This window comes from Chroicocephalus ridibundus, chromosome 2 (genome assembly GCF_963924245.1).
Source record: "Chroicocephalus ridibundus chromosome 2, bChrRid1.1, whole genome shotgun sequence".
NCBI classification, from domain to species: Eukaryota; Metazoa; Chordata; class Aves; order Charadriiformes; family Laridae; genus Chroicocephalus; species Chroicocephalus ridibundus.
The window spans coordinates 46,877,439-47,126,449 of record NC_086285.1 but is presented as its reverse complement, the minus strand read 5'-3'; the positions used below and the strand labels follow the sequence as shown (position 1 = coordinate 47,126,449).

Genomic DNA, 249,011 nt, shown 5'->3' with positions numbered 1-249,011 from the left:
GGCCTGGATGAGCATACGATCTGCTGGATCAAGCACTGGCTGGATGGATGGTCCCAAAGAGTGCTGGTCAATGGAGTTAAATCCAGCTGGCGGCCAGTCACAAGTGGTGTCCCTCGGGGCTCAGTGTTGGGACCATTTCTGTTTAACATCTTTATTGAAGACCTTGATAAGGACATAGAGTGTATCATCAGTAAGTTTGCAGATGACACAAAGCTAAGCGGGAGTGTTGATCTACATGATAGGAGGCTCTACAGAGAGACTTGGATGGATTGGATCGATGGGCCAATGCTAATGGAATGTGCTTCAACAAGGCCAAGTGTCAGGTCCTGCACTTGGGCCACAACAACCCCATGCATCGCTACAGGCTTGGGGAAGTGTGGCTGGAGAGCTGCCTGGCAGAAAAGGACCTGGGGGTTCTAATTGACAAGCGGCTGAATACGAGCCAGCAGCGTGTCCAGGTGGCCAAGAAAGCCAATGGCATCCTGGCTTGTATTAGAAATAGTGTGACCAGCAGAAGTAGGGAGGTGATTGTCCCCCTGTACTCGGCACAATATTCAGTACCTTGAATATTGTGTCCAGTTCTGGGCACCTCAATATGAGAGAGATATCGAGGTGCTGGAGCGAGTGCAGAGGAGGGCAACGAAGCTGGTGAAGGGCCCGGAGAATAAATCTTATGAGGAGCGACTGAAGGAGCTGGCACTGTTTAGTTTGAGGAAGAGGAGGCTGAGGGGAGACCCCATCACTCTCTACAACTACGTGAAAGGACACTGTAGAGAGGTTGGTGGTGGTCTCTTCTCACAGGTAATTAGCGATAGAACAAGAGGGAATGGGTTCAGGCTGCAGCAGGGTAGGTTTAGGCTGGACATCAGGAAAAAATTATTTACAGAAAGAGTGGTCAGACACTGGAATAGGCTGCCCAGGGAGGTGGTGGAGTCACCATCCCTGAATGTGTTTAAGACTCGTTTAGATGCGGTGTTAAGGTATATGGTGTAAGGGAGAACTTCGTAGAGTGGAGCTGATGGTTGGACTCGATGATCCCACGGGTCTTTTCCAACGTAAATGATTCTATGATTCTATTCTATGATTCTATGAGAGATGCTGAAATTCACACCAACACAATTTCCATACACAGCCTGCTCAGATTTCATACGTAGTAAATGCATATGGTCATTGCTGTATAAACTTCTGCATGTGAACCACAACAATAAGAATGCATTGATCTGGTGTTGAGTGTCCTGGTTTGAGTGACACAGGATTAATTTCTCTTTCATGAATTTTACTTTTCAGGAAAATCTCTTCTAATGCTAGGAAAAACTGCATTTTTAGAAGACTCTAATGTCTGAACTTGTGAAAATATTTACTTTATAGCCAGCTATGGTATGTGAGTTTCAAGGTCTCAGTGGTTTTGAGTTAGCCAGGTGCAGGGATGAGGAGGAGCGAGACCCGAGCACTCGACCCTAGCTGGCCAACAGGATTATTTCATGCCATGAATGTCACATTCAATATAAATAGAAAGCTTGCTGAGGAGTTTCTCAGCCTTTTATGATGGCTGCAATTCTGAGGAATTCTTGCCCTGGCACCGGATCCCTGAGCCCTTCCCCTCCTCCCGAAACCACAGCACTTGCTGTGTACGACATTTGCTGTCCGTTGCTGGGAGTACACAGCTTCCTGCTGATAGAATTGGCTGAGTATAATCCTTGTATATTTTATATTGGTATTGGGATCAATATTGGTTCTTTCGTATTATTAATGTTAATTATCTAGTATTATTCTATTAAACCTGTTTATATTTCAGCCCTTGGGTTTCCTTGTTTTTTCCCCGATTCCCCTTTCTGGGTGGGGAGGGGTCATCAGGTGACAGAATAATTGTCTGAACGACAATAAATTGTTATGGATTCTTCAAACCATAACAGTGTGCTCAAAGGAAAAGTTACTCATGCACTTTGAGTTCCATTCTGCAAGCATACATTACTAATAAATATTTATTATCTGGGGGGGGCAGAAATTGACACCCACTTAAGCAGGACTAACCACATTTACTTGTATTTACTAAACTCATGTGTTTCCACACCTTTCAGAAGCATATGACACTAGTAGGGCATGGATGAAACAGTTATTTCCTCGAACCAACAGTCTGCCAGAAAATGTTCTGCAACTGGACAGAACACTTTCTCAAGCAGATCTTCCAGAAGACTTGACTTACCAAAATGAAAATCCTAAATCCTATGACTTATCTTGCTTTTGGTGGTCTTACAATTGTAAGAGTTTTTCATTGCTTTTGCAAATATGGAACCTCAGCGTGCATGAACAAAAAACAGATTTTAATGAGCTATTGTATTTAATGTTGCATTTTTTAGGACAACTCCCTTATTCTAGTTTAAATATATGTTTCCTAAAGACATACCACGTTATCCCGAGTTATAGAAAGAATAAACTGTCATCAGTTCTTCATCTCTCTGGCATTGGGTATAAATGGAAAAAATTATTTTTGCTATCAACTTGAAAAAGAGTAATTTCTTTAGTGTATTACCAGTCTGCTGTGCATCTATAGAGCAGAAGGTGGAAACAAAGAGAAGAACAAGAAGTAGTTTCCAGTCATCCATTTTGAAAACCTCCCTAGGAAAAAAAAACACAAATACAGTAAGAAATACAGAGCATAATTTCCTCAGAAAGAGACTTTTAATTGTGGATTAAATGGGTAAGTGCATTTTATTAAAAACATGGAGGCTTTCTAGCTGTATGTAATTTAAAGTGCTTTAAATTAATATTTTGTTCCTTCAGCTTTTAACATACAGGCTTTGAACACGGAGCTGTTAGAGTCTGACACTGATGTACAGCATATGAAACTGAAAAAATGAACTGTTCTGCTCTGCTCTCACAATTGTGCTTTGTTCTGATTCACACAGCTATATTTACCACGATCCAAAATTCAACTAAAAGCAAACTATTCACAATGTAAGATTAATAGGAGTTATGCTTCTAAGATTCCCCTCTAGCCTAGAAATTCTCCACCCACACATCCATTCAAAAGAAAAATTTTGTGGTGGTACCTCTATACAGTACACATAGATAAGAACAAGAATTTATTAACAAATGAAATATGCCAGCTGGCCAGTAATGAAGACACTTGTCATATAAAACTGTCACAACTCAACGTTGTAGGAAATGGGAATGAAAATCTCTCAGCAAGAAAGTACAAAATTAAGACACATTGAGCTTAGGCACACGAAACAAGTGAGAACAAAACAGGTTTGAAAAACTTTCAATTCTAGAACACTAGTACGCTAAATAGCTTAAAGAATAATAAGAAATAATGAACCAGAGCCTTGGAGACCAAGCGTGCAAAAAAGGATGAATATGTGTTGTTTTTCTTTGGAGCTGCTGAAGTTGTTCTTTAATGACTAGTTCCAGCTGCTTTCCTCCTAGTTCCACCCTCACATTCTGTCCCAGATCAAAACTGAGCTGTGTAGCACAATGCTTATGTCAGCAGGCAGATGAAAAGATTTTTGGTAACATTTATGAATATAAAGGCCAAATGCTTCTGCATGGTGACACGAGTAGCAGAGAACCAGGTTGGCTAGGTATGTCCAGCAGCGAGGATGAGAAAACCAGGTATAGTGCTCATTTATTTTATGAGCTCTGATTATTCAAGTATTTAATACAGATGAGTAAAAGACGCCATCGCTGCATTTCAGCCAGGCAAAGTAACTCCTCTCACCAGCCCTTTGTAGCTGGTCCTCTGTCAACTGACAGCATATCTCTTCCTATTCTGGGGAAAGAATAGCTTGATAGAGATGCTGTCCACGTTGTACTTCTTTCCCATGGATGTGCATGTCAGAGGTACCAGTAATATAGAATAAGCCAAACACTGCTCTGTCTCAGGCTATATTTTGCACCTGTTGGTTGATCCTGGCAGATGCTCAGATCAGAAGAGATAGCTTGAGCTATCTTTATTTGAGTGAGCTACTATATTTGAATATTCCAGGCTTGTGTTTGACACAGACTAAACCTCAGTAAACCCAGGATCCTCGATTGGCACTTTTTTTTTTGCCTTTTTTTTTTTTTTAAATGGTTTCAGGTCTTCTGGAATTATGGAGCTGATTTGCACACAAATTTCCCTGGCATCTGTGTGTCTGCCATTGCTTAACATCTAATAACTATGTTGGCATGAATACTGCCTAAACTTGTAAGTAACAGAGAGAGAAATGTACATGAAGACACACAGAAGCAACTGGACAGCAGGCAAAACAGCAACTAAAGGGCTTCCTAGGCATGCTTCTTGGAACCCAGCACCATCCTTCTCAAAATCAGTCAGTCTCAGACACAGGTAAATTCTTCTTGTGGAAGGATGTGGAACTGTATCTGTATAGAGGGAGAGGATATTCAAGTGACGGCTACAGCATAACACATTAATCCACACATCAGTCTTTTCTGGATATACCTTTTCAGTATCTTCAAGGTATGTGCTGGGGGCAGGGTATCTACCTATACATACAGAATGCTCCTCTTTATTTCTGTCACTTTTGTTTGATAACCTTCCCTTTGCTACTGGTCATCAAAAAAGTCAGAGTGATCAGAACAAAGGTCCATCTTGCCCAATCCCTTATCTTTCACAATGGCCATTAGCTTAAGGAAAGAGCATAAAAGGAAAGTTAAATATAGGTATCTTCTCCCTTCCACACAGACTGATTTAAAGGTTTCCAGGTCGCATTTGGGTGAAGACCATGCTTCCATAAATTCTTCTAATCTCTTTTGAAGCCAGCTATACTTTTATATTAAAATCACAAACCAATTACATCGTTTATCATATTGTAAACATCATTTATATTCTACTGAAAAAGCAAGTCAAGTGTCTATGAAAATACAAGTTGATGATCCAATGCTGCTGTTAACAATTCATCACACTGGTTTTTAAACTATACCTTGGATTTGCGAAGACAATTTTGTGGAAAGGCTACAGCTGATCTAACATCATAGCACAGGGTTCAGTTCCAGGTTATTAGGGTAACAGTATGTAATATTACCCTAGGTCTTGTAAATAACAAACAAACAAAAAAAGAAACCATCTACTTGACTCTATATTCTACCCTCAGGCTATAGCAACACTTCATTTCCAAGTATCACCACATCAAGCCCCATTGTAGCTCTTGAAGGCTTCTTTGGAACCTTCTCCTGTGGGAAGAAAAAGCCACGTTTCCTATATTTCAAGACATTTATCACATATCGGCACTCTTTACTATTATTAGTACTGCAGTGACACAGAGACTCCAGATTTAACCAAGGTCCCTAAGCAACAAAAGGGGTTTCAGGTCCTATGTGGTCCTGAAAAAGAACAGAAAGCAGTGCTGGGGTTTGTGCATTGTGGAAAGCTTCTTCATGCCCCTGCACATCGCCATTTTCTTTAATAAGCACTTCTAACACAAGGCAAACTGTGGTATGTCATATATGAAACCATAGCAAATAAAAATGTTTTGTAATCATCTTATGGTACCAATCAGTATGGTACCACAGTCAGTACCAATCATATGGCATCCTCATAGTTAACCTTTGTCTTGGATTCAATTAATTTTTCTGTATATATCCCTAATAGTTACTGAACCTTTTAAGAGTTCTCCTTGATCACTTTGACAGAGATTTGGTTCCCAGTCGTCTATTTTCACTACTATGCCTCACGGCATCAGCCTCTTTTTTAGACATTAATAAGCAAAAAGTTTCTATTGAGACAAAATTAAATACTTTAATGGTATCCAAAATAAAAGTAATAGTGATTACTAACTTTCATTATGGTATTATGCAGTACCTATTGATAGCACAATTATTGCACCAGAAGAGCAGTAAGCATCTTAAACTATCTGGTTTTAATAAATTGCATATAGATCTCTAGACACAGCTAGAAACGTATATATCCAAGGGCAGATTAGTAAAATGCTGCCAGTATTTGCAAAGCCTTTACTCATAGCGGTGGAGATTTTTAGAGCAAAACACTGAGTTTGTGAAGAACTGAAGGGCACCAACAGTACCATGCTTCCAGGGTGTATGTGGTTGCCCACGGTCAGATGAGCAAAATATAGCTGCTGTTTTAGCAAGGGACTAGACTTTTCTCACTAATGTAAACATTCAAATTTCATACCAAAGCCTAGCTCTTACTATTATACCAGACACAATAATCAGTGACTGTTGACCTATGCAACTATTTCCTTATGCCCTAACAGCTTTAGTCTCGGTTTGCCTCCTTCAGCTTCTCCCAAGCTCATGATTCAAGAATGTCCCCTGCTCATAGGGTCAGATACCCTACACCTTCAAAATCTCTCCCCACTTTCTCTAAACAGTGAGTGCATATGAGAACCTATTTCCCACTCAATCTTTATTTTTCCCTTCAGTACACCCTATTGACATCAGGCAGCTTCTGTAAATACAGAGGAACACTGCAATTTAAAGATGTATGGAGACTAATTTCCCTATTTGTAGTATTTATTTTGCCTTATCTTCACATAGGAAATTCCAATGATGCACTACAAACTGCATAAACAGAGGTAGTTTATGCGTTCTATGTGTATGCTTCATTATTTGCTAAGGTAAAATGAAAGAAGTAATTTAATGGAAAACGAATGTCATACAGCTCATAGATACTATGGATCAAAGCCTAAATAAACTCACTAAGAAATATGTGGTGTCACAAAGCACTATCAATTCTGAATATTAAGCTAGCAATATGTTAACTCCAAAACTTATTTGAACATAAAACAGTATATACAAAGTCCTAGCATAAGCTACTTAAAGATGCATATCTGTAGTTGTTTATATAAATATATATAGGCATAATCTATGTGAGATGCTAAGACAGCAGTTCTCAGAAATCTAAGAATCCTTTCCACTTTAATGCTATTTTAGGAGACAACAGTATGAAAATTATTAAAAGCCCTTAGAAAACTGTATAAAAGGATACATATCTTAAAGCTTATTTTACTGACAGCATTTTTCCTTATTTGTTCCTGGAGACCCACCAATATGCATGCAATAAATCTCAAAGGAAGAAAAATATCAACAGTACCCCTGAACTCTTTAAATACTTCACAAAGACTGCTTGCAATGATATTTTTGTTTTTTAATTTTTCAGTCAACTCATGTCCCAATTTTATCTTCAGCTACATCTATGTTTTACACAGGTAAAAAAGTAATTCTCTAGATGTTTGCTGCCAGAGCCAAATGCACAGTCAAATGTTAATACCCTTCTTAAGCTCACTATCAAAAGCATGGAGATTTTGAGGCAACATGTTTTTCACCTATAATTTATAATCATGTTGCAGGCAGGATCTCCCTGCACACTCTGGTTTGGGGACATTTTCCCTCTTCTGTTTGTATATACTAAGAGAAGGAACACAATCTTTCTTATGACATCTTCAAATCCCATCTCTACCAGTGTAAATTAATGTGTTCATGTAGCTTTCTCCTACCTACTGAAGTACTCCAGTTAGGTATCTTCAACTTTTACATACTGCTTTCGTTCCTTCTGAAGTCTTTGGAAAAAGCCTGAGTCCTGGAGTGCAGCAAACAGACAGCTTCAGCTCATATGCTCCAGTTAGTTAACCCCTTCCTCCGCCACCCCCTTTTCTCTCACACTAAGGCAATTTAAAGCCTGGATTTCATCTGTGGAACTTCATGGTTTCAACAAGCAGTAACACCAGGAGAAATCCATCCCATCCTCCCACCTCACCACTCTCCTCATATGTCCACACATTGAACTTTCATCACCGAGACATACTAATACCAGAAGGACAAATGTTACTGTAAAAATAATGCAAAATATTTCCTAGGTGTCAGTTCTTTGTGTAAATGAAGAAATCTTTTTATCCGTTATCTCGTCTCTGCAGACACAGTTTTAGAGTAGATTATCTTTTTGTTAGCATTGAAATGTCTCGGGAAGAAAGTTGCAGCTTTACTCGCTGCAGGTTTCTCAGAGAAAAGAAGAGTTTCCTAATGATTCCAGGTACAATCACATGGCCAGACACTGGTTCAAGCAAGGATACCCTGGGTGACTTACCTGACTTAGGAAGTCAACGTGATGATCGTGAGGTTCAAGATGTTCCAAAGAGTGGTTTCGTTTAGAAGGGCAAGCAGCCACAGCTGGAAAGGATGTGGCCCTAAGGATAGAAACGCCCCCACATACAGACACACGTACATACAAGCACACAACCAGCCCACCCAGTCTTAAGCGGAAAAACTGACTGACATTAGAAGTCAATTTCATTTACTGCTAGAATTGGTATCTGCCTGTCTGTGACATAGTGGGATGGATGTTTACTTGCTGACTTGATTTTAAAGAATGGAGAGACACAATGATTTTCCATTTCAGTATTTGGTGCACCTTTTATAAGCTTATTGTCTATTTTTCTTTTCTGAGTAAAGCTTAATAATTAGCATGTTATGATGCCGTAAGTCTTAAACATTCACTATCATTCATACTTGTATCTCCCTGCTGGCGTAAACAGCACAAATGGCAATGAGTACACATTAACAAAATTTTTTAAATGGACCCTGGTACCCTAGCAGCCTCAAACAGTTCTTAACCTACCATGAAATTAAAAATAAAATTATAATTTCTCTCTTCAGTCAAGAGGATCCCCAAAACCAAAGCATCTATCAGAGAGCCCAGGTAATTACGATGTCTCCATATCTGAAGTAACCATAGCCATACAGTCCCTCCTGAAGTCAAATGCATTGAATGTATTAAGTTAATATTTATATTCCTTCAGGATCAGGACCTGAACTCTCAACATCCTTTAAAGGCCAGCTCTATCTACTCACCTTCCCGTAGCTCAGCACTTTCCACAATGCATTGTAGTCTCTCCTCAAGGAAAAGATTAAGCAGGTAGACAAGCAGAGCTGCCCTTGCTGCCTGCTAGGTATCAGAACTAAAAAGCCCATAAGATGCAGACAAAATTTCTGAAACTGCTCTGCTGCCTGCCCCAACCCACTGCTGTTGGGAAATCTTCAGTGAAAAGTCCATTTTCTTCCCCCAGAAATCTAATCTTTATCACAGAATAAAATAAAAAAAAATCGCTGAAAACCCCATTAGTTGAAAATAAGACCTACCAGAATATTTATCGCATCTACCTAAGACCACAGCTGTCTGTTCAGTTGAAGTTAATTAAAGTATCCCATGTTGTCATTAAAATATGAACATTACTGTACACATGACCATGGCTATAGACTTTTCTTCTCCTTCAGTTTCCTCAAGAAAGAAGTCAGGCTGAATGTTACATTTCACCTTTCATCTCAGATGGGGCAACGAATTTGAAAATCAAACCCTGTAAACGGAGCTGTGAAGCTGAAGAGTCTCTTCACCTTGTTAAATGAGTTCTTACCTAACAACGATGCATTCTGACACAGAGCAAGTTCACTTTCAAACTCCTAACTATTTATTTCTTTGGCCTCAATAAAAGAAGGGCAAAAGGAGACCTCATATGATAATTCTGGATTATAATCGATAACACATATATATATATTTACATGTATTTCCAGCAAGGCGGGTTTGCCTTCTACTAAGGGATTTGTTAAAAGGGAATAAAGGAGGTCAAAAGAGCTCTTTGATAGGAGTATTTTTCCTAAATCTGAAAGTCCTTATGGAGCCAGATATGCATCTGTTATTGTTCTTTTTCTCTCTTTCCTATCTATCCTGGCTTTAGATCTACTTCACATCAGACATGTAGTATCATGTCAGTACCAAAGAAGTATCATGTCAGTACCAAGGATCAAGTTTGTTTGCTTATAGAAAAGAATAAAAAGGTGACCAATAAAAAGCATTGGAGCAGGAAACCAAAACCATTTGATAGGTCTTGTAAAATGGGCCAGCTAAACCCGGAGGATGATACAAGCAATTTGTCATATCCTTGCCAGTTCCTTTGACTGGAAAGTAGACAAATGTGAACAGCATAAAGGCTAAGAATATCAACTTTACCCATATGTGCTTCACTGACTCATTTAGTAGAGGATATTAAATGAACTAAACACAAACATTTCATTCATGAAAGCAGCTTCTCAAAGCCAAAAGTGCTTAACAAAACTAGCAGATGTGACTCTCCTGCTCCCAGGAATACTGAGTGGGAAAACGTCCTATACACAGGAGTAAGTACTCAAATTCAGTCTCATCTGGAACAGATTATTTTTATAAAAAACCTTGCTTTAGAATAGAGACAGTGTAAGTCACCTCATGTTGAAGTACCACAAAGTGGGGAATTCAAAATTAAGGGCAACAATTTACACGTAATGTTACAGAAGTTTTTGAACCACCAGTACGTTATCTGCCAACATATGATAGACATACCTTTGAAATAGGACTCTAACAAACTGAGCTTACTGGTGGTAGCACAATGCAGGTTCTTGTTTCATAAAAGTTTCATGTAAGAAAACTGTAACCTTGACAATAGATGTAAACCTTGTAACTGTAGACTTGTCAATTAGATGTAACTGTAACTGTAGCCTTGTCAATAGATGTAAAACTTCTGCTAGTATCACTTGGCTAAAATAACCTAATTGTCCTCTCATTTCTAATGCTGAAAATCATGCAGTTTCACCAGAATCTACCACGTTTGATAGCAGGGAAACATGAAGCTAGAAAGAATCAAGACTTTTGCTTGTGAATACCTTCACAAGATCTGCCCTGAAAACAACTGGAAAACTGTCCTTTTGTAGCTACAGATGTGAGGTGTATCTCCCCTTTCTTGCCAGTTATAATTGCTTATAACTAGTCTTTTACGGTAAGTAAATAAAATTTAAACTAAGTTTTCACTAAGATGCAAAAATTATATATCTTGTAATAAGAAATAAAGCAAGATGCTGTTCATTTTAATGTCTTCTCTGAAACTTTCCAGTGCTTTTCTCATTGCCATAACTCTTAGAAAACTGAAAAAGCAACAGCACCTTTTCTCATCCTATCTTTCCTTCCTGCAAACCACCCAAACTACCATACTGCCCAAAATTAGTTAAAAGCTCACCATGTCTTGTCAAATGAAACACCTTTGTAATATCAACAAAGCAGAGATTTTAGCCCAAGGACGTTACATATACATTTCTGAAGCATCCTAATATTATTATTAGGTGCATATTTTACTTTGAATCATCTGGAATAAATTTTGTTTATCCAAAGGCGCTTTGCATATTCACTGAAACGAACAGGATTTGTTTGACTGAATGATAATATTTTTGGATTTGAATGTGTGGAAGAATTATGTAAATGATTGTATGCAGGCAAATCAGAGCTGAATAGCTTCATGGCCATCATCTTTACAACTACAGCTGTTGCAAAAGCAATGAAAATTAAACAGCATGTTTTATATATTGCCACATTGTGAGAACAAACCAATGTAAATGCTAGAAGTGTGGAAAGCTGATGCTTTCTCAGGTCTCTAGAGTACTTATGCAGGTAACTTAGAAAATGCTTTTTGTGATGCTTACCGTACACTAGATATAAAGTCACCATGCACTAGATATAATGTAAGTTAATGCATATGCAAACAGTCATTATTAACCCTCAGAAACAGTATCACTACATTAGAGCTCTTAGGAAAAACAATTTCGCAAGGAGATAGGGAACTTTAAAATGTGGCTTCACACTGAGCCAAAATAAGAGACAAAAATTCCAATTTCTCCTTGAAGGGAAATTAATTTGAAAATAATTCGGCATCCCTCAAAGTACTGCATTTTCCCAAAAAGTAGTGTCCACTGATTTTTTGGAAATATGTATATATACATCAAGCTTTTAAACACTGAAACAAGCTATATCGCACTTGCAAAATGAGGGTGCCTTTTGCTTCATTTTACAGAGGGAAGCCAAGGAACCAAGTTGTTAAGAACAAAAATATCTGCTAATACAGTGTACTCGGCTTCAGATGTGGCATTCCACAGTACCTAGCACTCAAAGCACAGCTCTTACTGATCTCAGTTAAAAAAAAAGAATTAGGCTCTAGCATAAAAAAAAATAAAGATCAGGCATGCAGAGAAAAAAACACAAAACACCAAAACAACACCGCAAAACTCCTAGAATAACAATTAGAGAATTTAGCCTCTACAGCATCATCTACATAAAGAATCCTCTGTTTCCTTAGACCACACAAAAGAAAACAACAAATATAACACCACTGGTTTTTCCCTGAGTGTTACCAAGATTTCCTGGACAATGCCTCACTTCAAAACTACCATATGCCTTTAGTTATTTACTGATTGGGATTCTTACATAAGCAATTATGTTTCTACATTCTAATTTTGCTTCGGAAGGTTGTAGGTTCAGTTCAGTTACAAAAGGGCTTCTAAATAAATGCTTTTGCTTCATCTGGTGTCAAGAAAACTAAAAAAAAAGTGGAATCTTACACACTGTATTGTCCAACATAGTACATAAAGATAATTTAACTGCAGTTCAGTCCCTTTTTAAAGCACGCTAATTACTTCCAAACACTGAAAGCAGAGCTCTTGGGATCTTCTGAAAGCTGAGTATGGAAGCGGGTCTCTGATACCACCTGGTCATGCTGGCCTCAGCAAATAGTACACGTCCCTTCTGTGAAAGGGAAACAGCCGGAACTACATATCCAGATATATCTAGAGTTGTTCTAAGTAAGAAAAATGCTTGTACATGCTGCAGAAATGTTTGAGATGTCTCAAACTTAAATTGGAAGGAAAATGCTGAAAGTTCACTTGCCCAGATCAGAGATAATGACTGAAGACAAAATTCCCAAAGGGGAGAGTGCACAAGCCTAAATCTTAAAGTAAGTTAATTTAATTAAAAACACTTAACCTTGTACGGTATTAAAAATAACAATCTTCCTAGGTATCTTCTCACTTATGTACACAGTACACCAAGCTTGTGCTCATCAGCTCTATATAGTACAGCTACTTCTGAATACAGCTTCTCTTTTGGACTCTTTAATTAATGGATTGGGGATGGAAAAGCACATCACTCTTCACAATTGTTTCCACAGGGGTTATGTTGTCCTTCGACACCTTTTTATAATGTATAATGCATCATGTAAAAAAAGATGTCCTGCCTTCCCACTCTTTACTCTAGTGTCAGGATCCAGTATATGTAATAACCACATACTGGAACACTTATCCACCAATGCTGTAACCCCATTGCAGAAGGCCACCAAATCTGTCAGGCACAATTTGCCCTTAGTGAAGCCATGTTGCCTGTCACCAATCACCTCCCTGTTTTCCACGTGCCTTAGCATAGTTTCCAGCAGGATCTGCTCCATGACCTCGCCGTCCACAGAGGTGAGAATGACCAGCCTGTAGTTTCCCAGGTCTTCCTTTTATTCCCTTTTTAAAAATGGGGGTTATGTTTTCCCTTTTCCAGTCAGTGGGAACTTCACTAGTCTGCCACAGCTTTTCAAATATGATGGATAGTGGCTTATCAACTTCATCTGCCAGTTCCCTCAGGACTCTCAGATGCATCTCATCAAGTCCCACAGGCACATCCAGGTTCCTTAGCTGGTCTCAAACCAAATCTTCTCCTAAGGTGGGCAGTACTTCATTCTCCCGGTCTCTGCCATTGGATTCTGTGAATTGGGCAGTGTAGCTAGAGTACTTACTGGTGAAGACTGAGGCAAAAAAGCTATTGAATACCTCAGTCTTCTCCATGTCAGTTGTAGCCAGGTCTCCCATTTCTCTCATCACAGGGGGTAAAGTTTCTTTCTCTTCCTTTGTTGTCCTATGTACCTGAAGAAACCCTTCTTGTTCTTTTTCACATCCCTACCAAGGTTCAGCTCTAGCTGTGCCATGGCTTTCCTGATCCCCTCCATGCATCCTGACTTTTTTTCTTAAGTTTTTATTTTCAACTCGCTTTAACCTACAGCTGTGTATTTTTTTTTTTCCCCCCAGGAAACATCTTCTGTGTATCATACAGTCTCAAAACCCACACACTTTTTGTTCTGTTTTATAGCAATCAGCTGTCTCAGGAAAGACAGGCACCAATTTCGCTTTTTTTCCCCAATTTATTTCCTATCCAACGTATCCCTTGGGATATGAATCAGCAAAGCACCACTGACTTCAATACCACAGCTTACAGTAGATAAGCATCTGGCATACAGATGTGGCTTTCATTCCAACCTCTCCAGTAATCTCTTTCCTTGAACGAAAAAAAAAAAGCTATTGCACTTTAGGCTGCATGGCACTGACAATGACCAATTATTCTAAGTGTGACTCTATCGGCCACACTACTTCGAGGTACTAGAGGGATATTTTGGTTCATTTCAAGTGAAAGAAAGATTTAGTAAAAAAGCCCATCCCTTTTGAACACAGTAACTGAAAGAGGTGTAAAAAACCAGGATGAATAACGTGGACGAGCTAGTAATACCACTGTAAGCAAGGCTAATGCTAGAACAGAGATAACATAATTAATGGTTCTGGTGAATCTATGCCTGCTCCCATCACAAGGAGCTCTACACAATGTGTACTACAGCACAGCAAGTAACAGGGCAATTGCACTGTTTGGTTTTTTTAGAGATGTAGTGGTTTTAATTTTAGAAAATGCATTCATTCCAGTTTGCTGGCAGAAGCATAAGAGCCTCTGTGAGATGACAAGTGATACAAAGTTTTCTGCTTTTGGATTACAGAGATGCAAAAGAAGGAAATTTCTGTGATGAGCCAGAAAAAGCAGTAAGTCAAACTATGGTGTTCACTGCTTGAAAGAGATTTTCCTAACTGAGTAAAGAATGCTATCACAACATCGATTCCAGGCCACAAATTTTAAGCTGTCCTTTTTCATAACTCTTCTTTTCTTCTCTACATACTCAATCCATCAAAAAACTAGTGCTGTCGTTGCTGTCAATTTAAATTTGGAAATTTACATGCCATGGGCAAAGCTACCACTAAAGTTATAATGCTGAGAACTGGTCATGAAAAAACTAGCTAATCTACTTGAAAAACTTAAGAATGCAGCAAGAAAGGACTAAATGACAGCAAATACACACTGTATCTGATGGAAACATCTTTCTTGCTGCACATTCACATAGGCGCACTTCTGCAAGTCCAGTATTTTCATACTTGATTGACACCATCATGTTTTTTCATGAAACTGTGCAGATCTCAGATGAAAACAGTTTTCAAGGTAGACACACAAACACTTGTAGTACATATACTCAAGGAAGTACACTTAAGCAATTTTTTGTGCTCTCTTTCTGCAGAGTTTTTTTGCAATGAGAAATAGGTCACAGCAAATGAGGTGAACCTGCTCAGGATTCTGCTATGAAGTTTAATATTTGACTTAAGGGACACTGTAGTTCCCCAACACTGTTCAGGATCTGCATCAGAATCATTAACCCCAGAATATATCTTTTAATGCCTTTTTTTTTTTTTTTTTTTTAAAATCAATGGGCAGGATGAAAACACATCAACACAGTGTCTGGAAGTGAGAAATCATGCAAATTTTAAGTTGGATAGAAATTGTCTCAGTTTACGTGACAGTAAGTACAGATGCGAACAGAGCAAGCAAAGTAAAAATTTTGTGATTTACTAACTTCTCCATCTGCCTTAGAGGGCAGCTTTTGCCCCCATACATGTACCACATATAGTGCAAATACATGTGAAGACAGCACCTGTCAGTCTTCCATAACTGCTTTGTTTTAGATAGTTCAACCTTAACGTGAATTTTAAAATATCACCAAGAGCCTCAGTTCATTAGTCAGAGTTGCATCATTAAGCTCGCCTACCAAACTCCATGCGATATAGCTTCTACTATAGTTTCATCTCATTTTGTAAACCCTATTTATGGAATGAATAAAACCAAGGATGTATTACAGGAAAATGGAAAGAGTTGTTCTTTTTTTCCTGTAAATTACAAGATACTGGTCTGTCAGAGGTGGAGAGGCAGACCTATAACCCATTCACTAAGTGCCGGTTTCCTACAAAACAATAAAAGCACTGGTACAGATTTGAACTGACAACACTACAGCGAGCTCCGAAGTTTTCTAAAATAAATCTGACACCAGATACCAAAAAAGTAAAGTTGGCTATAAGGCAAACTTCTCACTTGAAAGGGTGATGTTCAGTTTCATCAGCTTGATGCATCACCATTTACACTCATTGTCCTAAAAGACAAATAAAGGCTAATCCGCTATCCTTTTCATTCCAAAGGCATGTCAGACCTATCACTGGCTGCAGCAGGCTAAATTATCATTGCAGCACATCTTCTATTTTATTGTGCCTTTTATTGAACAACTGATTTCAGGTATCAAATACTGTAATGCTTTGTTAATCTCTCCTGTACCTGGGGGGTAGGGGGCCCACTGGTCAGTGTATGGGACTGACACTGCTGAATGTCTGCTCTTCTCCACGGATCATTCAAACTATATCTATTTGCAGAATACCTGAAAAAGTTCCTGGACCACCATGGTCCTGTGGCACATTCATGGGATGACAGCACACAGGTGATGCCTTAATCCTGTACAGATAAGAAATCCACACTCCCTAGGAAAATCATATTTGATACATCAGCAATGGAAGGTGAAAATTCTTCATAAAATCACATTTAAAAACTGACTTTTTTAACTTCTTACAAATATTGCTGGCTCAGTTTTCAACACTGCAGTGACATCTCATGGCATCACAGTAGTTCCAGCAGCTAATGCATGCCATCGAAGAACAGCAACAAAACTGGGGAACACATATCTACATGTAGAGAACTGGGTAGCTCTTATTGATATGAGATGATCTAATCCCATTAGTTGATAACACCAAACTCATTTATCCTCGCAAATAAAGCTACTACAAAATACTGCCTGTTACAAGGCACATACATCTGTTTGCGCACAGGCTTACATCACGTCAAGAATGCCAGTTTTAAATAACATGAAAGAACAGATGGGGAGAATGAAATTATAAGAAACTAAGCTGGACTTAGTGAAGTTAAGGAGCAGGGCCAGAGAAGCAACATTAGCTGCTGGAAAAACTGATTCCCACCCTTTCTAACACAGACAAGCTACCACACCAACAGTCTGATGCCTTAGGTGGTTACCTGTTTCAAGCAGTAAGAAAAAAAAAGTCTCTTAGTTTCAGAGAACTGAAGCCATCACATGAATATCATTACAGGGAGCTTTATATCTGCGTTGCAGAAGACAGCGGGAGATGAATTAATAGTCTGTATTAATAAAGTTAACATGTTCTTACAAAGGAACATGTTCAATAAAATGTTCAATCGAAACTGTAGGACTAAACCCATTCCAGTCTAACAAATCACTGCATCTGTATACCCTTTCGTAATTAAATGCAAGACCAGTCTTCATTCCTTAATTAACTCAAAGCAAAATATCTTTTTCTGGGTCAAAAGAAAACCACTGTAAAATTGATTTTCTTAGGATGAATAGCAAAGTTTTTGAACAGATCTCTTGAGAACCTGGTTTCTTTTTGCATACATTGCTGGAAACATTAAGGGAGGGGCCGGGGGGGAGGGTGTTGGAAACAATAAGGCTTACTTTGTTGTTGTTGAGGTTAGGTTTTGAGTCCAATACAATTTTTGTGAGATTATTTGTGAAGGGATCAAACTCAGCCTTATGGTGAAAACTCAACTGCCCTTACCTATACGCTACCATGCTACCCCTGCATCGTTACATTTTCACTCCATCGAATCAAATCTTCATCATGTCTTTAGGATCTTGATCCGAATGCATGTGCACTGCCTAGAAGAACATACATTGAGCTAAATAAACTTGATTAACTTTGTGTCCTACTACAGATATTAAAAAGTCTGAGTACTTCAAAACAGGAAGTGTAAAAAGCAAAACCTCTACAGCTTTAATAGTGAAAAAAGTATTCTAAAATTTAAGGCTATACATTCTGCATAATCTCTAAATTCTTGGCTTTTGACATAGGTAATTACTGAAGTCAAACCTTGGTGTGGCAATTTTTGGTATTTAGTGGCAATAATAGTGATTTCAACGAAAGGACACAAAGAAAATCCTCAAAGACATCCCCATCTTTTACAGAAATACATTTTCCTCCTCTGGCAATCAGTAGTTTTCATACAAAAGAAAGGAAATTAGAACATCTGGCAAAATGACCTTTGCAATGTTCCTTAGAATGGAGGGTTTACTGAGCTCTTATATAAACTGGAATCCTTCCCACCTGATTGGTACATAAAGATGAGATGAGATCAAATTAATAAAACATTCACAACTGCACACCGTTACTTCTTTCTTGATTTCCCTTTAATGTTTCATAACCCATATCACTCTCACCTAAACATTGATGTTGCTTGTTTGTTGGTTTTGTTTGGTTTTTTTACTTCTACCATCGTGACATTATTTGAAGATTTTGATCTATTGAAGAGCCTAAGTTTACCACAGGGTGTCACATGAGAGAGAATGAAGCAGCAATGTTTGCATAGTTGCCTCTAATTACAGGAGAACTTGACTGGACAACTCAGACCTTTCAAAAGACCTGTTCTTTTCCCTCCCATGTTCTCCCATGTGACAGAATCCTCACGTCCGCAGTGGAGTAAAGTAACAGTGATTTCGGAGACCACCAATAACTCAGCAGATTCATCCAAGCACAGAACAGGGTAAAAAGGCTAAATGAAAGGTATGGAAAGACTTCTGAGTGCAAAATTACTGTTCAGTCTAGTAGGGAAAAAAGGTGACTGAGTAGGCATTTAGCAGGACGTTTGGTCATATCAACTGTTGCCATTCATACTTTTATGGCTAGTTATCCCAATGCTAAAATTCTCATAAAAAGATAAGCAAGCCATCCAGCCCTACGGATCAAGTACAGCCCCATCATAGCATTTTATTTATTGCTTCTGAAAAGCAAAGAGATTATGCCTGTTAAAGAACACAATTTTTTACCAAATGGCACAAGGACAAGAACTCTTCTAGCAGCACATCTCTCATACTGACTTCCAGGGAGGGGGAAAAATAATTTGAAAAATTTTTGCTAAACCAAGGATCTGAGAAGTTTATCATCATTCAGAACACAAGAATTCCTCTTAGAAATCAGGTTAAAAGAGATCATTGTAGAGAGCCTGAAGTTAAGCTCTAATAGTAGAGCCCACTTTAAAAAGGCACTTGCACAAGTCACTTGTAAAACACAGCAGAAAGACAATTTCCTGCAAAGAACAGTGGGGATTTTGTCCTAAACAGTTATAACTTCCAGACTGCTCCAGTTCCAGCTCTAAACTGCTTCTTTGTCTGTTTCTAGGCAGGAAAACAGGCAAAGATATGTTCATCTACCAACACTGCCGGAGGTCCCAGTTCTGGTTTCCAGACCACATTCGCTGCCGGCTTCCTTGCCTGCAGTACTTAAAAGAAAAAAGTGCAGGAATTGTCTTAGTTCTGAGGAACTTTTTCATATCATCCTTCTGTTCACTCAAGTCTTGAGGTAGGCATTATTTCACTGAAAACCAAACGAATATCCTATTGGCTTTAAGGTTTAAAAAACTGAATGCATAAGTAAAAACACAATAAAAATGAGATAGTCACATGCGAAGCCACCACCAGGTAGAAAGGTTACAGGATATGATAGCCAGATGGGAAGTGATATTTCTAGGTAATGTTTTTCTGTCCTTAATTCCTTTAGATTGTACTCACCATTTTATTTTAGTAGGTCAGAGTAGACATCCTGTAATGACAAGGATGATTAAACCCACTACGTACTAGATTCTACTCAGTGTTATTTTAGCACACAGTTCAATACTGCACAATGGTCCCACAGGACTAAAGGGAGATTCTGGTTACTTACAGAAGGAAAAAATAATAGCTGACTTCTCATTTGAGAAACTCACAGATTTTTTTGGCATGCTTGTTTTATTAACAGCTGGAGAGTTATGGTTAAGGGATTCAAATGTAGTGTACATATAATTTCTTTTGTTCCAGCTGTACAAACACTCAGACACATGAACAACTTAATCCTAGTGAAATTTTCAAGAACAAAGTAAAAAAGTTTAGTATATGCAACTGAATGAAGTCTACCATTACATTTGTGCCCCCAGGACTTGTGTCATTATTTCTTCTGCTGCATTCCTATGCAATAGAAATGGCATTATTTCAGCACAGGTTGTGATATCTGCCTGCTGCCTCTCTACTTACCTGCTTACAATAATGCGCCTGTGTTGCAAAAACATAAACTCAAACAAAGCATGTCACTTGCTGACTGAGCACCAGTGTATTTACGCATAGGGGGAAAGCTGAAGATGCAGGCTTGGTATTTACTCCAAATGCTATCAAATTAGTTCTTTGCATCGATTCATGAGGACAAACTTTCTCAGTAGAGTGACAATTACCAAGATGGATCGGAACAGTCTTGGAGCAATTCCTAGGCATCCTCCCATCACATGTATTCCAAGCAGTTTTTCCTCACTCCCTTATATACATTTGTTCTTTGCACCTAGATTTTATAGCATAGGGACATGAAAACATTTTCACCAAAATGGTATCTCCAAAATTAAGTCCAATGTCATTAGTACAGTAATGAAGTTCATTCATTACGGAAAAAGATCTTCGACCATCCAATGTCTTGCTGGCCCTGAAAGACAGAAATAAAGAGTATGGATATTTGATGAAATCCTGTAAGAATTTACTTTATTGAAAAAGCATCCTTTTAATTAAAGCAAAAATTTGTTTCTTAATTAAAGTAAGCATATTAAGCAAAAGAATCAGGAAGTTTACAAGGCAAAGTTTATGGATCAACTTTATCATCAGTATCAGCAGGAGGATAAACTATCCAGTCTTCCATCAAACCAGCTTACTTGGGATCCACAGAGAACATTACTGTGATCCTAAGGATTTCTCAAGAAAATCAGTCTCCCCATAGTCCACTGAGCTGACTTTTTTAATTAAATTCAATGTTGTGAATTTTCTTCAAACTTTCCACGTTGTTGGGCATTTCCATGCTTAGGTGAAAGTTGAAATTTAACCATTTTGATATATTTGCAATGTATTAGAAGCATCAAACGTTATCAAATCACAGAGAGTGATGAAAGCTTGAGTGCAACGTGAGATTGGTCTCTTCCTAAAGCGGTATGATACCAGTCTTGCAAATGGATATATATAAAACAGACCAATGAATTACACCTGCCCAGATTCTGCTGCAAGTCTCTCTGAAACCGTCATTTATACTTACCTTGCCCATACTCATGTTTCTACGTGTATAGATACAGTTCAGAAATGTATGTTTGATAGAATTTATTTGGGCCACAGAGTTTACAGAAACCAGGCACTAAAAAAAAAATAATCATCTACTCCAGACATTATAGTACATCATTCTACACCCTGAACTCCTACCTAGATAACATGACATCTTGGTGTCATACTCTACAGGAAAGACCACGGAATCACGGAATCTTCAGAGTTGGAAGGGACCTCTAGAGATCATCTAGTCCAACCCCCCTGCTAGAGCAGGATTGCCTAAAGCACATCCCTCAGGGCTGCATCCAGGCGGGTCTTGAAAATCTCCAGAGAAGGGGACTCCACAACCTCCCTGGGCAGCCTGTTCAGTGCTCTGTCACCCTCACTGTAAAGAAGTTTTTCCGTGTATTTGAATGGAACTTCCTATGTTCTAGCTTGTGCCCATTGCCCCTTGTCCTGTCGCTGGGAACCATTGAAAAGAGCCTGGCTCCGTCCTCCTTAAACCCACCCTTTAGGTACTTGTAAACATTAATCAGGTCCCCCCTCAACCTTCTCTTCTCCAGGCTAAAGAGTCCCAGCTCTTTCAGCCTTTAAACCTCTTTCAGCCTCCCAGCTCTTTCAGCCTTCAGACCACCTCTGCCAAGCTTCTCCAAATGGCTTGGAATTGAAAGTGAGTTCAATTCAGACGAACCTAACATGTAATGTAAGATATAAGCTTCAGAGGAAGGGGAAAAAAAAAAAAAAAAAAAGAGGACGGTCAAGAGATACCAATCATGCATCTGAAGGAAACACTCTCAATTAAGAATAAGATATGCAAACAAAATTACTGTTTGGGAAGGTTCAAGTGTAAAACCCATCAGCAGTTGCCCCAAGCACATTACACTCCCGAAGACAGTATGCACAAAGTAGTTCGTCCATCTCACTGATCTCACACTATTTAGTATTGCAGGCTGAAAGTATTTACATGGTATTTGGCACAGTGCAGCAGATACTCACCAAGTTCACACCATAGCTTTGCTTGTAAAAACACATTCTTACATGAACATCCTTCCAACAGCAGAAGCCAACACTCATATCCAAACCTTCCCAGGACCAGTAGCCAGAGGAACATACCACCCATACACAAGGGACAAAGCACAGGAGGTATCAGTGGTTCTACCTTACATCCCCTTGATCACCAACTTGTTGCAGCTGGGTCTTCAACAATGGTCCTCCTTGTGGAATTCAGAATCAACAGCTTAGGCAGCAGGGAATGCTTCCTTCTGCAGCTCTGGATTTAGTTTAACCCACAACCTTCACTTCAGGGTACAGTCACTGCAAATAGCGCACGGTAACCCCAGTACGCTAACATGAAGTCCATGTAACCTCTTTATGAGCCTTGTTATCCCCCAACAGGTATCTCATCTTCAGTCGTGCCTTACATGTGTAAAATCAAATAGCAACTAATCAAGTCCAACTGACTGCCTTAGCTTTACTGAGTTGCCCACTAACAAATGTGAGGGGAAAAACATAAAAATATCCTCATTTGTAATAATCTCTTACTTGCCTTCAAGCTAATCCCTTTATGAGTATACTGTGTATAAAGAACAAGGTTTTGGTAGCAGTGGTGGGGCTGCAGGTGTGGCCTCTGTGAGAAGAGGTATGAGGCTGCCCCGTGTCAGACACAGCTGGCTTGGCAACAGACCCACTGCAAGCCAAAGCTGAGCCAAAGTTTGTCACACCTCTATGAAAACAGATTTAAGAAAGGGCAGAAAAAGCTGAGACTGAAAGGACTGGTGGAGGGTACCAAAGCAGCAAGAAGGTCAGAGTAGGAGGCACTGCATGTTGGAGCAGGTACAACCCCAAAGGAATGGCAGCCCATGCTGGAGCAGGTACACCCCTGAAGGGACTACAGCTGGTGGAGTACCTACACCAGAACTCTGGAAACAAGTAAGGACAAGGGAGCAGCAAAAGAAAAGAGAAAAAAAGGAGCAGTAAAGCAAAAATGCTACATACTGACCCCTAACTCCTGCATCACTCATTGCATCACTGAATGTACTAAGTGTAACCTGCGTCAATAACAAGGGGGTAGAAAAGGTGCCTGGAGTGAAGTTAGCCTGGAAAAGGCGGGGGAAGAAAAGTGTTTTCCCAAAGTGTTCAAATGTTTTCCAATGCCCCAATCAGTCATTAAATGTTTATGTTAATGGGCAATAAATTAATTTAAATTCCACAAGTGGAGTCTGTTTTGCCAACAACAGTAATTGGTGAATGATTTCCTCGTCTTTATTTTGACCCATTAAGTTTTCTCCTGTTCTTCCTGTTTTCTCTGTTCCTCCCCCAGCCCTGTCCTGCTGTGGGAGTGGAAGAGTGCAAGCTTGGCTGCTAGCAGAAGCCAACCCTTCACAACGATGAATGTGTATAAAGCTTTAAATTTATAATTCCTTGGGAATACAAATCTTACAGTATAACAAGCTGTTTCAGTAAAGGACTTGCTTGATTAAATTTAAGTCTCCTGCAAATAACATTATTCATTCTAATCAAAAACCCTTCATCGGAAATGAGAAAATAAATAGCACCTTAAAAAAAGTCCCGTTGCCCCTCAATGCATAGTCTGAATTATTGATTTTTTTTTTCTTTGAAAAAAAAAAAAAAATCAGCTAACATACACCCTTTAGCACGTCCTTCTGGTAAAAATTTGCTATCCTGTAAAGAAAACTGTTTTCTTTACAGAAATGTTTTTCAACAGATGAGAGATGCATTTGAGCATCTATTTTAGAACCTTTCTGTTCTTGAAATTGAGAAAATTAATTATGGCTGTGTTCATTGCTTTGATTACTTTTGGCAATTTTGAGGACTAACATGGGACATTAATAGCAAGAAACTATCAGTGCTCAGATGTTAGTTTGCTCCGGAACACCTCCTGGGTGTCTAATGCCAGCACACAGAAAGAAAAGGGTTGCTATTAAGTGACAACCTAGCTTTTACTAAGACACAGTTGTACATACATATTTATTGCAATTCATTTACTGAATGGAGAATATTAGCATTGAAAAGTAGACAGTGTGATAAGAGAAGAAAAGCCAGACGAGATAGCTCATGGCAAGAAACTGAACTAAGTGCAAAGACCATACTGACCAGCATGCTAGATGCCTTTTGGTGCACAACAGAGTAACCCTTCAGGTCCCATGTCAACATAAATAAGTGAAAGACAACATCAGAATTACATTTCTCCTTTATATTATACTGACTCTATTGTTAGCACACCTGTCATGTCACACTTGAGAGAAAATAGCATTTAACAATTTATTTTTGTACTAATGATTCCAGCTAGTAGTATCATTATAAAACACAGATCATCCTCTCCTACCAGTCCCTAAAAAGAGAAATCTTGTCCCTGGCAAAGTCATTCAACATACTCAAAATTTCACCTGAATTCAACACCCTCATGAAGTCTTAATACAACAGAGCACACGAGTTTGAGACTTGAACACCTGTATTATTCTCCCTACTGCAATCCATAATATTTTTATATTAGCTTCCTTCAGAAAGCAGAACAAAGAGGTTCTGGTTCTGCTTGGTCAATTTCTTCTTAAAATGTTACCAAATTTCATACAAACCAAACCCAAGTTTTGTAGATTCCTCCTAAAACCACAGCATTTATCTCCGAAATCTAAGTAGAGGAGGGAGGACTGCAATAGTTTCAGGATTTAACATTTTCTACAATTCTCTAATAGCTAAATTCAAGGAGCCACCAGAGAATCAACCTATGAATACTTTGAGTAAATTGGGTAATGCCACCCTGCCATAACTCAGTGCAGAAATTCTTCTTACCTTTTATACAAGATTACATCAGACCGATGCATGTTTATTAATTTATACATATAAATAGCATGTGGAGGTCTCTTAGTTAACACAACAGTTCAGTGTCATTGATGCCTTCCACTCAAATTTATGTCACATTAAGTTTTACTTCATTATTAAGCTTCTTTTCCCAGTCAACAGTCAGAAGAAAGAACTTGCGGATGCAATTCCCAAAAGAAGCGTGCTTATTAACTACAAAGGTGAAGAATATTCTTGCTATCAACATACATTTCTCACTTCCCTCTTTCCACAGTTAGGATCATAGTCCTTATCACAGTGACCATTTTCTTCCAAACAGATGCCACAAATTACAGCCTATAAAGTTGAGAGACAGTGTTTTAACTGCATAAAGAGGAAGTCTTTACTTTTAGAGAATCATAGTAATTTTTGCAGGAAACTAATTTACAAAATTTTGGCAGACTGCAGTAATCTCTGCTGAAACAGTGCTATTTTTAAAAAAAAGTATTATCAACAGAATTACAGCAAAATGATTTTGTATTTCATACTGCTATTTCTCTATAGGAGGGGAGTGGGGGTGCAGGGGGACCCAAAACTTCTGGCTAGTCTGGATACTGGATGTTTGACTGCAAAAACCAAATCTAGATTCCTGTGACTGAATCAACAAGGCTTCAAAACCAAAATTAACCAAAGCAACTCCAGACAACTCGTAACCAAACCAGAGCCAAACTAAAAATGTATTTGTTCAATTTCTGTTCTTTTAACCATGGAAAAAACTTCTAGCTTCAATCTAACAGTAGATGGACATCTAGTGGTGTAATATAACTGACTCCTTTTTTCAAGTAGCTTCATACATTCAAAGCCCTATAAATAGAAGTGCTTTCTAGTATATTAGTAATTCAAATACCATATACAAACTTGAGGGCTTTATTTTCAGCTGTGCTTTACCTGCCTTCTTAATTTCACAAAAGTACCATCAGTGGAAATCAGGGCTCTGGGTTCAGATTCAGAAGCCTTCAATCAAGGAAAATTTCATTTTGTAGTGAGAAGAGTTTAAAATAATCAAGTTTAAATGCACACAAGCTCAAAGAAAAATACAGTTCCCCAGTACCTGTAGAGCAAGCCCTTGTCAGGTATGTGGAATCCAACGCTTGCAGTGAGAAAGGTAGGACAGCAATCAGTATCACTGGCAATTACCAGAATTTGCTTCTCCAGAGGGTACTCTTACTTATGGCTGAGTTCTTACCACAGCTGTATGCACTTAACACTTTTTCCAGACAAGTTTTGAGTGACTGAAGCAATGAAGCTTCTGCCCATCATCATCAGCCCTAATAATGTTTGTCTCCCTATTACTGCCTTCTGCCCGAATAACAATATCATGTGATATTTAACAACCTTAGTAACTGCAAGTGATTATTTTCTGCACAGTACCTTGGAAAACAAGAGTTAACCATAGACAGAAACATTTAAATGCCTGGGATACATCAACATTGATGGAAAGATGCTTCTTCAGCTACAAACAAAAGGAGCCGATTTTAATATCTGTCTCCAAAACTAAAATGCTACTACAAGCAAAAGACAAAAAATGATACGAATGAAGTATCCACAGTCAAGACCTCACTAACTTACTCTAGTTGTTGTAGATTTAAAAGCTTCTTGTAGAATTTTACAACAGATTAGTAAGAAACAGAAACACACAAGCCATTTATTACCTGCAGGGCAACCATCACTGACCATTAATTAGTGAAAAATTAATTCCCCCAACTGACATTTCTGAATCCTGATTAGCTAGAAGAGATCTTAGTTTATGTTACAGAATAAGTCTTTTTGACATGCAGATTTAAATAAGGAATAACATTTTATGTTGTTCTGCCCAGTTCAACCTCCTTTTCATCATGCATGTCACTCTGGATACTTCAGAGTTGCACATGATCTGTAAATGGTTTAGTCTGAAGCCATGATACACAAATTAATTTTAGGCTATGCAAGTTATGCCACTATGTCTGAACATCAAATTGAAGCAGACCTTGACTGAAATTCCTTGTTTGTTTTTATGGTATCATTAAGTAAACATTGAACCAATATGTCTTCATTCAGAAAAATCTGTCAGTCTAATCTGTATCTTTCCTATGGTCCAAAAAAAAAAAAAACCACCCCACAAACGTTATCAGGAGCACAACAAAAGCAAAGCTATGAAGATTACAAGAATCTCCCCCTATATAGCAGATCACAAAAACCAAGTCATCTTTTACATAGAGTATTACTGCATTTTCTATCAATGCAGTCTGTAAAGCACAAAAGGGGTAAGGAAGAGAAGAAGACAGAATGGGAACACTAACTCTGTATATAACAAAATCAGAGGGGAAGCATAATAGATTTTAGTATTTCAGTACCTAGTATTCCTGCATTTAGCTGCACCTCTTACTAAATCTATCATCAGAAAAGAGACTGAAAAGTCACACACTCATAAGGGAGAGCTTCACACTAAGTTGCCAGGCAGTATTTTTTACATTTCATAAAAACATTTCCTTGCAATAAGCTGTGTTTTCAGGCCCATAGAATCACAGAATTGCCCAGGTTAGAAGGGACCTTGAAAGATCACCTGGTCCAACCTTCCATGGGAAAGAGCATAGATGAGATTATCTAGCACCCTGTCCAATACCATCTTGAAAGCCTCCAGTAATGGGGACTCTACCACATCCCCTGGGCAGGTGGTACCAATGAATGGCTGTTCTTACTATAAAAAAATTTATTTCTTATGTGAAGATGAAATCTCTCCCAGTGCAACTTATTCCCACCACCCCATGTCTTCATCACACGCCTCCTTGTGGAGAGACCCCACCCCTCAAAGACCTTGTCCTATATTAAGTAGAAACTGTAAAGGCATGAACTTACAGCTGAACTGGTTTTCACACTAAAGTGCAATTAATGAACTCCCAGACCCAAGACACTGCCCTAAGACACTGCTTCCAGAAGGGATACTGACAAGGAGGCTTCCCAGCCCAGGGCTCTCAGAGCAGCCCAGCCTCAGGAATTCATCCTGCAACGCAAGCTGGGGCGAAGGGAAAGCAAGTGCTATAATGCAAACAAGAAACAAAGCACTGGCAGCCACCTCCCAGCGAGGGCAGCTTTCCCCTAAAACACTCCTGAGAAGAAATAAACAAAACCAAACATCCTAGATAGATCTATGTTACAAAGCTGCCAAACTGAAGCACACCAGGAGCATTTTTTTTCCTTTAAAAGAGGGGGCAGTACAACACACTTTTTCTTATTTGCTTTCTACTCTACACTTGTATGACTGAGAGTGCTCTCTTTTAAGGCTAGAAACACTACCCTGAAGATCAGAGCATTAAACCCTCAAGAGCAAAAACATTAACTATGAACAAGGCCTCAAACACCCACCTCTACAGCTTAGGGCTTCAAAGGAGCTACTAAGTCTTTCAAGCACCTCCATTAAGAAATGAAGAAAGAAAAAAAAAAAACAAAACACCCAACACCAAAACAAAGCCCACAAAACAACACTGTTTTAAAACACAGCAGGAACACCTTTCTCGATAGGCTTTCTCCTATCGGCCCCACCGCCCAGCTCACCTCGCCAGGGGCTTACCAGGGCGAGAGAGCCGGGCTGAGGCGAGGGGGGCCGGGGGGGGGGGGGGTGGTACGTGTCACGGCGCTGCGCGCGCTCCCCCCTCAGCCGCCACAGGCAGGTGCACGCCATTGCTGCCCCCTCCCCTCACTGCAGCCCCCCCACTGCTCCCCCTTCCTCACTCCCCCCGCCCCTCACTGCTCCCTCCCTCCGCTACCCCCCGCCGCTGCCCCCTCCCGCCGCTGCCCCCTCCCGTCGCTGCCCCCTCCCGTCGCTGCCCCCTCCATCCGCTACCCCCCTCCCCGCTACCCTCTCCCATCACTGCCCTCTCCATCCGCTACCCCCTCCCCTCACTACCCTCTCCTCTCACTCTACCCTCCCTGCGCTAGCCCCTCTCCCCTCACTGCTCGCCCTCTCCTCTCACCACCCCGCGCGGCGCGCGCCCGCCCACCAAACCCGAGAGCCCCACCCTCCCACGCGCGCCCGAGCACGCACAGCGCAACCCTCACGCCCGCCCGCCCTGAAGCCACCCGGCAAAAAAAAAAAAAAAAAAAAAAAACCCAAAAAAAAAAACCCCAACAAACACCAAAACAACCACCCAACGCGCCGGGCGCGTGCGCACTGCGGCCCCCGGCGGGGCGCGGCCGGCGGCGGGCGGGCGTGGCCAGGGGGGAAGGCGGCTGGGATGGGGGCGGGGCCGGCGGCGGGGTCAGGAAGGCGGTGGGGAAGCGGGCGGGCGCGGAGCCGGTGGCGGTGGGGTGGGTTTGGCTTGGAGGGGCGCTGCTGTCGGTGGGCGGCGGCACCGGCAGGGGACCGGCTATGGATGCCACCACGCTGGAGCTGGACGCGGTGAAGTTCGCGCAGCTGGCGGTGCAGCGGGACCAGAGCGGGCGCTACCAGGAAGCTGTCTTCTATTACAAGGTACGGGGGCGGCCGGTTCGCCTCAGGGCGCCGGTCTCCCCTTCCCCATCGCCGCTCTGAGGCCCTTAAGCTACCGGTCGGTTTGCGCTCCTCCCCTCAGCCCCCAGAGGGCCCGGGGAGGGAGGGGTGGCCCGCCGGGGCCCTGCTTAGCCGTGCCGGCGGGGTGAGGTGCGCTGGGCTGTCGCCGCCTCCGCCGCTGCCCTCCCCTCCCTTGGCGGGCACGTCCCGCAGACGGCAGCGCCGCTTGGCCTGCGGGGAAGACGTGGCGGTTCCAGCCGAGAAGAAGGCGGAAGGCCGGGGGTGCGTGTCGAAAGTTTATCGGTCTCCGGAGAGGCAGCCTCCTTTGGGGCAGGTTGCGAAACGCGTTTTATTTTTAGGTGGGAACAAGTAGTGCCCGTGCGCCGCTGTTGGCTGGCGGGCGTGGGGGTCGCACTGCAGCCACGGCACCTGCAAAGTGGGTACGGGCGCTTCTTCCAGCCGCTGGGGACGCGGCACCCTCGGTGCTTCTCGGGAAGGTTCGTCTCGCTAAAAACGTCTCTGCCCCGCTGGTTCTCTGCTGTCGTTCCTGGCCTCTCCCCTACCCTCGCCAGGCCTGAAAAACTGTTCAATTTTACGTTGGAGATGCAAGCGCTGGGCATTTCGGAGGACGGCAAGTGGGCATATTGCAGCTCTTGAGTGTGCAGCTGGAAACAACTCTGTTGTATAACCAGTCATCAAACAAGTAGAGAAGTACGTGGTGAAATACAAGATGCTCGGTGTAAGCTAGCTTCAGATCTCAAGCTTCCAGTGACATGTTTTTAACCACGTGTGAATATTCTTTCTATTAGGGATCTGATGTTATTATTTCAATACATCATCAGCTTGGTGTAACCAAGGGTATGATGAGGTTGATTCAGCATCTTGCTCAAGATCTATAGACTTACTGCTGGTATTTAGTCGCTTCTGTGCAACCATTATGCATTTTTCCACCGTGTAAATTGTCTCTTTTTGTTGGATTTATGTTTTTCAAAGTTACATTAAAGTTCCATATCTCACTGGCTTTAATTCTCATGTGCGAGAAGGGATTTCTTTGAAGACTATGTTTATCCTTGTTGCAGTAATCATTGCACATATTCCATTATCCTGCCAAAGTAATTCTTTCCATTAACTTGCTAAGAGCTCTGTAGTTGGCCTTTTATTTCATGAGTACTATGTGTCCTTGAAAGGTATAAAAAGCATAGTGTTATTATCACGGTGGTCTATGCATGTAAGTGTGAAAGGATAGGAAGAGGAGTATCTTTCTTTTAACCTGGTTGTTAATGTAGGGTGAGCTAAGTTTATATGTGTAAAGTGTGTTGGTATATGTAAAAGTTATAGTTACCCATAGTAATACCACACTGGGCTTACCAAGCAGTGTGTGTGTGCATGGTCTGATAGCTATGTGCAGTACTACTTATTACAGTACATTTCTTGGTGTATCTGTTAGAAATTATCAAATGCTCTTCAGAAGAAAACCATCTTTTTGTGCAAATAATCACTCTTTTATGCTTTTGTACAGTATGTGGAAAGTCTTTTTCACCTGCTGCATACGGGTGATATTCTTGCTAAGTGCAAAAATGCATCCCTGGCAGTCTTGGTGTACTTCAAGCTACACGTGACAAAGAGTGTCATCTAGACAATGTTTTCAGGACAGGGAACTCCTGGAGAGGGTACAGCAAAGGGCTACCAAGATGATTAGGGGATTGGAACACCTCTCTTATGAAGAAAGGCTGAGGGATTTGGGTCTCTTCAGTCTGGAAAAAAGAAGACTGGGGGGGACGACCTTATCAACATTTAAAAATACTTAAAGGGTGGGTGTCAGGAGGATGGGGCCAGGCTCTTTTCAGTGGTGCCTGGCAACAGGACAAGAGGTAATGGGCACAAACTTGAGCATAGGAAGCTCCATCTAAACATGAGGAGGAACTTCTTTACTTTGAGGGTGGCAGAGCCCTGGCACAGGCTGCCCAGAGAGGTGGTGGAGTCTCCGTCTCTGGAGACAGTCAAAACCCACCTGAACGCGTTCCTGTGCAACCTGCTCTACGATGACCCTGCTCTGGCAGGGGGGTTGGACTAGATGATCTCCAGAGGTCCCTTCCAACCCTACGATTCTGTGATTCTGTATGCAAAAGCTGTGCCACAGAGCAGCACGATTATGGACACTGCCATGTAATAGGAAAGCTTTGAATCGCAACTGCAGCTAAGATTTTTGGTATTCGTACAGGTGACTCTTGGCAGCCCTAAGATTAGGTATTGACTCCTGTGTCAGGTCATGCGGAAGGTGTTGGTGTTCAAACCTATTGTGATAAGGAGTGAGAGCAAGCCCAGTGGATATTGTTGAAGCGGAATTCTTCATGTATGATTTAGCCTAGATAGGTTTGGCTTTCCCAATGTTGCCTGAAGAATCACTGTCAATGTTAGATTAAACAAGGGTAGTTACAAAATAACGTTTTGTGGGTACTTTGTGCATTTTTTCAGACAGGGCAAATAAGCTCTGGCCTGTCACCAACATTCTTTTCAGCTGCTTCTAAGCAGTTCAGAGTCCACTGGTGCAATTACTAAGCATGTGGGAGAGCTTGGGTACTGAACTGGATTCTGCAAGAACTTAACCTTAAGGGTGAAGCATGGGAAATGCTTCAGACAGACCTGTCCGTATGGAGTTCCTATGGCTAGTACGTGGTGTCAGCTCCTGCTATTGTGTAACTTTGATAGACCCCTAGAGGAGGGCTGCGTGTGAAGCAGCTTCGGCTAACTTGCTAATGGGGCTCTGCAGAAATGTCAGAAGCACATTATTTGGGCACCTGGTAACTTCAGCAAAACTGGTGAAGTCTGTCGCTAAGTTTGGCTGTTGACCAGCAGTTAGCAATTCGCAAACTGCGGATCGGTAGTTAGCTTAGTGTGATTGTGGCACACTGCTCATGCCAAAGAACAGTAGTGGCATTGAAGAGTTCATAAATACTAAATCTGAATTGCATATCCATCTTGTCACTGGAAGCAGTTGGTATGCTGGCTCTGCAGCCAGCTGGTCAACTGCTTCAGTGCTTCAGAGGCTTAATTTATAAAATGCTGTTTTCATTACATCTTAAAACCAGGCAAAACAGTTGTGCTTGAAATCACAGAAGCAACATCAATTAAGCATTGGTTTTGCAGCACTCGTTTGAAAATCCACATTTGTTCTTTGCATCATGTGTAGACAATTTACCATTATGATACAGCACCTGTTTTGTCACTCTATACTTATGGTATGTCACAGAAAAATAAATACATCCTTTGAGCAGATATCTGTAGTGCACTTTTTTCCCCCCGCAAAAAAAAAAAAAAGTTGTACACTAGACCTTAAGGGTAGTTAATTGCTATATATAAATGTAACAGTACTCCTGTTTACCTTTCTGCTGCTCTAGACATTTTATGTGATGTAATATGGTGATGGATGTTGACAGGGAGTATGTGGTACTTGGTTCTGTGATGCTTGTCAGTGAAAATGTATCCTGATAACATGAACAGGCTGTATCAGGATCAGTTTTAAGCTTGGGCAAGCTAAGCAGATGTGTATGGAAGAAAACTGCTATGCTTGACAGAAATCATGGCCATAAAGCACACAAGAGACCCTCTGGCCATGGCTCTGTGCTTGCCCGATGCAGAGCAGCCTTGCTGAGCACCTTCTTTGTGGAGCAGCTCCCTAGTTACTGTTCTGCTTCCTTCATACTCAGCCTGCTACATGACTGCCTCCTCTCTTCTGCTGCTGGGAAGATGAGCACTGCCACAAAAGCGTGGAGGTTTTTCCATGCCAATAATGAGGACAAAACATGGTTTTTATCCTCATTTTTGTGAGTGACAAATTTCAATTCTCCATATGCTTCTCAGACTGTGTCAGCTCTGACTGTTTATTACAACCCTGCCAAACCTTACATGTTTTTCATAAATTTAGTGAATGGATAGCCATCTTATGCAACTGAAGGTGTTTTTTCATAATAGATCTGTGCAGTATGGAAAAAGCCTTAATGCAGATAACGTACGTGTTCCCTCCTGGAAGTATACTTTCATCAATATCCAGTGTTTTGTCTACCTACAAACATTTAAAAAACAAATTTGAGCAACTAGAAAACTTTAAATTTGTAGACGTTTCAGATTTGACAGCTTGATGTGAGTAGTACTAAAATAAAAGACGTTCTAAAACAAAATTCTATGCATTGACTTTGAAAAGCTTTTTATATTTGTTTACTTTGTTATCAGATTAAATGCAAATAACTTGTGAGTAGCTCTTTTATTTGCCTAACCTTAAATCTGTAGCTTTGAAAATAAAAGGCAGTTTGTGGCTTGTGAGCTTTACTTAACTGATTTCAGTGCATGCTTGAAAAATTTTACTTAAGATCTCCTAATTCTATGCATTGCTATACAGACAGGCCTAAGATCCTGCCTTATAGAACCTCAAAAGGGTTTTTATAGTCTTACAGGTTGTCCCATGTGTGAGAAATTGAACACGATCTCATTTATAACTTGAAACTTGTTCTTTCCAGTAGAATTGCCCTGCAGCCACTGAGCCTTTTTTCAGATGCAGAAGCTTGTTTTCATGCAACTCATGGCTACTATAGGCCCTCTGTTTATGGAAAGTAATTTTCTAGGCAGCAAACATTAACTTTGCCTCAAATTTTTCTCCCTGCAGGAAGCTGCACAAGCTTTGATTTATGCTGGGATGGCAGGGTCCAACTTGGAAAATATTCAAGAAAAAATAAATGAGTACTTGGAGAGAGTTCAAGCTCTCCATTCAGCAGGTGGGTAAGGAGCTTTCTAATTAAACCTCTGCTTAAATTAATTGAGTGGAAAGCCTTTCAGTACTGTGAAATATGTATCAATAATGTTTGCTCTGGTTTTCATTATTGCAATTTTCTTGTCCTTTGTGAAGGACCACAAATACAATGAGCACATCAGTGCTTTGAATTCTGATGTATCAGAAATGAAGCAGAGATTTACTTCCTGAGGATTTGGGTGTGGGTATAAATATTCTTAGGAACCACATTGCAGAGCAAACCTGAGAAAGTAACTAAATCTAGCAACAAAAATTGATCATGAACAAATCAAAACTTGCATCTAAGCCTCAGCTGCATGATGGATTTGAAGCAAGAAGGTTCTGGTATTTATCTAGAATTACTAACTTGGAGAGGACAAAAGAGCTCTATACTCTCATAAGGGTTTCCTTGTTTGATCCAGTTTCAGTCTTTGTGCTTAGACCAAAATCTCAAATTTTTGCACACCTGCAATTATTAGAATCATAGAATCGCTTGGCCAAAAAGGGACCTTGGGAGGTCTATAGATCAATTTCCTGCTCAGACCAGAGTAGGCATTGATTCTTGGACCTGAGCCATCTGGTCCAAGAATCGATGTCTACCCTGGTCCTGAAAACGCTTAAGGACAGAAATTCCCCAGTGCCCCTGGGCCCCTGTTCCTGGGTGCAATTGTCTTTCTAGTGGTTTATTTATATATATGTATGTTTGGATTTTCCTCTGTTTGCATTCATAGCCACTGGCACTCATTCCCTTTCTTTGCACCTCAGTGAAGAGCCTGAATCCATTTAGGTCCTCTCAAAAGCTGTCTCTCCTGCTGGCTGGACAAGCCGTGCTCCCTCAGCTTCTTCTCAGAAGGCCAAGTCCTCCAGCTCCAGCCATCATCTCTGACACGTGGATGTGATATTCCAGATACAGTTTACTGAGTGCCAAGTAGAGGGCTGTGATTTCTTCCCCCTTCTCCTGGCCATTCTCCTGCTGACATAGCCCAAGGTGCTGTTAGCCTTCATCGCTGGCTTGGGCTTGCCCGGCTGTCTCCCAGAACCCTAGGCGCTTTTCTGCACAGCTGTACCCTGCAAGGTGTTAGTCAGTCCCTGACACAGGATGTAGCATTTGTCCTGGTTGAATTTCCTGAGGTTCCTGTCAGTCCCTTACTTTAGTTTGTCTGTGTCCCTTTGAATAGCAGCTTGTCCTTGAGTGAATCAGTTTGGTGGGATCTGCAGCCTTGATGAAGGTGCACACCATCTTCTCCTTCAGGTCATTAATAAAGGTATTAAATGAGATAGACACCTAAGGAACTTGTGTGTTACCATAGGTGATGTGTTTTCACAAGTGATGCAATATTTTACATAATTAAACATCCTTGTCCATAGTGTAGTATGAAAGAGATTTTATTTACATTAATTGACAAGTGAAATATCCTGAGACTGTATCTCTGATTTGGGGGTGTTTGTGGTGCTGTTTTCTTGTCCTTGCAAAGATGTTTTTAGCAAAGTCTAGAACAACTTGGTTTCCGGCTAAGAAATAGATATTACCCATCTGATTAGAACTGCTAGTGTTTTTACGTGTCTGATGCTGTAGAAAGCTAAATACTTTCTTTTTCATTTAGTTCAGTCACAGAACACAGACCCTCTGAAGTCAAAACAACAGTTGGACTTGGAGCGTGCTCGCTTCCTAGTTACACAGGCTTTTGATGAAGATGATAAAGGCAACGCAGAAGAAGCTATAGAGTTGTACACAGAAGCAGTGGAACTCTGTTTGAAAACAGTATGTTAAGCTACAGGTTAACTTGGTGGAATTATGTGATGGTAAGAAATACTTCCACTTACACAAATGACCGACCCTTAAAGGCTGGCTTAAAAATGGAGTACCTGTATTTCTAAACACTACTTTTTAATTTTTTTTCCACTGCATTTTTAGTGGGTTTTCCAGTCTGTATGTTATGTTGCTATTCAACACTGTGAATTTTTTGGGACTTGGGATTTATGTGTTTTTCCTGAACTGGTTTATACTAAAAACTAGAAATATTCTGGAACTTTTTTCATGTTAATTTTTTCCCTGGAGCAAATGCAACACTGAAACAGAAATTAAAAACAGCTAAAACTGAAGATGACTGCTAATGTGTCAGCTGTATTACTTTGACTACATTAATGGAAGTAATTTAAGGGAAATTTTGGTGTGCAACACTTTCTGAAAACATAACGGTCTACTGATGCCAAAACTAGTAAAAATACTACTTGATTACTCAGTGCCCAACATTAAAGCTGTTAGGAGTGAATTCAGTTCACACTGAAATTAATGGTAAGGATGAATTGGCCATTACGTAAATGATGGAGAATATAATTACAGGTACTGCTTTTTTCCCTTAAGTCCAGTTGCCTTAACTAACTCATTACAGGAAGAGCTCACCATCATAATGTAACTCCACCAAGTCTGTTTTTCTTTTTCCTTTCTTTTTCCTTTTTTTTTTTTTAAACGTAAATGTATGTGGGTTGTTGGGAGGGGAATGTTACTTTTGCTACATGCTAGAGTAAAATCTTCTTTTCTCCGAATTCTGTAAACTGATTTTATGTAGGCTAACAAACCCTGGTGATACAGTGTAACCAGAGGAAGAGTTAGAACTGCTCTAGTTTTTCCACTTGAGCTGTTAGAACGGAATGTTTCCAGTCTGTCTATTACATAAAATTTACTGCAGCAGCATACTGTTTTTCCTCTGCTGTGTTCCTCCCTCTGTGTCAGTGCATGCAAATATTACTTATATTGAAATTAGTCTGACATTATCTCATATCAACTGCTTTTATCAGGTATTTCATTAGGTACAGATACTACTGAAGTTTCTTTTAATCTTGACTAGCATATTATTTTAAGATGACTGTAGGCTTTATCCCTCAGGGTGATCAAAAAGTACCTTCTTCCCAGGATGAAAGAAGACTGAAGGAACACTTCTATCTCGAAGCTTTGCTTCTGTCTTTCTCCTCAGTATATTCAGGTGGAGAGATTTATTTCTTCCTTACCCTTGAAGTACTCGGAGAGCAGCCATTCCTCCTCTTCTATGGCAGACTCCTAGATGAGTGTACTGGTGTTCCATCTCCGCTGCTTACCTTCACACATCTTTCAAAGTCTTTTCCAACCAGAAACTCCAGAGTGTAATTTATTTGCAAATTAAAATAGTTGCTTCTAGAGGGTGTTTCTAGTTTTGTTTCTTGGGGTGAAAGTAGCTTGCCTTTTGTTTCCTCAGTTGGCCTAGCAGACCTGGGAGAATTGGTCAAGGTACCATGCTAGAACCTGAAACCTGCTTGTGGGTGTCTCAGGAGAAGCCACACCTCACGTTGTGCCTCTTGCAGATTGCTTAGCTGCAGTAGTCATGCTTCTTCTGTAAGGAAAACAAAACCATAAACTGGTTGTATGAGTAAACTGTCATTGCTGACGTCCCAACTGGGAAGAGAAGTTAGCACTCTTGATAATCTGTTTTGGTGCCCTGTCACAGATTATTTTATGCCTTAGATGTGCAAGAACAAGATTTTTAACTTGCAAGCAATCTTGTTTGTTTGTATCTTATGAAAGTAAACATTCGAGTTTATTTTTTTCCTAAGTGATCATGACTGTTCTTGACTCATTGGGGAAAAAGAATTAGAACATATCTAAGCTCAGTAGTATACCTAAGATTTGGTTTTGTCTTCTTTCTGCCCATAGTGTTTTAATATGGTTAATTCTTCTAGTAGATTTTTTTGTGTATACAGTGTTGTCCTCACTGAAGAATTTGAAATATTACTTTTGTTCCATGAACATTCACTAGAACAGCAAAACTCTATTTCCTCGATTAGTATGCTTTTTATGCAGAGATTTTAAAGAATGCATTTGGTCATTTTGAAAGGGAACTGTAAAAAAAAAAAAAATAGCTAGTTACTGTTTGTTGTAATCTATAAGTGTGGAATTTGACAAATTGAGCCTATAAAACCTGTGGGGTTTTTGGATGTGTAGCTTTTTCTTTTATTTTGCACTTAAGGCTAATGAAACTTCAGAAGCAGGCCCCCAGTCAAAACTGAAACAGCTGGCTCGGCAAGCACTGGATAGGTGAGTATTGACACTGTTTGTAAAATACTTGCTGACAGGGATAAGTGCACTCTCTGAGTTGGATTCTCAGTCTAGCGTGTCTGTTCTGAACTGCAAAGAGTATGGATTTTGGGTAGACCTAGCTCCTGTCGAGTTCTCCTGGCGGATAACTGCCAGCTGCTGTACCACTGAATATAGTAGCTGTTGTGCCCAACCCTCTGGGAATCTTGGGACGTGCAGAATTAGGAAAGGACTACGCATTCATCAGTACCAATGCACTACTTCAGAGATATAAACCAGAGTACTATACTACAATTTTTGGCCTCTATAAAAGTGCTGAATTTGAGCCAGCACTTAAGTCAGGGTGTCAGCATTCCTTTGTAAGGAAGACAGTTGGAAGCTGGGAAATGCTTATCTTGACAGTTGCAATCTAATTGTATGGGTAGATCTAATAAAATGGAGTCTATATCTGAAACAAGTTATACAAGCGTAAGTTCAACGTGACTCTTCAAACCAGCTGTATGATGGCGTATAACTGACTATGTTGGGCTAAGTTTCAGTATAAGCTGGTTTTCAGCACTTCTCAGTCTGTGTTCAGAAAAACCCCTGTATTTTGCATATGTGTGCCTATTCAGCAGCTTAATGCAACAACAACAAAATATGGTCCTGAATACACAGTCTTCAAGCAGTTGAAATGCGGGGTTGTGAGAATGCTAGTGAGTTTTTACTGCTATTGTAGCTGCTAGACAAAATAAATTCTGAAGGTATGAGAGGATGCAAATCAGTTTTCTCTGTGTTTCAGTGGATTTTTTCTGAAGTTCCAGATAATAAACACTCACACAAGTTCTCCTGTTGGCATAATTTAGAGGCAACAAAAATCTAATGAGTTCTGACAAAAGTAGCTTATATATGAATTGGAAATGCTGTATTCTGATTGATTCTAGGAAAATAAATGAGTACTGGCATCAGAAATTGATTTTTCTTAGGAAAAGTGGTGTTGGTCAACTTGGGCATTTGTTCATTCCATTTAACATATATGGGAACATGAACGAAGCAAGTCAATAATTGAACCATAACTATATCTTTGTTGTAAACAAAATACATTTTTATTTGCTTTAGAGCAGAGGCACTGAAGGAATCTCTGTCAAAGTCATCTCAGAAGGAGAAGTCAACTGCAGCTAAACCAAATCAGCCAGTCAGAACATTCTTTCCATTGGGACCTGATTTTTCTTTAAATGATAAACCACAGACGATCAGAGCAGTACAAGCTAGTGAATCTCAAGGCCAGAGATACACTGCAGAGGAGATTGAAGTACTCAGGTAAGTTGAAGACAAGTTTTTCTAAAATGTTATCATTTGTGCTCAGATCCTTTGTGCATCTTACACAGTAGATTGTTTATACATCTCATCCTTCAGCTGTTTCAGAGGGTTGGAAAACCACTTCTTACAAACCCCATTGCTGGTGTTACCTACACATTAATAAATTCTTGTATTCTCTATGGTAATGTAATTAATGGCTTTTATTCACAGAGCATACTTTCTAGTTTGTATTGAGAAGAGAGTTTCTTGTAACTGAGTGCCAGGATTATTTTTCATAATGTTATTTTTGTATGTCATACATAACCCACCTGACTGAGTTCATGAAAGATCTGGCTCTGAGAAGCCAAGGTACAAAGATGTTTTTATAGATTATATAACTACTACTTCACTGGAAATTGAGGAAGCATAATATTTTGTAGGACTATGACTTCTATTACATCCAGTTCCTTTTGCTTTGGTTTTTATTATAGGTGGAATAAGCTACAAATAATCCATTTAGGCTAAATTGTAAATTTTGAAGATTATCAAATATATCTTAAAAAAAAAAAAATGCATTGTCTGATAGGTGTTTCAACCTTCCTCCTCCTCCCCATGCAATAATAAAGACTGTGACAGAGGGGATGCTCAACACTGTCCAAGATTTGATCATAAAACATTTAGACTGCTTGTTGACTTTAGGAGACTTGAATGGACTGAGGATATGGTCATGAAGATAGAAATATATGTGTGTTGGAAAAGTTGCAGAGCATTAAGAATTGGCTTATTAAAATGTCGCTTTTGATTCTTTTTCAGTGCCTGTGCAGTGAATTTTTCTGGTTTTGTGGATGGTTTGGATGGTTTTGGGTGGGGTGGTTTTTGCCGTTGTTGTTTCTAGTCTTCCTAGACAACTTCAAGTTGTTTTACGTCTTTAATAATCATTTGATTTAAAAATATTTCACATACCTTTTTCAGTTAATTCCTTGTTTGAAACTTAAATTACACTCACATTTAAATATGATTCTCATTTTTTAAAGTGTTCTGTATGCTTTATTTAAAAATGTACTAATAAACATGTGCAGTATTTTTGTTATTATTGTTTGACAGTGTTCCAAAATACTGTCCCAATTAGATGAAGTCTAAGTGTTCCTAATTGTTAATTGCTGTCAGCTTATCCTAAGACTCTCTTTAATGACAGGCTTAAGTGACCTGAGAAATTCTGTTTAGACAAATGTAGCTTTAAATGTGACTTCTAGAACTATGAGGAGGTTTGTGGCTGCTAATCATTTCTAGCCTGGCATGGTGACTTGTCCCCAAGTATGTACTTGCAGGATTAGTGACTGAGCCATCAAGTACTGCACGTTTCAAACACGACTAAATACAGCAATTGTTTAATTTTCAAGAGGAAGTCATCTTGAGGAAAACTCCTGTTTTCAGAAGCACTGACTTGTTAGTTTTTAAAATCTAATTTTCTGGAACTTAGTCTTTGAAAGACGATAGGTTTGTAACTATATATATTTTTTTTCCTTGTGACTTACAGGAAGACTTCAAAAATTAATGGCATTGAATATGTACCTTTCATGAGTGTTGATCTCAGGGAACGTTTTGCCTTCCCTATGCCATTTTCGTAAGTGTTATTCAATTACTGAAATTTACTTTTGTTTTTATTTCCAAAGCTTTCCCATACTTAGTATTTCTGTGGGATTGTTTTCAGAGTGTAAAATTGTTTAAACATCCTTTTAAGCATAATTCAGAAGATATTTAAATACTACCATTTTCTTCTTCCAATCTGATCTTAAAATTATTAAAGGACTATTCCAAGGAAGAGTGATATGTAACTGCTAAACCTTCATTCATGAGCAATAACAATATGTTAAGATTACACAGCCATAATAGACAAAGACGCTTGGGGTTGGTTGTTTTTTTGTGGTTTGTTGGTTGGTGAGTTTTTTTCCCCACTTAAGGCTTGTCAATCAGACAAGCCTCAATATTTTCAGAACTAAAGAAACTTTTTATTATCAGTTCATCGTATTGAAATAAAGTGAAGAATTTGAGTTTCTGCTGGTGTATGTGGCTTTTTGAAATTCCCTTCTCCTGTTCAGTCCCCTATGAAGGAAGCTCATGGATTTTATTTCATGTTTTTTGTATTTTTGCTTTTTTCCCTAAAAATCACAAACTTATCAGTAGTGTTCTTTGAAGTTGTTTTACAGCTCTGTATACAAAGCAGTGTAATTGTTCTGCACATATTCTGCACCATCTGTATGTCCCAGATATAAGATAAATTATATATAAATATATAAGACTGGACATACCATGAAAAACTTTCCTAAGCTGCTATTGATTTATTACTGCTATTTTCTCTCTTAAATCTAGTGATAAATGTGGGAAGTTACCATTATCCCCCAAACAGAAAGCAATGTTTGCCAAGTGGGTGCGACCAGATGACATAACAAATAACCCTACGATGATTTATACTGTATCAAGTTTCAGCATAAAGCAGGTAAATTGTTCCTGAAGAAAAATGTGAGCTGCTAGCAATTTATTGTGGGGGATATAAGACCTTCTTGTTCAAAAAGGAATCCCCAAATGTGACTGTGCTTTCCTTGGCTCTCATGAGATTAAATAAATAGTATCACTTCAGATTCCATGCATTTTCTAGCCATGAGAATAAACAGGCGTGTTAGCAGCGGAAGTGAAAAATTGGAATTTGAATTCCAGCTGCAAATCCTGTTTTCCAGAAATAGTGGTAGGGTTAGTATGGAAAAAAAGGCAAGGTGTACTCTGCAGCAAATTGTTCACTTAATTTACTGCATGGCAAAAATAATGAGCAAGACTTTTAATTTTTTTTATTTGACAGGAAGCAGAGTGCCCCGCTAAGGCTTAGCTTTAAGTTGCATATGGCCTAAGCTATTTTGAAATCAGCAATAGATTATGCTGTTGGATATGGTTTACAGTACACAGTGAGTTTTGGGGAGGAGGGAGTAAGTGTTAGTGAATCCTGAGGTATCTGCACTTGCCTCTGATTGTCATTAATAATTCTAACTCTAGTTTGCTCTGTAGGGGCCTCAGGTTGAGCAAGCATATGTTTCCTGCCTTTTTAGTAGTAACTTTACTTCTCTTAGTTCAAATCCTTTCCCTCTTGAAGGGAATTACTAACTGGCAATTGTCCTTCCCTCCACGTTATTAGTAAACCCTTCCCTCCACGTTATTAGTAAACCCTTCCCTCCACGTTATTAGTAAACCCTTCCCTCCACGTTATTAGTAAACCCTTCCCTCCACGTTATTAGTAAACATCCTCACTGTTTTTTCTTTTCTTTATAGACAATAGTATCAGATTGTTCTTTTGTGGCATCACTAGCAATCAGTGCAGCATATGAAAGAAGATATAACAAAAAATTGATCACAAGGTAAGTGTTGCTTTCTAAGATCTTTTCAGATTTAATGGTGTCAAGCTTTTGCAATATGTTCTATGACAGTTGGACACAGTAAAAACTAGCATTTGTTTCACCTTCGTCCCTCTGGGGCTCATGTGGCTTCAGCACTTCTGAGAGGGAAGCCAGCTTTATATAGATATGTAGACAGACACTGGAGTCTAACCTCAGATGTGCTTTGAGGACTAATAAATAGTTCGTAGGGTTTGTTTTGGTCTTTAATAGAAATTATACTTATGCTTTACAGGTTTATTTTCCTACTTTGCTATGCCAGCTGCTGTGCTACAGGTGGTCCATATTGCATCTCATTGTAGAACTAATGTTAACAGCACTATCTCAGTTCCCCTCGACTAGTGTCCTGTGATAAATTTGGTGTGGGTTTGACAGACTTTGCTGGGAGCCTGTTGCCAGACCAGTGTGTGAATGTTGTTACTGTATTTTAGTTTTTTTTGTTTTAACCTATATTCATTAGAACTGAACTTGTATTCTTTGCAAGGGCAGTGAGTTCTGCACTGTGTTCTCCTTCTTCAGATGTTTGATTTGTCATTCAGGCAAATACTATATTTATACTACAGATATGTAAATACCATTTGTTTAATAGTAAGATAAATTTATTTGCCTTGCTTCTGTTGGAGAAACAATGAGGTTACTTATGTTCTTTTTGTTAGTATATTAAACAGAGAACCGCAGCAACAGCAAGGCCTGAAAAATAAAACCAATTTAAACATCATGGCATTTTTACTAAATTTGAGTTGCTCTTTCATCAGAAATTCCATGTATATGTTCAATGTAAATTCCAGAAAGACTATGTTAATTGCACTCTTATTGTTATCAGCGTACGTAGAGCCAAGTCATTTATGTCACAATTTCCTCATCTTTTTTTTCTTTTTCTTACAGTATAATTTACCCTCAGAATAAGAAAGGAGAACCAGAATATAATCCATGTGGCAAATACATGGTGAAGCTTCATATCAATGGTGTACCTAGAAAGGTAAATGCTTTGGCGGGGGGGGACTTAATACTGTTACTGTTTGAGTCACATATTTTAAAGGCTTGATCTGCTTCACTGTGAAGCTATGCTTTTAATTGTTTTTTTAATTTAATTGTTAAGCCTTTTGAGATTCATTTTGGTTGTAAAGTTTGTAACAGAATGTAGGTATTTCTTCTACAGCCATTCATGAAAATAGCCGTACTCGCATTGAAATCATTGAAAAGTCTCTAAACAGCTTAAAAGAATTATGAAATCTATACAGGAACAAAATTATGCATCCCACATCTATGAATAGGGTGGTGTGCAAGCAATCCACTTTCCACTCTGACTTAGGAAGTTACAGAACTAAAAATATAGAGGAGGACATCCAGGAAGAGTATAGACATGGAGTGACCTTCGAGGAATAACTCGGATAACCACAGATTTTTAGTAAGGAGAGGAGATGCCCGAAGATATATGATAGAACTTCATAAACTCACAAAGAACTTCATTTTCTTTTCAGTGCAATACACAAGGACATAAAATAATGTATTTCTTCACATAATACTTAACTGTAGCACTGATTCTTGCAGATCATAGTGACTGATGAATGTTTATGGGAGTTCAAAAGTTGAGTGGTCATATTCACAGGGCAGGAGAGTACAGGGAAAGTCCTCAAAGGCCATTAATTGCTAAGATATAACCTCTGGGTCAGGAAGTCCTTGACTTGCAAAATTCCAGAATCTGAATTAATGTTTCGGGGAAGTATCTTTTATGTGCTTGCCTTGCGTTTAATACTTTTTCCAAAATATCTCCTAATGGCTGCCATTTGTTAGGATGAATGGCCACTTGCTCTTCTATGAAAAGGATTATTTATTCCTGCACAAATAGGATTTGACCACAGAAAATGTGCTGTGTTGGTAGCCTGGATTGGCACAGACTAATGTCAATGTGAAACTGAAACATCTGTTCTGGGAAACTGTTTCAAACCGCTACAAATACTGCAGTAACAATCTGTAATAATGCTGAATATATTCTACCTAATTTAAAGAAGAAATGTTAATGCTTTCACAACTGCTGCTATGGGTTGTTTTTCGTTTCCAGAAAGAAGAAATTTAAATCTGGAACTAGTGACTATGAAAGTGATGTGACACATAGTTTGTTTCCTTGTAGATAAATGACTTTATTTTTCTGATGGCTACCAAGCACAGTCCATGCTCTGTTTCCTAATTAGGTGAGGAATACTGTTAGGCTTTTCTTTACTTTTTATGCTTGTAATTACACTGAACATGTCTGTGGCTACCTTTTACAATAGATTTTAGACAGTTTACAAGAGCATACTGTCATGATCTCAATTTTACCTAGGGAAAAGCAAGGCAGGTGATCGCAGGTCACCCAGTGGACCAGTGCAAGTAAGAGCTGGCAACAGAATTTCTTGTTCATTTGGGCGAACCACTGCAGGATTGATAGAGGTGTCCACATGTGAGAATGATGGTCAGGTCTGGCTGTGTCTGAGAAGCTGTATTTTAATGAGAGCTTGGTTTTATTTTTTAAATACTTCTAAAACAATTTTATTAGCTTTATGATCACTTTCCATTTGTTTATTTCACACAGGTAATCATAGATGACCAGTTACCTGTTGATCATAGTGGGGAACTTCTCTGCTCTTATTCTAACAATAAGAATGAATTATGGGTATCGCTAATAGAAAAGGCTTACATGAAAGTCATGGGAGGATATGATTTTCCTGGATCAAATTCTGTAAGTACTAGACTATTTCTAAGATTTTCTAAAATTCCACTTAGATAATCTTGGGTCAAATAATTTTCCCTGTAGTCAAATCAAACTGAATTGCTTGGGCAGGCAAGTATTGGCTTCGCAGTTTTCTTAAATTTATTTTTTTTTTAATTTCTTTCTTTCACAAATATGCTTAGCTGTATTTGATGAGATTTATCCCATCAAAGTAGAATGAGCAAGATATCTTGGTGGGCAGACTTAATCTTAGTCCACTGACTGCAGGATTGGCACTTATGGTTGGGAAGTATATGTGTTTTGTATAGAGTCTAGATTAAAGTGATGGGTGAAGTCGTACATTTTTTTGCCCCTATCAATACTGCTGATCTCGGTTTCTAACTGTCGTTAAATAGGGCATCTCTCCCTCGTTAGGCAGAAGAGTCAGCTAGAAAAGGAACAGCCTAATCATTTAGTACATCTATATAGAGGGAGCAAGTACTTTGATCTGTGAAAGTTTGTTCATCAGATTGTTCCACTCATTTATATCAATATGTGATGGGTTCCTATAACATGGTTACTGAAGAAACAGTCATCATACTGCAGCTAGACTGACATGCAACTTATTCTGTCAAAGAGGGATGGTTTACCGAAATGAGTAGCCCGCATAATGTTCGCTTGTTACTTAGGAAGCATTTCTGATTTTAATTTAAAATTCTTTAACATTTTAACAGTATATTTTTTATATTCGTGGTGTTCTTCACTTTCTAATCACTGTCTTGATCATTGCATTCTTGGAGGGTATAGTAGATAATCATCACATTTTGAAAAATTATTATGGAGACAAAAGTCTCTGTGTATAAGGGGTAAATGTAGCATATGGTTTTATGTATATTTATGTCAGTGTTGGGCTGCTTTGTTTTGGAGGAGAGAAGCTGCTGAGACTAGCTGTATTTTATTCCCTTTGTTGTCCTCTAACTTGCTACCTGGAAAACCAACTTGACTTGTAACATTTAATCTCCACCTTTCCTACCCCTCTGCTTTCGACTGTATCATAGCTTCCGTCTATAATCAGGGTTGTGTCTTCTTAATCACACTTGTATAATCACACTTACTGGCTGGGTTGTGCTTGTAATTCCTTGAGTTCCCACCCACCAGTGCTCATTATTGACACGTCAAGCATTTTTAGTCTCTGCTCTTGCTTTGAGGAGTACAAAGCAAAAGAAAAGGGGATAAGCAATATATTTCAAGGAGATAAAATGAGGAGATTAAAGCCTCTTTTATGGAAATACGTGTCAGTGTCAGCGTTACCAAAAAGAATAAAAAACCCAAACCCTGAGCCTTAGAAGTAACACTTAAATTATTTAAAACGTGTATATAGTAACAGGTTCCAAATAGTGCTTCTGAGATTGTGCTTTAAAAGTCTGTGAATCAACAAAATAAATGAAACACATCATAGAGTTGAGCATGACTGATTATTCTCTTATGCTTCCATTACTCTGAAATTCCAGTTTGTTTCATCAGTTCTCTTTCCAGATTTTTTTCTTTTTTGAGAGGCTATTTGGAAATGTTCTAAACTAATCAAATAAGTTTGGGGGTTTGTTTGTTTGTTTTAATATAGTCTTAATCTTCAGCTTTTGATGTGTAGAGCTCTATTGTATCTTGTGTATACTCTGTTTCTTTCAAGGCACTTCTATAATTTGTGTACAGACATCATATGTTTATAGATGTAGTATCTATTCTGATTTCTTTTGAATGCTTGCATTTCAGAATATTGATCTTCATGCACTGACTGGTTGGATACCTGAAAGAATTGCTATGCACTCGGACAATCAAGCTTTCAATAAAGACAGTACTTTCAGAATGCTTTATCAGAGGTAGAAGTTTATTTTTTCTGAAGTAATTAAAATGCTTGATGTGTAGTAGCTGGGTTACCACTGTAAAAGCAATACCAGCACCACAGATCCTTTGATAGTGTTTCGATACTACTGCAAGTTGTGCTTTATAAAACCTCCATGTGTTTTCTGGAAGAAGTAAAATTGAGGTGTTGGTGTCATTGATAGAATAGAACAGTAAAATATTGTGGAATTTTGTATGAGATATATTTGAAGAAAAAAAAATATAAAGAAGAAAAATTAGCCCATTTCTTGATGAAGAAAACAGAATATAGAGTCAGAGAAGAGCATGTTAGAACCAATGTGCAAGTTCAAAGCATTTAAAAAGTAGAAGAAAACGTGTTCTGTGTTCCAACACAGTTCCCCAGAAGTTTGCTATTGATCTGCTGTCTTTAGCAAGAAGATATAATAAAGTATTTCTAAGCATATCACAAGATCTTTGTAATTGTGCCCCATTAGTAAATCTCCTGGAGAAGCAGCAAAAGTCTATCAAAACTGCAATACTGCTCTTCAGACCTACAATAACAATTCTACTTACAGTGAAAGATAAGGTTGTAATTTATAAATGTCAGCTAGCAAGTACTTTGATTTCCTTCAAAACTGTTTTGTGCAACCAGTTTCTTATGCGCTTCAATGCAGTAGAAGGGGGATAACCTGATGACTGAAACATCCGCGTTCATGATAAAAGAGCATGACTCTCTCTAGAGTGCTTCTTCAGTAGGTTAGGAGCTCTCTGTTGTCAACAACTTTGCAGATATTCTGGCATTGCAATTTGGAGTTGTGACTGCAATTAGGATGGGATCTAGCCATTATAGTATAAATGCTGATTTTTCTTTGTAAAACATATGGAATTTTGAAATTATATGAAAATGCAAATTTTTCACTTAAAGCCTATACTTAAATACTGAAAGAAAATAGTTCCACTTTCTCAGGCTTTTTCAGGAGTGATTTCTGCTGATAAAAAAACACCTGTATTCTAGTTTTTTATAAAGCAGGGTCACACTAATGGACAGTGTAAAAACATACTATTACAGTGTCTGGCAAATGTCAGTTTGCAACTTGCAAAATATTAATTAAGCTATTTTTCACCTCTTTTTGGGCAGATTTCACAAAGGAGATGTCCTTATCACAACAGCAACAGGGGTGATGTCTGAAGAGGAAGGAGAAAAATGGGGTTTAGTTCCAACCCATGCATACGCAGTCTTGGATATAAGAGAATATAAGGTATCAAGTAAAACTGAAGGTGTTTTCAGATGGCTGTTTGAAACTTGAAACAAGTTTGAAACTTGCTCTAATGGCTTATACAGTTTATTTTGTCTTAGTTCCATTGGCAAATTCCAGAAAGTTTAATGGTGCTGTATTTTCTTGAGCTATTGATCCATATTCCGTGTTAATACAAATACAAAAATTATCTTGACAAGATGAATCTGACATTTTATTTGTTATTTCATTAGGGACTTCGATTTCTTCAGTTAAAAAATCCCTGGAGCCACTTACGTTGGAAAGGACGATACAGTGAAAACGACACAAGAAATTGGACCCCAGATTTACAAAAATATTTGAACTTTGATCCCAGAACAGCTCAGAAAATAGACAACGGTAATAAAGCTTAAAAAGTCACTGTCTTTTCAGATAATGTAGATATTTGTTGTGTATCCCTGCAGGAAGGTGGAAAGGAATGCTTAAGCACAAGGAGTGGGAGAGTAAAACAGATACTAGAAACTAAATAGCCCAAAACTTTAGGAAGTTATTTCTGTATATAAAACTGTCACTTTGGGTTTGTCTGGGGTTTAAGTAGTCTGGACTGTTTAATGTATCTCAAATTAATTGAAAAGAAATTACCTCTCTGCTTAAATGCTTCTGTCTCAGTAGCTGGGCAGAGGGGAGTTCAGCGCAAAGATAACATTCTGGCAATAAGCTGTGTAATGCTGCTTTTTAATATGTGAATAGATTTTTTTTGTGGTTTTTTTTTCTCCAACATTTGCAAATATCTATCAACATGCTTACTGTAATCAGTATTTAAATTTGTCTTGCTTATATTTGAGGTTATGCACTGGAGGTAAGTGGGTTTTTTTCTTCCCTTGCATTACATTAATATATCTGTAAACAAATCTTTACATACATTCTGTTTCCAGCTGTAAGAGTATATTGAGATCCATTTTTGAGACAGTGGCATTACGATGTCACGGTCCAAAGAAACCACTTAGAATGATGCCTAGTGTTGTCCTGTCCTATCTTCCTTAGGGAACAGCAGAGTGGAGCACATGGAAAGGTGGCGTGGGTTTGCCGGTGGAAGGGCAGGCAACTGCTGATAGTTTAGAAATTCTGCAGAAGCTGCATTTTACATTCAGAGAGAGATAGATGTCTACTCTTTTTATAGTGTCCTAGTCGCTGTTTGTCTCTGTAAGGGAACCCTTTTGTTCAGTTACACTTTATTTTGACAACAGCATGCAGCCAAATCCATTAAATTATAGCATTTAATGATGAGCTTCATGCAAATGTATTAGAAAAACTTTTGATTTAAATATTAGAATAGCAGTCCTGGCTTTGTGACAGTTATGAGATTAGCTCATTACTTATTTACTGATTCATTCAGTGAGGAATTTATATCTGTAACATCTAATAGGTAAAATTTATATAAAATTACACTAATAGTTTTAAGGGAGTTGCTTCCTCTCACTGGATTTACATTCTGGTCTTGTCTAAACAGGTAGCTATTCTGACTGCATTTAATTATTTATTTTTTTTTAGTGCTGCAAGATCTGCAACTGCCTCTTTCAGAGACTTATAAGGCTGTTACCTTTTTGAGAGTTCGTTTCATCAGGAATCTGTCAGCTTGCAGGCGTTCTTGTTGGCTGGATTTGCAATTAAGGGAGCTACAGGGAATTAGAATAAATGCCCAAGAATATTCTAAAGATGAAGCGGATTCAGGGTGCTAAAACAAGTCACGTAGATGGTGAAACACCATAGAAACACATTGAAACGTACTCACATGCTGATTGAATACCTGATTGTGCTGGATGACTGCAGAAGTAGGTTGTTGAATTTGGGGAACCTGTTTGAAAGTGTAACTTCTTTTTCAGAAACCTAGGAAAGGGGAAGGAAAGTCAGAATGACCTAATGATGTCTCTTTCAATACAACAGATTCTCTCCTGCCTTCTGCGTAGTGCTTGAAACATAAAAGCATTCTGACAGCTTCAGAAAGTCCCTGATGATAGGCAGAGACTAGCTTTTTTTTCTTGATTTAACTTGTTTGTTTTGGGGCTTAAGTTTAAATTTAGAAATTTGGGCAATGCAGATGTTACTACTAAGTTTTACAGAAATGTGGGTTTATATAAGCTAGATCATTTGCCTGAAAAAAGACTTTTGAAAACCAAGTAAAATGAAGGTGTCTGGTAAGGAAACAATAACAGCATTTCTTTTTTAGGCATTTTCTGGATTGCCTGGGAGGACCTGTGCCAGTACTATGATGTTATTTATTTGAGTTGGAACCCAAGTCTTTTTAAAGAATCTACATGTATTCACAGGTTAGCCTAAGAAAAAAAGCCTTTGTGTCAATATCTGACTAAACGTTCTGATTTGGTGTTTCCTTCCTTCCATTCTTCCTAGTTACAGCTGAAGAGGTCGGACTACAACCATGCTCCCTTGAGCCTGACTTTACACTTTTAAATTCTAAGCCCAGGCTTTGTTTTTTGACTACTTCTGTAACATGGTTGAAACTTCAGTGACCTTCCTGATGGTGCTGTGGACCTAAGGTTATGTGACCAGATTCTGACCTCAGTGACAAATCTATTAGAATAGAAATCAGATTTTTGCGCCCTCTATGTTTTGCTTAAGCAGTCAGCAGACTGTGCTTGAGTGACCTAGCTTTTATTTGGAATTCATTTTCCTGGACAGTTGCAAGTCATTTGTGCAGTGCATGTTGTTTTTACAGGGTGTGTTGACTGATGTCACGAGTAGTTTAACTACTTTCACTTCTCACCAGTCATAGTTATCATAAGTAATCTTCCTTGCCTGCTGACTTTTTTTCTGAGCATACCCGCTTCCTAGCTAGTATCCATCACATTCAGTCTTTTTGTCACAGGGTTTGAGGTTAAGTGTGTCTCAGTTCCTGAAAGCAAGACTTTCTCTATTTTTCCACTCCACTATACTGCACTTCACTGCTGCTTCCACACTGTTTCTGTGTATGGTAGCTCTGCACAAGCTCCTTCATCCATAGTACAACTGCTGAGCTTTATCTGTAAAGGCTCCTTCCATCTTTTTGTTCAAATTAATTCTAAAATACACTGTGGTGATGTAATAAGATGAGGTAATGTGTATATGCTAATCTCAAAGCTCACCTACTTACTGGTCTGTCTGTCTCTCTATTATTTTTCGTATTCATCATACCTCTGTATAGGGAAATGCCTAGCTAAGTGGCAATTGCCATAAAAAGTGGAGTAATGATGGTCATAATTTGAAGCTTAGTTAATAATGCAGCCTTCCACACATGCTGTTGAGTTTTGAAAGTGTGGGAGGGTCAGTGGGATTTATGAACAGTTTTATCCATTTCTGTTCCCAGCGTACCACGCTTTGCATGCAGTCATCAGCACTTTTGGATTTTTCAGACCTTATTTTCCTTGTCTAGACAGTTCACGAGGCAGCAGGCAGATTTTGCAATAGGGTACCTCAAAGATGTATTTATTGGTTTTTTTTAGCACTTCATGCAGGAACCCTTCCAAACATAAACCAGATCAAATTTTAAAAGAAAAATTATATGAATAAAAAACTGGAGGAAAAAAACGTGACAAGCTTTTGGAACTAACCATAACTTATATCTGGAGTCTTACGGTTACAAAAGCGTAGGTGTTTTTCCCTTAATTATAAATGTGGTGTCTGCCATCATCACAATAATTAGCTAGCCTGGACTCCCTGAACGGCTCAGCTTTTTCTGTGCCACACTGTTTGTATTTAGCATTTTTTATTGTCACATTTGTATTGTTCACTTATAAAACAAAATTCTTTTGACACTGATGTATTATGTAACCACTGTCACAGATTCCTGCAGAAAATTAACCTTCGGTAACTTTGTTACTGATAATGGATGGCTCTGTATATGTGTAGGATTTGGAGTTAGGTCTCAAAGCACCAATTAGTGTCTTACTCATCTAATAACATGTCTGTATTACTTCTAGTACTTGGGATGCAAAGCAAGGGCCGGTGAAGGACGCCTACAGCCTGGCTAATAATCCTCAGTACAAGCTTGAGGTCCAGTGTCCACAGGGTGGTGCTGCTGTCTGGGTTCTGCTTAGCAGGCACATCACAGATAAGGTGCCGGCTTATTTTTTTTTTTATGTTTTCTATATTCTGAGTTCTGTAATATCTTCTGTGAATTCTTTTTTTTTATATAGCTTTCTATGTTATTAGTATATTACTGCTTGTATTTTCATGTTCAAGTATGTACACCTATGTATACGTATGAATTTTAAATTCAGCGGGTATATGTAATTGTATACAGGATTGTTGAAACAGACGCAGAGTAAATTTGAGTGAGGTGATTATATTCACCATAAAGGTAATGAAATAACTCTGAACTGTTTTAAGTTAAATTAGTGACACTTTGTTTATTTCAGGTATTTTTTTTAAAGAACTGGATCTTAGTAAATACAAATATCAGCGATGTGGTGATCGAAGGGGATGATAGAATGTGTACTTGATTCTGCTGAAGCATTAGTTGCATTCCATGGAAGTGTACAAATCTGCTTGCTTTGTGTTTTTTATAGGATGACTTTGCACACAATCGGGAATTCATTACAATGGTTGTATACAAGACTGATGGCAAAAAAGTTTACTATCCAGGTTAGTGTACCTTAATTGTCAAGAAGGTGATGTTAGAAATAAATGAAGAATTGCAAGGGATTTCGTGGAGAGGAAAGGCACTTTTTTCTTTAAAACTGGATGCCTCAGTCTAAGAGGTCAATCTTCTGAAATAGTTGTTTAGCTCTGTTTGACCACCTTCAGCAGCCTACACAGAAGGAATAAACCAAGCTGTACATGTTGGAAGCACACTAAGAGGTCTACACAGTTCTGCTGACACTTCTTACGGCACAGTATTTTCTTTATTGTTCTGTTGATTTTGCACTGGCAGTAGTTAATGCTTAGAGGGAACAGATACCGTGCTTCTGTTTATCTGATAGCATAGTTATTTCCTAGATTTGTGAAATTATTTTAAGGTTTATAGCTTCTACTAAATGAAAATAATCAAGGTTAATTGTTACAGAATCACAGAATGGTTTGGGTTGGAAGGGACCTTAAGGATCATCTAGTTCCAACCCCCTTGCTCTGGGCAGGGACACCTTCCACTAGACCAGGCTGCTCAAAGCCCCATCCAACCTGGCCTTGAACACTTCCAGGGATGGGGCATCCACAGCTTCTTTGGGCAACCTGTTCCAGTGCCTCACCACCCTTACAGTAAAGAATTTCTTCCTGATTTCCAATCTAAATCTACCCTCTTTCAGTTTGAACCCATTACCCTGTGTCCTATCCTAACACTCTCTGCTAAAGAGTCCCTCCCCATCTCCCCTGTAGGCCCCCTTTAGGTACTGGAAGGCTGCTACAAGGTCTCCCAGGAGCCTTCTCTTCTCCAGGCTGAACAACCCCAACTCTCTCAGCCTGTCCTCATAGGAGAGGTGCTCCAGCACTAGTGTTCTATGAACTTGGCTTAGCAAAGTACCTAAGCAAGTTCATAAGATACAGCTGAACACTTCAATGTATTTCAAAGTATAGGTAGGATTTGGCCTGTTGCTTTTACAGGTAGGGAACCTCTTTAGAACCAGGATTGCATTCAGGTAGCTGCTCATGCAACAGGTATTAGCAACAGTTAATTAGAGAGTAGCTTTTTTAATTCCTTTTCACCAAAGAGTGGAATTTGTGGGGTTTTTTTCCTATTGGAATGGCTGATAGGGACTGCATTGTTCGTCTCTGGTCTTGTTCAGTGAACTCTGCTGACCAATTACCCTAGAATCCAAGCTGTCTTTCTGCAGAAGACATCTGTTGAGACCTGACCAAATCATCACCTGTTTTTGCAAGAGGTGATCTTGTTAAAGCATCTGCTTGTCCTTCCAGCCCAAGACGTGGTTTGAGTTGCTAGTACTTGTAGCAGCGCTTATTTTACATGCTGTCTTACTGAAAACATTCTGAAGTGGGCAAATGAAACACGTTTGTGTAGTGGAGGGAGTTGCTCAGTTGTGCTTGAAAGAGACAGTCTTCCAGCAAGACCACTAGCAAGAACTGGATGATTCATATGTTTTGTCTCGCTACCCAAACTCTTTTGTAAACTTTTAATCTCATGAGCTCAAACTCTTTTAAAACCTTTTTCCATGGAAGTAGATTGGTCAAGCTGCAGTATTACTTTTACCATCTGTTAAAATGAGATCAAAACAAAGCAGGTTAATCCTTTGGCTGCGAGGCAGAGATTTCCCCTTCCTAAGCTTCTCATTGTTTTATATTAATCCTTTCCACTCTCCCATGTTGCTTTGTGGAAGAAAATAAAAGGACCTGATCCTGGGCCTATTGAAGTAATTGGCCAGACTTGTTCCTGCTTCATTGAAATTAAAAGAAGTCTGGAAAGAACCAATTAGAGGCCAAATAACAAATTACACTGTCTAATTGTATAAGCAAATATTTGGGATGTTTATAGTAAGTACCACATGTGCATTGGTAGTGGGATGCAAATACATTTGTGTAATGATCACAAGGATTCTGAGAGAGAGAAAGTGTGTGTTAGTTAAAGAAATTAACGTGTTTCAAAGCTTGCATTTCAGCAGTTTGCATTCTGGAACTGTACAGACAATGGAGAAAGAACAGACCCTTCAGAGGGATTTTTAGAGAGTTCTCAAACGTTCCTTATGTTTCTCTTTAAATTTCAACATAATCACAGTAGGTCTCGTTTGAATAGGTCTCCCCACATTGGTGGGAGATCAATATAGCAGTTCTTGAAAGTCATTGGATTTAAGCTGTAATTTCAAGTGCAGAATTTGTGTCTTGTCATGTGTGGTGTACCTCTCCTGAAAATGACAGTTGCTGTCAAGATTATCTGTCCTTTTTATGAGCAAACGTTGAAGCTCTGTTCTTTCGAAGAGCACTCAGGCGTGCTTACAGTCTAACCTTGGTACCAAAAGTCTGACTTCCCTGACAAAATTCACTGATATAAAATGGCTAAGAAGTTTACTGAGCTGGGGGATTTTTTTGGTGAGGGAAAAGTCTTCTTCCCTTTTTTTTTTTTTTTTTTTTAGCTGATCCTCCTCCGTATATTGATGGTATTCGGATCAACAGTCCTCATTATCTGACCAAGATAAAGCTGACCTCTCCGGGGACACATACGTTTACCTTAGTGGTGTCCCAGTACGAGAAACAAAACACTATCCATTACACCATCAGGGTACGTAGTGTTGATTTCATTGTGAATGTAAGCAATTAAACTATAAAGTGTCCTTTATTTGTAAATTTGATTAAAAAAGTGTGATTCTGGATCGATACTGTTATTTCTGGGGAGGGAGGCTGTGAATGATGGAGCAGAACCACTGGATAAAAAGTGCTTGATAATGTTCTCCATTGCAGTTAAGACAATATAGCGTGTGTGTGGGTTTAGTAATGAAATTTTAGTAATTAAATCAGCTGAAGAATACTTTAATTTCCTAGAATAAAAAAAATAATATCTGTGTACAGGCAGAGCATTGGCTTTCTACATGTCCAAAATAAGCCTATTTTAGATTCAAGTTAAGATTTAAAGTTTTTTGACTTATCTAAGTCCTTGGACTCAGTATTTGGGTTTTTCTGTAACTGCTGAGTCATGTGATGATCAAGACTAGATGTCTGTCCCTGAAAAAAGTAAAATACAGATTGTTTCAATTTTGTTGGTTTTTTTTTTCAGTAAAAATTTAAGTAGAACTAAGTCTTCTTAGTCCCAGCACAATTCTGGATTTTGTGTTTCAGATGGGGTCGTCTGAGTAACACAGGCATGTAGTGAACAAGAATTTTAAAATGATGTGTAGGCAATTCTGCCTTTTTTTTTTTTTAACATGTTATGATTTCATATGAAAAGTGCAAGATGATTGTGTGACCAGCTGCTTCTTTTACAACACAGGTGTATTCCTTGTGCAAGTTCACCTTTTCCAAGATTCCTACACCCTACACCATTTCGAAACGGGTAAAGAAATATTTTTCCTTTATGGGTCACTGGATAGTAATTCTGGTTTGGCTTTTCTATATTTGAGATATACAAGGTTTTAAAATATATTTTTATATTACTGCCAAAAAATGTCAGCTTAGGCCATCTTCTGACAGGTGAAACTTCTTAACTAAAGCTTAATCTAAGCGTTATTAGCACAAGACCAATCCTGTACTCAGGTTACATGTAATTTGCCAAACAATTAGCCGCACTGTTAGCATACTTCATACCAACATAGAAGTCGTTGGGCTGTCTCACTCTGTTCACACCACTCTGTGTGGATGGTGGCTTAACTTTCACCAGCATTTGGTATATGATCTCCTCCTTTGTTGCAGGGTGTGTTGTTATCTCTGTACCATTGCAGAGAAACTGTAAAGCCTTTGTAGAACAGGCTGGCCTTTAGAATAACAAGCTGTATCCTAATATGTAATTACTCTGCAGAGATCAGATTGTCTGCAGAGTGAAAACCCTGCAAGAGCGTTGCTAATTTTCCCCTTGAGAGTGTTGCGTGATTTTCTTGGAAGAACTCTTGGCATGATGGGACAGAATCAGCAATGGCAAACCAAAGGCACCAGTGGCAAGACTGACAAATGGATTTAGGATGGTGATATTGCGATACATCACTGTTCCTAAATTTCGCAAAGACATCTCAAAGGTCTGTAACCTTTGGGATAAGAACTCATGTTGCCAAACAGGATCAAGGCAATATACCCATGGTACACTTAATGTAGAAATGCTCCCTGGGAGTACAGCAGAAGGGGAAAGAGCAAAAAAACTTGACTGAAATTAAGTCAGAAGCCCAGGCGGTTTTGGGGCCAGCTGCTGTTCATATTTCAGCTGTCAACATGAGCTGCAGTTATACCTTCTTCAGATGAAGTATAAATATAGCCAAGAGCTCACAGGATAAAGTAACTTGCATGTATTTTCATGTATTAGCAATTTTATCCTCAAGAAAGAATAAACCAGCAGCTGTTAACTTTAATCTCTGTACCTACCATGCGTACCCTGGGGAATCCTACTATAGGCAGAAATCTTCTGTCCAAGCAGTAACTTCTTCAGGAAGAGAGAAACAAGGCTAGCCTGAGCCACAGTGGAACAGTCCATTTTCTAGGACACTCGTGCCTGAAGCCAGGGATTACATTGCTTTGTGTGGTCAGGGGACCATGTCAGCTTGCAGCTAGGCTCTTGGGTTCAGACAGTGTTTTCTACCAGCTGGTATTTCTGGGACAGCCCCTTGAAGCTAGCCTGTTCTGGAGAACTGTAAGTGGCTAGAGAGATTCCTGGGAACAGTGAGAAAATTTCCTTGGTGCTTCCAGAAATCATTGTCATTTTTAGCTCTTAAAATCTGGGCTTAGTTTGGGGGAGTGCTTGGGAGATAGATAGAACCATAAAATCATTTAGATTGGAAAAGACCTTTAAGGTCATCAAGTCCAACCATTAACCTAGCGCTGCCAAGTCCACCACTAAACCATGTCCCCAAGCACCACATCTACAGGTCTCTGAAATACCTCCAGGGATGGTGACTCAACCACTTCCCTGGGCAGCCTGTTCCAATGCTTGACAACCCTTTTGGTGAAGAAATTTTTCCTAATATCCAACTTGGGGGCAACTTGGGGCCCATTTCCTCTTGTCCTGTCGCTTGTTACTAGGGAGATAGAAGGTTTAAGAGGTCAAAAACTCATTGAAGGTGACCAGCCTGTTTGAAGCAAGACATCTGTTTTATGTTGTATTATATTTCAAAAGAAAATTAAGTATATGGAAACCTCCTGTTAATTATTTGAAGATGTCCGTCTAGTATTCAAATAAAAGGCATGTTCTATCTATCCAAGGCTGGCTCTGTGTATAACTAAATACAAAAAGTTGCCTGTGCTTAATTCTTATTTGGTGCTTGCTCAGAAGTCATCACATTTAAAAAACAAGCAGATAACTAATTCACAGTTTACCAGTGAAAGCAATTTCTGTTAGATGTCTTATACTGAAGTTGAGTGGTCACCTCTGGAGCTCACCAAGCCCTACAGGGATTCCTGGAACTAAGTGAAGTGGAAAAGGTCTGGAAAGCTAACAGCAGCTTTAGGTTCCTGGGTAGTATCATGGTGGGGGGAGAAATCCCTCTTGCTTCCAAACTTGCCATGTTTGAGGTTTTTGGACACTGAGTAAAGAAATTAAATCACAAGAAAAAATGTTGCTCCTTGCTGATTTGACAGAAAGGGGTGGGAAGTAACAGGAGAAATGGATTTCGGCTCTAAATTTGTGTGAATGCCTGGCATGTCTTACAAGTCTAACCTTTCAGTTTAATGACTAGCAGGAGGAACTTGCAAACAGATGGCCTGTTTCTCAAAGTCTGAGCAGCTTTTTTTCTTCTTGTATGTCTTTGTCCTTGCGGAATCTGTCCTTAACGGATATCTTGTCCCAGTAATGCTGGTTCTCAGAGTGCACTGAGGTGAATGGACAGGATTGGAGGCAGCAATTTCAAAAGCAAAGGTTATAACACAAGTCACACTGTACTTCCTGTGCCACTGCTGTTGTTTCTCATTTAGCACAAGAGGAGTGTCTGAGCCAAAAAAATAACCCGCATATAGTCCAGTAGTCAGGGGATAGATGGGAACACAGATCCTTCGTTAGATGCAGTTCATAATGCTAAGAAACAGTCACTTGTTACTAATTTAATATAAGCTGAAAATAATACAGTACACTTTTAAGGAATCTAAGGCTTTGATCGAGGTGGGTAGAGGACTGCAGGGAAACCTTCTGAATGTTTAACACAGTCTTTCACTTGCACTTTAAAAATTAGGAGAGATTACTAAAGTCAGTGACCTCTAAAGTGAGAGGAGCCTCTACTCTTCTTTGTGTGTATAAATAAGCAATAGAAATCCTCAGGATATAAAGTATTTTCTACGGAAAAATTTTTTTGGCTTCTTTCAGGTTAATGGACAGTGGAAAGGTCACAGTGCTGGAGGATGTGGAAACTTCAGAGACACCTACAAAAATAACCCCATTTATCAATTCCAGCTGGACAAGAATGGGCCATTATTAATTGAACTACGGGGACCAAGGTTTGTAGAGAATAAGCGTGCATCAACACAGCAAGAGTATTATGCGCTAAAGATAGAGCTTCGCCAGTGTCCTCCATGGGGAGGGTGGGAAGCTCCCTGAAAATCCAGAAGACAAGGTATGGGAGGTGGCTCAGATTTAGTACAACTTATGTTTCGAACTTCACCATCCATACTGATTTAAACCTGCACATTTGCTACTAAGGAAATTCTTGACCTACAAGGAAAGCAGGAGCCTTCTTTGTCTTTAGTTTTGGGATCTGAGCAGAGCTTGGCCTTTCACAGAAGGGAGGAAGGTACAAAGGACTTTCTTCTTCCTCTTAAAATTAATTATCATCATAATTCCTTTTCTTTTGTAGTAGAGTTAGTATGCAGGGTACTAAACCCTTACAGGCTATTATATAGTGGCCTGTGCAGTGGCTTCAGCTCTGAATGTGCATTTACTCTGCTGCTAGCAGGCCAGGAGAAGTATTGGGTGTCAGTGCCCTATAGAGTAGACCTAAGCAGGTCAAATTCCTTTGGCAAAATTTGTGATCTACCTCAAAATAGCAGCATACGGCGCTTCTAAATAGCAACATCGCCTGACATGCGGTCAAGTGTTTATCTTTTGCAAAGCTGTAAGGTGGGCCCCACAAAATAGCAGCACTTTTCTATCCATCCTCCCCTTTTTGAGGAAACTCCTTCTCTAATGAAATGAATATGAGTGCAAAGGTGTGATTATACTGTTCCACTAATTGAGTGGGGTTTTGTATGCATTTTTTTCTTTTCTGCACTTGCAGATCCTATTTGGGTGGTTTGAATGACAGGGGCAATGGTGCCTGTCACATGCGTTAACAGGTAGTAGACAAACCCTCCCGAGTTATAGTGCAACATGAGAAATTCTGCTGAGATCACTGACATCGATTCCTCTGACAGCGATCAGATCACACCCCAGGATCTGTGCCATGTGGCACCCGAGTATGTCCCCACACGTTTAACCACTTCAAGTCTGCTTAAATGCAGAGGTGGATTTCTAGCAGGCATGTTCTGTATAGTCTAGTTCTGAACCTGAAATGTGTTCCATCTTCCTCCAAATTCTACGTTTGTGTCATGATAAGTTTGACTTAATGTTTCTGTCACAAATGTGACAAAACTTTCAGATGTCTTCCAGTTACACTGTGTAGTTTTTAATAAATAACCCTCTTCATGGTAATCCTGAGGACCCAAATAACTAAAGTAACGGGTCTGTCACGTCACTTGCAGGCAATACAGCGTTGGTTTTGAACTCGTCACGGTCTCAACAGTAGGAGATCCTGGTTCCTATGGCTTTCAGAAGAAGAGCAGTGGTGACTACAGGTAATACTCGCTTAATGAAGTCTTAGAGGTTTGAAACGTACTTCAGGTGTTAGTTCTAACAGGTGCTTTCTTTTATTGTAGGTGTGGATTTTGCTACTTGGAAGTGGAGAACATATTTGCTGGAGTTTACAACATTATCCCCACCACATTCCTGCCTCAGCAAGAGGGTCCTTTTTTCTTAGATTTTAACAGTGTTACTCCTATTAAGGTATCGCAGCTGCAGTGAGGAGACAGATCTGCGCGTTAGCGTTTAAGGAGGTGGTTTTGATCTGTCCTACAGTCTCAGAACAGGTGAATAACTCGTACTGCACATATGCATAAAAGAAAATTACATTGAAAGTTATAACCAAAAGCATGGAATCACCAATTAGCCAGTTAATTGTGGTAGACAATTAGCTGTGGGTTTTGCTGCTACGGTATTGGAGTGAGCACTGTTCAACAGCTTGTGAACAGGCTAAAATGCTTAAATGAACTGACAGGATTCAATTTATTGCAGTTTTTCCCCACTTCAAATCAAAGTCTAGTGAGTTAAGAGGAAAAAATAAATAACATAAAAATTCTCTTCTCCCAAAATACAGGGTATATGGGTTTAAGATTTTATTCTTAAAAGTAAACATGTAAGGAAAAAAAATATGCTTGTGTACTCTGCTTATTCAGTCTCAGGACCAACTAGCTTTGACTACATATTTGTGCTGCTATTTATCTTGAATGTTTTCAGCATTGAACTAATTCTTGCATCTAAAAGTAAATTTGCTACTGCTGAGCATGTGGTATTCCAAACTAACACGCTCAGAATATGTGTATAGGGTAAAGGAAAAAAGGAAGATTCGCACCTTAGCTAATCCTAAAAGAAAAGCAATGGCTTTGCTGGTGTTACATGTACTTTGAGAGCTGTTTTATTTCGTATCTATATTACTTTATACATAATATTACAGCACAAGGTGCTCTATGGCTTTCTTCATACTAGCTGCAAGACCCAGCTCGATGCAGATCAGCAGTAAATTAAGGAGAGGAGCCAGCAGCAGTGTACAGACAGCGCAGCTCACCCTTCGTTTAGCGGGTGGGAGAGGTTTTACATCTAAAGCTGCACTATAAAATTCTCTGTATCTACTGAGGTGGTCTCATTTGCTGGTGGGAGGAGGTAGGCAACCACCCACCATCAGCATCCCAGCAAAGGAATGTTTTAGTCTCAATATTTTTGTAAGTATTCAGCTTGTAGGGGAAGGATCTTTTAAACCTCTCCCCCCTAATAAACCACAGCTGCAAGAAACGCACTTGCTGATCCTGTTATACAAGGCATCTTTTAAAAGGTACCTTTTTCTTTTAAGCTGAAACCAGTGAATGAATTGAGCGCTTGGCCAGTGTCATCAATAGGAGTTGCGTCAAAGGTCTTCAGAAAATAGTGGAAGTGGGATTAGTCTAGAATAAGATTTAAAATTCCGCTAGACTGGACATTTGGAGGAGATGGTGTTTGTAAAACAGCCATCGGGAGTTCTCTGCCATTCAGGTTGGCTTGGCGGATTTCCAAGCAAAAGAAAGTGGCATTTAAATCTTATTTTAGAGCACAGGTATAATTTGGTCATTGGGAAACTGAGCACACGCTTTAAGGAGTACCAGAAATATTATCTGTGGGCTAAAATTGTTCCTGTGAAGTCTGCTATTAGCCCTCTCCAGAAAGTACAAGATGCCTTTTGTTTCATTTCCTTCATCAGACAGCTGCTTAACAAATGTCTAGCTTTAAAAGGGCATTGAAAACAAATGCCTTTCCGACTGCAGTTCTCTCAAAGACCATCTGGGCGAGGAAATTTGTGACGAGTTTGTCACAGTGTGACTGACTTACCTTCTTTTGCAGGGAAGTTTCTGATGATTATTGCAACCAATCAACACAGGGAACAGCACAGGCACAAGCTGAGCAAAAATTAGGTTTTCTGTGGTGATCCGTAGCTTTCAGGAATACGTGCCAAGGACTGCTTCATCCCCACAAAATTAAAGTTTCATTCAGCTCGCATTTTCCCTACAAATTTGTGTGAAATTAGCTCAGTCTAAACCAGAGCAGCAGTGGAGGCTTGCATATATTTTATCACTTATGAAGTTAGAGGTAGTCAGGAAGTCTCAACTGAGTATATTTTTGACAGTACAAAAGGCAGAGGCCAGAACTACCAGCTTTCAGCTACAGGCTCTTGCGCATCCTCAGCTGTTTGAGATCAAGCTGGTAGCCTTGCCTACAGTAAAATCTGTTGTTGTTCTTCTATAGTTGGTTTCTACTCTGCAGGAGGGGTTTTTTTCTTTCCTTTTCCCCCTGCTGAGCACAATCTAATGCCAAAGCCTACGCTGGATGCAAGGGTAAAGCTCAGCTTCCATACTCTGCTAAACTATGTTCAGTATCAGCGTCCTTGATAAGGCAAGTCCTATTCAAACATTTCACGGGCTACTAGAATACCAACACTCAGGTGGAATATTTAAAAGGAAATTATAAATTCTAGATTGTGGTTGTGGCAAATTAATTTTACAACAAACTTTTCTCTCCCTTTTTTCTTTGAAAAAAAAAAAAAGTGTTCATGTAAGCACTTACGATTTGTCAAATACATACTTCTATATTTTTTTCCACAAATAAATCTGGAAAAAATTATTGGAAATTGAACCGATCCTTAGATTTTTAACACAGCCTCAGGCCAACATCTAGGTTAAGCTTTTCTTGCCCTTATACCGTTTAATTTTTCAATCCATATGACAGAGAATATTAGATGCTGATGTAAGCATGGAAATGCTATGCAGCAAGACTTTTAGAAAGGAATAAGACCCGTGTGTGCAAAAATTTAAGTAGCTGCGCAACAGCTCAGACTGTAACAAAGGTACATGGGTCATGTTACTTCACTTCCAGTTAGACAGTCATGAACCTCTTGACCCTTAAATCTTCTCTGCCTGTAAACATGCAATTCGAGCTTTTAAACATTAAAATACTAAGGCCCATAAATTATACCACCCAGCATCCTGCCCTCTTAAGTTGTTTGTCCCACACTGTACAGTTCTGAGCTACCGCCTGAGCTAGAGAGTGGGGGGGGGCAACAGACAAAATGAAAGCCAGTTGCTGTCAGGGGCTTTAAGAAGTTTTACAATTTCTTTGAAAACTACTACCAAGAAATGATTTTTAATTCTCCATCAGTCGTGCAGAGGGATAACTGGAGATAGTGTCTTCAGAGTTCTGACATTCTGTTTACTTATGCACTGCAAAACCTTTTCTCTGTATTATTAGTATTTTTTTTTTAAATCCTACTTTAAAGCTCCATCCAAGCCCCCATAATGCTGCTGTTTATAGCTCAGGGTGAGACACCCCAGACACACACATCGCCCAGGTCGTTTTGTTCGGAAGACGTAGGTCAGTCCGTGGTCAATCCAACCCATCCCTTCTGAAAGACTGGGTGAGCGGTGGTACATGGATGAGTGGTGGTACACGGATGAGTGGTACCAACAGCTTCTATCCCATCTGCCCCGAGTCTGAGATTCAGCCCTTGTTTCCTGATGCAAGTTTCATGTAACTATTTTGTACAGTGATTATGCACTTGACCACACAATCGATGTGATGTTTGAGCAGCCAGCTGTTCAGAACTAAGTTTGTGTACATATGATAGAGATTTTCATCACTTAGTCAAAAAGGACATTTAGATTGTTTGATGATACCAAAGAGCAGTAGAATTCCGAGGTTAACATTTGCTTTATACATTCTCACTTCAGGACAGCTGAAGTGATCACGTATACTTTGATACACCAGAGGCTTATTTTTATACCCATGAAGGCAGCTACCATCATGTTACACATCAGAACGCAGAAAGAGCTCCAACTAGAGAAAGCTCATTCACTTTCCTGTAGTCCATAGTGATGTATGTTCATTTAAGTTTGTCATATTTATAATTATGGCTTTTATGAAGTTCAAAATAAAATGAGTTTTCCATTAATTTATTAGACACGCAGTTGTGCCTGTTTGCTTGCACGTTTGAAGCGTGGTTTACCTGCCAAGTCCAGAGGGTCGCCAAAGGAAGAAGGCTACAGCAAGATCTTTAAGAAACTTTTTATATCCTGCTGAACGCGAAATTAATTCATTGCTCAAGTGCAGGGAGTTTGGGTTTCCAGTCAGAACTGGCAAGATGAGAGGAAATCTGATGGCAAGAGAAGTTAAAAAAACCAAACACACCCCCAAAAAACCAACCACCACGAAAAAACTACCCAAATAACCCAGGAAAATGTAATAGGGGTTGACTGGCAAGTCCACAAAAATAAGATATTCAACCACAAATACCTCTGCTAATTTTTCTAACTGTACGCAGCACAGACAATAGCTGAACTACAACAGTTTAAGTAAAGACGTTTAATACAATGTGGCACTTCTGGACTGCATTTCGTTTCGTATTTAATACTGTCAATCCCAGCTTTTCCCAAGTATTGGTCGCCTCAGAAGTTGGAACCACTAAGCATTTATTGGGCTGAGAAATGCCACCAATGGCAGAGTTCAGCCTTCAGGTCTTTGGAAGATGTAAATGTGTAAATATTTAAAGCTAGTGCAGCTAAACAGCTATACTGTGTTGAATCTAATTTCTATGAAAACAGGTTTCTTCACCTCCAATTCCTTACAGCAATTTTCAGCAGCGTTACGTAGAGATGTGTTAGGTAACAGAACACCTTCATCTTTTCTGCGTACTAAGGGATTTTGGAAAACTTGACTGAAGTTCTGGTCTCGCACAGTTCAGAATAAGAAGTGAATCGTGGATGTGGGGATTCAGGAAGCTGGAAGGAGGTGACAGTTGTCCATGTACAGCAGAGGACTCTAATACCAGGAGTGACACCGGGCTGCGATCGTCAACTGGAACTGGGTATTTTAAAGACTAAACTTGCCGTGGGAGAAGATTCGGTTCTTAGCACTTGAGATAGACTTAGCTTGCGGACTCGAAATGTGGAAAACAAAAATGTTTACTGTAGTGTGAAGAATTTTACATTAACTTTGAGAATAGATACACAAGCTGTGGCAGGGACGAAATACAACAGGACTGCAAAAAACATAGAATAGAAAATACTTTGGGCAATACTAAAATTCCCATCAAATTAACAATATAAACGGACATCGTAGATAAAATGGTGCTTTCAGAAATGCTTAGCCACCAAAACTGAAGAGTCCTAGGATTTTTACTACCACTTATTAGCATAATTACCAGACACTACTACTGCCTAACAGCTGCTGGCAAAACATGCCCGTGCCCTTTCTAGTTTTATTGAACACTTTCTCTAGGGCACACTAAAATCCCAAGTCCCTTTAACAGTTATAAAACCTCACACAGTACAACCTACGAGAAGCTTAAGAACACATTGTCAATCTACACTGGCAATTCCTTTTCTTCATGCATATTTCAAGGGCGAATCCCTTACCGTAACCGTCCTGAAAACATCTATGACTCCCATTTTTGAGAAAAAAGGAAGCAAAACACTTAAAGTGCTGAAAAATAATACTTCACTTCTCAGGGGAGGGGAAGGGCAAGGGGCCAATCAACTCTTTTTTGGTCACTGGAATCGCCCTCAGAGTCCCAGCCAGACTCAGGAAAGTGGCCAGGAAAGGGCCCACCACCGCTGAGTGTTACCACCCCCTTTCCGTCCGTCTGTCTGTCTCTTTAACACCAGTTTTTACAGGCGTGACTCATCCTTTCTGTGAGCACCAAGGGAAGAGTGAAGGCTTTTAGACCCCACACATGCAACAGCTTTCCTGTATACAAATATTTCTACAGTTTCAGCATAATACAGACAAATACAGATGTTTAAAGAATATGCCACTTATACTCAAGAGATCCACTGTATCTAAAGAGCATTTCGTTCTACAAAACTGAAGCCAAACCGCTCTCTGCAAATGTCTGGCTTGAATTTCAGACCCCCTGCTGGCATGAATTTACATGGGAACATTACTAGTTATTGCTTCAGCCAGGCTGCTACAAAACCATTTACAAAGTCTGTGAAATACGAGCACAGCTTAAACATTTGATAACTTGTCCGGCCTACAAAGGATTTACTGAATAAAAACTTCAGCCCTCCACATCAATTAGACTTCTTAGTGCAGTTTTAAATTCTCAGAGTAAACGCTTAAGATTTGGCATATATTATTGGCACAACGTTCTTCAAACACTTAGAAGTTCATGTATAAATATTTATACTCCCATTAATCAGGACAGGGCACAAGGAGGACTCAGCCAATCTGGGCAGCTTTTCTGCCTGCGCATATTCCCTCTTTGATTTTCATGCACTGAAGGGAGAGCTGCTTCATTCGGTTATCCAAAGCCAGCCCCTCAGCGGAGCCACTCCTGTTGCTGCTCCTATTCTTGTTCACTCTGTCGCTTGTCTTGTTCTCAGCCCCTTCTGCCCTATCCCCTGCAAAGAAAGGATTAAACTACATGTTAAACCCGGGATTTCATTCCGCAACTTAAGCTTCAAGCGGGTGCCTCCGCAGCTTCCTTGGCCAAAGCGCACCAAAAAAAATAAAAAAAAAAAATATATGTATACATATATAAAAAAAAAAAAAAATACAGGAGCAGGAGCAAGATGCTTTAACGGAACCGAAGTTGGCCTTCCCAGCCACACTCGCCTTGTGCGCTGCATCAGCAAATTACAGTGTGAGCAGCCCTGGGTTGGAGTACACAAGAGCGGTGGTAATCCTCTAGTTCTCAATTTGTCAGCAGGGGCTGCCAGAGCCTGCAAGAGGTTCCTTTTGGCACATTATTTCTTTTTTTTTTTTTTTTTTTCCCTGGAAAGCAGGATTTTCAGCAAGCAAGACAGCAATTTAAAAAAAAAATAAATATTAAACTCAGATTTTCCTTAAAATAAACGTACCATCGGAGTCCCACTGATCACTTATTTCGTGAGAAACCTCGAACCCCTCCACTGAGACAGAACTGGGGAACCTTCCCAGCCAGCAGAAGAATAATTAAAACACTTTAGATGTCATCGTTAACCGTGGGACGCAGGGCCTTCGAGAACGGCCTTCCCCAAGGAAGCGACCAGCGGGTCAGAGCTCAGTGAGCTGGCGACATGCCTAGGGGAGCTGAGAGGGTTTTCCTGCTCCCTTTATAAAGCTGAAAAACATTGGCCCAGGGCGGATCCAGCCGTGCGTACCTCTTTCAGCTTCGCACTCGGGGGAGGACGCCCCGCTGCATTCGCTTCGGGGGCCGAGGACAGGAAAGATCATCCCGAACTCAGAGAGGGACACGGGGCTAGGCAGATCCAGGCTTCCCGGTCGCGCGGCGGGAGGAAACTGAGCGGGCACCTCGCAGGGACTCGTAGGACCAGAGCTGAAGCTGGACACCGACTGAGTTTCCGAATCTTCTTCGGATACAAAGCTGCTGCCGTTGTCATCCTCAAACACTTCTGAAGCCACTGCAACGTTCAAAGAACATCCCAGTTAGCAAGCCTTCCCCCTTCCTTAGCCCAACATTTCATACATGGACCACGAAGGCCTGATTCTGCCTTGAGGAGCAGCACACCTGCCAGCCGTGCCATACAAGACCAGCTCTACACTACCTACTGCTCCTCATGCCAAGATGCTCTTGGATTTTTACTCTCCGTGCTGCCCCCTGCTCAGCTGCCCTTGTGGGGGCTTCAGTACATAACTTTGGCCGGGGCCCAGTCCCCTGTGCCCACCTCAGCCAGCACCATCTTGATCCCAGCATAGACTCCTGGTTAGCTAACGCGCTAATTAGAAAGACATAGCTTCAGGGGCAGATTGCTTCCACATCATCTTCCCTTTTTTGCAGTTAAAATCCAGCATGAACTCCCAAGATCTCTTTTTGGATGAGGATCACCAAGCAACACCAAAAAAGCCCCACCCACATATATAATTTTTTCATGTTTGCTCAGATCTGAATTCTAATTAAAGCAAACCAACTCCGAACTGTCTGGCTAGATTAAGCTGCAGACTCTTTGTTAGCAACCGGAGGAGGAATCCATTAAAGAAGGTTCCATTTTGTGCAACACAGGAGTGTAGATTTTGCTAGAATTCAATATTTTTCAGCCTTGGCTCATTGCAGGATGGGGACCTACAAACAAAGGCTTACGCACACAAGTGGTCCCATTGGGATCAGAAGGTTTTTTATGTGCATCAGCCTCTACACAACAGAAGTACATGCCGGAGTCACACCGGTCTGAAGAAGTTCCACGAACAGCAAGACATGTACAGTGACCTGAGGTTATCTTCAAATACGCCTCCTTGCGACTCCTGCCATTGTTAGAGAGGCTCAGCACCACCTCGAAAGAGCAGCAGGAGCAAAGCGGCAGCGGTAACAAAATGGCTCAAAGGAGACATTTCAGCATAGTCGTTCTGTTACCCCGGCTCACGTGCACCACTCGGACATGAAGGGTGCCAACAGAGGCAGCTACCGTCACGGTGACTGCAGAGACGTTCAGCCTCTTTCTGCTGTATTTGCAGATTGTAGAGCTGTACTTACACGTTGTGGAATTGACCTAAAAAGCTTCAAACATAAGATGGACCAGCCTTATCCACCTTCCTGAGCCCCCTCCAGGGCACTTTGTGCTCAGGGACAGTTTGCCGTGGTTTGGGGTTTGTTGTTTTGTTTTTAAGGACATCAAATCCAAGACTGCCTTTCTTCTCACTTGCTGTGTTTTATCAATATACCATGAACGATACAGATAACTTCGCAGGGGGCGAAAGCGAGAAAAGGGTGGACAAAAAAGATGTTTCCAATTACAGGAGTCCTCTGCTTGGCAAGAAGCACTGACACCAGCCAGCCTACCAACAAGCACAACTTAAACTGTAGGTTATTTATCACCATCTAAACTGACCATAACACAGAAGGCCAAGAAACCCTTGCTGATGATGAGGTGCTTTATTCAACTCCAGCAGACAGAAATGAAGATATACAAGGGCCTTGGTGGAAACCCCCGACACGTAAAAATGCATTGAGAGCTTAACCCGTCTAGGTTATTTTGGTTATTATGTCTGGCAGGTGCTAGTCCTGCCCTGGCGAAACCCAGTTCTGCGTTGGCACTGGATGCAACCTGGAGTTCTTCCACCTATGTCAGACTGTGCAACTCAATGAGCCCATGCTGCAGCCTCAGCAGTGGTCAGAAGGGCCAGCAACTGGCTGCTCCGAATTAACTTTCCTGGCTCTTTCTGCCTCTACATACCAGGCACATTAAACCGGGATTTGTGGGACTGGGCAGCAAAAAAAAAAAAAAAAAAAAAAATTACTTTCTGCATCAAGAAAGGGAGAAAACGTCCAGGAGGGAGGAAAAAGGAAGCCATATGCAGTGTCCATCTAGCCAGGACAAAAGGAAGCTCACAATACAACAGACTGTTCCAGTCTTTGCAACTGAAGGTCCCCATGTGCCACCAGAAAGCAGGTTACCTAGGCTTGGAGCTTGCTCAGTGGTTGTTGCTGTCACCCAAGAGAAACGTCTCTCGTAATGCCTCTCAGTACGCTGCATTAGCATAACGCTGCTTCTTCACAGCACACACGCTCTGCTGAAATCACATATCGGCAAAAGATCCTGCAGTGCAAAGGAGCTCATCCTTACAGCCCTCTGTGCGAGCGTCACACCTTTCTGTGCTGCTGTAGCCACAACTTTAGTCCCTCTGCCACAGGCCCAGCACTGAGAGACACGCGCTTCATCCAAAAGGTCTGTTTCCAAACAGCACTGCCGCCTCAGCAACCTGCCCAAACGATCTGAAACAGCCTGCGACCACCCCAGGCAAGTCACTGACAGCAGCATCACTGCCTTAGAAGTTAGAAGCAAGCTTTGAAGTGCATTAATTTTGTTCCTTTCATACAGCACTGTACAAAAAAACCCAACAGTGATGCTAAGGGAACAGCTGATGCACTTCAACTCATATCCCTTCCCACTGAAAACTGGCTATCAAAGAATACAATCAACTCCTGTAATAATGAGAAGCGTTAACAAGTTAGCCACAGTCCCACAACAGCCAGCAAATTTCAAACTGCAGAATACACAGAGCAATCTTCATCTCAGCATTTCCTGCGATGCCCATGGGATATTCCCAGGCACGGGAGTGCTCTGTACTCACTGGAGATGGTGTCCGACTCAGGTTTAGTTGCTGACAGGTCTTCCACAGAGGTATTGCTCCCTTCAGCACCCACGCCACATCCTCGGGGCCCCATGGCACTGGACCGTCTCCTCTCATGAATCTCATCTGAGATCATCTCCAGGTTTTTCAAGGCAGTCTTATACTCTCCTTTTGCCAGGGCCAGTTTGGCCTGCAGGTCATCCACTGTTTTCTTCAGTTGCTAACAAGACAGACAGGTATTAGAATCATAGAATTGCCTCGGCTGGAAGGGACCTTTCAGATCATCTAGCCCAACCATCAACCTAACTCTGACAAAACCCATCACTAAACCATATCACTAAGCATTATGTCTACCCATCTTTTAAATACCTCCAGAAACGGTGACTCAGCCCCTTCCCCAGGCAGCCTGTTCCAATGCTTAATAACCCTTTCAGTGCAAAAATTTTTCCTAATATCCAATCTAAACTTCCCCTGGCGCAACTTGAGGCCATTTCCTCTTGTCCTATCGCCTGTTACTTGGGAGAAGAGAGCGACCCCCACCTCTCTACAACCTCCTTTCAGGTAGTTGCAGAGAGTAGTAGTAGATGTGCTTTCATTACAAAGAACACACATTATGCAGTTCTTCGTTACGTGTGCACATGACTTGGCTTTGCACAGACAAGCTAAACCAGGGCTGGCATCTAGGAGATGGGACGGTTCGTCATTCAAGAGCGCCCCAGCGCAAGCAGCGGCACCCGTGAAGGAGACAGCAGCAAGGCAAACCACGGGACCCCGGGGCTGGGCTGCCTCTGGAGTGTGGTAATGGCCCCTGACTGAGCACAGAGCAGGGGTCCCTCCATTAATGTGCAGGGTCTCTCCTTAACCTGAGCGCAGCTCTCAACAGTATGTCGCTGCTTATCCCACAACCACCCCTGAGGGTTTGCTGGCGGCCTCTGCCTGCAGGGCACACCATGGCTGTAGGTCATCCCTAAAGGGGCTAAGCCTCACTCTCCTCTGAGCACCAAAACCATCACTTCTTGGTCCCTAAACCTGCAGACCAGAAAGCAGGATGCCTCAAACCCTGACAGCTGTAATACAGCAGTCTGCGTGTCCCCGGGCACAAACCTCACTCTACAGCAATAGCAAAAGCGTTGTACACCCTGTCTCCCAAAGGTAAAACGCTGCCTGGGATTCCGTAGCTATCTCAACTCTGACTTAGACTGTACGTTAAAAGCAATCTGTGCTGTCTTTTGTATTATATTTTACACACAGTGCTTCAGGAGGGCACTGAGCAGCTGTCGTGGAGAAGCAACAGGCCCCCAAAACAGCGGGCCTTTGCTCATGGAGAAAAGGGGATTTCTCAAAAGCCGCCTCTAGCCAGAAGGCTAGCACCCAGCCTAGGACGGGTGAGGGTTCAGGTCCGATACACAGGCAGGCAAAACAGAGGAGCAAAGGGCAACCCAGGCCTGGATGCTGGCAAGGAAAAGGTGCACGCCAGAGTCTCCGAGGCTTACAAAGAGCTGTTGCATCTCAGGCAGCGCAGAGAAGGGCTCACAAAAAAGGCACGGGACGTATCTTGCATCCCAGGCAAGGAATGAGAATTTTCTTCTAGCTAGTCTCCTGCTGACCTAGCGCCCCACCAGAGCCGTCCTGCACCCGGGGCCAACAGCGCAAGGCAACACGCTCCGCTTAGACCCTGTGCACATCCCACACATCTCCAGCACCAGCCACCACCCTTCAACTCAGAGGAGCCAGTTTTGGGGGCCACATGCAGCAAAAGTCACTCAAATAGAAAAAGAGCGATCCTTGCATTTGAATTTTTAGTGCAATTTCTCTCCCCCACCCCTGGCAGCTCCAAGACTAAGGGCTGCAATAGCAGGGATTACTATCCCGTGCACACCCTGGGGCCACCGTGCTCTGCAAGGCGTGCGCTGTGCCCAAGCACATCGTTGCACCACACGGAGTGCAGTGCGGAGATGCCAAAAAAAAGCTCTGTCAGCCTATCCAGCCAAACCCAAAATCAGAAATTCACATCTGCATGATGTTTGAGCGCTTCAAGTGGGTTACTCCTTCTATTAATTGACCCAACCAGAGAACAGAAAAGAGTACCCCAAGCACAGTTAAACAGTCTGATGCATAAAACATAGGGGAAAAAAAAAAAAAAAACAACACAAACCCAAACAAACAAACCCCAGAGACTTCAAACTACAAGAAGTAAAGACGGTCAAACCATATTTGTTCGTGTCTGGCAGTAAGCAGCAGTGTTTGAACACTAATTTCACACAAGGAAACAAAGCCTCTCAGTCTTTTATCTTTAAAATGTGCTTAGCAAATTGCTCGAGAGGTTTTGAATTGAATTGGTTTTGTACAGAAACACAACACAGTTGTCGGAGCACTTTAGATGCAATTTCAGTATTTACTGTAAGCTGTAAGAGTTTCAGATGGATCTGAATTACATACGTACCTCTAGTTGGACGTAGTACTTTGCCTTGAGTTCAAAATAAGGTCTGTGAAAAAACAAAGAAAAATTGTTTACAATCACTGGGACCAAACGCAGAGTATTGGAGTGGGAGTTGCTGTCTTTGCAGCATTAACATAGCTATTTTGTGTTTCACTGTAATCCCGAGAGACTGCTATCTAGATGACAGAACACCTACACGTGTTCTCAATGTCTCCCTTTTCCCCTCTAATATATCTGTTTCTCATGGGTCTGTCGACCTAAATACAAATTGCAAAATTCCAGTTTTTGGAGCTGACAGCATAATTCCTTCAGGCCTAGATTCCGCAAGATATTTAAATGCAATGTCCAGCTTTAGGCATAGGCATCCTCTCTGTATCCGCCTAATTTTTGATCCCACAGCACGTGTAAATGGCCCACAGAAGGTGAACCTGGAATTGTCCACGTTCAGATGTGGGGGGTGACGGGGCAGTTCTTAGGTTTTTCAGTGAAGGAGAGGGGATGAAGGGAGATCAGAGCACCACATGCAAGGGCACAGCACTTCCCACCGGCGGCCCACCAGCCACTTCCCTCCCACTTGCACGGCTCTCCAGCAGTTTGGCCACAGCGGACAGTGTCACACCCAGCCCGTTTCCCACTACAGACAACAAAAACTTGTTTATTAAGTTGCAGGAGGAGAGGAACACAAGAGGTGCAGTACAAAGCCTAGAAACCACATTCCAGCTCTGAAGTTCTGAAACCCACAAGCCAGTATGATCCGATATAATAGTGGGCAGCAAAAAAAAGCCCCGATTTGAGCAGGCGCTTTTACAGGCAACAGACAAGAAAGATGCCATCCCAATGGCCCGACATGTAGGAGCTCAAACGTAAGTACTCTTCCTCACTCATAGCTAGCACAGAGATGGGCCCACGATGCCAGCAGAAAGCAATGCACTGGCAGGGTAGGGACTTGCATCTCCTCGGGTCACTTCATTCTCTTACATCCACGACCCCGTAACTACTGAAACCCGGTCCGTGCCACAGCAGGGCTGGTGGATCGCTCACTGATGCAATCAGTGTCCTACGTCATCAGTTGGCTGAGTCCACGACATTGCGTAGTCAAGCAAAGTGCTTTTTAAGTAGATGACAGAAGAGCAAAAGGCACTTTGCCCAAGTCACCAGAGCAGAAAGTGACTTCCAAAAAACCAGCTAACACAGGCGAGTTCATTTTCCTACAGCTCAGAGGCACTGAGCCAGAAGATCTGGTGACTGTTAAGAAGATGCAGCCGTACGCACATTCATAGCTTACAAGCAAGCAAGCACCCAGAAACAAAATTAAAAGCAAGACCAAACCAAAACAATGCAATAATCACCCACTCACCAACTTTACATGGCAAATAATCTAAACCACTTTCCTCCAGGCTGTCCCAGTCTTACTTTCAAATAGTAATGCTTTAAGCACCTTAATCCAGACTGAAGCAAGGAGCAAGCAAAAAATCATTTTTTGCATGGGAAAGAGCAACCCAATTGGCGTGTTTACCCACGAGTTTATGGAGAGAGAGGATGGACAACATGGGCCTGAAAGGCTGAGGCGTTACAGCCGACCCTCCTGCACCATCCAGGGAGATGGGCAGAGCAGTTTGTTGGTATTAAACCCTTCCTGAAAAACAGCTAGTAGCCAGTTACACCCTACCATACAAGCAGCTGCAAATTCAGCAGCCTCATTTCCCAGTTCTATGTCGCTACTTGGCAGCCAGCACTGATATTTTCAGCTCAGTTTCAATTTTCCTTTACGTGAAAACTGCAATGCTGACAGACAACTGACCTTTCCAACATCCCTATACAGTGTGACTTCAGATACACCCACGATAAGCCTGTTTGTGCCGTGAGGCATCTTCCACTTCAATACTAGGTTAGAATTGGTGTTTCTGTACACCCCTAATTAAAGGATCTTCAAAACACCCCGGCTAGGTGGCCTATGCTGCAGTCAGCCCTGCCGTGAGACAAAGGAACATGTTGGGATCCTTCCACACAAGTGAAAAGCAGCTTGTCCTAAGGAGAATGACACAGGACAACACCCCCATGATGGTAGTTTCAGCAAGGAAATGAAGACTAAGCCGGCAAATCACATGAGAGGCAGCTGGGGCATCAGGGTCAGCACCGTCATTGTTATTAAAAGGTACGTAGGACCCCACTGACAACTTATCAGGGTCTTTATTTTAAATCTTATTTTAAGGAAGGAACTCCTAGCAGCCAAACCGCTTCTCAGACATTGCTCTTCTCCAGAGGAATCTGTCATTTAGTGATCTGATGATGTTTTTCACAGTCCCGGTGCAGTGCTAGACAAACAGCCTGCAGCTCATCCTACCAAGCCACGCTGCTACACTGTTTCAGCGAACGTGCTTGAATCTTCCTTAAGAAATGCTAATCCTTTCTCGAATTGAGCAAACACCCACCAAAATAGATTTCTAGTTGACCAATTTCACCAAAAAGCCATTTTTAGATGAAGGGGTTAAAAGCTCAATACAGCAAGCAGATTGTTTAGACAAGCTACAGTCTGGAAATATAAAGACAACGACTGTGAAATATAAAGAGGATTAAGATTTGGTTGTAAACGGGGCCAAAATTTCAAACAGGTTCTGAGCAAAAAGCTGTTTCACTTCCACGCAACAGAGCAAAACTGCACATCAAATGCAGAGGCATTTATTAACGACGCTTGCTGCTTAGCTATGCTCTCTGAAGTGCTTTTTCTTCCCCAAGAACAGCTCTCACACAGCTTTGCTGGGGCAGCATTCGGAAGTAAACAAGTCTGATGTACAGCGTGCTACACTGATGCAAGTCTCGCACCTTTCAGGTTTCTGTCACTTGCTTAGTTGCTCTCCTAACTAAAAATAAGAACTAAACCGCAAACAAACCTAAGCTGCAAAATACCTATGCGCAGAGCTCTGCGGCTCTGTGGGCAGCATCTATGTGAATCCCATGAGCCTGCTTCTCAAAACACTTACCACCAAAAGGTTCAGTGCACTAGAACGAGACGAGGAATATGCCCAGAAAAGGTTTATTATCCCACTTAGTTCACCAGTCTATCAAGTCAGGCACCTCAAAAGACACTTAGAAGGACAACAAGCGCAAGGACAAATACCAGTACCAATTGTGCTAGAGGCTATTGCATGCAGACAGGAACCCAAAGGGAGAGGTACAAAGGGCAACACGCTTCCACAAGTTTGAAAAACCCCACAGAATCGCGGTATTTCCCCCAAACAGACTTCGCCACTAAACTCATCTCCAAAGGTAAAACGTACTTTGATTTATTGATGGCTCTTTTCAGCTTCTTCTCCAGTTGTTTCATCCTTCCCATTGCAGCATTGTATTTGGCTGCAGTCTCCTTGTGAACCAACTCGCTTCTCGTTTTGGTCTGTTCCGCCTCCATGACCTTCAAGAGAGAAAAAACAGGCTGAGTGGCAAGACACAATGATCCATTGCTTATCATTTTAATTAACAGCATCTTCATAATCTCCCCAATCAGCTCATGTCAGGAAAGTGAGGGTATAGAAAAAATTACTTTCAGCGAACCTACTTAAAACCCTTTCCTGAAAGGAGTAGCAATATGTCAGATTTGCAAACACTGTGTTAATTACGACAGAGGTGTTGCGGCTTCTTTCATAATCTCTCTTACGGGAAGTTCAGAACAGTCTCAAATTTTGGGATCGTCCATTTTTTAACGCAGTTGGATATTCAGGAGCAGAGCAGCCCTAGCAGAGGTCACCCAGTTACGTTTAAGAGCATTGTTTCTGTTCCCTCCTGCTTCTCTCACGGGAGCCTGCCTTTCCGAGCAGGGAGACGACAGGCTGCTCAGCCCCCGGCTGCAATCCCACCACTCTGGAAAGGGTTGAAAACCAACCACAGCAGTGGGGAGGCCTGAAATGCAGTCCAGCCCGAATCACCACTCACCCGAAAACAGCGTGTCCAATGACTGCCTGTTTGCAGAAGGCCAGGAAGCCGGCTTTTCTCTTAAAACAGCTGACCAGCTGCAAATCCTGGTTTCAACGCCAAAAATGCAGAGGTTTGAGCCCTGAGCTGACTCCCCCTATCATGCAGATGGGGGAAGGATGCCCACTATCCGGGCAGGCAGATGCTTAACACCCAGCAGTCCCAGGCCCAGCAGGACAGCCGCTCTCCAGGGCCAGCCACTGGGGCTGCAGCCTCAGGCACAAGCTAGAAAATTCTTCAAACAATCATTTCTTCAAAGCTTCATAAACAAACACTCACTGCTGTGGCATTTTGCAGCAATTAGGAGTCTACAACAGGAAAAGTAAGTGTCCTTCCATTAGGTGCTCTGCTGGTGTCGCATAGTCACGCTTTGCCAGTAATTCTGTCCAGGGTACTTTTATTGTGCAAATTTAAGATGTCAGAGGTGTAAATCAGAAAATTTGCCTTCTTTAATGCACTAGCTGTCAAGACCCAGAAAGAGAGACAACTGATATGTTTACAGTAAAGGAAAGTGGTGACACCTCTCCATTGGTCTGGCAATGAGGAGAAAGCTGGCAGTTTTCAGGTTCCCCCTCTTGCAGCTATGAAGGTATCCATACAAAAAAAAAATTGCAGGACTTGATTTTCTCTAGTACTGGATTATGAAATGTCTCAGCTGTGAAATCAACTACTCCACAACTTCAAGCAAACTTGTTCCAACTGTCTCCCACCACCAAAACATGCATCTGAGCTCTCAGATTCAGAGAGAGAGAATATTCAAGATAGTTTGATTTTAAATAACCTCACTTAAAAAGCTCTAGTTTCTTGAAAGTTTCCTAGCCCTCAGGCTGAACACAACAGGGAAAAGAGCACGGTCAACTCTGACTTGTTTGGAGTGCTGCTCCTCTCAGGAAAACTGTCGCGTTGTCCTTTCTGATGTCTGAAACTGCTACACACCAAAGCTGAACTGCATCAGCGCCAACTAGAAGCTCTTGGTGCCAGAAATGTTTTGCTCATCTGCCCACACCACTTATTATTAAACAAAGAAGGTGCTACAGAACTTCAAACTACGAGACAGAAAGGTTTCCAAAGGCTCTTCTGATTAGATATAAAATAATATACTCAACTCCAACACCCTTTAACTATTTTATATATAAATAAGGCACCCACTTTCAAAGAAAGGTCAAAAAAAAAATCATCTATCAGATTCATAACAGGCTCTCTCCTGCATCCTGAAAACAAGCTGCAGCCTCTTACCTTGAACAACTGTTCAAAAGCTAAGTCGATGCAATGACTTTCCCTAGTGACATGTGTCAGACAAGGCTGGTTTTGGCATGGAAGTGTCTCAAATTAAAATGCAGTCTCCAAAGACTGCACAGAAGCTGGTTCGCCTTCTTTGTAGTGCGGCAAGGAAACTGCAATTTAAAAATGCTGGAAGCTACAAAATAATGGAGCAGCTGGAATTTGCCAATGCTCAATTAAATGTCAATCCCTCACATCCATTCTTGGGGCAAAATTAGCATCAACTTTGATATCTGGGATGATAAGTACTACCAGCATCAGGGTCGTAAAGCAGGTTAGATGTCCAGTACCATGTTGATTTTGCACATTTTTCGTATCAAACATCACAGAAATGCTGAACCCTGCAGCACTGGGATTTGAGGATGACAGATCGTAAACGCCTCAAAATATCTGACAAAATATGGAATTTGCTGCCAGCCATATATACCTACGTTCATTACCCTTTCCAGAAAGAAAAAAAAAAGAAAAGGTTGTATACTTCATTCTTTTGAGAAATCAGTGATGTAAGGAAAACCATCTCCTCCCACTCCCTTGTTTTCTTATGGGCATTCTGTCATGGGGCTCGCATTACCCACACAGGTCTGTGGAGAGGTCAGAGACAGTCTGTCCCCTTCCCTGGGGACAGCGGCTCCAGGTGCATACCTGAGGCTGAGGACAATACCTGGAAGAGTGTGAGGTATCTCTGTGGAGATCCGTCACCTGCCAAGATGCATTTAAGCATTTCATTCAGACAAGAAGAAACTAAAAGATCATCAAAAATCACCTCCACAGAAGCAAAACGGCCTTTAAACAGAGAAGCTGTCCATTAGGGCAGGTGGACAGAAGCAGACGGCAAACCATGCTGCCACCTCTACATCTGGGAGGTTCAGCGTAAGACCAGCTAGGGAAACCCCTCACCTTTTAAAAAGGTCTTAGAAGACGACCAACAAGGCTTGTGTGGGAAAGAAGTACTTTTTATCAGACCTAATAATACAGACTTGAGGAAAAAGCAGTCTTGTGTGGACTTGTAAACAAGGTTTTGGTCACAGTTACCGAATAAGCTGTTTTGTCTAATAAAAATCACTGTGCTTTACCACTAGCCTAGCCTTGCTGATGTTCCTAAGCCATCACAGATGCAACAGCATCACTCAGAAAAAGGCAGAGATAAAGGTGCAGATCACACCTCTTCAAGTTAAGACTGCTCAAGACACACCTCTCCTCCTTACATTGTACCTGCCATTCATACCCTCGGGGCGAGCAGGGGACATACTCTTACACAAAAACATCCAGAGTGGGCGAACTTCTAGGATGCCCACACATTCACTGGACATTTCCGTAGCCCACACCTGTCCTTAATTACTAGGTCACCTATTCCAGGCAGAACTCATTCTTCCAGGTAGCACAGGCTACAAGATACAACTACTGGAAAACAAAACAAACAAAATAACCCAACACAGGTATCAATCAGTTCCTCTTCTCTCCTTCCCTACCCTCTACTTCCAACCCAGATGTCTGGGAAAGGACGGTCGGTGTAGAGCATGTATTTTCAGTGAATAAGTCTGTACAAGTAGCTTTGTTCCTCGCAAAAAATTTGCATGATTTGAAGTCAAACATGGATTCCAGACAAAATTTTACTAATAACAACAGATGCAAAAGAAAAATTTATCAGTGAAATTAAGCAAATATGACCATCTAAGCCAGAGAATTACTCTAGACAACTGTTTCTTTCTCAAAAAATTAAATTGATGTCTCTTTTAGGGGAAGAATTCAACATAAAAGAGGTAAGAGACAATGCAAGATCAATAAACCAGGAGGACAGAATCAACAATACAAGGGATTGCATTTAAACCCTGCACTTCCAGGGTGAAGCGACACAGAGATGAGGATGGGGAAGGACATGGATGTTTTTGTTGTTTCTTTCACAGATTTTTCCTTTCCCCTCTTTTTCTCCAGGTATTTCTGTCTGCAAGAAGCATCTCTTCTCTCTACATCACGAAAGTACCCACGCATTTTACACTGACAGATGGTACTTCATGGTGTAATATCAAAGGGAGCTTCACAAGCCAAATTAAACCAAGAGGGAGCGTGTCTCCTCCCTCTTCACTTTCCCCTCATCCCTTCCTTTTTAAAATGTCTCATGATCAAGAGCCAAAACATTTCTTCTCCCTGCCAGAATTTATGAACTGAACACATCTCAGGAAAGACTGTAAAAGCAGAACCTTTTTAAGATTGCAGATTGCATCGGCAATTAGAAATTAGCAATTGCTCTTGAAATTCATGAAGGATCTTCCTTTCTGTTCCAGCTTGTCTCAAACTTGAGGTAGCACATCTGTCAGCCCTTTCTTTTTGTACGCATTTATTAATGATTTTCAACAGGAGCATAAACGTGAAGATCTCTCTCCTTCATCACGCCAAAATTCTCTGTCCTTTGGCCCTTTTATAGCCCTGCGCTCTGCACCCCCAACTGCAGCATTATAATTCAAGGTACTAGCAGATCGGCAACACCATTCCACTTCTCAAAAACATTTTCTCCAAATTGTAAATACAAGCTGCAGTTACCAAAAACCTGATAAACCAAGGGATAACAGTGAACAGTACTTCTCCAGGGATCTTAAGAGCTCATCAAGCCTATCTAATATGCAAGCTAGGTGACTACATTACCATTATAATTAGCAGAGAATTCGTCTTACAAAGAATTTGCCCCTCTAGTCACATGAATTGTTCTCCAGACATCGTCAACTTATTAATCAGACCTCCTTTGACTATATGGAATTTTAGGCAAGTAACTGGGATGTACAGAGTAATGTTCTAGACACCTGAAACTGATAAGCTAAATCCCAGCCTAAGTGTCATTACATTTATCTGAGATTTGTGGAGAAATTGACATCTAGGGGAAAAAAAAAACCAAACAAACACCACACAGGAATTTACCCCAAAACACTCATCAAGTTAAGAGTAGAAGCGGCTAAAGCAGCTGTATGACTTGCAGGATGGCATCACCGTCCTGCGCTTCACTGTGGTCAACACATGGCTCAAGCTCAGACATTTAAGGGATTAGTTGCATCTTTGCAGGCAGGCAGGCATCCAGCTCCTATTTAGGCACCCAGCTTCCTTTGGAAACATAGCTCAAACTCCAAGATGAAAAAAATGCTGAGTGACACCCTGTACTCCCTGTACCTATTCAAGCTGGTCCTGTCTGTTGCATGAATAAGAAGATTTTTCACATGTTATGCTTACAGCTACCCAGGATAAGCAAAAATTCAGTAACTTTCCCCTTTTCTCATCAGTTTAATTCTATGATTTTCTATATTGGTGGCTACAACAGCCTTGTTTACAGTAACCTGTTAGACTGACACATTAAAAATAGCTTTTCAGTCTATGAAGAAATCAAAAAGCAATTACAATGTGAAACCCTTATCTCCGCTTCCTCCCAGTGAGGGTCTGCATGTTTGGTACTCTGGAACCCAAGAGTCCTTGTCCACATCCACTGGGACAAGTGCAAACATAACCTGGCAGTATTTCCATACATCCCTGTATAAAAAAAAAAAATAAATAAGTGTCTCATTTGTTCTCTCGCCTACCCTTTTCCTTTATGCTCTTTGTTTGCATTGTTTGTCAGCTACCAAGCTGCTACAGGGCTCGGGGCTCGGGTTTTGTTCCAAATTTCAGATTAATTCAATGCAGCCTGCTACCTCTGCCTAAGAATAGCAAATAAAAACACTTTACTCTTGCCTGACGTTTCTATCAATAGAGAAACAAATTAATTAGTAGCCCACTTCTAATATTTGGCACAGAGGTGCTTTTCTGCCCTTGATTCATTGCTGTACAAGGCCGAGTGCAAGATCCTTCTCTGCCCAGTACAACTGTCGTTTTTAAATGCATGCAAAAAAGCTAGCAAATCCAAACAACTAGAGTGCAAAAACTTTCTCCAAAAGTGATTTTATATGTAGAAGTAGAGGAATTCTATTCCTTAACCCTCAGCCTTCACGCTCAGAAACATTTTTTTTTTTTCCATTAGTAATTTCTAATCTAATTAATAGTTAACGATCTGAGTTAAGAGAAACACCATGGCAGTCAAGGAGAACTTTTGTTCCAGTAGATCGCATCCTCCAACCTGTTTTCATTCGTAGCTTGGTAAGAAACGATGATGTTTTCTGTTCCTTGAGACCCCAGTTACTCTGTTTACCTCACTGAACACTAAGCACTTCACTAATTGCATGCACTGAAACCGAGGACGTAGTCGCTCTGCTCTTAAAGAAGTTATAAAACTCAGTCAGGCACTACAAACAAATTAATGCCGGGTCTGTTCAGTCAGGACTTCCAACAGCATTTTCACCCTTCTTGGCTCTGGCCCTAGGCTTAAGACCTCCAGTACAGCCAATGAAAATCACAAGACAAACTTCCATGTAACTCTTTCAAAATCTGCTGTCCCCTGGAAAGATGCAGATAGGTGCTTTCTGGGAACTGAGCTTACCCAGACTATTTTAAGCACCAGGAAGAGTTGGGTAACACACTTTCCATTCGAGGAGCCATCACCTGCTCTATACAATCCAGTCTGTGCCTGAGAGATTTTAAAACTGCAGTAAATAAACCTAAGGTTCTTATTTACTTGTCCTCCGACAAGCAGATATTCTGCATTCAGTGATGATACATATCAACACCACCAACATGACTCCACCAAACCCTGTCAGCAGCCATCTTCTGCCCTAAATCACTGAGGGAGTTTGCCCATCTCAGGCGTACTCCTCTTGCAGACTGTCAAGGAAGGACTAAGAGTTGTAGGAGGACACAGGGATCCCCTTTAAATATCCAAGGAAAAGAGTAATCCATTTGAACTCTCAAAATTGCTAGCATTTCTGTCCTTGTTATGCCAGCTAGAGAGGGGCAGCTGATAAGTGGTTGCTATCCCTCTCCACCAGATCTCAGCAGTTTAGCAGTCAGGAGCTCTAAGCAACTCCTCAGATGCTTCCAGTTTTCTCACCTGTCTATTCCAAGAATCAAAAAATTGTGGATGCATTTCCGGACTCTGCTCCTATTGAGCAGGGATAACAACTAGGCACCGTGACAGCTGCTGGTGCCCTGGTGCACGTGCACTCAAAGGTGGGGCTTCCTTCAGAAACACACAGAAGTTACCAGATCTGCAAATACCTCATGATAACAGGAACAATAACACAAACAATAGCCTGGAGTTTGTTTTCTCTTTCTTAATATATACCAGGTTTTCCATCTCTCCCCTACACACAGCCAACATCCTTTTTGTTCCCTGTTTCTTCCTCAGGCAGCTGACTTCTACAATTCACTCTGGAATACAGGCTTTCTTTTAACTGAGAAGCTTCTCCACGGAACAGAGCTACAGCATTGAGGACTGCAAGACAATACGAACATTGTACGGCACACTAGCATATTTGGAATAGCGAGTTCAGCTCCACTGGCATATTAAGGGAACTCTGACAGAACAAAGGTTTTTAGCTTCGATTTTTGGTTCTTTCATGTTAAAAAAAAAACTTTCTGCCTTTTTTTTTTTGTTAACAGACAGGAAAAAAGAGACATGGAAGATGACAGGAAAATTCTTCTTGACAGCTGCTAAAATGAATACCACCTTTCATTGTTAGACAGTGCATCTCTCCTGTAGATTTAAAAAGACTTTACAAAGGAGGTAAGATCTTGTCTAAATTTGAAAGATAATTCAAGATAGAGCAGGGTGCAAGCTTAAAATGCAACACACGTTTTTGAGTAATTCTATATTCAAACACACGTTTCTGAAGTGCCTTGTTCGACTTTCTCCATACTAAGCACAGGTTATGCTAAAATTGGAACATGTCCCTGTTTTTCCAGAGTAAGAGTTTCCGTAACGCATGTATTCAGGAAAAGCCATCCCCATGTAATTATTCTGGCATAACTCCAAATGCATATATGCCTTAAGACATTGTCTTTCTCTATTACATAGATTGTTGGGTTTTTTCTTTAGAGAGCTACTCCACTAGCTACCAGCACAGCCAGATAGAGAACTATAGTTTCCCCAATAGCAGCCCAAGGCCCAAATCATTTAACCTTAGGCTTTGTAATTTGCTGTAGCTTCATTTCCTACATGTCATGTATCTGGACCAATACAAAAATTTGGTCTTTCAGAAACTAATCCTCATATACCACAGGAGAACATGAAATAGGGAAAAGACAGATGCTGGGACAAGTTTGCATTACCCTCTGAGTAGCGTGGTTGAGCATCTCTTGCCAGGCAGAGTCAAACTGACGTTTGTCATCTTCCAGGAGCCTCTGCTCAGCAAGCGAAATGGTCTCTTTTGCAGCACGCAGCACTTCAGTGGCCCTCTGAAAATCCTGAGTTGCCCTCTGAGCTTCCAGCTGTGCCTAAAAAAGAGAAGCTGGGATCAGACACAAAGGAACCCTTGCAGTCACATTTACAAGATCTACCACACTAATCCCAGGGCTTTAAAAACACCGCGCCAGCATTCCTGTTTCCCAACCTTTTACTTGTAAGCGACACATATTTCCTCACTGGAGTAAGTACTGCTAATTCAGCAGTTTCCACCCAAACAGGTAATTTGCAAAGAATTGTCTCATGGTGTTCATAGTCAAAAAACACACAGCTGATGGCCTACAAATAAGCACCTGGCTGAGAAATAAATACTTCATGATGGAGGTTTAATCACTGAGAAACAAAACAAAAGAAAATGCAATAGCGAACTTGTAGCATGTGAAGAATACATTAAGAATGGCACTCCCTGAGTTTAGTCAGGGTAGATTTTTATCTGGTGCACTATTATCACTCTGAGGAAATGTTTTGGAAGTACTACCTTGCTATAAAGCATAAACAAGTTTTCTGAGAAGGTAACTGATAATTCTTTGGGTGTTCTTCTCCTTTGCCATCACTGGGAAACAACTGGTGCAGCAAGTCCCCAGGACACAGACCCAGAAGTAACCAAGGGAGTTTGCAATGCACTTAACGCACAGGTAAAGGCCTTGTTATGTCCTTTTGAAACTGCTTATTTTTAGCAAATTAACACAAAGTTTGAGCTTGAAGGAAGCCCTTTCAAGTGTCTGTGTGGAAGCAGGGGAGAACTATATGGTTCTTGCTGTGCAAACAAAGACTCCTCCTAAACAACAAGACCTTCCCAGCAAAGCAAACACAGCTTAGAAGCCGTCTAATCAACGAGCTGTGACCTCTTTTATTCTGGACCCAAAAAATAATCTCCAAGACAATGCATTTACAGACCACCTTCATCTCTCCTGAAGGTTTTAACAAGGCTCTCACGATATCCAAATCCCACTCTGAACAGTCCTCAAGTAAAATGCTCACATCCCATCTTGCAGGCTGGAGCCAACTCAGTTTTCCACAGCTGAGTGTCAGCCCTCCAGGGTCCCTAACGCAGCGGCAAACCCTTGCCTAGTCAGCCCAACGAGGGAGAGCAGCCAATAAGGCAGAAATAATGCCAGTCATGCTGCAGGTTTCAGTAGCACCACGGTGACAAAAGTCATCACAGAGTTCAGCAGTCTGCAGTGTAGCACTTTAGCACCAGCGACAAGTCTTAAGCATTCAAAATAAGTGACTCTACAATAAATGGACACAGAATACCCATAAAAAAAAGTACTGGTGTTGGCTGGGGTTTGGTTGTTTGGTGGTTTTTGGTTTGGTTTGTTTGTTTGGGGTTTTTTGTTGGTTTTTTGTTTGTTTGTTTTTTTAATAAGATAGAGGTGTCCTCTCTTTTTATAGTTATCACTGAATGGATAGCAATTTTAACATTCAGACTTTCAAACATGCAGGTTTCACTTTGTTTTCCTTCATCAGAAATATTTAATTTCTGAAGCTTCTACGTTCATTTGCCATCTCTCAACTATATCAACATTTTACTGCTCTAGAGCCCTCTTGAGATTGATGCACAAATGCCTTGTTTATCTCAAAAGTAAAATCTTTACCTGAACTTTTCTACATTATGTATTTCATAAATTTCTATTTAAAGCAGTATTTTTGAGCTGCTCTGTACTGAAACACCAGCCTTCACATTCAATTAAGCCTCACATTCAATTAATTGAGCATCCAGCACTGTGAAAGCAGTTTTCGTTTACACTTCAATGATTTTTTAAAAATAAACTGGAATTACCCAGTTTATACCTATGGGAAACGTCTTTGACCAGACATGACTGACGGAACAAAATAATGAATAAAACTTTACATGTCATGATATACAGAGGAGTCGTCTGAGGCTGAAACAGGAGAAAGGGCTCTGACATACAGAATGCTAAATTGAGGAAGATTAAGTCTTATGAATAAAGGAAAAGGTTGCAGTGTGAAGAAATGGTGGTTATTTGGGAAGTGGCTAAAAATCCCTGACACAAAATGGGAAATAAGCAGAACAATGGTACCTTTCTCCGGCAAGCAGCTGGCTGCAACTCCTCAACACCAGCTGCATCAAATACCTTCACACTTGAGACATCAGTTATTTGTAAAGGTAATGGAAAAAACCCTTCCCTCCCTGCCCCGTGGCAGAGGAGATGGGCTCCTACTTTAAACACAAGTCTCAAAAGGAAATAAAGCACACTAAGTTTTCCCTTACAATGTCCTGAATTAGCATCAAGCTCTTCTTACTTCCTTCCCCCTATCACACAGAGAGGTACTTCACCCCAAAGTGACTGTGGAAAAATAGCAGTTGTGTGTCAGAGGTCCTTCAGCTACTAGCTGGGGAGGGAAATCAAAGTCATCACAATCGGCACAGTAATTTCCTTCCGACCAAGGTCCCTGATGCACTTCCTTCTGAAGCCGCTGCTGGTGGTTTCCACAGAAGAGAAATTCATCTAACCTTGCCATTTGCTGCTTTCAGGCAGCTTACACCACAGTGTAAAGTGTCAATTTCCGTGCAGGACTGCACATCCCAAAGCAGTACAGAGCTTTGAGCCACTATCAGTGGATGAACAGCATCCTGGTGCAAATTCACCGTCAAATGAGCTCAGAAAGTCTAAGAAAAAAACCTCATGCATTACATCTTCTCATCACCCCAGACACCAGCTGCCTGTTTCAAATATACTAACACAATTTATAAATTCAGAATAAGCCTGGCTAAAGAATATTGTGATTTAGCCACTAACTAACCTAAACCATGGTACCCACCAAGTACAGGAAAGCCATCTGAGGATGTTTAAACAAGGCTCAACCTAAGCTTCCAACAAAGGACACAGCAAGATGCCTGAATCTTAGTCCCCAAAACATCCTCTGCTGAATTCTCAAAAAATTTGCAACTTTTTTTTTCCTTCCAGTAAATTTGACCTATGCTAGTAAAGGGATCAAATGCAAATAAAGACCAGAAGTTTTCCATAAAACAGTTTGAGATAGGATTTTAAAAGTGAAATAAAATGCAAGACTCCGGTAAAGAGCGGGCACAGAGTACTGCAGAACAGCGCTGAGGATGTTGGGAGGAAGAGCAGGACTGATTTTCATGGAAGACCCTATGAGAGGGAGCCAGGGCCCAATAACTTCCAAGCAATAAGGCTGTCAAAGCCTAGCCCCAGTGAAGGCTTCAGCTCCATGGCTGCCCCGCCGCAGGAGCGGGCCTGCCTGCGCAAGAAACAACTTACAAACACAGGAAAACAGACCGGCGACCCATTCCCAGCACAGGCAGAACTGCACCGGCAAGTAAGCGCTTTCGAAACTCCAGTAAAACCAGATCCCAGGGGCAATGCGAGCACGGGAGAAGTACAGTTTTCTCACCGTAACTGCATCAGCACTTGAAAGTTTCTGTTGGCACAGATACCCGGGTCAGGGATCAACACATCTAAGCCAACAAAAAGCCTGTGGAGCGTTAGGAGCTGAGTTACTAAATCCCCACGGAAAACAACATTTAGGGGTAGCTTGCAGTACTAGTAGCTCTTCTGATGAAGCCTCTAAAGCACTATTGGCTGCACAGCAGGAAAACGTTCTTTACGATGAGAAAACCAGAAGTTAAATTTACATTTCAGCTAGATTTCTGCTTGCATCTGGACCTGCAGGGCATTGAGAGCTGAAGCTGTTAACAGGCAGGCCCATAACTCTGGCCACGTTCAGCTTCACACCCCGTAACTGTGTGGGCAAATGGGAAACTGAAACAAAACTGTACTTACATACTGTCTCCCAGCTGTATTTGTTGAACGCTACTCTGCAACGGCAGTTTGGAAACACTGTTTTGGAACACAAAATGCCTTTTGGTTTAAGCAAAAGAGTAAGTCCAAATAGCAATTTAGCTTCAACAGTTATCTGAAGTCAGTCTACAGCCTTTTATTTTAAGCAACTTGCTGAAAGCCTAGGAAAGAAAAAAGCCAAATGCTAGGGTAAAGAACGATGCATTAGTCATTAGGGAAACATCAACAGGTTTGTGGTTTTGCCAATGTGAAAAAGGATACTCAAACACTTTTTAGTTAGTATAGTTACTCCATAATTAGCCTTCATTTAAAACTCCCTCCAGCACGTACAAGTTGTTCTGCACCATCACTGACAGATTGCTCTCATGCTCTCTAGTCTCAAGCCTGCAGGTCACTCAGTTTGATGGAAGACAGAGTAGCCGTGTTCTTCATGTGCTTTTAAAACCATGAGAACCATGTTCTCATAGAGAACAGGAGCTCACATCTTCATCCAGCCTCCTGACACTGCGTATGAACTTCTTCATTTTAGACAGTGGCTGTTTCTCTCAGAAGACCAGAACTCAAAATTCAAATTAATGGCTGAAAACTAGTTTATTTTGCTTTCAAGCACAAACTGGTGTTAGAGTTGAGAGAGGTTTAGCCCTGGGGTAGCACAAGGGAAAAGTACTAGGGGTGTCGACAAAAATCTCCTCTCACCAGCTCATCTGCTGCTGATCTCCCTGGCTCCGATACGTGCAGCCCCCAAACTCCCAGCCAGCTCCCAAAGACTCAGAGGTGACATGCAGTAGCAGCACTCTCAGAAGCAAATGGAGCACTACAGTATAAAATACGTCAGCTTTTAAAATAAATGATGTAAAATTAAAGGGGTACTGACAGGGTTCATAATTGCAAGCTAGTAACATATTCCAGAAAGGAGCTCTTTTGGGGGGGATAAAAGCTGCACCCTTACGGGAAATCCTCTGCTTAGTCTACACAGGGCCTTGGCACAGATGGGAACCACGCACAACAGCTGGATTATGTTTTTAGCTAAAGACAGTGATGAAAACAAAAAAGCTAGGCCATGGCAAGCTAATAGAAGAAAACAAAACCATGCACTTTTTAAAATGCAGTAATTCTTCTGGAACTGGCAGCAGCATACAGACAGACTTTCAGGCCAGCACAGACACATTTGCTTGTCCACCTTCAAAGCAGAAAACCCTGTACTCTTTAATTATGAAATACAATTTTCTGCTTAGTCCACACAGCTTTTATTGCCCCACTCCCCCTTTGTAGTCAGAGTCCTTGCCTAACTGACCTAATAGAGGATGGTTCCCACCCTACCACACACAGCTCGAATCTTCTGCATCCACATCAACCAAGACATATACTCCTCTTCCTCGTTTCACCTAATCTCCAATTTCAGTTTTTGCCTATCTAGTTATATACAGGACTGCACAATATCACTGACACCGAAACACGGTGCAACACGGCTATAGCATTCCTCTGAGGTTACCTGACATCTAATACAAGCTGGTAGACACTGCCCAGCCTCTGACCCATGAGCACATATGCATGCAGCTAACGACCAAGCCAGGTTGCCAGAAATAGGTGCAGAGGGTACATTTTGTGGGGTGAAGCCGGCTACAGAATTTCTCCCCTTGGCCAGCATCCCTCACCAGAGGATGAGGCCACAAGTGCTGGTAAATTCATTAAAAGGGCATCACTAATACAACCAGCAAATCTCCCATTAGAAATGACAGTCAGCAAAGACCAATTATTTTAGAATATTTACAAAATTGGCTTCTCGTTTAGCCAGGTGAACCTATCTCATCCCGCGCTGCCAAGGTCTTGACACCCACTTTCTTTCAGAATCTCTCCGCTATTGCCAATACAAGGCATGAACAATCTCTGTTTATAAAAGTCGCTGTAAGCTGGAGCGTGAAGGGAACCCACAGCTGCTGCTCAGAACAAGGCACCAGCACATTACGTGCTGGCCCAAGGCCTTTGCTCTAAAAAGGCGCTTGTTTGTTAATGTGAAACCAATGTCTCTCCCACTCATTAATCTTTAAAACAATAGTTTAATTGCTACCAGCAAACACGTACTTGCTTACTACCAAATAGATAATGATTAACTGTGTTCCAGTCACACTCTTCAGAAGGAAGCAAATTTCAGATGTTTCCATTCTGGCCCCCTCTCATTCATTTAACAACATCCCACGGTTAATTTGCTGTGCAAAGTACAACAGGGAACATGTTTTAAAACAGGAACTTTCCTCCATCAGTCGCCCACCAGAGTTGCCGTAGCACTGCCTGTCTTCAGGGATCACTCTGATGGCGGTGACTGCGCCGCGGCATCCTGCACAAGCTTCTGGCAGGGATGAGGACAGCAGGATCATCACTCCTTGACCAGGGCATGCCCCTCTTCCCCACTGCTGCAGCGAGTTCAATAATTCAAAAGCCTACAAGGCGAAGGCAGTTAAGTGCATTCACAGCAACTAGCTGCTGAGTGCTGCTATTTTGGCTCCAGTTTTCCTCAACTTGTTTCAACACAGCTGGCAGCCAGTAACAAGAAGAGCAGCCCAGATGCCAACACAAGGCCCATAATGCTCAACATCCTAACAACCACCTCGATACCAGCACAGCTGCACCCCCAGCAAATCCGTGGATGATACCAAGTTAGAGGAGGTGGTTGAAATGGCAAATGACAGAACCTTAACCCAGATGGACCTTGTGAAACTCAACTGGGCCAAGAGAAACCTCATAGAGAAACCTCACAAGGTTCAAGAAGAAGTGTGGAGTCCTGCACCTGGGGTAGAATAATCCCATGAGCAGCACAGATGGGAGGATCCGCCCTGCCAAAAAGGACCTGCGCATTACTATGGGTGTCAGACTGCAACAGCTGAAAAGGTGCACTCTTGTTGCGAGTAAGGCAAACCATGTCCTAGGTTACATTAAGAGGGCCATGGCTGGCCAATCATGGGGAGTTATCATTCCTCCCAACTCGGTGCTGGTGAGGTTGCATGCTCAATACTACATCCACGCCCCCCCAGTTCAAGAGGGATGTCAAGGCAGTATCCATAGGTCTACAATGACCCCTATAAGAAGTGCTGAGGGATGTGGGCTTTTTTAGTCTAGCAAGGAGAAGACTAAAGAGTAATCTAATTAGCTGCCAGCTGAAATTTGAAGTGGAGCTGCAAAGATGACAGAGGCAAACAAATGCTTCTCAGCAGTACTGGATGATATAACATGGAGCAACAGCCACGGATGGCAGCTTGGAAGTTCAGGTTGCACATTAAAAAAGTCTTTCTTACCAGGAGGGCAGCGCGGCCCACAGACAGGTTCTCCAGAGAAGTTATAAGTCTCCATCTCTGGAGATTTTCAAGATTTGGCAAAGCCATTGTTGATGCAGTCCAGCAATGATGACAGTTCTGCTTTGAGCAGGAGGTTCGATCAGATGACCTCTAGAGATCCTGTACAACCAGCATTTCTATCAGATACCACTGTTTTTTCCTTACAGTTTCTCAAAAAACAAAGAACCTAGCTGCAAAAAATTTGCAGTGATGCTGAATGTTCTCCTAGATTCTCAGACCCACGCATTTATTTTCTTGTATAATCAGAATAACGATGAGGTTAGGGGGTGGGGTTTTGCTTGCTTTTTTTAAGGATCATGACCTTCCTTTCCCCTCTCCCCACAGACTACAAACTCCAAGCCAAACAAGAACCGAGAGGTAGTAAAAAAACCGAACCCCCTTCTTGCTATAGGCCATGTACAGATGTTTATAAACAACTTATAAAATCCAAAGCCTCAGGAGTGACCCAATTTTGGCAGATCTGTGAGGCTTTTTGTGAGCTATATATTAATCTGTGATGATTGTTTGAATTACTGACAGAAAATACCGTCTCGCAAGAGGCTGAAACACCCTTGTATTCTTTAAGCTATTTATTGAAAAGCTATAAAAGTGCAGACAGGTTATAATTTGCTTTTACAAAAGCAGATTTGAAGATTTTTATTTGGATGGAGAAGACAAGGGGGAGAAGGTGAAAATAAGCCTTGCTAGAGCTTTTTGGAGCACAAACCATTTCCTCCCTGCTGCATAACGAATGAAATGCCTGTGGAATACAATGACCAGATGTCCCTTAGTCTCTGCTTTTGATTAGGCGTCTTGTTCTTGTGCTGGGTTTCTTGGTCCCATCCATGCATGCACCCCTCCGCTTCCAATAGCTTAATTGTTATTGAACTGACCTGACTCCTGGCTCTGTTTTATTTTCTGGTAAACCTGTAGTCTATAAAAAGGCCCAGGAAATCAGAGTAGACCCAGAAAGCATGTTCTGAGAGACATCTAGCCCTGTGCTAAAGTTAGGCAATGTGTGAAACTCCCTTAAGACTGGATCACAAGCCATATTCCAAGAGACAAAAAGTTCAGGGCACAACCAGCAGCTCACTTCATTAGCTGCTTCTGTTACCAGCATACAGACAGTTGGTCTCCTCAAAGACAGACTCCTACCTTCCTTCTTTAGGAGATATGGAAGGAAATGAGAAAGAAAATATATAAATATACAATTTCTTTAAATGCTGTTAAAACCAATCCTGGACTGGACCGAAGAATCAGCTGCCAACCCTTCGCTGTTCTCTGGTGGCCCCCATCTAGGCTGTACACTAGGATCTTGTGAAACGAGAGCACGAATATAATCTCTGAGCCGATCATCACCACTGTACACTCAGTCATCTAAAACTTACTGGACTCCTCGTTTTTAATTGCTCTAGCTCTTTGCCTCACAGGAGTAGGGAGGTCATGCTCATTTGGGCACAGAGATTGTATGGGACATCCTTCGCCGAGCCTTTTGGCCCTCCCTCATTTTTCATGAGGTTGTTGCGAGATGCTGGTCTGCTTGGAGTTACTCACACTAATTAACGAGCCTATGGCACCAGAATATGAAAAATTGTTCATCCTAATACTATCCAGACACAGCCTTCTTGGGCACTCACTGCCATCTGCTTTTTAGTTGTGCACTTGTTTGTGGCCAAAATAATAAAGCTGCTGCCTTCTGGAAGACGGGATCATAGAATATGCCCAGGTTTTTCCTCTCCAAGGTACGCTACCTTATTAAGAGAGAAAAAGCAGCAAGATAACCTGCATTCTCAGGGCTTAGGCAATGACTCAGCGAGTCTAGGGTTTACAGCTGGTTTCTAGGTTTACAGAGGCTCTACATGCTCATCTGCACCTGGCAGCAGCCTCTCTTGCTGAAATCAAATATAGAAGCAAGGAACAAACTCCCACAAATACACGCTGCAAGATTTACACAGCCTGCCTTAGTGGATTTTGCTAATTATCCAAGATAATAAATGTTCAACACATACAGATACAACAGATACATTCAAGGGAAACACGGGATCGTTGTCTCACACAATGGCCACCAAAGCAGCAAATGTTTGTTCACAGAAGTCTCCAGAAGGCTGGCAAGGGATTGGCAGCCTGGTTCTGAAAGCACATCTTGTGTGTGCATGGATAGCGACATAAGCAAAGACAAGGCACGCGGGTAGGAGTTTCGCCTGGGAGATGGGCTTTTCTGAACATGTTCTTCCCAGTCCCTGGAAAGCCTCACACCCACCAGCAACTGCCCATCCTCAATAGCAGAGACGTCCTCTGGAAGAACGTCCCAGGCTAACCTTGTACATCTTTGACTACATGCTCACGGCTGCTTTTGAGACAGACATTTTCCTAAGGGACCTGTTGAAGATACTTAAGCTTTCGACTCTTCAAAATTTTTCCTAGTGGAATTATACAACTCCACAGCACGTGTGAATAACACGCTTGCTTGGCTTAAAGGAAAAAGCTGGGAGTGCTGTTCTGAACAAATGAAGGGCTAAGTCCAATCCTTGAATGAAAAAGTCTAGGTAGCAGCAGGAACAGACAAAATTTCAATTCTACTTCACAGCAATAAAATTCTCCTTCAATATCAAACTATTAGCACCCTTTACCAAAAAAAGAAACCAAACATCAGAAGCAGACACAGCAAAGAGACAAACATTTCTTCCACATCCTGGCAGCAAAATTTATATTCTAGCAGTAGAACTGCAAGTTTGCTGCAATTAGGAGAGATTTTTCTTGCAGAAACCAAGTCAATACAGAGCTGTTCCTACACGTGCTACATAGGAATTAGACTCTTCACACAGTCTTTTCCAGCAAGAACAGACAAGAGCTCATAAATTCATACTGTTTTACTAGAAGTCATAATGAAACACACCCAGAAGGCAGTAACCAACATCCGTATCGGATTTGTTTTGGCAGCAACCCCTAGCATGAGCGTTTATTGTTTCATAATAAACTCCCACCTATATAGACCACTGCATACAATAAAGATTGGGGTGGCTGAACAACTTCCCCAAAGTTGCAAGACTGCCGTCAGCAGCCATCCCTGAGCAATTACCAGGCAAAACAGGTACATAAGATATCATCCTGACCTCAAGTCACCCAGGCACAAATGCCAGCTACTATTTTTGACAGATGATCCTATCTGTGGCTTACAATCTCTTGAAATAGCCTTTACTAGTGGCCAGAAAGGATTGGGAGGGGAAACAGTACGAGAGAACAAAGCAAGGCAAGCTTTCCTTTAAATTGCCAGTTTTTCATATGCTGTAGATTTGCCTTTTGGCAATTGCTATGGAAGGCGTTACAGCTATGCAAAGGAACTCACAATATACCTATATTGGGGTTTTCCAAATTAAGGAGGATGCAAAATGATGTTAATCAAATCTTCAGACAACAGCAGAGGAAAAAGAAATTAATCTCTATTTTCACATCCCAGCACCATTTTAGAAGAACTCCTTACACCTTCCCGCCACTTCCAGCATCCGCCATTGCACCTGTGGCTAGGCACAATAGCCAGATCACCTGTGTCACTTCCTTCTGCCTAACTCAGCTGACATCTAACAAAAAGATAAAACCCAAAATTTCCTGCCCTAGCCCTCTCCTTGTTACTCCAAAAAACGTAGGGCATTTCTACACCAACTTACCCCAGTATTGCAGTATTTCAGACCTACTTGCCCAACACGTTAGTATTTCACAACAGAAAAAGAACAAGAAAAAAAACATTCTTGAAGGGTAGGGAAAATAATTAGGTCATTGCATTGTCAACAGCTACTGGAGAGGAGGTGGCTTTGTATTGCTGCCATCCAGAATAGCTAAGAACTGATGGATGCTTTGTAGGGTGGAAGAAAGCACAAGAAAGCAACACCAAAAAAAAAAGATAGTAATTTTTTTTTTGTCTCTTCTAGATGGATTCTTCAAAACACTTAGATGAAAACAGTATCATCTTCGGCTTCTGGAAAGAAAAGCAGAAGAGGGAAGACCCTCTAATTTACAGTGCACAGCTAAAGATCTAAACAATGGAGCCCTCCAAGGCATATCTCCTACTAATGATGAGAAGACCAATTACAGTTTTTGCATCAATAGCTTGTACAAACTAATCATCCATAAACAGAATAGTGCTCACATAAAATGAAGATGTAGGCTGTATAAATACCAACTCAAAATAACTAGACCTGTTCACTGAGGCATAGAAAGCACAGATAGACACAGGAGGTCTAACTTTTAGAGGGAGAACATATATGCACAGAATTATCAGTACAGGTATTTCAACAACCAAGTAGCTAAAAATTGTTTCCTACTATCCAAAGGTCCCAAGAACATAGTGTTTGCAGATGTTTTTGCTACAGATGCCACCTTGTCTGCAGGAAATATAAGTAACAGAGCACTAAATGTGAATCAGGTAAGGATTTTTTTTCAGTTCATCTGAAGTAGCAGCCGTTAGCGTTCCCAAATGCAGGGCAGATTTCCAGCTGCTCAGGATTAAGAGGGCAGAAACCTGCCAGTCACACTGACCTACTATCCTGCATTAGCAGGGTTGATGGGAAGACAAACACATTCAGGAGCTTTCCTTCACAGATCTGATCTTTGGCGTAACTTTCCAAATCTGACCAGGCAACATCTGTTATCTTCCCAGAAGTTTAAGGACAGCTAGCTTGAGACACTTGAATATCACACTGCTCAACCAGTGCACAGCCAGAACACAAATGTAAATGATTTACTTAAAATTTAAGGCCCCAAATAACAGCAGTAATAAATCATCCAGGCAAGACCCAACTGGTTGACCCAGGTAAGTCTCCCTGAACTCCTTGCTTCCTAGGCATCATCACAACTTTGGTCTGAAGAAAAAGGCAACAGAACCATAATGCAAGACTTGAAATACAGTTTTCAGGTTTTAAGTGTTCAAGTGGAGCAAACTGAACACACTGAGCACAAGCTCTGTCTGGCAGCATTGAAACACTGAGCCGTATGTACCTGAATGCAGGGTGGTGACTTCTACACGCTGCTCCCAGGATTTCAATCAATCACAGCTGTGCAAACATGACAGGAGAGCACAAAACGCACTCCATCAAATCTTGAGCGTGGCTAAACATTTTCTTCACTTAACTCAAACGTGCATCCTACTTCAAAATTAAAGTTGCAAAACTCAGTGGATCCCCTGGTGGAAGTCCAGGAAGTGACTCCTCACCCTAAATAATAAAATTACTGATTACATTCCCTTGCTTGGCTTATTTCCTCTTCAGATGGGTGCCTGGCTCCACAGCCTGCCACATACCATGTGGAAAGGGAGATGAGTATATGCTGAGAACGTCCCTTGGGATCACAGCAATGGGAACTCCACATTTCACAAGAGGACTGACGTCACATCGACACGGTTTCCCCAAGATTTAATGATGTGTTTCGTAACAAAAACGGAAAGAGTTGGTGGGAAAAAGGGGTTCAAGTCTAGAGCAGGTCCACAGGGAACTGAAAGGGAAAAAGGACACTCAAAACTTCTTAGGCCATCAGGTACAACACGCAGCCTCCATACTTCAATCCTTTCAGACACCACTTCTTGCCAGCTCAGCCACATTTCATCTCCTTACCATTTATTTACAGCATTGGTCTCCCCGACTGCCCACAAGGCAATTTCCATGTCTCCTTTCCCTTTGGGGCACTCCAACCATCTATTCCCAGGCAAGGCTTGTGCTGCCTGCCTCCCTCCCTTCTGTATCTGGCCTGCCCCAGCACTAAATGAGACCATCACGTCAGCCCCCACCCCACAGACAAGCTTCTCTACCACCAACAGGTAAATCCCAGTTCAGGAAGAGAGCTGGTGACCTGCCTCCAAGTGGCCTCTCCACCCCACCAGCCTAAGTAATCCAAAACCAAAACCACAGCCATTTCTGTATTGTTGATTTAAACACCCAGGGAGCAAGCTCCTTCTCACATCATTCACCCCACCTTCCTAAACCAGAAATCGTTGCCTCCTCTGTCCCCGGCACTACTGTGAGGGTCCCCAAGAGCCACCAGGGCAGCTGCAATACAGCATCTTCAATTAAAAGGACAAACTATCAGCATAGGCAGACCACAAATAACATAACCTACATTACCAGCCTAGACTGATTATTGCAAATGGCCAGAGGAGCAACATCCATACAAAATACTTTCTGCTGGCTCCACCACCACAAACATGGGTGCAAATACTCTTAGGAGCCTATGGCGGTTACTGACCCCATGTTGAGAGGAGTTGTTCTCATTTGATAAAAGGGGCACTTTTGCACACATCACTTTCTACTGCTTTCTCCATGTGCCAGAGGAACAAACTGGAAGAGAGACGAGAATTAACAGTCCATTAGCAGCAGTGCTGCACAGGCAATCATTACTTATCAATGATAATGCAGCACCGAACTATAGCCATAGAAAGCAGTCAAGTGCTCTGGGTGATTGTGGGTTTTTTCCTTAACAGTTGGAAGGATTTGTAGAAGGTTTGTCAAAGTTAATTTTTAGGTTTCTGTATCCCTGCTTTGAAAAAATGTGAATCCATCAGATAGTTTTTTTGGTTTCTAAACAGTTAACCAGAAACACTCCTTCAGCCAGGAAAGGTCAGTTGGTTGTTCCACTGTAACTGTGCCAATAATTTTGCTTTTTACTAGCTCCATGGCAAGTTGCCAAACAGGAATGCAAGTCTGTCACAGTTCTGCTGACATTTAATTTTTGCTTCTCAAGTTCCCTCTCCCTCCACCTTTTTTGCCAAGATAAGCTTACCAGATAATACAAACCATTCTTAACTCCTTGTTGTTTTAAACAGGAGCATCAGGACTTCAGCTCATGAAAGAAGGAACGAAAAGGAGATTCCTTATGACATGGCTACCTCCAATATACTGATGGATAACACATCTTGTGCCTAAGAACCAGAGGGGAAGACCTGGATATCCACCACGGTTGGATCTGAACCCAGGATCTGTCAGCCACACTCGATGCTGCCCTCCTGTCCACAGCAGAGCCAGCTGGTGCTGTGATCCAATTAGCTCTCACTGAGCGAATTTGGATAGGAAACTTGGGTGCTGGAGGAAGCAATACTGGCAAGACAATACTTTCTAGTTCCTAATTAATTTTAAGGGTGATTGGCAGTTTTGAACCTCCAAGTTGTGTGAATTTAAGAAGCTTTTGTTTCCTGAGCTAAGAAAGTTACCATCTGTAACTTTCCACTCTTGCCACACTACTTTCAGACATCTCAACCTGAACACCTAGGAACTTTGGAAAGTTTCATTCATTTATAGGCACTGCAATCTTGACTTCTGCAAAGAATGGTATCAGTCTCATCTGCTGAGGAAGAGTCTTCCAACTAGGCAAGTGTGGTCTTATCTGCTTACAACCCTCCCACATTCACCATCAAGTGGCTCAGTTCCTGTTCTGCAGGATTACAGCAACTACCTTTCATCCCAATTCACTTTGGATATAAGATTCATTGAACCACTTGATGCAGGATTCACCCCACAACTTTCAAATGGCGAAACAACCCAAGACGAGATGTCTGAATTCCCTCTGCATTTAAGGAAGAGGCACGTTATCTCAGAAGGCTTTTCACATGCACCTACCTCTCACCACTGACTACAGACAGTGATTAAGGGCCCAAATGATTACCTTAGACTAGACTCTAAACCCTGTAATACATAAAGCTTAACAACGTAAATCAAGACCAACTTGGTCTACAGGTGCCCACTATTAACTCCTGACCCCACTGGTCAAATCTAACCAAAATTCACATTTGAGAGAGGAAATTATTTCCCAGTGGTAGGTGGGTTCTCCTAAGTTTTGTGAAGACAGGCAGAATGGAGATCCAGGGCCTGAATATCTGAAATATCTGCATAGCTGAAAGCTCATCCCTAATAATTCTTTACCCTGTCAGCTGGTTTCTTCAAACAGATGTGCCAATCCAGTATAAAATATTACATGACAGAAAGGTTATTAGTGAGGCGAGAGGAAGGAGCTCTACTACATAAAAAGTTGAAGCAAACAGGACATGTTAGCTGTCCCCGCTGAACACCATCCACTTGTCCATCAACTGCGTTTCCTCTCAGGTATGCCTAGACTTCAGCAGGGGAGAACCGTTGTACATACTGACTCCAGCGTGTTTTTCCAAGTCTTTTGAGATAAAAGGATGCTGCTTAAGAACGTATGCCTACAACATGAAAAGATGAATTAGTTGTAAAACTGAACCAGGAAGAGCGACCCAAGAGGAAGCAGAACATGCATACCCTTCAACGTACTGCTCTCTTAACACTTGCTACAAATGCATCCCTTAGCAAGAGATACATATAGATATGACCTAGCAGAGACCTTTCATCTATTTTCACCTGAAACAAGTTTTCTGACACTCTTTTGTAAAAGCTAAATGAGGCAGAGGGGTTGAGGGGAATATCACAAAGCAAAACCACGTCCCTCCAAAATAAACTCAGCTAAGCAAAGCGTCTGCACGTGCTCCCAATCCGAGCCAGTACTGGGGACTAAAACACAACTTCTCACTCTGCAAATAGGAGCTAAAGCTTAATCAAAAGCAAAACTCCCAGGGCTTTTACTCACATTAGGGCCACTACAAACGCATGGATTGTTTTATTTGTGGGGGTGGGTGAGAACACATTTTTAGCAGATTTTTTTTTTCCCAGCAGGATCAAAACAGAAAGGCAAGTCCTCCCATTCAGTTTGTCCCTGGGTTCACAAGTGATGATGTACAGATTACAGTGTTTTAATGGCACCTCTCACCCAATGACCCCAAAGTGCTTTTACTTCCCTTAATGAACTCGGCTTGACAGCTCCATTTTACATGGGAACTAAGAGAGAGATGAAGTAATTTATCTACGCCATGCAGCAGCATAAAATCGGCTCCTACCAGCCCAGGGATTTATGCAATAACCCATACTTGCTTTTGCACAGCATCCTGTCCCAGAGCATGCTGTCACTAGGGAGGTAACACATTTCTCAAACTCTATCGCCTCCTTAAACACTATTGTGTAGGTGCTTTCCAGACCCAGCCCTGCAAAATGCCAAGTCAAAAGTGGCTTAAGACACTCCTTACCTCAGAGGCTCAAGACCTACACTGTTGTTTACACTACTGGTGTTTCCTGGCAACTCCACCTTTCTTCCCCATCACTTTTGGGAAGAAAAGCCTAATTCTCTGACTAGTTAACTAAGGAAGTAGATTACTGGAGGGGGTGGGGGGGTGAGAGATAATACAGACATGGGAAGACTGATCCTCCCAACGCTTAGAACCTGGACCACCTTCTGGATTACAGGAATTTAGTATTTCAGCTACATGTTGAGGTTCTTCCATTGAACATGTGCACTATGGCTGAAGATGAAAAACAACATGAAAAGAGAATATGCTAAATGCAAAAAAGTTCTTGCAGCACAAATACATTAAAATTTGATTAAACAACCAATTTGGATCAAAATGCTTCAAAACACTGAGATGATACCCCTGCAATCAACACAAAAAGCCCACTGGTATACCAAATGAGGAATCACAACAAAGTTGTCTTGGCAGAAGTTGCATGAAATCTGCAGGGGCAAGAATATTAGCCAGCTCTCACTTCAGCCTCAGCAAAAGCTAGATATTACTGCTTTGGTGCCAACAGACAGCATCCTGATTCCCCGTGCCGCTGCTTCAGAAGGCAAAGCACTCAAATCCTAATGCTAAGGGACCATTGTTCTGTTACAGCAAAATTTCACCCTGAGATAGGCCAAGCTGAAATTCTCTTGGCATACATCACACAAACAGGATTCTACAGGGCTTTTGCATGGGAGAATTATTTTGTTTTGAATTCACCATCTTCTGCCAACACAGGATTGCACAAGATGGGGATAAGGGTGAGGAGACAAAAGGGCTCAAGGTCCTAAAGCTTCTCCAGGGAAGTACTCGACTCAGGGACCTGTTTTTTCTGACCACAAATCAGTGCCCCCATACCATTTTAACAGGTTTTATCTTAATAGATGAAAGAAATATTTCCAGAAGACAATCATAATTGTGCCCAAGTGAAAACAAGCTTCTTGTTATGACTAAATACAGCTTGCAGCAGCCAACTCACCCCACAACTGACATCTTGAATGCAAGTAACTCTGGACAACTCCTGCATTTCTGCCAAACTAGATGTCATTAATTATGCAGTTCTTTGTTCACAGAAGGCTTCAATTTATAGGTCATATCTTTACTTCCCTTTACTGAGAAATAAGAATTTACACTTCCCTTTCTCTTACAAGCAGAGTCATGCTTTTTCCCCTATTGTTTCATTAAAGCTGTTTCAACAACTGAGAACCTTGTGTCTATGTTTTCAGAGGCAGCCTAATGGCTCTAAAATAACTGTGAAGACAGAAGGTGGAAGATAGTCTTCCTAGCCTAGATGCTTTTATAAATGTGAATGGAAAAATATCAAGCTATTCCCATGATTTCTCTACAATTTTACAAATCAAAGTATAAAAGAAAGTTGCTGGCTGGCACCTAAATATATTAATATTCTGGTACATTGGTACATTCCTCCACTTCCGTATTTCCCTACCACCTACCCATTCCCCCGCTTTAATACAGCAAATTTGCTCCCAGTTAAACGTAACTTTTCTAGACTAAATTAAGACTAGAAAAACTCTTTAGGCAGATGTTTTGCTGACAACTGGTAACCAGTTTTTCCAGTCTCCTGGTTTCCAGATAGAGTTGCTGTCCTTCAATGCTAATATTCCTCTTGGCACTCACATTTCCTATTTTAAGGTTTTATTAGACAAAGAGCCAAAGGGAAACCAAAGGCCATCTTCCAGCTCTGTCTGCAGAGCAGGTGCAAAGAGGGAGCTCTGTTCCATGACCAGCTCCATAACACAAAACAGAAAAAAGTGAAATGACCAGTTAGAAGGGGGATCCCTGCTTTTTTTTTAAAAAAAAAAAAAAAAAGCTGTCAAGGAATTAAAAGAAAATTAGCAGATCTATGATAAAAGCATATAAACCCAGCTAATGACAGAATGGACTGGGAGAAAAATATGGTTCTCTCTAACAAGCCCAATACTGGAATAGTGATTCCACAAATCTAAAGACCTTAAGTGGTTTGGGATTTTTTTAGTGCTCTTGCAAAGCACCTTTGAACCAGTATGACTGAATGGATTTCAGGGGCAGCAAAGACGCAGGAGTAAAAAATTCCATTTTCAGGACATAATCTGCTGCCAGCTTCAGGACAGAGGACAAAGTTCACTGCTCTCAGTGCCTGATGTTAGAAATTTCAAAGTCATCTGATTGATTTTTTTTTTTTTTTTTGTACTGCAGAGTATGCATTTCTACCATTGACTTTTCCAAGTATAACTCTTTAAGATCTAGGCATTCTGTGCCTTGTGTAGCTATTTATAGTGACAGAAGTATAAGTCGAGATGGGGTTTGGGGGATTATTATTTTTAAATTGAGCATACTATTTAACACAATACAAGCAATTCCTTGATCTTATTTTGTTGCTAACTTCCTCTCTTTCTCTAGCTCACTACTGGTTTATCTCTAGCACACACCATCGGCCCCACGAGCAGGGTTTGCTTTCAGAGCAGTTACAGATGAGTAGTAGGATACCGTGCTTACTGTGCTTTGAAGCAGAGTTTACCTATTTGCCATGCTGCCTCTAGCCTGAAGGATTAAGCCTAATAACCGCCACACATCAACCCCATTGCCTGAGACAATGGCTCCAAAATGATGCTGTGCAATTTAAAGAATTAACATGGTCACATATTAACTTGCATGCCCAATTCCTGCTTCATCAGCTTTCAAAGTGCTGAAGCGTGCGTTCATTCCTCCCTTTCCTGTGCCTTGTTCTGAGGATGTATTCTCTTCTCTCCCCTTCTCTTACCCTGCGAGTTTATTTTCTGCCTTCTGGCACACACCTACACTACTTTTCTCACCCCTCAGCCTCATCCCCTAGCTATTTTTACAAACAAAATCCTTCTGTAATTTTCATTTATTTCACACGTGCTACCCCTTCTCTCACTCTCCCTTTGAACACAATCACATGTCGGCAACCCAGCCACAGATGCCACCATACACATCGTTGAGCCGAGCACAGAAGCAGCAGTTCCAGGCAACTCTTACTCTACTTTTGCCTCTCCCTGCCTCAAGAGAAAACAGAAGTAGCACCCAGGAAGAGCCTCCCCCTCAGGGAAAAAACAAAAAGCCTCAGACACCAGCAAACCCCATCACAGACACCAAGGATAAACACTACCTAAGCCACCACACACTCAACTCTCAGCTACTTTTTCCCTAAAGTGAGAAGCTGCCTGACACCTCACAAGCTTTCTTGCTTTCCTTACAGCCAGTAGATCACACCCTTACTTCCACGCCTCGTCCTTCCCTGCCTCAGCCACACAGGCCTATCAATAACCAAGTAGTAGTTGGGGCAAGGGAGGTAAGGTCCTGATGACAGTACAGAACACAGGGCTCAGTTTCTCCCCAAACCAACATATTTTCGAGCTATGTTTAGCGTATTCCTGCTTCAGCAACAAAGCTGGTGGGTCTCCTCATGTCTATCCCACTCCAGCCTCTTTCCTAGCAGCTTCCAGTTGCAGCTATTTATCTGCTAAGCATTTTGCTTTAAGAAGACAAAGCAGATACACAAAGTCTACACTGTATTTTCAAATAAGTACAACTACTGATAGGAAAGAGCAGGGCTCTGAAAGGCCATGCTTTTCACAGTAACGATAGGAGAACAGAACTAGTCTTGTGCTATTGATAGTTTGTATCTGGTGTAGCTGTTTCTGGACTGAAGAACGTGTGCAGCTGTGGCTGTGAAGAAACACATTTTTGCCATCAATTCATATGGCTGACACGCAACTCAAGACATAGACCAGTGTCAGCCAAGTGCATATGCTTAAGATGTTATTAATAGCAGGAAAGCAATGTGCAGTATGTGCTCTCCAACTACCAGCACAAGCTTATAAGGCAGAAAGTTCTCACCTGTCTGGCCACCCTCCGAGCTTCCCAGTAAGGTTTAGAGTCTTCTACAGCTTTTCCGATCTTCTTTACCAGTTCATCCAGTTTTACTGTTGCTTCCACCAGCACGGAGCGGAACTTCTGGCGTGCATCCTTCAAAACATTGCAGAAAGGAAAGAAAGGACAAAGACAGATTAGAGCTTTAAAATTTATTTCTACCTGTTTGTTCCTACCTTCAGATTGCTCTTTAGATTGACACACAAGCTGATACATGCAAAAAAGTTACTGTCATTTGGAATAAACCAGAATTTTTCAGTAGAGGTAATAACAGGAGTCCAAAACCACATCTGAAAGCTAGTATTCTGGACACCAAATCTTTCAGAGACAGCTTTTATACAAAGCCTGCAGTAGCCTGTGCTAGATGTCACCTCTGGCAGGGTTTCTCAGAGAGGAATAGCTTGTAAATTACTTGCTCTGTGAGGAGGCAAACAGCAGCGTAACAAGTTCTGAGAGGGAGTTCAATGGCAAAGACATCTCATCTAGACAACGCTAGAATGGGGCTAGCAGGCAAGCCAAATCCCCACAGCAGGCTGGCAAATCGGCTGGAATCAGCATTTCCTAAACCTTAGTGTGTCCTATCCCTAGTACTGTTTCCCCCAGGGATGCCATTTCCCAATGCAAACAAGGATGGACAGGATTTGCTTCCCATAGGAAGAACTGGACTCTTCCCAGATGGTATATTTTCAGGTCAGCTCCTCTTTCTTTTTATATACACATCCTACTTACTTCAATAGCAGCAAAAAGCTTCCAGGTCCTCGTGGGAAGACCCTGCCGTGAAAGCCTATCTTTTCTGCTATGGTTTGTATCAATGGGTAAGGACACCTACTTTCCATTTGATTGTTATTATTTACTACATTTAATAAAAGTAAATTCCAGGTACGTCCAAACTGGATGGGTTGCCCTCTTTACATGATTAGCTGAAGCAATTACAATATTTTCTCTGCTCCACTGAAATTACCACACCTTTAAGCAAAGTGATTCTGATTTCGATCTCAGCATCCAACAGAGACTCTAAATCAATGGAATTATTGCCGAGAGATGCAAATTCAGGCTGGGACTTGGCCCAGGATTTAAGGAGACTAAGAGGAAGGGCCATGTGAGCTCTTGACAAGCCTTGTAATTCTAATTAGAGAGCAGGATTTACACGGACTGCTGGAGTGACATGCTGATTATCAGGAAGCAGCTGGCTTGAAGAAGTGCTCTAGTTCAGGAGGTTTTTGTCATTATTGCTGAGGATTTCTAGAATGCACAACTATTTATTCGTTGGAAGAATTAAAATACATTGGAACCTACCACTGTGCTCTCAGAAGTGGGAAAAAAATGCAGTAATAAATTAGTTTTTACAGAAAAAGCAGCACACTTCAGTAAAAGCTTCTTTGCTTCCTTTTTAGTGTCATCTAACACCTTAACCAGCATCGGTAATACTTCAGTCCAATGCAAATAGCTTTAGATTTTTAAGGTACTCCAATTTATTCTAAGGAATCATTCAAATGGGTAACAAGGTCAAAAATGGAGAATTAAATGCACATTAACTTATAATTTTATTAACTTCAATCCAGACAATAATCTCATTTCCTAGTGAAAGCCTGAAATGTATCATTCAAGCAACACGTATCGAGTCAATGATTTTCTCAGTGAGAAGAGTTTGGCCATTTCTAATTAAAGTACTGGACGATATATGGTTCACTGCTCAAAACGAGTTTCACAAGTAACTGAAGTAAGACTGCAAGCATGATCATGGCGATATCGCAAGAAAAACATTAAGAACTGAAGTATATTTTACCAAAAAAAAAAAAATTTCCTGCAAGTGCAGAAATAAAAATAAAAACTCATTTCTAAATGAGTGAGCCTGAAGGTTTGTTTTTTACTTTCTTTGTGAAAGTTGCATATTAGGATACTAGTTTTGTAAAGCAAATGATTAAAGAAAAACATAAATGTATACACATTAAGTAAAAAAAGCCACATGCAGTGATTAATCAAAAAATTCAATTCCCATGTTTGTAATATAAGCACTTGGAACAAAGAAGCCATCACTACCAAATATGTGCTTAGAGAGCTACCCCAAATTTATTCATGTAATAATTGTGTACACTCCTATCCAAAAGGAAAAAGAGGACGAGTCTCCATCTGGAGTTTCAGAAAAGAAAAAAAAAAACCAAACCAAAACCCAACAAGGACAGAGCAGTCAAACTAACAGCAACTTCTGTACCTGTTAATCTCCCACCAACTCAGATGAAGCACGTACAAATTACTAAACTGTAACTCATCCCGTAACTAGCACCTGAGGCACAGGTCTTGCAAATGGTTAAGCACACGTTTACCCGTGAGCACGGCCCCACTTCACACCGTACCTAGTTACACAGAATAGGAAGCTTCATCTGAAGAATATACTGATGCGAACTTCCAGTTTATCATTTTCCTCAAAAGACGACCGTTTCCTATTTTGAGGCTTTCTTTGGGTCCAACCATCCTCATTTTTTCCAGTGAAGAATAATAACAAAAAGCAAAACACCCCAGAACTTTATACTCGTATCATCCATCACATGACTTATTTAAAATGACATTTATTCTCAGGCTTCTGACTCTCAGGAACACAAGCCCACAGGCTCCACCACCTTCTGCATGACAGAATAAGCAGATGCTCCTACTCCACGGGGATCTGTCCCCCTACCAAAGGTTTACAGCCATTGCCTTCCGCCACAGCAACAAGATGCTGAGGTCTCTGAGAAGGTGTAATGCCAAACCCTGCACTATACACACCACTTTTACTCTCCACCAACTGCAACCACACTACAAATGCAAATGATCCCACATTATATATCTGCACTGTGTCCAACTTTGGAGTCCCCAGCATAAGAAGGGCATGTACTGTTGGAATGGGTCCAGAGGAGAGCCACGAGCATGACCAGGGGCTGGAGCCCCTCTCCTATGAAGACACGCTGAGAGAGTTGGGGTTGTTCAGCCTGGAGAAGAGAAGGCTCCAGGGAGACCTTATAGCAGCCTTCCAGTATCTGAAGGGGGCCTACAGGAAAGGTGGGGAGGGACTCTTTATCAGGTAGCAGAGTGATAGGATGAGGGGGAATGGTTTTAAACTCAAAGAGGGGAGATTTAGATTAGATATTAGGAAGAAATTCTTTACTGGGAGGGTGGTGAGGCACTGGAACAGGTTGCCCAGAGAAGCTGTGGATGCCCCATCCCTGGAAGTGTTCAAGGCCAGGCTGGATGGGGCTTTGAGCAGCCTGGTCTAGTGGGAGGTGTCCCTGCCCATGGCAAGGGAGTTGGAACTGGATGATCTGTAAGGTCCCTTCCAACCTAAACCATTCTATGATTCTATACACCATGTGTGTTCCTGCAGCAGCCCAGTGCATTCACACTACCCAACCTCCTCAGTCCAAACGGATCCAGCTTTCATGGTCTCAGTGACCACGGCTCCTATCTGGGAGCTATGGCAACATCTCCCGTGATCAGGGGCACAGCTCCCTCCTGCAAACAGGCAGATGCACTCAGTGCATCAGCTCAGTGTGTGGCAGAGCATCTGTAAAAGTCATTACCCTTGGGACAGTCCAAAATTCCCCTGGCAGGCACCCTGGGGAAGTTTAAATACGAAATACAGGTGCAGCGGCTATTTTTACTCTTCATGTGAAAACGGGGCAATTGCATCCAGGCAATTGCACCAGGAGCACTGGGCTTGGTGCACTTGCTACTTACGTGACATGAAAAGCACATTTGCGGTTCACAGGAAGGATGGGCCTGTGGTCAAGGCAATAACATGGGAATCAATTTAATTCCCTGCTCTACGTTCAGATTCCTGTCTTACTGTCAGTGAGACACTTTGACCCATGCAAAACGGTTCAAAGATATAAATCCTCTTAGTGGTGTTTTCTGTAAGAACACTCACGTCAAAAACTTAGAGGCTCAGGAACAGCACAACAGTGCAGTTCATCCGTGGTCCCCAGCATGAGGGAAGCCTGTTAGGAGGACAACCACACCATCTTCAACTTACTTATCAAATGCTCTGGTGTGATGTGCCTCTCTACCAAGTGTTACTACTCAACTGTCAAACTCTTGCTTCATTCAGACCTTTACCTAGCACACAAGGATAACAGAGAAAGGAAAAGACAACAATTCCTGCAACTTGCTGCCACGAGCAAAACTGAGACAGCACAGCATATGCCATGCAACTTTTCTAGCACAGTCCTCAATTCCTAGTTTCTGTATTTCAGTTCCCTGAAAGATGATGCTTCCCCAGCAGCAACGCCTGTTATTGATAAAAGTAAGTATGCAGCCTTAGGTGCAAACCCTGTGAGTCACACTTACCATTTCTGGGTTTGTTTTTTTTTTTGAAAAAAGCACATGGGATTGTTTTTCTCATCACTGCACTGCATACCTACACAGACTAGGTAAACTGTAACAGAAGCAATGCGACTGACAAAAGACATCTCAAACACACAAACAACATTTCAAAAGCACATTTTCCCCTCTACTCACTCAATCTTCTGTGGTCATTTTTAAGAGCACCTTGTTACTGATTTTGCAAACAGAAAGGCAATATTGAAAGCTGGCTGGCTAACATTTCCAATGTTTTCTCCCTCCTATTTGCTCAAAGGAGATGATGATAAACCTTTTTAAAGCTCGGCAAAATTAAGGCACTTTGCCCTCAATGCACGTTGCACGGAGCAAAAGAAAAACAAAAGTTGGAGTTGAAACTTCTCACTTAAGTTATAGTCTTAATAACTAGACTCTGACTAACTAGGTGTTTGTCACACACATGCTCCAGCAGGCATGGCACTTAGTGCATCGTATGAATAGCTGTAGTTTACTTCGCAACATATTGTCCTAGGCCTGTAAGAGCTCTACTCTTATCAACTTTCTTCCTGGAAAACCTTAGCACTTTTCTGCGAAATTATAGATTTCACAAGCACAGTTTTAGGAAGCATGCCAGTCTTCTACCCCATATATGTTTTTACTGCAATAGTTCATTATTAAAAGCAGACTTAGCTGCTCAAGAGCAAGTTACTGGAAACAATCTGCTACTGCCTGCACCAAGAGAGGGACCACACTTAACGACAGGCCGTCCATACAGCAGCATTTTGGAGATCCACCCTCAAGCAGGGAAAGAAACTAAAATACAATTTTACACTTACACTGCACCTGTTGGAGAATAAAGCATGCTTGTTTTCCTCTCTCATGACTGATGGTGATGAGCTGGTGTTAGATGCCAGATGACAGGCAAATAACTATTGCCGCCCATCAAATGAAGCATGTATTTTCAAACAATTTTCTGTTGAAAATTAAGTTAACACATCAACTGGGTATGAAGCATCTTAGTACCAAGCACATCTAAATTTCATTTACAAAGGCAGTCCTACGACCTTGGTGCGTAATGCCTCCGAGAATCCATTAAACCAGCCGGAGAAGTGCATGGGAAATGAAATTGCTGACTGAGAGACAGGCTTCATCTATTTCCAAGAGGCAGGCAGTATCCATACCTGACTACCTCTGCTACAGAGACCTACCCAGCTGCAAAAGCTCATTTCCAAGTTAAAATAGCATTGGTATCAACAATGTCCAAGTGTGAAAACAGGTGGGCTTCCCAGTTACATACGCACCAGATTTCTCAGCGCATGCGCACACTCAGAAATCTACCTCAAAGCAAAGACGTTAATGATATTTTTAACATCTATTTGGTGCCTGAGCAGTTCAAGTAAACCAGACTGACTACCAAACCTTAAAAACAAAGTGCAAGGAAGGGGTTAAGTAACATCTCAGTTTCTAAGCATGGGGAAAAGTCTTTTTTTTCCCCACACAGCTACTAGTTTGCCATCTAAGAACGATAAAAATTGGTATTTGGAAGTTGCTCTAACCTCCTGCTTGCAGACAGTTACAGACTGAGACTACAAATACACTGCTATTTTCAGTCCTCTTAGAAGAAGAGGGAGGAAAGCAGACCGGGTGCTCCTTCCAAAACAAGATTGCTCTGCCTAACCCTTCCTCCCTCCCTTAGACTAGAAACCCACCTCTGCTTCAAGAATCAAGTAAAGTCCTTTGACTCGCTCAGGCAACAAAATCTTTCCAGAGCCATCGCAGAGGAAGGAGCCTTTCCTTACTCATCCGTGGATGAAAGCAGACGGCAAAAAAACAAGCAATCCACACAGAGGAACCATTTCCTACGGAAACAAGTAGATTATAAAGAGACACGGAAAGATTTGCCCTGCTAGTGCTGGACAAATCCATCAAGCGTGTATATCGCACTCCAAAAACCAGCAGGAATACCAGCCAGTGAGCTGCTTCTCCCTTATCTGTGTACTCTTATGGACACTGGAAAATGCTGCACAGGGATGCTGATAAGGTGGCGGATGTTTCCACAGATAGACATTTCCCCCGGCTGAGCAGGCCTGCTCAGAACGAGATTCCTGCCACTGACAGGCCATTTTTCTAAAACTTGAAAGATTGAGGATTTTTTTTAAAAAGTCTACTTAACTTGAAATATTGAGGATTTATTTTTTTTTCCAAAAAGCCTACTTAGAATTTTTGTATGTGACAGGGTCAAAAGCTTGAGCTTTACCCCAAAATCAAATATTTTAGTGAGGAAGTAAGAAGAGCAACTCTAAATAAGATAACCTTTCCCCTTCTGAGAGGGGTTCAAATGCTGGCAAGGCTCATAAGTTGAAAGAACACCACAAGTGAAACACCCCTCTCCTTTGACTCTATCCAACACCAACCCGGGGGACCTTTAGGATAAATCCAGGACTAGAAGTAACACAAAGACACACAGATCAGGACAAGAGGATCTAGGCAAGCATACAAGAAGCATCCTAACCAGGCCCTACTTACAACAAGCATGGCTGAAAGCAGCACTGTTCAGCTCTAGCCTTCATGTGCAGTCGTCTCCCCTTACCAAACACTGGCAAGCTCGTAGCTCCAGCAACACAAAAACTCTTACTAACAGAAACCACATTTGGGATAGCTGAGATTCCAGTGGTAATTTTAATGGCATGTGCTGTGTTTCCCCTCCCTGCAATGCTGCCAGAGGGTCCCTGGGTGAATTTGTTACATCTGAATTGTACTTTCAGGAGCCAGTCAAAGATGCGTATGAGTTAGCTGGACAGGCGAGTTATGCACATTTGTTAAGTACATTTGCAACTCCTGATGCGAGTTCAGATGGAGATACATTTCCAATAAACAGGAAAAAAGCTCAAATAGCAAGGCGCCACTCTAACTTGCATTTGGCCAAAACATACTTGTAGCTCCACTGCAAGATGTTTCCCCTCCACCTCTTCACAGACATGTCAAACGTAAACAGGGATGTTAGCGAAGCCAAATGTTAAATCCCTCAGAGGACCCTTATCATCCTTTTGCTGTGTCAGTAATGCTCAGCGTTGCACTTACTATGAGCAGCATTATGGATTTTAAATCAAGCCTAATCAAAGATTCATTAACAGGCAATACATTAACGCAACATATAACTACCAGCCACTCAGTGCCCTTTAGCAGCTCCGCAATTCCTGAACAGGCTGTGAGCATCATCAGGTCAGGATATTTCTCCAGGGTTTAAGAGGATAGGTCAAAAGAGCAAAAAATGAGTAACTATATCACGTAAAAGAATAGATGTAGCCAACTTCAACATATCTGTTCAAGTCATGCATGTAAATCCACCCCTCTCACAGGTGGCTTGGGTGCAGAACTTATTTAAAAAAAAAAAAAAATGGCAGGCTGATCAACTTAAAACAGAATTCCCCATTTTATCACCTCTGTGAGCAGCAAACACCAATGTTTTCTACATCATTCAAACACGGACATGTCTGTAACTACACCAAGAAAGTGTAATCTCAAAATCCTAGAAGCCTCTACTGATTTCAGCCCTGTAACATTTCCATCTGGTAAAGCAGCATTTTTCCTTCCATTTTGCAGATGTAAACACAGCAACAACAAAGGCGTTGGGTTTAGAAGCATTTAACACCTACAGCCTTTTTTTTTTTTTCCAGTTAATGGGAACTGGAGATAGTCAGCAGTCCCATTTAGAGCAACTCATGCAAAGCTACAGGAAGCCCAGAATAGACTCACAGTACTTAGATGCCACAAGGTTACTCTTCCTGCTTTATCAGAGAGTACATCAAGTCACAAAAACACCAGTGTCTTTTTCTGAACTTCCTTCAAAGAAATATACCTTCTACCCAAATGCTCACATTGCTTTTCCACATTATTCTGGGAAAAAATTCAACTCTGGGAATGTATGGACCACAAAGTAGTGCTTCAGGAAGCTGGCAACCAGCATCTTGTGCTGTAAATAGCCTAATGGTACGGTCCGTGTTCCCATTAAAGTCAATGATGAGCAGATATCGCAAACATGAGGAAAATAATAATAGAAGAATAGGATAAATATAACTCCATTGTCTGGTTAAAAAAAAAAAAAAAATCCCATCTTTCTTCTAATGAAATATCTTACAATAGCAGCAACACCACAAACTAGGAAGGGGTAGCAAGAGGGACCCAAAGCAGCTAATACAAGCCAAAAGAGCAAATCTTCAAAGGCAAACTGAGCACAGCTCTCCCAGAAGCCCACGTTTTCAGCAGCATTCAAGGATTTTTGAAGTCTTTGAAGCAGAACAATCCCAGTTCTAAACTCCCCCTTCCAAACTCTGGATTTATCCTATAAGGCTGCTTGGCAAAGCTTGCTTTTTTTTCTCCAGAGTATGAATGCAGGGCTTTTCTTCTAACCACAAGTGTTGGGTTTTGGTTTGGTTTTTTTTTTAATATCTCTTCTCTAGAAAAGACTTAAGTCCATTTAAAATGCATTTATCAATATGTATATAAATTAAGCCTTGTTTACATCATCCAACTGCATTTGTCCTCAAAATTTAAGCAGATCGAAAGTAATGAAAATCTTTCTGGATTAAAAATTATGCAGTTCCATGATACCACAAACTGGCTTCAATCCAGTAAGATTTTTGGATGAAAAGTGAAGAGGAAACATTCATGAAAATCATACTGTTGATGATATTTCCACTTAATTCCATCAAACACTGCCTACAGTAAGTACTACAGACACATCTGCAGTAAACATTTAATAGCATAGAAGTTGAAAGCATCATATAATCATTCTCTGCACTATCTGACACCTAGTATTTCTTAGGCTAAGTAAGGTAAGCGATAACATTAAGAGCAAACTAACATGGAAACAGTGCTCTCTTATTTACAATTAAATATCCAGGAGCCTTTCGGCCTTTAGAGCTCAGCATGTGTCACATACAGAGTAGCTACAAATCTCCAGGCTCTACAAACACTTGAACACATGAATAATTTTAATCAAGCAGTAAAATCCCATCTTAAGTCACTGGGACTTATTTCATGAGTATGCATTTGCATTATTATTACTATTCTATCTGCTTCATAATATGTCCTCAGTGCAAGGTTATGGCAAGATTAATGAAATCCAGGCAACTATCCATAGTACCATCTTTCAATTTCAGCACCTCAGCATGAAATAAGGAGACTGAAAAGATACATATAATGATTTATTTTTTTTTAATATATGTATATAAAGAGTCCTGACGTCCATTTAATTGGTACTGTTGCAGACTAGCATACTGATTTTTAAAGTTCACTCATCAAATTTAAATCAAGCTAGTGACATAGAACAGTTTTCACAGCTGAAATATAGTTTAATTTTGTATAACAAATAGTCCCCCATTCTACTAAGTTTATTTGCCAATAAATTCATGATCTACATGCCACAAAGCACAGAAAATGCAAACAAGTAGGGAGAAGAAAACAGCCACATAACAAGGCTGCTTTGTTTCCAAAGAAGTTCATAACCCTGTGTTCTGTTTGGTGCATACAGTGGATACTCAAATATTTTAAAATATTACCAGAACCCATCCCATGCTGCAGGTACCCATCTCATGAAAACACCCATAAAAGGAAAAAAAAAAAAAAAAAAAAAACACAAACAAAACCACACACACAAACACAGACTTTGACATTTTAAAGATACAGAAGAGAAATCTATAGATGTTCATAACTGCAATCTCAGCACGGTTTGATACAGTATTCAAAATATTGTAATATTATCAATATGATTTAGGATGTAAAGTAGCATTTTATGCCAGTTTTCCTTTAGCAGCATATTCATCTTACACTTCCACTGACTTTTTCTTCTTTGTTTTGCAGTTAAAAAAAAAAATTAGATGCACAAGTAGGACAGTTTGTTTTGATTTGTTATAAGATCAATAATGCTGAACCTTCCAGAATAACTACCAAGTAACCGAAGCTCAAATCTGAGGCTTTAGAAACAATTTCTTCAGAACTTTCTATTAGATTTTTAAGTGTCCAAGAAAAACTCTTTTCCCAACCAGGAAGCCTTTTCCTTCGTGACTTTCCTTACTCAGAAAGTAATGACAAAAAAGGCAAAACTAACAAGCTAAAAAAAAAATAGCCACCAAGGAGGAGATCCTGGCAGATAATTGTATGGCAAAGACCTCTTAACCAAATAAACTTTCACTGTCTATAATCACAAGAACACAAACCCAAACCAGTGCCCTGTAAAAACAGAACTTGTCTAAGTTTAGTTTCAAAACCTAAAAATAGAGTTTGGCAGTTTGTGCATCAGGGGGTTCTCCACATAGGGTTTTCACACTGTCAGCATCCCTCTACCTTCTCCCTTTCTGTTCCAGCTGTTAGCTCGATTCACACCTTTAAAAAAAAATCACCAGACTCTTGCTGCCGAATTACCATTCAGGATGGGGCAATTCAGGAGGGAACCTACTCAAAAAAATACCGTTCTATTGCTCTCAAAATCCAACATGCACGAAAGGAAAATGAAAGGAAAAATTCCGTACCTCTAGCTCCGTCTCTCTGCGATTAATATCATCTGTAGATTGATTTAGTTTTTCCAGCTCCCCCTAGAAAGAAAGAACGAACAAAAGGAAAGTCAAACATATTAAGAAATCGGGGGGGGAAAGTGTCTGAGAAGGCTCATTCAGCATCCCCACTGAAAGCTCACAAGGGCTGTGGCTTACAAATTCAGCGAAAAGAGGAAACCTTGAGACATTTAGAATAACTTTACCACTGGTCTTCTACTTTGCTACGTACAAGAAAAATAATCAGAAAAGCTCTACAGTTTTTATTTTAAGGCAGTACGTTTCCTGTTCTGGCTTATTCCTCACTATTAAAAATAAACATAAGGTACAGTAAGTTCTGTCTTGCTAATCAATATAGTCACTATCTGCTAGTTTCCAGTGAGATACACACACACTCCACAAGGATTAGCATAAAGTTAGTACTATCACAGGAGACATAAAGTGAAAGGACAGCATTGATAAGAAACGTGTCTTGCAGCGCATGAGAGGCATTTTACTCTGGATTTTGGCAAACCATTTTAAAACACAACCAGTCAAAAGGACATATGATTATGTTTACTTAGTCTGCCTTCGTGCCAACATTTTGATCTCTTAACAGCAAAAACAAAGGTGGTAAATCCTTTGAATAAATATTTACTAGAGGTGGTGTTGGCATGAATGAAGTTACTGTAAAAACAAAGCTCGTTCTTAATGACTTTCTTACCACAAAAAGCAACCCTCAGGAGCAGACTCCGATAGCCCTCTTTATTTAAGCAACATGTTACTCCATGTGAGATCCTACAATTTCAACAGGAGTGTCTTCTAACTCAAACGTTATTTAATTTTCAACCGGTGTAACAGAATCTGCCTTGAAATGCTTAGCTGTATAAACGGAACACTGTAAATTGATTGTCACTCCAGTGATTTCCCACTAGGTTACAAGAATGACTCTGGTTACAATAAGAAAGGAATTAATTGCAACAGTTTAGTTTTCTTATCCTTTGAGGTCAGATTTCATTTGCGGCTCCTAGGATTTGGAAGATACATACCTGCATGTCCACGTTTTCTGAAACATACACTCATACAGAAATTACCTAATGGCCTTTTACCGTAAGGCTAAGAGCACTATGGCTCTCACAGAGGCAAACACAGCAACCCTGTTTTTTCAGCCGAACAGTAAACTTAACAAAAACACTGTTTAACCAACAATGCGCAAATCAGGTATGTGGAAACATGTTGCAAGCTGCAGAACCTAAGGCCAAAATTACATCAATAGACACTAATGGAGCTCAGCGTCTCAAAACCAGGGCAGTAACAGGCTAGCTTTTGGCTGAGGGCCTCTCTATGTGTAACCATGTTTTGTGAATTTTGCAACTGCTCTCCTCGGCCCTGGAAAAGAAACGTTCACAATGGAGAAAAGAATGACAATTACAGCAAGGAGGGCCCCGTGCCAAGGATCCATCCCCTCAGCAATGTACACACATGCTTATATTCACTCATGACAAACAGTCCCAGAAACGCTGGAGGCAAAAGCCATAAATCTGCAGAGACCTAAAAATACATTTCATTTCAGGGACCACAGCGTGCTGAAGTTTACACTAGGCAATTGGTCAAGACATGATTCGGGGGAGAAAAGCTTTGTTTAGAAACCATGCAAGAATAAAAAGCATTTTGGAAGGCGTTCATAGAAAGGAAACACCATCTTCCACTAAAGCCCCTTTTTTAAAGAAACAAAAATAATTTTTAAATCTCCGTTTCCCCCCCATTTAGGAATTTCTGAGCACCAGCCCTGTTTCCACGAGCAAGGTCACGCCGTCATGGCCAAAAATAAGAGGGGAGGGGGATTTCAGCAGGAGAAGGAGGAAGGACGCCCGACCGGAGACCGGGACCGCGGGGTAACAAAAGGCTGGGGAGCCCCGGGGCCGCTTCCCCCCACCCGGCGGGTGACGAGACACCCGGGGCTGCTTAGGCAAATGTATATATATATATATACACACACACACACACGTGTGTATATGTATGCATATATATGTACCTATATATGCGTCCGTACATATGCGTTAAAAAGCAAAGATCAAAAATAAAAGGCAATCATTATAATAATTACTATATAAATTATATGCATTTAAAAACAAATTTTACAATTAACACACACACACACGCCCCCCCCTCCCCATCCCATCCCATCCCACCCCCGCGGAGAGGCCGGCAAGGCGCGGCGCCCCTCACCTGGATGCGGGGATCCACCTCCTCTTCCTCGGGCCGCGGAGCCTCCTCGGCGGCGCGGCCGCGCCTGCCCCCCGCCTCCATGGCGGCAGCCCCGCTTCCTCCCTCTCCGGCTCCGGTTCCTCCGGCCCCGGCTGCCGGCGCCTCCCGCTCCGCCGCTGTCTGAGCTCCGGCTCCGGCGCCGCGGCCGCCCCGGCCCGGTCCCCGCCCGGCCCCGCCTCCGGGGCGGGTGGGGGGGGGGAGCTGTGGGGAGGGAAGGGTTCCCCCCCCCACCCCGTCTCTTTGTGCATTCGCACCGCAAGGAGGAAATGAGCGCAAAATTGCGGGGTTTCCTTCTTTTTTCTTTTTTTCTTCTTTTTTTTTTTAACCCTGCTTCCCTCTTCCCCCACACCCCTTTTTTTGTGTGTTAACGCTTGTGTTTTGCCGTGCTGGGTGCCCCACCGCCCTCAGACCAAGTGCGTGCAACTGAAACCAAGATGAGTAGTTTCAGGTGGAGGGAAATGCTAACGAGACTTTTTTTCTTCTTTCTTTTTTATTTTTATTTCGCCCCCCCCCCCCCCCGTTCTTCTTTCATCTTTTTTTCAGGCTCTGCTGGGGGCTGACATGTCTACGGAGAAGAAAAGGGAGGAGATAAAAATAATAAAGGCACTTTCAACAACCTTGAAAATTCAGATGAAACCCAGATTTCTATTGTGTGGCAGCTGAGCAAGCCACTATTGTACTTACTGGATGCAGCAGAACAAGACATACTAAAGACATGTCCTTTTGTTGTCAGTAAAGAGGAACTTCTTGCAAGAAGCACTGATACGATGTACGTGCATGGCCTCTGGCTAGCAGAACACTTCAGATTAGGGTCTCCTTAATCATGGGGGCAGTGCCCAAATTGGCACCCAAACACTAACGGGTGGGCAACCCTTCTGACCAGCAGTAATGGGCTGCCACACCTCTTCATCTCTCTGGCCTCGGGCATAGCTGGAACCCCTTCTTGTTGGCTGCAGCAAAGAAATAAAATTTTAAACAATTACTTTCTCTTCCCTTCTCACAGTAACCCCAGAGAGAGATTAACAGTGTGTTCCCTCATCATTGAAAAGGAAAAACATTGTGCTTTGTCTTTTCCCTCCTCAAGACGTAGAGAAGACGGTCCCACCATAGCACATGGTGCTACCCATGTAGGAAAACCAAGGCAAGAAGTGGCAACTGTCTGAGCCAAGACCCTTCTTCAAGTCACGCCAGCCACACTGAACCGCTTCCTCACTCCCTCTGGGTGGGTAACAAGTCATTTCAAACAGATGAGGAATATATCTCCACCTCAAAAGTATCACTTTTGATTTAACCCCATTTGTGTTAGAAAACTCCTCAAAAGATAAAATAATAATAATAATAAATAATTAAAAAACCAGTTCTTAGACACAGTGAAGAAGCTTCCTTTGAGACACTCAAGATGAAAAAAAATCTCAGCAAAGCACAAGAAGATAAAAATTCATGTTCCTAAGGTAAAAGAGGAGGCAAAAGAAAAGCATTCAAGCTCTTCCAAACACTGTAAAGCAACCAGGAAAAAAAAAAAGACAGGAGGAAGAGGAGAGTGGCACAAACATTTGAAAATAGTATAAACATGCGAAGTGACAGCAACAAACTAAAATAATCAAGGAACAGAGGAGGTGTTGCAAAAACGCAGATGGGTTGTTTGCAACATCTTCATTTCTCATAGCAGAAGAAATCACATAAAGAAGAAAAAAGAGAAAAAAAATAAACCAACCCACCATTGGACAAAGCCAAGTATTTTGTTCTTACTGCTTTCCATTAAGGGAATTCAATGTGTACATACAGCCAGAGGTTCCCAGGGCCCTGGCATCTCTCATTCCTGGTGGGCTGTGGCTCATGCCAAGACCGTGGTGGTCAAACATCCAAAGTTCTCATCGTCCTAGAAGAGCAGAGAAAACACAAAGCAGCATATGGAAGAGTTAATGCTGGCAATACTGCCGTTATCACTTACATTTCTAGAAAACAAGGCTACATAAAACAGCTATTGTAGCTTTGCCACGTTTCTCCAAAACCTTCGCAGTCTGACCCACAACAATGTCACGCAAAGCAGTGCCCGCTGCTTGGGGTACGGAAATACTCCCGTGCAGACATTGCTCTCCCCAAGGGATTTGTAACGTTTGAGCGAGAACTCTGTTCTTCCATTGCTACCACAACAGTCCCCGTGACTGTCACAGCTCAAAAAACCTCCAGCCAAATTCATCAATCTGCTACCATCAAGGCAGAGCAAGCTGTTTCTTTCCTCAGTCGTACGGTGGAATTAGCATGTTGGGAGAGCTGCCTGCAGAGCTTAGCGCTGGGCAAGAGACAGTATGAATACACAGGCCCCTGTCCCCAGGGCTCCAAAATCTCACATGGATCCCCAGGGTCACTGAGATCATTTTATATCAAACAAATACATCAGAAAGATTTGTATTTTTAAAATCACTGAAGAACGCACAGGTCATATGTTTGTCGTCACTGCAGACATCACTAAGGCATAAACAAGAAAGTGGCCGTAAGGGATTTGATGGAAAAGGGAAAGGGAGACCATTCGGTACACATGAAGATCAATAAAAGACTCAAGAATATTATTTGCATGCTCAGTTTTTTCCCTCCCCCATTAAATAGTTTTGGCTGAAACCACTGTCACGTGCAAAGGCTGGCAGAGCCCCAGGAGTATCGAGGGAACAATCCTGCACAGCATGTAGATGGGCTTCATCCTCTGCTTAAGTCAGCACGGCGCCAGAAGTCAACTGTGGACGATGGCATTTGGGTATTACTTTTGCCAAGTCATGAGTGACCTCATCCCAGCAAATCTCTCCTGCGTGATCTGTGAAAAGCCAGACACCTCCCCAACCCCACCCCACTCCCAGAAAACCACTCGTACTGACCTTTTCCCTTCCCACACACGGTCCCACATGCGCCAAGGCGGCTGAGTAAAGCCTGCACGAGGCTCAACCGAGACACAGCCCATGCTTTCTCCTGTATCAATATTTCAAAACCCTGGCCCAGAGCATTCAATATTTGAACAAAGCACTGTGCAGTTAAGGCAGGAAGAAAACAGCTCACGCTTTCACTAATGGGATTCCAGAGCAACAATGGCATTCCCGCCAGGCCGGGCTGCGGCTTGACAGGAGCTACGCTGGAGATGGTACAGCTCAGCTAAAAAAGCAGGAGGAGAGGTACCGGTGCAGGGAGAGACCCGATCCAAGTTACTTCAACAACCAATTTAATTGCACCAGGCAGCACCTCTGCGTTGCAACATGACAGCAGCCATTCGGGGTACAACTATATCATTAACGCCAGATCCTGGGGCATGGAAATTGGTGGCCAAGAGCGATGCTCTGGCCAAGAGCACCGCTACAGTCTTACTTTGGGGGGAAGTTGCTAGATAACCCCCTTTTTGGGTCTCACAGAAATCCTCAGTGCGCAGGCAGCACTTGGCAGGGGAAAGAGTCTGAAGAAACGTCTGTGCTTTGAGGGAGGAGTACAGAGAGGAATTCTCTCCCTTGTTCTGGAGGATGGTTTGTAGATTATGTATTACATCTCTGAATAGACATCAGGGAACTAGAAGTTGCATTTTAAATAAAATCAGCTGGGAAGAAGCATGCATCATTGAAGAACCGCTTGGGGAAACGTACTAATGACTGTAGTTAATTTAGGGGAGAAAAAAATCAAAGTGAATGGATAGTGTAATTTTACATATATTTGATAATGGTGGATTCTGAATGGATTTTAAGGAAGAGTTGGGTTTTTTCCCAAATCTCATCTTACATTCAAATTTCTGCTCGCACTTGCCCTCAAAGCTTGCTTCTGCCCAAGCACTAAAGGCAAGGGCCTAAAATACAAATCAAAGTTGCATTTCCTTCCTCAGAAAGAAATATCTCTACTTTTTGAACACTGATAGCATATTGAGCAGAGTCTAGGACTAATTAAGGCACATTTGATTACTGGAGACACGTTTGCAGTTCATAGAAGCCTTTGTAGAGAAAAGAGTCTGAGAGACAGAGCCTTCCTTACAGAATAGTGCCTCTCTCCTCAAGGGGACGGGAGAAATAATTCTGCTCTGAAAAGTTCTTCTGCTTTCATTGATTATGGTGCTAGAGGCTAACTTCCAATTGGTCTCAAATATTGAAGCACTGTTGCGATTTGGTTTTAAATAACTTACTTTTAAATAACTTAAATAACAAACAAACACAGAAGTATAAACACTCCAATTCTATGGAGGAAAAAAAGTGTATAAAACATGGTCCCCAAAATACATTTATGGGCATAAAAAGCCTCCATGTAATTTCTTAACTGAAGTCATCTGAAGACCAGTTTCCTACACTGGCTTTTACAATGTTACACCAGAAATTACTTTAGCTCAAGGAACGTCTCATTTCAAAACAAAGCCACCATCTCCCTCTTCCAAAATGCAGCAAAGACATTGCCCTACCAACACTCAAGCCCCATACGCTTTCCTGGCTTTCAGAAGTATATTGCACGTTTGAAACATTTTTAAACATTAAGGAGGATCTCACACACAGTCACTGTACATTTGAAGATCTGGTCCTCCATATCGTAATCTTTGATAAGAGGCTAAGCACATACATTTTTTTTTGAAGATATGCACTGCATTTATGGAAGATTTTGAACTCCCTGGATGCACATGCAGGGTATTAAACACTTAAGAAGTGGTCAGAATCAAAACGTCCTCTGGCTTATTTCTCAGGCAAATTTTCATGCTTCCATACTTAAAATGGTTGTGGCGTGCTTGGGCTCTGCATTTTAGGAAGTGCTAAAAATCAATTAGCTTTTTTACACCAGTTTGTAACATTCTATTGCTTTATAAACTTGATAGAAACGATGCACACAAAGACACATTAATGGAGCTTGAGCATCTATTTCACCCCCTAGAAGGAACATATTCAAAGCAAAAGCTACATCCTAAAATACCCTTTAATTTCACTTCTTTTTAACAAGCACCGTTTAAGGATGATTAAAAATACCCTCTAGGCTTCACAAGGCTACGAAGAAAGGAGACTCATTTAAAGAGGTACAATCTATTTTCTAGCCACACTAATCTTAATATTTTTCAGAAAAACTAAATACAAGGATTATTAGCAAAATTACCTGCTAGGGCAGTTTCTACTGGATACACATTTATATCTCATGAACTACTACTCTTATTATTCTGAAGCCTGATATTCATAATGTTCTATACAGATAGTATGAGTGCAATATAGTTTTTATATACATATATACACGCACACTCACACATACTATGAGACAGATATATATATATATAAATGCATGACTAACAGCTTGATGGATTTCCCTGCTTCTTGTTGTTTCATTGGGAAAGAACCACCATCATTACAGAACTTATTTTCTCCTCCTCCAAGCTGTCTTTTGGCAAGGTGATTGGCGGGTGGAATTTCCCACTGGAAACCATCAGTACAACGACACTACATCTGCAGAGGAACAGAGCCGTCCTGCTGCTCATCTGGCCAAAATACAATGTGCTGCTTTTGCAGATTTAAGGAAATAACAGAGTAACATGAGACTCTTCCTCAGATCTGCTGCTGAACTATAAGGAAGATCCCTTTTACGGTGCTTGATACTTGAACAGGGAAAAACCCTATACTGCACCCTTTTGAGTACATCCACCCAGGTTCGCAGTCCTGCTGTCTGCTTTCCTCGATAAGTAGTCTCCTTAGTTTCAATGGGAGCAGGATCAAATCCAAAGGTGTTAGTCTGTACTCAAAACCAGGCCTTAGATGGTGTTGCCTTGTGAGAGCCAAAACGAGATGCAAGTGCCATTCTCTTCTACCCAGCCTGACAATTCAGTAATGCTTCTGCAGTGGTGCAGATACATCATTGCTATTCAGTACAAAAACACCCACACTCATCTTTTATTCTTTATACTTAGACATCTATGCAAACCACATTTAAAACATTTATTTAAAGAACCACCCCTAATTCCCAAATAACATTAGCCATGTGCAAGAATACATCTCATTTTTCCAGTCCTTTGTTTGCTTCATGTTCAGACTAATTCCATATTTGTGGCTATTTAACTGTACTAGCAGGTTTCTCACTGGTAGATTTAAAGGATTAAATCTCCTCACTGGTCTCTTGTCACCAGCCCCACACTGCTCATGATACCAAACACAACACTGATAGATGAAGGCAGGAGTCCCTGCGACACAGCACTATGAAAACGTAATGACAAACAAGAAACTCCAGTTAGTGAAGCTCCTGTGGGTCTGGTTCAGGGTATTCATGTGCCCAGTGACTTCAGCGTCCTTCAGTAAGAGCCATGAACAGTTGCTCAAAGGCAGCAGTTTCCACAACCCTTCCCTCACACAGGATGGCTATCCTATGCACTCTGTACACAGTAATTTTGCAGCTCACCAGGAAAAGGGCTCCGTACACCTCCCGGTCATGGGCAATGCTTCTGAGACGTACTTTGTGACACTGTTCATGAACACCTTCCCGCCGCCAGTGAGATATCTCCTGCAAAACAAAGGTACCCCATGCATGCAAAAGCAACCTGGTGACCGCCGAGAGCTCTCTGAACACAGACTTCACATCTTAGTAATCTTGCTATCAGACAGGAAACTCACCCATGTCCTATTTTAAGCACACAATATTAACACCTTGAGCCTCCAGAACACCTTTCATCAGCAGATCTCGAGTATTCCTTCAAGCATCAGCTATCCAGGGAAGCTTTCCCTTTGGTTTCCTACACAAATCCCATTTCATACAGGTGTTAATTGATTAAATAGAAGGAAACAGCACAGACATTTCAAGTACAAGGATGGTCCAGAAGATCAGGGAAATGGGCACCTACTCAAAATGAGCTTTCAAACAGGGGGTTCGGTAGACCAGGTAGCTACAGAAAGATTTGGGACCTCGTTATCATCACAATCAGCTCAAGTGCTAAGAGAAAAGGCAGAACCCTGGTCTATACCTAGATAAACAAAAGACAGGGGCTGGCAACCAAAGGGGAACTCCTGCCTCAGAGTTGTGAAGGCAGACTGGCAGCCAAGAGGGAAACAGCTGGGAAGTCCAAAGATGGGGACAGGCCCTTCCACAGCCAAGCCTAATTAGCAAGGTATTAAGAAAGGTCTTTGCACGGTCTCTTTGCTTCCTAATCACATTTGGCTGACCTATAAGCAGTGACAGGAGAAATAGGAAATGTTTTTTCTACCCCCCTCTTTAGTTTCTTTTCCAGGAGCTTATCAAGTATCTAAATACAGAAAAAATTGTCAGTTTAACAAATTTGAGTTTGATGCCTGCAAGATCCTAAGTGTCCACACTTCGAGTGTCTCATTCCAGATATGTATGGAAATCCACAAGACCTTAAAATATTCAAATAAAAAATATCTCAGCTTTGTAAAGGTGAGATGCTTGCTGTCTACAAAGCCCCTTTCCCCCCTTCTCCTACCATTAATAGCAAGGTTGTCTGCCCTCCACCCACTACCTGGCAGAATCACGCTCTTCGGTGGTTCCCATTACATAAAAATCGAGCGATTGAGCACATTGTGTGTGGGAGTGAAGCAGAGTCTGTTTTAGCACCCAACTTTGAATATCAGGATAAGAAGTAGTGATTACCTGCATTCCCTCTCCTGCCTTCCCCCATGCCACGACCCGCAGGGGTGTGCTGCTGCAGAGCCGCATCCCCACACTTCCACCTTGGTGCCTGACAGCATCCCAGAGCAGCACCAAGGCTGTGAAACCCACCCCCATCCAAAATCATTCACACAGGGCTGGCTATGAAGCCTTCCTGACACAACCGTGCTGCCAGCAGTATCTGACAAAGCGCCTCACATCTTCAAGAGCTGAATAAACACTTTTGGATTGCAATGCAGGTACAGGCTCTTCAGATACAGGCTTTCCCTCTCAGCTCTGCTCCCCATTCCTCAGCTCTGTCATCTCTACTTCTCCCTCACCACCTGGGCTCAAGCCTCTTCTTTTCCACTGTCTTAATACCTTCCCCTTCTTTCCACCATCTCAAATATAATTTGAACCAGATTTGGCAACCCACCCAAGCTAAGGACCCAGATTAGGCAAGCTAAAGCCCAGATAGAATTAAATCTGGCTAGGGGCATCAAGGATAGTAAGAAAAACTTCTCTAAGTATGTCAGGGGTAAAGGCAAGACTAGGGGAGAGGTGGGCCCTCTCAGGAAGGAGACAGGAGACCTGGTCACCCAGGATATGGAGAAGGCTGAGGTGCTGAATGACTTTTTTGCCTCAGTCTTCACCACTAAGGGCTCCAACCTCACCACCCAAGTTGCAGGATGCAAAGGCAGGGTCTATCAGAATGAAGAACCACCCACTGTAGATCAGGTTCGGGACCATCTGAGGAACCTGAAGGTGCGTAAGTCCATGGGACTGGATGAAATCCATTCATGGGTCATGAGGGAGGTGGCAGATGAAGTCACCAAGACGCTTTCCATTATATTTGAAAAGTCGTGGCAGTCTGGTGAAGTTCCCGCTGATTGGAAAAGGTGAAACAGAACCCCCATTTTCAAAAAGGGAAAAAAGGATGACCCAGGGAACTACAGGCCGGTCAGTCTCACCTCTGTGCCTGGCAAGATCATGGAGCAGATCCTCCTGGAAACTCTACTAAGGGACATGGAAAATAAGGAGGTTATTGGTGACAGCCAACATGGCTTCACCAAAGGCAAATCATGCCTGACAAACTTGGTGGCCTTCTATGATGTTGCCACAGCATTGGTAGATAAGGGGAGAGCAACTGACATCATCTACCTGGACTTATCCAAAGGGTTCGACACTGTCCTGCACAACATCCTGGTCTCTAAATTGGAAAAGCATGGATTTGATAGATGGACCACTCAGTGGATAAGGAACTGGCTAGATGGACGCACTCAAAGGGTTGCAGTCAATGGCTCAATGTCCACATGGAAACCGGTGACGAGTGGCGTTCCTCAGGGGTCAGTACTGGGACCGATGCTGTTTAACATCTTTGTCGGTGACATGGACAGTGAGATCGAGTGCACCCTCAGCAAGTTTGCTGACGACACCAAGCTGTGTGGCACAGTCAACACGCTGGAGGGAAGGGATGCCATCCAGAGGGACCTTGACAGGCTTGAGAGGTGGGCCTGTACGAACCTCATGAAGTTCAACCAGGCCAAGTGCAAGGTCCTGCACCTGGGTCATGGCAATCCCAGGCACAAATACAGGTTGGGCAGAGAGCGGCTTGAGAGCAGCCCTGAGGAGAAGGACTTGGGGGTGCTGGTGGACAAGAAGCCCAACATGAGCCAGCAATGCGCGCTTGCAGCCCAGAAAGCCAACCACATCCTGGTCTGCATTAAAAGAAGTGTGGCCAGCAGATCAAGGGAGGTGCTTCTGCCCCTCTACTCTACTCTCGTGAGACCCCACCTGGAGTACTGCATCCAGCTCTGGAGTCCTCACCACAAGAAGGACCTGTTGGAGTGGGTCCAGGGGAGGGCCATGAAGATGATCAGAGGGCTGGAGCACCTATGCTATGAGGACAGGCTGAGAGAGTTGGGGTTGTTCAGCCTGGAGAAGAGAAGGCTCTGAGGAGACCTTATAGCAGCCTTCCAGTACCTAAAGGGGGCCTACAGGAAGGATGGGGAGGGACTCTTTATCAGGCAGTGTATTGACAGGACATGGGGTAACGGCCTCAAGTTGAGAGAGAGTAGATTTAGATTGGATATCAGGAAGAAATTCTTTACTGGGAGGGTGGTGAGGCACTGGAACAGGTTGCCCAGGGAAGCTGTGGATGCCCCATCCCTGGAAGTGTTCAAGGCCAGGCTGGATGGGGCTTTGAGCAGCCTGGTCTAGTGGGAGGTGTCCCTGCCCATGGCAGGGGGGTTGGAACTAGATGATCTTTAAGGTCCCTTCCAACCCGAACCATTCTGTGATTCTGTGATAATTTCACTTATTGCTTCCCTCCTTTCCTTCACTTGTCCTTGTCATTCTTTTCTCTTTTTCCCTTATTCTGACCTCCCCAACTTTACATCCTGGAAATCCCTCACCCAGAGGCAGAATTTGCTGAACATTCTCCCCAGCTGTAATTTTTCCTCTCGTTTCTCTGTTTCACCCCATCTCTCATTCACTTCCCCATACCCCAATTTTCCATCACCAAAACACTGTCTCAGTAGCGCGCTCTCAGCATTGCAACCCAGACTAGACACCAATCCTCAGGCCGACCTTCACCCATCCCACCCCCCACCATCTCTGCCTCACAGGTCCCTCAGCCATGCTGACAAGGCAGGCATAAAGCGGAGGCTGCTGGGGCTGCCTCAGGGACCTGGGGAGGAACAGAGGCAGCAGCAAGAAGACACAGTGTAAGTTCTGCAAAAAAAGAAAAAAGCAAGCAAAACTGCCCACTGCTTTGGGGACTTCTAAAGATTAGGGAATATCCTTACAGCTTCTACAAATTGACATTATGTCTGGAAAGTACAGCACAGATAGGCAGAAGCAGGGCAAGGGAAGGGTCTTCAGAGTTTCATGACACTGAGTGGTTCAGATCTCCATCAACTGAAGAGCTGTGAAAGCACAAGATCAAACCTTTAGAGTCAGCAGATTAGAGTTACCTGTACCACGCGCTTCTGGTCTCACTATTAGCTGAACTGCTTCAGATTTTTCTCTTTTACCAGCAGATGCAGACAAGTTCCAGACCTAGGCTTAAAAATATTAGTTCGATATACCAGTAAAAATCTTTTTGCAAGGCCAGGCTAGCTATGATCTCTCCTGGTAAAAGCAAGTGCTATACCATAGAATGCCAACAGAAGTAGCTTTGGGTAAGAGACTGAGAGAAGACCTGTACTAACTTTATAGTTAGATCTACTTTTCAGGCAAAGCCATAAAGATATAAAGAGGCTAACTTACTCCAGAAAAGATACATAAGAATCTTATGGCAAAATTCAAAAGCAGACCCCAAGAATCACTTTTTAAATTCTAGTTTAACCTCTCTTCTGGACTCTCGTCTTTTGGCACACTTCATCCTTGCTCCATTCCTCTAGTTCTGCAGAAGGCCTTTTCTCATTTTGAACTAGATTGATCTATTTATCAGCCATGCCTTAAAGCATGGTCCTTAAAAAAAAAAAATCTAAGATTTCCATAGCACAAGTTACATAACTAAAAAAAAAAAAAAAACCATAATTCTTGCTATGGTGATAAATTATTTCCAAAACAGATTTCTTTTGTACTTATATAAACTGTTCCATAGCACTTGCGATTAGCTATGGTTCAACACCACTGTTTGTCCAAATGATGCAGCTCCATCATTTAACTCTCACTTTGGGGATGTGTTTCCTTTCCTGTTGTAGAGACTGGAGAATTCTTGCGGTACCACCTGGAGTATGCTGGTCCTATCCAGACCAGACCAGTCTCTTTTGCCACAGAAAATATGCTTAACCCTAGAAAAGACCACCATATGGTGACGCGACTTCTTCTCAACTGAAATCTCTGCGGTACGTGGGCAGTGTTACAACCCCACTGAATAAGAGTTCACAGGGGCAGAAGTGAAGCATTTCATCTTGGAAGTACCTACAACCCTCCCAACAGTCAGGAAACTCACTTCCCCACCACCACCACCTTTTTTTTTTTTTTTGGATGCCCTCTAGACCTCCAGAGTGGTGGATACATAGGATTGCTATGTGCCAGGTAACAATTGCTTCAAATGACTGGATTCAAAAGCTGCTCACTTTCACCCCTAAAGGCCATTCACTGTTTTGTTTTCCTTGTTCCATTTACACAAGGAGGTAAGGCGACATTTCCCGTATTCTCAGCCAATGCCTACATCAGAACAGCATTTTTCCAGCTCAAATGTGCCATCTGGGCCATTTCCCAGCTATAACAGGCATCGCCTATCCCAGGAGCAAGCTCCACAACAGCAGGAAGAGATAAGGGAGCACACTTCAGCCCTCCGGAAAATCCTGCCCAAGAGGACCATGGGGAGCCTGATAGATTGTCCTTCATTAAGATGCAGATGAACACAAATCACTCCACACTGGGGACTATGTTCCTCTGATCTAAAATGTGACCCCTGAGCCTCCCTTTTAGCCCTTTTGGCCTTTCCTCCAATTTCCTTCCGTCTTTTCATTTCCTACCCTCCCACAGGGCAGCTCCTTGCAAGAGAGCTGTTAGTACCAGAAGTCATACACACACCCCTGCACCAACACTTCTGACTAGCTGCCACGGCACAAGCAGCTCTCTCATGATGCAAAGTATCTGAATTCCCTGGAAATGGTAGGCATGATGAATACCTGGGGCAGGTTCTGGGTAGGACTGTGGGATTCTACATGTCCAAAATTTGATCTGAAAAGGTATCTTCATTTCTTTAAACATTTCACATTGCTTTTTGTAAAAAAGAGGTGTTCAGGGACTGCATCTAAGAAAGGAAAGGATGCCTAGGTGATTTGTTGCCAGGACCGTTTTGGCGAATGGACTGAATGGCTCAGGAAATCAGCGTGGTCACCAGCCAAAATGCAGATAAGGAGTAAAGGTAGTTGAAGGGGTTTATGTTTGACAGGTGTGTGAAGATCATCCATCCCTCGTTTGGAGAAGGATCCACGTATTGCAAAATATTCTAAGAATGTTTGATGTGCAGATCTTTTTAGGAGCAAGGTTACCAGAAAGAAGATGGATCTGCCGCCTTGGCCACCATCACAAGTAAGGGTTCAGTGTGCTCAGCATCCTAGAGACGCAGAAGGCTTGTCTCTGAGATTTCCCAATCAAATTGGGAAAACTGTCAACAGTGCAAATGCAGTCCTGACACACAGGGACGGAAGCTGCTCTAGCTCAGTCTGGCATCCACGCTGCTTCCCAGTCCCAGCCAGCAGGACTGGGAGGGAGTCCCAGTGTAACAATAGCTGTGGTGGCACAATCGGTCCTCCAACTGCGGTTGCACAGTGCTGGGGATGCACGAATGCAAGCACAGGATCACCCTCTCCAAACAGTAAGAGATGAAATTGATTTTCAGACACAGATGTTTTGCAGAGAGAGCAAAAGGAACAAAGCAGATGTCAGGCGGTCTGCAGTACAGCCCTCCCCTTGTGGGCACCCCTTTGGAGCAATAATTCCTTCAAGGGGAGGAAGGGGAGAAAAATAACCACCCAGCAGTGTGCTAATCTTCACAGACAGAGCAGCTTTAATGCTCTCTAATCCTCCAGAGGGAGGAAACAGCATTTCCTTTGTGCCAAGCATATCAAAATGGTTGAAGGTGGGAATCTCCGCTGATATTAACTTTATTAAGGGAGGGGTATTTCCACAAGCCCCGAGAAGGCTTGGTCAAGAGCCAGCTGGAGACACATTACTATGTAAGCATCTACTTGCAATGACAGAAAATAGCAGGCAGTTGGGAACTCCTGAAAGAATATATAGGCATCAAACATGCACACAAACTAGAGATTACATATCACAACCACACACATCAATTATACATCTATCAAACAATAGCGTAGCAGCAGCAACATGAGCAGCTAATAATTGCCTTTTATTCTTTTTAAATTTGCCTCCTGTGTTATTTTGCTGCAGCTATACAATTAACTTGTATTCTGAAGGCACAAGCAGTGCCCCTGGGTTGTTGTTATAAGAATGCCAAACCTTCCTGAGCCACTTCCTCAACAGAGAATGATTTTTCCGTGTAAACTGGATGCAGAAGTGAAAGAAAGGAGATAAGCATTCTCAGTAAAATTCTGAGTAATACGAGCCTGCATTTAATTAAACCTTCCTTTAAGTAACAGTAGTATTCAAATTCTACTCATAGACACTTTCTTGCATCTAAATATCAAACAACTGTCACTTCACATGAATAAAAAGTCAGTTTCTAAACATCTTTAGGTAATGTGCAGGAAAAAGCTTGAATTCACATTGGTATGTCAGTACATCTCATGTAGCCTTGCCTAAAACACCTTAAAAATAGCAGCTTGCACTATAAGCCACTGCCTGGACGAATGTTAAGGCAGTAGAAATCAGCATAGACCTAAGTTATTTTTTAGGATCAGATACTTTCATTATTTATATTTGATCCTAAAGAATTTCTGAAGTGCTTAAAACAGTTGCACACATTGCCTCCTCCTTGCGCAAACTGGGAAGTTGAAACTCTGAATCGACGATCTGAAATACAAAGCTCTAGTATTGTAACAGAAGCAGAAAATACCAATGCATTCATCTCCTCTTCCTGGAGAACAGTTCAATTATAATCACATCCCCAGGCAGATTTTGCACTGAATCACTGTGACATCTGCTAGGGAAATGAACACAAATCTATATCTGCATGCAGCAAATATATTGGCAAGGTTGCAATGCGGGGAAGGGAAATTAAGTGTCACTTTTCACACAAACTAGAAAATGACAGCTTGTCACATCCATGAGTAAATACTGGCAGAAGTGAGAGAAGGCAAGATGCTTCTTCACCTTTTCCCCGACCATAGTGTTACAAAGATACACATTAAGGACAAAACTGTGGATTCTTATCCCCTGCCTACAGTAACAGCATCTGGACACGTATCACACCCTGGCAACCCTAACAATAATGGATCATATCCGCCACACACACCTTAGCAGAGCTCCGCTGAGTTCAAGGAAGCTGTGCCCCTTCCCTAGCTGAAGAGCCAGTCTGACATGCCTGAGATGGGGGAACAGAGGCCAGAAAAGCCCCAAAAGGGCGAGGGTGCAGAGTAACCTCCTTCAGGTCACTTATGGAGAGGAAGGATTGCCTATAACCTTGTCAGCAGCAGGGACAATGTTACAATACAGAAGCAATGGGTTTAGTCATGACTTGCCTACATACAAAAATCATGATATAATGTGGTACAACCTTCTCTGTACAGACAAAAACACTGAGAAGAAGGGCAAAGTTGGCTCAAATTCCCCTGCGTTTCCCCAAGGACATGAGTATGCCCATGGACAATCACTGTAGAGACACTCACAGGCTATAGCTTGCCTACCTGTCTGAGCCCGTGGGCATGAAGGTGAAGACCTTTCCCACCTTCTTTCAGTCCAACATGCAAGGTTTCACCAGTCGCATCACATGGCACAGCAAAACGTTGGCTCCCAGCTTCAGGATGAAGGAAGGCCCATGGTATGAAGCTCCTGATAGAAAATCACCTTCTGGGAAGAGGTCCTTTGGCTCCAAAACCTACCCCAGCTGCACTGTAAAATTGTGGCGTCTCCTCCACCCCAGTCACACACAAGGCTGGAAGTGAAGGTAACACAGCAGAAGATGCCTGATACTCAAATACTTAAGTCTCATGCAGGATGTACAAAATGGATCTGACCTTATGCCCACATGGGAAACGGCAACATCTTTCTAATCTCCTTTTAAGCTAATGATACCATTTACACAGGTTTATAATAACTGCAGCTGTTTTGGGAGGAAACAGGCTCTCTACCAAAAATACATAAGTGGGTACAAACATGCTGCATATTACACCTTCATCTATAAGAAATACATCACATTCATACTTACCAGTGTTTCTGTGCTGGGACAGAACAGCACCCTTTTATTGATTTTGGCTTGCTTTCAGGTGCACCTTCCCCACACCCAAAAGCCACTGTTCAAGACATTGTATATTCTGTGATTCATATGGTGAGATTAACATGACTGTACGAAGATTATTATTTCAGTTCCTTTTTAAGGAGATGTACAACCTTCCACCCACTCTTCTTTGTGCTTTTACAGTGAGAATTTGTTCCTAATTGGTATCCAAGTGTGCAGAGTCAGATCAATTCCTCTTCAAAAAAAAAAAAAGTGCTGCTTTTTATCCTGATGAAAACAGATACTACAGACTTCACTTACAGGATCTGATTTTTAAAATTACTATAATCAGGCTTTGATGGAACCACTCTGATAACAGATGTGTGGCTAATGTGTTTCGTAATTGACTACAGACAAAGTAAATAAACGGCTTAAAAATAAGCAAAACTTTAGGAACTTGGACTGGTGATAAATGCCAAATTCAGAGCTCAGAAATCTCCTCTGCAATGTTACTAGTCCATATCCTCCTACTTCTCCACAATCCTAATCTTTAAAGCTTGAGATAAATGCATATGAAGAAAACTTTGACATTTGGACTCCTGACCTGAATTTGTTTTCTCATGCAAGAGATAAACTTTAAGCTTTCAGGAGTTATATATTTACAGTCTGAATTCACAACAAAGAACATCGATTCTTCTATTCAGTAGAAAAATAGAAACACTTTCTCTAAGAAAGTTGTGTTATTTTTGAAAAAAGTAGAAAAGGAACAGTAGGCGGGTTTTTTTAAGCTATCTAAAGAAAGGTTATTCTTAGAACTGCAAGAATTCTTTACATTGGAATAATTTTGTAAGTGCACTGAAATACTTTTCTACTAAATCATGGTTTTCTGCAAGGCATGTTAAATTGATATTTTCACAAATCCACACAGTCTAACTGGAGGGCTCTTTGTTGGAGCCATCCCATTGCCTGTTTCAAAACAGAGGTGGAGAACAAGTGCATGATCTGCCAGATACCTCCTCCTGTGCTTGCCACAACCTCACCAAGAGCCAGCCTGTTGCTTGCCACCCCTGCCTCAAGCACTGAAATGGAAGACTGCAATATGAGCACGCATAGAGACGGCAAAGAAACACCTGTATAACCTGAAGGGGAAACATAAATGCAGAGAAAGAAACAAAATTTGAGTTTTAAAACCACTCTTCCTTCCAAAAGATGTATTAAAAGGGTCTCATAGCTGTTTTACACATAAACTGACAAGCAATGAAAAGTCAGTTGGCAGTTCAAAAGACACTGATTGCTTTTATCTGCCACACAGTTTGCTTTCGAGTCTGCAGTTCTGTGTGGTTTCCCAGACGAGCAGATCTCTCTTCTACGTGTTTCTAACACACCTACTGAATTAGATTCCTATCTGCAAATAGTAACAAGCATTGCATTCTTGTCTGCAGTATCCAGAATACATTTTATGTGCATTATACCTGGGACACCTTTAAGAACTACAAGCACTGAAGAGGGACACACAAGAAATGCAGTGGAGCTTCATGAAATATTTATGTTAAAATGCAGAAAGTCCAGCAGTTTTTAAATCAAGAAATCCTAAATAGGTTTCTCCCATCAACTCCAGGTAACAAGGTACCTTTCGCACCTATTCCTCTACAAGAACTGCAGGTTGGGGAATAGAATTCTGCAGCTTCTGCACAACGTAGCCAAATATCCTCCTCCAGTCAAATCCTCTTCCTTCTTAAAAAGTGTCTTAAAATAGATTTACAGTACAGCCTCATTTTAGGGGTCTTACTACCTTATTTGTGCCATTGTTTCAAGCTCTGTAACTCAGAGGACTGGGAACTAAGATTGCACCTCTGGTAACGAGAACTGAGTTTGTATTACAACAGCCTGAGCCAGGACTCCAAGAAAAAAAAAAGGAAAACGATGAAAGTGTGCTGCGTATTGGGAAGACGGCATAGAGTAGAGCTAAGGTTGCACATGAAATCTTATTTCCATATTGCTTGCTTATTTTCTGCTCTAATGGCGTCCCCAAAGTGGGTTTTTGTATTTCTTGTACTGCATTTGTTCCCTACTTTAAGGCCAGCTGAACAACTATTTTATTTTTTTTTAAAGGACCCAAGGAACTCAGGGCAAGACAATCAAAGCTTTCTTGAGAGCTGAAGCCAAGTCTTGCCAAGTGAGCAAGCCTCACTATTTATGCTAAGAGTTTGAGCCTCATGTTACTGTATGGCATGTTACACCAAGAGCCTTCAACTAGCTAGAGATGCTTGGGAAAACAAGAAGAGGTAGTCATCTCTGACTGCCTGCAGCTCTCAGCCCAGTCTGACACCCAGGCTACACTCCTACCCAAGGGCACAGAGAACCACGGAGCTGAAAACAAACAAACACAGAGAAGAAACTCCAGCTTCAAGGAAAACCAGAGCCTACCTCCCTCTGGTCCTTTTCTGATGTCCTTAACAGACTGAGAGAGTGGCCAAAATACCTTCAGAGCTGCTTAACCCAGGATTTTCTCCCTTGTCCATGTCCTTGCAGGGCAGCACAGTTGGCAGCCGTTTAGCCCTAGCTAGTCTCAGTATACAAGCTTAGCAATACACATCTGCTAGTGAGCCTGGCCCATCACTCTTTACTACTTAATCCTCTCCTGCCTCAAGAAACAAGAGCTGCTATTTAAACTTCTCCAAACAGATTTTTTGTGTAGAAGACACTACCATCCATTTGCTAGCCAGCTTTAAGATAGTTAGGCAAGAGTTACATGGCCAGATAACTCTTCAGAACAAAGCAAACTGCTTAGAACACAGCTGGCAGTAGCACTTACATTGTCTTACACTGCTGTTGACTTTTGTCTGTGTTCATTTTATAGTAAGGATCCTCACCTGAAGCAATTCTCCAGGTAATAATTAGCTCTATCCATGCTTCTCTGGTGGTTACAAGATCCCACAACTTGTTTTTTGGAACCAAAGCAGAAGCCCACCAGCTTGTGTACTTTTTCTCATACATGCCATAGCCAATAATTCAAGCAAGCTTCTCGTCTGTTTTGCCAAACAGCTGAAGCTCATCCTCAAATCTCTCACTTCTTCTCTTCAGCTGGGCTGCTCTTCCTCTTACCCCTACTTTCTGAAGGGAACATGATCCAAAATTGGGAAATAGGTACTGGTCCTGGCTCTACAGAGAACAGGTGCTTTCTTTGCACAAATGTCTGCAAGCACCACTTGGCTGAAAGAAATTAGAACATAAGCTCACAATGAATGAGGTTTCATTCAACCAGGCTGCATTACATGTAGGCTCACAGACCAATTAATGCAATTTAGGACCTTTAGTAGCCTAAGAGCTTGCTGAGATAGGAACAAATGGCTGAAGGGAAGAGGTTGGATGACATACTCCGCATAGGTGTATGTGAAGAGTGACATGAAACTGTTTGAACTCACTAGTCAGCGTAACAAGGAGACAGAGAAGGCTGTTACTGTTCATAAAAGAAAAATAATCTGAATTGACAACATTTTTGTTAGTGCTTAATAGAAAAAGGAGAAATTAAAAGAAAAAAAAAAAAAAAGAGGTGTTGAATATGGGTATAATAAGCAACAATTAACCCCATGTTGGTTGTAGAGCAATTTCCTCCAGCACATCCTCCTTGCAAATGAGGCACAGCAGGAACTGGGACCAATGGAGGCAGCAATGCTTTTGCCAGAGCATTTATCAGTAGAGCTTCTCTTCTATAAATGATAAATAAGAACAGGGGTGACTACATCCTGGTAGCTTCATCCCAAATTTGGGTTCTGCTATTCTAAGTAACACATAAACATACAGGAAGTCAAACCTGCCCCCAAACATTTGCAGTCTGAAGGCAATAAAACTAGAGAAGGAAGAAACGTTTATCACATACGGATGGCAAATGCTAGTCACAGTTATCACTGAATGGAGAAAGAAGGCAGGCAAGTCAAGTTACTGAAAAGAAGGAGATTTGAAAGAAGGATGTTATGGGAAAGGGGGAAAAAGGCTGCATAAGAGATGACTTGCTTATAGGCTCCATTTCCTGTTTCAGAAATCAGCCTGAGCCAAGCAGGCACAGAGATCTGCCCCGTGCAATCTGCAGGCTGCAACCACACACCCTTGGGCAACATGTGACTCTGCAGAGGACCCTCCCAAAAGGTGCAGCACTGCTTCCCTTCCCAACCGTGCACAGCTGGTGCTCATCAGCATCCACACCCTGCATGGACCTGATCGCTCAGAGCTTCTGTCAGTTAATAAAATATCTATCTCACAATTGTCTGTGAGAGGAGGAGACCCATGCAGTGACCCAGGCTGCCAAAGCAGCTCTCTGTATAAACATTTGCTCCTCTTACCATTTATTGGCCTTTGCATTTTCCAGTGAAATCCTTCAAGTGCCAAGAAATCCCAAATGGCAACTTGAGGTTATTGGGATGAGTATACTCCATAATACAGCCACATGGCAGTACCCACGGAGACCCTTCTGTCTCTTCCCCTGCCTGCACAGCTATGCTCCTTTTAATGAAAGCTAGGACTTCAAGAGAGAGGAGGGGAAATGATGCCCAAATTAGCTTATCCCAACATTCAGTCATCTGGGGGCCAGCATGCGGATCCGAGTCCCACAGTTTAGCTACAACCTGAGAAAGCTGTGTCACAGGAATGAAGGAGGTTTGAATAATGCATGCGCTTTTTTTATGCTAGGAGCATCTTTCAGAACTTTGCTGGCGCACTAAGCTTAAGAAAATATTTGACATCTTCAAGCATTTTTCTTCTAGGTCATGGAAAAATGCTTTCTAAATGCTTATTAAATTCCTTCGGGTTCATATACGAAGTGGTTGATTCTGGGGTTTTGCTTTCTCCCACAATAATGAGCAAATGGTCATCCATTCTGTTACATCCCCTACTGATTTTGTGATTCCTGTTGTAATCACAATCTGCCTGTCTCTCCCCAGACTTCAGCCTCAGAGCAAGGAGAACTTTACTAAGGGTGTGAATTATGGGACAGTTGGACTATCGCTGTTTGGTGCTGTGTTACAAATATTGCTGATCTGTGAACACACTCAAATTATTCCGTAATTTTTTTTTTTGCCTTATGCCTCTGTAATGGGTATATCCATGTGAGGAGGTCAACAACTAGGTAAGTCACAGATTCCCACAACAATTACTGTCCTCCCCTCTCCTGCCCCCAAGCAAACCATAATAGTGCCCACTCACAACTTATCAAACATCTCTTACCATCATCACTTGGGCTTTATCTGTTTCTCTTCAGCCTCATCGGCAGTGTTTCAATGTTGATATTCACATTTCTGATGCTATATCAGTTTGTACCCCACTGGCTAACTCATTGCTAACACGTCCTGTTTGCTTTAGGGGAGATGAGTCCATATAGCTTCAGCTGCAGCATTATCCGCTTCTCCTTCCTTCTTGAAGCTCACTATCCTCTAGTCCAACTTATACTCACTGCTGCCACTAGCAAATAATACAACCCACAGGTGTTCCTGTATTCTTTCAAATGCTGCATTGTCTTGGCTCACAATGTTCGCCAATCTCTGCATCTTTGTTTTTCTTGAGAATCCAGTTTTGAGCTCTGGCATGCCTTTCTCTGTTAGATCTCCTTACTTGTAGTCTGTAGTTTTCATTTTCTAGTAACTCCACAGTATTGGACAGTTGTTCAGCCTTCATAAATTTCATAAACTGGTCTGGGTGTTTTCTGCTTTGCAAATCACAATTGATCAATATAACTGGTCAGTTTTGTGTTCTCTAGTAATCTTTCTCAGAGTTTTTTGTCTCAGATCCCAGTCAGCATATGGCAATTCATCAGGGACTATATTAACTCCCCTGATGGAAAAAGCTGGTTCCTCAGTTTCCGTTTTCATTCTGTATTCCTGTATTAAAAACAAAACCACCACCCCCCTTATCTTTATTTGGTAATGTCCTGGAGGTTGATGCATGCCTCAATAGCGGAGAGACATTGACTGATTCAGAATGCAAAAAAACCCCATCTCATGACTGTCTTCATTTTTGCTGGTACCCACTGTCTGCATAAAAGGCTTTTTCAGTTGGCCTCTGCTTTTCCAGAGAACGTCAGCTGTGATGGCATTTTTAGCTGTGACATTTTCCCCACTCAGAATATTTTCTTAGTCCATTATACTCCATGTACCATCTGCCGTACAACAGTCATACACTGCCAAGAAGCCTGGCCACAGTCTGCTTTATTCAGTGGACAAGCCCTAATTGCTTAGCCTGGCACAACGTGAACCACCGCATAGCTCGGCATCCAATTCCAACTGCTTGTGCCACACTCTCTCAGGGGTACAACGCACCAGCACAGTCTCAGAGGCAGCTGTGACCACCGATTAGTTACAACACAGAACAGGCATGCTTCCATTCAACTTCTATGCAGAGAGGAGGGAGCAACCACTCTGTAGGCCTTCGGATGCCTTTTGTTCCCAGTTTCATGCTGGGAACGTGGCAGAAAGGAAGAGGAACGTGATGCTGGGAGCCAAGCAAAGCACTGCACACCCAGGATACAAATTGTCCAAGTCATTCTGCTGTCCTGCCTAGTGCTAGAGAGTGCTGCAGGGGTGGGGAGGAGGAAGACTGGGGTTATGGTGTTGTCTCTAGCTGTGTATTGGATGCAGCCTCAGTAAGTATGTACCAGGATGGTCCAACCTGTTGAACAAAGGGCAGATCCAGTTTTAGTTCTCCTCTTGCAGGCTATACAGCTGTTGGCTCTGAGTACCTGGCTTGGTGCAAGCACTGTAGAAAGCAAGCAATGCAGTCTCATCCTTCTGCCTTATGAGTTGGCTGTGGCTCCTCTCAGCTGCAGGCAGTGACACAGACCAACCTGCCAACAGAAACATCACAGTCCAGGGTACCGCTCAACACCCCTGCTCCACTGCTGGTTCAGTGTCTACTGAAAAGAGATGTCAAGGCTGAACACAATTCCAAGCTAAATGGGGAAACTTCACAGTCCCATGGCTCTGTGATGCCCCAGCGGCCTGTGTTAACCAGAAAGAGAAGACCTCTTGTCCTGCCCAACTACACCAGTAGACTCTCAGCTGGCCTTGTCTCTGGTCTGCTGCTCTTTCAGCCCATACAGACATGTGACTGTTGAGATAACAATGACACGTTTTCTTTTATATCACTGGGTATTTGGAGAGGAAATGGTAGGCCAGATACTACTTCTACACAGTGGAAATCAGGACAAGTTTGGTGGACTGGGAATAAAGAATAATACAATGTCTAGGACTCCAGTATTGCGCTATTAATAGTCACTTGTAAACCTCTACTGCAGTTCCCGGTCACTGCCCAAAGTAACCTTTTCTTGCAATGTCTCAAGGCCTGAACCCATGGGATGCTGTGGTCCCTCGATGGAAGTCTGTCAGCATTTTGTAGGATCAGGCCCTTGGTTATACATAAGAAGGCTCTGAGCAAGAAAGCCCATGAGAAGATTTAATAAATAGGCATACTGCTTGGAGGGGGGCCAGGAAAAGAACTGTGCCTGAAGAGGCTGCTTTGGGAAGAGACGCTTCTGGGCTGAACACACCAGTTATTCCCACTCCACCAGGAAGTAGGAAAAAGCAGCTCTTAGTCTGCTCCATTTCTGCCTATCATCCAGTTGCTGTGAAGGAAGCATCTAGGATACAGCCTCTGTGCTTGGCTTGGTGACAGGTTTCACTCCAAGAAGCCCTTCCATGGAGCTCCTTATTTTCGGGTTGGCAGATCCCACTGACTTGTGCAAAAAGGAAGGATAAGTGAGTCCTAAATAAAGAGAAGGGAAAATGTAAGAAAGGCAAGGAGAGGAGCTGCATTTTTACAAATAGGTTTCTGCACTGACAGATAATTAGCATTTACACTAATTCAAATATTTAATATCCAAAAGAATTACCGTTGCATAAAATGCAGTTGAGGCAGTTTTACATGTAGCTTATTAGTGCTGCCTGGTAACGGATTATACTAAACACATAATGTTTAAAGTGAGATATAAAGCCAGCAAGACGTAAATGTAATTTTATTCTATTCTTCCTCTTTCCATTGAAATGAGGAGAGCTTGCTGGAGACAAAATGGGGATTACTAGAGTAGGAGAAACTGTAAAATGGCAAACTAACTACAGCTGAGCTCACACAGTAATTAATGAGAGACAGCCTCTCTGGTCATATGCATCTTACGCAGCTCTGCTTCAACAGCTGATCAACTGGAGAGCAGCTCATCTAGAAAACAAAAGAAGTGGGAAGAAAACAGAAGCAGTTCATACAAACAGAAATTTGTCAAATATTTTTGAGGAGTTAAAAAAAAAATTGTATTAAAGTACCACATTTTGAAATCTGTATCTTAAGTCACTGTAGTTTCTAAGGTATCAGTTCACTGGGACTCAAACAGAAACAAACAGCAAGTTGTCAATGCAACAAATTATTGCCTTACGGGTAGAGGCAATTAGGATCCCTGCTACCATTCACAGGAATAGTGTTTCACCTCACTCTCCCTCACATTGTGCTAAGAACATTCCCTCTAAATAACAAGTATCTCTAAGATGCAACTATATTTTCTTTAAAAAATCATTTTCTTTCTTCAAGATCCAAGAGCCATTTAAGTAGACAAAAAGATGACTTAACTGCATATAAGAAAAGATACTATCTGTCTTGTCTACAGTTAATCATTACCAGCTCTTCCTACCACTGTGTTAAAGATTTAGACAATTCAGTGCTAGGATTAAAAGGAAGGTAACACTGGTTAGTGGCTAGTGCCATCTTGTGAACAAAATCCCAAACACCCTTCCTTCACCCTTTTTAGTCAAACTGTACCTATGCAGCAGGATAGAGGAAAAAAAATATCCAACTTTTGCACAACAACTTAATTAAAAGAGCTCCACATTCAGGCATAAAACATGAGACTAAGCCTCCAACCAGGCTAGATAAGGGCTTGACAAAGTAGAGCCAGTCTAGAGAGAATAAAGTTGTTTTACAGTACAGCTGATGGTAACAGAAGCTATTCCTTCTTTTTCACTGAACTGCAAACGATACCTAATGTTACCCTTACTCAAGAAATACACATTGTCAGCCACAGACTTTGCTAACCAACACTGACAAACTTTCCTTCCTTTTTTAGATCAGTTTCTTTTTTAAAACCTACGTTTCTTCTGCGCCCAGGCTTCAAACAGCAGTGGAAGAAAAGGCTGCACTAAAATTATTGAATATAAAGTGATTTATGCTATAAATCCAGCAGGCTGACAAACACAGGGATCACCAACTCTCCAACCTCCCTACAGACTCCTTGAGGGTTGGATTTGCTTTGTTCTGACCAGGAACAAACTGGAAAGACAGGAGAGATCAGGCAAGAGAGGCAAAAGACAGAAGAGTTCAGCCAAAGAGCAGCACTGCCACTTCTCATAACATACTACCATTTTTATTATAGTGTCTGCTTCTGGCACCATGCAATTGTAACCAAAGCACTTCTGTTTAAAACAAAAATATTTACTTTGTATCCCTCATCAAGGCACTTTTACATCTTTTTCTCTCCCCACCCCCCTAATCTCATGGATCTTGAGTGCCTATTTCATCATTTTTTATGATCAGGATTGACTGTCTCAGTGGATCCTCTTTTCCCAACACCAAGGGTCAGAAAGGGGAGGGATGCGTTAGATCTGCCATCCTAAAGTGTGATTCATTTTGCCATCTAGAAGTTGCAGCAGCTCTTAAGGAAGTCAGATGAAGTCTTCCCATTGACAGCAGCCTTTTACCACGTCCATTTCCAACCTGGGAAAGTTACTTTCCAGTGTTGCCATTTTACCCAATACTTTCCTTTTCAAGGATGCATTGTGGTTACCTCTTCATCTGCTGGACTTTGAAAAACTTTATGGTTGTGGAGGAGAAAAAAATAGGAAGACTTAGAACTCATACCGAAAGCAGCTACTGGTTTCCTGTGTACCTTTTTTCTCTCCAAGCTCATTCTCTCCTCCCTACTGGGCAGAAAGTGAAAGGCGAGACTTGAAATCACCCAGGAAACCAACAGGAGGGTTGGGAATGGTATACTTGTCTTTCAAATTGCAGTGACGACATTCAGGAACCATGTTTTTCTTCATCAGAGCTAGCATCTCTCATTAACAGAGGATCTGCTCTGCAGCAAGATGTCTTGTTACTTCAGTACTGAACCATGATACGGGAAACAATTTCTTCAGTTCCTTTTTCACAGTAATTTAAATTTGAAGTAGGGAAAAATATTAATCTCTATGTCTTGTGACAAACGGGATAATGTCCTTTCTTCCTCTTCTTACCCATCTTGCATAATTGAATGGTTACAATTTTTAGGACAGGGATTGTCTCTTACTCTCTGTGTCTACAGCACTCAGAACAATGCTGTCCCATTCGCGGGTCTCCAGATGTTGCCACAACAAGCATGCAGTGAACATTTTTCAAGGGATTTCTTCAGAAGAATCCTCTTTGGAAGATGCCACACCTTAAACTTGACATTTGGGCTCCATTCACCCTGGTTTCAGACACTCTTCTGTAGTTCTGTACAATCTACCTTTTCAGCACTTTATATTCCTTTCCACCTCCTGTAAAATTCAACACATCCACCATAAAAATCAATAGCAATAAAAACTTAGTTAAAGTAAGAATACGCAATGTGAAAGGCTCCATGAAATGTCAAATCAAGCCACAAAAGCAAGCTTCACATGTTTTACTCATATTTATGACTCATACTTTACTCTTATTTATGACCGTAGTCAACAGGAACATATTTCCAACTCTCTACAAGAGTACATGAAACAAAACCGTACCATCACAGTAACAGACAGTTATACTACTGCTATCTGTGCTGAAAAACCATTTGAGTGTCACGGCAGCAAAGTCCGGCATTGCACATCTGCAGCTTTTTTTGTTTAGTATTTAAAAACAAATCATGCCACCGTTGCAGCTAGTTTTACTTGCAGGCTTTTTGAGCATGCCAGGCACATTCTAGCTCCTCTCTCTAAATTTCTGAAAGCTGTTTTTTTTTAAAGGATATTAATCTTTGGATTTTTACTGTAGTACTACAAAATGCTGCCTGACATTGCATTTCCTGCCAAACGATAGCCTAGCCTGGCACACAAGCAAACCATGTTGCTCCTAGCATTGACAAAGCAGTCTTGCTCCTTCAATTCATCAGTCATTCACAAAAGCCCTTTATATTACCGAAGTACTAGTACATCTTAAGACCTGTTATAACGACAAAATCATTCTGTCTCACTGATCTACTATTGGTGACAAAAAGCTCCCATAAGAAGTTGTTTATATGAATGAAGTATAAACTGTGCATTATGGAATCAAGGTAAAAGCTCTCAGTACCAGGTTGACAAGCTTACCCTGTCTTCAGTGGGCTTTTGAGAACAACTGTGCCCTACTTTAAGAGATAAACGTGGCTCATGTTGTAGAGTCTGTTTGTAGTATTTTCCTTTAAGGTTCAGTTTTGTTTAGTTTGAGTAAAAGAGCAGGCTAATATTTTGTACAGAGGAAGACTTCTTTCAGTATTTCTGAAATACCTTCTGGCTTTGTATCAGCTTGATTGTTTCAGTTTACTTCAAAGTGGGTTCTTCCCTCTTCTGAGTTTTATTTTTATTTCTGCATATTAAGCTTCCAATAAGTGACCCACATTCATCCAGACAAGAAGTGACAAATATGATGTTCCCTGAGGCCAGGTCCTAAAGGACATTACAGAGCATCCTCGAACGCTGAATGTGAAATGCGTGTTTTAGGTACCTCAGCCAGCTGGTCACTGCTAAGTCTAAGTAGTTGTACAACATTTCAGGTTTCAGAACTTTCTGAAGGTAATTCAGAAAAAACGGTGGTAATGGTTTTGCGGGTTCTTCAAAGTATTTTATATTCATATTAAATTTGCTTTATTAATAAAACAAACAGAACAAAAAATTTGTTTTATTTGTGCAGAAAACAACTGTCCCTTCCCTCCATCCCCTTCCATCCTGCTTTTGAATACTCTGGTTTTAGAGTCACAGCAAGAGGTCTGGTACATTTAAAAGAAAAAGGCTTCTATTAGTTGATAAAAATTCCAACTAAATGTCATCTGTCACACAAAAGCTTGAAGCCAAAATCGGAAAAAAGCCAACAACAAAAAAATGCGCGTCAGAATCCCCAGATTGCACATGCACAACAATCCCATACGCATGAAAATATTATTACCCCATTCTCTGCTATTCAAAATCTACTACAGAAAACCAAGGGTTCAGAGAAGCCAACTAAAAAATACTAAGTGGAGCCTAGACAGTAGGCAGGCTGTGATTTGTCTGCTCTCTGACTTTTCCCTACAAATATCGTCAGTTATTCCCATTCTAATTTCTCTGGATACTACAGGCATTGGAAACCTGAGCTGGAGTTGACAGAGCACATCTATCTTAAACAAGGATAAAACAGCACAGACACCCCAGCGAGGGAACTCTGAAAAAACACTGAAGTGACGGTGAAGTATAAAGCTTCTTACAAGTCAAGGGAGAAGAACAAATCTGGATTTATATTTTCAGTCACACAGATGTCTTTCCAAATCTTTCACGTCAGGTATTCTACAAGCATGCATTGGTTACACCTGTATCTCTGGCAAAGACCTTCAAAAACGACTCAGTTTTCCAAGGATGAGATCTAAGACTTGCCGGAAAAGGGGGTAAATTTTCCCAACCCACAATCATTTAAGTAGAGGTACACAAAATCACTAGTCATTTGGAAAAAAATCATACACTCTTTTCCTTGTATCCTTGTCTTCCCTGATTTCACAGCAGCAGTATTTTCTCCTGCTAGAAAACACAATGAATGGTGCATGTCAGCCTGGGAAGTGGGAGAGAAAAAAGTTCTCTAATGGAACATCTTACCTGGCTAATATCTTTTATCTTTGCAAGAAATGCCTCTGTGTGCCTCCCCACAGCACAGGCTCACCACCTGCCTTTGTCCTAATAAATGAACTCACATTACAAATACAGAGTGCAAACACACTCATATCCTGAACCTACTGCACCCAAGGGCCAGATGTTTTTGCAGAACGTATAACTAGTAAATGTTTGCTCCCAAATGTTTGAAATGGCTCACAATCCTTCCTAATAGTAACAAGCATAACCAGGGAAAAATTAATCATAGCTACACTAGGGGAGGTAAAAATTCATGAACAAAGACTTACCTATTTTCATTAACTGTATCTTCATACTATCTTTCCAATACAAAATTCTGCTTCCCAGATTGTCTTACATGTATTACTAATATTGCACACAATTGGATGTCACACTTCTGCTTGCTTAGTAACATTAGTCTAGTTTTGGAAGCTACGGGCCTTCATTCACAAAATTTCACCTTTTAGATGAACAACTCCTTTAATTGCATGTCATCCCTGGCCTGTGAAACTCAGAAAACATTTTTTCCCCCCAGAAGCTTGAACATAATCTTACCTTCTTTCCTTCACATACTGATGCTCAACACTGACATGCTCCCCAAATAACATATATCTTTGAAATAACTCCTGCAGTGAAACACTTCCTAACTGGTAATTTGTATCTTTCAATATATTCAGATGTGTAAACTGTACAACAAATCAAGAAAAAAAAAGAACATCAGTTAGGCCTATAAATGACCTTTCAGATTTCATATACCAGTCTCCTCCTATAACACCCAAGCCTGTATGTTTTACAGTTGGATGTTGATGCTTATACATGCTACAGTTGCAGGTCCTGTTTTTATAGTGCTTTGTTACATAGAAATGATACACAATCAACCATGGGGATAGTGTTGTATTAACTGCTTAAATAGTATGCCTTTGGAACCCAAGGAACCTTCAGGTACCTGAAAGATGCACAGAAATAGCCTTTTAGCTATGAAATGAACCACATAAAACCTGCTGTGATATCACTACTTTAAAGTTCAAGTGGATTTTTCTCAGTAGCCTATATTCCTAAGGAAAGAATGATTACCCATGCATACAGTACATGCACAATACATGTGTGGATTTGTCTCGTCTTAGCCTGTTGTCAACACATTGAACAATATCAACCAGATTTGACAGAACAGTAAAGGACACGAGATGTCAGAAGGCTCAAAACCATTATATTTCTGTAAATTTGATGAAAACAGCCAACAAACAGACCTTACTGATGTCCTCACTGATGTACTGCCCCATTAACATGGTCCTTTAATATAAGCTGTCTAATTCCAGTAGGAGACATCAGAGAATCCCACACTGTAAAGTGACATTTAGGATTCCCTAACCACAGGAAAAGCTTTAACCAGAGTTCGTTCTTTATTAAACATCAGAGAATATAGTCACAGTGTACCAAACCATAAAAAAAAAAAATTAAAAAATAAATAAATTGGGTTTTCTTAATAATTTGCTTCTATTCTAAATATTGCTCAGAACAAAGTGATAGCATGAAGTAACTTACTACTTATGCTTGCCAGATAGGGCAGCTAGTTCAGGTTAAGGGAAACAAAAGGAAAGTCTTCTACAGACAACTGAGTCTGTCTCAGCAGCCTCCATTAAAACAAAGAACAATCAAGATGTTTATTACAATCACGGCATAGTAGCTTGTTTGTGCAAGGTGAGCATGATTCAGTGCATGTATATTTTTTCCAAGTCTTTTTGACATTATTTACCCTGGTTAACACATCTCCCCAAGGACAGTTCTTCAAGCAAGGATACTAGATAGGAGTATCCTTGGCATGTGCCACCTCTGGTGAGCTTACACAAGCTTGGAAAGGCTGAAGGGTTGCGGGGGGGAAATATACCCACTTTACTCAGCACTACAATAGCCACATGCATACCATCACTTATTGCATCTCACATGATGAGGCCAGGATTTCTTAAAGCTGACTCAACTTCCTCAAACTTTACCACAGTTACAAAAACTTGTAATGATTTAGAGTTTACAGAAGCAGAGGCATAGAGACCAAATAAAGCTTTCTGACCATTCACCTGAAAATAATCTCTGCTTTATGGCAACTATAGCTGAAGGCCTTTCTGTCAGGGGCGCTAACGCATGCTACTTTATTTTCCAGGTCTGGCTGGAAATGAGACTGAATGAGAAACAAATAAATTAGAACTACTACTCTCCATTTAATGTGTTGCTACATAAAAAGTGACAGTAGTTCCTCAAGCAGAAACACACAGAAACACTGACGCTACAGCCACAAAAAGGTGTATTATTGTTCAGCCAATAGCTAGTTCAGTGTAAAAAGGAAGCCAATGGCTGTCTGCAGCTGTGTATTGGGTTGACTCAAACCTTCCAATTAATATTTTTAACAATTGCTGCATTTCATTTCCTTTCTGGGATGCTCACTTCAGTGCACATGCATTTGCATATGCTGACAATCATATGCCAAAGTGATGAGGAGCCATCCTTCAGCCTCATTTACATGCTGTATACTCTAAAAGGACCATACATTCAGTCTTATAAGTCACTTGGTGTTACAGGGTTCAAATCCCACTAAAAGTCAACAGAGCTCAGACTACATGCAGTCATTGCAGAACTGCTGTATTAAAGATGAACATTTGCTGAGGGAAGCCACAAAATTATGATTGCGCAGATTATAATAACGCTATCATTGTTATATCCTTTTTAACATATTTTTTCATTTACTGTAAATACTACTAGATATTTATCGCTAGTATGGCAGAAAGTGCTAATGGGTTGCGCACCAGGGGTCAGCAGTGCATAAATCCCCAGGATGATACTCTCCATAAAAAAAGGAGATGTCATGTAATAACCCTCCTCAAAGAGTCATTAGGAGAATAGTGTGGTTTAATCTCTTTTTCCTCTGAGACCAAAGTTGGATGACACAATAAATCCAGCTTCGGGGCTCATGGTATCAGACCAAAAAAAGCTGTGGTGCCCTGATGCAAAGCGATGATCTGCTGCAAATTTATTTATAAACGTATCAACTGAATAAGACCACTGGCCGCTCCAATTTGCTCAAAAAATTCTGACTGGTTAACTTTGTAGCATTAGGCTTTACGCTGGAAAAGTTACTATTTCTTTCCCTCCACCCACACACAGCCAGTGTTAAGCGCACTGGAAAAAAAAAGAAATCATTAGATCATTATCACACCTTACGGCTAGTTCGTCACAAATAGAGGCAAATACTCACCTCTGGTCCAAGTCAGATGTGTATGAGTGGGTCATCTACCAACACATAAGCCCAGTGGAATGACAGCCTGAGTCAATCAATCAATCAATCACATACAAATATATATTGCAAGAGATGGAATCCCTACTCAGAATAGGGACACTCTGAAATAAAGCCACAAGTTGCTCAAGGCCTTGCCCAGTCCATTTACAGGTATTTCCAAGGACGGAGGTTCCACTATTTCATTGGAATTTCCCTTGTTGCACCTTGCCTACATTACACAAGATCAGCACAGCCCATTGCACAAGTCACCAATACTTCTGAGTTTCCTCTGCTGCAGAGCAGCTGTTCAAAATGCAGGTTTAAGATCCAGACATGTTTTTGAGATTATGTCATCCAAGAACAAAGAAGAGGTTCTGTAGTGCAAAGTGCCAGGGCTGTTAAAGGGAAAGAATGAAGTTCCTTCAAGCAGTCAAGTCTGTGGCTTGCTATGAGCCGTAGCATTAATACAGTGGCTTTTAGTGATAGGAACAGCAAAGACCAACAGCGTTCCTGAGAGTGTTGGAAAAGAATTAAGACCTCTGCCCAGGAAAGCAGCAGCTGACTACACTTGATATAAAAGAAAGTACTTCTGACTCACTGATTTCAGTTCCGAATGAGAAACTGACTTGCAAAACCTCAACTATTTCTGCTCATCAAATGAAGAACCTCTGAAATTAATTAGAAATGAAGACAACCTGATCCTCTAACAATTCTCTTTAAGCATGAAATCAGATAAATTAGGATCTTATTTAGAATATAAACATTTGTTTACATACCTAAATGCTGAGCACATTAAAAACAGAACCATTATTAAAATATCAAAGCCACTTACATTATACCACTCACTGAGTCTGTTTCATTCCTGTATCAGAGAAATTATACTCAGAAGTCCTAGGAGTACTGAAAGCAGATGAAACACTGTAACTTTAACAGGGCACAAAACCCATAAGTGACAGGAAACACAGGATACTTATTTAAAAATTAGTTTTAATAAAAACAGAAATAACAATTATGATAATAACTAATGAAAACTATTGCTTAAAATGAACCATATTTAGTGGGCTTTACCTGATCCTCCAACAATACTGCACAGGATTTACTTTAGAAGCAGGAATACAGATACTCAACAGGTTGCCTGCATCACTAAACCATCTTAAATTTGAGTTAGAAATAGCATTCATATTTCATATCTGAGGATGAAAACCCACCAGAGGTACTGGATGCAGTCATTTCTGGTTTACCAGAAAGATGAGCATATACAAGGAAAAACTACATGCTAGCTTCCATTTCAAACAAGCAATGCTGTTGCTAATCAGCAAGAACTTATGTCTTACTGAAAGGCTTTTGAAATTTGCTTTGAAGAAAAACTCTTGGAACACGCAAGTCTTCTTTCCTATTCACAGTTTCTCGCTGCACATATTCATTGACCACTTGCTCATATCCCTCAGCCTTGAAAAGCTGAGACAAGAACTCTGGAAGAGAATTAAAAAAAAAGATTAAATATTATGTTTAAACTATTTTTAAAACACTAGTCAGCATTTATATAAGCATATGTTCTTATGTTTTACAGCATGAAAATCACACAGGCCTTCAGATTTCAAGCTGTTCTATGCAGGCGGATTGCTGAACAAAAATCAATACAGGTCTCCTTTAGAAATATCAACCTAAGCAAAACAGCTTGCAAAACTGCGGCTTAAGCTAGTCACTCAGTTTAGTTTCCAAAACTTGACACATGTCTTATTTTTATTGAGCCTTGTCATTCTCCTTGTGACTGACACCAGTGCATTTTCACTTTGTGCAGCTGACCTTCGCTAGCTGAATACATCACTTACTTCAAGTATTTCAAAGGTAATCCAGCCTTGTAGACACATCTCTGCTTGAGGAAGAATACCACCCTACGCTACCAGACATTCACATGCCATTGCTCAACTGAAAAACGGATAAAACAGCCAAGTGCATATGGTGGTACCAAGCCTCCACTAAGTCAAACTGAAAGTATTTTCCATAAACAAAAGAATCCTACTCAAAAGCATATCTCCCTTAGGGAAGGCAGAAGTACCTCACAAACAGGGTGACCTATGCAGCAGAGAAGGGTGCTCATGCTATTGACTTGTCATGTTAATTAAAAATCATCACTTTTCCTTTACTGCACCTTGTTTCGTTTACTCATGTGGTAATTTCACAATAAATTTATGCCATTCTAAACTTGTGCTACTTGATAGAAAACAAAGACATGCCATTTTTTCACTGCCCAGGGGGATCTGCGTGATGAAACGGCTGATCCTGTGGGTACAGGAACCCCAGCACTAGAAGAGGCGGGGCTGAGGAAGGAAGATGAGACCACCCACTTTGGTGGTAGCACAGGCTTACAGCAACCTAAGCCCATCGTGAAGCCACGTGCACTGGTTGTAGACATAGTGTGTTCATGTAAAATGGGGGACACATATCAATGTAATATAATATAAATAAACAGTACTTAATTGTGGACCTATTGAAATCTCATTGTTGAGGAAGTTTACTTATTTCATAACAGAAAATTACAACCATGCATTCCTCCACAAATTTAATATTATTTCAAACAGTGTATGAATGGATATTTTTTTCCACAGAAGCAGCTCAGTGTTGTTATCTGAGGACAGACATATTATAAGTAAGTATCATTCAAATCCTCCCATGCACCAATTACTTGGTGTACCAGTGTAGTGCTAAAAAAGAAGAAAAAATAGTATGGGTTGCAAACTGTGTGGAAATGATGGCAGTCATGTTTCTAGCAACAAAAGAGTTCTCAAGCATTAAGCAATATTTATATGAAAATCAGTGAGATGAATGAGATCATAATGATTAAAAATGGGAGCAGAGGTGGTCCATGGGACAGTCACAGACCAGAACAAGGCAAAACAATTGCTAACATGAGCAATACAAGACAAATTCTCTCTTTTTCCCTTCCTTCCTTTTCCTCCTCCCTACCTCAGTTCTTCCCCCAAAGCAAACATGCATACTAGCAAGGAATTTCTCATTCAGAAACAATTCTAACACACAAGAAAAATGGGATTTAAAATTCCACAGCTAGGTCATTCTCTTATTTTTTCCATTTAGCATCCATTCTCTTTCTAAGAGCTAATTGTTTAAACAGAACCAAAAATCACTGAATAAATAACAGCTCTAGAAATGCTTCAATGAAGCTGTAGCACAACCTGCATTATGTTAGATTTCATCATTGTCCTATAAAGAACAGAGGGAGCTCAGACAAGATTAATGTTTTTTATATATCAGAACCAATTAGGCAATACATTATGTCATAAAATATAACATTTACTTGGCTCCAAATCGGTCTCTTCAGTAGCTGTATTTTGCTTTAGACTAAGAACAAAGATCCTGACAGAACTAAACACACAACTCTTATTACACAATGCCCTATACTTGATAGGGAGAAGTAACGGGTTCACTAAAGTTTAGCATGAGAAATTGGGAGTTAGAAGACGAGCTATAATCCCAACTCATTGTGAGAGGCTAAGCAAATTCCTTCACATCTCTGTGCTTCAAATTCTCCACCAGTATACTGCAATAATTACCTTCCTTCCCTAAAACATTAAGAGCACTGAACAAAAAACTGTTTAAATACTGTATCACATGGAAATGTTTTTTGCAACATCTCTATTAAAAAACAGAAGACAGAGTGACCACAGCTACTCAGCGCTATGTCAGCAGGATTTGTACACAAGCTTCTCAGCACTGTAGTCATGGTTCTGCTTTAGAAGTCATTGACTTCTTCAGTAGATTTCACCTTGCACATGAGGAATAGCCTTGCAAAAAGAACGATGTCAAGAGAACTCCTTAGCTGCTTCATGAAGATGATCAATTCTGTTACTGAACGTTGGTCTTCTTCCCAAAAATAACAAATCTGAATGAAATTCAGCAAATTCAGAAGCTGCTGCTCTTGGCACATTATAGCACATAGAAGAATTCTGTAAAGAAGAAAGCGCTCCAAAATGTCCTGCCAGTCTAAATACCTTCTTCCTAACAAAAAGGGTGGCAAATGAAGTACACCACGATTTAACAGTTCCTCTGTGTAAAACAAAACTTCCATGAACATGTTGGCAATTCCCTGAAGCAAGTTTAAACAGAAGATTCATGGAAAAGAAAGTGCTCTACAGTATGTCTTACCTTCAGTAAAAAAATACGATCTTGTCCCATCTTGTCTAACATAAAAGTTTTCTCCAAGTTTGCTGCCAGATTTAAACCTGAGCATTGCATGATCATACAGTCCATAGTCTCTGAACAAGACACACTTGCCTGGTTTTAATACCTGTCACATAATACATATATGCTTTAATAAGGTAAATGGATTTAGCCATATATATATATTTATTTGTATACATATACAGACACATACGCATATAACTAAGACAAGGTATCCTAACATATTCAATACAGAAGTGATATATATGTGTATTTAATTCATTCCCTGTGCAACAAAAAAGTTGTATATAAACTGGACTGTCCACTCTGAAAAATTCTTCCCCATGAACAGTAGACTAAAAATAGTTTTAAGATACATGTTTGGGTGCTGATCAGCTAAATAAGCTTTTTGCAAAATTCTTCAAATACAGAGCAACTAAGAAAAGATATAGTTTAACAATAAAAATTAAGTCCTAAGAGGGCATTTTCTTTGTTGGGTAGTATACAGTCTAGCACCTGATTTTGCTTAGTGATTAACCATGACATTTCTTTTTCTTAGAATACCATGACATTTCTTTTTTCATGTGAGAAAGAAAAATGTTGTGATATAATAAGAAATGAAAAAGGAATAATTTTAGGAAAATGGTTTGCGGGTTTGGGTTTGTTTGGGTTTTTTTTAATTGCTCTTTGAAAAGGAAATCAAGCCATAAAGAGTTTAAAATTTAGAAATACATTGTCATTGGTCATGCTGACTTTAGACATTTGATGCAGGCAACTTTCCTACCTCATCAAATACCAGCTGTATTTGTTAGAGGAGAAAAGGAGTACTTGCCACCTGCAAATTTGTGCACAAACCTACAAGCAAGTTAAACGAGCCAGGCATCTCCACAGAGAAAACAATAATTAGCCTTTTCATGTGCATGAGCTAAGAACCAATACTGACTTTGGAAAACAGCTGGAGATATACCAAAAATGTTCCCTTTTCAAAGTACTGAAAAGATGATAACACAAACAGAATATCTGATAATATAAAACCCCAAATACACACACATGCATAAATAAAAAATACATTGACTATTTCCCTCTTCAGTCAATATATGACACCTCAGGGAAATTCAGAACAATCACAGTTCAGATTGTTTAAACCCCCTCTCTGGATGGGCCTATCCTAGTCTATCAACTAACAAAGGCAGCCCAGGGAGATGAGTCTCTCTAGATTAACGTTGATCTCTGAAGATCCCACTTCTAAATGAGCCCCAACCAAGCGTGTTTGATAATAACAATAACATCCTAACTGCAAGTCAGTGTATCTTCTGGAAGTCAATTTTGGTTCACTGTCATTCGCACCTTATCAACGCAGAAATGTCTGCAATCCATAAACATTATTTGTAGCATACAACCTAGGAGCCCAAGTCACAGTTCAAAATACCATTTTGTTATATTGTTGTCATGCATTAGGCCAGAATCCAAACAACCTCACAATACCAAGAAAGGAAAAAAAAAACATTGTAAAACATATTTTAGTCCTGTATACTAGGTGAGCTAATTAAATACATCCATGGAATATAGTATTAAAAATCACCATTACGAGAGGGGTTATTTTCTCAGAAAAAAATAATTGTGCTTTCAAGCTAAAAAGAAGGAAAGTGCTTTAAAGGCTGTAAAATCAGTTGGTTTTACCTTGTAAATATTCTTCAAGACAAGATGCATTTTGTCAGGATGAATGGCAGAAAGCACAAATATAAGTGTGACAACATCCACAGAATCTGCTGGTATATTTTCTAGAAGATCATCTTTGGTAAGATCACACTGGAACACTTTACATCTTTCAGTACTGTACAAGGGATTTTGCTAGGGAAATGAAAAGAGTATGCTTTCACTGAAAATTATCAGCATTTGTTATTTCAAAAAAGTAAAAAACTTGTGAAACTAATCAGTAGAGCAACACAAAACATGGTGGCAAAAGAACATTAACTTCCAACAGGTGACTAACGCAATCAGAATTTCTTTGCTGCATATTACAATAGTGAAACTACAACTCCTGTAGAACAGTCTGTTCTCAAGAATTTGAGAAGGAATGTGCATTAAGACACTTCAGAAAACATCTGTTTTACTGCTGCTTCTACTCTTTAAAAATACAGAAATATTATTTAAAGTAATTCTGTATTACAAGGTGATCAAAGTACACAGCTCTTAAGATTTAAGTGAACTGTGAGTAGCTCGGGTTCATGTCACATAACCTGCAGCTGGGCTGTTCTACCCACAGTTTTGATGAGTAAAAGGAAACCTGGCCCTGGCAAGAAATATGTTCAGCAAGAGCTGTGGAGGCAGACACCACTAAGTCATCCAAAGCCCAGAGTACACGCTCAGCCCAACATCATCTTGCAGTGCTGCTGTGCCATCCCAGGGAGCTGCTGTCCTCTCCTGTTTGCCACACGTATTTCTTCCCATCTTTCCCATGAGATATGCAGTATGTGTCTTGTGGTTCTTGGTCACAAGTGTCCCACAAGAGAATGCTTTCAAATAACAGATATATATAAATTTACCTGTGATTACAAACTTAATAAACAAGGAGACTTTTAAAGCCCAAAGCCCTCACCAGCTTTGCTGGAAGACTTAACTTTGGACCACTTACCTAGGAATAAGCATAAACATACCTATTTCTAATTAGGCTACAAATTTCCCTAACAATAACTTTCATGGCCCTGTTTTCAAGATTCTTCACAGGACTCCCTCTTCCTCACAAATATCAAGGGCAAGCTTCCAACCCAAACAAATTTTGCTTGTACTGCACAGTCAGCAGAGACACAGTAGTCCTCCCAAAAAACAGTCTTCACAAATCATACAAGTAAAGTAATATACGTATATTACCATAATACTACAATTCAACGCTGAAAAACTAGGACTTGAGCAATGATTTGGCTTCTTGCATCTGAAATGTCAGTCCTCATTTTTTTGCAAAAGCTATTCTACCCTTCTTACAAAAAGGAAGGCAAGAGAAGCTTCTAAAGACACTCTAAAAGAAGTTCCAAATATCACACCAACCTTCACATACTCAACAGCTCTAGGAGAGAAATCACAAGCATAGGCAAAAATATTCAGATCTTCTTCTAAGAGTGGAAACAAGCAGTTCCCAACCCCACAGCCTGCTTCCAGAATGGTCAGTTTCTGATCTGCAAACTGGGAAGGAAGAAATCAAAGATAAAGCACATCATTTTTGTTTCCTCATGATATGAGCAGAGACACTGTTCAATGAGCATTTTGCTATAATCAATTTTAATTGCTATTGATTCAAAAACTGGCATGCATTGGATAATCTGACACTACAAAACAGAAATCTTGATTTCTGCAAAATTACGTATCTTTTTAGAATATATTAATATTTCTTTAGTCATCTACCCCTTAAGTAATTAACACATTGTTGTACCATTTCTGTCTTGTCTTTCATAGAATCATTTAGGTTGGAAAAGACCCTTGGGATCATCGAGTCCAACCATCAACCCCACTCTACAAAGTTCTCCCTTACACCATATCCCCTAACACTACATCCAAACGACTCTTAAACACATTCAGGGATGGTGACTCCACCACCTCCCTGGGCAGCCTATTCCAGTGTCTGACCACTCTTTCCATGAATAATTTTTTCCTAATGTCCAGCCTAAACCTACCCTGCTGCAGCTTGAACCCATTCCCTCCTGTTCTATCGCTAATTACCTGTGAGAAGAGACCAGCACCAACCTCTCTAAAATGTCCTTTCACGTAGTTGTAGAGAGTGATGGGGTCTCCCCTCAGCCTCCTCTTCCTCAAACTAAACAGTCCCAGCTCCTTCAATCGCTCCTCATAAGATTTATTCTCCAGGCCCTTCACCAGCTTTGTTGCCCTCCTCTGCACTCGCTCCAGCACCTCGATATCTCTCTCATATTGAGGTGCCCAGAACTGGACACAATACTCAAGGTGTGGCCTCACCAGTGCCGAGTACAGGGGGACAATCACCTCCCTACTTCTGCTGGTCACACTATTTCTAATACAAGCCAGGGTGCCATTGGCTTTCTTGGCCACCTGGACACGCTGCTGGCTCATATTCAGCTGCTTGTCAATTAGAACCCCCAGGTCCTTTTCTGCCAGGCAGCTCTCCAGCCACACTTCCCCAGGCCTGTAGCGATGCATGGGGTTGTTGTGGCCCAAGTGCAGGACCTGACACTTGGCCTTGTTGAAGCACATTCCATTAGCATTGGCCCATCGATCCAATCCATCCAAGTCTCTCTGTAGAGCCTCCCTATCCTCATGCAGATCAACACTCCCACTTAGCTTCGTGTCATCTGCAAACCTGCTGATGATACACTCTATGTCCTTATCAAGATCATCAATAAAGATGTTAAACAGAAATGGTCCCAACACCGAGCCCCGAGGAACACCACCTGTGACCAGCCACCAGCTGGATTTAACTCCATTGACCACCACTCTTTGGGACCATCCATCCAGCCAGTGCTTGATCCAGCAGATCAATTCAGAGCATTCAGCTATAATGAACAACAGATGCATCTGACTACTCCCCCTCACAACGTTTCGCAATTAGCCTGTAATTCTGGATGCTTTTTGCTAAAGTAGTGCTCTGAAGTGCGCCACCTTGCATCTGAAAACTCACATCGCAGAGACAAGTTGCGTATTTAGGACAGAAAATAAATATTCCAGATTTCGTTCTTAGTATCTACTATGGGTCAGTTATAAACTGAAACCAAACTGATGCATTTGGTTCTGAGGAGGTATCTTTGATATTAAGAGAGACTATGCAGGGCACTGCAAACTTAACATGTGACAGCTCTTACGCTAATGGCCTTGTTAGAAGTATTATTAAATCATTTGGAAACAATCAATCCCCTCTTTTACAGAGAAAGCATATAGATCTCACCTCCCGACATGCTTTTAACTCTTGAAATTCTCTGGTTGTCCAATGTCTGTCTTTGAAGAAGTTGGTGCTGTTTCTTTTGTAAAACAGATCCCAGTTCTTCTGTGCCTCTTTCTCCAGTTTTAGCTGTTTGAACTCAGACACCAAAACCTGATCTTTTGCCAGCTTCTCAGCTTCTTCTGGGCTAAGGATTCTTGCCCTGTGGCCTTTTTTTTGGAAAGCGGCATCTTCAGTAGATGTTGTTATTCTACTTAAGCAATTGGCTGATGTGTTTTCTTGGAACATCCTAGATTCTTTCTCACAAATATGAATGCCAAAGACCCAAAGGTGTTTATTTTTTCTTCAGTGTATGTTTCCATCACTTAACTTAGGTAAAATAGCCAAGGATCTAGAAGCAGAAGAAAAAAATGAGAAAGGGTTACAGTGTGAACTTATTATGGGTTTTATGGTGATCTGTCCTGCCTGATGGACTACAAGGCCACCAGTTTTCTCTTAATTTCAGAAATCCTCCATCCAAACTAACAACTGCATATGACATCAGTGTGACACTGATGTCAAAGCTAAAGAAGATACTTAAGAGTCTGCTACTCTTCCCTCTGCATCCTAGAAAGCTACCTAACAAGAGAAAGATGGTGCAGCTCCAAGCTTATTTTCACTAAAATGGACTTCTTGTTAATGCCAGTTAGAAAACCTCTGAAAAATTGTAACTGAAAAACAGATGACATTTAGAAGTCCCATAAAGTTGATGAAACAAAATATATTCATGTAAGCATTCCTCCTTCCTACTCTCACCGCTGTGAGAAAACACTAGTGAAAACATCAGCATTTATAACAGCACGTCACTCGAACAAGAGAGGAAAACCAGTGGCCGAAAGGCCCATGGCCAGCCTGTGTCAGCATTCCCTCCACCGCTTCCTCCTAAGGATCCATGCCATTTTTCACAATCACAGGTGGTTTTCTTTTGAGAAGTTAACAAAAATGGAGCAAAGAAATGGGCTCTGCGTAGGCTGGGAAAGGATCTAAATCTTTTATCTGATGTTAAACTAGTTCTGACCCCTGCCTTGCCGCCAACATCTGGATTCTGGACGATGGCACATGTGAGTTAAATCCTACATGGCCCAGTAACTCCCAGGGAAGCCCAGGTAGCCAAAAGGTGCCACTGCTGTATGTCAGTGCCCAGAAACAGGCATTGGTGTCATTCTACCAAAACAGAAATGAAAAAAACCCCAACAATGCCCCTTCTAAAACAAAAAAGGAGTAGTACTGCACTTACATATTTTATCTTACATGAGACAAACACAAACATAAAATACAAATGTGTGCAAATGAAATAAAGAACTGTCAAAATTTTGTCCAGCTTCACGGGAGACAGACAGCACTCTCTTTTTCCCTCAAAACCAATGGAAAAGGTTACAGAGAAGAGTCTGCCTTGAAAGAAAGTCTCCTCAATAAAAGTATACCCTCAACAAACAGCTTAATGAGCAAAATTTCTACTATGTGCCTGGCACGCTACAAAACAATCAACTTTTATATATCTTCATAGGACAAGCTAGAAAATTAAAAAAAAAAAAATAAAACCAAGCTACTCCTTTCTTTGACCCATTTGCGCTCAGAAAACGCCGTGGTGTGAAGTTACGGATAAGCACGATTTTTACAGCCTGTGCTTATGCTGAAAGAGCCTTTTAAAGATGTTTAATCCTGCCCTAAAACCGCAAACAGATCATACCCCTGTGGAAGCTCCCGGTCCCCCCCCGAGGAAAACCGCCTTCCCGCCAACGGCCGCTCCCCTCAGAGGGGCCGGGGCCGCTATCGCCGCCCCGACCACCCCGGCGGGAAGGGCCCCTCCTGCCCGGCCCGGCCCTCCCGAGGGCGGGGAGCGCTGTCTCCCAGCTCTCGTCTGAGGGACCCGCACCCCTCCTGCGGGGATCAGCGGCCCCTGCTCGGCCCAACGCCCCCACCTAGCCTAGCATCGCCTCGCCGTACCCGCCGCCGGCCCCGGAGCAGTTTCCCGGCTGCACTCAGCCCCCGGAAGGGCGCCGGGCGGCAGCGCACGGAGGAGAGGAAGGGACCGACCAGGGCCGGGAGGGGTGGGGACGGGACGGGAGGGGACCGGGGCCATGAACGGCTCGGCGAACTCGCTGCTGGATAAGGAGGAGCACCCGCTGCAGCTGGGCGAGAGCTTCGAGCGGCGGCCCAAGGCCTCCTTCCACACCATACGCTGTGAGCGCCACCCCCTCTCCCCCCCACGCTCCCGGCCGGCCCCGCCGCGGCCGCCCCTTCTTCCCCCTTCTCCTCCCGCTCCCCGCGTCCCGTTCCGCTGGCGCGGCTTCTCTTTCTGCCGCACCCACCGGTGAGCCCCCTCTCCTCGGACCCCTTCCCCCGGCAGGCCCCCGGGGCTGGGGGCAGCCTAGGGTTTCCTCCCGGGGTCCCGCCGCGGCTTCTTACTTGTTAAGGGCTATCCCTTTCCTGCCGGCCTGTGGGGCCCTTCAGCCCGCCACCACGGAGTCTTCATGTCTCCCCGGCTCCTCACCACCTCCTTCGTGCCGCCTCCCCGGGCTTCGTTCCTCACCTCAGCGCCCATCTTCCCTCGCACGAGTGTTTTCCTCACAGAAACGGGGGGCAGCCTGAGGGGAGAAGGGGAAGGTGGGTAGGGAGGAGGTTTGAGGCAGGCAGGCCGGGGGAGGAGGAGGGCGAACGGCATAGGAAGTTTTCCATGAAACGTGCGTGAATGGCTGAGGGGCACAAAGCCATCCCCACCGTGAAGGGGTGGCTTGACATTTTGTTTTATTTTATTTGATTTTTTTATGACCCTTGCCGGACAGGTAGGTCACCGCAGACCCCAGCCTGGCAGGAGTGCCTGGAGAGGAGCACAGCTGCTCGGAAGCCCAAGCGCCCGCAGTTTGATTTTTTTTTTTTTTTTAACTAGTTATTTTTGCCATGAGGCAATGTGTGACCCAGCAGCCCCATCCCTGGCTTGTGCCAACTCCAGCCAGCTGTAATACGTCACTTCCCAGTAAAGCAAGCAGAAATTACTCATACAGTAATTTTGCATACATTACTGCCTAATAAGTGTAAGAGGTAGGGTCTCGAGCAGTTGCGAAGTTTTTGAATAATTGGAAGAATATGTGTTTTATTAAAGATGACAGGTATTATTCCAACTGCTCTATTTCAGTATTTGGTACATTTAAATTCATGTTAGGATTTTTTTGAGGAGGAGCTCGGTGTATCTCTGTACTTGAATTCTGTGGGCAAGAAATTGCTTTTTCATCCCCTAAATGAGCCCTGGATTTAAAATGAGTAGTAAATCACCAACAGTAAATGAAAGTAATACTAAACATATGTCTCAGTAGCTTTGTATTAAGGTGGGGAATTTATATGGTTAACAGTAGGATTTTTTTGTTGTATGGTGCATAATCCCAGGCCCAGTCTCACGGCACATATTCATACACGACGAGTAAGTAATTCTGGTGATATTAGCCACCCGAGTGTGACTTGAAAGAACAGTTTTCTAGGTTGAGCTGTTACTCAAGCAGATGGTCAATGCTTGAGGAAAAGCTATTTTGCTCAAAAGGAAACTCTGTCTAGTGGATTAACACAAATTTTGTGTGTTTCACCCCTCTGGTTATACATAATTCCACCGTGCTAAAAAATACCATGCCATATGTTTGGTACATTTAACTGTTTATACATAACACTGAATAGTTTTATCCAGCACTAACATACTAGCAAATATCCATTTATAAATCAACATTTTAAAATAGCCCAACTATCAAATGAATGAAATTGTTGTCTGATAGCGCATGAATTAAACCCGAGCTGTATCCAGATAGAAATACACTGGATTTTTGAAAGTGCTGAACTGAGAGTGCTTCAGTAATCAGTTTCTTAAGGGATTGCAAAACCAGAGGTCTTCAGACTACAACTGTAAGAATGCAGTTTTATTTCAAAAGAGCTTTCTGTGTGCTGTGTTTTCCATCCGTGACTTTCAAGTGAGATCTTTTCATTTCCTGCTTATAAATTTTTTTTTCTAACTGTTGATCTGGAATGATTTATCTGGGATCCGAGCATTACATTGTTCCCATAATCCTCTTCACACAAACTACAATAAGGGGATTTTGTAGGCTAAATTTGTTTCGGCCTTCTTAAAATACTTCATTCCTTTCTGTAATGTTTATGAAATACTGTACTGAAAAACTGGATTATCCCTGGAAAACGCATCTTAAAAACATTTGACTTTTGGAAGAAGAACTGTGGGCACGTTTGGAGGGACATATGTGCACTCGATCTCCAGCAAGATTGGCCAAGCATGTACACCTAGTAAGCTAACCAAATGAAAACAATTAGTTGAGTGTTTGTTTAGAGTAACTATATTTTGATGATACCTAAAAAAGCACTGTCATAGTGATATTCCTTTTAATTTGGTGACTTCGCTGTTGAAACTCTTGATCCTTTTTTGGCAAAGACACCAGCTCATGTACAGCTGGCTGGTTTTATTTAGCAAGCTTGCACATAAAGTAGGTGGGAAACAATAGCTAGAAATAGATTGCTCAGATGAAAATGAAGGGTATGATTTGGTCTGGCAGTTAAGGCATGAGGATTAAGTCAAGTGTGCCTGATTCTGCTTGTTGTACTGTGAAGATAAAACTCAATTAGACATTAATGTCCTCTTAATGAGAATTTATTACAAGCTGGGGTTTTGGGTTTTTTTTCTGCAGATGTGCTTTTCATAGTGGAATTATATTTAAAATTCGGTCTGAGGTATTAATTTCTTAGCTAATGCAGTAATTAAAAGCCTTGATCGTGAATATGATTGCACCTCTGCATATCCAGAGATGCTAGAATTGAATGGAGGCTCATTTTAAAAACAAACAAACAAAAAAAACCTGTCTCTGTCTGATCTTATTTCCCTTTGTCTAAATCCTCTGTCAAAATATTACTGGTTCTGATAGTTCTTTCTGGGTTTTGTGGCTTATCAGCATGACAGAATAATGAGGGAAAAATACTTTTGAGTTAAAATGTTCTTCGTTCAAATAAATATGCTAAACAGAAGTGCTTTGTTTGGGGGACAAAGCATTCTGTACAAAGAAGGAAAAATAATTAAAACTAGGGTTAGTTTAAACCTATTACAGTGTCTCACCTTAGTCATGCTTTCTATCCACAGTGGCTTTGGACTAGCATGGAGCCTACTGAAGTAAGACCAGCACCTCTTTTTTCCTCATAGATGAGATCTGAGGTGTCCTCTACCCTTGAGGACGTATTGTGGAGGCAAGATGGCTGTTAAATAGCCAGAAATATCAGTAAGGCTAAATGAGTTGTTGTCACTAAATTAGTCTTTGTCACAGAGAGAGTCCTCAGGTTTGGAATTGGCAGCAGCCACACAGAGCCCTGGGTCTTGAAGTTGATACTCTTTTGAGATGCATGGTACAGGTTTACACTTGCCTGTAAAATTAAAAGGCGTCACTCAAAGCCTGGGATTTGGAGAAGTCTGCTTTTGGTCTTCAAACATGAGATCTAGACCTTATTTACATTTTAAAAAGAAAGTTCAGAATCTGGTACCATCATGTGACTGGGACACTGGGCATAGACACATTGTACTGGCGAGTTATTCCACCCTTGCTGTAAACACTGGTGTGTATTTTAGCATTCCCTATAATCGCAGTAAATGTGCAGTGACTCTTTGCCAGACAGGATGACACTCCTGAAGACTCTAAGAAATGTAATTGCAATTGTTTTCCTCTTTAGATGATTTTAAGCCAGCATCGATTGATACATCTTGTGAGGGGGACCTTCAAGTGGGTAAAGGAGATGACGTAACAATCACTTTGCCACATATTCCAGTAAGTTTGTGTTATACATATATATGTGTCCTTGTTTACTCTTCAACAAATTTGCAGTGTAGTTGCAGTCTGATGTAAATGTTATTTTCATTTTCATCTTTGTTAATACAAGTGGATTCAATATTTGAGCGGCCAGACTTGTAGTGTGTTACCTTAGGAAAGGACTGTACAATTGAGTCTTTGTAAAGGGTTATATTTGTAAGGTTCTAGTCTGTTCTTTGCTTTTGGTTCCTTCCTACTCTTCCTTAAATAACGACAGGACTTGCACTGTTAGCTGAAGCTCTATACCTGGTTTCCATCCAGTTTTAGTGCTATGGCTAAATGAAGAAAGACAGAGTAATTTGGACTTTAGTCAAGGTTTGATGTTCAGAAGCCACAGGTAGGCCTGTAAGCATATTCTTCCCATTACTAAAACATGTACAGATGGCATAGAGGGTTCCCTGCCTTTAGTTTTATCCGTGGAAGCAAGGGGGGTGGTTCTGGTGAATGGCAATGAAGTGGTTTCCTATCCACTTCCTACTCAAATTATGCCATAAAGATCTACTGTGTGAGAGTCAAACAGCAATAAAACAAGTGATCAAACTGTTTATAGGTGGAGCTGTTTTGTATTTGAAGGTTCAGTGGTTTCCTTACCAAAAAAAACCCCAAAAGACAGTGCTTGCATGCTGGAACTGAATTCGTTTATTAGCTGAAGTTAATGCTATGTGTCAAGCCAATAAACCAGAGTTCACAGACATCGATTGGTGGTTGCAGGGGGGCACCAGCCAGTTTGAAAGCCGTGTGTCAGGTCCTTTTGGTATTGTTTATTGTAGCATGTTGGTGTTTTTAATTGGTAGGTGATGGTAATGTGGTAATTCTCACTGAATGAGGCTTTAGCCTGCTTCCCCCTGGCTCCTGTTTTTTATATGGCTTTGGTCACCTAGTGCTGTAGGAGGTCACATACTGGTTTTTGCCTATAAAAACGATAAGCATGGTAGTGCTATTTGAGAGTAGGCAACAAAACGGTTAGTAGCAGTGGCATTCATCTTGGATTGACTGGGAGCGGTGTTGTTCATTCATCTTTTGTGTTGAACAACTCCTAGTGTCCTTTTCCAAATCTCTGTAATCATGAGTTTAATTTGATTGTCTTCCTGTGAGTATGAACAGCTTTAAGCTTATAGTATGCATCAGAGGCTTGGGCAGCTAACTGCACTGAATGCAGCTACCGTGCATATGTTGTTCCAAGGCACTGCTGTCTGTGTTCCGGGCAGAGAGCTGGAAAACACTGACTATGCTGGAAAAGAGTGAGAAGTTTTGAGATCGTTTCATCTTGACAAGATGTACTGAATTTCTTGGATCTCAGTTGGATCTCAGTTGCCCAACAGCTGGATAGGATTCAGATTCTAAGTTGTTTTTTGAAATTGCCTGGTCCCTGAGGATGTCTCTGATAATTTGTTCAATGGAGATATTTTTGGTGTCCCTTGCTGCTTGGATAAATTGAAGTACTATTTCTGCATGTGTATTTAGTGGCTTTAATATTTGATAAAGTCTTGGTTGGGGAAGTGTAGAATTTCTGTTAAGAGAATGAAAACGCATGAAAACAAATTGATTAAATGTCACCTGTTTCACCCACCTCCTTCTTCTATCCTGTAATCAGCAGAATTTGTAAGGCAGTGTTATTTAGGCATTCACTTAAAACCTAAACATTTAATTTTAAGTAGAAGGGTGGGACTGTTAATTTGTTTAAGGAGGATTTCATTTCTGCTTATTTTTTTTAGCCAAAAAATCGGTCTTTGCTGAAGCTTGTGGGTAGCAGAACCGATTTTTGGTCAATTTTCATTACATTTGTGCATTATACATTTCCTGACTTAGTTGTCAACAGTGAGCAGGATTTGACTTTCAGTTTGCTTTTTATTCTCTTAAATGTTGGTTTCCTCTCTTAAATGTAGGAATGATAAAAATGTAACATGCCTTCAAAGACTAGACTTTCTTGAGACATCTTTTCTGAATCGTATCTGTATCTCTTACTGTATCTTTGTTAGGAATTCAGATTTTTCACCCTTACTGGTCCAAAGCCATTTCAAATTGAAACATACTCTATTTGTTAGCAATATAGAGAATAAGAATTGCATTCTGAGTGGTTAGAATATGATTGTTCATTTTTGCTACTCAGAATAAAATGTCAAAGAGTACATTTTTTCCTTTTCTCCCTGATTTTGGTTGATTTCCTACAGCACATGCAAAAGTGCACATGAATAAACTTTTTTTAAAATTTTTTTTTGTACAGTAGCTATACATTACAGAGAAATCTGAGTAGGTTTCATAGCTGAGAACATATTTCTGTATATTCCCTTTGAGTAACATATCCTTTTTTGACATGGCCAGGTGTTTGTGTGTGCTGCTGTGTGCGGATAGACCATAGATTCTGCCTCCTGTAACCCCAAAACCAGGTGTATGAGCCAGCCTGGGCATGGATGCAGTACAATTGAGCATAATCTCAGTAGTATCAGTTAGCCAGCGTGCACCACTACCTGAGTTTGTCTTTATAGCTTCTCAGTCTAAGCCATTAGACTTTTGTGGGTCTATGCAGCATTGTGTGGGCTTGGGAACTTTATGGAAGGCGTCAAAATACCCCATTCGCTTTTGAGAAGACATTTCAGTATAATTCCATGGCATCTACATGCTAATCTGACTTTGAAGAAGGCAGCTGTTCTTATGCAGTTCGTGACAGTTGCTTGTAATCCACTGTGAAAATACTGCCTTTTTCTATATACATATATATATATATATGTATATAAAAATACAAAGTAGTTTAAATTATTTTTCAATTGACCACATATTTCTTTTGGCAACAATCCTGATACACGAATAATTAGAACTTTATTTCTTGTCCAAACCCAAGATTTCCAGAGCAGAAATGTCAAGATGATTTCTGATACTTATCAGGGCCAGCTATGCAAATTCAGTTATGTTACCATTTTGGGAATGAAAACTGTAAATAATGGCAACCATGGAGAAGATGTTTTGTCACTGCAGAGACACTTAAAATGATGAAAGGCATAATATTGCTATGAGGAAATATCTGATCTACTGCATATAACTGTATTTTTTCCTTTTCATGAATGAACATTTTCTGTAGGAGCTAAACATTAACTGCTTAGCCTCTTGGTCAGAACGATACATATATAAATTTCTCTTAGTGTTTGTAAACTTTTGGGTAGGGGAATATAACCAAAGAAATGTGTGCTCTTTCTTTGATACCAGGGTTCAACTCCACCAATGACTGTGTTTAAAGGAAATAAAAGGCCATATCAGAAGGACTGTGTGCTTATTATCAATCATGACACTGGGGAATATGTGCTGGAAAAACTTAGTAGCAGCATTCAAGTGAAGAAAACAAGGTAAAGCTGGGGACAGGGCTGTTGATAGGATTGATTCTTGCTGAAATTTCTTCTTCAGATTGTCATTTGAACCAGAACTCAGTACTAAGCCTTATGGGCTTTACATGGCCAATTATCTTGCCTAAAAATGCAAATAGGAGTGCGAATCCAAGAGTAAAGAATTTATAAATTCTCCACTGCTGAAAGGACATAATTATAGTTTGCAGTGAAACACCTCTGATGATTTGAAGCTTTGGAAGCTGGCTGAAGGATGGGATGTGTTTCAGGAATCTCTAGTTAGCTGAAAAAGACCATGGAAATATTAGGCTGTCAAAAGGATTGTTGGACTTTCTAGGTTTGTTCCCTACAGCTTCCTGTGGGAGTCATGATTTTAATAATATACTCTTAGGGAACAAGAAACACTAATCCTTGTATTGGATCAGTGATATATCAAGTGGAACACAAGTCCAAAGCCTCCAGCTCCAGGGGGCGGAACTGTAGAAATAATGGTTATGAGGTTTTGCCTAGAATTGCTGAGGCCAGAAATCCTCTCTGACCCAGTATTCTTCACTGCACAAATGCTACAAAGTGTTGCAACGTTTTTAGTAGTCTTGCTGCTGTGCAGGTACCTAAAGTCTCTGGATCATGTTCTTTCAGCATCACTGGACCATGGGTTATTGAGATCTAAAGAGAAAGCAGTTATTCAGATGTCTCCTGAAGATTAAGCTCTTCAATAATTTTACAAGTTTTACATTCAAAAAAGAAAAATTACTTTATTGCAGTGTAGAACTTTTAGCTGCTAAAACTACTAGAAATGTGGGTTGCAGCTCATCAACAGTTGGCTGGAAGTTTGCCAAGAGCACCTTGAGTTCAAGGTAAATGGACTGTAATGCTGCTTTGAATCAGTGATGTGAAAACTCATCCATGTGGTGTTCATCTTGTCCAGTGATATGAGCACATCATAGATGAGATTTGGATTCCCAATTTAAGTTCTACTGGACTTTGTCCAAGCGAAGCTTAAGTCGGAAAGGAGCAAAGAAGTGCAGGAGGGCTTGGGTTCAGCGAGGTGTGTAGACACGCTGAGTTTTGGCTCGGATGATGTGAAAAATATTTCAACTTTTCTCAAGCAGAGGCAGGGTAGTAAAAAAATTCGGGATCCCTGTTTTGAGGAATAGTGCTTTGCAAAGTCATTCCGTTTTCTAGATCAGAAGTGTCTCTCTTTTTTTTTTTTTTTTTTTTTCCCCATGGCTACTTTGATCTTTAATGACCTGTTGACACTCTGTGAGAGCAGAGTTTTTAGAGTTAAAGTCACTCACATTCACAGGGGAGTAATTACACTTATTCTCCATAGAACCTTCTGTAGTTGCAAGAGCATAATTAATACTGGAAGCAGTCTTTTGCTTTTGCCTTTCACTTGATACAGTGAGTGTATTCCCAAATCGTCACTTCTATTGTAAATGACTGTGTAAACTGCATTAATGTGGTATCTAATAGCTGCATTTCAGTGATGAATGAAGAGGTGGTTCTGTGCTTAATTTTTTGAGGTTGCATCTACAATTCAACGAGGCACAGAGATAGCCGAGTTAGTGCGAAATGTACTAGCTCAGATACCAGAAGTGGTTTAGGTGAAGTCCCAGGAAGTCCTGCATGGACTGGTTTAACTTGTTTCTCAGTGGGATTAGCTCACAGGCACAAAATATCACACTGCTGAGATGGGACCCTCTTAAAACCGAAACTGACCTCTAATATCCACATAAGCTGCTTCTGTGCTACACTACATAAAGCCATACCCCAAAAGGCTTTGGTGTTACGCGATAAATACACCACACCTCATTATGGTGCACCATAGAGGGACCTGAGTGAGTATTTTGTTTTGGCTTTTTTTTTCTGCCAAGGGTATTGACTGTTTTACAATCTCAATCACATCATTGATTCAGTAAAAGGAAGAAATACCTGATTTGAATTGAACAGCTAGACATAGTGTGATTCTGGGGACTATTTCCGACTAAGGAAACAGCTTAAACTATTTTTAAGGGATAATAGCAAGTGAATGAAAAACAGGAATTAAATGCTTACATGCTGTATTTAGCAGTAAGAATGATTGCTGTAGTCAGGTTGACCTCTAAGAGAGTTCAGTTTGAGATGTTTTAATTGCAAGTGAGAAAATTATTTCTTTTGCTGTGATTGCTTTAAGCAGGATTTTGTTGTGAGTGGATTTGTTTTATCATGTAGTTACTTTAAATTATTATGATTGCTTATTCTTTTTTAAAAATACAAATACTAATTTCTGAATTAAAGCCTTCATTGTTCTTCAAGTAGAGAATTTGGCACCGCTCACTAAACCACATCTGGTTTTCAAAATACATTTTGTAATGGTGTTGCAGTGTAGTTGTATATGCGTATTTGTTATTGAAAGCAAGTGTTGCATACAGAAAGCTGTAACTCACTGTTTATAAGACAAAGTAGAGATCTGTACAAAAGGAAGTCACATACGATGCATTAGTACAAGGATATTGAAAAAGCTGAACATAGTTGCACAGTACCGCTGAATGTCTCTGGTTGTTTTTTTTCAGAGCAGAGGGCAGCAGTAAGATCCAAGCCCGAATAGAACAACAGTCTGCCCGAGCATCTCAGCCTCCTTCACAGTTTAGAGCCCCAACCAAGCCAGCAGTTGGACCTAAAACTTCTCCTTTGAAAGATAATCCTTCACCTGAGCCTCAGCTGGATGACATTAAGAGAGGTAAAGAAGGGTTTGTAGTTTCCTGAGTTTTGGTTGGTTTTGTCTTTCTTTATAATAAAACCTGTGACTACAATTTATAAAAATATTGGAATGTTCAGGGATTAAAAGATGGTACTTGACAGCTGGTTTGTCATCTTTATATCTCATTTTAAGGCATTTTAGTGAATTATTTATTCTCTTCTGCCAGCATAGATATTTATACTGCAGTCATCTCTGGCACAAGAGAACTTTCTGGATAATTTTCTCTCTTCCAAACTATTTCTTTGTTCTGAAAAGAAGACAAAATAAGCATGAATTCAGAAACCTGTAGCTGAGTGCTAGACAAGTTGAATGGGTGTCTTAGGCAACGACAACAACAAAAGCTAATGGTCCAAGATCTAGTTATGCAATCAAGTAACTTGGATGGAAATTATTCCTGCAGTGAGTACTGAGTAAGGTCGGAGCCGTTTGCCAGTGGGATGGAAGGGCTGGATGGCTGTGTTCCCATCACAAGACCTGGAGCTTGTGCTCTGCCAAGTAGTGCTAGTAGGGGAGGGATGAGAGTGAACAACCCTGCAGCTTCCCCTTTACCACAACCACTCCTCTGCAGCTTTGATCACATCTGCCGCGTAGTTGCTGTACTGCTGTTAAAGTACCTTGAAGGGATGACTGGCTCAACTCAGTCTCCTGCTCAAGCAACGCTTTGTTTCAGTGTTTCGCTGTGGGCAGGGCACACTTTCTTTAACCATGTCCTTCCTTTCATATGGGTGTGATATCTGGCATTGCTGTGGATAATGAGGAAGACTTTAATTTAAAATTTTTATTTCATTCTCTTGTGTTTCTTGTCTGGCACCAGATGCAATTATTTTATTTTAGATTGTCCTTTCTGTCTAATATTTTTTTCTGGGTCTCTCTTTCTTTCTTTTTTTTCCTCTCTGTCCCATATAGCTATTTTTGCCTGTAGACTTAGCCGATGTTAATTGCCCAGACTATGTTAATTACTTAGCAGGGTATTTTTTCAGTTCATGGTAATCACTAGGTGACATTTTTTTACTGCTAAGCTATCTGTGTGTTTGCATAGGTGCTGACTGGTCTCACTCTTTCACAGCAGTAGTATTTTCAATACCTGGACGCTGGTCAGCAGACAGAATCAACGTCTGAGAGTCTGTTAGCTACAGTACCCTTAGCTGCATTGCCATTTTTATTTTCTGTGTAATAGGTAAGGAGAAAGATAACAGGTGATATATCAATTTAAAAATTAAATCAGTTGTTAATTTTAAATGTCTTTTCTTGTAGTATGTAATAAGTTACTTAACCATTGGGACACTCTTTTTGTATACAAACACCAATTTGTAAAGTAAATTACGGTAAAATAATTACATTTGTCTGGTGTGACATCTATTCTACAAAGACCATTTTCTAGTGGTCTAAAATATAAGCCACATTGTTTAGAATTGTCCTAGTAATTTTTTTGACACTTGATCATCTTTTATTGGAAAGTACCTCAAATAAATTACCTGTAGAGTTTTGTTTCCAAAATCAAGCAAAAGAACACCTGGCTTGAACTAAAAATAGGACTTCAAGTTGGTGTTTTATAGGGAGGTTCACTCAAGGCCCAAAAAGGGCACTAATAGCTGGGCAGGGGGTTTTTTTATGCTTACAGTATATGCTCTTTATAACTTTTTTCCAGCATTGATTAGCTAGAGCATCAGCATTACTAAACCATTTATATCATAAGAACATACTTCAGGATAAACTAGCACCATTCTACAATGAAAATAATTAATAAAACTTAACTGTAAAAGCTGTGAGATAGTCTTCAGTCCTGTCATCTTCCCTTAATGTGTCTTTTTATGAACAAAGACTTGTAAGTTCTGAAGAGGCTGTGTTCTTTCCATTGAAGCAGTAGCTTTCCTTTAGGTGAAGTACCTCATTTGTACGGAAGAAAGATAAACATAAAGCTGAAATTCTGTTTTTTTTTTTCTTGAATGGACACAGCACAGAACTTACCCACCAGTCCCCAAAGGAGGTGGTTGAAAGGATCTCTGATGCTATGACACTCTCTTGGTCTCAGTATGCCCTACTTAAGGGTATGGTAAGACACACGGCCCTTGCGATGCTTAACAATAGTCTTAAGGTAACCTCAGTGCAGGTTTCTGCTTTCCCCTGGTACCCTCAGCTGTGTATTTCCATAGCTCCCCTTACAGATGAGCTGGGAAAAGAATTTTCAGGTAGGTCGGTTTTCTGTCCCATTACACAGCTGTCTAAACAGCAGTGCCTGAGGACAGAGTCAGAGCATGTGGGAGGTGAACCAGTCCATTCCTTCATGCAGAGAGGCCTTTGGGAGGCTGTGTCTGGGGTCCTGCACCAGAGGAATCTTTTCCCCTGTAAGCTTTTATATAGTCCTCCTGCTTGAAAGGAGCAAAAGAGAGGGTAAGAGCTTGTTCTTGTGAATACTTGGCTACATCTGATAACATTTCATTAAGCAGTGGATGTTTGCACACATATACCACAATACAACCATTTGTGTACATTAAATAATCGCTGTTTATCAGACATACTTGACCACAACAGAAATGTTTTCAATAACATTGACATAATTACAGCATGCTGTACTTGGAAAAAAAACCCACAGAAAAGTATTTCTGGTTTGGAGACTGTAAATTCAGTGCTTAAAAATCTGAGCAGATCTTGTTTACCTAAAATGCAGCTGTAGTGTATAAGGATTATGCCATAGCACCGTGTTTGTTTCTCAAGAACACCTCAGTCAAATTTTTTGCACTTCAGTGTAAAATACTGCCTCTTCTAGATTCCATCTCCGCGTGCTCAAAGTGCCAGTGTCAAGTTGATTTCTCCACCTTGTGTACCATTATTAACAGTAAGCGTTCTGTGATAGGCATGCAGCCTTATCCTCCCTAAAGCTGAATGACTTTATTTCCAAAAGCCCTTGGTATACTTGCAGCCCAAGGTTAGGGCTTTAGTTAAAAACTCTGTATAGCCCATTGAAATTGAGAGAAGAAGTAAGAACCCTCAGACATGATTATGGAAAGAAATTAGGGCATTTGATACTGAATACATACAGAAGACAGCCCGGTTGAGAAAAGCTGTTCTGTTTGTATACTGATTTCTGACCTTGATTTTTTTTTTTTTTACTCTAAAAACTGCATTGACTGTCAGTGTAAAACAGTAAGCCGTTTTGTTTTCTTGAAAGAAAGCCTACATTTGTAACATGAAATGTGCAAAAGTTAAGGCTCCCCTAGCAATGTCAGCCTTTTCAGATGATGTAGACTCAATTAAGGCAAGCATTCGAAACCGTACTGTATGGAAAGCTTTTTTTAAAAGTAACTGTTGCACATCCTAGCTCTTGTCATCTTTTAAACCTTAAAGGTGCATCAACATGAGGCATCTGATCTTATGGCACAAAAAGATCTGGGAAAGGTCTGACTCTTTCGTTGTTCAGCTTATGTACACTTGTACACACACAACTATTTTGATTGGAGGCACCGGTAGGAAATGTTTAGCCAAGGCTTCAGTACCTGTAACGGCACTAAGCATGACAAGCAAATAGGAAAATGCAAAATTGCACAATTTTAAAGCAGATGTGTTTTTCTTACAAGGCTTTGGTGTCATCATTGGCTTAGCCACCATCTTTGACAATGTGACACAAGAGGGTTTTGAACAGACTTCCTTAGTGGTCCTGCTGGAGTTCTGCCTGACAGACTTTTAGCGATGCAGCAGCCCCCATAACATGAGTGAAAACAATTACTTTTTTTCTCATCTGCACAGACAAAATGTTTAGAACTCTGGGCTCAAGGAATTAAGAGACAAGAGAGACCTGAGGGGAAGCTGACAGCCTGTGAGGCAAAAATTGACTTAGAAGATGGACTCAGACCAAATTTCCACCAGTCACTGCTGTTACTGAGAACACCCTTAGCTTCACAGTCTTTGAAGCTTGTGATATTGGCACTGTTTTGCTTTTCCTGCCTGTATTCAGCATAGTGGGCCTTACCAGTTCTTCCAAAGCATTCTCCCTTCTCCCTTTCCCTCCTCATAACCAAACCTCTTCTATGGGCTCTTAGTTTCTGCTTCCCCAGCAGAAAACACTCGCTTTTCAATCTGACGCTAATCTCTAATTCTGTTTAAAATTAGCGAGGCTAATCTTCCTCTCCCATTTGTCAGACTGCATCACTTCCTTCAGTTATCTCCTCGCCTGCTGTATCAAGTTCAAACTTTTTGTGTAGATTTTTTTTTTCCTAGTTCTCTCAAGTGCATTTATTGTTGCATCTTTTCCCTTTCATCACTAATGCCTCTTAGATTGCTTCACCTTCTTCACGCTATTTTATATGCTACTTTCTGGGCTGCTGTATTCTTCTCAGCCCTTATGTTAGCACTTTTCCATTTCAGCTATAGACTCTGTAGCTCTGTAAGCATACGTGTGTAATTCTCAGATGCTTGTCCTTTATTAGACTTGTTTATTGAATGTTTTTGCAATATGTACTGTGGTCTATGGGTGATTGTTCTTGCTACAGTCCAGAATATTCTAACTATATTATTATTATCAATATAACTTACAACTAACCACTCTAATCGTTGCTAGAGGTATGCGTAAATTTTACATCATTAAGCTAGGGGGACAAAAAATTAAGTCTGGGCATTTTAAAGACAGAGAACCCTTATTTCTGTTGATCTTTCCTTTAGCTTTCCCCTATGAATTTCTTAGTCTGGAATACTGAGAATAGTTACCGTTTGAAATCCTCAGTATGGGTGGGCTGAGAATAGTGACTTACAAGTGCTCATTTGTCTGTATATCAGACTTCAGGCATGAAATGGATTTTTAATACCTGCAAGACCTGCAAGGGAGAAAGACAATACAGTACAAAGTAATATCTTCTGTTGGCCTAATCATATATTATTCCTCCCTCTTCCAGTGGTCTCTTATGCTATGTCTTCAAGATGAAAGAGTAAGTTTTACCTGGCATACAAATAAGGTACAGAGAACACAGGTGATCTAGTCAGGGATGTAGATTTAGCAAGTAAGTTGGAGGAACAACCCCACTATCCTTAAATACCCAGCTGGAGTTAGTCATCTGGTTATTCCCTTTCAATAAACCTTCCTTGGCTCTGATTCAATATAACTATAGCATTTGAAATTGAGCTCTGAACTTTGAAATTGAAAAATAGCAGTTTTAAAACTGGTAAAAGAAAACTTAATGTCTAAAACCAAAACATGCTGAGCTAGAGAAACTCTCTAACATGGAGGCCGAAAACTTAGCTGTTACTCTATAATGTTAAGCAGCCCAAGGAAAATGGGTCTTATTAAAAAAGGGAAGAGTTCCAGTTGCTCAGACTTAATCCTGCAGGGGCTAAACATAAAAAGCATTAAAATTGTGCCATTTTTACATAAATGAAAGGCTCATTTTACATGATCTGGCTATACCATACACAAGAAGGATGTCCCCAGCTGAGGAACTGGGGTTCGTCTCACTGACACACATCTGACCTGAGGTGAATTACTCCTGGCATCAGTTCTCCATTTGTCAGGTAGAGATGATAATACCTCACCTCTTCCTTCTTTCATTCTTGTCCCTTTATCCTGTAACTTCTCCAGGACAAGCAAGGAGTTCTAACCCTGTGGGTATAGAACTGCTAGCACAACAAAAGTCTGAATTTTGAGGGTTTCACATCCTATGCTTAACGTATGTGTGAATATTGTTCTCTGATGGAAACCGGCCTAGGTGAACTGAGTCATTAAATCCTCAACTTTGTGAGTGGATACAAAAGAATTGTCCTCTAATAGTGTTTAGGCCACTTGTAATTATGACAAATTTAACAGTAGGGTATGATTTGGGGTGTCTTACCTTAATAGCTGTTTAGTAACCAATCATTCAGCCAACACCAGCGGCTGCTGATACAGCAGTTCTGGTGCTGTCATGGTATTCCAGTGTTTCTTTGCACTGGAAACCCTGAAGTGGGGTGTGTCTGACTTGAATAACTTCCCAGTTTCGGAGTAGACTCTGTATTTTCCTGGCTACTTGTAAGCTTTATGGCAGGTTAAGGTATTATAACCACTCCCCAGCCTGTGAGTATTCTCATGTGCCCTGCTGCAGAGTTATCGGATGTCATCCATCTGCTTCTGAAGTTTGTTCAAAATCAGGTGTGTGACTTTACGCTGGACCAGTTTCATACATTATCTGAAGTCAAGGCAGTTTCTGTTGTGATCATGTGCCCTCCTCCCCTTTTTATGTTTTCCAGAAGCCTAAATGTCACTGACATCTAACAGTTTAGATTCCTCCACTTTAAGATGCTTTTAAAAAATGGGCTGACTGCTGGCCCATAAAACTCAATCAGGAAATGTACTTACTTTATATGTAGAGCATATAACCTGTTGGAAATAATGAAGCAGGAAGTGCTTTTAGGAGTGTAATGTATATAAATAATAATAGTGAAAGTGAAGGTTTTATGATAATAACCTACGCTGTTGCTTTTTTAAATTTAGCTACAACTAAGTAAAAAAGCCCCCAGAATTTTTTTTGTTTTCCTTCCTGTCTCTCTCTTTCATGTGAGATATTTTGATGTGATAAATTATACTTGACAAAACTATTGCATTTTCACATTCTTTTCCAAAATTCCATGGGTCCCTGTTTATGGTTTCAACCAGATGAATGTCCCTTTATTTCAGAGCTGAGAGCAGAGGTTGAAATTATCGAGCAGATGAGCAGCAGCAGTGGAAGCAGCTCATCGGATTCAGAAAGCTCATCTGGGAGTGAAGATGAAAGCTCCAGCAGCGAGGGGGAAGAGCCAGCACATGTTTCCCCTTCCCAGCCACCGCACCAGCAGTATAACAACAGGAATGCTGTTGCTAATGGCACGAGCAGGCCACAAGGAAGCAATCATCTCATGAACACGCTCCGTAAGTAAAGGCTTGTGTCTTATCGCTGTGGAAAGCTGCTTGAGACCATTCCTTTTCTTAGCATGTTAGGCTAACTCCATGAAGTGCAGTTTGCCAAATAGTAATCCCAGGGAGTTGCGTTGGCTGAAATACTTGGGCAGGTTTTTTGAACAGGGGGATGAGACCTGTCTGAAAGTGTGGAGATTGCTTCAGTTTGGTCTAGAGCCTGTGGGCATCAGTGCAGTGGTTGCGCTGAGCCTTGATTCAGGCCTCCAAGTGGAATGAGTGGGTAGAAAAGCATCAGTGTGGGAGGATCTGGTGCAGCGGAGGATGGGAATTATTCTAATGTGAAAACACAGATTAGATAAATAGTTGTGTTGTCAGCTATGTTGGTTAAAGGTCAGTAAAGAATTATGAATGGCACAAGGCTGTCCTGTGGTCATAAATGCAGTCTCTGTGGTCTTCATTATTATCTCTATTGCTTTATATTTTCTCTATACTGTGTTTTCTCTATGCTGTGTTTTCACAAATACCACATTTTCAAGGGAAATTTAAAGTGCCATGTATTTGGTTAAGATATTACAGCTATGGCATTTGCAAACATTGGATCGGTACAAACTCACTCCACCCTTTAAAAAGTGTAAAAAATGTTTTTAAAGCATACGTTTGTCCCATGAGACTCTCTCTGGGGAGATGATATACATCTGTGTTGCTCTTATGCTAGATCAATATATTCTAACTCAGTGGATTTAAAATACTGCATTTACAAGAAACTAGAACTCAGTTATCATAAATTGTTCTTAATTCTTCCTGAGGCATGTTTGCATACATCGCTTGGCACCCACACATAGGGAACTGATGGAGTTTAAATGCAGATAAATGTAGGGTTTCCAGCTTCAAGAAGATGAGTATATTATACAGACAATACTGAAGAGGCCTGCTGGAAAACTGTCAGTCTTCCTGTCAGTAACGAAAGTCTAAGTGAAATCCGGAGTTCAACAAAGTCAGTAGGACTCTTTCCATTTCTCTGTTTTTGGTTGTGAGCTGCCTCTTCCCTGCTTCTCCTGGACAAATACAATAATACAATGTCAAGAATCCTCTGACTCCAGGAAAATTTGGGAACTGATAGGGTAGCTCCTTTCTTCAGGCAATGATTTTTTGCATTTGGATTTAAAATCCTTTTGCCAAGGATTAATCTGTCCCTGAGCATTCAAGTCACTAAGTCACTGGTGACCATCTACATGGGGAGAATCGCGTTCTTGTATCGTGAAAGGGAAGAGGAGATGAAAAAATTCCAGGGTATAGCTGTTGCATAGCTGCTCTGCATCTGTTTGGGGCAGGACCATGGGAGAATGCTGGAAGAGCTGGGTTCAATTACAAGAACACAAGCATGATTCTTGCCCCCTTTCATCCCCTTCACCTCACCAAATCACAAGTGTTCTGCAAAACAGGGTCTGAGACTGTAGTTTTGATCCGTATCCTGGCCATCTTTTGTTTAATCTCTCTTTGCACTTTGGAGGGGGATTTTCACTGTCACAGCATGTCTCAGCTAAGTTCAGCCGATAGCCTTGAGTTATGAAGGCTTTAACATTCCTTTTGGTTTATTGACATGTGAAGGCCTTGCCTTGGCTACGTAAATGGCCTTAACACAAAAAAAAATCTATCTTAAAAGGGCCGAGAAAGCCAGGGAATTCCCCAATGCCCTGTCCCCGAGCCATATCCGGGAACTTGGGTGCGTGAAGGCTGTGGAATGCCTTCCACAGCTGCTAGTGTGGGGAGTGCTGTTCTCCCACCAGGAGCAGCTTTGGTGGTTGTGGAGGACACTTGGTTTGGCCTGGATTCGACTGTGTATTAGCCCCATGCAGCTCTTAATTTCTTGGGCATCGGGAGCAGTTCCCTTAAATGACAGATGATGTTTGCGTTCATTTCTTGTGTTATTCTTATTTAAGTCTTCCGGTGTAAATGTGACTTTTCTTTGATTTGATTGCCATGAAATGTGAATTAATGCCTACCCACTTGTGTTTTGTTGTTTTTTGTTTTCCATAGGAAACGACTTGCAGTTGAGTGAGTCTGGGAGCGACAGTGATGACTAGAGGCTGAGCTTTTGTTGTTTCTGTTACATACACATGAAGAACTAATTTACCTTGAAGTGATCCTGTTGCTTACGAAGAGGAGCTGGCACGGAGATAGTTCCAAGTGTGGAGTTTTAATAGAAGAAACGCATAGCCCTACAAAATAGGAGATATTGAGGGCTGTTTTACTTTGTGAATTAAGTGTATATTTTGTGTATATTCTTATTCTTTTAAGGCTTTAAATAGATATGTGCAGTGGGTAAGCCAATGTATGTTCCTGTCTATCATCTGTAAGTTTAATGTGTAATTTTATGATGTTGTCTAAAAATTTCTTGTTTGTAGAAGATATTCAGCCCATCATAACTTTGCAGGGAGGACTTTTGTATATAGGGTGAGCATGAGCCAACGACGAGTTTAAAAAAAACATATAGGAGTTAGTTTGTGCACTGAAGTGGGACTGTTGTAAATTAGTTTCAATACTAAGTTGATTTCGTTGGTTTTGGGACTTTTCTAATGTCTTTTTATTGCTATTTATGGTTGATTTAATGGATTTCTGAACAGTTGGAAAAGAGAAATCATAAAACCATGTTCGTCACAAACCTTGCTGCACCAGTGCCTTATAAGCAGGTTTTTTAAATGGAGCTTCAGTTTGTGCCACCGTTCCTGTGGGGATCAATACTGAAACCCCCTCAGATTGCATTTGCAAACAAGAGCTGTATCTCACATACAGCCAGCTGTACTCTGAGGGTGGTTACTCTGGCAAGATAAAGGATATAATACATCAGTTACCTGAAGACAGCCAAATAAGAACCAGATCGGCATTTTTTTTGTGCAACTGAAGTGTCTCATTTAACTCAGACATTCAGACATAGTCTTTGGAAATATTTAGGAACCCGATTACTAGTGAAATTGCAACGTCACAAATACAAGATACTGGACTTACTGAAATTGTAAGACCAGAGCCCTCTTTACTCCTAAAGAATGCAGAAAGAAGAGATGACTAAACAATTAACTGTGAAACAGCAGAAGTCTCTCCCACCACAGTTGTCCAGGTAGACTTTAATCCATATTGTTTGTTTGACGGGATCTCTGTGCTTGGCAGTACAGGAGTACACAGAACATGAAATATTTGCCTAGGGTGAAATTCACCCCTGTTTAAGGGGGGTTTAAAGGGTGCTTAGTTGGATTATCATTAACTTTTTTTGCTCGCATAGGAAATGAGTGCCACAGGCAGCCGCCTTATAGCTTGAACAGCAGGCTGAATTTTCAGAAACAATATTCAACTGGCATAGGACAAGTGGTGCTGTAGTTGTGATTTAATCCAGGGGAATAGGAAGCTGAATTGGATGCCTCTCCATTCTTGAGTGTCTGCTTTGCACTGCTTTTGTCTGTCAGTTAGTTTGTATTTTAACTCTTGTCTGTTTACTGAGCTCTTTCCTTTTTTTTATTTTTTTAAGGTGTTGAAGAGCAAGGGGACATTTGAAGGGAGATTTTATTAAATGGTTTATTTTGTTTTGCATTGGATACATATTTAGGCATATTTTTGCATTATTGTACATACATTTAAAAATACTTGTTTTTTTAAAAGTGTTTTATGATGTGGGTACATATTTTAACAGAAAATTATGAAATATACTTGACGTAAAGCCACAAATGCGCTCTCTTTTTTTTTTTTTTCCTTTTTTTGTTTCCCCTGCCCCCGTTCTTCCTCTGACAGTAAAAGTGCTCTGTTCTAACAAGCTGGTACCAATTTGGGATTTTACACCGTGGCGCGGGAGATCTGCAGGGTGGTTGGCAGTCTAATTAATGCTAATACTGCTCCTGATTTTTCTCCAGCTTAAGATTTGAATAAGCAGGGAGACATTTCTCTGATGCCATTTCCTCATTACTGGAGCTTATTCCTGAGTTCTGTTGACATTATTTGTGCTTTAATGGAAAAGCAGCGGTGCCGCATTTTCATTGCTTATCATTCACTGGCTGCACGTGCGCTCTAAAATCCAGGACATGTTGTAGGAAGTTTACTAGTTACGTGTAAATAAAATACATGAAACTTAAGAGGGTAAGACAATACCAGGCTACACTGATTTGAATCGCCAATTTCATTATGGTTTAGATCAGCAAGTGGGAAAGCTTCATTCAGATAATCAGTTTCTGCCTTGTTTTGTATTTGTACACTAGGTCACCTTTCCCTGCTCTTCCCTCCCTAAAAGATTTTGTCCCTTCTCTGTTGGTAATGAAATCAACGTTTTTTCACAGTTACATACAGCTTTTAAACTACATTTGGCCATCCTTCATACCTCCCGGAGGTGCGTCCTATCAAGGGTGGCCAATCTGTTGTTCGTGAGCTGTTCAGCTGCCCATCCCACACCCAGACTACAGCATCTGGCTGTCCACGGTGCCAGTGAGTACCATGGTGGCCCGCAGCCCGCTCATGGGCGTAAGCAGGACAGTCCCTACACGTGTGTGACCAGCCCGTCCCCTCCCTGCCACTGTGCCCCGAGCAGCTCCCAGCGTCTCCTGCCAGAGAAGCTCTCTGGGATCTCCACCTTTCCCACAGCTCTCACAGGTACGTGGCACGTGTTTCGTGAAGGTGAACCGTGTGGAGACTTCAGTAGGCAACTCATAAGATCAAAAAGTGTGGCTGACGCTTTTTTTCCTTTTTCTAAATTCACTTGAGTGTGTTTTAAAGCCATTGCCAGCCTGACGTTTTGATTGGGGCTCTTAAAATTTTATTTTTCGTATATTAAGAAATAGTAAAAGTTGTCTATATGTTTCTATTAGATGGTTGTTCATTTATTCATGATTTGGGGTGAGTTTTATTCAGATGGAAATTGTAATTCAAATTACTTGCAGAAAAACAGTTATTTAGAATTAGTTGGCAAGATCTTTACCATGCTGGAGAAATAAGTCGGCTAAAATATGTTTTGATTAAACCTGGCAATGAAACAAAGTATCCGTGATTTATTCCTGGTAGGTTCTAATCCTGCAGGATTTTAGCACTGGCAGATCTTACCACTTTACGCTACTTTTTTCACATGAAGTAGGAACATCTTTTATTTGCCAATTAGTTGAAATGTGAATTAACAGTGCATGTGGAATGCAATTATTGGAATGAACTGAAATTAAGTAAATATTTCCTTGCATCGATGGGGGAAGCCACCTGCTGGCTAAGGCGCGAGGTTAGAGGTTCAAGACAGCTTTGCTTTCTTGATGGTTTCTTCTGTTCAGTGACTTCATCCATTCCAGAGGTTTGACTTTGCTTAAAACTTCAGTGGCAAATGACTTTTCCCGTAATTAGACTTGCTCTAGGAGTAATAGCCAATAATGATTTAAATTGATACAATTAGATTGTCGTATTTCAACTATAGTTGCTAATATTTCTTAAATAATAAGGTTTTGTTCCAAAATTGACGGATTCAGTCACCTGCTTGTCTGTCTTGGGACACCTTGAAATATGATTGCAGCAATGCCCAAGCTGGTGCTTCCAATTTCTGTCCTCTGCAGAAAAACTTTTACCCTTGTTCCACCCCCCGAGGGCTGACCAGCCCTGCCAGCACCTCGGCTTGAGCCACACCGTCACCTCCGGGCAAAAGGTGTCCCGGTTCCCCTTGATGAAAGTCACACAGACCTCTCTCGTTCCTCCAAAGCGTCCCCCTCCTGGCACGAGCCTTGGCTGAACCGGTTTTGGTGAGAAGGCAGACTGATCGGAAAAAATTTGTTTTCTTCAGCACCGCTTGGAATAGCTCAGCGCGTAGCTGTGGGTAGGCCATCTGTTTTGAAGAATCTCTGCCTAAATTGATTTGCGCTGTTTGCTTTATTATAGACTAGCTATAGGCCTGTTTATAGCTCCGTATAGAAACAGGTCGCTGTGCAAAGCTTTATAGTCTTTTTCGCTCCTTCAAAGTCCATTTCTTTGAATTTAAAAAATTAAATTCAACAATCCATGCATGTGTCTGGCCCCCCCCCCCCCCCCCCCCCGCCCTTTTTTTCTTCTTTTTTTAATTTGGAAACTAAGAGAAATGTAGCCTGGAATTACTTGTAATGGAGAACACTTATTTTCAGTAATTGCCCGTGCTTCATTGTTCCGCCTGCCATGCGTTTCCTGCTAGCCGCTGAGTCAGAGGGATCCTATGGGAAAACAATGGAAAACACAGCAATGGGCGTCTTGATGGGATGAAGGCTTCTGCTGGTAACTCTGAGGGTCCCGGGTTCAGCTGCTGACGATGAGTGACAACATCTTGAATCTACCTGATTATTTACAGGGGTTTTTTTATACACACGTAAATACATGTAGTATCAAAGGAAAAAGAGCATTGCTGATGCTCGTCTTAAAAACAAAAGCTGTGATGTTGAGGAATCCTGACAGGTGTGGGAACTTGTAGTTGATTTGTTATGTGTATCAGTACGCCCAAACCCTGTTCTCAGAAGATAAGCTGATTAACGAACTAATAGTTAGCTTGTTAGCCAATTACTACCTCCGATTTATGTGAGAAGGGTGTGTATGCAAAGTGAAAGGTACCTCTTTAGCTATTTCTTCCTATTCCCACTGCTTACACTCCCTTCCTTTCTTTCTTTCTTTTGTAATCCCATGATTTCTAGCACATGTATGCTTTCTGCCATCGAAGTCCTGCAGGAATTTACCGGAAAGGGGGTGGGCGTTGAAATGTTACAAATGCATTAGCTGTGTTCACCCTTCCTCTAAGTTTATTGTAAATGACCAAGACCTTGTCAATGGACCCGTCTTCCTCCCTCCTTGGTTTTGCCTTTATTGGGACTGAACCGTATTCCTTTGGACAACAGAGAAAGAAAAGGGTGAGATGCGAGAGGGTGAAACAGCTCCAGCTGGTGGGTACATGGAGGATGCTCCCTCGGAAAAGCCGTGACCTGAGCTGGCCTGACTTGATCTCACAGCATCGTTGTAAATAAATCACAAAATGCATTGCTACCGTTGCCCCATAGCTGGGAGAAGTCAAGTTTTGAGAAAAAGTGGCTTAAAAATATCTTGCTAAAGGGATTTGCGCAAGAGTTTTGGCCCTGCTAAGTTTCAATTAGCTCTGCCAGTGAGTTTTTGTGCGTAGTGGGGTGTCCTGGTTTGAGGTGTGATGTGGGGGTACCATGTCTCCCTGAATTTTGAGGCAGATGCTGGTGGAAGCAGGGGCTGGAGTGAGGCTGACGTGGTGGTTTTTCTATGTGCTGTTAGGATTTAGTTGAACCGCGTGTGTTAAACATGGCACTGACAAGCTAAATGAGATAACTGATGGCCTATCTTGGAAGGAATCGTATGAATTTGACTTGATATCCCACAGAATCCATAGGTTCTGGTACATCTGCCAGTGATTTTAATTCTCCCGAACTTTTGTAAAAACGGGGCTCTCTGAAAGGCAGAGAGTAAAAATGCACTAAAGGGTTTTTTTAGGCTTTGAATGTTTCGCATGAAAACTTTGACCTGCATTTCTTCCCAGACCCACTCGCTTTGTTGTAGGACCCTGTGTGAAAACCTTTGAGGCACACTTGTACAGGGCCTGGTCCGAAGGAAAATGTTCCCTGCGTGTTACGAGTAAGATACAATTGTCCCCTTCTTTGCACCCCCAGCCAGCCTGTAAATTCCGCGGTCACCCCTTTGTAACTTGGGAGTTGGCTTTTTCCTCCATAGCTCCTTAACATTTTCCTTCTGCCAGACATTATAATCACTAACAAAAATAAACAAGCATCTGCTCAAGAAAACAGTGATCAAATACTTCAGCCTGGCTTTTACTCCAGTGCTTCAAAGAAGCCTTGTGATTGTGGTAGTCTGCGAGGAACACAGAGCCTGTGATATGAGGCCTGAACGCTCATCACACGTAACAAAGGCGGCCAAAAATTTCATAAGCCTATGGTACGCATACCAAAATTTTCAATTACGCCAGAGCCACACGCTGTGCCCCATGTGCATTGGGAACCTGAATGGGGGGAAAGCTTTGGGAGTGGTTTGCACTGAGGAGATGACAGCAGGGCCATTGGTGGAACTGAGGTGGAGGGGACATGAAGGTGAATGTCAGTCCAGTGATGACAGCCAAAGGGTCCCATCAGCCAGGTCACACCATAGTCCCGTAGCAGCCCAGCACAACCAACATGAGAGGTCACCGGCATGGGGGAGAGGCTTTGAATGCCCTGCGAGATGCTGGTGGTTGTCACCGTCTCCTTCATGATGTAAGAGGTATGTTTAGGTACGCAGTCATTGCGTAATTAGGGAAGAGAGCTGGTCGCTTGGGTCTGGATGGTGGTGGAGAGTGAAGGCGGAAGGGAAGGGTAGAGACGTGGACCACTCGGCAGGAGCAGGCTCTGGTTGGTTCCCTCCTCTTTTCAAAGGGGAGTTAGTGGGTCTTAAGACAATAGAGATGACCAGTTCCCACTAGGAGAAAATAAACTGATTGAACCTGAACCCAGAAGTGAATGGGCCCTTCCAAAAACCAGCTCTGTGGTAACCCTGTATCGCTCCAAATTAATTCTTTCAGGCTTATGCAAAAGACTAAAGTGCTTTACCTCGGGAACGGAGCCAGATTTTTCTTCCACACTACTGAGGCTGGACTCAGCATCCTAAACAGACTGGTATAAACAAGAAAATAAAACCCTCGATTAAACATTAGCCAGTCAAGATACCAGGTTTAGTGTTTCGTTAATCCAGCCAGTCATCTCGCTTCCCAAATGCCGTCAAGAGATTTTGAGGTGCAGTAAATACACTGTAGCTGTGTCTACACTAGCGAGTCGTGCAGCCTGGGAGCGGGTCCATAATGCAGAGGAGTGCTGAGATTGCAACGTGCGCGCCGTGCGCCTTTCATCTGAGAGGAATCCACCTCCTGCGCCCTCTCCGTGATGCAAACCGCAGTGGGGTAAGTGGGGATGATTGGGACATTGGCTTTGGCAGTGCTCTCCTGACCTGAGCTAACCACTAACATGTAGGCACCTTGCGTGAACGGGCCCCATTCCAGCTTCTCTGCAAAAATGCTGGGATAAGAAACACATGAAGAAATATTGCTTAATCCCAGAAGCATAATATTAGGCTTTATGGAGACATTCTCCGTATGGTATTAATATATGAATCATGCTGAATAATAACACATGATCAAATAGCTGAGACAACCGTATTTTTTTTTTTTTAAATATCTTTTTCCACAGGAGAAACTCATATTTTCACAAGCTTTAAGGCACGAACAGCATTCCTATATAATGCACACAAATCTCCATCTTATAAGGAAGGAGCTAAGTGACTATGCCAAATCAAAAAAGGTGTCTGTCGGCAGCAGAGCTAGGACCAGGCTGCAGGTTCTTCTCATCTAATCCTAATAGAAGCCTCATTCCCCCAACATCAGCACAGGGCTTGCCCGCGCAGGAAGGTTAGCCCAACAGACTGAAGCTGGGAAACCCATCTGACTTTCAGAGAAGAACTTCTAATTGCAGATGAATGATCGATGCTTTTTGCTTTGTAGGAGCTTAGGCTACACTTGGGAAGGGGGGGAGCTTCCTTTGCCATGGGGTGTTGACCTGACCAATGTCATCACCGTCACTGCCTGCGCTCAGTTTTTCATCATTCTTCCCCAAAAGTGAGTGACTGTAACAGAAATAAGTGATGCTTCTAACATCGCTGTGGACCTACTGACAGAGCAATTGCGACAGAAGTTAGGGCAAGGTCTGGACCAGTGGCCGTGCTTGGGAGAAGACCCTCAGGGCAGGATGTGCCAGATACTGCTGTATCTGTGTCAATTCACACCAGTGCTTGTACCAGTATCTTTTTTTTTTTTTCCCCCTCTGTAGACAGTACAGTCAATTTTCCTCTGCTTCTCCCAGCCTTTAGAAGGAAAATAAATCACTGTAGTTAAAATCACAAGTCCTCATAAAAACCTGCTTGTGCCCAGAAAGCTAAATATCAGAGCTTGCCTGAAGCTTAGGAAGAAGTAGCATCTTTTTCAATAAATTTACATCTCTAAATAGATGATAAGTGTTGAATCGATTTCCATATGTTTAAAATAGCAGAGCATTAAGGATTCTGGCACTTCAAGCAATCAACTAATTTGGGACTATTATGAGAATATCTTTCCTACTAGTGGAGCAATTCATCTGAAAATCGGGGTCAGTCTGTAGCTCTGGGCCTTTTCGATACCATAAAGGATCACAAATTGACAAACAGTCCTGTTTGTTTGCCTGAAGAGATCACGGTGCCTTATGCCATTCAGGTCTTTGCAAAATCACCTTTCAGCTCTTAATGAGCCAAGTCATAATATACCCCCTGACTTGGCTTGCCTGGCCACATGCTCTGCTCATGGCTACACAGGTCCATAAGCAAGAGTGTTGGCAGATACTTCCTGGTGAAAAAGGCAGGAACTGTGGTGTACCAACCTCCATGGCCAAAAAAGACGCAAGAGCAGAAGCTGCCCAGTGCTCTCCTCTGAGTGTCTCCCATCCCTGTATCCAGCCTGGGCTCGCTAAGCCTCATCTCTGGCCACATCTGGCCAGCTGCTTGCTGACCCTCAGCTGGCCGGCCCTAAACAAAGTTCACAACTCTACCACCGCGTCTACATTTGGGATGAGTCATACCGTTTTCAAAAGGGCACTGAATATTAAATGTGTACACAGCCTGCACTTTGGAAAATTCGAAGGAAAATCAACTTCTTTCAAAATCAGCTGGTGGTGTTTTTATCTGCATGCCGTAGGATGAAGGCTTCATGCTGGGCTTTGAGGGTCAGAATGAAGGGAGGATGGATGAAAATATCTACACAGCCTCTCGTGTCACCCTCAGTTTGCTGAGTCATCAAATATTTCCGTCGTATTTCAGCACGCTGCTCATAAATGTAATGTGCCATCGCTTCAATAAATGCATAGCACTATCGAGCCTGGAGCCGCTCCGCTGTTACTGCACAGCACCCAGCAACGCGGCATGACACTGCTGGTCAAGAGCAATGGAGGCTTCAAAACTGCCTGCCCGCAGGACCAGGGAAAAGACAGGGCATGAGTATCTTCTCCCTCACATTTAGTACATGGTCTTCTTATTCCTAAAAAGCAGGGACTTGGAGGAGGACAGATTTGGGTGTTGTTTGATGATTATTTTTTTTTAAACTTAACTTCACGTTTTGGAGAAGGCAAAGCCACCAGGGAAAGCTGCTAATTAGCAAGTGGGTTTTGCACAGCCCAGGTCTTCATCACTATTTATGTGCTTGAATTCTTGCTGCCAAAGCAATAGGATGTTCAACCACTGACTTCAAAAGGAGGATGTCGGGATTTGTGGGAGCAGCAGGATCATCGGTCTATATAGATTTTTAACATTTTTTGGTAGTTTAAAACTTAATTGAGAAACTGTGCGTTTCTAGTTCACCTTCCCTCCACAACGTCGTCTTGGCTTGGATCATTCTTCACAGTTTTCTTTCTCTTTCCTCAACTCCATTTACCATGGCAATGGGTTAAAAAAAAAAAAAACAAAAAAAACAAAAAAACAACAACCAAAAGCAGAAAAGACATTTCTCATTAAAGACAAGAAAAACGCAAATCGCTGTCTAGACACGCTGGAAAGCAGAGTATCCTCAGGAGCAGGGAAGTCATGTGGGGAGCAATGTGCAAGATACCAGCCTGCCGGCTCCTGGACTCCAGCCTCGGGGGATGCTGTGGTTGGGGTTGTGTGAGGGGGGAGGATGCAGCACCCGATGGGTGGCTTGGAAATGTCATAGCAGCCAGGAATTTTCCGCTTTTTAGGAACCTCGTTGTAGATGCTCAGCAGTTAAAAACTGTTCTGCTGGGCAACACTCACTCAGCTTGAATCCCTGGAAAAAAACCACCACTGCTCTGCTGCAGTAGGACGTTTAATGCTGTTACAGGCTTGGTGAAACGTGTAGAGCTGTGCTGGTGCCAGCACCATTGGAAGCCCTGCGTAGACCAGGCTTTTGCAGGGGCAGCTGTTGCAGCACCTCTCACGAGCAAGCGCGATAGTCAAGGCTCTGGACACGTGAAATGCATGTTGCGGATGAGCCGGTACTGATAACAGTAAGAAATATTTTCTTTTTCAAGGTCCATAGTGTAAAGAAGGTCTATGAGGGGTTGGCCATGAGGGGATCAGCCCCCCCACCACCTGTTTTTTTTTTCCCCTAGGATTTCTTGATCCTTTTCTCTTCTGGAGCAAGGGAACCAGTCTTTCCTTAGGGGACCAAACTGTGGAGCCAGCACAGAGATGCACGCTGACGCAGCACAGCAATTACGGGTGTATTTCTAATAATTTACTGGAGCTCACCCTCCTGACCTTTCTGTATTTAGATCGGCAGGAAGGGTGCGTAATGAGGGCCGCGGGAGGGCAAGCGAGTTCTTACAGCTGGTCAGGCGAATTAATGCGAATTGCTTGGCAGTTCACCAAAAGCAGACCAATGAGGGCTCTTCATAAGAAAAAAAAAAAAAAACAAAACAGAAAAAAACCTAATCTTGAAGGTGGCCACTCCGTGGGCTGGATTTGTCAGATTTCTAACCTGCTATAGAGGAGAACAGTGGTTCAATGTTTTGGAGAGACACCAGAGCCGCAGGCAAGTTGCCTTTGCCTGACACATTTCAGAAACCCTTCTGCTCCTCCACCTTCTGCAGCTCCTCACTTCCCTCCACTTCGTCCCTTTTCCCCATGTCATTTAATGTCACCATGTCCTGGGGGAGTAAGGGAAGAGTAAGTAAACACTTAGCGATCTGCTCTTCCCTTCCTCCCTCAAGCACAGGGCTGTTGAGTTTCCAGCCTTCTAGACCATGCTCATCACCAGGCATTGCAGTGGCAAGGGCTTTCCTAAAGGTAACTCCTGGGAGCCAGGTACCTGATACTTCAAAAACCTTCCCCTCCACACCTCCACCAATCCATGCAAATGGCAGAAAATTGGTTTATCCACTCAGCCCTCATGCTGTCATTCACCTTTGACCTGACAGTTTCATTTCTGGGAAGGTGGAGAACCGGCATAAAACCAAAAGTCACCTGTAAAATGCCGATATTTATATTTCTGATTCAAGTAGCATGGCTATGGCAGTGCACGTGCGCTCCCTTCCTAATACTCTCCATACGCTCTTCAAAGTGAAATGCCATTTCCAGTAGGTGATAATTACTGGCTAGTGGCATCTCTCTGAAATGACCTGACACCATTTCCCTGACCTTGCGATGGCCTGGATCAGGGCAATGGAAAGCACCAAAGCTGCTGTGTCCTGGAGGGAGATGGAAATGGAAGTACATCCCCACAGGGTAGGAGGAAATACTTTCCCTCTGGTGCGGTTTCCCTTCTGCAAGCTGTCCTTGCCACAGGAGACAGTTTCTTGACCTCCCCTCTCATCCTCTCCCAAGAAGACAGCTGCTCCCCTTATGTGGCTATCCTTCGGGGCATGGATACTCATGGGTATTTGGAGCAAGTCGGAAGCAAAACCGTGCACGTGATTTATACATACAGTATTTGGGAAATGCTGAGGCACAGGGCAGCACTGCTGTCCATCTACCCGTCTACTCTACTCTGCTTTTGGCTTGCAGAGAGGCAGAAGGGTGTCACGGGCACCACATCCACCTTGCATCCGTCTTCCCACCCCTTGGCCCCTGGCATCGGCACGATGGCCAGGGCCGCCGAGCCTGGCTTGCTCTGCGAGTAGCGCTTCTGCACGTTGCTTTCTAGCATTGCCAAAATCACCACCCTTTACCGGGTTGTTTTTATAATCTGCTTTTGGGGTGCGGGTGTATGGGCAAAGAGACCCGTCACACGTAAATAAACAAATAAGCACGGCTGTCTGGTGTGAATGGCTCCGCTGTCAGACGTGACAAAGGATTTTGCGGCACGTGCTGCAATAAGATATTTAAAATCTCATTCGAGACCTGTCAGCTTCCCTACCCCACAGAAGAGAGATAACGAACAGCACATACTTCAAAGTGACGTTTTAAGGACTAAAAAGACGTTCACGTGGGGCTTTGAAAATGCACATAAATCATAGGTGTTAGCACCGAGACCTCTCTTATTTGAAATCGTGGCTGCTTGCAAGGCAGCCTTGACCTCCCTTTGCTGCCAGGGGCCAGGGTGCTACCAGCTGGGGGGACGTGGCTACCTGGCTGCCCACCTCGGGTGGCCCCAAATCCTGGTGCCAAACCCTGCGCACGAGCCCACCGGCGAGAGGGAAGGCCAAGGCTTCGCTCCCACCGCTGTGTCCTTACCCAATGCTGACACCGCCTTTGGGAAGGACGGAAAACAAAGGATTGGGGTTGACCTTGATGGCTGAGCGTTGTGGCGGGGGAGATGTCTGCCGGGGTGGTGGGACCCTGCCCACCACTGGTTGCAAGGCAAGCTACCAATGTCACGTTTTAGGAGAAAGGTCTGTATTTTTCCATGTCCTATTTTCACACTAATTATGTAAATATATTTGGGAAAAAAAAAACCCAACAAACTCCACCAAACACCCGACGCTGAAAGAATGTTGAAGTCGCAAAGCCCTGCACAGAAGTCACAGCCCCAGCAGCGGGTGGTCATGGTCGGGTTTCTGCAGGACCCTTGCTCCTTTTGGGAAATGGCAAGTGGCTTAAGATTTCCTTTCTAGCTGTTCGGGACTCACCGCTCTGGTTCTGGGCTGCCCGTAAAGCCATGGATCTTCCACAGGTGCCCCCGTGGAGTTTCCCCCCTACACTGAGTGCTTTGCCGGTGTTACTGCACCCCCCTCCCCCAGGCCTGTGCAGTAGGAGACTGATGTTACCGGCCTCCTTTGGCATTTTTACCGTGATTTGCCTGGTCAGAGCACAGCTCCGAGAGCAGCCAGGGCTGCTCAGCGTTTGCCGTTCTAATCACAACCCCGGGAACGAGGGCAACATCCAGAATATCTGCACGGAATAAATGAAATGTCCTTTGGTGGAAAAACCAGGCGATCACATCCCGGATGCACAAAGGGGCTGAGTTACGGTTGCAGGAGCACTCATGTCGCTGGCATTTCCTGATGCCTCAGTGCTCGGCTGCAACGCCAGCAGAGGTTTTGCTCTGTGGCATCATTAGTCCCAAACTGAGGAACTAAGGGAACTGGGGGACACAGGAGCGATGGTGGCGAGGCCAAGGGCAGCAGCAGAGTGGGTGCTCGGAGGGTGCCCTAGGCCAGGCAGGCAGGGTGCTGGCGCTGCCCCGCTCAGCCTCATCCCCTCGGCAGCTCGTGACCCCATCGCTTACTTCACTGGTGGTTGAATCATAGAATGATTTATGCACTGACTAATATGTATGGTGGGAGTGCATGATGGGTAACGCAGGCCTCGTTGGCTGGGCGTTTGGCACTCGTGGTGGAAATGCATTTACACACTGCTCCAGAGACAAGTAAGAGCCGCAGGGTGTTATTTGGAAGCCAGTGTTACCTTTGTCTGTGCACTGGTGAGGACCCACCTCGAGTGCTGTGTTCAGTTTTGGGCCCCTCACTTACAAGAAAGACATTGAGGTGCTGAAGCGTGTCCAGAGAAGGGCAACAAAGCTGGTGAGGGGTCTGGAGAACAAGGCTTATGAGGAGCGGCTGAGGGAGCTGGGGTGGTTTAGCCTGGAGAAAAGGAGGCCAAGGGGAGACCTTATCGCTCTCCACAACTACCTGAGAGGAGGTTGTAGGGAGGTGGGGGTCAGTCTCTTCTCCCAAGTAACAAGCGATAGGAAAAGAGGAAATGGCCTCAAGTTGCACCAGGGGGGATTTAGGATGGATATTAGGAAAAATTTCTTCACTGAAAGGGTTGTCAAGCATTGGAACAGGCTGCCCAGGGAAGTGATTGAGTCACCATCCCTGGAGGTATTTCCAAGACCTGTAGATGTGGTGCTGAGGGACATGGTTTAGTGGTGGACTTGGCAGGGTTAGGTTAACGGTTGAAGCTGATCTTAAAGGTCTTTTCCAACCTAAATGATTCTATGATAAACTCTTCTACCCACTGCCATGTATGGGCTCTGTGCTGCCTTGGTCACCCCCATGAGATCCCAGGCTTCCAGCCAAAAACCCACCCAGGTCTGTGGGGATTTATTTTCCCTCCTGGCGCCGCAGACACGGATGCAAATCGAAGGCCCTTTATAAATGCAGATTGGCTCTCGCATCTCATATGCCTTGCTAGACACACAGCGAATCACTTGGGATGCGCTGGGAAGAGGTAATATGAACCTCCCAGCAAATCCATCGGCCCCCAGCATCGATACAAACCGTAGAGCTTTCAAATGTCAGGGGGTGAATCCGTCTGGATTTAGACAAGCCCAACAATCTTGCATATTGGGTGGCTTCCGCAGAACTCGGTGGATTTGTTTAGCGTAAAAGGGTATTGCTGGGCGGACTTTCTCTGTGGTACAAGGCGGAATTCGGGATCGCATCTACGAAAGCGAGAAAGGGAGACGGGAAGCACCGCCGTGCCCACAACGTCTCCCACGGGTGGGCTTCCTTCCCCCCCACAAGCTGCCAGGCCAAGTCGACTCCATTAATTGTCTTGCAGCAAATCCCCCCTCCCGGGCCGGGGGGGTGGAAGGGGCGGCCGAGCCTCGACGCCCCTTTCCCGCCCCCCCCCCCCCCCCCCCCCCACCCCGGGGAGGGGGGGTGATGGGGGGGGGGAGGGCGGCGCTCGGGGGGCGGGCGGGGGGCGGTGCGGGCGGGCGGGCGGGGATCGCGGCGGCGGCGGCGGCGGCGGCGGGGCTGGGGCTGGGGATGGCTTTCGAGGCGCTGGCGGAGGCGGCGGAGCGGTGGTGCGCCCGTACCCCCTTCCAGCTCATCGCCGCCGAGGAGACGGAGCGGCGCATGGACTTCTACGCCGAGCCCGGCGTCTCCTTCTACGTCCTCTGCCCGGAGGCCGCCTGCGGCGACAATTTCGTGAGTGACCCGGGAAGGGGACCCGGGGAGGGCGAGGAGGGGGGAGCGTGCGTGGGTATCGGTGCGTGTGCACGGAGGGGCGGGCAGCCCCTGTATCGCTTTGGGACACCCACCCCCACACACACCCCTCCGCTGGGGGAGCGCCGGCTGGGGGTGGGGAGGAGGACGGGGCCGTGCCCCCGAGGGATGCGGGGATGGAGGGCGGGGGGGGACCGGGCGGGGGGATCTTCCCCAGCGCGCACCACAATCCGCAAAATGGAGTCCGCTGCCGGTGCGGGGCGGCCCCGCGGGCAGGGCTGCGGGCAGGGACCCCCCCCATCCCTCGGCATCCCCCATCACCCCGGCCCGGGGAGGCTGCGGGCTCTGGGGGGGGGGGGGTGAGAAAGGAGGAGGGGTGCGAGCCCCCCCTCCTCCCGCCCGGCTCGTCCTGCACCCCGCGGGGGCTGCAGCTGCTGCTTCCCCCGCCGCCCCCCTCCATCCTCCCGGGGTACCGGGGCCGGGGCACGGCGGAGGGACGGGCGGGCTGGCAGGGCTGTCACGGCAAATGGAGAATGGGCAGGAATAAAATGGAGTCAGGATGACAGAAGGGCTGCGCCACCCCCCTTCCGCCCCCTCCCGCCGCGCTCCCGGTCCCGCCGGGGCTGGGGGACCCCCCGGGCAGGTGCCGGCTTGTCGCCGCCGCGTCCCCTCCCCGCCCCTCGCGGAGTTCAGCGACAAGTTTGTGCAGAAATGGCACCGGCAAAACAACCCCTGGCTTCGGGATGGGATGGGGGGGTTGTTCCCCTCCCCCCCACACACACACCCCCCCAGCCCTCCCGGTGGTGAGCAGAAGTGCAAAAAGAGTTACCAAAAAGCAGCACCTCGCCACGAGGTTTGTAACCGGCAAAGCTCCAGTTAATCACTGGAAAGAAAAAAATGAAAGAATTTTATTTTATTTAAAAAAAAAAATAGCTCCTAGCACAGACTATTGTTGTAGGAATGTTGTTGGTCCTTCCCTTCCCGGAGCGACTTTCATCCCTCAACCTGCTTGACAAACGTTCCTTAATTCCCTTTCCAACAGGTAAGTGCAGAACGAACCCACGTGACAGATGGGTTCGTGGAAACAAGGGCACTGAAGTGACTTCTCCAAGACCACAAATCTCAGCGAGCAGGACATTTATTTATCGTGCCGGGCAGATGGTCGTGCTGAATTATGGAAGAAGTTATCTGGAGTTTAGTTGCGCGTCTGTCCAGGGATACGGGAGACCTCCCGCAATCCCAACTGTGGGAGTGGAGCATCTCTGGGTGTGGACTCTCCTGGTCCATGGTGGGACTAGCCCTGCACACCCATCTCCCCAGCATGTCTTCCTTAACAGCGTGCCAAACCCCAGTGCTCACTCCCTTCCAGAGATGCCCGTGCCCAGAAAGGGCCATGCCTGCTGGACTGTTAAGCAGGGATATGTATGAATCCAATTTCAGGACTCAGTTAAAGTTGTTATTGGATGCTAACGATATCGGAAATTGCAAAGAAAGCTCATTACTTTTTTTAGACATGTGTCGTTTCCTTATATGCTGCTCAATAATTGAACAAACTCTCTCAAAACAAACTCTAGTCACCTTCAAGAAAAGAAAGCTTAAGCAGTTTCAGACCCTATTCCCATGCATCCATCAGGGGCCAATTTTTGTAGGTTTGCAACCACATTTTCCCCTTCTTTTTTTTTTTGGCAAATATTTTCATTCCAGGGTTGCTGTGGGAAGGACTCCCCACCCAAAGCCGCCAGTAGTAAAACTGAGCAAAAGGGCTGACTGCTGTCGAATGCAGAACGTAAACAGTGGAAAACTAGAGGCAGTGTTTTCTTCTGTCTTTTTTGGGGGGATAATTACTTGAGGCACTTTTTGTAGTAATAATACTTTTACGACAGGCAGATAGGTGTCATTCTTAATTCTTTTCCTGTTGAGGGTGTCTCTTTAATGCGATTAAGAGCTACTAATGAGCTGATACACCAGCATCATGTTTTCTGCTCCTAGTGCGCTGTGGGGCTTCATTTCTACTCCCAGCTTGGCTATCTTGTTTTTTTCAGTCATTTTCTTTTTTTTTATGTTCCAGAAGATAAGTTTCCTTTCTATGTGTAATTACAGGCTAAAGTTTTTTTTAAGGAGACTTAATACAAGCCAGGGCCCTGATTCTCATTTGCACTTGAGGCTTGTTGCATGGCTCCGTAACATGATGGAGTGTGAAAGTGAGTAAATATAAACAGCATTCACAGAATTACAGCCTTTTTGCACACTGTGACTCACATAAAGGAGCCTCGCATTGAATAAGCATCCGGTGCCTGGTGTTCTTGTTCTCTTTCTTTAGATCTTAATTTCATAATAATGTGACTTAAAAAGCTACGTAGAAAGTGCCAGAAAAGTCCACTTGTAAGAAGGAAGTGATGAACATGATGAACTTAAAAGGGAAGAGGAAAAAAAAACATGGAAAGGTTGCCAAGATGCGGTCTGGGGGAGAGTAACTCTGAATTTTGTATAAAATCAGATTCCAGACCACAACAATCATATAATTTTAATTTCCTGAAAAGGTATCTTTGGGCTAGGTTCTTAACACGCTAGGGGTGCAGAAGACCCATCTAGATGCCGCTTGGCATTTTCAGTACCACCTGGACACAGACTCTTTGAATCAGCATTTTAGGTTGCTGAACTACATATAATTCAGCTCCTGAGGCACGTGGTGTTCTCAGAAAATTAATTGGACTTGTGTAGCCGTAACCAACGAGGGTGAGGGTTGCGATGCTATTCCTTACAGTCTGTCATTTGTTTTGTCACAGCGTTATTGCTGGTGTTCAAGGTAACCGATAAAGCAAATAAAAATATGGTGCCACCTTGATGCAAGATTTCCTGTAAAATATTTTAGGGCAGAGTCAGTGAGTCTGAGTATTGTCTGCAAGTGGGATTATCCCCACAAATAAAAGGTTTTGCTGCCATGCCCAACAGGTGGGCTGGTTAGGAGAAGGTGGTCCAGCAAGTGACCCTGTCATCCAGCGACACTGGATCATCTAAAGGCGTGAGGGAAAGCAAGCCCCTCTGAATTGCTTCAGCTCTGTGCTGTGTGTAGATGCTGAACTAAATAATTCAACCATGATCCTAGGTCAGCTGAGGTGGAAATGAGCGGCTGGGTGCTTTTGTAGTGACACAAAGCAGCCGTGAGCAAAACTGGGCAAGCTTGGAAAGCACATACTCAGATGATGAGGTTAATATTTTTCATTGCGCAGCCATGGCTGAGCACTATGGTCCACTGGTTTGCCAGCAGCCCACTTCTCCTGCTGCAAAGAGGTTCTCGGGCATCAGGGATTTTTCCAGGAAAAGCATCTCTGTATGTGCAGCCTCACTGACTGCCCTAACTTTCTAAGCAAGAGCCAAATCCTCAAATTGCATTTGTTTTTATTGTGAGAGGCCAAAATTCCTTTTGCAGGTTCCTCTGGAGATGTGTGAGTCAGTGGTGAGACTCAGTTCCTGCACTGCCTTGGTGCAGAGCTGAACCTCCACAGAGAACTGGAGATGCAGTTGAATTTATAAGTGTTATAACCCTGGTCTTTATTACGGTTAAGGATTTTTCTTGGGGGGGAAAGATGAAACCAAGCCATTTCTGAATGGGATGCATGCACTAATGGCACGTGAGATCTTTCATAGTGCATTTGTTCCTACAGCCAAAGTTTTAAATCTTCTGCAGATGTTGAAATTGTTGGAAGTCTTCCTTGCTTATTGCCTTACGATGCTATGAAAAAGAAGTCTCTTCAAAGGCTCAAAGATCAAGTTCCTTGCTTAGGTCTTCCCCGTGTGCTCGATCATTTTATTTTGCGCTACTGCTGACAAATTCACACTGGAGCCTAAAACGTGGTGCATCTTGAAAAGAGATTGTAAAAGCACGATCAAGATGGGGTTAACTTTCCCTGGGGAACGAACTAGCTATTATTTATAAAAGGGCAGGGCCTGATTTTCATTTATGTGGAAGCTCCTGTGTATAGCTCTGCTTGTCAAAAGAAGCCACAATTTAAACAAGAATCAGGATGTTAGCAGTCATAATTGTTTTATACACATAAACAATTACAACAGGTTTAGCATGAGCCGTGAATTGCCCAGCTGCAACATCCAGCTCTTACGCTTGACGCAAAGATTATAAGTTACTAAACGGTTATTGCTAACTACAAGTATTAAGAAATCGTGGGCCAGGCCTCCAAAATCTTGAGGCTGTTCTTAAAACGTTGTGATTTGAAAGCGTTCGTTTGATTTTTTACAGAGGGTTCATTTGAGTTTACTTCATGTACCTTCTGCCTTTTTAGGCCATAGAAATCACAAAGTGCAGACATTTATTTATTTTTTTTTAATAAACAGAAGCTGAGATTTGGTTGTATATTTATAGGGCTGCAAGGCCCATGACTCTAAGATGGCATGAAGTATCATGAGACTTGTGGTATGCGCCTTTGAGAGTTGGCAAGACTGTAAAGAACTTATTTTTATTGCCAGACTGGTTAAGAGATGACTCTGGTTATATGGAAAGAGCAGAACCTACTCAGTAAGGCAGGGCTCTTTTCATAACAAAACATTTCACTATGTTTATGCTTGTAAGATGCAACACGCAGCAAAGAAAATGTAGGTCAAGTGAGGTTCATAGCAAGGGAGTTACTGTTTTAGTCTTAAAGGTGCGACTTGGGTGATGTTACGGAGTGTTTTCTTTCCGTAAGTGTAAAACTGCATCCCTGGCAGGTATTCACCACTGAGCAGGAAGGCGACGTGCAAGCCTTATGTTAGGGATTGAAACATCTGCCTTCCTCACTCTTTCCCTGAACGTTAGTTAAGCTTCAGAGAGACCCTCCTCTTCCCTCGTTTAAGCATAACCGACTGTTTATAGCCCAGTAAAAAGCTGCATGGCGCTTTGGGGAAAAGAGCTGCTGTGCACAAATAGAGGTATAGGAGTCTCGAAACAATTTGGCGGCGTTACGCTTCTCTGCGTAGCAGACTGACGGAGATGGTCCTGTGCACAGTCTTCAAAAAGAAAGGTCTGTAAACGTATGCATTAGCTGGTGCTGCCCTTGTGTGCCAGAAGTGGTGCCTGAGCGCTCCCACCATCGCGCACCAGCTCCATCTTTAACAACCTCGTAGCAGCAGAATAAGCATCAGTTTTGGGAGAGGCTTCACAGAGCCCGGCTGGGGAACCAGCGTCTCCGAAGCAAGAGCAAGACGAGAGGAATATCCCAAATGGGTTTAAACGTGCCTGCCTGGGAAGACATGATTTGGGTCTAGGAGGAGTAATCCTCAAAACAGGGAGGGAGGCATGGAGTGTCAGGATGTTGTGAGTGCCCAAGTGTCTCTCCTTGGCTCTGCCTCTAACCTGCAGGCATATTTTGCATCTTTTCGTCTGCATTGTCAAGAGAATTACACATCAAGTTCCACCTCCAGGGTCGCATCACGCTTGCACTAACGCCAAGAAGACAAAGAGATGGTTTAGCTCTTCCTGAGGGGCTTCATTGCGGTGGATGATGCAGAAGAGAAAACCCAGGTCTGAGCAGGGCTGATGTCAAGTGAAAACACCTTTACTCATAAAATGTACGTGCGCGAGGGGTGCTACCCTTCGTTGCTGGTGCCGTCATGAGGCCTTGTCTCTTCTGGATCGATTTCCCTGCTTTCTCATGCGTCCTGTTAATAAAATCAAGGCTCCTTCTCGGAAGCGTGGCTTCTGAAACAGCCTGCAGTGCCCGTCCCCACTGCAGGCCTGAACTGCAGGAGGCCCAGCATACTTTGGCAGATGTTTACAACACGTCACCTTATAAAATCACGCGGAAAGGCCAGCGTGAATTCCTGTTAATGCCTTTTCTTTCTTGTGTCGCTGTTGGCTTTCAGCACGTGTGGAGCGAAAGCGAGGACTGCTTGCCTTTCCTGCAGCTCGCGCAGGATTACATCTCCTCCTGTGGGAAAAAGACACTCCATGAAATATTGGAAAAAGTCTTCAAATCCTTCAGACCCGTAAGTGCCTCTTTTTTACTTCCAAACATTGACAGTTACCTGGGACGTTTAATAGGATAGCGCTGGGTGGAGCAAGGTGGTTTTTCTTCCACAGGGACTTACATCTCCAGTCAGCTGCCTGGTGTTCGCACATAAGCTGCTATCAGGCGGTTGGAAATTGTTTCTTGGAAGCCAGCTGCCTTTTTATTTCCAGCCCTGGGTTCGAGAGGATGAGATTCCCGGGCAGGGTGGGAGGCCAACTGGTGCGGCAGCCGGCGGCAGCGGCTCCCCAGCTGCGCGGGGGCTCCCGTCCTGCTGATGCAGCGCTGACTCCGAGGAACGGGATGCGAGTCAGCGCTGCGGGACTCTGTGGCAGAGTTATTTCCTGGCACCGAAACTAGGGAGTTTTGCAGGGATCCGAGGAGCGAGAGTAAACCTCTGGGAAGCTGGAGAAGAGTGGTTTGTTTTATTTTAGGGTTGGCATTTTTCTTCCCCAAGTCGTCCAGCTTTTGCTGCTAGGGTGGTTGCCACTTGGTATTTTCAAATGCCAGTTTGGTCACTGCTTGAGAAGAGGTTGGAGCAGAAGCTTGGTTTTGTGGGGAGGAGGCTCGTATTTTTCTGTTTTGCTGCTACTCAGCTTTCTCTGTCCTTGTTTAACACTAAGATTTGGGTCAAAGCCTGGGTTGCGTCAGGGGGAGGTGACTTAGGCTGGCCGTTGTCCTTCATTTTTGCCAAATCCCTTTGCACAGCCTCTCCTTTTGAGTGCCTGGGGTTGGGTAAGGGGCTGGTGCAAAGCAGAGTGGAGGTTCGTTGCCAGAACCATGGTGTCCGTGGGAAAGCTGACCGATGGACATTTTTATACTCAACTGAAAATGTAGGTGGTTTTCCCTCCTCTGTTTTTCTGGCCAACTAGTGGAGAAGACTGAAAATGTATCCCAAGTATTTAGAGCGAAAGGGAGGGCTTGGAGCTCCCATATGAAAACACCAGCCCTCCCTGTGTTACACCCTTGCGTTGCCTTGCCGCAGACCGCCGCAGCTGGTCGACATGAAAGAGCATCGTTTTAAAGAATTCTTTGAGAGACTGGAAATAAATAGAACAGATGCACACTTTTCTTAGAAAGGACTGGAAATCTGATCCGTTGGTACAGCTGCTTGTAATTGTGAAAATGTACAAAAATATAAATATGTTTCCCAGAAGAATATTCGGCTCTTGGATCTTCATAGCTGTTTTCTCCCGCTCAGAAAAGCTGTGTCTTTGAGAAAAAACTTCCATTGGCTTAACTAAAGAGGACTTCAAAAAGACTTAATTAAATTGGTAGAGATCGCTTGTTTCATTTAAACCACATTTATTTCAGCATAGCTTAAGTTGCCGAGAAACTGGCTTCAGTTAAACCAAGTTGCACTACTCCTCAGAATAAAAAGGTTCAAAGCAAGGGGAACCATTGTACTCATTTGGTCTGGGTCCTTCATTAATACATCACGTATCACCCCGTGATTCCTACCACTGAGCATATAAATCGTGGTTGAGCTGGAGCGTGTCTTTTCTAAAAGACACCCAGTCTTGATGTAAAGTCTTCAGGTGACTAAAAGGATACAACATTACCGGGCATTTTTTCTTCTCATCATCATTAGTTACGCTCCCGTGAAGAACTCTTTTATTTACAATCTGCATTTTTCTAGCTTTTGCTTCCTAGCTGTTGAATTTCATTATGCTTTTGTCTGCTGAAGAACGGCGTCCTCGATTATCAGAGGCCTCTTGCAGACGGTATTCAAGTACCTCTTCATTTTCTCTTGGATATACCACAAAGATTTAAGTTTCTCAGATTCTCCTTTGACCTAGTGTTGAGAGATTTGCATCAATGTAACAAAACTGAGTTTATCGTTTGAGGGATGGCTGTGTGTAGACAAGTCTAATAGGGAATGTGTTGACGTTTTCCCCTTATTGTGATTATTAAAAATAGCACATGCGTGGTAGGATAGATTTTTAAAAGTGGAGGGTGTTACAATAGATGTATGGAAACAGTTATTTTACACCCTCAGGCCTTTGCCAGAACAAAGCCACTTTTCGTCAGTATGGGGAAGTTATTTCCTTGGCAGTACTTTGCACTGTTCCCCATCTGTTTTCTACTGGACCTCTTTTGCTAATGAAACCACCTTGCTGTGAGCGTGGAGGTAACCGTGCATTTGCAGGGCATTGCTTCTCCGCTATCCCAACCAAGTCGGCTGTCGGAGACTGGTCTGGCAAATTTCAGTTTGGAAAACGGCAGTTTAGGAAAAACTGGTGCTGAAGGTCATACCGGGCTCTTCTGAAGTGTCTGATGGTCCTGGCTACTCGGTCTGAGATACTGAGTTGGTTTTTAGCGTGTGCTTGGTAAGCACCTTCTGATCTGAAAGTCTTTTTCATTTCAGTGTTTCCAGCCGGACATCGGAGATTATTAGACAGTTTTGAAAGTCCTTATTGGGGTCCTTTGAAGGGAAATGTTTAGGAGGAGACAACGGTGGTGCATCTGCAGCTCTCCATGCCCTTGTGCACAGCACGAGCACCTGCCCTCCCTTAACTGAAGGCTCCCAGACCAATTTTTGCCCAGTAGCTCACATCCTTGATCCACACATTTGTGATAACAGCCCAGCTGTGTCTCCGCAGGCTTACCCTGGGGCTGCGGCATGGGAAGGGACTGGCTGCTCAAGCTGCCCAATATTTCAGAGGCGGTGAGGGCAGGGATGCCCAGCAATTAGCATCCTTCTCAGTGAGAGACAGAGATTTCCCTCCGCTCGCTGCTCTTCCTTGGGCACAGGAGGCAATGAGGGTGGTCTGGGGGCTCCTCACCAGCCATCACTGCTCTCAGGCATCTCTCTCTCATGTTTTATGGGCGCAAACACAGTGCCAGGGCAGGATATTTATTTAGATGGGGCTCTTTAAAAGTGTTGGTTAACCTGCAACAGCTAAACTGCGCCTCTGAATCCTGCTGTAGACAAGGTCAAGCTGTTTCTTTCATGGAGGTGTTGGGGGGCATTGTTGTCTCTGCCCATTACTGCCCTCCTGGCTCAATCTCCACAAAACTCTGTGATTTGCCTTATTATCCACTTACTCAGGGAGCATCCAAAAGTACGAGACATCACACAGGTACATGAACTGATGTCAGTAGCACTGGGCTCAAATGCCACTATTTACCCCAGAGCACCCCAGCTCCTCCGACACCCTTGTCTTTCTGGTGCCAGAGGTGTCCGTGCTGGTGTCCCTCACAGCGGGACTCGACAGAACCGCATTATCTCCAGTGTAGCATCACGTGGACTGCTAAAGCTCCGTCTTGCACTTGGTTTATTTTTCAGTGTGCTTGTATGTCAGCTTTTGGTAGGGGGCAATGCCACTCTGCTTTCGTGACTTAAAACCTGCTAGGTTATTTGTATAAAACCAGGGCTTAACTTTGAAAGAGTTAAGAAAGAAAGGCAAATAAAAAAATAAAAATTGCCTGAGGGACATCACACTAGCTGTCAGAGTTTGCAGAGAACTAAAACACAAGTCGTACAATTCAGCAGCAAATTCCAGGGCTCCCACATTGAGCCTAAAAAGCCAATAGCTGAACTGGGGAGTCTGCAGTGTAAAAGCCATTTATCCCATATTCATTGAATTCATACATGTCCCAGTTTACCTCCAGGTGGGTAGTTTGGCCAGCCATAATAAATAGATGTAGTTGAGGCGATGCCGCTGCTGGTTGTTGTCCTCCCTCCTTCTTCACCACCCTCCTGTCCTCCTCCTCCCCACGTGCCCACCAGTTTTGTTCCCCTTGGCTGTTTGGCTGGTGGATCAGCTCTCACTTTCTACTCTGCTTTCCTGTTTTACCTCTTTCCTCCTTGTTTTTGCTATTAAAGTCCTTTCAAGTCTGCCACATAGCTGGTACTTTAATATACGAAGTAGATAGGGACTAGAAGCAGAAACTAGTGTGTTTAAAAGAAGACAAAGTGGGAGTCGGTCTAGGGTCAACTTAACGCCACCTTCGTCGTCTTATTTTGTCCTTATCTCTCCTCTCCAAAGCACCGTCCTTCTGCTTTGACCCAATGTTTGTAGCGCACCGTGCACTTTGTACCCGGTCCTCCCTCCTTGGGGTCAAGGTGTGGACTGATTTGTCACTGCAGTCCAGAAAGCAGTAAGGGGTTAATGACGGTGAGGGACCGTAGCCCTCTGGGAAGTGACGAGATGTGACCCCTAAAAGCAGGACCTGCATAGTTGAGGTCCTCGCTGCCTTGGAAGATCCTAAAGTGTCCATAACAAAACTGCTTCTCTCTTGGAGGAACATCCCATCCCATCCCATCCCATCCCATCCCATCCCATCCCATCCCATCCCATCCCATCCCATCCCATCCCATCCCATCCCCATCCTTCCTATGCTCCGTAAAACTGATAACTTCAGCGGCATCACTCTTTAATTGACACTGCGCAAGGGAGAGGAGAGCTGGGATTCCCAAGGGCGAAGGGAGAAGGGATGTGTGAAAAGCAGGACGTGCTCCCCATCCTTCGGGATCACGCGTGTCTTCAGTGTCTGTTGTGTTTTCTGTGCTAATTTTGCATGGGAGAGGCTTACAGTATCCCGTGAAATGAAGACTCGTGGCTCATTTCCCTGCAAATCAAGGAGGAATTATAACCAGAGCTGGTCCAAAAAACCGTGATCAAAGGTCTTTCTGCCAAGTGATATAAGCAGAGCGGTACAACACTCACATTTAACTTGAATACATTGAGTCAGTTTAGCAAAAATAATACTGTTGGAAAAGAAAGTCTAGAGGCCTTGCTTTTGCATTTTAAAAACTGAGTATTTTAATTTTAGCTTCAACATGAAACAAAACCCCCGCATCCTGAAAATGAACCAAGTAGTTTCACGTTCAGTTAAGCATTTGATTTGAAAAATATGTACGCATTGGAGTATTTATTCTTTGTTCTCCTCAGAAAACAAGAATGTTTTGAGCTTGGGGTCTCTCTGTAAGTATTTTTAAAATGCGAAGGAGGGGGCTTAGTCAGCAAATTCTCCTTTCATTTCCCTGCCGAAGAAATCCTGCAACTAAAAAGCTGGTTTTCTCCCGGTGGCAGTGAGGAATATAAGCTTTATAGGACCCAGAGACTAATTCTGTGCATTGTCTTTGTAATCTCTGAATAATTTTGAATGTTGATCACAGACTGAATTAGTTTAGGTCCTTAAAAATCTGCCTCGTCACAGCCTTCTCATCTTCGTGCTACCACCTAGTGAGTGTCACTCTCCTCCCGATTTTTCTGGGTTTTGCCACTTTTGAGAGCTAACAGCTGCGTCACCCTCCGTACAGGGTGTTGGAGGCATCTGTGCTGCTCTTCCAGCCCTGGCAAGCTAAATACACGGTATTCCCAGTAATGCCTAGCGTGTGATTTTTTTCCTTTGTGGATATTAATAGCTGCTAGTGTAGGATTCTAATATGAGATTTCCACAACAGATGCGCTATTTTGACTGTTATTTGGTTTATCTGTCTTCCTGACTTCTGTTGGCTTGGCAACCTTTTGGAGAGGGGAAAAGTTCAAACATCGCTGTTTGCTCCTTTTTGCCTGTAGCAAACGAGTGCTGCCGCAGTGATCGGAGCCGTCAGGTGGAGGCATCCAGACATTGTCCAAGGAAGATGGGCTGGCCGTTCTTCACGAGCCCAAATCTAATTAGCAGAAACTTAAAGGAGCTTGGGCAATTTTCAGTTGAATTCGCAGTATTTCTCGCTGCGAGGGCTTCACACGGCGTGCAAGGCTTAGTCTGGTGTGCTGGAGTGAAAGGTTCGAGAGAAACACTTAACATGGTGAGATCTTTAGGTTTTTAGGGACTTCTTGCCTACTCCATACTAGCCAGTTCTGCATGAGGATGCTTTCTTCTTTGGCTTTTGTAGGGTTGCCAAGCGCAATCTTAAACCGAGATAACTACTGCTACAGTATTATCATGGTTCTTTCTGAAGTTAAACCACTGCCAAGTCTAAACACTCAGTAATTCATGATATGACCTCAGGGAAGAACGCAAAGCTTTTTTGCGAGCGCTTTGCTTTGGTTTTATTTATCTTCCAGTCTCCGAGCACTTAATTTGGTGTGAGGATGCGTGTTCAAAGCTTTCTCTATCACAGGAGGGAGAGAAAGAGAGTTGAGATTGTTATGCAATACTGTTATTGCAGGATTTGAGGTTTTCAAGGAGTGGCACCTAGGTGGTATGTGAAGATTTGCAGCGAAGCTGCACAAGTGGGTAATTCGCTATTACACAGTATTTTCTCTTTTTTGTAGTTACTTGGGCTTCCAGATGTCGATGATGATGCATTTGAAGAATATAACGCAGATGTGGAAGAAGAGGAACCAGAAGCCGATCACCAACAGATGGGTGTCAGTCAGCAGTGATTTTCTGACAAGCTAAAAAAATTCGGAAGCTTTTGGTACCAGGTGGGGTCAGGTGGTCCCACGTTAGCCTGTTCGGATTAGCACATCACATGGGGATATCTGGCTCCCAGGAGAAAAGTTTTACAAAACGGTTTTAAAAAAAAAATTAATAATAATAATCTGTGATGAGCTTTGCTAAGAAGTGACCTGAATTTTGCTCCTGCTTCAATGGGTTTTCTATGGAGTTGTCTTGGTAGCATTCTGCCGTTATCAGTCTAGAAGTAGTTTTGTCGCTGACTTGTCTCTTCGATTTGTGTTCGAGAGTAGCGTTCGCTGACATGAATGTAGAGTACCGAGAATGTAGGAAGCGTGTGGTGAGAGTGCCAAGTCCTCACCGGTGACCTTTCCGAGGAAACCAGCGCAGACAGCAAACGCGACCTGCGCTTTTCTTTTTAGTTCAACAGCTACGGTTTTTGACAGAGTACCAAACTTGGAGAGATTTCTCCCGAAAAACACTAGTTTAATAGTGGTCGGTACTGCAGAAGTGCACACGAAGGCTTAACAAATATCAAGGGAAATCCAGGGGATATTGGTGTCAGATGTATTAATGTCATTTTACTGACACCTGAATTTACAAGTGCTGGATTAATAGCTGGGAACAATTAGTATCTCATCAGTACGTGTTATAACCAACCCTGGTACTCTGACATCATTTGATCCAAAGCCAAATGCTGCATTCGTACAAATCAGTTAAAAAGTAGCCATTGTCTATCCCACTTCTGCATGACAACCAATTTTAAGCTTCGCTGTTTTTAATACACTGCTAAATTATTCCTCAAACCTTGCGGCATCGTGAAATAAAGTGCAGCTTAACTTTGAAGCCATAAGGGTATAAACCGGCACCTGGCTCTTAAAATTATGCTGGACCTGTTCCTCTACCTGGGCCTTTGAACCCATCCAGGCATTTACACCTCATTGGAGGGGAGCTAAAATACGACTGCTTTGGCTGATATAACAACTAGTGAGGTTGTACGTAGCTGGGGACTTGCTCCCCAGAGGGGTTTGGTGGGGTCTTGGTATAAAGGAGAAGACCCCTCGTATTTTATACCTATTTTGCATAGTTTTAAGTGACTCGGATGAGTGCCAGACTGTGGAGATGCAAGGTCTCTTTATTTACTTGCCTTTTGTACTGAAAATGTAAGAAGCAAAGGGATTCTGTTGTTATACAGCTGTTTTCCACAACTGAGCAAAATGTTTCTAAATTTACTCCTTTTTTTCCAATTTTTTTAAAATCGTGAAATGAAGGTCACATGCTTCAAAAGCCCTTTTATATGGAATTAGCTTTGTAAAACCAAAAAGCGAGCGAAGAGAAAATGCTTGGACAACTCCCAGAAACACCTCGCACCATTTTGAAAACCCTGTTGTTAGCGACATCTCCTTTACAATAGATTTTTTAAAGACTTTTTTTTTTAAAGGTTACCTAAGAGAGCAAGTTTTTGTAGTGGTTTACATTTCTGATGATGGCTTGAGAGATGCATACCACTTGATTCTTCCAATTTGGGGCAAAGGCCTTCCATAACTGGAAGGTGTGTGGTACCTGAGTATGCACAGAAGTGTCTGCAACACTGTAAAAGTCGGAGTTTAAGAATATTAAAAATTAAAAAAAAGGGAGGGGGAGGGAAGACAAACAGAGCTTAATGAAACTTTGTACATTCTTTCGGCATGCAGGCGTAAACATGGTAGTCGCAGCACATTTTCTATGGACTAGTGACGTGAGAACTGTGGCAGTTCATTGTATAACACTGTACAGCAGCAATAGGCTTTTTGCTTACTAAAATAAAGTGCAAGACCAGTGGTTTCCATCCCTGCTCTAAGTCCCTAAGTTTTTCTTTCCTCTCCAGCTAAAACAGACGCCATAACCTTAAACAGCCTTGCTTCAGGAGAACCATCCTCTTCCTAGCGTCCAATCCTTGGGTTGCGGCTCACACAAGTAGATCTTTTGGGGGCTGACTTTCCTCTGCCGTAACGTAATGCAACGAGACGTAATTTGCAAGCTGGAGGCACAAAGTCAGGTTTGCTGAGCCACTTGCACCCGTTTTGTGTGGGGTTGGGCGCGCTGTGGCTGCACGGACGGGTGCCGGCACAGCAGAGGGGAGGGTGCAGGGGTGGACATGGGTGGTAGCCGAGGACCCGCAGCAGAAGGTGCCCGTGGCGGAGGTGCGGACGCAATCTGAACTGCCCTAAGTGCTGTGAAGGATTGGCTCCACGAGGCTCGACGGAGAACTGGGCTCTGGGCAGCAGCGGGATAGACAGGAATTCCCGAAATAAGGAAAAACTGTAAGATCCAGCGCTTGTAATTGCATACGGGAGGTTGTAGTCTGTAACTGTGCTCTGCTGCCTTTCCCTGCCGGTTGACGGAATTGTTAATGAGTGGTTGAGCATTCATATGGTTGCAAGCAAACTTGACGCTGTAAATTATGTAGATATATTATTTTCTGTATCCACTATCTCGCTTTTTTTTCGGAATGCCGTATGCCATTTGGGTGACTTCCACAGCAAGACTGCAAGTGCTGGACAGCTGGGGGGGCCCTTCTGCAGCCCTCACCCCTGCGAAATTCCCGCTGAAGTTGGCAAGAGTTTGTTGAAACGGGACCTGCAGGACCGGGCGGGCGCTCCAGGGGACACGGGAGGCTTGGTCCTGCAGAGAGCTGAGCGCTCCTGTCCCCTCTCACTTCGCTGGGAGACGAATGTGTTGAGCCCTGCTGCTGCTGAACTGAAGCATGACCGGGCAGCACTGAGGATAAACTGGAATTTTATACGTAGAAAATTTGCTTTACCTGTGTATTAAATGTGAATGAGCATTAATATAGAATGTATTTTATCAAAAAAAAAAAAAAATGATTGCTTACTTTTACCAAATACATTTCTGTATGACCGTGTTACTTGTTCCATACTTACCAAACGATGCAAGAGATGCAGCACTGGTTTACTTGTATTACAAAGTATTTTTATATTTTATTTGTATTTTATTTTTCCCTCACGCCCACCACATAGTGAGGTTAGTAGCCATTCAATGATTAACCAGGGGTAGCATGACCCAGTGGTTAGGCTGCCAGACTGAGATAACAAGACTCGCAACCACGTGCATAAATGGTTGCAAGCCTGGGGACGCGGTGAGAAAACGTGGGTTCAGAGCTCTGCCATTGCCTTGCCCTGAGCTTCGGGTGGATCTCAGCGGCTGGGAATTCAAGGCAGGCCTCCAGTTACGCATCCAGGCCTCCATGAACTTCAGTGGGAGCAGGGTAGGGTAACTCCTTTGACAGTCCCACCTTAAGCCTTTTGTAAAAAGGGGCCATTAGTATTATTTGCCCACCAGTGTATAAAGTGCTTTTAGAGCTGTGGGTGGTAAGAGGTCTGCATTGTCATCGCCTGTCCTCGAAGCAAAGCATTAGTGAAAGGACAGAGAAGAGTCTCCCTTCTCCTCCCTCGCACTTCTCTCACAGGCATTTCATGCTCTAGCTAAATATAAATAAACCAGAGCAGAGCCTTTTGCAGAACTGGCGTTTCTGAATACGAGTTGCATGAATGCAGGGAGCAGAGTGCTGCTTGGAGGATGGGAGATACATGGGGATTCCAGAAATGTAACGAATGGTTTGGTTAGCGGGGGCAAGAGTGAGAAAGGCCCCTTGCAGAGAGGTGCTGGGATTTCTGAGACGGCCCAAACCGGCCTGCCGTGGGTCTGCTTGTTGAACCACTGCAGTTTCAAAAAAAAGCTGCTCTGAACATTCCTGGGGCCTTGAGCTCGGTTGTGTTTTTCTGTTAGCGTCCTGGCTGATGAATGCAGGTTGAGAGAGGAAGGGATGAAGAAAAAGCAAACTAAAAAGCCTTCTCCTCCTCTCTTCCCCAACATTGTTATTTATGATAGCATGTGAGTAGGTAGGAGCAGCAGTCAGGGAGCACAAAGCTGCTTTATTAGGTGCACAGTAACATCTCTTAAAAGGACTTGCTCATGAGCGAAAAAATTGGCAAGCTGTTTCCTCAAAAAAATGGGGGCAATATCACACCCCTGACCTGAACCCTACCAGACTTCTCCAGCTCTGCCTCCTGCCCTGGTCTGGGTTGTTTTCCAGGTGGTTTCCCCCTGGGCGTAGTGCTGTGCCTTTGAAAGTTGTGTGCTTGTAAGAATGTCACTTTGATGGACATAGCCAGAGTTAGTTTTCCTGCGCCGGTGACCTGCATGCTGGCTGCTGCACCTTGGCGCTGTGTCCCTGGCGAGGTGTGCTGCGTGAGATGGTGGCTGGGGGCAGCGGGGAACAGCTTCTGCCACAGCATTGCTTAGTAGGTGACTGCCCTTTCCCTCTCTGGAAGGTGTGGCACGGGACGGTGACAGCAGAAGTGATTGCAATGACTTTATGGACATTGCTTTGGAAAGCTGCCACACAGGACAGATTCTCAGCCTCTTTCAGCATGTTTCCTGATCTTTCACTGGGATCCAGGGCTGAAGTCCATGGCTATGTTACTCACAGACAGCTTTAGCTGTGGCAGGAGGCAAGGTTACCGGTTCATCCATCCTTACCTTGTGTCCATCCATGACCTCTGCCCACGTCTGTCTTTCCCTCATGTCCATCCTTAACCTGTGTCCACCCATACCCTGTGTCCAACCTTCCGTCGTTTCCATCCTTACCACTCTGTTCTTCTCAGAAATTCCTGCTCCCAGAAGAAGGGAAGCAGAGGAACAGGGAGAGAAACACCTCTTGCCTCCTACAGCTTGTGGCATCTGTGGGAGACACAGTTCAGAACAGTGTGTTTTATGGAGCCACACTGTCCTTCTCACAGGGGGACAAAGTGGCAAGGGAGATGTGTTACCCTCTGAGGACTCGTGTGAGAGGACCACCCTCTGAGCGGTCCATGACAGACCGGGGTTATGCAGAAGAGAGCAGTCATTTTAGGTGCCAAACCCAAGATCTTTTCATGGGGAGCAATGTCTAACTAAGCCAGTCTCTGAAAATCATGACCCATTGAGGCTTTCCAGGCTGGGCATCCAGAAAATGAGACCCCTCTGACTGCCGGTTGCTGGGGAGCCCAGCCCAGCCTCCAGGTCTCTTTCTCAGTGCTGGCTGGTTTCAGGTTGGCCACAGGACATGGCAAACTGGGAAGGATTCCTTCATGGGCTCTAGCTGGATGCCTCTGACTGTAAATTTCTGAGCAGAGGGAAATGCTTTCTTTTATCTGAGAGAAGGATCTGCGGAGACCTTATAGCGGCCTTCCAGTACCTAAAGGGGGCCTACAGGGGAGATGGGGAGGGACTCTTTATCAGGGGGTGTAGTGATAGGACAAGGGGTAACGGTTTTAAACTGAAAGAGGGTAGATTTAGATTGGATATCAGGAGGAAATTCTTTCCTGTGAGGGTGGTGAGGCACTGGAACAGGTTGCCCAGAGAAGCTGTGGATGCCCCATCCCTGGAAGTGTCCAAGGCCAGGCTGGATGGGGCTTTGAGCAGCCAGGTCTAGTGGGAGGTGTCCCTGCCCATGGCAGGGGGTTGGAACTAGATGATCTTTAAGGTCCCTTCCAACCCAAACCATTCTCTGATTCTATGGATCACCCATTCAGTGAGCCAAATTTTAATTTACATGCACTACATTTGACTTTTTTCTGATTGCTTTTTTTTTTCATAAGAAAGGCAATCCCTAAAGGTGCATATACTTTATTGCACACCCCAGTTTCTACAGAGCCATGTAACACTGCACTGTCAGTACGAGCTTGGTTATAAACAAATATACAGATTAACAAAAAGGGTGTTCATTTGTCTGCAGAGAAAACCTTCTTTGAACTAGTTGCTGCTGACTACAGTAAAGCTCACTGGTTTAATGTAAAATACATTGAACTTTGAAATTTCCTTTCTGTACCAACATGCTGTTGCTCATGTAGGCAAAGATCTGCGGTAACACTGCATGTAAAAGGTGTCTGCTTTCATCTTCGGGGGTGGTGGTGGAAATGTCAGCTCTGGATTTCAGTCAATGCAACTTCTTTTGTTGTTGTCAAGTTTTCCTTTACTAATGCAGGGACCAATGCGACCTCAACACGTCAAGCAGAAACCATGTTGCACCACACCATGCAAAAACCGTCTTCGGCGTGCTTTCCCCCATTTTTCTGGCTGGAAGAGCTCTCTTCTCTGTCTTTGGGGCTACAGAGCTGTGAAATGAGTTGCCAAAAGATGTTGCCCTTTTGTTCAATGCTTTAAAAGATGTAAGCCTTCAGTGAACCCCTGCCTTTCTTCCGACCCTCCTCCCTCTCCCACCACCGAGGCGTCAAATCCAGCAGTGTTGTTACACCATGAGCTTGCCATTAAAGAGCTTACCAAACTCTGATGACTGATGGAGTCTTTTCTTTGTGACCGAGATCAACTAAACGGGGATTTTGAGGGGCTAAAGTGTAACTGCAATGCGTGCGGCAAAGGGAACGAGAGGTTTGCATTTCCTGAGCAGTGTCGGAGCACGGTGGGATAAACATGGTGTTTGCAGGTGTAAGAAGGAGAACATTATTTCATCTGAGCTTTGGGCACTGCAGAGTAAGCCCTGCTTGGCAGGACAGGACCCAGAACTGCCGGGTGGTTCGGTTCAGTGCAGTCTGAGGTGGTGGATTTGCTGTCAGAAGATGGGAACTGGTGTTAACATTTGTCGATAAGCCAGTATTTCAGACCTCCCAGGTCCTCTTCTGTTTTGCACAGATTAGGGAGGCATCTGTTCTAATTAAGAGACATGTAACGATTCTAAAATGAAAATTGGTTGTTCTGTTCAACTCATTTGTCTCTTTTCTTTAAACACTGCACTTTTAATTGCCACTTCGACATCCTCTCACTCTGATTTAGCTGAAGGAACGCTGTCAGTCATTACCTTTTGTCATGAGCTTCTGTCTGTGGGTTGAAGAACATCTTCCAGCCCATGGAAAAGTGCTTTAACTTAGCACTTGCCTTGTATTTTTGGCACTTCCCAGGGCACGAGTGCTGAGTAGGAATGTGCCAATTACGTGCCCTGTGGTGCATCCCAAGCCCTCAGTGTTGGCACTAAAGCTGTTCCTGCAGCTGGTGGAGTGCCCGCCAGGACTTACTCCCTCGTGTTGGTGCCTGGTCCTGGCAACACAAGCCCCACAACCTCTTGAGAGACCTTTGTGTATGGTGGAAGTCACTGTGACAATTAGGCTCTGGCTAGAGATACAGCTGCTCTCGTGTAAGAGGTGGTGGTCCCAGCATGTGTTCAGCTACTTGGAGCCCGCAGCCCACTGAGGTCTGCTAGATGGACTTCTTCCCATGTCAGAAGGCTGAGTGAACTTAAACAGTTTGGATAGCAGCTCTCTGCTAACACGGACCTCAGATATAGTGCCTTGCTGTGGTGGGGAGCTCCCACAGAAGGTGGTGGCTGCAGCTGGGGGCATGCTACTGTGCATGTAGCTTTTGCCCCAGTCTGGGTCCGTCCACACTCCAGCTCTCCAGAGTTATATCACGCCTTCCCCAAGTCAAGAAATGGGGATATTCCAGGGCTATGATAGGTTTTGGCTATGAATCAAGGAGAACAGATCCATTAGAGGTGTGCAGTTGGCGTTGCCTCTGTAGGCATCTGCCTAATGCTTCAGTCTCCACCACAGCTGTCCTCAAGCATCCTCAGCTGGGAAATGTAGAGTTAACCCCCTCAGCAGCTCCATGTGCGGTTTTAAGGAGCACATCAGATTTTCTGTCTTCATGCTCCTTCTCTGTGACAAGGTTCTTGCCTCCACCACTTGTTTAGTGAGTGATGACGTGCCATGAAAAAGCACATTTAACTTTATTTCCAATGCCTCGGTGTATGCATCCACGCTTTTCATCGAGTAGTGCTGTAGTTGTGACACCAAGGCAAAGTTTTTATGCCTTTTATTAGACAAACCAATACATAAGGGGGGGAAGCCACAAGCTCTCAGGCTCCCAAACACTTCTCCACGCTGAAATAAAAGCAGCGATTATGGGGAGCAGTCTGATAGCAGGTAATATCTCTCCACAACAACCTCACCTTGCTTGTATGCTTTTCTTAAGATATTGCTGCTATAATGGCGCGATGGAAGAGGCAGTGTTTGAGCCAGGTTTATATTTACAGCCTCTAGTAGCGCTAAGGGCCCAGAAGTGGGTGTCAGCTATGTTATACCCACCACGGGGTTCCTTAAAGCGTGTGCAGGGCTGTAGCACCCCATGAGCCTTGAAGCCTTTATGCTTTTGGGTTTGTAGCAGTCCCCTAGAGGTCAGCAGAGCCTAAATTTTGAAGCAACTCGAGCCGATAAAAGCAAGTCTGCTGCTGCTGGCCTGCCAGACCCTGCTTTTGCTCTCTTGCAACTTCAGTCGTTGCGGAGAAGGGATGAGGCTGGGAAAAAAGGAATCAGCGCCTGGGACAAAAAGTCCCGCTTTGGAGATGGATGGGCTGAAAGCTTGCCGTGGAGAAAAACCGTGGGGAGGAGCGGTGAGAAGCAGCCTGAAGATGGGTGCTGGCGTTGTCAAAGCTGCGTAGGGCAGTGGGAGCTGGTGCCTACACCTCTTGGTCCCAGTGGTACCCAGACCTCCTGGGACCACGGCTGGACTGGTCCGCATCAGGAGCAATGTCCCGTCAGAGTAAGCTCTGCTGCAGCCACGCTTTGTGTGCACGCATCTGCTCCTCAGTGTTGCAGTGGCATGGCTGCTGGTCGCGCTGGTCTGCTCCCAGCCCTGAGCTGCCTCCCCGATGCTCCGCTGGCCTCAGCCACGCTGCAGCCGCTGGCTAGATGTCACCCCTCTGCATGCTCGGGTCCTTGCAATCCCAACCTGCCTCACTTGCTTTAACTATCACCCCTGCCCGGGACTGGAGGTGGGACTGGTTTTCCCTGGACCTTCTCAGCTTCTGGGGTTGGAGTGGCCGTGTAAGGGAGCCAAGCTGTGCCACATTCAGATGACTTGAGGCTGACAAGCTGGTGGCAGACAGCCACTCCACGTACAGTCAGCTTTCTACAATCCCAGGAGAGGGACAACAGCTTTGGCACAAAGCACTGGCACAGACGTAGGCTAAAGGATGCTGAGGAGATGGCGAGTGGTGAATCCTACCTGTGCTAGCAATCCAGGGCCATGCATTTCACTTATCATTAATGAGAAAATTAGTTACCTCAAGTGGATGTGAACTTGCATTCACCCTAGATACTGCTCACCCTCTCCCCCGCAGCAGGTACAGGCTAAATAACTGGGAGTGCAGTTATCGAAATACGCCTCTTCCTCCCCAGTTTTTCTTCTTTTCAGTGTGTGCAGGACTGTGGCTGCCCTTTCCCCTGCTCTCCGTTTCTCTCCGTATCCTTAAGGACCATACACTCAGCTCCAGCAAAGGCATTTGATGAGAACCGAGACTTGCATGCTTCGTTCAGGACTATGTTGTGCTGGAAATGCGGTGATTCACACAGAAAATCAGTGCCAGTTTTAAACCCATCACTCTGTCTCTTTTGAGTAACAGAAGTCAGGAAATTTTTATATTGGCTCTTCTTGAAGATTTGTTGTGGTTTTGGTTTTTTTAAAATTGTTCTGTTACTTCTTGTTTGCTGTATTTCTTTTTGTTTCTCCAAAACCTTTATCAGGGAAGGTTTTGAACGGCCTGTGAGTCATGCAGCAGCAATGGGGAGTGGCAGCATGTGAGTTTGTGCCCCACTTACGTCTCATGACAAGGCTGCTGGTGGGTCACCCAGCTATCGATGGACTTCCTGGATGCAGTTCCTAGGGTAGTCAACCACAACGCCGGTCACGTCTTTCCTCCACGTGCCACTGGCTACAGAAAGTGTATGCCCTGACCTTAATGAATTCAGCCCTGGCTTTGAGCCTTCTTGAGCCTTCTGAAGTCAGTGTAGCAGACTGCAACAAAATTATGTATGCAAAGCCTAAATTACAAAGCACTGGGCCATGGACCCTTTCTCAGCTCCATGAAATATCTGAGCTTGAGCCCAAGACAGCTTTATGGAGGCAACAAGCTCTGACCTGGGGATGTAAAGTGGGATGATGAAGTGCTTGCTGAAGCCCCTCAAACTACGTGTCAGGCCTTGCTTCCCCCCAGTTCCAGCACATGGGTTCGTGTTTTTCCAGCTCTGCGGGACAGCAGGAGGCACCTTTCTTGGAAGAACGCAGCAAGGCTCTCCCTGCATTCCTTTAGGCTTTGTCAGCATGCAGTTTCTTTGTCATGTCATCCAAAAAAGGGAGGGAGGGCACTACCTGCAGAACCGGTAATGCAATCACTAGCCGGGCTGCATCAGCGCTCCCTGAACCCTCCCAAGCGCATATGAGCGGTTAATTAAGTAACTGGCCCCCTGCAGTGTTCCTCGTAAAAGATAGATTGCGGCGCAGCAGCAGATCAGCAAAGGCACGCACCACCAGCCCCAGGAACCCGCTTTCGTGCATCAGTGCACAGAAGAGCTCAAGAGGGAAATTAGGGATAGGCTTACCATCTCTGGGGTCTTGAAATGCGAAAGAGGTGGTGGAGATAGCAGCTCAAAACTGGGGCAAGGGGGGATGTTTTTTTTGGGGAAAAAACCCCAACCAAAACCATCTTTAGTACTGCAGAAACCAAGCAATGAACAGCAGCTTGTTACCTCTCTTGCTTCACAGGAGGGATGCTGACACAGCCAGCCCATACAAGAGGACTGAGACCCGTAAGAGGGCATCATACATAGCAAGGGACTGGTGGAGAAGGGGATCATTGTACTCCACGACGGGACTGGAGAAGGCCTTGTGACAGCTGAGTGCAGCCTGTCTTGGCCAGAGCAGGCAACAGACATGGACAGGGAGATGTAGCAGCATCTTAATGGAAAACATGTAGGCAAACATGGCTGTAGGAAGTGCCTGTGAGCAGCAATCACTGCACCTCTCCTTCCTCCACACCATCCTTCAGGGAGGTGCTCTGTGCCTGGTCCTGCATCAGCCATGGTGGGCTCTGGGATCTGCAGCCCACCCCAGGCCCCCTGCCCTGTCACTCAGCTGCTTCTGCCTTTCCAAAAAGAGCATCGGCAGGCCCTAAAATGCGTGTGACTAAGCACCAGCTGGCTGCCATGGCGCTCCACACCCAGCACACCGAACAGAAAGGGCTTTTTGCTGCTGTGTGAGGCACTTCAGCTCTGTGGCTGAAGTTCTCCGTACCCTTGGCACAGGTTCTCACCACATCCGTTTGCACGGTTCACAAACTTGTACATGTTGTCACACCCTTGGCGCTTTCACCACCAACTGTTCCTTCAGAACAATAAAAATCATGTTTTCCTTCCTAATAGTTTCTTTCCTCCCGCTGGCCCTACGGCAGTTTCTTTCCTCCCACTGGCCCTTGTATAATTGATGGCAAGTCTTGCCCTTGCCCATAGACAAGGGACCTGCCCAGGCCTGCAGGTCCCTGTGCTCACCCATGCTGAGGCCTGAGAACTAATGGGACAACGATGCTGAGAGTTAATACAACCAATGCAAAGTGACCAAATTCAGTCACCTGCAGTGGCCTGGCACGTGCTGTTGTATCGGACATTTAGACATGCAAGCAAATCACATAGAAGACACAAATAATGTATTTCTGACTATTACCACTGAAGCCAACATGTCTGATGGGTGGCTCGTGTGGTCTTGCGGGTCTCTGAACCTCTGCTCTCTTTTGCCTTGGCAGCTGCTGCTCAGCAGAGCAGAGCTTCCAGGCAGTGCCCGTCACCTACCCTTCATTTCTCAAAATGCATGCACCACTCTCATCTGGCAGCAGTACTTAAATAGTGTCAGGCTGCAATCCCCATGCCCCATAAAATGATTCATTAGCCATGATAACAGAGGAAAACAGCTTCCAAGAAGAAGGGGAAGACTGCTGATATCACCAATGTCTGTATTACTATGCTGGCAAACGAGCTTTTTACATAAGAAAACATGGAAATTCCTGAAAATTTTCAAGCAGCCCGAATGTCTCTAGCCCGAGCTCCATTTGCCTTGTTAAACTTGCGCTAAAGCACAATGAAAAAATTGCTGTGTCTATAGATGAGCACTGAGGAATGGTGTGAAGTGCAGCTGAGAGGAATGAGGACTCCCTGTGGTGCTCCCATGCAGTCCTAACCACCAGTAACCACTACTGCTGATGACCGGTGAGTCTTACAACATGTGGTAGCAGCAGAGTACACAACCAATGCCCACCTGTCCAGCAGCCAGTCTGCGCAGATGAAGTTGGCTGGTGCTGGTCCATTCATAGCTGGACCTGTGGCGGCAGTGGTGGCCACATGCTTCTGAATGGACAACCGTGCTCTCAGAGTTACATGTTCTCCTGTCACCTCCACTGTTGACCCCAAGAACTGGTCACAGTTCACAGCCTCCTTGATGGACAGCACAGCCCCTCCTAGATAAGGTGGGCATTTCTCCATGAAGCCTCCTTTGAAAGGTCCTCTGTCCTCTTCCCCTCGCTCAGCTGCAGTTCTGCTCATCTACAGCAAGCTGTAGCCAACACAGGCTGGCAGAGCAGGCAAGTGGCTCACCAAGCCATAGTCAGCCAGAAGAGCAGGTCAAACACATCAGCAGGAGCCGCTGCCTGCAGCCCGCGAGTAGCAAGGTTGCACATGGAGCTGTCTTGGCCACAGCAACACATCAAGAGTTTGCAAAGTCCCCTGTAGTCCCTGAGAAGCAGGAGAACATGGGAAGCCAAAGAGGGTTTGCAGAGTTTGACCTGCCAGATGTGCAATGTGAACCCTCCTGGCTATTTTCTCTTTCATATCCTATTGGCACCATATGAGAGACTGCATGTGAATTAGGTCTGACTCACCCATGGAAGAAAACCCTACGTGGGGAGGAAACAACTTGATCCTGTGACTGGTTCTATGTGGAAGCAGCAAAAGCCTGGTTTATTTCCCTCCTCTGCTGTGGCTGTTTGACTGTTTGCATTCCTTCAACACCACATGACGTATTCCTGCATTCATGCCATGAGGGTTATCTCAGAAATGCAAGAACCTTCTTTATTTCTTAAAGTCAAGAAACACGTGTTTGGTGGCAAAGTGCAGGGAGTGGAATTATCCCAGGTCTGTGGGTGGGCTGTTACTGGGGACACCCATGGGGTTTGGATCCACTGGGAATACGCTGGGCAGGACAAGCTTAGTTCCTCCACAGTGGCCCTGGTGTTAAGTAGTGCCACGGGGTTTGTTTAGTGATAAACTTGCTAAGATGTGAAATTTGTGTGAAAAGACAGCACATGGTTAAAGCTAATTTTACCAACATAGCTCAGCCGTTACAAGAGCCTCATAAAAGTCTAGAGAGCAAAATCCCCATCTCCTCCTCAGCTTAATCAGTGAATCTGAGAGCTGATTTCCAGCCAGTTCTTCCACTTTTTGTCCATCTAATCAACTGCTTTACTGCTGCATAGAGAACTCCTAAAGATGTTCTGGCGAAACCTTTTCCTTCTGGCTTCAGGACTTGCTGGGTCATGGAGTCACCTGTCACGCTGCCCTGGCACATGTACGTGAGTGCCAGAGGTGCCTCGGAGGGCAGATGACAGGGATGCACCTGGAATGGCCTGGCCCTGATCCAGGAGGACTGGACAGCCTGCCGCAGAGCCTGGGGAAACGCTCAGGCGAGAAGCCACGTGCTGGAGCCAGCAGCTGGGCAAGCCGCTGCGGAGGCAAAGCTCACCCACGGCTCCGTGAGCTGGTGTCACTGTGCGGAGGTGGCACAGACACACACTGGGTGCCAAGACAGGCACCCTGACGTGCCTGCTCCCTCCTACGCCAGCGCAGGAAGTTTTCACCCCAGCCCTGCCCTAATCACTCATTATTTCTGGCCCCTGGCCACAGTTTGCTGCTCCCGGTGCCTCTGGTACAACTATCTGCAGAGCTGCGCCGTGCATTGAGCGGGGTTAAAAAATCAATGGGGAGCAACCAGGTTTCTGTTTTCTTCTGAAGGACTGTTTTAAAAACTCCATCACATGTTAGCAGCTCATTTACAGTTGTTTCAGCTCAGGGAGCAGGGGGCAACAGCACAAGGGGCCAGGGATGAGGACAGGATGGGTGGGAACGTCTTCGGTTGGCTTTGCTGCCAAAGCTGGCAAAGCAACTCCCCCATATCTCAGCCTGGCGAGAAGCTCTCTCTACTCTTCCTGGGCTCCCATCACTTTGCTGGCAGACTCCTACATTGCTTGAAGGAGTTGCATTTCTCTTTAGGGAGTAAATGGTTCACGTAGTTTGGCATTTATTCTGTCACGGCATATGTGGGACTATCATTAACAGGAATGACACATCCCTCCAGCAGAGAATAATCTGCTTAATGGCTAAATAGGAAAGCTGTGTACACCAAATTGCAGGCAGCTAGTCAGCTTTGTGATGTAGTTTTCCCTTTGATAAAATTGAGACTCGTTTCAAAACAGGAAATTAATTTTCCCTCTTTTTATTCAATGGGTGCCATAAAATACAAACCTGCCCCTTGACAACCCATAGAGGCCTCTGCTGTAAGTGATGTATTTATAGGAGCGGCCGTACCGTAGATGCCTTAATGTAACACCAGCTTCTGGCTGTGTTGGACCGATGGCTTCTGAAGTGACAGAGAGCCTGGGACAACATTTGTCTCAGCTCACACCCTGTGCCAACCCATGAACAGCTTTTACAGGCTGAACTTAAGCATTCAAAGTCTGAATCAAAGGTGATTTGAAAGAAGGGTGAAAAAATGCAGGTGGATGGATAATAGGTACTTGATTTGCGGAGGTATAAGTTACTGCCAAATATTTAGCTGTTCTCAAGAAAAGAGTAAAATCTGGGTGCATTTCATCAGGAAATTCAGATCAGTTGTACTTAAGCCCATGCTATTCTTTCAATAATTAAAGTTCTGGGTACAAATTTGCATAAATAAGGGGAGTTCTTTGTTATGCATTTTAATAAGTGAATTGGAAACACAGCTACAGAAAACGGGAACTAGGGAAAAGAGTCACTGGGGATCCAAGAGCAGCAAGGCTTGGGACTCTCATCTGAACAGCTGCCTTCTCCATTACACATTCAGCTCTTCAGTAGATGTATCGCAGTTGCTGTTTTTTGGTATTTAGAGTGCATATGGCACTGCACTGCCAACACAGCTTTTGAAGAGTGTGTGCAATAGGCAGCCCCTGCGCGCAGAGCAGCAGCAGCGTCAGCACCTGCATGGTATGCACATTTTTGGAGGCAGTCTAGCTCAAGTGGGACTTCATTCTGCATTTGGCCATCCGTTTCTCTCCAGCCCTGCTCTCTCAGTTGTGCCAGTGAGACTATTTGTTGTGACCCACAACAAACAGGACCAGAGACTTGATTTGTGTTAAAAACAACCTCCCATACAGACGAGGTTATTTCTAACCTAGGCTTGTTCACTTTTTGGCCACAAATCAAGAGCTGATGGAACAAGGGGATGTTTCTAAGGGGCAATGAATGCTATTCATCGCAAGGGAAGAAGCCACTGCTGAAAGAAATATGAGTCTGCCTAAGATGACGGACTGTCAGTCCTCCTGTACGTGCTTCACTGATGTTTGTTTATGGACAAGGATGTTCATCCTGAGTTGTGGCTAACCCTGAACTGGAGGTGGATGTTACACATGAACAACAATGACTGTTTAAGAGCTTGAATTCGTAACTGTGTTGATTAACAAATATTAAGGTATCATTAAAAGTGCAAGAACTGAATTGAAGCTCCTTCTGGTTGTCTCAAGGTCACAAAAGGACCTGGAGAAATCAGGACAAAGTGTGTTTCCTTCCCACATCGCTATCCCCATCATTCCCACTGGATAAGGTCTTCTCCTACCACTGGCCACCAAGCATCTCTCAGCTGCTAAAAAAAAAAATAATCAGGCCAGATGTGTGGGACCTACGTCTGGGTTAGAATAACCCCCTCCCCTGGAGCCAGGGGACAAGGCTGTGGTGGAGAGGAACAAGGCCCAGCTTCCCTGACCCCGCTCCTAACCCACCCGCAAACCAAGGGGGAGCTTGGGCTTCTCCCCGGGAGGAGCAGTTTAGCTCTGGTTAACTGGAAACATACCAGGCTCATACTAAAGCACAGACAAACCACAAGCCAAAGGAATATCACCCTTGATATTTTGTTTAAACAACCGTTTCCCATTTAAGCCATGTATGCTAGAGCTGTATATGCTACAGCCTGATAATTAACAGCTTGTTGATTATGTCTGGGGTGGATAATAAATACACTGTGTCCTGTCTTCTGCTCTCCCCATCCCAAATAAGGAGTACTGTGAGTGCCTTTCACGGCTGCCACTAGCTCCTAACATGGGCTATCCCCAGCACAGGTTACACCGAAAGGGGATAAAAACCACCTTGAGTGAGTACCTTAGTCCTCTCCCTGGCCCCCTGTCTCGTCTGTCTTTGGAGCTTCTGATCTCCCACAGGGAAATGAGCTGCGGCACAACTTCTTCCTTCTTTCCCCCCATCCTGGCTGCTCCCAGAGGAGTGAGGAGGGAAGCTGGAGGCAGGGTGGTCCCGTCCGGCCCCCCCTCGGCTGCTGCAGCTGCAGCCCTTCACCCCGCAGGGGCAAAGCTGCTGGATGCGAAGCCAGGGGAATGGAGAAAATTGGTGCCTTGCTACAATTTTTATTAATAGACAACCTGGCTTCTTTGGTGGTTTCCTGAAAATGTAATCTCAAACGCTACCGCTTCTATCATCGCTTTTGAAATAAAATATTTCTCCTGGAAAGCACTTTTCTGCCCGGCATCAGGACAAGACAGCTCACCCACAAAGCAGAGGCTCTTTAGAGCTTCAAATTATGAGCAGTGGCTGTTCTTAACACAAGTAACAGGCAGCATTCATAAAAAACCTTAGCATGGGAGCAGGGTCGAGCTGAGAACATGATTATTCTGATGCTTAAAGAGTACTAGCCTGGTGCAGACCCATCCTGGCTTCTGCGGCCGCCCCATAGGATTTGAAGAGATGAAGAAGGAAGATCTGATGAAGAAGGAATGGGGGTTTGGCTGGTGGAGGCACTGGATACGGGAGAGCTTCACAGATACTGCTCCTTGTTCCCAGAGGAAAAGGAGCTCAGGGCTGCAGATGGCTTTGGGCGGTTTGCAATTGCAAGGGATCGTATTTTATTTTTCACTTGTGACCAAGTCAGCTGCTGCATTAAAAAATGACCATGGGCAAAATCAGTGCTGGACACGGCCACGATATGGGGAGGAGAAGGCGTGCAGTAGTACATCTGCTCCCCTGGCACACAGCCCAGCACGTTAACCAGCAGCGCTGGGGAAGAGGAGGGGAGGGGAGAAAGAGCTACAGCCTCCAGAGGCTTCCCTGTTCTGATGGCGAGTCTTTCTTGGGCAAAATCCTCCTGTGTCGGGCGAGTTTGTGCATCCCTTTACAGCACTCGACTCCAGACGTATGATTAATGGTTTCCTGAGTAGGGGCAATCTGAAGTGTATATTTATAGGTTTTTCCTTCCGATCTCTTACCTGGGACCTGCGAAAGAGCTGGGTATAAGATGCTCGAGGAAACGTGTAGGGGGATGCAGTTACCAGGGTTGCCAGCCTGTGCGGGCGTACAGAGAGGTAGCCAAGTGGGGCTGTGAGGTCTGTCTGGGAGCTTCCCCGAGGATGCCCTGGGGCTGGCAGCCAGAGCAGCAGGACCCTACTCTCTTCTTCTGAGGAACAACCTTCCTTTGCTGTGGGGAAGCAGATCCCACTGCGCTGCCTCATCCCACTCGCCCTACCAGCTGCTGGAGACTGCAGCAAGGGGAATCCCAAAGGCAACGATTTTGGATCAGAAACCTCCTGACCCCCGCCAGCCCCTTGCTAGAGCTGTGCAAGCTCTCACACACGCTGGCAGACCCCAGGGGACGTTCATTGTAGGATGGATTGGGGTAGTGCAGTGTAAGTGCACTGGGAACTATTTCTTTGTCTGGATTTTTCTGCCGCCACCACAGAGCGGGTACTGATCTCTGGCTGGGAGCCCTGTGTGCAGTCACTGTGTCAATATTTAATCATGGTAATTAGTAACAGGCTGGGTGGCTCAGGAATTCACAGCTCAGCATTTACCTCGTTCACCTCACCCATCTTTTGGGCGCATAAGGGATATGTCTGCGGCAGAGAGAAGCAAAGGCTCGTGTAAAGTGTAGCTGCCCCATTTTTTTGGTAAAGGTTTTATTTATAGGCTTTCACAAATGCATCTTCCTCTTGCTCTGGTGGCACATGTCGCTGTAAACCTAGGAACAGAGGAACTGCATTTTGGGCCAAAACAAATTGGTTTTGTACTTAACACATGGGAAGCTGCCCTTTGCTACCAGCGTTTTAAGGCTTTTAAATACCATGGACTGGTGGCAGTGCAGAAAGCAGCATCTTTCCTCTGAAAACTGGAGTAAGGCAAGACCTTGCATGCCTCGTGTAGTTCTGTCCCTGCACTGCAGCAGAGCAGAACATGCATCCAGTTGTGTCGATCAATGCCCTGGCACTCCCAGGCATCTCCCAATGGCATCAGCTACCAGGAGTGGGTCCTCTCTGTTTTAAGGTGCAAGGCTCAGCCAGCTGGCTGCTAGCTGGGGCTGGCTGCTTCCGAAATCTTTAGGAATTTCTGTTCAGGAAAGTTATAGATTAAGCTCTCCTTGGGGACATCATAAACGAGATCCAAGGCCGCCTGCTTTGAAGCAGCTTTCCAACACAGCAGAAGGACTCTCAGTTGTGGTGTACATGAGCTAGGGCTCCAGGATATATTGATTCTTTGGCTCTGAAAGTTCAAGTTAATAGCCGTAGTAAAATGAAAGCCAAATGCAAAGAGTTGCAAGGGGAACGGGCAATAAAATGGCAGATAAAACTTAACATTGGTAAATGTCTCTGGGACTCTTTTTCCTGCAAAAGGGAAAGTGCAGAGGGGGATACTAAAGGGCTATAAAGTCATGAGTGATGTGAAGGTGGAGAACGGGAAAAAGGTTTTCACTTTCTCCTCCGATGCAGGAGGTAAGGGCCATTAATGAAATGCACAGGAGACAGGCTCAAATAAGTGAACGGTGTTTCTTCACCCAAAACGTACTCAAGTGGTGGAATATGTTACTTAACACAGGAGAACGAGGGTGCCCAAAATTTAGCTCAACTAGGCAAATTTGTAGAAGAACAGATTTATGGGGGGACCAGAAATGGCTGTAGTGTCCCCCATTCTCTTTCTAGTGGCAGAGGAGAAGCTGCATGCAGCCATCAGAACAGGAGCAGCATCGAGTCCCGAACTGGAGGAGACCTGTCAGTCAGGGAAGCAAAATTTGCTGTTCATATAACAAAGCAGTGATGGACTCACAACATACATCTCCATCATATATTGAAGCCTCTGTTGTCAGTACTTACTGCACAACAGATGGTAGTTACTGGGTCAATGTCTCCTCCTTATCTATCCTCACCCTGTTCCATATCTCCAGCAGGACACTGATCGCACCACATCAGGTGTCTAGCATATGAGTGCTTGATAGGAGATAGAGATTTGAGCTGGACACACCACTCACCAGTCCCAGCCCTCTCCAGAAATATGAATCAGTGGGCAAAGTACTGGTAACAGTGCTCCAAGACGCACGCTAAACTGGGCTCCTGCTTTTTTAGAGTGCAAATACTGCAAAATATTTCAAATACAGAGCCATCAGCCTCTCTCCTGCCCCTGCCCAAAGGTACTGGCTTGTGGGACCACCGACTAGGAGAAGGCTTATGGCACTGTGGTGTAGCAAAGGGGGCAGCAAGGCAGGGATGATCCATCAGGGCCCGGTGCGAAGGGAACCAGCCACTTGGCTCTCCCCCCTTGCACATCCGTACTGAGCTGTCTTCTCTGTGATGCCTGGTGAGATCCACCTACCACCATAGCACCGGCCTGCCCACTGTCTCACACCATGCTGAAGATACTCAAGATACCATTATCGCCTTTCTCTAATGCCTGTGTGCACATGCGAGTGTGTATGCATTAACTACAGCAACGTAAATACCTACGTATGTATTTGTATTAGCTATAAATAGCTATTTTGAGTCTGCTATTTTCCAAGGAGATGAGGACTTGGAAAGGGCCTTTTTTTTCCCAGAAGAGGCAATTAGGTAGTCTACCTATTTTAATAAGGTCTGTATCCTGCTCTGCCAGCGATGAGTGAGAATGATTGCCACAACAGCCAAGCGGTGCAGCCGGCAGGCGTTTGGCTTCATCATTTTTCGACAGGACCTGGTCTCTGTGGAACATTCATAAATAATTAACCCTGCTGGGGGTGTGAGAGCTGGCTCATCACTGCAGACCCACAACAAAACAGACAACAAAACCCCAACCAAACCCCAAATCTTTTCTAATTAGTGGTGCGAAGCTTCCTACTATACCGAGCTCAGAGGAGAGCTGCTTGTTCATGCTGCAGAGGAGAGGGTACGGCATTAGCATCCCCGGGGGCTCATCAGTGACAAGGAGAGGGAGGGGGAAATATCTGGAGCCCCGATGAGCACGGATGGCAGGAGGTGAGTGAATAGGGAGCTTCCCTCGGAGCGTGACAGCCGCAAGGCTCCACGTCCCCTCCGCTCCCAGCAGCAGTGCCTCCTGCAGCTTTTGTTTCTCTGCAGCTGAGATGACAGCCTTGTGCATCTTTTCACTGGGGTACGCCCCCCCCCTCCCCCCCGATGCTGTGCACATGGGATCGAGCATTGTCAGAGCCTGTCAAACAATAGGGCATTAAGGGAAAATAAAAGGTGGCTTTCTTCAAACCCAGACTTTCCCATTTCCAAGCGACCTGGCTTTCAATAAGAGGAGCTTGCTCGACTGGACCACTGCTTGCTGCATGAAAGCAGAAGGAAATAGGCAGGAAATATGCCCTGTATGGGCAATGATTAGGGAAAAAAAGCTGCCTTCTCAATGCAAATGGAAATTGGTAACAAGGGAGCAATATGCTCAGAGCTTTCTGGGTCTGGCTTTCTCATCCCCCTCCTGCCACCCTTGCGTGCGTCAGCATCCTTCCCGCGCGGTGACCCTGTGCCGGTGCTGTCGTCACATTGCTGTCACCTCTCTGCGTTCAGTGCTCTGCCTCCCGACCTGTGTCAGCGAGAGATGGAGGGGGCTGTGCTCAGCCACGCGTCTTGCAACAGCGCAGCAGAGACATGCGAGTCTGGGCAGATGTGCCCCTACGGCATGGCAGTCTTTGCTTTGCTGGCCGGTTTCCCTTCTGAACCTCACTCCAACATGGCAGAAAACCACCCACGGAGGACTCCAGGTGTATATCTGAGTGAGCGAGGGCCCCCGATTTAGTGTGACATTCTACAGCCTTCATCGCCTTGCGGACTTCTTAAGGCTGCAAGTGCTGGAATAGATGCTTTGGTTTTGTCTGGCGGAAACAGTGAAAACTCCAGGTTGGGCTGGGATGCAGGAGGGTGGTCTGGGAACTGGCTGAAACTCTGACAACGAGAAGTCCTACAGGCCGCCTGTGGGCTTTCCTCTGAACCACTGCTGCTTGCATTCCCATGTCCTTTCTCTGCTTTTCACACAGTTCTTCAAAAGCAACCTCCTCTTGCCTGTTCCTACCCTTGCCTCTGATCCAGAGGGGGACCAAGCAAGACATTTTACTTCTGTAGCTCGTGGTCTTCCCACCCACCCATGAGAACCTCTGCAGAAAGACCTAAGGGCGACGGTTCCCGATTTAACCTGCACAGATGATATGCTGCAGTGAAAAAAGGGAGACACTGGATTCACGCAGATAGGAGAGTGTCATACATTAGGCACCGTGAGCACCACAGAGCTGCTGGAGTCCTGTATTTGGCATCTAACAGCACACCAGAAAAAAAGCAGTTGATATACTTCAGTACTTCAGGGGAAAGCAATGACCCAGGAGGGGAGGGATGTCTAGGTAACGCCAGCGGTGAGAAAAGGCTATACGAATGAGTAGTGCTCAGTGAGACAAGAAAGGAAAACAGAGGACTGAGAAGAACGAGGACTGCAGCCCTCAAACGTGCTGCCACCGATGTGCAGGGAAGAGTCTTTCTACCACAGACAGGACAAAGAGAAGTGAACTGCAGCAAGGGAGACTTAGACCAGAAAGTTAAGTTTCCTAACTCTAGGCATTGTGAGAGACTGGGGTAGATTGCCTGGGGTGCTTATTGAATCTCTGTAGCTGAAGGTTTCTAAGAGCAGACTAGGAAAACAACTGTCAAAAATGGTTTACATCGAATTGATTCTGCCTTGGGGCAGAAGGATAGACTAGATGGCTACCAAAGGCCTGAAGCAGTTCTATTTCCTGAGGTGCTTTTAGATGTGCTAATGATCTAAACAGTTCATAAGAGCTAGGTATTTGTTTTTAATACCTAGCATACTTGGCATGTTTGGCATGCTCTTAGCCATGGTCTGGCTACAAAGGGAAACTTCTCTTTCAGTCAGCGAGCAATGTCCCAAGCAAATCAGCTGTATTAAAAATGCCATTCATGGTACATATTCTTAAGAGCAGCATATTCATCAGGTTGCCAGCCAGCCAGCTTCAGGACATGGAGCGCACAAACTCCCTGGCTCACGCGTTTAGGAAACCCCACATATGTCTCCCTGTCCTCCTTAAGTTAGCAAAAATCCGTGATTTATGACAAATAAACAGACTTGATTAGACTTGACCAGGGTTGGGAGTGCTCACACAAGCACGTAAGGTGTCAGGTCAGAGGGCCTGGGAACCCCCAGCACAGGCTGGAACAAGCACCAGGGACACTCTGCTCTGGGAATTTCCAGTTACTTTCCAGTACAGCATGATCTAGCCTGGTTTGGCCTATTGAACTCACCAGAAACACAGAGGTCCAGATGAGGCAACATGCTAAAATCCACCGCTAACCTGACTCCCATGGGAAAACGGAGAACAAAAAGACACCTGCTTTCTGAGGATGGAGCATACCACAAGCTGAGACGGCGTGCCCACCTATGGGTGACAGGCGAGCCTCCATACAGAGTGGTTTTGCAGCAGCTGTCAACCAGTTCTTGAGGCAATCTGCAAAAAAAACAGGTTTCCATTAACCCCTGTGGTGCTGGACTCGGTGTCTCTGCAGAGGAAAACCTGCTAGGAAAACCTTGTCACTAAATAGGTTCTTCCCCCATGCTCTCCTGTGACACGCTTTCTTCATAGATGTGCCTGTTTCACATTGCTTCCCCAGACTGTTTCAACTCCTACAAGAGGTGGGGAGGAAGGTAGGAAGATGGGGCAATGCCACCCAGGGTCACAGCGCAGGCCAAGGGGCAGAGCCAGCAGGCTGTGCATTGGTCAGGGGTAAAACTCACATTTTGTCCATCGTTTTGTCTGCTCTGCTGAAAACCAGCTCTATGCACAGTCCTGCCTAGCTCCTGACCGCTTGTGAACAGCCCGTGCTGTCCACACACCTCAGTGTATCAGGTACACCAGGGGTCTCCCACCAGCTGTGGACAGCTAAGGCCATGCCCCTGCAAGGGAGTCAGGTCTGGACAGTGTCCATGAGGCAAGGTGGACCTGGCCATAAAGACCAGCGCTTCAGTCCATATTCCTTCTATGATACTCTGCCTGCTCTGCCTGCTGCCAGCTGAAGGCTAGGGTGCTTATTGAAGTCACCCCTGTGGAGGAAAACATAGGAGAAGGCCAAAAAGCAGGTGGTTTCCTGCAGATTACTACTTCTTGTGAAAGGATTTCAAGGGCGGACCTGTAGGTTCAGTGTACCTAAGCCAGATGGCCTACTGAGATCCAAGGAAGAGATGGCCAGGCCTTCTGCTGTGCAGCAGTCATGGACATCCCTCTAGCACAGCTGATCTATCAGCCTCCTCTTCCCAGCCACAGCTCCTGGAGTCCCATCAAAGAGCTACAAGAGAAATTCCAGGGTGGTGAGACACTGGAACAGGTTGCCCAGCGAGATGGTGGAAGCCCCATCCCTGGAAGTTTTTAAGGCCAGGCTGGACGGGGCTCTGAGCAACCTGATCTAGTGGGAGATATCCCTGCCCACGGCAGGGGGGTTGGAACTAGATGATCTTTAAGTCCCTTCCAACCCTAACAATTCTATGATTCTATAAGGTGCAGAATGAAGAAAACCATTATCTCCAAATCCACGCAGTGAGTAGGATGATGCTAAGCTCTGCCCTAAGTCTCCTTTTGTTGGGAGCACCCTGGTGGGACGGAGCAGGGATTCTGGGGCAACCCAATTTAAATATGAGAACATATAGAGTAAGTATGAAAATGAATACACAATTCAGAGCCCTCCATACTGGTCTGGGGCTCGCTTCTGACAAGCTTACGTTAAGAAGCAATTAACTTTGAAAATGACCCTATTGGACTGAGAAAGCAAGGCAAAATTTTCTGTCTGACAGCTATTTCAGGCAATTTCAGTTTTTTTACACTATTTCAACATATTCCATTTTTCATCTGCTCTTATTGTGGTTTTCCCCAAAACAGTGTGCAACCTTGATGTTCCCAGGCTTTGAGGATTTAGGGAGGATATGGATGAACTCATTAGCAGGAGTAAAATGATCACTGAATGAAACAATTTGCATAAACATTTAAATGGCTACGTCTAGGTTGCAGAGCTCTTCTTTCATCAAAAGGAGGAGAACAGTTTCCTTTTGAAGTTACTGCTTGAAACTGCCTCATGCTCCGGAAAACAACTTGCTGGCAATTCTCATTGAGTTTTCTTCACGCAGTGATGTCTTGTTTGAAAACAACAGAGGTAAAACTTCACCAGGTGCCTTGTTCCCACTCACTTACACTGGCTCCTGAGCTTCCCTCTTGCTGAAACCTTTAGCTTCTTGGTCTCAGTTTCCACATTCCAGTTTTTCAGCAAGGTACGGAGACTTTGGCAGTTGCCAGCCAAGCTCAGAAATAAGGTAAAGTGTAAGCCTTTGGTAAAGGAAAGGAGACAGATGCATTAGTTACCTGCCTGAATGGAAAATTACCAAAGGTGTGCCTGTCAGGCCCAGCACAGCACCATGGAGGTGTAGCGTCTGCACCAGCACTCAAGGCTGGCTCATCAGTTTATTGTGTAAAGAATGGAAATAACAGACAATGTGATAGCAATCTTACACCCCTTCTGCTACTGGAGCCCTGGCTGCTGCAGCATGGGATGTGCTCCTCTGCCTTGATCACGGCACACTGGGACGAGCCCCTCCGAGCAGCTTTGAGTTCACTAGTGCTCTTGGTGCTCGTGGTGGTGCTCATGATACAGATTCACCAGTCGCTGATAGCAATTGGGTCCAGCATGCGGACTTAGCTTTGAGGAGTCTCTTGGACAATACACTCCAATGCCCTTATCTCATTAATAAAATTACAGTTCCTGAATAGGTGCACGTAATATGTCCCGTGGATAAGACAATGCACGATATACATACCTATGCCCATTGAATACATGTACACAGATTAACTATGCATTGATTGATGTGTACATTGGTTACACTATTGATGAGACACACCGTGCTTAAGTAGCAAAGGCACAACATCTGTGATATGGAGGTGTAGACCTGGGTAGTCATGGGGTACTGCATGTCGCTGGCTGGTGAGCGGTCACAGGTTGCTTGGCGTACGTGGGAAGGCAGCAAACATGCATACTGCTCCTCGTACAATGACTGTGCTCCTTGTACAACCATTTCTGGGTCCCCCACGACACACGGAGAAACAGGTAAGCAAGTGATCGATTCTCTATATGAAACTGAATAAAGTCAAGGAAAAATAAAAATACAACAACAACATTCATAGAGCTCCACACACTCAAGGGCACTGGGATCAGGCAGCTCCGCTGAACCGAAGGGCCTTTCACGCCACTTCACGTACACGCGTGAACTGCGCCCCCGTGAATTGCTATCTTGCCCTTTAAGAGCAAGTTAGATGAATGAGATTCCAATATCAGAGCTAATGCCCCTTTGAAGTGTCGCTTTGCCTTTGTGTGCTTCTGTCTCTACATTATCAGAATTTCTTCCACAAAGCTTTATTATGACTGGTAATGAAGAACTAAGAGGCAAAATTTTCTATTCAAGGATTGAGCAGTTAAAAAAAAAAAAAAAACAACTTCCCTGGATACTGGAAAATCAAATAGAAGACTCCAGGGTAGAAGGGCTAATTAAAAAAAAAAAAAAAAGCCTGCTTTACTATTAAAACCCTTGAGGGGAGATAAAAGCTGAAGGGAGGTGCATGCTTGAATAATAAGGCCTTAATGGGTTTGGGTCCATGTCTAATACAAAGCATTGATTTTGGCTGCTTGATGAAGTTAGTTATTCGATTAGAAAAATCTAATTTAAAGGGACACTGCCCACTAAGATCACTCTGTTGGAGAAGTCTGTATTGCTGTCATAAGTAACTAATTTTTTTTTTAATAAAAGACTACAGTGAAAAAAAATCCTTTGGGTAATCACTTTATTTCATACAGCTGGCAGAATTAGTGGCATATCTTAGCTTCTCTCTTTCCTGTGTCCATTCCTTGCATGCTTTCTTTGGTCTCCCAGCAGCTCATTGGGAGTAGAAGGCTGAAGAAGTATAATTTAAAAAATAATAGGAAGACGTGACTATAAAACAGCAGCAAAAGATAGAAGCTGGCTGGATAGAAGCCAGGGACAAGAGGCATTTCCATAATATCTTTTAAACACTTTGCTTGACACTGGGCTATTTCCAGTTTGAGAGTGCCCACTTAAGTAGGTGGGAATTAGACAGATCATTCTCAGGGCAAATGTATTGCTTTGTTTAGAAATGACAGCTCAGGAGTGAGACTGGGCCACTGACACACCTCAAGATAATAAGAATAGTGCTCAACTCATCTAATTTTAGACATTACAATATAAATGTCTTTATCTGAACTTGCAGTTTGAACTTCCTTTGTGGGCATTGGGAAGAGTGTGAGTCATCTCACCCCAGTGCAGACATCTGAAAGAGAGCAGATGACTCATGCCTTACAAGTACCTTCTCCTCTTCACTGATGATAAAGGCCAGCTCAGATGGAGACATCTGATGTCAGGTGAGATGACTCCCACCTTGACTGGCCAGACTACCTTAAGACGCAAAATATAAGATAGACAAAGAACAAGACATGCAGAGTGCTTAGCACCTGTATGATATGTTACCCTAATTGGTGACTTGATGAGAAATCTTGTGTCTGATTGCTTTCTCACATCGATGTACACCAGCTAGAGAAGAAAGTCACCATTCATTCAGGACTGTCTGGGTATGCTCCCAGCCCACAGGAATGATAGCCCGGATCAGCTTAGCAGAGGCAAGGTTGTAGATTAAACACAGTGGCCCAGGTTATGTGGTCGTTCAGACCAGGTGGCTGTAGCGGCCAATTTTAGGCTGAGCGCCTGTGAGAACCATGCCAACTGACGCAGCAATACATGGTGTAGGAACACGAATGTCAGCAAAGCAGCAGGTTTTCAGGGTTAGACAGAACCAGGCAGTCATCCCCTTTTTCAAGCCCCCTGTTTTCAGTCATCTTGCCTTGTCCTTCTCAGGGTGTGACAAATGGTGACAGTGGCCACTGATTCACCCACAGCTGCTGAGATCCAACTGCAAGGGTCACTGAAGAGATCATCCAGAAACTCCTGTTTGTTGGTGGCTGTAGCACCGTCCCATGCTTAGGAGGCAACCTTTCCAGCACCACCCAGGAGCTCAGCCTAATCATCAGTATTGAAAAAGCAGTTTTTACCCCAGGCCAGTGTTACAATCTCCCTGAGAGGCCAGCTAAATAGCGGTTGGCAAGCTTATCAATCTTGGTACCATTCCTTCAAATCAGCAGCAATTGCTGCATTTCAAAGGCAAACCTGTCATTTAGCCATCTACAAAGTTGCCTTTGGAATGAATGAAGGATTTCAGGGCTCAGCCAAAATGACTGTGTCTGACACTTGTTATTGCTGCTCTCCTCCCCAAATAGTAATCTTGGGCTCTGTAGAGTTGCCTAACACAGCTTCTGCAAGCGCTGCCTGTACTGGATTCTGGCTATACACTTCATGGATATGTCATCAACACCGAGACTCCGTCTTGCAACAGTTTCCTCAGTGTTACAACCTGATTGTTAGGGTCTCAACAGCATTGGGACATGCATTCAGTGAGGATGGGTGACTCTGGGTTCCTGAGCAGTACTTTCACAGCTAGTTAGCTTGGGGCAAAGAACAGCTAGTGGCCAAGCTAGCGCTTTCAGGATAGCCTGAAATCATCCCGCAAAACCAGTCAAAATTAGTAAGTGGAAGGACAAAACTTTGGACACAGGCATCTAGAGACCAATCTGAGACCACAGCTTTTGAGGCCAACCTGGAGGGCAGAAGAGCGGAGAGGGTGCGTAAAGAGAATAAGTTAGCCATTTTCGCAGACATCTAAAATTCACGTGCCCAGCTCGTAGCTGTGCACGTTCCTCTTAGACTGATGTGTTTTCATGTGACTGCACAAAGAGTTGGTGCATTGGCTAAAATTAGCTACAACACATCTAGGAAACGGGCAGTATAACAACACCCATTAATCATAATAATACTTGTCATACTTCCCCTGGTTTCTGAAACAAAACCTGTTTAACCATTCAAATGTCACAGGGAAATTCGGCTGTTAGGTCTTCGTCATCATTACAAAGCAGAACCTGTTGCCGAAGCCGGCTGTAAGTGTTGCCTCAGGTAAGCACATTGCTCTATGAGCAGCAGAACAAATGGATATTGAATTCCTACAGATCTGTGTCCTATTTCCCCCTCATCTGCTTCCAGCTATGCCCTCCACAGCACTCCCAGCTTCCACCTAGGTCATCTGATAAAGTAAAAACATCTACGATGCTGTTCCTTCTGAGTCCATGCACTGAAGGGAACTAGGATGATGCAGATCTGATTTCAAAATCACTGTTTATCCATATAGGTTGAAATTTCACCAGTTGTGGAAGAAGAGCAGGACAAAGGGAAGGGTCATGGTATGTGATTTTGCACTACTGAAGAATCCGATACTGTAAAATATAACATTGAGACACAAAGGATTTGCCTCAGAGACCAGAGGAGGAAAGGATTTATGTGTCAAATTGTCTTTTTTTGACATCAATAACAAATGTTTTATAAACCCTCTAGTTTAAAATCACTTTTGGCCTGTTTGTTTTCTCTCTCTCAAGCTTGGTGGTGGTGTTCAGTTTTGAACCCCATTCTCAGTTTGCTCTATCCCTGGCAACTACTACGTCCCACGTGCGTGCCAGCACCCGCACCTGCTACGGACAAGAGTCAGAGAGCTAATTCGCCAAGTCCTACATTGCTTTGGTTCAGGAGCTATCAATTTTTATGAGCACTCACAGACTGTTTGGATCAGTTTTCTTGACTACGCAAGTTCCCAAATAGCGATATTATTATTTATATCCACCAAGTCTCTCATTAATCCAAATCCTGCCCTCTAACAAAAATACATATAATGCCTCCTAAGGGAGGAGGCTGCTTCTGAGTCACTGGCAGTACAGCTTGTTCTCTGATATCATGGGCTCCCCAGTGTATCTGGCCTTTATTTCTCCCTCTTTCTGGTTTTACGAGTCCTTTCTTGGATTACAGTCACCCACCACAGTCCTGCAAGGTGGCAAGAAATGAACAGGAATGTCTGGGCGTTTCTCTTGGAGCTGCCAATCAGTATCAGTGTTGAGTAAATGACTTGGTGCTTGTTCATACTGCCAAGTATCATTGAACATGAGTTTGGGGCATGTTTCAGCAAAGAAACCTAAAAATTAGGGGTCTGTCCTTATTTCTGGCATTTGAAGGCTATTGGTTGGAAGGGATTAAGCATTGAAGCGTGCATGTTATAACACGGCACGATAACTTGGCCTGCCATTCAATGACCTAGCTAATGAGGAAAGATGATCTCAGTCTGTTTATGAGAAGCAAAATGCTTCCAGCAGTGTCCAGATGGCAAAACAAGTTGGTGTGTGGTAGCATCTCACTTCCACATGGCTGGGTGAAATCCTGTGTGAGAAACAACTGTGTTGGGCCTGAGTCCTGGAAATCCTCACACATGTGCTACGCTATCAGCATACGGTCAGTGCTGCTCGAGTCAAGAGCACAACTTTGGCCTCTCCTTCAAATGCAGTAGCCAGGCTTGTGATTGCCTACAAAGGCAAGTTACATTCAAAAGCTTCTTGCTGCTGGATTATGAAGGCCATGGTGGGCCATTGCTGTTGTGGTGTAGGCAGAGAGGTGTGATGACTTGCCGTTCTCTTGTGACAGGGATGAGTGTCTCTAATGAACATCGGACCTACTCCCTCCCCCCTTAGATGAAGGCAAAGTGCATGCCTGACTAAAAGCGTTAGCATCACTGATCGCTTTTTGGTGAGCAGGACATTAACTCGTTGTGACACTGGGAACAGTGAGATTGGGTTTGTAGTTTTTGCTTGTTTGTTTTATTGTTTAAGTTGGGAGAACTGTAATGAGATAAAAGTACCCTCTGGAAAAACTAATTGGATTTGAATAGCTTAATTAATGGAGACAGTCACCTACATAAACCCTTTTTTTTTCCCAAATAATGGGGCTCTGCAGTCTACAAAGAGTCAAAATCAGCACATGCTTTATGATACAGTGCTCAGGTATTGGTTAACCATAACATTATTAATGGTTGATGAGGAACTGGGCATAGTTCTTCTGTTAAGGCTCTTACTGTTCAGGTAGGCTATATGTACATTCAAATGTCATGAGCCATACAGCAAATACTCACTGCAAAGAACAGGGGAACTTTCTAGTTTGTTTTTTCCTTTTCAAAAAAATATAACCCGGTTATAATAGAGAATTAAAATTAGACAAAATGATGAACAACCAACTGACATCAACTTTATGGCTGAAGTGCTGGCCTTCATCTGAAGTGAGAGCATTTCTAATTTAACCTGCAGAAATTATTCTTGCAATTACTGTTAATATTGATTAAGCTGATGAATTTACAGTTGTAGCATTCATGGTCACAGTTTAACAACAGTGAAAGGAGAACATTTGTGCCACATTCCTGCTGCGTGTTGGAGCAGGAAAAAGATATAGTCTCATGGTAGTAGAGGCATGGCTGTTCTCTAAACTGTCACCTCCCATAGCCTCCAGCAAGCACCTGAACCAGGTAATGCTTAGCTGATAGTAAATTTGATAAAAGTCTTTCTCAAAATACCCAGGGGATTCACAGAGCAGCAGCAGAATTTCCCCTCCCTCCCACTCTGCAAGAAGGGGGTATCAGAAGGCAAAGACTGCTGCTTTAGGCAGGAGGGGGACCACTGGCTTGTGAGGGACTTGAGAGATGCAGAGAAAAGTATCTTAAGATACATGTTAATGGAAGCTATAGGCTTTCTAGGATTTCCTTTCAGCCAGCCGCTTGTCCTGAAGTGTGCCCTGCCAGACTGGTACTGTCATGGACCAAGGGGCAGAGTTAAGGTTATAACGCTGACATTTATGGTGCTCAGTCATGATACTCTGTACCGTTTTCTTAATGTTAGGTGGGATGTTTCTACGAAACGCAGCTCTTCTTAAGTTTCAATAGGGTCTTCCTTAAAAGGAGACCCATGCTCTTAATCTTAACAGCACCTCAATGGTCCCAGTACTTCAGTACCTTCTGAAGTCCCTGCTGACATTACGGGAGCTTCAAGCTGTTGTAAAGCTCTCACCTCCTGAGATATTTCTGACTAGTCTATGGTGAGGGACTGCTTAGCAGAGTTGAAAGTGACTCCTGTTTTTGCACTTACATATTGCTAATTGTGGTGCTGGCAGACTAGCTCTATCACGATGTTATGAAATTAGACATGATCTTAATTGTCTTGCAGGGTTTAGATTTTTGAAGTGCTCGGTGCTTACCTGCTCTGTGTTGGTCTCTTTGTAGCTCACATTTACCCTGAAGATCAAGATCGGGTCTCTTGTTTCAAGTGCAAAGTACAAAAACAAGATACTGTGCTTTAGTGCAACAGGACATCTCCTCCCATTATTTCCCTTTTGACTAAGAGACAAAGAAATCCATGGCTGAATTTCTGCCACTTGCCAGATGTCTTTTTGGCTGCCCTGCTAAACTGCACAGGACACTGTACTTTGATTTTCTTCCTCTTTTTTCCAGTCATAGTAGGCTATTAGTTGGAGGAAATACTTGAATCTGGTTGTTCAGCAGATTTCTGGACATTGTAACAAATGCTTTGTGAAAAGTCACATTGACCTGGTGAAGTGTAATTGAGTTGTCTTAATGTCACTCTAATATTTCAGACTTCTGCAAGTCTGTTGAAATTTTATCCTCCTGCAAACAAGCTCAGAATCCCTTTAACCAATATTACAGCTTTTGAGTCAACAGACACAGCTTCTAACATACACACAACCTAACCTTGGCTCTTACTTGTCTTTTTTTTTTTAAGTCGCCTCATTAATTTTCACCACCACAGTTATTGCATTGGTCCTGAATATCCCTAACAGAGTAAATATGTTAAATGTGTTGCACTCTTGAAGCAACCTATCACAAAGAGGTTTTTCTTGGAATACAAAGGACACTTTCAAATTTGTCTTCTTTCCATAAATAAATCTATTCCAATGAGGTCATTTGTGCCAAGAGCATTTTCTGTTCTCCAGTGTTAATCCCCTTGCAAGTCTCTTCAGGCCTTCAGAGTAATCAGTCGCATCATTGTTGGTAGTCAGTCACAGCTCTCCCGAACAAATATGGGCTGTGGTGGCACACGGTCCCACACCCCATTGCCAGGTCAATGAGCAGGTCTTTCTTATTTGGTTGAACTTTGTGAACGTGAATTCCCTTCTCGTCATCCTTAAGCAATTTGGTTTTTGACAGGTATGGCAGAGAACCTCTGGCCCAGATGTACGGCTCTCTTTAAAATACTACTTGTACTTTGTCACGAACATTTGCCTACCAGAATGCCTAGATTTTCCACTGTAATGTGTAAGCATAAAAATGGACAATGCATGTTGGGACAAGAAACCTGATTGTACTGTATAGAGAAAGGCACTCAAGCACATGTGAGTATGGGTGAAGTTGCCAAGATGTAAGACCATCCTAACTCATGTTCCAGATTGGAATAGGGATAAACTGCCTGCAGCTTAGTGTGCTCTTCCTGTTAACACGTATTTTATAAAGGACAACTTTTTTTCCTGCACCCTTTGGAAAATGAACAAAAATTACCACAAATAATAAATACTTCTGGCTACCTCATTCAGACCCAACCTATAAAGCATAAAGAAAAGTTACTGAGCTACCATGAGTGTGACTGATGGATTACTAATGCCTAGTGTTGCTAGAAATGCTCAAAAGTAAATGAAGATAAATAGTAAACTGCATCTGTATGAATGATGCCACTAGGCCAAATAATTAGGACTGCATTGTGCAGAAGTCTTTTGTTAATGGTGGATCAAAGAAGACAATTTCACTCAACTTCTTAAAACTTGCACAGGGCTAATTAACTACAACTCCACAGCACCGAAATGCAGAATCCAGTTTTTCTTTCCTTTTTTTCATTAACGTAAAGTTCTCCTTCAATGAGTGGCTGAAAACACCATTATCATAGCTGGCAATCGCACCCGCAGTGGGAGTAAAGGGATTTAAGACATAAGTGGAGCCTGAAGTGGCCAGCCAGCTGACCAGGAGTTGTACAGAGAGGTCCCAGCAGATGTCCGTTTCCCAGAGTTAACAGAAAACCTTGGAAAGCAGAAGGTAACATAGCACAGCCTCAAAGCTACTCTGTCTTTCCTTAGAATGCTGGAAAAATAAAAAATAGAGCTTTTCCCACAACCTCACTCCAGGTATCTGACTCAGTAGGAACAGGGCCCAGTTTTTACTTGGAATAGGGCCTTATATTATGCCTGACCAACAAATGTATACAACTTATTTTGCAAATTTACAGTCACAGAGACTAACGAAATAGACAGGTGACAAAAGTATGCAAATTAAACTCTTCCTCAGCAGCCAATAAAGCTACTGCGTTTCAAATGAAAAGCATAAGAGTACATACTTGACTACATTTGAGAATGTACAAGAATAGGTGGTATGTCTGCAACAAGTGCTTTTGCATAGCAGCCAACTCCTTTTCCGAGAAAGTTTATAACAAGAAACTATTAAAATAAACCACAAAGCAAATTAATAATTTAGAGACTTCATTTGTACGAATCCACGTCATAAAATAAGTGTATGTGTGAAGGGGAAGCCAACTGACCATAAGATAAAGTAAAAATTCATGAGCTCACTGTGTAAGGAAACCTATTTTTAGTCAAATTTAAAATAAATGCTTTCTATTCAAGGCTTCATATCATGCTCTATTAAATTACAAGAGTGAAAACAGGTTCTGATTTAAAAAGACATGGCACGGAAAGATGTGATGTGTCAGAAATGTAATTGTATATTGTACGCTGATGCTCTGCTTGTCTTCAATTTGTTGGAGGCTGACCAAATGGGGAAGCTGATCATAGCCAGGAGAATCTTAACCCTCAAGAGTCCAGTCCCTCAGCTTTTATACACAGCAGTAACATTTCCCCCTTGTGTAATCAATAGGGTAATTTATGTTAGTTAAGAATTCACAGGAAGAAAATCCCCCAAAGTATAGTTAGAGTCACTGGGGCTGGAGGTGAGAGCTGTCTCTGAAAATTAGGCCATAAAGATCAAACCCACAAATAATAAAGCCTGACATAGCCTTTAAGATGGACGAAAATCATCTGTTGAGAGTCCTCCCCGCTATGCAGGGTCCCTCACAATGGCAAATGAAGCCTGGGTGTCTTGCAACTAAATACACGTTGCAAATCTGGCTCTGAGTGCTGGTAACAGCCATGCCTGCCTTACCGTGTTCCAGCAGAATTAGTGACCCTGGTTCATCAAATCTCCTCATTACCTCCAAGGAGCTTGACTTGTCCCCAAGACACTCCTGACTTCACTTGTGAGACAGCAGCCTCTTCCAGTCCCAGTCCCACCTGGTTCTTTGTGCCTTGGTTGCCAAAACCTGACTTTCAGGCAGCTTGAGCAGAGGTAAAGAAATGTGTATATAAATAAGAAATCAAAGCTATTTTGCAGTTCGAATGCTCTCCCAGACATGAAGTTTGACAGCCCTGGTATCTGAAGGGAAGAAAGGAAAGACAGGTTTTGACTGCTGTAATCCAGAATGGCCAGCCTTTGGCTTCTTACAGCCTCAGCAGAGAAACGCAATGCTCAAGAAACGAAGGATGCGATACCAAATGAGGGGTTACAGTGGCCAAGCTGGGTGTAGTCTGTGGTGATCATGCCTAAAGTACTAACAAAATCTTGCCATGTAGGAGGGCATTCATTTTACCCAAACTTAGTCTTCTAGATATTAAGCATCAAAGCCAACCTTGGTACAGAGCCTATCTCTATAGTCAGTGGAGATTGGCCACCACTAGGGGCAATTATCCCATTCTATAAAAGGAGTGTAAGCTTGGTGGGCTGAATGGCTTTTGGAAGATACCTATCATTGACCACTGACTATAATCAGAGCTTAACTAACTGCATCAGATAAGGTTAAGTGCAGGATGCCAACCTTTTCCTCCTTAGTCCCAGGACTGGTCCTCATTCACAAGACTATTCTTCTGGCTAAAATTTATAATTCCAGTCTGTACCACGTGGATGAGTGCACAGGTAAAGAAAAGAGAGTACATTGGTGATCTCTGAGGGGGTTGCAGAAAAAAGTTTGAAAATAGATCCTTGATATTTGTGCTCTCGTGGTTATAACCATAGTGAGGAGGACCTGAGAGAGATCCTCACCATGCCATAAAACTCAGCAACTGTCCACATTGTTCAGAAATTAGGACATCTTGTATCTAGAGAGGAGTTGCATAATGGACTCATGAAGCTTCAATTCATAATGCTCTGCTACTGAACTGCAGTGCTCAAGAATGGAACTGTTCAGGAAAAGTCACCCAGAAGACGCCGTACATGGTTCCAAAGGACTCCTATTTACCAAGTCAAGAATTAATGACTATTCTGAATCCAAATCCAATGACAAGTGGAAAAAAATGGGTGAAAAAAAAGAAAAGAACTGAGCATTTAACTTGATAAACATCTCAGCAGGCTTGCCTGAGATTAGTTGATGAATACATGAGCTGGTTGGTGCTGTACTTACGTCAACCCCTACTTTTCTTGTAGGCTCTTCCTCTTAACCCATAATGTGACAGGGTCATATTTATTTGGTGTTGTCCACAAGGCTAAAGGGCATTTGGTGATGGATAAAAAATAGAGAGAAAAACTCAAGAAATGCCATTTGCAATCTGAGGGAGGAAATAACAGTGATTCACTTTGAGAACAGTGAACTTTTCAAGCCACTGCAAGACTCTCTCTATCCATTTATGTGGAGGTCTGATGTAGCAGGTCATTGCTACAAAACCTTGCCTGTGGAGGATTCTGACTTGCAAGGTCCAGGGAGATGAGTTGGAGGGAAAACCAAATCAGGTGGTGTATTCTGCTCTTGCATTCACGCTGCCAAAGGAAAATATGAGCGAAACATGCAAAAACTCACAGGGGCCCTCTGGTTCCCTACAAAAGGCTTTGTGCTTAGTACTGGTGTTGTTCTGCAGGTCATCTGTTGTATATGACTTGGTCACTTCATCACAAGCATGTATTCTACATGCTACAGAATATAATTTTTTGTTCTCTCAAAATTCCCTCTTGTCGAAGGCTTTGCTTTTCCTTTAAAATTGCTCACAGGCTTTGAATGCATAGAGTGCCCTGTGTCTGACTTCACTACTGCATTAGACATAGTCAGGGCAGATCTAGGAATATAATGGGACAACAGATTGGTTAGTATGTGCACAGATTTGCAATTGCTCATTCCTGCCTCCTCTGGAAACAATGGAAGAGCAGAAGCAGCTGGTATGCAGAGGAGATGAAGCGTAGCATCTCTCTAGGAGTGCCGACTGCCCAAGCACCTCTGGTCCTGCCAGTCCTGGGCTGGATGGTGGTGAGAGCAGGCAAGCTCAGCTGGCTGTTTTCGAGGCTGTAGTTATTCCCGTCTTTATACCATTTGTTACTATTGCCCAGCATCTTGCTTCGGTCCACGGAGTGTTGTTTGCTGTGCATTGCAGCACTTCTCCATGTGTTGGTTCTGAAAGTGGCAGCAATGATGCTGATAGGGTTGGGCATTATAAGCTGCTTGACAACCTTGTAAGCCAAATTTGTCCCTTAGTGTGTTACGAGGGGAAAACAAACAGCATGGAAAGCACCAAAATGCAGCTTAGACAAAAAGGCTTAATAAAGAAACGTATTTCTCCATGTCCTCAGCTGGACTTGCTGGCTTCATTGATTTTAGTGGAGTTATTCCAGCCTACACCAGCTGAGAATACAGCCCACTAGACTATGCATTGCCACGTAAAATTCCTGTGAGTGGAACAGTTTATTTTCGCATTTGTTGGTTCTGCCATCTGGCAGAGCCTTCTTATATCCTTCTCCATTCACTATCCTCTGAAAACATCTTTTGTGTTGTCTATAGACATGTCAATTTTCCCTTGCCAAATATTAGCTTTATGACTGAACAATTCTTCTGATTCCTTTTGAAATCACTTCACAATGTTACCTTTTTCCCCCTGACAGCACCCTCAGGTGTCTATTACACAATGTTGTATTGTGTTTCCAGGTGCAGTATGGGTTAAAACAATGCAGCTCCAGTTTTGCAAACATTTGTGCAGCTTCACAGCTTTAATGGATCCCAGTGACTATAAATAATAAAGGGAAAATAAATAATACACTCCTTCCTGTGAGTCACATAGAGGTTGGCTACATTTCTGAACTCACCTCCTGAGAGAAGCAGCTTTGCCTCCATTATCAGACAGACTGATATCAGCCTGTGATGGCACCGCAGGGTCAGACTGTAGCTGATGAAAAGTCATGGATGTCACGTGTACCAGAATGAGACGATTAAACTGAAAACTCTTCTGATTGATACAAACCAGTCTCTCACGGAGGCCTGTGCTCATCTACTGAGGGATGGAATTAGGAATTCTCCTGCAAAGATTCCTACATTTCGTTTCCTTTGATGGACAGCTACAGGAGTTTTGTCCTGAAGATCTACACGCAGAACTCCAGCAAATCTCCTGGGCTTCCTCTCCACCCTCAGTTCTCTCTGACCTCAGGGACACTTACAGTTGTCCACTCCTCTCAAGAGTCAGTGGCTTTGGCCTTTAGACTTTCAGGCTTTGGACTTTCAGGTTGATAAATATGCTAGATTATAGTCTTTCCCCTACGAGTGAACGGTAACCTGCTCCACAAGTGGCCCCACTGATGTCTGCAGGAGTACCTAAGTCTAATAGCCCCTTTGCAGTGATCAGGGGCACCAGATTCTGATGAAAAATTACTTCAGATTTAACTTTTTCCGTTTTGAAGGGTAATAACTAGGTCCCTCCTCACTGGGGCTCTGTGGAGTAAGGAAAAAGAAAAAGCTTTTCTAACTACATATAAACACTGTCTCAAAGTGTAGAGTCCTCAACCCACTGAACCTATAACAGGACTTTTAACAGGACTGCAACAGTCGGCCTTTGTGGCTGTGTTCTCATGGCTCCCAGGGTCCTGCACACAAGTCTGGAAGGACACTTAGAACGGAAGAAAAGACACAGACAGAACCTGGTTCTGAAGCCTTCAAGCACTGAGGTCAGAGGGAGCTTTGCTTTCATTAGAGGTAAAATATTTGCCTAGGAAGAACTTGTCAGCTAACGATTTCAAGAGTGAGAAAAAGGTCATCTAAGACAGATCCCTGAAAACTGATCTCTTCTGCCAAAGACCATGTACCATTCCTGGATCAGACCTTATCTCCTGCCATCATGAAGGACTTGTGAACAAGGTAATTACCCCACCAGAAAGAAGATATTTTTTTTGGTGTGGCTACACCATGACCACCTCAGGTATAGCAGCTTTTCAGAAAGAGGTCATTTACTGGTAATTTCAGTCTGTATGCTTGTTGCTCCCTGTGTGATCTTGCCTGCTTTTTGGCTAACTCTTGGTCCCTGGGAAGAGGAGAGCAACAACCACAGCTTCCCCTCCAGGCACAGAGTGTCATAGTATGGAGCAGTAAAGAACTGGCAATTCTTAATGGCTCCTACATCACTTACAACTGCAGTAACCGATTTAGTTTTTCCTATAGATATTGCTGAGTGGATAGAAAATATATCAAAAATTTCTACATATCAAAAAGTGCTGCTGAGCTCTTCTCTCTTTGAGACATACCTGAAGAAATGCATTGCTTTGGTTGGTACCTATCAGCTGATGGTTAGCAACCGGGAAAGGTGGGAAGCAGATGCATCAGGGTGAAGCTTTCAGTGCTGCTCTGACCCGAAGGGTTAAGGCACAGCACAGGGAGATACTTTGAACCTTCGTTTCTCATGGGAGTGAGAAATGTTCAGCAGCTCTGGGGTGGTCCTCAGCATGTTTCAAGACCAGGGCTTTTTTTAGGATATTATGTATGGGTTGAATAAACAGCAATTCAAAAATAAATTGTGAATGTAATGTACAGGGTAGCTGACCTCTAACAGCAAACAAAGCAGAACTTTTGATCTTAAGACAAGTTTTTTCTCCCCTGGAAGGTGTCCTTTGATTCAGTCTGTGTTTGCAAAATGATTAGAGAAAATTATATATATTGCAAAAGATCAGGAGCAGCAAGAACTAAACAAAAGAGAAAACGTTTAGACACAAAGGCAGGGGTGGCAGAGGGGCCATACAGGGAGAGCTCTTCTCCATTTCACTGGTGCTTCTTCCCCACTCGTAAATACACCACTGGGAGATTAACCGAGTGAAGTAAAAACAAGGGTGGGATGCAAAAAGAGGACCTGTGACTGATTTCTATGACTCCCTAATAACTGAGTGGCAAGCTGGTGTAGCGGATCACTAAATGCCATGAATCATTTGCAGATCAAGATCAAAGAGTAAAGAGGACATAGTTCACCTAGCTGGGCATTCATGCAGGTCTTTGACTACCTGAAGCCTTCAGGAAACCATTGTTTTTTCTCTTTTCATCTCTAACCTCCTTTCACCTCTTTCCTTCTAGATTCAGCCATGTACTTGTTACTCTACCTTGTCTAGTTCATACTACATCACACTAAGCAAGGAGCAGAATTTCAGCTCATTTCAATTGTTTGTTACCAAGAGGTAATCAAGCCTAAGGATTTCTATTATTTTTTGTTCCTTTCCTTCCAAGTGCTGAACCTTGTATTGTGTGAAATAGAAAAAAATCTCCATTTTGGGAAAAATAAGGATTGACTGGTCCTGTGCCCGATCCTATGTCATATTTAGCCTCTATCAAATTATTCTAGTGTATATGCAGATCAGATCCAAATAGCCAGATATGGACGTGCCATAAACATAAATCAAATAAATCTGTACAGCAGGAGAAATTCGTCCTATCCAGATATCCAGAGCTGACAAAATATGTCTGAGACCTCTACCAAAATGAAAGTATGATGCATAGCAAACAGCTTGGAGAAAGAGTAGCAATCAATATATTGAAGACAAGAAATGGAAAACAGGGCTGTAAATTTAAGCATCCCTAATGCCACAATACTTATGAAGCAAGATTGACAGACCTCTAGTGCTTTTATGGATACAGAAAAGTCATGCCTGAGATTTTCAAAATCCTCACTGAAGCTGCAGTTCTGTCAGCATCTAAGCTGACCTAGGCTGCTGTTACCTCTTGGCTACCTGCCCCTCTGCCCCATGACACTGCTGGCTGGATTTTCCAGCTCTCCTTCACACCTGCAAAAACATATTTAATCCTGCAGTGAGTTGGTTTGGAGAGCTAAATTGGAAGAAAATGCTTCTTTTTCCCCCGCCCCCATGAAATGAGTTGGTAAATGGCTCATAGTATGATCAGACAAATATCAGTGAAGAGAAGTATGGAGAGCGCATCTAAGGAAAGGTAGAGGGCAACCCCACCTTAGATCATACTAAACTGCAGAGGAATTGCAGCTTTAAGCACACAGCTCCACTCCCAGTCATGCATATGTGTGTACGTGGATGCTTCAAAAGACCTACACGTTCACTTTACTGCAGTTGCATATGTTTACTTTGATATAGGATTCTTGAAACACTGGGTCCACTTGCTTCATGAGTTAACCACATGGAATCACCATACTCTTTGGCATTTAAACTTCCATTAAAGAACTAAAAATGCTCCTATCCACCATGGTTGTTCAGGAAAACTTCCTAGTAGGACCCAACTGTGCAGTGTTTCCTTTCTTGAGTCTGAAAATAGTCTGAAACAATACTGACGAGAGAGATAAACGCTGCCCAAACTGCTTGTTTCCATTCAGGCTTTGACTCAAAACTTTACTGACACCATTATAAATGTCAACATTTGATATATAATACATGAATACATTTTAGCACATGGAGAGGAACGGAAATGAAGCCAAGATGCAGTTGAGGCTGGGTTTGGAATTGCTGGAAGGTGGAGGATGAAGAAAGGAGAGATGCCAGGAAGGAAGTAGAGCAGAAACAGAGAAAGGAGGATGGGAAGGAAGGGAAGAGAAGTCACTCCTACTGAGTTCTGCTGAATCAAGCACTAACAGAATGAAAGAATAATAAACAGTGCATTACCTTCTGCAGCAGAAGATGAGGCTTTGCCTTTGCTCATTCTATGAAGCTCCCTTTGAGGTGAGCAGGAGTTGTGCTGGGGACAGAAGGCAATACGCTCACCTATATTTGTACCGTAGCCCTCCTCCATACTCAGGCACGGAGTTTGTGCTCCAGCACAGGAGGAACAGGATACCCCCTCAGTCAGAGACAGCTTAACGAAAACAGCCCATTAACCACCTATCTTAGACTAACAAGAATAACCCACTGCCTAAACCCAATAGAATCATAGAATCATGGAATTGTTAGGGTTGGAAGGGACCTTAAAGATCCTCTAGTTCCAAGCCTCTGCCATGGGCAGGGACACCTCCCACTAGATCAGGTTGCTCAGAGCCCCGTCCAGCCTGGCCTTAAAAACTTCCAGGGATGGGGCTTCCACCACCTCTCTGGGCAACCTGTTCCAGTGTCTCACCACCCTCATGGTGAAGT

General features: G+C 42.8%; 5 protein-coding genes and 1 long non-coding RNA gene across 11 annotated transcripts; 3 read left to right on the top strand and 3 right to left on the bottom strand.

Moving 5' to 3' along the window:
* Positions 1–29,224: 29,224 nt before the first annotated feature.
* On the top strand, positions 29,225–65,134 carry CAPN7 (calpain 7). Of its 3 annotated transcripts, XM_063325286.1 has the most exons (21): positions 29,228–29,409; positions 34,088–34,196; positions 35,815–35,972; positions 38,212–38,279; positions 39,378–39,578; positions 41,095–41,181; positions 41,928–42,054; positions 42,876–42,961; positions 43,883–43,976; positions 45,570–45,716; positions 47,457–47,563; positions 48,685–48,805; positions 49,036–49,180; positions 51,009–51,108; positions 52,756–52,891; positions 53,344–53,419; positions 55,855–56,000; positions 56,706–56,768; positions 59,712–59,842; positions 61,082–61,174; positions 61,256–65,134. In XM_063325286.1, exons 1-21 carry the CDS (start codon positions 29,308–29,310, stop codon positions 61,398–61,400), a joined length of 2,442 nt encoding a protein of 813 aa, XP_063181356.1. In that variant the 5' UTR covers positions 29,228–29,307; the 3' UTR covers positions 61,401–65,134. The 3 variants fall into 3 exon arrangements, with proteins under 3 accessions (XP_063181358.1, XP_063181356.1, XP_063181357.1); XM_063325288.1 differs by lacking the exons at positions 52,756–52,891; positions 55,855–56,000 and having other exon boundaries at positions 29,225–29,409; XM_063325287.1 differs by lacking the exons at positions 29,228–29,409; positions 34,088–34,196 and having other exon boundaries at positions 35,829–36,013.
* A 984-nt stretch (positions 65,135–66,118) lies between these two features.
* On the bottom strand, positions 66,119–118,643 carry SH3BP5 (SH3 domain binding protein 5). Its single transcript, XM_063325289.1, has 9 exons — positions 118,434–118,643; positions 116,205–116,267; positions 105,331–105,459; positions 85,111–85,275; positions 76,962–77,092; positions 73,687–73,729; positions 71,244–71,463; positions 68,318–68,578; positions 66,119–67,576 (listed from the first exon to the last, which is right to left on the bottom strand). The coding sequence occupies exons 1-9, from the start codon at positions 118,512–118,514 to the stop codon at positions 67,395–67,397; spliced, it is 1,275 nt and encodes a 424-aa protein (XP_063181359.1). The 5' UTR covers positions 118,515–118,643; the 3' UTR covers positions 66,119–67,394.
* A 380-nt stretch (positions 118,644–119,023) lies between these two features.
* LOC134510626 (uncharacterized) lies at positions 119,024–139,478 on the bottom strand. Its single transcript, XR_010069677.1, has 3 exons — positions 139,135–139,478; positions 120,191–120,351; positions 119,024–119,422 (listed from the first exon to the last, which is right to left on the bottom strand). It is a non-coding gene; the product is annotated as an uncharacterized LOC134510626 (long non-coding RNA).
* An 8,553-nt stretch (positions 139,479–148,031) lies between these two features.
* On the bottom strand, positions 148,032–161,697 carry METTL6 (methyltransferase 6, tRNA N3-cytidine). Of its 3 annotated transcripts, none has more exons than XM_063325283.1 (6): positions 161,564–161,697; positions 159,122–159,506; positions 157,258–157,392; positions 155,893–156,063; positions 154,198–154,339; positions 148,032–151,505 (listed from the first exon to the last, which is right to left on the bottom strand). In XM_063325283.1, exons 2-6 carry the CDS (start codon positions 159,401–159,403, stop codon positions 151,357–151,359), a joined length of 879 nt encoding a protein of 292 aa, XP_063181353.1. In that variant the 5' UTR covers positions 159,404–159,506; positions 161,564–161,697; the 3' UTR covers positions 148,032–151,356. The 3 variants fall into 3 exon arrangements, with proteins under 3 accessions (XP_063181353.1, XP_063181352.1, XP_063181351.1); XM_063325282.1 differs by lacking the exon at positions 161,564–161,697 and adding an exon at positions 161,102–161,224 and having other exon boundaries at positions 148,033–151,505; XM_063325281.1 differs by lacking the exon at positions 161,564–161,697 and adding an exon at positions 161,077–161,134 and having other exon boundaries at positions 148,033–151,505.
* Positions 161,111–182,908, top strand: EAF1 (ELL associated factor 1). The gene is made up of 6 exons (XM_063325285.1): positions 161,111–161,338; positions 164,861–164,955; positions 168,199–168,335; positions 170,888–171,054; positions 177,713–177,943; positions 179,969–182,908. Exons 1-6 carry the CDS (start codon positions 161,236–161,238, stop codon positions 180,013–180,015), a joined length of 780 nt encoding a protein of 259 aa, XP_063181355.1. The 5' UTR covers positions 161,111–161,235; the 3' UTR covers positions 180,016–182,908.
* Positions 182,909–194,582: 11,674 nt separating this feature from the next.
* Positions 194,583–213,514, top strand: MTURN (maturin, neural progenitor differentiation regulator homolog). 2 transcript variants are annotated; one of them, XM_063325280.1, is made up of 4 exons: positions 194,583–194,811; positions 200,686–200,808; positions 207,059–207,211; positions 209,050–213,514. In XM_063325280.1, the coding sequence occupies exons 1-3, from the start codon at positions 194,650–194,652 to the stop codon at positions 207,167–207,169; spliced, it is 396 nt and encodes a 131-aa protein (XP_063181350.1). In that variant the 5' UTR covers positions 194,583–194,649; the 3' UTR covers positions 207,170–207,211; positions 209,050–213,514. The 2 variants fall into 2 exon arrangements, with proteins under 2 accessions (XP_063181350.1, XP_063181349.1); XM_063325279.1 differs by lacking the exon at positions 209,050–213,514 and having other exon boundaries at positions 207,059–209,010.
* Positions 213,515–249,011: the final 35,497 nt, after the last annotated feature.

Bases quoted from the DNA above. Each gene is read 5' to 3' on its own strand.
- MTURN (XM_063325280.1), top strand. From the start codon at position 194,650: ATGGCTTTCGAGGCGCTGGCGGAGGCGGCGGAGCGGTGGTGCGCCCGT. The intron at 194,812-200,685 runs GTGAGTGACCCG...GTTGGCTTTCAG, and splicing joins CCGCCTGCGGCGACAATTTC to CACGTGTGGAGCGAAAGCGA. The intron at 200,809-207,058 runs GTAAGTGCCTCT...TCTTTTTTGTAG, and splicing joins TCTTCAAATCCTTCAGACCC to TTACTTGGGCTTCCAGATGT.
- CAPN7 (XM_063325286.1), top strand. From the start codon at position 29,308: ATGGATGCCACCACGCTGGAGCTGGACGCGGTGAAGTTCGCGCAGCTG. The intron at 56,001-56,705 runs GTACGTAGTGTT...TTTACAACACAG, and splicing joins CTATCCATTACACCATCAGG to GTGTATTCCTTGTGCAAGTT. The intron at 61,175-61,255 runs GTAATACTCGCT...CTTTTATTGTAG, and splicing joins AAGAGCAGTGGTGACTACAG to GTGTGGATTTTGCTACTTGG.
- METTL6 (XM_063325283.1), bottom strand. From the start codon at position 159,403: ATGTTCCAAGAAAACACATCAGCCAATTGCTTAAGTAGAATAACAACA. The intron at 154,340-155,892 runs GTAAAACCAACT...ATTATGTGACAG, and splicing joins TCTTGAAGAATATTTACAAG to GTATTAAAACCAGGCAAGTG. The intron at 151,506-154,197 runs GTAAGACATACT...ATTCTCTTCCAG, and splicing joins ATCGTATTTTTTTACTGAAG to AGTTCTTGTCTCAGCTTTTC.
- EAF1 (XM_063325285.1), top strand. From the start codon at position 161,236: ATGAACGGCTCGGCGAACTCGCTGCTGGATAAGGAGGAGCACCCGCTG. The intron at 161,339-164,860 runs GTGAGCGCCACC...TTTCCTCTTTAG, and splicing joins CTCCTTCCACACCATACGCT to ATGATTTTAAGCCAGCATCG. The intron at 168,336-170,887 runs GTAAAGCTGGGG...GTTTTTTTTCAG, and splicing joins ATTCAAGTGAAGAAAACAAG to AGCAGAGGGCAGCAGTAAGA.
- SH3BP5 (XM_063325289.1), bottom strand. From the start codon at position 118,514: ATGGAGGCGGGGGGCAGGCGCGGCCGCGCCGCCGAGGAGGCTCCGCGG. The intron at 105,460-116,204 runs GTACGGAATTTT...AATGTTTTGAAG, and splicing joins GCAGAGAGACGGAGCTAGAG to GATGCACGCCAGAAGTTCCG. The intron at 85,276-105,330 runs GTGAGAACTTTC...TCTCTTTTTTAG, and splicing joins CTCGGAGGGTGGCCAGACAG to GCACAGCTGGAAGCTCAGAG.